The 284,708-nt window shown below is 47.5% G+C and overlaps 7 protein-coding genes across 27 annotated transcripts in view; all 7 read left to right on the top strand.

Annotated features, from left to right (window-relative positions):
- GABARAP (GABA type A receptor-associated protein) overlaps positions 1–3,007 on the top strand; it is an 8,542-nt gene extending 5,535 nt beyond the window's left edge. The window contains exons 2-4 of the mRNA XM_083581297.1: positions 205–283; positions 607–725; positions 2,414–3,007. Of these exons, the coding sequence (XP_083437423.1) occupies positions 205–283; positions 607–725; positions 2,414–2,482 (267 nt within the window). The 3' untranslated portion in view covers positions 2,483–3,007. The remainder of the gene's footprint in view (positions 1–204; positions 284–606; positions 726–2,413) is intronic.
- Positions 3,008–7,338: 4,331 nt separating this feature from the next.
- On the top strand, positions 7,339–16,759 carry PHF23 (PHD finger protein 23). The gene is made up of 5 exons (XM_083581109.1): positions 7,339–7,506; positions 9,011–9,042; positions 9,678–9,779; positions 12,854–13,559; positions 15,234–16,759. Exons 1-5 carry the CDS (start codon positions 7,485–7,487, stop codon positions 15,473–15,475), a joined length of 1,104 nt encoding a protein of 367 aa, XP_083437235.1. The 5' UTR covers positions 7,339–7,484; the 3' UTR covers positions 15,476–16,759.
- Positions 16,760–19,199: 2,440 nt separating this feature from the next.
- Positions 19,200–36,110, top strand: DVL2 (dishevelled segment polarity protein 2). The gene is made up of 15 exons (XM_083580912.1): positions 19,200–19,397; positions 20,740–20,809; positions 21,236–21,390; positions 22,435–22,544; positions 22,672–22,804; positions 25,067–25,157; positions 25,416–25,485; positions 27,036–27,175; positions 27,330–27,406; positions 27,496–27,563; positions 28,362–28,496; positions 30,223–30,354; positions 30,518–30,694; positions 32,827–33,051; positions 34,294–36,110. The coding sequence occupies exons 1-15, from the start codon at positions 19,207–19,209 to the stop codon at positions 34,776–34,778; spliced, it is 2,259 nt and encodes a 752-aa protein (XP_083437038.1). The 5' UTR covers positions 19,200–19,206; the 3' UTR covers positions 34,779–36,110.
- A 5,336-nt stretch (positions 36,111–41,446) lies between these two features.
- ACADVL (acyl-CoA dehydrogenase very long chain) lies at positions 41,447–71,299 on the top strand. Its single transcript, XM_083580961.1, has 20 exons — positions 41,447–41,632; positions 42,415–42,493; positions 46,351–46,425; positions 51,068–51,140; positions 53,024–53,088; positions 53,665–53,799; positions 54,285–54,429; positions 55,279–55,408; positions 56,505–56,630; positions 57,226–57,424; positions 58,122–58,226; positions 59,251–59,337; positions 59,549–59,611; positions 62,433–62,534; positions 63,275–63,372; positions 65,251–65,323; positions 66,555–66,627; positions 68,029–68,101; positions 68,552–68,627; positions 69,324–71,299. Exons 1-20 carry the CDS (start codon positions 41,568–41,570, stop codon positions 69,459–69,461), a joined length of 1,980 nt encoding a protein of 659 aa, XP_083437087.1. The 5' UTR covers positions 41,447–41,567; the 3' UTR covers positions 69,462–71,299.
- An 8,464-nt stretch (positions 71,300–79,763) lies between these two features.
- DLG4 (discs large MAGUK scaffold protein 4) lies at positions 79,764–223,841 on the top strand (the record flags this gene model as incomplete). Of its 19 annotated transcripts, XM_083580874.1 has the most annotated exons (24): positions 79,764–79,788; positions 85,010–85,126; positions 87,739–87,809; positions 170,688–171,046; positions 173,188–173,352; positions 200,056–200,109; positions 200,263–200,313; positions 201,288–201,412; positions 202,543–202,712; positions 204,220–204,356; positions 205,571–205,715; positions 206,108–206,246; positions 206,996–207,152; positions 208,488–208,590; positions 210,349–210,463; positions 211,726–211,902; positions 212,005–212,041; positions 213,959–213,986; positions 214,772–214,819; positions 215,030–215,131; positions 215,273–215,445; positions 216,659–216,768; positions 218,889–218,980; positions 221,001–223,841. In XM_083580874.1, the coding sequence occupies 20 exons, from the start codon at positions 173,347–173,349 to the stop codon at positions 221,105–221,107; spliced, it is 2,076 nt and encodes a 691-aa protein (XP_083437000.1). In that variant the 3' UTR covers positions 221,108–223,841. The 19 variants fall into 19 exon arrangements, with proteins under 19 accessions (XP_083437000.1, XP_083437005.1, XP_083437004.1 ...); XM_083580879.1 differs by lacking the exons at positions 79,764–79,788; positions 170,688–171,046 and having other exon boundaries at positions 173,188–173,253; XM_083580878.1 differs by lacking the exons at positions 79,764–79,788; positions 170,688–171,046 and having other exon boundaries at positions 173,188–173,253; positions 200,263–200,315; positions 201,266–201,412.
- A 10,939-nt stretch (positions 223,842–234,780) lies between these two features.
- LOC310746929 (asialoglycoprotein receptor 1-like) lies at positions 234,781–272,294 on the top strand. Of its 3 annotated transcripts, XM_083581187.1 has the most exons (10): positions 234,816–234,883; positions 255,086–255,200; positions 260,528–260,632; positions 262,437–262,562; positions 263,699–263,794; positions 265,268–265,339; positions 266,529–266,621; positions 267,935–268,077; positions 269,330–269,436; positions 271,692–272,294. In XM_083581187.1, exons 3-10 carry the CDS (start codon positions 260,560–260,562, stop codon positions 271,840–271,842), a joined length of 861 nt encoding a protein of 286 aa, XP_083437313.1. In that variant the 5' UTR covers positions 234,816–234,883; positions 255,086–255,200; positions 260,528–260,559; the 3' UTR covers positions 271,843–272,294. The 3 variants fall into 3 exon arrangements, with proteins under 3 accessions (XP_083437314.1, XP_083437313.1, XP_083437315.1); XM_083581188.1 differs by lacking the exon at positions 255,086–255,200 and having other exon boundaries at positions 234,781–234,883; XM_083581189.1 differs by lacking the exon at positions 234,816–234,883 and having other exon boundaries at positions 254,940–255,193.
- LOC310746980 (asialoglycoprotein receptor 1-like) lies at positions 238,591–248,303 on the top strand. The gene is made up of 5 exons (XM_083581260.1): positions 238,591–239,125; positions 242,135–242,227; positions 243,865–244,016; positions 246,096–246,202; positions 247,630–248,303. Exons 1-5 carry the CDS (start codon positions 239,074–239,076, stop codon positions 247,778–247,780), a joined length of 555 nt encoding a protein of 184 aa, XP_083437386.1. The 5' UTR covers positions 238,591–239,073; the 3' UTR covers positions 247,781–248,303.
- Positions 272,295–284,708: the final 12,414 nt, after the last annotated feature.

The raw sequence follows: 284,708 nt of genomic DNA, 5'->3' as shown, positions 1-284,708 counted from the left end.
GTGACCGGCTTTCCAAGTTCCCACTGACACCAGCAAAAGCTTCTCTCGGCAGGCAGGCAGGCCGGCCGGCCTCGCCTCTTCCTCGAATAACTCGTCCGGTTGCTCAACCGTTCCTGTAATTAGGAAATGTTTTGGTGCTCCTGCGTGAACTCTTCCTCTCTGCCCTTTGCTGACCCAACCTCTGTTTCTCTCTCAACTTTGCAGGTCATTGTGGAAAAGGCGCCCAAGGCCCGGATAGGAGACCTGGACAAGAAGAAATACCTTGTCCCGTCAGACCTCACAGGTACGCGCCCAGTTGGATGGCCCAGGGCCCAGGGCCCAGCCTGAGGATTGGGGCAGCTGGCTGTAGGAGGGAGTAGTAGGGGGGGTCATCTCCTCCTTCATCCTTTGGTAAGGGGAGGGGGCAAGATGTCCGCACATCGGAGGGTCAAGTGAAGTGCTGGATGAAGCTGTCTGGGCAAGCCCCTTTGATTTTGGAGACCTAGGTTTGTGGCGCCTGATGAAACGGGTGTATCTCGTTGGCATGTCAAGATCTCGCCTCAATCTCTGTAGTTTTATTCTGCTCCTTCAGCTAACAGATCCGTTCTCCCCCTTTCTCTCCCCCAGTTGGGCAGTTCTACTTCCTGATCCGAAAAAGAATCCATCTCCGAGCAGAGGACGCCCTCTTCTTCTTCGTCAACAATGTCATCCCCCCAACCAGCGCCACCATGGGGCAGCTCTACCAGGTGGGTGTGCCTTATGTCTGCCGCACAGGTTTTTGTTGTTGTTTTTTTAAGAAAATGTGCATCGCTTGAGAAGTGACACTCTGCAACAGTCTTTGAAATGTTCAATTAATGGGTAACAAACAGGTTGGAAAAGAACAAAACAAACTAGGGGAATTAAAAGAGAGGGGTTGAACCAGCTGCAGCATTCAGAAGGGAAAAGGTGGGGAAAAGGCATTGCCACACCACCCCTGCCGAAACCAAAGCGTGGAGCAAATTTGTATTACCATGTGTGGGAGTGGAGAGGTAGCAGTGAATTAGGGTTGAATTACCTGCTGGCGACCTTTAGTCCACTGAGCCTGGTATCTGTTTCTTATGTGGACTACAACTCCCATCATTCCCAGACTGGACTGGTGGGAGTTGTTGTTATATTCTTCTCCACCCATCATGAAAGCAACTGCAGGCCGAAGAAGAGGGTGGGTCATTAAAACTGCAAGTGGTGGTATTCAATGCCAGTCTTGTTGTGAGTAGACCCATTCAAGGTTATGGGCATATTAATTAAAGCCCATTCAATTCAATTCAATTCACTGCTAGCATTGAACCCCACCCTGCACCTGAGCTGTCAAAGGCCAGGGCAGAGGGGTGTTTTCAGCATGTGTTGCAAGCTGCACAGTGAAGGTGCCTGGCACATCTCTCTGGGGAGGGAGTTCCCCTCCTCTGGAGCTGCCACAGACCAGGCTCCCTCCTGGGCCGCCCCCCCCTGAACTTCTCAGGGCAGTGGAACTACCAAATGCTTGGGAAGTAAATAATAATAATATAATTTATATCCCGCCCATCTTGCTGGGTTCCCCCAGCAACTCTGGGCGGCTTACAACATATATAAAAACACAGCAAAGCATCAAGCGTTAAAAAACGAAATATCCTATATAGGCAACAAATAGAAACCAATAATAACAGCATAGTAAAGGTAAAGGGACCCCTGACCATTAGGTCCAGTCGTGGCCGACTCTGGGGTTGCGGCGCTCATCTCGCTTTACTGGCCGAGGGAGCCGGCGTACAGCTTCCGGGTCATGTGGCCAGCATGACTAAGCCGCTTCTGGCGAACCAGAGCAGCGCACGGAAACGCCGTTTACCTTCCTGCCGCAGTGGTACCTATTTATCTACTTGCACTTTGACGTGCTTTCGAACTGCTAGGTGGGCAGGAGCAGGGACCGAGCAACGGGAGCTCACCCTGTTGCAGGGATTCGAACCGCCGACCTTCATGATTGGCAAGCCCTAGGCTCTGTGGTTTAACCCACAGCGCCACCCGCATCCCCATAACAACATAATAACAATATTAATAAGGTGATAGAGACACCATGTGCTGCATTTTCACCAGCAACATCAAGAATGTAGTTTAGTCTGGAACTTGTGACTTGAGATTGTGTTCTAGGAGGGTAGACTTGACTCTTGTCTTGTGCTGGAACCGCAGTTTCCACCAACTGGAACTGGATGCAGAAGTCATACTTAGAATTAAATATAATGGTGTTTCTTTGTAACTGCTGAAAGAGTACCAGGAGGAGGACAATGCAAAGTAGAGGGCTCTGGTTGGTCTACTCTGAACTGGCTTAAGATTTGAACCTTGGCACCCTTGTCCCTGGGCTCTGCCTGCTTGTACCCCTGCCCGAATTATGCCTTGACTCCAGTCTTTTCTCTTCCGCCCCCCTTTCCAGGAACATCACGAGGAGGACTTCTTCCTGTACATTGCCTACAGCGATGAGAGCGTCTATGGCAGCATGTAAGGCGTGCCTCCACCTGCTGCCACCAGGGGGCGTGTGCTCCTGAAGGGACCTGCACTTTTTGTTGTTGTTTGTTGTTGATTTTATGTTAAAGAGCCTTTTTGTCCCAGGGAAGGGGAGGGCCTTTCTTTCTTTCCTTCCTTCCTTCTCTCCCATCCTTTAAACCTCCTTCCCTTATGCCTAATCACACTTCTTCCTCCCGTTCCCCTCCCCTCGCTCTGGGCTTTCTTTGAGGTGGTTGTGGCTAAAATAAAATACCTCTTTTTCTTTTTGTGGTCCCCCCCCCCCTTATCTCCCTCCCATATACCATTTCCCCCCTTTCCCTCTCTCTTCCCCACCCCCATTTTTTTTTAGGGGTAAGAGGCCTCAAATACTGAACAGGAAAAAAATTTTCCTCCCCCCATTTCAGTCTTGCATCTTCACTACCGTGCCCTGAGTTTGCTCCTATCAGGGCTGTGCTCTGCCTGGCAGTTTCTGTAACCAGAGGGGATGGGGAATGCTAATTAAAAATATATATATAAAGAGAAATTTTGAGCCTCTAGATATTTTCGGCGTGATTGTACCGATTGAGGAAAAGTTATCGGCGTCCTGGTGTTAATCAGGAATTAAAATTGCAAATACTTGGGGAGTGAACTTGTAGCAGTGGGGTTAAGCTGTTGGCAGGGGTTTGGGGCTGGTTGCAAGGTGGTTTGCCAAATGAATGGGCAGCGATCTTGGCTACTTTTAATCATAGAATTGTAGAGGTGGAAGGGACTGCGAGAGTCATCTAGTCCAACCCCCTGCAATGCTGGAATATTATGCCCGATGTGGTACTCGACCCTGAGATCAAGAGTCTCATGTTGTACTGACTGAGCTATCCCAGGGATAGATATTCTAGACTGGAATCCCAGGACCAGATCCTGAGTGTGTACATGGGCAGTTGCCACCTACTTGGAGGAAGAGGTGACTAGACTACAAGTCTTGGGTGAGAAGTGACAGGCAAGACCCTCTTAGCAGAATAATGGAAGGTGGGTTGTTAAGCAGGGTGTTGGCCTCAAAAACTAGAGGGGTGGAAGAATGCTCTGGCTCCAAATGAGGGCTATTCAAGGCTACAAATTAGCAGCAGAAAGATAACCTCATTAGCCTGGAGAGGCCTGCATTTTTGTGGATTCAAGGAGCACTTCACTCTCCCTCTGGGGAGATTCGATGCTCATCGCTCAGGTTGCAAAGCACATAATGGAGCTTTCCCCATCTCCCGAGATCCAAGATACATGACTTTTTCTGGACCTCTCAGCGGTGTAAACGCTCGAGTAAACGTCACACCATTTTACTAGATTAGACACGCCTGAGAAATTGCAGCACCACGTGAAGATATATAGTAGCCTGCCATTTCAAGATCAAGAAAGAAGGAATTGAATCTCAACTCAGTTTTCCTGCGACCGGTTTGATCACTTGGCAAGAAGTGAATTCTTAGACCTTGGACCATGTATTTTCCACCCCTCTTTATGCCCTTATTACAGAGATGGGCTTTTCCCATTTCAGCTTAGCCATTCTGCATGCAGACCTATTATATTGTTACAGTGGTACCTTAGTTTACGGACTTAATCTGTTCCAGAAGTCCGTTCCTAAACCAAAGCGTTCTTAAACCAAGGCGTGCTTTCCCATCGCAGCGAAGGACTCAATTTACAAATGGAACACACTCAACAGGAAGTGGAACATGTTCTGCTTCCAAGGCAAAGTTCGCAAACCAAAACACCTACTTCCAGGTTTGCCGTGTTCTTAATCCAGGTTGTCCATAAACTACCGTATTTTTCGCCCTATAGGACGCACTTTTCCCCCTCCAAAAATGAAGGGGAAATGTGTGCGCGTCCTATGGGGCGAATGCAGGCTTTCTCTGAAGCCTGGAGAGCGAGAGGGGTCAGTGCACACCGACCCCTCTCGCTCTCCAGGCTTCGCGCACCTCTCTGCAAGCAGCGGGAGCCAGCGCTGGGCTCCCACGGCTTGCAGAGAGCTGCCTGTTTGGGGGCTGGGGTCGGGGGAAGCTCGGGCTTCCCCAGCCCCGTGCCTGGGGGGAAAATAATTCCCCCCCTTTATTCCCCCCCCAAAAAAACTAGGTGCGCCTTATGGGACGGTGCGTCCTATAGGGCGAAAAATACGATAAGCTGTTCTTAAACCAAGATATCACTGTACATTCATATCTCACCTTCCCTCAAAGGAGCTGAAGGTGGCAACACGTAGGTCTCACAACATGCCCAGTGAGGTAGGTTAAGGTGAGTGAGTGACTGGCCAGAGGTCGCTCAGTAGTGAGTGAACTTCATGGTTGTGTTTGGATTCGAACCCTGGTCTCCTATGTCCTAGTCCAACACACTAACTGTTAGGCCACACTGTCTCTCAAGCTGCTTGGCTTTACTTAATACTAACTTCAGTTCCAGGACAGTTTTTTATTATTATAATTTTTATTTTTTATCAACAACCAAACCACAAACAGTGAACCCCCCATACGGCTGATACATTGGGTATACATAATCAATAATAACATATTCAAATCAACCCTATGTACAATTTTATATACCTTAACACTCCTCCATCCACAAGGTTTATTTGACTTTTAACATTTTAATTGCCGCAGTTCCAGGACAGTTGAAAGGAAGGAGAGAAATAATCTAGTAACAGTTCAGGTGTGTAGGTTTTAAGGCCCAGTCCGGGGGTGGGCAAAAGCAACCAGAAATCTTGCCTTTACCATTCAGATTTGACTGTATCTTATCTGCATAAGAGAAGCCTTCTGGATCAAGCCAGTGGCCCAACTATGTCCAGCATCCTGTTCTCACAGTGGCCAATCCCTTGTGTAACGGTTGTTGGATCAGGCCCTGAGGAAAGACTGGTGATCTGGGTGGGTAGGTGGAGCAGCTGCTGCCTCTCTCAGCCTAGCCTACCTCACAGGGTGGTTGTTGTGACGATTGAATGAGCTGTGTGTGCTTGAACCACGTGCTATACGTTGACCTTGGAGGTCGAGGGAAAGGTGAGATGTCAATGTAACAAATAAAACGAATACAGTGGTACCTTGGTTCTCAAACAACTTGGAACCCAAACACTGCAAACCCAGAAGCAAGTGTCCTGGTTTGCAACCTTTTTTCAGAAGTCGAACGTGTTCCGTTTTGAGTGTTACGCTTCCAATTTGAGTACCACACTTCTATTTGGAGGGTTACGCTGAGCTCTGTCATGTTTTTGCTATTTATTTTCCGTTTTTGTGGCTGTGTGTGTAACTGGGTGGAACCCAGTTCAGCTACTGATTGATCGTGTGACTGCAGCACATTGTTTATTGCTTTAGTTTTTCAGATCCATGGTTTCGTTAGATCGTAAAATGCACGCTAAATTGCTAATTTGGGGATTGTTTTTAAAAGTCTGGAATAGATTAATCCGTTTTGCATTGCTTTCTATAGGAAAGCGTGCCTTGGTTTTGGAACGGACTTCCGGAACGGATTTACAGTGGAACCAAGGTGATCTTGCTGTATTGTTTTTAACACTCAATTGGGAGCCGCCCAGAGTGGCTGAGGAAACTCAGCCAGATGGGCGGGGTATAAATAAAAATTAAGATAATAATAATAATAATCTCCCAGGGTCCTTTCCTACCCTAAAAGGGGGTGGGCATTGCAGACTGTCAATCAATAACGCATTTGCTTTTGAACCCAAAAATCGGGTCCTTTCCCATCCAATGGGGAAAGAGATGTTGTTGTTTAGTTGTGTCCGACTCTTCGTGACCCCATGGGCTAGAGCACGCCAGGCACTCCTGTCTTCCACTGCCTCCCGCAGTTTGGCCGTACTCATGTTTGTAGCTTCGAGAACACTGTCCAACCATCTCGTCCTCTGTCGTCCCCTTCTCCTTGTGCCCTCCATCTTCCCCAACATCAGGGTCTTTTCCAGGGAGTCTTCTCTTCTCATGAGGTGGCCAAAGTCTTGGAGCCTCAGCTTCAGGATCTGTCCTTCCAGTGAGCACTCAGGGCTGATTTCCTTCAGAATGGAGAGGTTTGATCTTCTTGCAGTCCATGGGACTCTCAAGAGTCTCCTCCAGCACCAGAATTCAAAAGCATCCATTCTTCGGCGATCAGCCTTCTTGATGGTCCAGCTCTCACTTCCATACATCACTACTGGGAAAACCATACGGACCTTTGTCGGCAAGGTGATGTCTCTACTTTTTAAGATGCTGTCTAGGTTTGTCATTGCTTTTCTCCCAAGAAGCAGGCATATTTTAATTTCACGGCTGCTGTCACCATCTGCAGTGATCATGGAGCCCAAGAAAGTCAAATCTCTCACTGCCTCCATTTCTTCCCCTTCTATTTGCCAGGAGGTGATGGGCCCAGTGGCCATGATCTTCGTTTTTTTGATGTTGAGCTTCAGACCATATTCTGCACTCTCCTCTTTCACCCTCATTAAAAGCTTCTTTAATTATTCCTCCTCACTTTCTGCCATCAATGGGGGAAAGAGATAGCCTGTCCATAAATAACCCCTGGGGTGTGTGTTTCTTCTTCTACCCCCCACATATTTCCCCATCTTCCCCACATTTCCCTCCTCCAAACCCTCCTTTCCTCGGGCGTCCCTTTCCAGACCACATCTCCCAGCATGCACCTCTCCTCTCCCTCCATTTTGGAGCCTGTGAGAGGAAGAGGCGGACCCGGCGCCTCTCCCTCCTCCCTCCCTCCCTCCCTCCTTCCCCGCGCGCTGCGCCTGCCGGGACTTGGAGTCCCCGGCGGGGGGACTCGGTCTCCCGAGATGCTCTGCGGCGGCGGCGAGGGGCGGGGCCTGGCTGTGGGGCTCCTCCGGGAGGGAGGCGGGAGCGGCGGAGTCGGGCGGCACCGGCGGGCGAGGAGGGAGGGAGAAGGAGGAGGAGGGTCTCCCGGCGGCGGCGGCGGGTCTCTGGGAGGGTCTTCGCGGCTTGGGGGGCGCTGGCGGGTTCCCGAGCCCCGCGGCCGTCGCGGGCACCGGCGGGGCGGAGAGGCGGCCGGCTGGCTGGCTGGGCAGGGGGCCGGCTATGGCGGAGCCCAGCCCTGAAGGTAAAGGGGGCCTCGCAGACCCACACTTGGGGGGGGGGACGACGCCGCCGAGGCTGTGGGGGGGGGGTTTTGTGCTTCTCAACCAGCTTCTGTGGGGGCGCCCCTCCCTCCCAAGGGAAAAATAATATTTATTTTTGGGGTTGGGTTGGGGGGGGGAGAAGAGGCTGCGGAGACCCCCCAGTTGTGGGGCTGGGAGCGTGTGGGGAGGAGGAGGGCCGGCGACGCGGATTTCGGGGAGCCCCGCCGTGTGGGGGGCTGGAGTTGCGAGGGGGGGGAGGAGGAGTGGGTTTGTTGTGGGGGGGGGGAGAGGAAAAGTGGACGCCCCCCTCCCGGGAGATTAGGGGGAGAGAGGAGAGGTTGGGGGGCTGGCGTTGGGTTGGTGGGGGGGGAAGCTAAGGGGGCGGGAAGGAAGATGGCTTTTTGGGGGGGCAAAGTGGACGCCCCTCCTCGGAGGGAAAAGAGGCCGCGAGATTTGGGGGGGGGGGCTGTTCTGGAGTTGTGGGGGGGAGGGTGTGCGCTTGGGGGGGGGAGGAAAGAAGAGGCAAAGTCCGTCGGTGGAAAGGGGGTCACCGGTTTGGGGGGGGCTGGTGGTGTCAGAGCAGAGAGAGCCTGGTCGGTGGGGAGGGGGAAGAGGAAGAGAGTTGGTTATGGGGGGGCAGCAGCACCCCTTTTTTTCCTTGCTGGGGGGGGTGGGTAAGATGGAGGCAGCGTCGTGGAGTGGGGGGGGGCTGTTGTGTTTGGGAGCGGCTAGGAAGAACCAGGTGAAAGGGGAGCGAGTTGGAAGTGTGGGGTGGGGGGGGGGAGAAAAAGAGGAGGGAGTCGGACCGGGGAGAAAACCGGAGTGGGGGGGGGGAGAGAGGAAGAAAGTTGGGAGGGGGAGGGGAGGCACGTGGAGGAGGGGCGGCGGGGGGGGGAGAGCAATGAGGAATTGAGGCTTCCTAAGGGGGGGTGTCTGTTGGAGGGCATTAAGGAATTGGGGGGTCCTGGGGGTCTCGGATCAGGAGGGGGAGACAGGCGTCCTGGGTGTGTGTGTCTGGGGGGGGTTTGCGCTCCAGCTTCCCCCTTTCCGCTTCCCTGTAGAAATGGCGGGGTGTCTTGTCTGTCTAGGTCTGATCTTGGATTTTATGGGGGGGGGTAGACACTTCCGTGTCTTGAGCGTATATTTTTTTGGGGGGGTGAGGTATAAACCTAAATATATTTTGGAGTGGAAATTTGGGGAAGGGTTCAAAGCAGGCGGGGTGGGAGGGCTGCACCGTAGCCTCTGAAGACTGTAGGGAACCCCCCCTCCCCAAAATAAGGGGTCCGGGAGGTTCTGTCAGGGCTCGCTGGCCCCCCCCCAGCCATCTCCCTTGACTGGCCTCCGGGTGGGGGAATCCCTGGGCCTTCATTCCGGGGGAGAAAGTAGGATTTTTTCCTCGCTTTGTGCTGGTCGGTGTGGAGTTGTTGCAAGTCTCCCTTCCTGGACCCCCCTCAACTGACCCCCTTCCCCGTTCTTGTTTTCCAGATCCGCCTCCAAACCTCAAACCGGAGACACAGGTAAAAAACAAAATACAAAAGCCTCCGCCCGCCCCCCAAACCCCTACCTCAAACTTGGGATTTTTTATTAAGGAGTGGAATGGGCCCCATTTGTTTCCGTGGGGTGTCTCCGTTCTTTTGGGGGACCCCCCTCCTCTTCCGCCCCCTGCCTTTTTATCCCTGCTCCCTAGGAGGAGGCCAAAAGTCTTTCCGAAAGGTTGCAACATCCTTTTTGCATGTGCTCCCCCCCCTTAGCAAAAGAGAGAGAGAGACAGAGAAAGCAAGCAAAGGATATTCTGTGGGTGACGGAAAAGGCTCTTTCCCCCCCCCTCCCTCCCTCCCTCCCCTCCCCCCATATTTAACCCTTTGCACTCTTCGCATGTCCTGGGAGAGACCTGACTTGCATTTCTAGCTGTGGGAGCCTGTGGTTTTTTTTGGGGGGGGCGGGAACAGGATGTTACCGCTCAGTTCTCTCTCTCCCCCCACCTCTAGGAATAGCTCCCGTGTTTTTATTATCACCAGTTGTGGGGTATGTGTGATCCTACGGGGCTGCGGTTGTGAAGGAGCCTAGAGATTTGTGGGTGGCTGGGAGAAGGGGGGGCTACCTCTGTCTGCATTAACACCTCCCCTCCCCACTTCCTGCTTCTCTCCCCCAGTCTCACCAGCCTCCGGAGAAGCGAAGGCGAACTATTGAGGATTTCAACAAGTTCTGCAGTTTCGTCCTAGCCTACGCTGGCTACATCCCTTCCTCTAAGGAGGTTAGTTTGGGTTTTTTTCCCCCAGCGAGAATCCAACTCCCCTTTTATCCTACTGGCTTATTAAGTGAACAAATATGCGTCCGCTCAGTTTCAAAGCATGCAGTTTAATATTTTTCTGGTGTGTATGTGTGTGTCGGGGTACAGGGGTTGTCGTAGCACCTTCCCAGAAGCAGGCTCTGTGATCTGTTGTTAAATCCAAACCCAGCTCCGTGAAGTTCTAAAAAGGCGCATTTGGGATTGTTCCAAACCTTCGCTCCTAAGCCCTTGGCCTCCTGCTGTCTCGGTCGTCGGCATTGTCTCCTCGCAGTCTTGTTGCCAGAGCCCCTTGGAAGCTGCGGCAAATGCCCGCGAGAACTACGAGGCCCAGAATGCCCTGCGGCATGGCCATTTTGCTGGGAGGCCTTGGCATGTTGCATGCTGGGAAGTGTAGGCTGCTGCTCTGGAAGCAAGGGGGCGGACATGTCCTGGCTTGTTATGCGGCACGGCTCGGGAGGCTTCCCAAAGTGCATGCTGGGAATTGTAGTTGCTCTTTCCTGCTACGGACCTGCCCTTCCTGGGACTCCGCTTGAACCTGCTCACAAGGGCTTAGGGCTAAAGAAGGCTCCCGCCCATCTCAGCCACACCAGGGATTTATTGAACTTCCATATCAGATGGGCCACCGTACCTCTTGTTTTAGGAGTTAGGCATTGGCTTATGGGTGTTGCTTGAAAGGCTCAGTGGTTGCAAACATGAGACATTTGCTGCTTCAGCTGTCAGGGTACTCTCTGCTCCCATTTTTTAAGATCTCTTTTTCTACCAGTTAGTCTCTCTCTAGGCAGGGTTTGTTCTAATACTCAACGGGACACTTTTTTGCACAAGGGGAACAAATTTTTCGAGCTGCTGGGAATGTGGATTCTAACCAGGAGCTCTGCTGTTGTTTAAAAGGAAGTTGATAAAAGTACACATGATAAAGATGGATATTGTTTATTTTCAACCTTCGCGAGCTATTCAAGTACAGTGGTACCTCGGGTTACATACACTTCAGGTTACAGACTCCGCTAACCCAGAAATAGTGCTTCACGTTAAGAACTTTGCTTCAGGATCAGAACAGAAATCTTGCTCCGGCGGCGTGGCAGCAGCAGGAGGCCCCATTAGCTAAAGTGGTGCTTCAGGTTAAGAACAGTTTCAGGTTAAGAACGGACCTCCAGAACGAATTAAGTACTTAACCCGAGGTACCACTGTAGCAGCTTACTAAGGCTTACTTACTTGCCCATGTTTCTTTTTTTTGTTCCCTCTCTTTTGATTTCTCTAATTGCCACCTTCTTGTCTTTCTGTTGCTTTCCCTCCATTTCTTTCAGCCAGAAAATTTTCTAGGGCAAAGGCTCCCAAACATTTCTTTTCCCCGCAGACCACTGAGAAGCTTACTAATTTTTCTGCCGACTGCAGCGCTCATAATAGATTTTGTGTGATTTTTCAACCGTGTTTTTATTGCTTCTTTCTATTTCTCACGTACTGTATTTTAATGTGCTCTTTAGAATTCAAACTGCAATATAAAACATGTTATAAATAAAAGACGCCATTAAGAAGAGAGTTAAAAATCAATATTAATATTTAAATGCGATGGATGTGGCACCTCCTGGCTTCAGCCCACAACTCCATTGCACTGGAGCGAGGGAAAGGAAACTGCCTTTATCCCGAGTTACAACATTGTTCCATCTCAGGGGCGGATCTGCTATAAAACTGGTGAAGAGAGGGGCCCCAGAAGCGACTTTTGTCCACGTTGCTTAAATGTTTCGCATCTAGTAGACCCAGTTTGAGTCGCATGGCTCAAATGGATTAATTTTTTTGTTGCATCTATTTCCACGATCCCAACGTTTGGCAGTCCGTAGCCCAGATGCTGTGAAGGTGTGCTGACCTGTTGTGGAACAGCCCCATTGAAGAAGCTAACACTGGTTACCCAGACCCTGTTGCTGGTTGCAAAGGGGCGCCCAGGGCAGTTCAATATTCAGGGGCCCCAGAGTGTAGGTCACTGGTCAGTCCAGTTCAGTATTGTCTACACTGACCGCCAGCCATGGCTCTCCAGGGTTTCAGGCATGAAGACTCTCACAGAGAGAGAGGGACCTTCTGCACGCAGAGCAAGTGGTCTATCCTGGGCTGTGGCCCCGCCCTGGATTTGGTGGTTTGTATGCAGTGCTGGCTGCAGAGACGTTTGGGAGGCGGGGGAGCTTAGAGTACCCCCTGCTTCCTAGGAAACCTGACGTTCTTTGGGTTGTGTTGTTTAAGATGCTCCTACACAGGTTAGCACAGAAGTTCCTTTTTATATTGTATTGTATGAAAAGCATCATTCAGAATAATGGCTTGCATGACCCTCCGAGGAAGATAATAATGCAATAAAATTCAAAACCGTAGCCACTAATTGCACGTTTATTCAGAATCCAGTTAAAGCTGTTTAGTTTAATTAATTCTGCAAAACAGATGAACTCGATCCATTGAACCATAGAATTGTAGAGCTGAGGGTCATCTAGTCCAGCCCCCTTAAATGCAGGAATCTTTTGCCCATTGCAGGGCCCGAACCCACAGCCCTAAGTTCCTCACAGAACTCTAGCCCAATAGTTGCCATTAATCTGATTTGAAATGATTTTAGAATGTTGTATCATTTTACTGTTGTTAACCACTTCCTGAGCCTGGCTTCGGCTGGGGGGGCGGGATATAAATAAAATATTATTATTATTATTATTATTATTATTATTATTATTATTATTATCCTCATGTTCTACTGACTGAGCTATCCACAGGGACCACAAAGGAGCTATCAGCTGATATCAGTTTCCAAAGCCTGATAGTCATTATGCATTATCAAAGTCTTTCCTGCATTGCAGAGGGTAGAACTAAATGGTCTTGTGGTCTCTTCCAATTCTGCAATTCTATTTACACCACCTGCTACAACCCTTGCCTCTCAGGTCTCCCCTCAGGAACCCCACTGCCCCCTTGAATCCCACTCCTCTGGGGAGAAAGAGCAGAGGAGAGTCCTGGGCACCCGGGAAAAGTAGCCTGAGAAATTAATCCCTTGCCTCTGCCCTCCCCAAACCCTACAGGAAAATGACTGGACGCCCTCCGGCTCGAACTCCCCCATCCGCCCCGAGAGCGTGGTGGACAGCGACGGCTGGGAGTCGACGCACTCGGACCTGCACACCATCGAGACCTTCGTCAAGAAGGCCAAGTCTTCAAAGAAGAAAGCGGCCTTCCGCCGCCTCAAGTCCGACAGCTCTCTGCTGGAGAAGATGAAGCTCAAGGACTCCCTGTTTGACTTGGACCCCGTCGGCAAGCAGCAGCAGCCGCCGCTGGCGGGGCCAAAGGGGGCCCTGGACAAGAAGAAGGACAAGCGGAATCGGAAGTCCGCCCTGGATGCGGGCGGAGGAGCCAAGCGGAACCGGGGCGGCGGCGGCGACCCGGTGGGGGAGAAGCGCTCTCGCATCAAAAAGAGCAAGAAGCGGAAGTTGAAAAAGGCCGAGCGGAGCGAAAAGAAGCACAAGGCTTCCCTGAGCGAGACGGACTCTGAGGAGGAAGAGGGGGCGGCAGTGGCGCCTCGGCGGCCCGGAGGGGAGGAGGGTTCGGCCGCGGCGGCCACGGCGCTGGTCTCTGTACAGGCTCCGCCGGAGCTGTTGGCCGCCAGCTTCCCCATTAAGCTTGAGGACACGGAAGGGAAAGGGGGGATCAGTACGGAGACCAGCCAGGATGGGGAAGGCAGTTCCAGCGAAGGCGAGATGAGGGTCATGGACGAGGACATCATGGTGGAATCAGGTGAGGCGGAGGTGTCCCGGAAGGGGCACGGGCAACGCAACTTAATGCACAGCGTTACATGGGCGTAAAAGCAATAGGCACGTTATTAGTTGCGTTGATATCTCGACTTTCCCCCCCAAGTTGCTCAACGTTCATGGTTCGCCCCCATCTCCTTTTAATCCCCACAACCCTGTGAGGTAGATGAAGCCGAGATTTGAACCCTGATCTCCCAGGTCCTTTTCCAGCATGCTAACCTCTGCACCACGTATGTCGCCAGGTCATGCTTCCCCCTGCGTTCTTGGAAGTTTCGTCTGGTGACGTGGTCAGCTGATTTTCACGTTTCCACCAAACTGTCCTCCGGGATCAATAGCCAGTGGCAGGCTTGTCCTCTGTCATCAAACACCTCCAGCTTACATTGTTGGTTTTTTAATTTAAAGTATTTGCTTTACCTAAAAAGACCCTTAAATTTTCAAAGGAGTGGGGTGCTTTGTTTTGTTTTTGCTTAACTGCTTCATATCAGGCTCTTCTCCCCATCTCCGAACACATTTCCTCCACCCAAAAAGTGGGGCCCGGTGTATAATAGGTTGTTTTAATTTAGCAAAAGCTTTTTAAGAAGTCAGGCGAGAGTTGGAGCTGGATTGTGCTTCGCTTCTCACATTCTTTGGAACACCCACTGCCCCAGAGAACCTTTCTGATTCCCCGGGGTGTGTTGACCTCACAAAGCAGTGAGATCTCTGGAAGATTAAGAGCGTAACAAATGACCGACCTGTGAGAGCTGTAGTTGAACTACACCAGGGAGGGCCTTGGCGGATCAGTTCAAGGTCCACCTCTTCCAGCATGCTAGCAAGCAGTGACATTGTTTTGGCTTTCTCCGGAATCCCCAGGGATACAACCCTGGCCTTGGTTTTGTTAAGCATCTCTGAGGTTCCGCCTCGCTGGGATGCTCATTATTTTGCGCCCGTCTTTTAATCTATTTTAAGCTGCTGCGAGGTGCCTTGGAGTCTTTCTGAGGAAGGTGTTCAGGAATTTAATGAACTACGGCTCCTGTCAGCCCTGACCAGCACAGCCTGCAGGCTGATGAGAGCTGTAGCTCAAAACATCTGGAGGGTACCAGCTTGGGAAGGCTGCAATGTGAACCAGCCAGCGAACCAGCGAGGCAGCAGCTCTCTGTGCATGCCCTTTCCTAACTGAGTTGGGTGAGTGGACTGGTTGGGGCCAATGGGAGCAGGGTGTTTCCCAGGCTCAGGTTCAGATCTTGCACATAGGTAATAAACGCGGTTGCTGGCTGTCCTGATCTGGGATTTCCCCATCCCTCATATTATAGCAAACATCTCTGACGCTTTCAGCTCTGTGAGGGTGAAGTGGGTACTTGCTATACACCTAACCTGACATAGGCAGGTAATTTGTCTTCTATATTTATTTATCTTTTTGGTCATGGTTTTATTCCACTTCTAGGCAGGGTGTAAATGCCACGAATCAGCATTTACCACCCGTTCAGCCTTTGATTCTCAGTTTTCATCACGCACTGCCTGCTTATCCTCAAGCATATTATTATTGTTGTTGTCTTATGGACTAGAAACTTAAAAACAAAACTTGAGGTTCTCGTGGTGATACATTTCAAGCCAGATAACCAAACGTGTGTTGTGTGATTGTGGGTGAGCGAAATTTCTGAAATTTGTTCCTCTGTTCCTCCAGGGGATGACTCTTGGGACCTCATCACTTGTTACTGCCAGAAGCCATTTGCGGGCCGCCCCATGATCGAGTGCAATCAGTGCGGCACCTGGATCCACCTCTCCTGCGCCAAGATCAAGAAGACCAACGTCCCCGACATCTTCTACTGTCAGAAGTGCAAGGAAGGTTCTCGCAAGCTGCCGCCGGCCCCGGTGGTTCCCAGCGCAACCGTCGCCGTTGCGTCCAGGGGAGGTGGGGAGCCCTAGCTCAGGAGAGGAGTACAGGCGGCTCTGCGCTGGGCTTCCATCCCAGAGGGGCAGAAAAGACTGGACAGGGTCGGGAGCCTGCTCTGGACTGGCATCCAAAAGGAGCCTCAGTTCCTTGGAGGCGGAAGACGGGGGTGCTTGGGGTATTTGCGGTGGTGGTAGTCCCAGCACCCGGGAGGCAGAGAGGCTGCCCCTCCAGGCAGATTCTGGCTGGCAATTGCAGGCCTCTCGCTTCAGACCCACTCGCCCTTTGGGGGTTGATCCTGGCCCACCTCCATGTTCTCTGCGAAGGAGAATGGCATTCGGAGGCTGACACCGGTGGGCCGGAATGATGAAACTGAAAACCAGGAAGGTTCCTGTTTTCACTTGCTGGGATGCACATAGCGTTGGGGGAGAGGCAGAGAGAGGGCACTAGGAAGTGGGGTAGAAGCATCTCTTCGTTTTTGTTTTAGCTCTTTCCCCCACCACCTATCCTCCCCTGCCCCAGTAAAGTTCACCTGTAAATAGACTGAATGCAAAAGGGTTTTTTTTCTGGCTTTGTTTATTTTCTCTCTCCCATCACACCCCCAGTTGGAAGACTCTTCTTTATTTTCCTTTTTAAAAAAATGTTCTCTGGCATTTGTTTTAATGCCTCCAGATTCAGAGTTTGATGCCAACTGAGGGATACAGCCCAAGAAAGGAGGCTGGATAAAAAAAGTACTTTTTTTTTTTAAGTAAACCTTTATGGGTTTGTGTTTTTTTTCCTTTGGAGGGGGCCGGAGATTTTGTCCCCGTTGAAATTGAATAATATATATATATTTTAAATTCTGAGAAAGAGAATAGAGGGCTTTTGTTTACTCCCCCTCCCCAGTATTAACATCCCCCAGGGATTGTGAGGGGGTGAACTTTGTCAGGAAAACCCTTGCGATTTTGCTGGCTTCAAAATAAAAAGGGACAACTTATTTGTGTTTTCTGACTGCTCCCATTGAGCATAAGGACGAGGCAGAGGTTCCAGAGAGCGAGACAAGAGTTTGGGTTTAATGAAAAATGGCAAGCCCACTTATTTTTTAAAAAAAACACCAGAAACTCCCCATGCCAGGATTCCCAGTTCTCTCATAACTCCTGTTCTGCTGCAAAACCCATATTTTACCCATTTCAGGTTAGCTGTTCTGATCAGTGGGGGTTTCTGGCTGGGTTCCCCCCCTCCAGCTCCCACCCTTTTTCGTTATAATATTTGAAACTGTGTACATGGCAGAGTTTTTGAATGTAAATAAAAGATGTGGACCCTTTTGCGTTTGTACAGAAGGCTGTGATCATCATTAATGTTCCTTCCTTATAAAATAAAGGCACTGCTTTGGGGAGGGGGCCAGATTGGTGCAGTTGGTCAACGCTCTGAATGTGGTTGAACCTTTCTGGCCCATCGGCCACATTTGATCTTGGCCAATGCTCCGAATGTCTTGTGCCACGGCCATGCGTACACACACGCACAACACGCACATGTGGAGCCCTGCACACAGCATGCACCCACTTCTGTGCAATGGGCTGAGAATCACGGTGTACTTGCTTCCGGTGTGACCAGTCTAGATTTCCATGCCAGCATCTGCTTTGCATTCAAAAGGGCTCAGGCCCAATTTCTGGCAGATCCAGGTAGGTCTGGGCGTATGCCCTGTTTTGAAGCCCTGCAGATCCACTGCCAATCTCTGTGTAGACAGTCCTGAGTTAGCTGCCTTGCTGCTGCGAAAGGCAGCTTTGCATGTTCCTAAGTGCCCCTGCTGACGCGGGTGGCGCTGTGGGTTAAACCACAGAGCCTAGGACTTGCCGATCAGAAGGTCGGCGGTTCAAATCCCCGCAACAGGGTGAGCTCCCGTTGCTCGGTCCCTGCTCCTTCCAACCTAGCAGTTCGAAAGCACGTCAAAGTGCAAGTAGATAAATAGGTACCGCTCCGGTGGGAAGGTAAACGGCGTTTCCGTGCGCTGCTCTGGTTCGCCAGAAGCGGCTTAGTCATGCTGGCCACATGACCCAGAAGTTGTACACCAGCTCCCTCGGCCAATAAAGCGAGAAGAGCGCCGCAACCCCAGAGTCTGCGACGGGACCTAATGGTCAGGGGTCCCTTTACCTTTAAGTGCCCCTGCAAAGCAGGCTTGGGTGGTCTTATCCGTGGCAGGTGAAGGGAATCCTCTCTCCTGGGAGAGGAGTGGAGAGTCTCTTATTGTTTCTCTGGCATTTACCGTAGCAGGAAGAGGAAGAAGAGTTTGGATTTGATATCCCGCTTTATCACTACCCAAAGGAGTCTCAAAGCGGCTAACATTCTCCTTTCCCTTCTTCCCCCACAACAAACACTCTGTGAGGTGAGTGGGGCTGAGAGACTTCAGAGAAGTGTGACTGGCCCAAGGTCACCCAGCAGCTGCAGGTGGAGGAGCGGAGACGCGAACCCGGTTCCCCAGATTACGAGTCCACCGCTCTTAACCACTACACCACACTGGCTCTCAAAAAAACCACACACACAGAACTGAAATTTAATTTAAATTTTTTTACACTCCCCCCTCTTTGCCTCGTCTAGCACCTGTCCCTGCAGTGAGTGCATAGTCTTAAGCTTCCATGAGCTTCCTTTCTGGGGAACGTCAATCAGCTACTGGCCCCAGAAAGAAGCTGCCACCCAGTTGCAAATAGTGGTTCATTGCATTTTAGGGGGTTGGACTGGATGACCCTCGGGGTCCCTTCCCACTATACAATTCTATGATAACGCAGTAGTTTTAATGAACTTGCCGGTAACGTAACCCCCGCCCCGGCCCCTTACAAATTACACACACACACACAGCCAGAAAAGGGTTTTTTCACCACACTGGCCATTGTTCCTTGTGCAAAAGAACATTTGCAGGGTCTGGTGTTTGTGTAGCTCTGTGGACTTTCTGCTGTGGCCAAGCATCGCTTGCTGAGCAGCTGGAGGTCAGGTCATAGCCTTGGCCTCTACTGGCTCCCAGGTCCCTTTTAATCCCAGCACCGCCTTCTCTCCCTCTCCCGATTCTTTTAAATACTAGGTCACCTCCCGGTCTACGAAAGGAAAAGCCTCTGAGCATTTTTCAGCGCGGCTCCTGAGCATGTGCAGAGTTCCTGACACCGCCAGAGGCCCCTCCCCGGGGAGCCGTCAGCCCCGCGCTCACGTGACAGGAGGCTGTTCCTGCCGGAGGACAAAGACGGGGAATGTCTTTTTCCCTCCTTCCGCCCTCCCCTTCCGGGGCGTCACGAACTTCCGCCTCCCCTCATGCCCCGCGGCGTGCCGCGTCATTGCGTGGGCGCGAGGTTCACGTGACCGGGGCCTCGGAACGCGGCTCTCGCGCACGTGACCCCTTCCTCCCGCCGTTGGCCCAATCAAGGGCAGGGGCGGGGAGAAGGGACCGTCACGTGGCGCGGCGGCGACACCGCCTTCCCCTCACGTCTGTTTATGCCTAGTGGGAGGAGGAGGACGACGACGGGGGAGTGGAACGTGATGACGTAGGGACGCGCCGGGAAACGCTGCCGCTGCGCGAGGGGAGTCTCGCGCCGCGCTCCCCGCCTGCCCTCTCTCCCCCCCCCGCCCCTCCGCCTCCTCCGAACGTTCTCTCCCCGCCTCCTCCCACGTCGGCCGTTTTCTGCCCGTCTGGCGGCGCGCGGGAGCTGATTGGTGGGCGGGGCGGGCGGGCGGGCGCGCGGTTGCCATGGCGCTGGCGGCGGGCCCCGGGCCTGGCTGTGGCGGCGGCGGGGCGGCGGCGGCGATGATGCCGGGGGCGGCTTCGGGGCCGGCGGCGGGGGAGACGAAGGTGATTTACCACCTGGACGAGGAGGAGACGCCCTACCTGGTCAAGATCCCCGTCCCGGCCGAGCGCATCACCCTGGGCCACGTCAAGGCGGCCCTCGCCCGGCCGGGAGCCAAGTACTTCTTCAAGAGCATGGACCAGGACTTCGGGTACGAGACCCCGGAGAGAGAGAGAGAGAGGAAGGGCCCGCCGGCCTCCCCCCGCCCGCGCAAGGAGAGAGAGACCTCGAGGGGAAGGGACCCAGGCGTCCGAGAGAGGGAGAGCTCTGCACGCCCTCCCCCTCAGCTCCAAGGGACCCAGGCGTCCGAGAGAGGGAGAGGCACGCCCACACCCTCAGCTCCTGGGGACCCAGGCGTCCGAGAGAGGGAGAGGCACGCCCACACCCTCAGCTCCAAGGGACCCAGGCGTCCGAGAGAGGGAGAGGCACGCCCACACCCTCAGCTCCAAGGGACCCAGGCGTCCGAGAGAGGGAGAGGCACCCCTGTCCCCTCAGCTCCAAGGCACCCAGGCGTTCGAGAGAGGGAGAGCTCTGCACGCCCACCCCCTCAGCTCCAAGGGACCCAGGGGTCCTGGCACACCTTTGTGTTCACCCAGGTGCTTGGGAGAAGGCCCTCTCCTCACACCATAGGGGCAAACACACCCACAAAATTCCCCACCCAAGGGCCGAGCACCCCCACATTTCTGTGCCAGGGTTGAGGGGCCAACCTGGCCCTCCTGCCTCACACCAGAGGACCCTGAGAAAGGGGCTCTGATGTTCTGGAGGAGGATCTCCTTGCCCTCCTTAAGGGGTCTGGGAGACAGCCCTGCCCCCGGCCACACACTTCACAGAGACACCAGGCACCTGGGAGAGAAGGGACACCCAGGAACCCACCTTTCCTTGCATCCGGCCAGTGGTCCCTCTAACCCAGTAGGGTCAGCACTTACTGGCAGCAACTCTGCCAGGAGACGTTCCCAGGCTTACCTGGAGATGCTGCCGTGGGATGACCTTTTGCAGTGAAATTAGATGCTCCTACCGCTGAGATGCGGCCCTTCCACAGAAAGGGAACCAGGCCTCTGGGAGGCAGGATCCACCCCATCTCCCCCCACCCTCCCACAGGCACCCAGAGCACACCCTTTCTGCACTTTGGGGTGCTTGGAGTGGCTTCCCGATGCTACATAGTTGGGAGTCCCAGGGGCCACAAGCATCTACAGTGGTACCTCGGGTTACATACGCTTCAGGTTACATATGCTTCAGGTTACAGACTCCGCTAACCCAGAAATAGTGCTTCAGGTTAAGAACTTTGCTTTAGGATGAGAACAGAAATCGTGCTCTGGCAGCACAGCGGCAGCAGGAGGCCCCATTAGCTAAAGTGCTTCAGGTTAAGAACAGTTTCAGGTTAAGAACGGACCTCCAGAACGAATTAAGATCTTAACCCAAGGTACCACTGTAGTCACTTCTCGCTCCTTGGAAGCCCCCTTTCCTCATTCCCTTTTCTCTTCCTTCTGCTGAAGGGTTGTGAAGGAGGAGATCTCCGATGACAACGCAAAGCTCCCTTGCTTCAATGGCAGAGTCGTTTCCTGGGTATGAAGTTGGCGCATCGTCTCGCTGTGGGCACCCTCCCTACCCTAGACCTAACTGTGGGTTGGCTTTAGGCCACAGGTCTGGGGTCTTGCTTTGGCTCTGGGTTCAACAGTGGAGGCCTCCTACCCTCAAGCCCTCCTTGTGAGTTTCCTGGAGGCACCCGGCTGGCCATCACCTTTGCCACAGCCATGCTGGCTGGACCTGGTGGGGAGTTCCAGTCCAAAGCATCTGGAGGGGCTTGTGGGAGGCCAGCCTAGCAGGAGCCTTTGGCCTCATCCAGCAGGGCCCATTTCCTGTACTTAAATTCCTGGCGTTTGGATTCTGAGGGTTTATTTAGCGCCCAAACAGGTGGTCAGTCTTTGGGGAGGTAAGGATGGGGGATGATTACATGTTCCTCATTTTACCTTCTCCTTTTCCCTGCCATAGCTTGTGTCTTCTGAGAACCCCCAGCCTGAGCTCCCTCCCCCTCCCCCTCCTCCCATAGAGGTACGACCAGAACCTTCGCCGCCGCCGCCGCCACTTCCTCCGTTGCCCGTGGAGCGGACTAGTGGCATTGGGGATTCCCGACCCCCTTCCTTCCAGTGAGTAAGGGGAGACTGAACGTGGGCTTTTGGGCTTACCGCCGGGTGGGTGTGCAGTGCTTCCGAGTACCAGTTGCTGGAAACCACAGGGAAGGTGCCCTTGTGCCCAGGTCCTGCTTGCAGGTTTCCCATAATGGGCATCTGGTTGGCCACTGTGAGAACAGGATGCTGGACTAGATGGGTCGTTGAGCTGATCCATCAAGTTATTCCTATGTTCTTACAGTGTTTGACTATTTGGGACGTGGGTGGCTGTTTCGTCTAAACCACTGAGCTCCCGTTGCTCTGTCCTAGTTCCTGCCAGTTCAAAAGCAGTTCTAGCAGTTCGAAAGCATGCCAGTGCAAGTAGATAAATAGGTATCGCTGTGGAGGGAATGTAAATGGTATTTCTGTGCACTCTGGTTTCTGTCATGGTGTCCCGTTGTGCCAGAAGCGGTTTAGTCCTGCTGGCCGTATGACTTGGAAAGCTGTCTGTGGACAAACGCCGGCTCCCTTGGCCTGAAAGCGAGATGAGCGCCGCAACCCCATAGTTGCCTTTGACTGGACTTAACCGTCCAGTGGTCATTTACCTTTTTACTTTGACTATTGCATGCTGCATAAAAGGAAATATTATTTATTAGATTTATACTTTGTGTCTTCCCCCAAAGGAGCCCAGAGCATAAATCTGTGGTATTCTTCAGGAAATTTCACGGAGCCAAGTTCACATTTTGTAATTCAGATTTATTAACAAGGCAACCAAATACAGGTTGCAGTCAAACAGAAGCATGCAAACAAAAATTATACGTAATAATTATACAGTACATCAATAAAATATCTTGGCCTGCACAATACATTACTGTGTTACTTATTTGTATACCATCCTTTATCCCAAGATTACGGGGTGGTTCATAACATTAAAACACAACATGAGAACAAAAAAGTACTTTATGCAATAGGTTTTTCTTTTCTGGGCCAAGCTTGGGGACTTGGGGAGGTGCCCATTCTTAACTTTGGTAGGTACTGTTGTGATACAATTCAGTGGTGCAGGCCCTTTCCCTGCCTTTGCAGCCCAAACATCTCCAGCAGCCACGAGAACCTGGACCACGAAACTGAGACTGAGTCCGTTGTGTCGCTGAGGCGGGAGCGGCCACGCCGCAGGGAGAGCATGGAGCATGGAGGTCAGTGGCCGCCTGGGAGCACAAACTCCGGGGTCTCTGTGGGCTGCAGGGGAGGGTGTGCATGTGTGTGAAGTGGCCATTTTGTGAGTCCACCGTACGCTTCTCTTCTTGCCTTTAAAATAATTAGGTGGGCACCGGCTAAACGGGCAGTCCCGCTTGGAGCGGCACCTGGCTGGGTACGAGAGCTCCTCCACCCTGCTGACCAGCGAACTTGAGACCACCAGCCTCTGCGACTCGGACGATGATGACACCATGAGCAGGTGAGGGGCAGAAATGGGCCAGCATTTTCGGTTGTGAGTAGCCAGCGGGTCCTTCCCTTTGGAAATGCTTCTCCTGGGATCTGTGGAGGGTGGGGTCTTCTCTGAAACAAGTCTTGCTTTCCAAGGGGGTCTTGGGGCTCTTCCAGTCCTGCAGTCTCCCCAAGAGTGTTGCAAAGCCAGGAACGCTCACCTCCTGGCCCTGGGCAGTGTGGTGTAGTGGTTAGAGAGTCTGACTAGGAAGTGGGAGAGACCAGGGTTCAAATCGCCATTCACCCAGGGAATTCACTGGGTGACCTTGAGCCAGCCATCACATGATCCCTAGCTAGCAGGACCAGTGGTCAGGGATGATGGGAATTGTAGTCTCAAAACATCTGGAGGGCCGAGGTTGAGGAAGTCTGGCCTAGCCTTCCTCCCAGAGCTGTGCCTGATGCCAAGAAGATGAAAGATGGGATTTGCCTCACACCGGGCTGGGAAACGGCGAGATTCGCCCAGGCTCAAGGTGTCAAGGAAGAGCCCTGCTGTCTAGCGGGAGTGAAAACTTGCACTGTTCTGGCTGCTAAATACAGTCATACCTTGGAAGTCGAACGGAATCCTTTTGGAAACCAAATCACGGCTTCTGATTGGCTTCATGAAGCTCCTGCAGCCAATCAGAAGCCGCGGAAGCCCCGTTGGACATTCGGGTTCCAAAAGAACATTCACAAACTGGAAGAATCACTTCTGGGTTTGTGGCGTTCGGGAGCCAAAACGTCCAAGTTTCAGGGCATTTGGAATCCAAGGTACTGCTGTATGTCACTTGACTAAAGGAAGGAATTTGCCTTGGCTGCATTAAGAATTGGGTGTGCAATCCTTGGTCCCACCTGTGTTTAAGCCTTTGGAAGGTTACCCCTTTGCTGCTGCAGGAGGGTCCATGATTCTCAGGTGTGCAGCAGGCCTTGCTGCACACCAGGCTCCTTTCTCAGTTCCGGGTGATGAGCTCTATTTGGGCTCCTGGGCTGTCTTGGCCAAATGACCTCTTTTCGACTTGGGTGATTTGCAGCAAGCCACCAAGGGAAGGGTTTCTTTTACATTTATGACAAGACTAGCGTAGTAGTAATAGTAATAATAATAATAATAATAATAATAATTATTATTATTATTATTATTATTATTATTATTATTATTATTATTAATCTATTTATATCCCACCCATCTGGCTGGGTTTCCCCAGCCACTCTGGGCAGCTTACAACAGAACACTAAAATACATAATGCATCAAACATTAAAAGCTTTCCTAAACAGGGCTGCCTTCAGATGTCTTCTAAAAGTTTGGTAGTTATTTTCCTCTTTGACATCTGGTGGGACGGCATCCCTCTGCCTGGTTCCCTGTAGCTTGGCTGTAGTGCGGCCTGCTTGCTTCTGTGCTGCACACTTTGGTGCACCCCCCCTCCCCTCTTTGCTCACCTGCTTCTCTTTCCGGGAACATTTGGGTTCATGCCAAAAGTTGGGGTAGGCAAACCTCTTGGCAGACGAGAACCCCCTTTGCGCTGGATGGCTTCCTGGCCTTAAGACCTTACTGCGAGGATGCTGATAGCTAGAAGGTGGAAGGGAGAGAATTTGCCAACTAAACAAGAATGGCAGGTGAAAATGTTTGACTATGCGGAACTGACAAAAATAACAGGGAGAATTAGGAATCAAACAACCCAAAAGTTCAGTAAAGAATGGGATAATTATAGAGCATATTTAGAAAAACATAGTTCCCATACGAAACCTTTAACGTGCTTTGACTACAGCTCGCAATATAATATGGTATAAAGAATACAGACAACGTATCTTAAGTTAATTGTTATAATATAATGCAGTTATTGAGGAAATAAAGGACCCATGCTGAGAGAGACGGAAGTCTTAAAGGATGGAAGAATTTTATTTTATTTATATGTAACATTTATTTTTTGGTAACATTTTGCTTTTTGTGTAACATATTTTTGCAAGTTGGTGGATGATGTGTTTTCTTTTTACTTTTGTGATGCAGTAGTTTAATTCAATAAAATATACCGTATCTTTCAGTGTATAAAACTAGGTTTCCCCCCTAAAAAATAATGTCAAAAATTAGGGGGCGTCTTATACACGGGGGCATCTCCCCCCATTTTCTTGAATCTGAGTCCCCCAAAATTGGAAAAATTGGGGGTATCTTATACATGGGGACGTCTTATAGACGGAAAAATGTGGTATGTGTATATATGGCAGTTGGGCTTCAGGGTCTCTCTCCCCCTCTTTCCTGGGCAGGTTCAGCAGCTCCACAGAGCAGAGCAGCGCTTCTCGCCTCCTCAAGCGCCACCGTAGGCGGCGGAAGCAGCGCCCGCCACGTCTTGAGCGGGTAGGTTGGCATGGGGGGTCTGCAGTGGCCATGTGGGTTGCTGTTCCACGGGTGATGGAGGAGGCAGGATCTCTTTTCTTGCATGGAGGGGGAGAGGAATATGCAGATCCTCACTCTGATCTCCCCCTTTGCTTGAGGTTTCCAACAGGTGTCTTGCTGACTGCTGTGCTGCAGTACATGGGCCGTTGGCCTGATCCTGCAGCCAGGCTCTTCTGAGGTCCCTCTGCTCACTCCTTTCTTTCCCAACTCTTCTTTCAGACTTCGTCCTTCAGCAGCGTCACCGATTCGACCATGTCTCTCAACATCATCACCGTTACCCTGAACATGGGTAAGGGCAGGGCTTTTTTTGTCTGGGGGATGCAGGGGGATGCGTACTCCTAAACATTTTGTGAATCTAAGTTTGGTCTCATTGAGGGGCAGTATTTCAATACAGTGGTACTTTGGTTCTCAGATTTAATCCGTTCCGGAAGTCCGTTCCAAAACCAAAGCGTTCCAAAACCAAGGCGCGCTTTCCCATAGAAAGTAATGCAAAACGGATTAATTGGTTCCAGACTTTTAAAAACAACCTCTAAAACAGCAATTTAACATGACTTTTACTATCTAACGAGATCATTGAACCATAAAATGAAAGCAATAAACAATGTACTGCAGTTACACAATCAATCAGTAGCTGAACTGGGTTTCACACAGTCACACACAAAAACGCAAAATAAATAGCAAAAACAGACAGACAGACTCAAAACAGAAGCGTGGCACTCAAATCAGAAGCATAACCTCAAAACGGAGCACATTCGACTTCCAAAAAAAGTTCACAAACTGGAACACTTCTGGGTTTGCAGTGTTTGGGTTGCAAGTTGTTTGAGAACCGAGGTACCACTGTATGAGTAGGAAAATGAGAGTACCCCTAAACATTTTTAAGGAAAAAAAAAGCACTGGGTAAGGGAGCGATCGAGGGGTGTTTGTGTGAGGTGAGAGAGAGACTTGAAATAGAAAGGGTGAGTGGCCAAAATGGGGGATTGCAGAGGCAATGGAAGGCAGGGCTGTGCATGTGAGCAAAACACTATAAGGGAGAGGGTTGAAGTCTGTAGGCTGGCTAGCTGAACAGCAAAATGCCAGAATAGGCATTTTTAAGCCACACTGCAAGCAGAGTTCTTCTGGTGGGCATAGCATCTCCTCTCCATTTTTATGAGAAAGTAAGGCAGGGGGGGTTTAAGGGATAGATCAGGGGTGGGGGAGCCTGTGTGCCACCCCAAGTTCGTTGGACTCTCAACTCCCACCAGACCCAGCCAGCAGGGCCAACGCTCAGGGATGATGGGGGGGGGGGATGACCACATCTGGCTTCCTCTCACATTGACTTGGGTGGTCCACCAATCCTCCTCTCCAGATCTGCCATCCCATCCTCAGTTTCTTCATTTATTACAGTGGTGTCCAAACTTTTTTCAAAGAGGGACAGATTTGATGAAGTGAAGGGCTGTGGGGGCCAACCAAAGTTGTTGATCTTCTTTTAGGATTGAAGTTGTTGAGCTTCTTTTAGGTTGTTTGAAGTTGTTACGGTTTTTTAAAGGATTTTTACCCCAGGAAATAAACAGGGGCCAGATTAAACCGACCGGTGGGTCCCCGAAACAGACTTTGGACATGCCTGATTTATTAGAATCATTTATTATCATTTATTAGAATCATTTATTAGAATCATTGGAAGGGACTCCAAGGGTCATCTAGTCCAACTCCCTGCAGTGCAGGAATCACAGATAAAGAATGCCTGACAGGTTGCCATTCAGCCTCTGTTTCTAAACCTCCCATGAACACCCACCACCTTCCAGTTAATTGCTGGACTTGACCTCCTTTATTCTCCCCCCCCCCCGCCTTTTTCCTGAGCAGAAAAGTACAATTTCCTGGGCATCTCCATCGTGGGGCAAAGCAACGAGCGAGGAGACGGGGGCATCTACATTGGCTCCATCATGAAGGGCGGCGCGGTGGCGGCCGACGGACGGATCGAACCCGGAGACATGCTGCTGCAGGTGAGCCCGGCGGCTGTGGGGGGAGAGAGGACGCTCCTCAAAGCCCTTGGGTGGCTTCCTTCCCGTTTTGGGGGGCTGAGGATGGGGAGAGAGCAGCGCCCCGGAGCCACAGCATCAAGCCGGCCTAGCAGTGCTTGTTTCTTCTCTGCCCCAGGTCAACGACATTAATTTTGAGAACATGAGCAACGACGACGCCGTGAGGGTCTTGCGGGAGATTGTCCACAAGCCGGGGTGAGTGGGCTTTTCCCCCGGGCACCCTCCTGAGCGCTGGGCTGCCTTGCGGGGGCAGCCTTGAGCTCACGCTCGCCTTTCCTTTGCAGCCCGATTGTGCTGACAGTGGCCAAGTGCTGGGACCCCTCCCCGCAAGGCTATTTCACCCTGCCTAGAAGTAAGTGGCCGACACCTGTGTGTGTGTGTCCCCCCCAAACCCCCGAGAGGCTTTGCTCTGATTCCGCCAGACCCAAAACTGGGCACCACAGTTCGAGAAGGACACTGACAAACTGGAACGTGTCCAGAGGAGGGCAACCAAAATGGTCAAAAGCCTGGAAACGATGCCTTATGAGGAACGGCTAAGGGAGCTGGGCATGTTTAGCCTGGAGAAGAGGAGGTTAAGGGGTGATATGATAGCCATGTTCAAATATATAAAAGGATGTCACATAGAGGAGGGAGAAAGGTTGTTTTCTGCTGCTCCAGAGAAGCGGACACGGAGCAATGGATCCAAACTACAAGAAAGAAGATTCCACCTAAACATTAGGAAGAACTTCCTGACAGTAAGAGCTGTTTGACAGTGGAATTTGCTGCCAAGGAGTGTGGTGGAGTCTCCTTCTTTGGAGGTCTTTAAGCAGAGGCTTGACAACCATATGTCAGGAGTGCTCTGGTGGTGTTTCCTGCTTGGCAGGGGGTTGGACTCGATGGCCCTTGTGGTCTCTTCCAACTCTATGATTCTATGATTCAAAAGGAGTGAAATGGACTTCCAAGCCATAGCAGGCCACAGGTCCCCCTGTCCCCCAAACCTAAGATGTTTTGCCAAACAACCGGGCCTGCATAGGCAGAGTTTGGGCTCCGGATCTGGAAATGTCCTGGTTCTAGGGCCTAGACTCTGGGATGAGGGAGAGCAGGGCAGGCCAAGAGCCTCGGTTCGCTGGGGAGTTTCCTAAGGCTTCTTCCCTGTCTGTGTTGCGTCCAGATGAGCCAATCCAGCCTATCGACCCAGCGGCTTGGGTGTCCCATTCAGCTGCCCTGACCGGGGCCTTTGCTGCCTACCCTGGGAGCAGCTCGATGAACACCATCACCTCGGGGACCTCCGTCACTGAGACTGAACGTGAGTGACCCATGTCTCTCCGCCCTGATTATTACCCGGTGGATGGGAGGGAGATGACAGGGGCAGAAGGAGGTGTAAGCCCTCTTCTGAAAATCTCTGTGGCTCCTCTTTCAAGAAACACCAGGTGTCTGCTGCTGGACCACACTGTTGTAGGTTAAAAAATAAACCCAGTGGGAAAGCCAGCAGCATGAATGCAATCCCTTATCTGGTGTATTTATTTAAAAGCAGTTACAAAGAACTTAATATTTTTTCAAAAAACCTAAGCAGTATATAATATAGAAGAGCAAACAGTATTATTTGAGTAAAAATTCAATCTAAGTCCAATAATTCAATGGTATGGAGCATATTTAAAAGGATAGAAAAGCTAATACGGTGGTACCTTGGTTTAAGAACAGCTTAGTTTATGAACAACTTGGATTAAGAACGCTGCAAACCCAGAAGTAGGTGTTTTGGTTTGTGAACTTTGCCTTGGAATAAGAACATGTTTCGCTTCCTGTTGAGTGTGTTCCGTTTGTAAATTGAGTCCCCCGCTGCTATGGGAAAGCACGTTTTGGTTTAAGAACGGACTTTCGGAACGGATTAAGTTCGTAAACCGAGGTACCACTGTAACAGAATCCAGGCATGTAAAGCAGTTTAGTCTTTTGGGTCTAGGAAAGCAAAAAGGCCAGTCTTTTATAAAGGATGCTTTGCTGCTTCGCATATGAGAAGGACTTTCTGGTGGAATTGGCCCTTCTTTGAGTCACCACCTTATGATATTCTGCTGGATGTGATGCTGCAAGCAAAATTTGCCCAGGCAATCCAAGACTTTTGTCCGGGGGCAGGCAGCCTTTGGGTCACTTGGCCCAGGTTTTTGGATTAGTAAGGTTATTAGCCCTGAGGCCTGAATGTTGGAAGATTCAAAAGAGATAAATGAGTACTTGATAAACTATGGAACTCATTCCAGCAGAGGCAATGATAGCCACGAACAGGATTCTCAGTGGCTGTAGCCAGGATGGCTGTGCTTTGCCTCCACAGTTACTGAAAAATGCAGGAGGAGAGTGTGTTTTTTCTTTTTCTTTTTCTTTCACATTGTTTTTATATGCAGGATTATCTTAAGTCTCCCATCTCACTCCCTTTTTTCTGGGTCATTCTCACCAACTGTCTCATTTGTCTTGCACATCCACAGAAGATCCCAGGATCTGAGCATTTTCCACACCTTTCCCATAACATTATTTCTTTCTTCCCACCCTCCCCCCAAAAATACATTTAATTGAGCGTTAATAATGACAGTCAGGTACAGGAAAAAAAGAAGTGAAAGCAAAATGAGTTTAAAAAAACCTTAGTCGTCACAATTGTCAATAAAGAAATGTAGAGTTCAGCTCTGCAATTTACTGACTCGGTGGTAGAACATACCATAGAGAGAAGGGGCATTGCGGCCCATGATTTTTACAAAGAGCTCCATAGTCTGAATCATAACGATTTCAATATTTTTATTTTAAAATATATATAGAAAAGGTAGACACTCTGATAGACCTGTGGGACTTGAGCTGCTGCGTTTGCTGTTTGGTCTGATTTCATTTTACATGCCAAGAAGACAATCTGGAGCGCGTTGGCCCCTGGGCACTTTTAGCTGCTGCAGAAAAATGATGCCTCAGCTCCCCTGGGGGAAACCTCGCTCGGGATCTCGCATCCCAGGGAGTTTGACGGAGGTCTCTCTTTCCCTTTTCCCCTGTCGTCCCACATTCAGGCTTTGACGACTTCAACCTGTCCATCCACACCGACATGGCCTCCGTCACCAAGGCGATGGCTTCCCCGGAGTCGGGCCTGGAGGTCCGCGACCGCATGTGGCTGAAGATCACCATCCCCAACGCTTTCCTAGGTACCGTGCTGAGGGGCGGGGCAGGCGGGAGGGAGGGTGGAAAGGCGGCAGGGAGCGGGATTCGCCTCCCCAGGCCCTGAAGCGAGGGACCCGTGCAGCCCTCCGTGGCAGCCTAGCTGGCCCCCTGGCTCTCTCCCTCACCCCTGTCGCCCACCCCTCCCAGGCTCGGATGTGGTGGACTGGCTGTACCACCACGTGGAGGGCTTCCAGGACCGCCGAGAGGCCCGGAAGTACGCTAGCAACCTCTTGAAGGCTGGCTTCATCCGCCACACGGTCAACAAGATCACCTTCTCTGAGCAGTGCTACTACATCTTCGGAGACTTCAGCGGCTGCGAAAACTGTAAGGAGGAAAAGGCTTTGCTCAGAACTGTAGCTCTGCTCCAGCCTTCCCCAAGCTCTGTCTGTCTGCCTTCCTTCCTTTCTCCTCCTCTTTTTCTTTTTCTCTCTCTCTGTTCTGAATTACAACTCCCATCATCCCCAACCCATGTGGATGTATAGCAATGCACCTGTTGGAAGTTGTAGTCAAAAACACCTGGAACCAAAACCAAGAGGCATCCCCCACATTCCTAATGGGAGCGCAGCGGTGAAGGTTGCTTGGAGTGCAAGGAAACACAGTCCATGTTCAGAGGCACCCTGTTCTTAATTCCTTCAAACAGGTTCTGGGCATTCAACCTGGATGGGCCTCAGCCCAAGAGAAGAGATGATTAAGGCAATAATAATAATAATAATAATAATAATAATAATAATAATAATAGTGTTATTTGTACCCCGCCCTCCCCAGCCCAGGCTCAGGGTGGCTAACATCAGGTAGAAAAACAATTGATTAAAATACAACTTAAAAACAAGATTAAAGTACAACATTAAAATGCAGCCTCATTTCAGTAGAAACTCAAATCAAAAACTTTTTGGGGATGAAACCGTCAAATCTTCACCAAGGCCAGCTATCCAGACTGGGCCAGAAAAAAGCCAGGGAAGTCCACAAATAGGAGGGGAAAGAGAAAAGAAAAAGGAAAGACGGGGAGAGGATCAAGTTGATTCCATGCCAAAGGCCAGGCGGAACAACTCTGTCTTACAGGCCCGGCGGAAAGAAATCAGATCCCGCAGGGCCCTGGTCTCATGAGACAAGGGATGGAAACAGCTGTGCTGGCGGAGGCTGGTGGGAGTTGTTGAAAACATCTGGATGGTGCCAGCTTTGGGGGGGGGGAGAAGGCCGCTCTGTTCTCTGTTTGCCGGATCTCACACCCACACTGCCTTTGCCCGCCTGATCTGCTTGCAGCTTTCAGGGTGGCCCGTGCCTTGTTGCCGAAAGCATATGGTCAGTCCAAGCCAGCTCAGCTGAGATGGTCTTGGGTTCCTCCTAGGCAGGCTGTAACATGGGAGAGTCCTGTTGTTGTTGTTTAGTCGTTTAGTCGTGTCTGCCTCTTCGTGACCCCCTGGACCAGAGCACGCCAGGCCCTCCTGTCTTCCTCTGCCTCCCGCAGTTTGGTCAAACTCATGCTGGTAGCTTCGAGAACCCTGTCCCACCATCTCGTCCTCTGTCGTCCCCTTCTCCTTGTGCCCTCCATCTTTCCCAACATCAGGGTCTTCTCCAGGGAGTCTTCTCTTCTCATGAGGTGGCCAAAGTCTTGTAGCCTCAGCTTCATGATCTGGGAGAGTCCTAAGGAGGAGAATAACACAGGTTGTTTTAGTTGCTAAATCTCTCCCTCTGCCCTGTTTAATTGTCTTCAGGAATGATCTGTGCCTCATTCCTTTCCATTCCACCTTTTTCTAAAAAATAATAATTTTTATTAGTTTTTCATTTACAACAATCCAATATCAGCTTCATTATAACAATGCCAAATTATAATGCAAATATAATCCTAATACAAATCATTCAAATGCCAAATTGCATAATTTTGGTGGCCCCCTGCGTGCTAGAATTGATGGTTTGATGGTTTACTTTATTTTTGTGTTCTGAAATCTTACTGATTTCAATTACATTCCTGTCATCATAGTAATCCTTTATACAACAGCTGCAATATTCATAACTTCTATTCTTGTTGACGCATTAATATAAGACTACAAGTGAAGATCTCATACCGTATCGATGCTCTTCCTGTGTGTGACATTTATTCTGTCCATGGTGTTTCTTCCTGTCCTTTCCATTCCATCCTTAGCCCCTCATGGATGGGGTGATTTGAGTGTCTTGCTCTGGGCTGATTTGAGTGTCTTGCTCTGGGCTGCCTCCTTGCATGGAAAGCTATCAATGGCCGCTAACCATAGTGGTTGTGGTCTTTCTGAATTCCAGTTTCAGGAAACCACACGAGGAGGGGAGAGGGCTCTTTCTGGTCAGATCCTGCTTTTGGGTTTCCCTCTGGGGCATCTGCTTGGAACAGGGTGCTGGACTAGATGGGCCGGATCCAGCAGCCAGCCTCTTTACATTTTCTCCACTTGGGTGGACTCCTCATTCCCAGTTTCCTCTTCCTCCTCCAGACATGGCCAACCTCTCCCTCAACGACAACGATGGCTCCAGCGGCGCCTCCGACCAGGACACCCTGGCCCCGCTGCCCTTGCCGGGCGCCACCCCCTGGCCTCTGATGCCCACCTTCTCCTACCAGTACCCGGCGCCCCACCCCTACAGCCCCCAGCCCCCGCCTTACCATGAGCTCTCTTCCTACAGCTACGGCATGGGGAGTGCCGGCAGCCAGCACAGCGAAGGTACGGGGGGGGGGCAGCCCTGGATCTCGTCTGGCCCTTTTATTGTGTTTGCAAATGGCCCTCGCTCAGAATCATAGGAGAGTTGGAAGGGTCATCTAGCACAAGGGCCATCTAGCCCAAGCCCCAGCGTTGCAGGAATCTTTTGCCCAACATGAGGCTCAAACTCTCCACCCTGAGATTGTCAGGCTCTTCCGACTGCTATATTGGGGTATCAGGGCTGCGGGCTGCCCAGTGGAAGCTGTTGGGTCCCCCAGTTGGGACAAGCAGTTCCCAGCCTTGCATGATGCCCATGCACAAGCAAGGGCCCTTCAGGATTCGCTGGATGAGTGAGTGAAGGCCCTGTGTGAGTGTCTGGAGGTGGTTGGAGGATGGATGGCGGCTAACAGATTGAGGCTGAATCCTGACAAGACAGAAGTACAGTTTTGGGGGTGCGGGTGTAGGGGACTCCCTGGTCCTGAATGGGGCAACTGTGCCCCCAAAGGACCAGGTGTGCAGCCTGGACTCACAGCTGTCCATGGAGACTCAGGTCAATTCTGTGTCCAGGGCAGCTGTCTGCTAGCTCCATCTGGTACGCAGGATGAGACCCTATCTGCCTGCGGACTGTCTCACCAGAGTGGTGCATGCTCTAGTTATCTCCCACTTGGACTACTGCAATGCGCTCTACGTGGGGCTACTTTTGGAGGTGACCCGGAAACTACAATTAATCCAGAATGCGGCAGCCAGACTGGGGACTGGGAGCGGCCACCGAGACCACATAACACTGGTCTTGAAAGACCTACATTGGCTCCCAGTACGTTTCCGAGCACAATTCAAAGTGTTGGTGTTGACCTTGAAAGCCCTAAATGGCCTCAAAGGCCCAGTAGACCTGAAGGAGCATCTCCACCCCCATCGTTCTGCCCGGACACTGAGGTCCAGCTCCGAGGGCCTTCTGGCAGTTCCCTCCCTGCGAGAAGTGAGGTTGCAGGGAACCAGGCAGAGGGCCTTCTTGGTAGTGGAATGCCCTCCCACCAGATGTCAAGGAATTAAACAACTAGTTGACTTTTAGAAGACATCTGAAGGCAGCCTTGTTTAGGGAAGTTTTTAATGTTTGATGTTTTGTCGTGTTTTTAATATTCCATTGGGAGGCGCACTGCATTGTTTCTTGAGACGGACAGCTGCCAACAACAACTAATTATTATTAGAGGGTCGGAAAGCATTGCTTCCCCTGACTTACACGCCTCCTCTCTCCCTTCTTTTCTGCAGGCAGCCGGAGCAGTGGGTCAAACCGCAGTGATGGCGGTGGCGGTGGCAGTGGGGCCGGCCGAGGGGCCAGCAAGCCCAAGGAGGAGAAGGCGGGGGCCGACTCCAAGTCCGGCAGCGGCAGCGAGTCGGAGTACTCCATTCGCAGCGGCAGCCAGCGCGGCGGGGTGACGGTGGGGCCCGGCGGGGAGGGGTCTTCCCAGCGCAGCCAGCACAGCCTGGGGGGTGGCAGCATCCGTTCCCACCACTCCCTCCACGTGGCCTACGCTGCCCCCGGGGGCATCCCCCTGCCTTACAACCCCATGGTGGTCATGATGGTTCCGCCCCCCGCCCCACCCTCAGCTGCTGCGGCCGCCGCGGCCGTCCAGCCCCCCGGCGCCCCCCCGGTGCGCGACTTGGGCTCGGTGCCCCCCGAGCTCACGGCCAGCCGCCAGTCGTTCCACATGGCCATGGGGAACCCCAGCGAGTTCTTTGTCGACGTGATGTGAACTGAGGCTGGGGGGGCCCCGAACCCCACCTTGCGCTCACCGCCGTGGCCTCCGTCCCCAGAGCCTTCCACAACCCTCTGACCTCTGCCGGGGCTTCGTGGCCCCCCCCCCCACATGCCACAAGAGAGCCTTTCGGATGGACCCAAACATTTGCTTCTTGCCCCAGTTGGCACAACGCTGTGGTCCTCCGACTCGGCCGGAAGCAATGTGGCCCCCATCCACTTCCGTGGCACTTCCGTGGCTCAGCTTAGGGCTCGCGTGACCCACGCCCGCCTTGCCAGCAATTTTTCCTTCACCAGCAGAACCGTTTGCCTTCATCCCGTGATGTCACACGTGGCTTCCGTGGCCACAGGAGATGGCTTGACGGGTCCTCTCTTGTTTATTGCGTTCAAATGGCTCCACCTTCCATATTGTGAGCCATCTTTTTTACCTTTTTGTTTTAGTACCCTGGCCGGCTTGGCCACTTTTTAATCATGTGACTCAGGTCTCTAGAATCATGTGACCTCTGCCTCCTGTTTTGTATCTGCCTTGAACCGGTGTCCTCTGAATTTTGGCCCCCCTCAAGTTCCGTGGTCAGGTGGCCGCCTTAGAATGTCACATGACCCAGGGCAACGGCCCAGGACTTCCTGTCACATGACCTGATCTGTTCTATGGTTTTGTGAGCAGGTGAGTCTCGATGCCTCCGCTTCTTAGCGGAAGAGTAGATTCATTTGATCCCCATCCCTGCACCCCACTTGATCCCAAAAAACCCGGTGTCAATGAAGTGCTCATTTTGTTTTGTACTGTTACGTTTTTTTTTCTATTAAAGAAGAAACTTTCTTAATTTTTTTTTTTATTCATGTTTTTGGAGTTAAGATGGTTCATTTTTTTTAAAAAAACCTTCCTTTTGTATAAAAGTCTCCCCCCTGCCCCAGATCTCATTTTTACACTACACCCCCCCCCAAAACGTGAGATCATTCTTTTGGTTTTTTTTTTACCGTGTGTTCCTAACACTACAACTCTTTGCATTTTGAAGGGTTTACAACCAAAGTGTCACTGGCGACGTTTGATTCCAGGGTCGCTGCCAGAATTGTGCTCTTTGCCCTGTTTGTAATAGAAAATGTGTTTGTTTCCTTCGCAGCCTGTTGCTGTTTCAGCTGCTAAAGTTTTCCATCCCGTGCGGGGGGCGGAGGCAACTTGAGGCAAAACCCCAACATCCTTTCCCCCCCGTTTCAATCCCAGGGAAAGACCAGGCTATTGATGTGGGGTAGGAGTCCTTTTGGTTCTAGGGCACAGAGTTCAGATTCCATCTTCAGGCTGTACATAATAATTACCGTATTTTTTGCTCTATAAGACTCACTTTTCCCCTCCTCTTATGGAGCGAATGCAGGCTGCGCAGCTATCCCAGAAACCAGAACAGCAAGAGGGATTGCTGCTTTCACTGCGCAGCAATCCCTCTTGCTGTTCTGGCTTCTGAGATTCAGAATATTTTTTTTCTTGTTCTCCTCCTCCAAAAACTAGGTGTGTCTTGTGGTCTGGTGCGTCTTACAGAACGAAAAATACGGTATTTTGTTGGCAGCGGAGACTGGATCCAAAAGTTCTCTTCTGCCAGCGAAAGGAGGAATACTTTCTCTGTCATACAAAGGGGGAACTGTTGGATCTAGGCCTGTATCTTGTGTGCGACACTATTGGGGGAACACAGCTCAGGACTGAAATGCGTCTGTTTTGCTCACAGACGTGCCCCCCCCCCCCCGCCCCAGCCCTTAAAATTCTTTTTAGAGAGAGAATTTGATTTTGAAGCCTCTCACTGGGCAGGATCTTCAGGGCTATAGTTCACGCTTTGCTGTGCGATGTAGGTGGACAGGAGAACAAACCCCAAAGAATCTCCACCTGCAAATTGTCACAGTAAGCCCTAAAACCAGGTTTTATGGGGCGCAGGCAGATTGTGCCCGCTTTGCTCCTTCCCTCTCGAGCTGAGGAGAAAGAACCACAATTCCTGCCTTAGTATTATGCCCGACCCAAGGGATTGTAGTCTCTCTGGCATTGCCATATCTTAAGAGCAAAAAAAGAGGACAGCCTGAGCCGCTGCCAGCCCGAGCTGGGGAAGTAGGCATGCGGTTGCGGGTGTGCAGAGTCCGTCCCCCCCCAAAAAAAAACCCTGGACATTGCCTTTAAAATGTAAAAATCTGGATGGGCATGTTGGCTCTCCAAAAGAGAACATAATCGGGTTTTCCCAGACATACGGCAACCCTACTCCCATCCAAATAAGCCGCCATCCTTTAAGCCGGGAATCTTCATTTTTTAATCGCAGGAGCGAATTGAGCTCATGCAAAGTAAAGGCCTGGTTTTGTGGCTTTTGGAACACGTGAGTCAATCAGGGTGGAATATTTTGGGGTTTGTGCAACACTTTCAGGGCCTTTCTAACTAGGGACGCCCAGGATAAGAGCTGAGAGCCGAGATTCCTTGACACTTCCATCCTCCCGGATTCAGAAGCCAGGCCAGGGACTCTTGCAGAACACAACCTTTTCCTCACCTGGATGGGAAGGTGGTTCGGCCGGCTGCGCTGCGCCTCTCAGTTTCCACACCCAAGTGCAGAGCGTGGATGTTGAAATTTGCCTCTTGTTACCTCCTGAGCGGTGCCAGGTAGTATGTTGGTCTCGCTTCCTGCTTTCTCTCTCTCTCTCTTTTAAACTCTCCTGTCGCTGCCCCATCCAGAGTTGTAGCAATTCTATTCCCTGAATCCTGCAGCGTCTCATCCGGGGAAGAAGGGAAAAAGTGGAAGGGAGGAGGAGAGGGATTCAACGCCCCCCCCCCGACTTGCCTCCCTCCCCAAACAGGGTACGAACTTCCTCTTCAATGGTGCTACTTACTTCCCGCCTGCACCTTCCTGCGAGTCTTTGTCTCTAGGTTGCAGCAGGAGACACCCCCCTAGGGATTGGGGCCCCTCTCCAGTATTTAGCCCTCCCCTCTCTCTAGGGGCCTGGGTGTGTGTGTGCGTGCGTGTGATCGGTAGCAGATAACTATTTTGTAATAACATATTTATTTTTTAGCTCTTTTGTGTACAAAAAAAAAACCCACCATTCAGTAATAATTAAAAAAAAACCTAATAAAACCAAAGTGTGTCAACTTGTGCGTTTTGTTTACGTCATGCTCGGAGAGGGGTGGTTTTTTTTTGGGGGGGGGGGTTAAACCGGATGGCAAGATTTGGAATTAGTGCTTTAGGCATCTTGCAGTTCTTTGGCAAAAACCGGTCTTCGATACTCAAGGTCAGGGGTCAGCAAACTTTTTCAGCAGGGGGCCAGTCCACTGTCTCTCAGACCTTGTGGGGGGCCAGACTATATATATAAAGAACGAATTCCTATGCCCCACAAATAACCCAGAGATGCATTTTAAATAAAAGCACACCTTCTACTCATGTAAAAACACGCTGATTCCCAGACCTTCCGCAGGCCGGATTTAGAAGGCAATTGGGCCGGATCCAGCCTCCGGGCCTTAGTTTGCCTACCCCTGCTCAAGGTCAAAACTGAAGGGTCAGCAGCTGGCCCACCTTACAAAGGAAAGAAAGGAAAGTTTGGGGGCGGGGAGTCCAGGGTGGCTATGGATTAAATTTACGCTGCGTGGGAATGGTTTATTTCCTTCCCCTGCTGACTGGAAAGTAACAGAACGTTCCTGCTGTGGAATAGGTAGGTCCCTTCACACCCCAGTCATTTCCTACCAAATTCTGCATGCAAATAGCGCAGCAGCGTTCCCCCAAATCAAGAGTGCTTTGCCCTCGTTAAATATATTCCAAGCAAGGTTGGCAGCAAGGAGTGGCAGAGCACAAGGCAAAGTAAATAATGGAACAATTTCAAATGGGATGCTTTGCTGGCAGCAGAACGGAGGACCTTGCTGCTTCGGAGCGGCTACAGACTTAGAGAAAAGGAGATTGTCCCATGATATGAGGGGGGGGTGTCATACAGATTTTGCCTCCCCCTCCGTTTTCCCCACAATATAAACTTGAGGTTAAATTAGAAGAGTCACGCAAGGCAGAATCTGGCCCTACAGGTATCGCTAGACTACAATTCCCATCGTCCCTGGCTATTGGACATGTCAGTTGGAGCTGATGTGAACTAGTTTCCTCCCAATAGCTGCCTGGAAGAAGCAGGCCACCCCTTGCAGGTTGATAGGCGGTGGGCACTCTGCACGGGCTCAGTGGCACCATGGTTTATGGCTGCATCCGGCCAAGACAAACCAGGATCTTAGCCAGAAAGACGGGGCACGCCAAGTGAAGCGAGAATGCCCTTGTTTAAATTCTGCTTCTTCCTTGCCTTGGGACACCAACATTATTCTTCAGACTGGGCTGTGGACCTCGCTTTCTAAGGCCTAGAAACCCTTGAGCCCTAATCCCCTTGTATGGTTGTTGGGGAGGGCAGAAACTGGGCAGCCTGCCAGGGAGACCCCTGTTCCCCTCTGCACATGGACAGATGCACCCCGGCTATAGCTTTAAATTACAACTAATCCAGAATGCGGCAGCTAGACTGGTGACTGGGGGCGGCCGCCGAGACCACATAACACCGGTTTTGAAAGACCTACATTGGCTCCCAGTACGTTTCCGAGCACAATTCAAAGTGTTGGTGCTGACCTTTAAAGCCCTAAACGGCCTCGGTCTGGTATATCTGAAGGAGCGTCTCCACCCCCATCGTTCTGCCCGGACGCTGAGGTCCAGCTCCAAGGGCCTTCTGGCGGTTCCCTCATTGCGAGAAGCAAAGCTACAGGGAACCAGGCAGAGGGCCTTCTTGGTGGTGGCGCCCGCCCTGTGGAACGCCCTCCCACCAGATGTCAAAGCGATAAACAACTACCTGACATTCAGAAGACATCTTAAGGCAGCCCTGTTCAGGGAAGTTTTTAACGTGTGATATTTTACTGTATTTTTGGTTTCTATGGAAGCCACCCAGAGTGGCTGGGGAGGCCCAGCCAGATGGGCGGGGTATAAATAATAAATTATTATTATTATTATTATTATTTAAATTAACCAGCATGGCGCATTGGTTTAAGTGTTGGACTAGGACCTTGATCAGGTTTCAAATCCTGACTGGTTGACCATTGGCCAGTCACTGCTTGTCTCAGCCTAACCTACCTCGTAGGGTTGTTGTGGGGAGTAAAATTAGCGGGGCGGAGAACCATGTATGCCACCTTGATCTCCCTAAAGAGAAAAGGTGGTATAATAAAAATCTGCCCTTATTCCCTTATGGGGGACACAAGAGCCCTTACAGAGTCCTTTGCAGGTTCTCCATCGGTCGGAGAAAAGAACAGAGGCCAACCAGAGAATATTGAGAAGCAAAGCAGCTAGTAAGCCTGATCTTTATTGATCTGTTGCAACAGGTGCCCCCTTCACACGCAGGAAAGGAGGAGGACCCAGAACCAAGGTGTGCCCGCCCTTATATAGACATTTTAAATTGCCCCCCCTGGAGTCCAAGACCACCCCCTGATACATCATACCTACATCACAGAAAGGGCGGTCTACAGCAGAAATCTGAGTGCGTTGTTTACCTCCTGTCTGGCAGGTTACCTGTTAATGGTCACTTGATTGGATACCCTGGGAAGCCTGGCCAGTCTTTTGTAATGACAAATACTTATTCCTGAGCCAGGTCACAGACTCACACCCTATTCATACACAGACATACCCTTAAGACAGGATTTGTGAAGGAAAAGACAATGGGCAGGCTTTTCCATTTTCCCTGGACCTTGCAGAGAAAACATTTGGTCAGTTTGGGAGTCAAAATGGTTTCAGGACTTTTTCCTGTGGGGTTTCAGACATGTGATTTATATATTCAGTTATGAACATTTTTATATACAGTGTGTGTGTGTGTATATATATATATATATGCCGTATTTTTTGCTCTATAAGACTCACTTTTTCCCTCCTAAAAAGTAAGGGGAAATGTGTGTGCGTCTTATGGAGCGAATGCAGGCTGCACAGCTATCCCAGAAGCCAGAACAGCAAGAGGGATTGATGCTTTCACTGCGCAGCGATCCCTCTTGCTGTTCTGACTTCTGGGATTCAGAATTTTTTTTTCTTGTTTTCCTCCTCCAAAAACTACGTGCGTCTTGTGGTCTGGTGCGTCTTATAGAGCGAAAAATACGGTATATGTGTGTGTGTGTGTGTGTGTGTGTGTGTATACATACACACACACACATGTATACACACACACACACACATATATGTATACACACACACGCACATATATATATATATATATATATATATATATATACACACACACACATATGACCTTAAATTTTTTATTTCAGTGGGGCATTAATACAATAAAGCAGTGCTTTTTTTCTGGGGGGTACGCAGGGGTACACACACCTCTAAACATTTTCTGAATCTAAGTTTGGCCTCGTTGAGGGGCATTATTTCAATATGAGTAGGAAAATGAGACATTGGGGGGGGCAGCACTGCAGTAAAGGAATAAATGCACCCAGGGGTGCAACAGCCCTAGATTAGCAGGGGGAAGAAATGCACTTTGCATATGCTCAGGGCAGGCCAACTCTCTCCAAAAACCCCCTCACCAAAACATGCTTCCTTCCTCTGCTGGCCTGGAAAGGAAAGCCACGTCTCCATGGGGGAAGAAAACTACAACTCCCAGCATGCCCCGGGGCCATGGGTGGGGCAGGAAGTAATTAGCCCTATCCCCCCCCCACACATATTTGAGCTGATGACCTTGCATAAGGGGAGGGGAGGAGCAAGAGGGAGAAGCAGGCAAACAGAAACTTGCCAGCACCTCCGAGGCAGAAGAAGTCAGGCCCCATAGACACCCCCCAGCCATGCAGACTTTGAGGCTGCCCCCCAAGTTCTGCTTGAGCCTCCTGCGGCTGAGCAGCCCCCCAGGGTGAGTCTGGACCATGGTCTGGAAAGGGGGCAGGAAAACTTGCCTTTTGCTGGGTGTGGGGTGGTGGGTTTTTTGGGGGAGATCTTAGTGTGGGGCGCTTTGGAAGGGGTGGGGGCTGGTGGGAAAGGGGTTTAGGGATGCAGAGGGTGGTGGGGAGATATTGAGTGTGTGGTTCCAAGACCCCATAAGTGGTTCCTTATGGGGGGGGACGGGACAGTGGGGTTACCTGTTGGAGATTTTTTCCCTTAAAAAATGTTTGGGGGGATTTTTTTTGGGGGGGTACTCTCATTTTGACTCAAGAAAATCTTAATTTTATAGTTCAAATCAGGGGAAGTAAGTACAGTAAATGGACCAAAGTACAAAGATTCACAAAATGTTTAGGGGTATGCGTACCCCCCAGAAAAAAAGCACTGGAAGGGATTAAAAGGAAGAGTCTTAACCGGACTTTGAACAAACGTACAATTATTTGCCGCTGCTTCGAACTTTACTGTGTTATTACCTTCTTAAGTGGGTCCTGCGGGCTGCTGTTCTGAATAATTCTTTCTATAGGGTCGTGGGGGCACTGAGGAAGGGTTTAAGGAAACCAGGGGGGGTGGCCCTAAAAACAAAATTGGGGACCCCTGCCCCACACCCACAAAAAGCCCTTAGAAACTTGGCTGTTTCTAAAAAAATATACGTATTTACAACCACAGCCACTTTACCTGGCCAGGTAAAGTCAGGATCCATTTCACTAAACTACCCTCTTCTCCTGAATTATCCCTTGCTTTTTTCCCCCTTCCCAGGTCTTTTGGGCTCCCGGCTTTGACGTACCCCGCTCCCCACCCAAATGGAAGGAGACTCTATGCTACGCAGACGGCGGAGGTATTTTGGGGGTGCTGGGGGGAGGGGAGCAGGGTCTATTTCTAGTTACGCCTCTTTATTTTAATGGGAATCCCCGATTCTGGTGGATCGGGCCCAGTTTGATGGCTGTGCAAAGGGTTTTTGTTTTTTGTTTTAGCGGGGGGGTTAAAAAAGGTAAGGATTTGTGGGCCGTGTGGCGTGGGACGGTTGTTGGTTTGGGTGCTGGCAAAACAGGTCTGTGAACCTTTTAGCCCTTCCTCTATTGTTACCGGAGACACGTGGCTTCCGAATTTGACAAATGCCTATTGCGCACTCATTAATCTCATTTATGCTTGCAACACCCTTTGTTGGGCTTGACGCTTTCTGGGGGAGTGAGTCATGTTAACTTATCCCTTCCTCCATGTGGGCTAGGAGCGTGGTGGGTTTAAAAACCAAAAGCAGCTTTTGGAAAGTCGGATTTTATCCTAGCTCCATTGAGAACCCCAGCAGCTATTGGCCTCGCTTATTCCTTTCATCTTCTCCACTCCACCCCAGAAAAAGAATATATATAAATTCTGAACCCCTGGTACCCCAAATCCTTTTCAGGTTCCCATGACAGGGAGGCCAAAGTCCCGCCCCCCAGTTGAAGTGCTTTGAAGTGAGAGTGTGTCCTTAGGATGTGGTTGCTCTAAAAGGCAACCCTTTCTCACCCGAATGTCTGGAACTGGCATCTGTTAACTGCCCACCCCACAAAAGATGCATTTTGAACACCCCCCCCTTTTTTATAAACACTCCACCCCAGAGGCAGCTGCAACCCCAACATGGTGAAATCTAGCCACACATTTCCACCACCTCAAACCGCATGGATTTGTAACTTGTCACTTCCAGACGCATTATTTTGTCTCGTAAATACGCTGCTTGCTTGTAGAACAAAAAGCGGTTTACGAAGGTGACGGAACAGTGAAATTATCAATAAAAAAACGCTTTAAAACGGCTGTTTAAAGCAATCGGATAACAAGGTCAGCAATAAGCTTAAAATATTTTTTAAAAAACACGTGTAAACATTCCATATACCTGGGTAGGCTTGCCTAAACAAAAATGGTATTTTGGTAATTGCTTTTATTAGAAGATTTTCTTGGGTAGCAAAAGTACATAAAGCGTCTGTTTTCAGTTCATAGAGTCCTTCATACATTGAATGTGAAACATTACTTGGGGGAAAATAGAAGTGGGGAGAAAAAGGGGGGCAGAGAAAGTAAACTTTCATCCATCTATCTATCTATCTATCTATCTATCTATCTATCATCTATCTATCTATCATCTGCCTGCCTGCCTGTTTGTAATTTGTCCTGAAAAGAGCACAAAAAAGGTCCCTGCCTGGCGTCAATAGGCAGGGAGTTCCAAAGTCTGGCTCCTGCTATGCTTTAAAGGCTGATTTTGTACAAATAATAATAACAATAATAATTTATTATTTATACGCCACCCATCTGGCTGGGCTTCCCCAGCCACTCTGGGCAGCTCCCAATCAAGTGTTAAAAACAGTACAGCATTAAATATTAAAAACTTCCCTAAACAGGGCTGCCTTCAGATGTCTTCTAAAAGTCAGATGTTGTTCTTCTCTTTGACATCTGGTGGGAGGGAGTTCCACAGGGCGGGTGCCACCACCGAGAAGACCCTCTGCCTGGTTCCCTGTAACTTGGCTTCTCGCAGGGAGGGGACCGCCAGAAGGCCCTCGGAGCTGGACCTCAGTGTCTGGGCTGGACGATGGGGGTGGAGACGCTCCTTCAGGTCTACTGGGCCTTTGAGGCCGTTTAGGGCTTTCAAGGTCAGCACCAACACTTTGAATTGTGCTTGGAAATGTACTGGGAGCCAATGTAGGTCTTTCAAGACCGGTGTTACACGGTATTCCAGTCCCCAGTCTGGCTGCCGCATTCTGGATTAGTTGCAGTTTCCGGGTCCCCTTCAAAGGTAGCCCCACGTAGAGCGCATTGCAGTAGTCCAAGCGGGAGATAACTAGAGGATGCGGAGCAGGGATTGTGTGTCACCTGCAGCCCTGCCGGTTCTGCAAATCGAGGTGTTATCCTGGATATCCTTCCCTCCCTGAGTTCCACGCGGCATTTTCTAGGGGAAAGGTCAGGTTATTTAATCCCCGATTTGGGAAGTATGTAGGGGAAAGGTGAGCTGTCACCAGCTGAGCCCCAGGCACCCTGGTGATGTGGCTGCAAAAGGAGGATTGCTCACCCAGCTGCGTTGGAATTCCTGGAACAAAGCGGCAAATGTCCCGGCCGTCCTGGGATCCCGCCAGGATTTTCCTCTGCAGTCCCCTTCCCACTGCAGGGCTGATTTCAGGTTCGGCTCCAGTCTGAACCAGTAAGAGGGACTGTGCTGGGTTTGGCTGGGGGACCAGCTCCCTGCTCCTAGCAGTGGGCAGGCTGAATTGTAGTACAGTGGACGCTCAGGTTGCAAACAGGATCTGTCCGGGAAGCACGTTCGCAACCTGCAGCGCTGTGCATGCACGGGTTGCAATTCGGTGCATATGCAAAGCGCGATTTAGTGCTTCTGTGCAAGCACCGAAACCCAAAAGTAACCGGTTCCAGTACTTCCAGGTTTGGCACAGTGTGCAACCCGAAATCACACAACCTGAAGCATCTGTAACCCGAGGTATGACTGTATTATAGAATTGGGAGGGGACCCCAGGGGTCATCTAGCCCAACCCCCTGCAATGCTGGAATCTCAGCTAAAGCATCCATAGCAGATAGCCTTCGAACCTTTGCTGAAAATCCTCCAAGGGAGGAGAGCCCTCACTGTCAAGCAGCTCTTGCTGTCAGAATGTTCCTCCTGGTGTTGAGCTGGAACCTCCTTTTTTATAATTTCATTTCATTTTTCATTTCACTTTTCATTTGTATACCGCCTTTCTGTTTTACTATACCCAAGGCGGTTTGCAGTCTGAAGAAACAACAAAGAATGTACACCTTGTCACAATCTCATCCAACGCAAAAATGTGATAATAAAAACATAACTTTAGAATAAGCAACTTATATCGAATAAAGTCAATCAATAATAATAATAATGGTCATAATAAGGATAGTAATACAGTCATACCTCGTGTCTGGAACTTATTAATCCATTTTGCATTACTGTGGTACCTTGGTTCTCAAACTTAATCCGTTCCGGAAGTCCGTTCCAAAACCAAAGCGTTCCAAAACCAAGGCGCGCTTTCCCATAGAAAGTAATTCGGAACAGATTAATCCGTTCCAGACTTTTAAAAACAACCCCTAAAACAGTAATTTAACATGAATTTTACTATCTAACAAGACCATTGATCTATAAAATGAAAGCAATGAACAATGTACTGCAGTCACACAATCCATCAGTAGCTGAACTGGGTTCCACACAGTCCCAAAAACAGAACAGAAAAGAGGCGCAAAAATAAAAACACAAAGTAAATAGCAAAAACAGGCAGACCTCAGCGTAACACTCAAAACAGAAGCATAACACTCTCATATTTCCAGTAAGAAGTCCTTTTATCTTAACCGTATCAATTTCTCCTCGCTACTCGTACTTCTTTTCTACGCCTAATCTCTGGTTTTATTCCCTGGTTTGTTAATGGCTCCCTTCTATGCATTTCCTAACTTCTCATATCTTAAAATTTCTGCGTCCTTTCTTGTTCTACGGAAGACCATTCTCTTAACTCTAGAATTCAGTCTATGCTCAATCAAGAGTAATCATTGGAAACATATTTCATCATCAAATTTTTTAAAAACATCCCATTCTGCTTTGATTCTCGGCCGAGGTCCTTCTGTTGACTGGTCAGCAGGTTGAGAAGTCAACAAAGCTTTATATATAATTTCTCTAGCCGGAAAGCCTCTAACACCAGATAACTTTCTTGTTGCTTTTTGCAGGCCGTGCTGGATAAATCGAATGCGAAGTCCGACGCAGTCTCCCAAGCGATACCGGAAAAGAAACCTTTAATTGCAGTAGGTGCTTTTTTCCTATTTTGGGGCGGGGACGACGACAGGGAATTGATGGTGGGGAAGATATTCGGCAGATTGAATTGAATTTTCGGAAAAGCAAAGGGCTTAGGTGGTCTCCTGGTTCTCTGACCTGCCACCCCAGTTTCGAGGGAAAATGCTGTCCTGAAAAATTGGAGTCGTATATTGCTGTGCAAACCCCTGACCTCCCCACTGGCTTGAGCTTCCGGGATGTTATGGGGTATTCACAAACATTCGTTCTCTGTGCTCAAAGGATGGTGGTGGAGAGGGCTGCCTGAGCAAGGGTCCCCAAGAGTTTTGGGACTTAACTGGTTGAAAGGCTGCCTTTTAAATTAAATTAAATTAAATTAAATGCCCTCTTCAATGTGCCGTGCGAGGGGGGTTAGTAATAATAATAATAGTAATAATAATAATAATTAATAATATTTTTATTTATACCCTCCCCTCCTCGGCTGGAGTTGGGCTCAGGGTGGCTAACACCAGTAAAATTACAATTAAAAATACAAATACAAAAATAAACCATTTTAAAATACAGGTTAAAATATAATTGGATTGTCTTTGTTCTTCTTTTTAATATTTTTTTTACATACCGTATTTTTTGCTCTATAAGACTCACTTTTCCCCTCCTAAAAAGTAAGGGGAAATGTGTGTGCGTCTTATGGAGTGAATGCAGGCTGCACAGCTATCCCAGAAGCCAGAACAGCAAGAGGGATTGCTGCTTTCACTGCGCAGCGATCCCTCTTGCTGCTCTGGCTTCTGAGATTCGGAATATTTTTTTTCTTGTTTTCCTCCTCCAAAAACTAGGTGCGTCTTGTGGTCTGGTGCGTCTTATAGAGCGAAAAATACGGTATATTGTAATTTTGTGTTGTGAACTACCCTGAGATCTATGGACATAGGGCAGTATGCAAATTTAATATATGGTGATAATTCTGCTGCAAACCCCCCACCCTATTCACCATGAGAGGCCCTTTTCCTGGTCTTCGCCACCATACATGATTGGGCAGGTGGTACCCAAGGCCAAGAGGCCTTTATTTCATGTATTGTCTTTGGAATACCTTAAGAACGTAAGGATTGTCGTGCCGGATCAGGCCAGAGGCCCTGCTAGGCCGGTACCCTGTTCTCGCCGGGGCCACCCTGATGCCCATTTTCGGAAACCCGCCAGCAGGATCCAAACACAAGACCCTCTCCCCACCTGTGGTTTCCAGTGACTGGCGTTGAAAGTAATCTTGCCTCTGACAGCGGAGCCATTTTCCAAAAATATAGCTAAATGTAAATTAACAAATATAATTAAATAGGATGATAAGGGTGTGAGCGCGACAGCCCTGGCAGCTAATTATACGGCAGGTATAATTCCCAAACGTACCTGTGTGGGTGTTTCTGCACCGGCGAAAGTTGGCTGGTATTAATATCTCCCCTGCCTGTATTCTCCTTTGCAGAGAGAGACGTGGTTTAAATTTATGTCGGTCTGCATGCTGCTGTTGGTTGTGAGCTACCGCAGGAGCATCTGAACCGACATGGGGTGTTTTTGTTATGCAGAGTGAGGCCCTCTAATCCAGGCTGGCTGGCTGGTTCTCCAGGGTCTCTGATTATTCCTTCCAAGCCCTTCATGGAGGTGGCAGGATTGAACCCAAGACCTTATGCTGGCCACACAGGTGCCTTTCCCACCAGATTCCTAAGAATGTAAGGAAAACCTGCTGGATCAAGCCCATGGCCCAGCCAGCCCAGGATCCTGTGCTCACAGTGGCCAACCACGTGCAGGATCCGATCACAAGAGCCCTCTCCCCTCCTCCTGTGGCTTCCAGCGACCGATATATATACACACACACACACAGATCAAATCAAATCTTGATACCCACAACGTAACTGGCTGTGTTTAACTATCTAAATTCTTTATACATCATATAAGCATAACTCTTTTCACATTATCTAATTGAGTAGAAGCAATTAAGGACCAACATTTAGAACAGGAAATGCAAATAGATCAGTTCTTATATACGTAACGTCCAAATGGAAGCTTTTTGTGTTCCACGTATGTCTTAGCGCATACAAGTGTCAAACGTAACAACTTTAAGGAGCAGTACTTGCAGAAGATGAACTTTTCTTTGTAATGTTCCACATTTTCCTTTTGCAAAGTACGGTTGTTGTATGCTGTATGCAGGTATCAGACGAAGGATATGAAAGATCTTAACATGTGCCTTTGCAAAATATAGTTGCTGTATGCCGGTGTCAGACAAAAGAACTTAAACGTGACAAGGATTCCCGGAATAATACTTTGTTTTGCCTTGCCGGGCTTCGTCAGCCGTGCATACTCTAAATAATCATAATACAAAAAGATAAAGCCAGTTATATATTCCAAATTAAACAATTTAATGGGACTTCCCATGTTCTGGCTGTCGGGAGAAAGTTTCTTTCACTTCTCTTGTTTTTTCCAGTTTCATAATTCCGCTCTTAAGCTTTGTCTTATCATTGCAATCGCTGGTGTATGACTTTCTATCATATTTAGCAAATTCGTATGCCTATTAACCTGCAAGAGGCCTTTTTATTCTGTCTTGTTATTCGTCGGTTGATTTTCAACTCACCACCCCCTTCATTCCACAGTTCAAGAGCTCTGCACTCTCTTTCATTTGAGTTAGGCGCAGCAGTCTTTCAGATCTTTTAATGAGCTGATAGTCCAAATACGAGTTTTCCGTAGAAAAGCAACGCAGTGGGGTATATTTCACAAGTCAATAATTGTGTAAATAATCCTCAAATATCCTAGCTTGCTCCTCCCAAGCCCCCAGGCCCTAGGGCAAGCTCGCAAAGATCAACGATTCACCCTCATTTTCACATTAATCCATGTACAAAAACAGATGCAGCTTTTGGTGTGAAATATTAAAAACGAAGATGGCCACTGGGCCCATCACCTCCTGGCAAATAGAAGGGGAAGAAATGGAGGCAGTGAGATATTTTACTTTCTTGGGCTCCATGATCACTGCAGATGGTGACAGCAGCCACAAAATTGAAAGACGCCTGCTTCTTGGGAGAAAAGCAATGACAAACCTAGACAGCATCTTAAAAAGTAGAGACATCACCTTGCCAACAAAGGTCCGTATAGTTAAAGCTCTGGTTTTCCCAGTAGTGATGTATGGAAGTGAGAGCTGGACCATTAAGAAGGCTGGTCGCCGAAGAATGGATGCTTTTGAATTCTGGTGCTGGAGGAGACTCTTGAGAGTCCCATGGACTGCAAGAAGATCAAACCTCTCCATTCTGAAGGAAATCAGCCCTGAGTGCTCACTGGAAGGACAGATCCTGAAGCTGAGGCTCCAAGACTTTGGCCACCTCATGAGAAGAGAAGACTCCCTGGAAAAGACCCTGATGTTGGGAAAGATGGAGGGCACAAGGAGAAGGGGACGACGGAGGACGAGATGGTGGGACAGTGTTCTCGAAGCTACCAGCATGAGTTTGACCAAACTGCGGGAGGCAGTGGAAGACAGGAGTGCCTGGCGTGCTCTGGTCCAGGGGGTCATGAAGAGGCGGACACGACTAAACAACAACAACAACATCATTCCCCAATTGTATTCCATCGGTTGTCTTCAGCCCCCACTGGGTGGAGGCCGTTTCTCTTTTGCCCTGCCTCACAGCCTGTGCCATTTTCTTATCCTAGCGACCAATATTGAGAAGTACCGTATTTTTCGCTCCATAAGACGCACTTTTTTCTTCCTAAAAAGTAAGGGGAAATGTCTGTGCGTCTAATGGAGCGAATGCATGGTCCCTGGAGTCAAATTGCCCAGGGGCAAAAAGCAGGTCATGCTTTTTTTTTTTTGTGGAAAGAGGGAAGTGGGTGTTGAAACAAAGCCGCTGATCGGTTCAGGGAGAGATAAGGGGCGCTAGAGATAAAGGAGGCTGCCTGGGAGGGGGAGGTAAAGACAGCGAACTTGCAAAGGGGGGGAAACAGGAAGACCAAAGCAATGAGGAGAGAAATTAGAAGAAAAGGAGGAGCAAAAAACTGCTCCAGTTAAGGAACAGACACTAAGGCAAACAAGAGGGAAGGGAGTGTTGAAAAGAAGCAGCTGATCTGTGGGATCAGAAGAGAGATAAGGGAGGCTAGCAGAGGCTGCCTGGGAGGGGGGAGGTAAAAGCCCATGGATCCTCAGGATTTTTGCATTGGGTCACCCCAAATTCACCATCAGATCACATGTCTGTGGCCTCAGCATGAACCACAAAAATCATACATCCACTGTTTCGTTCAGATTATTTTTTTTCTTGTTTTCCTCCTATAAAAACTAGGTGCGCCTTATGGAGCGAAAAATACGGTATTACTGCCTCCAGGGCCCTCCTGACTACTTATCCTCCCTGAGTTGGTCTAATCCATCTTTAAAGGCTTCCATGTTGGCTGCCGTCCTTCCCTCCTGTGGCAGGGAGTTCCAGAGTTTCTATGCATCGTGTACCAAAGGGCTTCCTTTTTAATCTGTCCTTGAATGCCTCCAACATTCAGCTTCTAGTGCTGTGAGAGGGGGAGAAAATGTTTGTTGCTTTCTCTGGGATATGCATGATTTTAGCGAATTCTGTCATGGCGGCTCTCGCTCGCATTTCCTCTAAATTTAAGAAGCCCCAAGTGTTGCAACTCTTCCTCTTGTTCTCCATCCAGGAGTCAAAGTCATTTGCCGTTGGGATGTTCAAGGGCCAGGTCAACACAGAACAAGTCTTCCCTTATCCTTCAGGTAAACATCAGGGCTTGGAGAGGAGATGAGTTGGAGGACTTTAATGTTTGATGTCTTACTGTGTTTTAGTTTGTTGGAAGCTGCCCAGAGTGGCTGGGTAACCCAATCAGATGGGCACCATGTAAATAATAATAATAATCCAGAGTACAGTGGTACCTCGGGTTACATACGCTCAGGTTACACACTCCGCTAACCCAGAAATAGTACCTCGGGTTAAGAACTTTGCTTCAGGATAAGAACAGAAATCGTGATCCGGTGGCGCGGCGTCAGCAGGAGGCCCCATAGGCTAAAGTGGTGCTTCAGGTTAAGAACAGTTTCAGGTTAAGAACGGACCTCCGGAACGAATTAAGTACTTAACCTGAGGTACCACTGTATTGGGAAATGATCCATAATGAATTGAAAAAAAAATGTTTAAAAGTACTTTCCAAACAAACTCATAGCCCTTTCTGTTGGGGATAATTCAGACTGAAATTCCCAGGTGTCAAAAAAGGTTATTTATGTACGCCACTACTGCGGCCTGTGTTTTGTTAGCCCCAAAATGGAAAACAAGCGAGGTCCCAACCAAAGAAGAATAGCAATATGATGGAATATGCTCAGCTTGCAGACTTAACATATAGAATGAGAGAACAAGAAGAAGATACGTTTAAATAAGTGTGGAAAACGTTTATTGACTATATGGGAAATATATTGATGCTGGCAGCGTTAAGATAAATCCAACAGTGTAAACAAGTTTTGATGGATGCAATAATGGAATACTGAACGGTGTCGTTTTTGTAAAATATTCAGGGATTTGTGATATGTAAAATGAACCATGGAAAGAGAAGAAGGGAAATCACATTACATCTTAAGGATGTAAAATGGGTATTTTAAATTGTAAAACTGAAAACTTAATAAAATTATATACAGAAGGAAAGGAAATGAAAATAATAACAATTCATACACCTACCAGAAACCCAGCCCAAGACCCCCTTCATTTTGAGTCCTGGGTCTGCCTCATTTCCTCCTGAGGACTAGGCACGTCAATCAGTGGCCCATGTTTGACATAGTCCAGGCATCCCCAACCTTCGGCCCTCCAGATGTTTTGGACTACAATTCCCATCATCCCTGACAACTGGTCCTGCTAGCTAGGGATCATGGGAGTTGTAGGCCAAAACATCTGGAGGGCTGCAAGTTGGGGATGCCTGATCTAGTCCTAGAGACCATGGGTAGGCAAACTTAGGCCCAAATCCGGTCCAATCACCTTCTCAATCCAGCCTGCGGGTGGTCCGGGAATCAGCGTGTTTTTACATGAGTAGAAGGTGTGCTTTTATTTAAAATGCATCTCTGGGTTATTTGTGGGGCATAGGAATTCGTTCATTATTATTTTTCTTGCCAAAATATAGTCCGGCCCTCCACAAGGTCTGAGGGACAGTGGACAGGCCCCCTGCTGAAAAAGTTTGCTGACCCCTGGACTAGCCAAACAAATTTCTTAATCTCGCTTCTTTCTTCCGTAAAGGGCAAGGTCTGTGGGTTTGCGTTTTAAGTCTAAGAACGTTGGCTGAGGATAGGAAAGACCAACTCTAGGTGTGCAGGGCTAAGTTGCCCCCTTTTCCTTAATAATAATAATTTATTATTTATACCCCACCCATCTGGCTGGGTTTCCCCAGCCACTCTGGGCGGCTTCCAAACGAATATTAAAAACAATGCGGCTTGGCGTGCAGTTAAGAGAATCCAGCCAGCCATCTCAGATGGGAAAAGCTTGGAGAGTCTAAAAAGCAGGAGGAGGCAAGGAAATCCAAATTGGTTCCGCTGCAAGGTGTATGTTGGGGTTTGGAAAAGCAGTTTGCTAGGAGGGCTAGCAGGCTAGCAGGGGCTGATGTTTCCCTTCCCTTCTCTTATTACAGTTCTAAATGAAGATCAAGCCCAGACACTGAGAGAGCTGGTGGGCCCCGTCTCTCGGTTCTTTGAGGTGAGGAATCCCAGAATGGCGTCTGTCATAATTATTATTATTATTATTATTATTATTATTATTATTATTATTATTATTATTTATTAGGGCAGGGCCAGAATTATGTGGGTGGGAACTGCGGGGAAATGGCAGGTTTTGCCTGAACCTTGGGGGACACATTCCCAACAGCGAGGGGAAACGCAGAATGGGTTTAAATCACAGGTGGGCAAACTAAGGCCCGGGGGCCGGATACGGCCCAATCACCTTCTAAATCTGGCCTGTGGAAGGTCCGGGAATCAGTGTGTTTCTACATGAGTAGAATGTGTCCCTTTATTTAAAATGCATCTCTGGGTGGTTTGTGGGGCCTGCCTGGTGTTTTTACATGAGTAGAATGTGTGATTTTGTTTAAAATGCATCCTCTGGGTGATTTGTGGTTCATAGGAATTCGTTCACTTCCTCCCCCCAAAATATAGTCCGGCCCCCCACAAGGTCTGAGGGCTGGTGGACCAGCCCCCTGCTGAAAAAGTTTGCTGACCCCTGGTTTAAATAGATACTTTTCCCATCATCTGATTCTCCCATCCTCCCTCTCTCCACCAGGAGGTGAACGACCCGGCCAAAAACGATGCGCTGGAGAAGGTGGAGGACAAGACCATGGAAGGCCTCAAGGAGCTGGGAGCTTTTGGCTTGCAAATCCCCGTCGAGCTCGGGGGGCTGGGGCTCAGCAACACCCAGGTGAGGCTCGAGGGCTGGCGCCCCCTCATCCTTCCCCTAAACACTACCAGCCTAGGAAGGAAACGACATAGAGGTTTGTAAGCTTAAAGGAATTTCCTGCTGCTCTGTGCAGCCATTGGTCAAGTTGCTGTGATGTCATGGAATGTTCTCAGCAACACCCAGGTGAGGCTCGAGGGCTGGCACCCCCTCATGCTTCCCCTAAGCGCTACCAGCCTAGAAAGGAAACAACGTGGAGGTTTGTGATCTTAGAGGGATTTCCTGCTGCTCTGTGCAGCCATTGGTCAAGTTGCTGTGATGTCACGGAATGTTCTCAGACATTGTCCTTTCAGGGATGGGAGCGTCTTTCCTGATTTGAGGAAGGCTGAGCTTTCTCGCCGCCGAGAAAAATGTGCTCTGTCCATGCTCAGAGGCTAGAGAGAGCTTTGAATGCTTCATGGCCGACGACCCCAGCCACAATTCCTTCTTTTTCTCTCTTCCCGCCGCAGTATGCACGAATGGTGGAGCTCGTCGGCATGCACGACCTGGGGGTGGGCATCACCTTGGGGGCCCACCAGTCGATCGGGTTTAAAGGCATCCTCCTCTATGGCACCAAGGAGCAGAAGGAAAAGTACCTCCCCAAACTGGCAACAGGTAAGGGGTCGTGGCCTTGTGGGGGGTGGGGAGCTGAGGGGCAGAGACATCATAACCAGGGGCAGGCGATGGGGAGGCGAGGGGCAGAATAAGGGGCTGAGGGAGGAAGTTGAGGGAGGGAAGTGCACCCTGCAACACGGTCCCTCCTGCTGCGTGAATCCCCGCTTCAAGGGTTCCTTGCTTCACAAGTTCCCCCTTTCGCCGCCCAACATCCTATTTAGCTGCCTAAATTCCCTTTCATCATGGTGTATGTGTGTTTTTTGTGTGTGCACAAGGTTGGGTTGTGTTGTTATTTTTTGAAATAGTTATAATATATAAACTTATAACAAAATCCATTGGAAATCCATATTGCAAGATCTCTCTGAATCTCATGACTGCCTCCCCTCCCTTCCAGGGTCCTAGTGTCAATATTTACATTTGCATAGCAGCCTGTTATCCACATTTTTTTTCTCCATGTAAATTGTCCGTAGTCTTTGTTACCTTGCAAGTGAGATTAAAATCCTGCTAGTGTTTTCATCTGCTTACAGTAGTTTCCTAAATAAATTATATACATTTCCCCCACATTCTTTTTTTAAAGTTTGTATCATCTTGGTTCCTTAGCTTTCCAGTTAATTTGGCCATTTCGGCAGAGTCCGTCAACTTGGTTTGTCGTTCTTCCCTGGTCGGGATTTTTTCTTCTTTCCCATCCGGGTTGTGTTATTTGGATCACGAGGGTTGAGGCATGCTTATATCGCACAAAACTTGGAAGCCGCTTCAGACCTTGTAGGCAAAGGTGGCTGTGCGTATTTTGGGTGCCTCTGTCTTCCCATGAAGACCCTCTTTTTTAAAAAATAAAATAAAACCCTCTAGGTGAGACCATTGCTGCGTACTGTCTGACAGAGCCCACTAGCGGCTCGGACGCGGCTTCCATCCGATCCACGGCTGAGCTCAGCCCCTGCGGCACTTACTACACTCTCAACGGGAGCAAGATTTGGATCAGGTGAGTTGGGGGCCAGCCTGGGTGAGGAGGAGGAGGAGGCACGGATTGGGGCAAGGTGGGGGGAGTGTTTGCCACCCACCTTGGAGCAGAGATTTCACCAAAAAGAGCCTTGAACCTGCCGCACTTCTCTTTGGAAAACACCCCTTCCTCAGTATATTTTGGATAATTTTTATACTGCTGCTTTTGACCATATATTACTGCTACTATTATTATTTATTGAATTTATATACCGCCCTATACCTGGAGGTCTCAGGGCAGTTCACATAAAAAGATCACAGTGTGAAAAATAAAAATAAAAGCAATGACCCAATAATACAGCCCCCCAAAAGAGCCACATTTTAAAAGGGTATGGGATGTTGATCAGGTCAACCAAAGGCCTGGTTAAAAAGGAACGTGTTTTTATATCTATATATCTATATCATCTATATCTATATCTGTATCTATATATCTATATATCTATCTATCTCAATGTGTGTATGTGTATTAACACACACACACACACACACACATATTTACTGACCTGTATTATTATTTTTGGATGAATTCCCCCCCCCCCCCCCGTATTTTTCGCTCTACAGGATGCACCTGACCATAGGACGCACCTTGTTTTAGAGGGGGAGAACAAGAAAAAAAATTCTCCCCCTCTCTGCTCAGCGCCTCTTCAGCGAAGCAGCAGGAGAAACGGAGCCCCTTCCATTTCTCCTGCTGCTTCGCTGAAGGGGCGCTGCGCAGCTCTCCCTCTCTGCTGAAGCCGGGAGAGTCAGCAAAAGGAACCCGAAGCCTCCGGAGCGCAGCAGGAACTCGCGCTGCAATCCGAAGGCTTCAGGCGGCTATCCCTGAAGCCTGGAGAGCAAGAGGGGTCAGTGCGCACCGACCCCTCTTGCTCTCCAGGCTTTAGCGAAAGCCTGCATTCGCCCCATAGGACGCACACAGATTTCCCCTTCATTTTTGGAGGGGAAAAAGTGCGTCCCATAGAGCAAAAAATACGGTATATTAATATAGACCTTCAAATGTGAGGTTGGGGGCTTGCCTGTGGTCCTGCGGTTACAAGCGCCAACCCCCCCCCCCCGAATCCTGACTGGCAAATCTCTTGCAGCAACGGCGGCCTTGCGGATATATTCACCGTTTTCGCAAAAACGAAGATAAGGGACGAGGCGACTGGGGAAGTGAAGGACAAGATCACGGCCTTCATAGTGGAGCGAGCCTTTGGGGGCGTCACGCGGTGAGTAGTTTCGGAGCAAGCCACCTCGTTCCAGCTCTGGCTTATTCCTTCACCCGGGCCAGTATTGCCTGCTCTGGCTCTCAGCTGCTCTCCAGAATCTCAGGCCACACACAGGAGGAGAGGTTTCCTGGCTCTGCTCACTGGAGATTGAACTTGGAAGCTTCTGCATTTAAAAAACGAGGAATTTACAAGAATGCCTGCAAATGATACGTATGTGAACATTTAAAATTGGGGACTCTCCACTAACTTATTACAGGAAGGTACTTCCTTAATCGTCAGTGCTTGGCGACGTAGAAAAAATTCCTGCAGGCATTTAAAGGTTAAATGCATTTACTGTATTTTTCCGTATATAAGACTGTATTTTTTTAGGTTTAAAATTGGGAATTGTCTTATACATAGTGCATAGGGAGGACTGGCAATCCCCCCCCAAAAGCTCAACAACTCTGGCTAATCATCCCCCCAAAAAGCTTAACAACTCTGGGCAATCTCCCCCCATTTTATTAATTTGGAGTCCCCAAAAATAGGGGTCGTCTTATACACAGGGGCGTGTTATACACAGAAAAATACGGTATTTATCTCACCCCCCCCCCTCCAGCGGACCCCCGGAGAAGAAGATGGGCATCAAGGCGTCCAACACTGCTGAGGTCCACTTTGACGGGTGCCGTGTTCCTGTCGAGAATGTCATAGGGGCCCCTGGCTCTGGGTTCAAGGTGGCCATGAATATCCTGAACAACGGGCGGTTTGGCATGGCCGCCGCCACGGCCGGCACCATGCGGGGGCTGATCAGCAAAGCGGTGAGTGAAGTCTCATAGTACGTTTGGTTTGTGGAGTTGAAACGGGAACCCCCCCTTTCCGATTTTTTTTAATGCTTAATGTTTTAGCGTGTTCTTATATCTGCTGGGGGATGCAGGTGGCGCTGTGGGTTAAACCACTGAGCCTAGAACTTGCTGATCAGAAGGTCGGCAGTTTGAATCCCCGCGACGGGGTGAGCTCCCGTTGCTCGGTCCCTGCTCCTGCCCACCTAGCAGTTCGAAAGCACGTCAAAGTGCAAGTAGATAAATAGGTGCCGCTCCGGCGGGAAGGTAAACGGTGTTTCCGTGCGCTGCTCTGGTTCGCCAGAAGCGGCTTAGTCATGCTGGCCACATGACCCGGAAGCTGTATGCCGGCTCCCTCGGCCAATAAAGCGAGATGAGCACCGCAACCCCAGAGTCGGCCACGACTTGACTTAACGGTCAGGGGTCCCTTTACCTTTACCCCTTATCGCTTTGATCTATAGGCTACCACTAAAATGAGGCTGCATTTTAAGCTGCATTTTAAACTGTATTCTAACTTATATTTTAATCCACTGTTTTTTTTTTAAATGTTTTTACTATATTTATATTCAGTGTTAGGTGCCCTGAGCCAGGACTTGGCCGGGGAGGGCGGGGTATAAATATATTATTATTATTATTATTATTATTATTATTATTATTATTATTATTATCCAAAAAGGTGAACTACGCTGCAAACAGGACCCAGTTTGGAGACAAAATCCACAACTTCGAGGGAATTCAGGAGAAACTGGCTCGCATGGCACTTCTACAGTACGTGACAGAGGTGAGGGCAAAGGCGAAAGTGATCTAGCACCATGGGGTTGGGGCAGCGATGCGCCAACTGCTGTGGCGTGCCGAAAAAGCGCACTGCTCAGCACCAAAGCTCCCGACTTCAGCCCATCCTAACCCACCACCTTCCCCCAGCCTGGCTATGCGCCTTTAAATCTCTGCTTCTTAAGGACTAGGAACTTGAGAAGAACGTCAGGAGGATCCCTGCAGCGGGATCAGGCCAAAGCCCATCTAGCCCAGTTTCCTGTTCTCACAGTGGCCAACCCAGGGGGGGGGGATGAGTGCAACCGCGCTCGCCAAAGGGTTGTAAACTGAAAGGTGAAATTAACAGGATGCACCCAGAAGCTGTTAGTTTCAGCAAGCTGTTAGTTACGACGCAAACTTTTTGAAAACAGCGATGGAGCAGAACATGGGTAGGCAAACTAAGGCCCGGGGGCCGGATCTGGCCCAATCGCCTTCTAAATCCAGCCCACGGACGGTCCGGGAATCAGCGTGTTTTTACATGAGTAGAATCTGTGCCCTTTTATTTAAAATGCATCTCTGGGTTACAGTGGTACCTTGGGTTACATACGCTTCAGGTTACATACGCTTGAAGTTACACACTCCACTAACCCAGAAATAGTGCTTCAGGTTAAGAACTTTGCTTCAGGATAAGAACAGAAATCGTGCTCCAGCGGCATGGCAGCAGCAGGAGGCCCCATTAGCTAAAGTGGTGCTTCAGGTTAAGAACAGTTTCAGGTTAAGAACGGACCTCCAGAACGAATTAAGTACTTAATCTGAGGTACCACTGTATTTGTGGGGCCTGCCTGGTGTTTTTACATGAGTAGAACATGTGCTTTTATTTAAAATGCATCTCTGGGTTATTTGTGGGTTATTTGTTCATTTCCCCCTCCTCCCCAAAAAATATAGTCTGGCCCCCCACAAGGTCTGAGAGACAGTGGACCGGCCCCCTGCTGGAAAAGTTTGCTGACCCCTGAAGCAGAATCTCACTCCCTTGGCTCTTTTCCTCTTCCCTACAGTCCATGGCATACATGATCAGCGCGAATATGGACCAAGGGGCAACCGACTTCCAGATCGAGGCGGCCATCAGCAAAATCTTTGGCTCGGTGAGAAAGGGGCCTGGTGGGAAATGGGGAAGGTGGCCTTGCCCCCTTGTCTGTCAGTCACCTGTTCGGCTGCATCCCTGTTTTAACGGGCAAAGTCCCCTCTGTTTTGCCCTTGGCGGCGGCGGCTGCTGCTGTTTGTGTTTCAATGCGCCCATTTTACAGCCTGAGAAGACCGAGTCATTTCCCCCTCTTTCCCTTTTGTCTTGCCCAGGAGGCCGCTTGGACTGTTGCAGACGAGTGCATCCAGGTCATGGGCGGAATGGGCTTCATGAAGGTGAGTCAATTGGGAGAAATCTCTTCCACCACCACCCTGTCCAAAACCACCAATTGTCATCCACAGTGTTCGTGGTTCCAGGTTTTCATTCCCTTTTCCTTTCCAAAATGATTTTTTTTCCTTTTCTAAAAAATAACTGCAAGCAAATACCTGAAAGATTGTCGTACCACCATTTGACCACTTTGATATATGAAACTGGCAGTATTCCAGGTGCGAAAATAATACCCATTCCTCATTCATTAAAAAAAATCATTTTTTTAGCGTGGCAGCACCTACGCGCAGGAACTCTCTGCCTATTGACATGTACTCTTTTCATCGCCTGCTAAAAACATTTTTCTTTGGACAAGCCTGCCCAGACACGTAGAACGTTGCTGTATGTTTTAATCTGCTTTCACTTTATTGCTGATTTAATCTTCTGAGTGCTTTTAAGGAGTTGTTTTTACTGCTATTTTATTCTTATTGTGTACCGCTTTGAGGTTGTTGATTTTTTAAAAAACAATCGAGCATTGTATAAATTTATGAAATAAATTAAATAACAACAGGCAGAAAAATACAAAGAGAAGAAATGAAAACACGGCTTTGTAATTTACTGAATTGATAAGAAATAAACAGTGGCATGCGAAGGAGAGAGAGGTTGGGTTGTAATTGCAACTACAAATTATTTCGAAAAGAAGATAAAAGATAACTCTAAGCGACGCTGAATCCAGATATTTGCATGAACCCAAGGGACCTGACATTTCTGACCTGTATTTGTATCTGAAATAAAATTAAACTAAGTGGTGAGGAAACTAATCTCGAGTGCTCTGGGACACCTTGAATTTGTTTCTCTCTATGTGTGTGTGTTTTCCCCAAGCAAAGCAATTTTCCAAGACTTGGAAAACCAGCAGTCCAGGTTGCCAGGACTGAAATTCTTCCAAAACTTGGCCTTTGTGGCTCAGCCCCAGATTTTCCTTTCTGAAGAAACCTGGCCTTGCGACTCTGCAGCGAGACTCTTTACGTGGTCCTCGCTGCGAGATCACATTCACCCGGTGATATACCAGTTGCACTGGCTCCCGGTGGAGTCCAGGGTCAGGTTCAAGGTGCTGGTTTTGACCTTTAAAGCCCTATATGGCCTAGGACCCTCGTACCTACGGGACCGCCTCTCCTGGTATGCCCCACTGAGGACCTTATGGTCTTCAAAGAAAAACATCTTGAAGGTCCCAGGCCACAGAGAGGTTAGGCTGGCCTCGACCAGAGCCAGGGCTTTTTTGGCTGTGGCCCTGATCTGGCGGAACACTCTGTCCCAAGAGACTAGGGCCCTGCGGGACTTGACATCTTTCCGCAGGGCCTGCAAGACAGAGCTGTTCCACCAGGCCTTTGGCCAGGGCACAGTCTGACCCCTTCCTTCGGTAATCCTCACAGAATTCTAGCCCAATGGTTGCCATCAATTTGATTTGAATTAATTTTATAATGTTGTATTATTTTATTGTTGTTAGCCGCCCTGAGCCCGGCTTTGGCTGGGGAGGGCGGGATATAAATAAAAATTTATTATTATTATTATTATTATTAAGCCAAAAGCAACTTCCTGTCCCCAATAGGAGATGGACAAAGGCTGGGTGTGATTACTGGGATTCAGAAGCGTGGCTGCTTCTGACTGTGGAGGCACAACGTACAGTGGTGCCCCGCAAGACGAATGCCTCGCTAAACGAAAAACCCGCAAGACGAAAGGGTTTTCCGATTTTTTAGCGGCTTCGCAAGACGAATTTCCCTATGGGCTTGCTTCGCAAGACGAAAGCCCATAGGGAAATCTCCGGGGACAGCGGGGAAGCGCAGCGCGCCTTCTCCTCTGTTCCCGAACCTGTCCTGAAGGCTTGCGGTGGGAGGAAGGTTTTCCTCCCCACCGCCAACATTCAGAAGGCTGGCGGTGGGAAGAAAAGCCCTTCTCCTCCGCCAGCCTTCAGAAGAGTTCCCGCAGGGCTGCCTAGGCTGCGGATAGCAGCCTGCTGCCCCGCGCGAGGGGCGCTCTGCTTCAGAGCGCCCCTCACGCCGGGCAGACATTCGCAGCTTGGGGAGCCCTGCAGGACTTCCCCGCAGGGCTCTCCAAGCTGCGGATAGCAGCCTGCTGCCCCTATCCGCAGCTTGCAGAGCCCTGTGGGGAAGTCCTGCAGGGCTCCCCAAGCTGCGAATGTCTGCCCCGCGCGAGGGGCGCTCTGCTTCAGAGCGCCCCTCGCGCCGGGCAGCAGGCTGCTATCCGCAGCCTAGGCAGCCCTGCGGGAACTCTTCTGAAGGCTGGCGGAGGAGAAGGGCTTTTCTTCCCACCGCCAGCCTTCAGAAGGCTGTTCTGAAGACTGGCGGTGGGGAGAAAAGTCCTTCTCCCCCCGCCAGCCTTCAGAAGAGGTCCGGGGACAGACTGTCCCCGGACCTGGTCTGAAGGCGGTCTCCATAGGAACGCATTAATTGATTTTCAATGCATTCCTATGGGAAACCGTGCTTCGCAAGACGAAAAACTCGCTAGAAGAAAAAACTTGTGGAACGAATTAATTTCGTCTTGCGAGGCACCACTGTATACAACCCTCTCCTCCATCCTCTAGGTTGGTTGCCATCCTGTGGCAGGGAGTTCCAGAGTTTATGCACTGCGTGAAGGAGATCTCTTTCCTTCATCTCGTCCTGAATCTGTCCTGTTCGTGCTCAGGCTCTTGATTTTAAACTTGCCTTGCCCAGGACTCTGGGCCATCCACACCCTTGGATTGAAAGCCCTCCCATGTTAAGGTCAGAACCGGTGGGGGAATCCTGGTTCTGTCCACCTTGACCCTCCTCTCCTTCTCTTCCCGCTCTACTGCAGGATGCCGGAGTGGAACGTGTGCTGCGTGACTTGAGAGTTTTCCGGATCTTTGAGGGAACCAATGACATCCTGCGACTGTTTGTTGCGCTCAATGGATTTCAGGTGGGTTGTTGGGAATGTGTGTCTGTGGTTCAGAATCTGGGGAGGAGAGGAAAGAGCGCAGTGTTTTTTAAGGCGGGAGGGGGAGCTTCTGTCTTGCCCCCATGGCTTTCAGCCATTGATGAGAACATTGGAACAGCTCTGTTGGATCAGGCCTAAGGCCCATCTATTCCTTTAATATTTTTTTTAAATAAACTTTATTATACAGTGGTACCTCTGGTTACGTACTTAATTTGTTCCGGAGGTCCGTTCTTAACCTGAAACTGTTCTTGACCTGAAGCACCACTTTAGCTAATGGGGTCTCCTGCTGCCGCTGCCGCCGCCGCGCAATTTGTGTATGTTTCTTCAAAACCTGCCAAGGAATCCAGTTCATTTTGTTGTTTCTTTAAGTACTTTGTAAAAGGTTCCCATTCTTTGAAATCACAGTTGTCCTTATCACACAGTTTGTATGTCAGTTTCACCAATTCCGCATAGTCCATCAATTTCTCTTGCCACCGTTCTTTTGTCGGGATTTCTTCATTCTTCCATCCTTGTGCTATTAAGACTCTTGCCGCCGTTGTCGCATACATAAATATGTTTTTCAATTTCCTTGGCAGGTCTTTTCCTACAATCCCTAACAGAAATGCTTCAGGCTTTTTTTACAAATGTCAGTTGGAACATTTTCTTCAATTCGGAATCCACCTGACTTTTCAATATAACCACTCCCTCGTGCTGACCTCTCCTCTCCTCTTTCCCTACCCCAGAACGCCGGGAACGAGCTCCGCGGGTTGCAGCGTGCCATCAAGAATCCTCTTGGAAACGCTGGGCTCATAGTCAGCGAGGTTGGGAAGCGAGTCCGCAGGTATGGATCCCCCAAGGGATGTGGGGTGCGGGTGTGCATACGACAGAATTAAAGCCATGCAATTGTTGTGCATATCCCCATCCCTGAGTGGGAATACGTTTCAGGGGTTCCAGCAATACACCCTGGGGTGGTTTCCTTTGAACGAGGCCACTGGAGGCTAGTGATCTACCGTTTGGTCTACTCCAATGCACTCTACATGGGGCTGCCCTTGGAGATGGTCCGGAGACTGCAGCTAGCTCAGAATGGGGCTGCTAAGGGGCAACATGATGGGACCATGGACCGCCATTTTTTTAAAAGCACAGGGCTGGGTGCCAGTCAGCTGGCAAGCCCAGTTCAAGGTGGAAATGCTAGCTTCTAAAGCCGTAAATGGCTTGGGACCCAAGTACTTAAGTGAGTGCATTTCCCCCAATATCGACCCCTTCTTGTTAATTTTTCTCACTTGATTTTTAAAATTCCTTTTTTGTAAGAGCTTTTTGAGGGCTTTTTCCTGTCAGGTGGTGTATACAGTGGTACCTCGGGTTACATACGCTTCAGGTTACAGACTCCGCTAACCCAGAAATAGTGCTTCAGGTTAAGAACTTTGCTTCAGGATGAGAACAGAAATCGTGCTCCGGCGGCAGCAGGAGGCCCCATTAGCTAAAGTGGTGCTTCAGGTTAAGAACAGTTTCAGGTTAAGTACGGACCTCCGGAACGAATTAAGTACTTAACCCGAGGTACCACTGTAAATTTTATTAAATAAACGACAACAATAGCTGCAGATTCTTTGTGGCATACAGTTTTAATTATAACTGTATCCAGGGGAGAATAGGCAGAGTAGCTGCAACTCTTAACTAAGGTGTCCAAGTTTGCTGCCTTCTCAGCAGATTCTGGGGGACGTGACCAGCCCCCCCCCCAATGCTGTTAGCTCCCCCCCTCTCTCTCTGTGACTGCAAAACTGTCAAGTCAGTTGTTCTCTTTCACACATGCAGACACCTCGAGTGACATCCCCTCCAGCCAGGGGACAGTGGGGGAGAAAGGCCTCCCTGCCCCCTTTTGTCAGGCTGGCTATCACCTTTTTCCTGCTATCACGTTTCCATGGCAATGCGTTGCCCCCAATTTATATAACAAATGGGATTTTTAGCAGACCTGACCAGGGCTGTTTAAGTAAATGAAACGAAGTAATATGACCTAATTTGACCATTTATCTCTCTCCCCTGCCACCCCGGAGGATGCGTATGAGGAGATGTGGCCATAAAATGGTTCCTCTCCCCACCCCACCCCCACATTTAGCTGTGATTCGTGCTTTTCAGGGGGTTAAACTAGATGACTCCTTGGGACCTTCCAACTCCATGATTCTTCAGGCCCTGGCTATCTAAAGTTACGTTGCCTCTGAATATGGAAGCCCCGCATTCAGCTTTCATCACAAAGAGGGCCTCCTTCTCTTCTTCCTCACCCAATGAATCTGTTTTAATCCTCTCCTCTCTTTTTTCTTCATTTTCTCTCAAAGCGACCTGGACAGGTGGCAGCTGCCCCTTCCGCCTTGTGGCAGTGAGTTCCATAAGTTAGTCATGTGTTGCATGAACGAAACAAATAAACTCCAACCGCCCTTTCGTCGTCCATATAAACGCCGGCTACCTTCTGCCGAACCAACCTTGAGTTTTCAGTAGATGGAGGAAAGAGAACCATTTCTCTCTCTCTGTCCGTCTTTCCACATCATTCATGATTTTTGTAAGCCTGTCTGGAGTCCTGGTTTGAGTCATTCTCTCATTGTGTGTCTCTGTTCCCCCTTCCTGATAGCCACGGTTCTGAAAGCATTTTATTTTAAGGGCTCGCCTTTTTTCTATACCTTCTCTTGCCGTAAGAATCATGCCCTCTTTGTCTTCCTCCTGCTCCTTCCAGGAAAGCCGGTTTAGGAACGGGGATAACCTTGAAGTCCGTAGTGCACCCAAGTCTGGACTCCAGCGGTGAGCGGGTAAGTGGTGGCATTTCAAACCCAGCTGATCTTTTTGGATCCTCTGCACTTTGATCGATTGCATCGTTATCCCAACTTTTCCTCCTCCACTTTGCTCAAAGTGGTTCTCCTCCTCCTCACTTTGAACCCCACAGCAACCCTGTGATGTAGGTTAGGCTGAGAGAGGCAGTGACTTGGGCCCCTAAGGTTAGCCTGTGAGGTTCGCGGCTGAGCAGGGATTCGAACCCTGATCTTACCCAGGTCCTAGCCCGGCACCCTACGCCACACTAGCTCTCCACTTGCCTCTTGAAGAGCCAAGCAGGATTTATTTTGTTTTTTTTTATTGCACAGATTTACATTCCACTTTCCAAATGACATGGGGTTTTTTGGGTGGGGCGAGGGTTTACATTGATTTTTGAGGATGATGAGAGCAAGTTGCAAGCATGTTGAAACAGGTTCTGAAGCAACATTGGCAAAACCAGTGTAACAAAATGCAAATTTACCCCTCTCTCTCTTTTTGCCTTGCTTACGCAGCTAATTTTGATGAATACTGTACTTTATAAACTGCATAGAGATTTCGCCCCCAGCAGTATACACTAGTGGCCAGAATTGTGGAAGCCTTCTGAAAAAGTTTGTTTCCAAGGTTTGATGGCTCATAACACCTGATTGGCTCTCTAAACACTCATCTGCATTGGCTACATTCAAATGAAGATAATTTTATGGTTGTTTTTTTTTTAAAAAAGTGGTGTTATGAGCCATCAAACCTCGGAAACACACTTTTTCCAAAAGGTTCCCACAATTTTGGCCACTAGTATATAAATCTTGCTAAATAAACAAAGCACTAAACTGGAGAGAGTTAGTCATATTCAGACATGTATTCTTATTTAAAAAATGAAACAAAACCTGTGGGTTTTATCTATATTTTGACAATTTTATTACAGCATCTTGTTTTTAATGTCGTCCTTTATACCGAGGCAGACCATTGGGGCCCATCTAGCTCAGTACTGCTTACACGGACTGGCAGCAGTGGCTCTCCAGGGTTTTGCATGGGGGAGTGGACATTCCCAGCCCAACCTGGAGAGGGTGACCTGGGGTCTGACCCTGGGACCTTCTGCATCCCAAGCATGTGATGATGGGAAATGTGTTTGGAATTGTGAGGGGGGGGGGGCTGTCTGCTAGAGAGAGAGACTCTTAGTTGCCTCCTCTGCATGGCTTTTGGCTGCCATATTCTCTACCTCTTCATTCCTTTTAGGCAGTACGGGCGGTCGATCTTTTTGGTGCTGTTGTAGAAGAGAAGATTCTGAAACATGGCAAAAAGATTATTGGTGAGTGTGTGTTTCTTAATAGCCAAAATGGCACCATCCGTGCTCTTTCGGTTAGTTTTTTCAAATTATTACTTCATTTGATAGTGTATGTGAACCAGAGAGAACAATAATGACAACAGGCAAAGATGAGAAAGTGGAAAAGCAAAACTGTAAAATAGGAACGTACAATGAATACAGTTGCACATGAGTTAAGATAACAAAGTCCAAGTGAAGACTATCAACATTTATCAGTTCATCAAACGGAGTTCCAGATTGCCTTGGAAATGGTGGTTCCGCTGTATATGTCATAAAGGGATGGCAAACCATATAAAAGGGGTCTGGAGGTTCTAGCCCTTGTCAAAATCTCAAAATTACGCATAATTTTCTTTATGATAGCTGTGAATGAGTAGCGCCAAGTTTCCAGTGTAAGATTTGGGGCAGTTTTCCATTAAGCTGCAATTACTATTCGTGCTACCAAGATCATGTAATAAGATCAGTTCTTTTTACAATATATTTGCATTGGTCTCTTCAAAAATATTCAGTAATGTTAATTTTGGACAAGATGCAGTATAGTTTCTTTAGCGATATTTATCATTTTGGTCAAAATTATATTCCAAAAATCTTGCACCAACTGAAGTTTCCACCACAAATGAAAAGTTTGCCAAGTCTATTGCAACCCCTCTAACAATTAGATGATACAGAAGAAAACATTTTTGACATTTACAGAGGAGTGCAATACCACCTGTGTAGTAATTTTAAAGAGTTTCCCCTAAGAATACTGGAAACATCCCCCCCTCAATCCCTGCAAAGAATTTGTCTGCCAGTATCTAGTTCCCATACCTTTTAAAGGGGTTCTATAAATCTGTAATCAAGTCTAGTTTTAATCCCATTAAATTAAAGCGCAAAAGAGATGAACAACCCCAGATTCTTTAGCTACACTTGCAGGGGTGCAGTGGGGGCTAGAGCATAATGACAGCCCATCGGCTGGATCAGACCACAAGGCCCACTTTGGCCAGCATCCTGTTTTCACAGTGGTCACCCAGATGCACCCAGGTCCTGCCTGCGGACTTCCAACCAGATGCCTTTTGGATGTCTGCAAGCAGGATCTGATCACAAGAGCCCGCTCCCCTCCTGAGGTTTCCAGAAACTGGTATTCAGTAGCATTTTTATCAAATATTGAGGGGAAGCAACTGGAGAGGAGCTGTTAGTTTCATGGACTCCTTGCAGGAGCAGCAGGAATGAGGTGGCTTCTTAAGAGAACCCAGCTGCCCACTATTGGGAACAGGATCCTGGGAACTTGGATGTCTTGGGGGTTTTTTTTGCTGTGCTTATTTCCATTCATCCCTCTCTGGCTTCCTGGTATAACTGCTGGTATCTGTTTTCTCTCTCTCTGCTCTTCTCCCCCCTTCCCACAAATCCCAGATGAACAATTCGTGTTGAAACGCATCGCTGACAGTGCAATTGATTTGTACGGCATGGTTGTGGTGCTCTCTAGGTAAGGCCTATTTTCCAGGAACACAGGAAGTTGCCTTATTATATACTGAGTCGCACACACTGATTCATTTGCATTGTCCACCTTGACTTGGAAACGGCAGCTTTCCCGAGTTTCTGGTGGGAAGTCTCTACCAGCCCTCGCTGGCAATGCCATGAGGGATTGAACCTGGAGTCTTCTGCATGCAGTCAGATAGGCTCTTCCACTGAGCTATGACCCTTCCCCTCTTCTGGTTGCCCCGAGGATAAGTCCCCCACCCCAAATCCCATTGGCAGGCCATGTCCTAGAATCTTTGAATTGTAGAGTTGGAAGGGACCCAAGGGTCATCTAGTCCAACCCCCTGCAACGAAGGAATCTCAGCCTTCAAGAAAGCTCCTTTCTGCAGAGCTCTGGGGTCAGTTTTCTCGCCTCCCCAAAACAAATTCTCATGCCTTTTCTGCCTTTCCCTGGTAGGGCATCCCGGTCCCTGGAGCGTGGAGAACCCACAGCCCAGCATGAGAAGATGCTTTGCGACACCTGGTGCATTGAGGTAAGGAGCTCCTCTGTTTTTGCTTTGCATGAGAACAGCCGTTGTGTTTTTTAGACCCAAACGTGGCTCCCTGTTTTATGTGATCTCTGCCCAGAAATCAGTGGTGCGTGCTTCACTCTTGGGGCTGTGATTGTATTACTCATTTATTTAAAGCATTTTTTTAAAAAAACCCACTCTTGGACGACCCTTTGAGTGGCTTATGAATGTAAAGTATAAGACAGTGCCTGTCTCGCTCCCTCCCTGTGAGAAGTGAGGTTACAGGGAACCAGGTAGAGGGCCTTCTCAGTAGTGGCACCCGCCCTGTGGAACAGCCTCCCATCAGATATCAAGGAAATAAACAACTGTCTGACTTTTAGAAGACATCTGAAGGCAGCCCTGTTTAGGGAAGTTTTTAATGTTTGATGTTTTATTGTGCTTTTAATTCTGTTGGGAGCCACCCAGAGTTGCTGGGGAAACCCAGTCAGAGGAGTGGGGTATAAATAATAAAATTATTATTATTATTACAATTTAAAAGTCATAGCATAAAAGGAAAAGGGGTCCGGAGGGAGGAAGAAAAAAACAAACAAACCCTGAGGCACAATAATTGTTACTTTAAGCACAGGCGTGTGTGGCGCATCAAAGAGAGTGGAGACTTGGCACTGTGTGCTGAGACTTCCACCATTTTTATGCTCCATCTCTCGCTCTTCCCCCACTCAGGCCTACGACCGCATCACTCAGAACCTGACCTCCCTGCGTTCCGACAACACACGCCACTTCTTCAGGAACCTCCGGGGCATCTCCAAAGCGTTGGTGGAGAACGAAGGGGTGGTTTCCCACAACCCTCTGGGCATCTGAGACGTGCCAGCCGTTCCTGGAGCTGTCTCCTACACCCTCTTTGCCCCCACCCTAAGAGATGTAACGATTAGAGCCTGCAGATTCGGAAAGGAGGGGTCAACCGTCCGTAGCTCATTCCCCCTCCCAAGAGAAATATACCTCTTTGCTTGATAAATGCCTTAATGGACTCCTGTGCGTTTTGGCAGGGTACGTGAAGACTAGAGTATGATCTCAGAATTGTAGAGTTGGAAGGGACCCAGAAGGTCATCCAGTCCAACCCCCTGCGATGCAGGAATCTCAGCTATTCTTGTGCTCAAGTAGTAGGTCGAATTTTGAAGGAGTGGGGAGAGGCTTTCATTTGATTTCTGTATTTGGCTTCCTTTGAGAGTGTGGCAAATCTTCCCCTCCACGCATGCGCACCGTGACCTTAGCTCAGACTCTTCTCCCGTCCCCAGTGCAATTATCATAAATTCTGAGGTCAGAATTCTCTGAATTGCAAAAGGGGACCAGACTCCTAAATCCAGCTGCTTGCCTATTTCATTGGCGTCCCAGAATTCACGAGCCACTTGAGTTGGAAAGTTTAGCTATAAATCAGCGGCGTGTATAAAGCCCTCTGCCTCTGATTGCTGTATTTTCTGCGGGAGAAAAAACCTATTAAATTGCATCGACAAATCTGAAGAGCTGCTGAAGTGGGATAGATTTTTCAGAGAAGCTGTCCAGTGTAATGCACGTGTTGACATCAGAAGAGCCCTGCGGCTGGATCAGGCCCACCTAATTCAGTGTCCTGTTCTCGCAGCGGCCAACCAGGTTCCCCTGTGGGAATCCCAGAAGCAGAAGCTGTACGCAGACATGCTTTTGCCACTTGCGATTCCCAACAACTGGTGTTCCAAAGCAATACTGCCTCCGACGGTGCAGTTGAAGCATAAGAAGAGCCTGGTTGCTGGTTCAGGCCAATGGCCCATCTTGTCCAGCATCCCTTTCTCACGGTGGCCAACCAGGTGCCCCAGCAGGCAGGGCCTGAATGCAACAGCAGTGCTGGCCCCATTTTGTGACTCCCAGCAGCTGCCTCCAACCGTGCGTGTAGATAGAACATAAAGCATTGTGGCTAGCAGCCGTTTGAGAGCCTTTACCTCCAGGAGTTTGTCTTGTCCTCCTGTAAAGCCATCGTAGTTGGTGGCCACCCACTACCTCCTTGTGGGAACGAACTCTGCAGTTTAACTTAGGTTAAATGAGAATTTCCTTTTATCCGTCTTGAATCTTCCAAGTGTTGATTTAAAAATAGTCGCTGACACACACGCAGCAAATTAGAGAAAGTGAAAGGCAGAGCATGGGTTTTTAATACCCAGTCTGCAAGGCTTTTTACAGAAAAAGGGGGCTGGGGAATGTTTATAGGGGCAGAGGAAAACACGTCTTGCCAACTGGGCAGTTTCTGTGACGTTCCTGGGGTGGAAGGGATTTGAGCCATTGGGGGAAAGGATTGTAAAATAAGTAGCAGAAGTGCCCGCATCCCACCCAAAATGCCAAGTCTTGCATTTTTGGTTGTATAACATACACATCTTGGCCTCCCAGCGCTCACGTTAACTGCTTACCTCTCTTTCTCAGCCAAAATTGGGTTGGAGTTTGGCACTTGTTGGAACTAAGAGTCTTGGAATTTAAGCCTGATGTCGCCCAAGTCATTTGAAGGTGGGAAATTTGAAGTTGTCACAGTTGAAATGCAATGTTGGGGGAGTGGGCCATCCCAAGCAACTTTTTCCCCTTTCGGATCTGCTGTACTAATGATTGTTGTCAACATTCCCACTTATGGATGCCATCTGATTGTAAGTGTTTTATGAACAGTGTTATTAAACATGTGAAACTGAGCTGGTGTATGCTTGATGTAACTTGTCACGTTACAAACATTTCTAAAAGGAACTCTCGGCCGTGACATTTTTAAAACAACCTCCCTTTTGAAAACAATTCCAGAGCCTGAGTATTTTGCTGGATCTCAAGCCTTTCGTGAAACTTTCCCCTGACTTTTTATGATCCGGGATGTGTCAAGCTGCAGGCTTCAAAAGGGGCCTGACCAATACTACATCTCCCAGAATGCCCTTGGGGAGGGGGTAGAGTTTGCAATCAGTCCTGCAAATCTTTTAAGCTGGCAGCTGTTTGGGAGAGAGATTAGGAGATTAAGGTTGTACATGTACAAACTGCCTCCGAGATGCCAGTGAAAAGGCAAGGTAAGACGGCCGTCCTGTCATTTGTTTTTATTCCTTTTGGTGAATGCGCCCCTCTCCCATGGAACGTATTCAGGGTGCTGGCTTGAGGGGAAGGGTGGTTGCTCCATTCTAGGGCTATAAATCTTTAATCCGTTTTCCAGTTCCTGTTTTGTGCACGGCTACGCACACACTTCCTCTTAGGCTAAAAGGTGCGGGGAGAAATCCTCCCCAAGGGTGATCGGCTAATGCAGGGTGGCCGCGCTCTTTCACTGCTCTTAGTCTGGGGCGAGAGAGAGCTGGTCATTCTGCTGCCCATTTTGGCACTGCGGGTTTGTTGATTGAAACAGCAACCCTAAGCCTCCTCTTATCGTAAGGGGTATGGAGCAGGCTGGTGGCAGAGTTACTCTGTGGTAGAGCATCCCCTTTGCATGCCGGATTGCCGGAAGGTCCCAGGTTCGGTCCCAAATGGTGTTTCCAGTTAGGGCAGAGAATGAAATGAAATCGGAGAATGAAATCTGAAATCCAGGGGAGCCTCTGCTAGTCAGTGTGGACAATATGGAGCTAGATAGACCTCAGTGATCTGATGTGGTATAAAGCAAATTCCTGTGTTCCTATGAGATGAATTATGAATAACCGTATTAAGTTTGCCTTGGCAATATGTCAAGTTGAAAAGCCATACAGAAAAATATATTGGGAAATGCTGTATATCAATGGTAGAGCTCCTGCTCTGCATGCAGAATTTCCCAGGTTTCTCCAGGTAGGGCTAGGAAAAGCTACTGCTTGAAACCACTGTCACTGAGTCTGTAGGCAGTACTGAGCTGCATGGTCCAAGGACTTTGCATGATACAGTTTTATATTCTCTTGCACTCAGTTAATTCACTGAAGAGTGGGCGAGGGGTTGAGTCTGTGTCTGCTGGGATGTTTGCAACAGAAAGGTGTTTGCCCCGTGAAAATGGTATCACTTCTGGGAGGGGGTCATAGCCCAGTGGTAGAGTATCTGTAGTGCATGCAGAGCATCCCAGATAGGGCTGGGATTTTCCCCTGCCTGAAACCCTGGAGATGCGCTGCCAGTCAGTGTAGACAATACTGAGTTGTTATTTAGTCGTTTAGTTGTGTCCGACTCTTTGTGACCCATGGACCACAGCACGCCAGGCACTCCTGTCTTCCACTGCCTCCCGCAGTTTGGTCAAACTCATGCTGGTAGTTTTGAGAACACTGTCCCACCATCTCGTCCTCTGTCCTCCCCTTCTCCTTGTGCCCTCCATCTTTCCCAACATCAGGGTCTTTTCCAGGGAGTCATCTCTTCTCATGAGGTGGCCAAAGTCTTGGAGCCTCAGCTTCAGGATCTGTCCTTCCAGTGAGCCCTCAGGGCTGATTTCCTTCAGAATGGAGAGGTTGGATCTTCTTGCAGTCCATGGGACTCTCAAGAGTCTCCTCCAGCACCAGAATTCAAAAGCATCCATTCTTCGGCGATCAGCCTTCTTGATGGTCCAGCTCTCACTTCCATACATCACTACTGGGAAAACCATGGCTTTTACTATACAGACCTTTGTTGGCAAGGTGATGTCTCTGCTTTTTAAGATGAATACTGAGTTAGATAGGCAAATAGTCTGTATAGAGCAGCTTCTTACGTTTCCCTGTGTGTGCATGTGCATTGGGGTGTCTGAGCACTTGTTTTGAGTATGTTTGTGTTGCAGGGATCCATAATTTGGATAGCGCTGAGGTGCTGTTGTGCACCGTGCAAGACTGTACATGGAATGAGGAACAGAGGCATTCTTACACCGGCCACATTGTCAATTTATTTTCTGGGGCTTCTGAATAGCAGTTGCTGGAAGAAGCCTCAGGAGGGGAGAGAGCTCTTGTGCTTGGATCCTGCTTGCGGGTTTCCCTCCAGGCATCTGGTTGGCTGCTGTGAGAACAGGATGGTGGAACAGGATCTATTGGACTGATCCAACAAGGATCAGACAGAAGTGAGACTCTGATCCAATTGACTTGGGAACACTGTGAACAGAGCAGGTGAAGTGTGTGTGTTACGCATTGTGCAACAAAGCAATGCAGCCACATTTCATAGAATTGTAGGGACCTCCTTCCAGGCTGATGCAATGCATTTCCAGAATATGCATGAATAAATGCCTATTTCCTATCCCTAATCTATTTATTTTAAACGGGGAGGCTTGCCTACCTTCTTGCTGAGGGGAGTAAGGCTTCCCTTAACCAAGACCAAAGGAATACAAACTGCACATGTGCAGAAATGCTCTTGATTACTTTGCATGTCCTGAGGCTGAACCATGACAATAGAAACTTGTCCCAGGACTCTGGGCTAACTCAAAACTTGGCATGCAGAAGATCCCAGATTCAATCCCCAGCAACATCTCCAGGTAGGGCAGGGAAAAATTCCATGTCTGAAACTATGGAGAGTCACTGCTAGTCACCTTCTTACATCCCTAGCCAATTAATAACTTGTACAGGCCTAAATGCACTAGAGTAGAGGGTGCATATTTATAATTTTAAGAATGGCCACTGCTCTGGAGTAGGCTAAAGGAGCTTTGTTCCCCCAGTGCTCTGTCTCCAACACTGGATACAGCTTTAGGGGCCTCGGGATGAACAAGAATAAGTCCATGTGCTGCAGTGTCTTTGCGGCTATTGCCAGGTGCATGGTGCATCCCTGACCTTGGTAAGCCGTGAGAAATTGAGACTTCCATATTTCTGTAGAGCATTTATAAACCTTCCGCCAAAAGGTTCCTACAGTAGTGTACAAAACCAGAAGAAAGGCACTTCCTGCCTGCAAGCTTGCAATCTGCAAGACACAACACACAAGGCAAAAAAGTTGGGGAGGGAGGGAGGAGGGGAAAAGTAAGCTCAGATAGCAGTCCTGGTTCTTATATAGTTCTGGCTATGCAGATTCTGGGCATCTTGAAGAGCAAATCCGCCCTGAAAGAATTCCTTCGCACCCCACCCCTTGTGAGATCTGGGAAAACAGCGGGTGATGATATATTAAAGGGGGGGGCATGATGGCAGGGCTGCCACAACAACAGATACCTTCGCTCAGACAGCTGATCTGGGGGCAGGTGAAATCACTGCTTTTTTCTGGGGGGGACGCAGGGGTATGCATACCCCTAAACATTTTGTACTTTTGTCCATTTACTGTATGTATTTTCCCCGATTTGAACTATAAAATGGTATTTTCTTCAGTCAAAATGAGAGTGCTCCTAAAGATTTTTTCTTAGAAAAAAAGGACTGGGTGAAATCCTTGCAGGACTGATGGAGTCGCTGCCCTCCCTCGTGGATTGTGCCTGCAACATCTGAATGTGCGCAAACTGGTTCCCTTTAAAAACATCTGTGCTTGAGATGATACGAAATGTTCTGCCTGTAATGAAGATTGGTGAAAATGTTGTGTGATTTTGCAGTTACATAGCAGTGGCATATATGCACATAATGTGTCATGTGTGTCTTACCAGCCTTCATCCCCCAAGCTGGTCCCCTCCAGATGTTTTGGACTACAGCTCCCATGCTGGCTGGGGCTGATAGGAGTTGTAGTCCAAACATCCTCAGATAGTGGAGAGGGCTGGTCCTACCATTAGTGTGACCTGTTGCTTACGGTGAGGAGAGCAATTGTGTTGTTTGATCTATTTCTGCCTGCTTTTCCTCTCCAAGGAGCCCTAGTGACAAGCAACGAAATAACAACACATTTTTTAAAATAAAAAGCAATATTAAAAACATTGGAGAAAGGACATAGCTGGTGGGTTGTTCCTCATGCAGGTAACAACTTAGTTTGTAGCATTGTTACCAGAACAAACTCTGAAAAACTCTTAGCCCAAAAGCTGGTGAACAGGATGTTATAAGAAAGGTTACAGAAAATGGGGCAGAGCATTTCCTTCGCTCCTCAGAGTTCTGTAGGGTTGCCGCATTTTAAAAAGTGAAAATCCTTTTCGTTGAGCTTTTTTTTCAGTTTTGACCAAAGTCGTTGAACTTTTTTTTGCAAAATCTCTGGGGGAAAAATACATTTTTGAGCTATTCTTAAGGAAATTACCGTATTTTTCGCTCTATAGGACACACCCGACCATAGGAGGGGGAGAACAGGAAAAAAAAATTCTCCCCCTCTCTGCTCAGCGCCCCTTCAGTGAAGCGGCAGGAGAAACGGAGCCCCTTCCATTTCTCCTCCCGCTTCACTGAAGGGGCGCTGCGCAGAGAGGGAAAACTGTGCAGCATCTCTCCAGCAAAGCGAAGCCTGGAGAGCAAGAAGGATCAGTGTGCACTGACCCCTCTTTCTCTCCAGGCTTCAGGTGGCTAACCTGTCCTCTCCTCCTTCAAGGATACCCTAAAACCTGTGTAAGTCACCCCCCCCCAGGCCTCAAAACTGCAAAATTACTTTTCTCTCTTCTAAAAATCCACAGCTAAAGTTTTCCTCTGCTTTTTCACAAGATGCTGTTGCAAAGGCAAAATGTTACTTTTATCAGTACGAGAGAGCTTCAAAAAGCTAATGAATAGACTCTGTCAGAGCAAGCCTGAGAACTGACTCTTATCTCATTCGGTTGTAAGACATCTTGAACACACTGAACCGTGAGACTCCTCGACCCCCTTGGCTTCTCACCTGGGAAGGGCGCCAAGAGTCCAAAAGAGTCCCAAGACAAGAGCTTTCTGTTCATGCTCAGGAAACTCAACTTGGGGCAGGACTCTTGAGGAGGAGGAGAAAGGGGAGGGAACTGAAGGGGAATGTATGCTCTGTGCAAATGGCTGTGAACTCGTGCTTGTTTTGTGAATCTATCACACTTGCTCCTTCTACCACCCGGATGGTAGAAATAAAGCTTTTTCTCTGAAACTATTCCTTGAGTGTCTGTTGACTCCCATTTTCCCCGTCCCGGGCGCAAAGCTCCTCTCACCGGAGGCTAAAAAGGCTACATCCTAAACTGTCCTCTCCTCCTTCAATTATTCTTGTAAATGTCTGCTAGGTGATTTAGCCTTTGTGCTGTGTGATGTGATGGAATAACGGGTGATAAACCAAGGAGATTAGTGGGGTTGGGGACAATATGCCTACTTTTTCTTTCCATGCCTTAAAAATGGATAGTGTGAACCTATTTAGTGTTGTGGGGAGGTTTTTTTCAGCTTGTTTTGGAGTAAGGGATATGCAGCAGGGGTGTTTTCAATTGTATCTAACTCCAACTGATCCAACTGTCTCCTAGAATGTATGTTACGATGTGTGTTTGGTTGCCAAGGTAGTAGTATTCTATATTGTGAATTCCCCATCCTTAGTCTGAGGCTGAGAAGAGCAAGTAGTTGAGACCTGTTCTTTAAGTTTTGTACGATAAAATGAGTGGTTGAAATTTGTTCGGCCACATACTAAGATGGTTTGGTAGATGGTGGAATGAAAGGGTTGAGAATGGGTAGGTTAATTTTGGAAGGGTGATCATTTTGATCGTGGCTATTTTACATGAGAGCGTGAAGTTAGTATTGCTCCATCACCTCAGGTCTTTGTTAGTTTGTCGCCACGGGGATTTTTAATTATGGAGGTATAATTTGTTGAGGTTTCTGGATATTTGAACCCCTAGGTATCTGAATTTGGTACAACAGAGTTTTATCTTTATTTTATATATTTTTCATATTCATATTTCATATTTTCATATATATTTTCTCATATTTTATATGAGAGAGTGTTGAAACACATTGCCTCAGATTTAGCAAACTTCACTTGTTGGCCTGACACCACGGCAAAAGTGTTGAGTTCTTTGGCTAGGTGATTGCTGTATTAATAGGGTATGGTGTTGTGACCATTAGGCCTGCAAAGAGCCCTAGTTTATATGTTTTCCCTTTTATTTCCACTCCCTTGATATTTGGGGCTGCCCGGAGTTGGATTGCTAGAGGTCCTAGGGCCACGATGAATAGGAAGGGAGGCAGCAGGCTTCCCTGTTTGTGCCTCTTTGGATTGCTATAGTGTTAGAGTCCATATTGTTACCGGTAGCTAAAATCTGCACTTCCGACTTGGGTTGCCATATGTCCGGATTTTCCCGGGCATTTTTAAAAAAGCGAATTCTGCCCAGACACTGTTTGTGGCGGTCAAATCCTGGCTATGTTGGACGTATGGCAACCCTAGAGTTCTGTGTAACATAGAGGCTTGGGAACACAGGAAGTTGCCTTATACCGAGTCAGGTCATTGGGGTCCATCTAACTCAGTATTGTCAACACTGACTGGCAGCACTGCCTCTCTGGGGCATTTTCCCCAACCCTATCTGAAGATGCTATTGAGAACCTTCTGCATGCAAAACACAGGCGTGCTCTCACTAGGCTACAACCCTTTCCCAAAAAGGCCTTGCTTCCATTAGTATGGTGTATTTTAAAATGAGGTTTTAGAGTTTTTAGGGGTTTCTGAATGTTTTATGTAGTTTTATGTAGTTTTTATGTAGTTTTATGTAGTTTTTATGTAGTTTTATGTAGTTTTGTGGTAGTTTTATGTAGTTTTTCAATTTAATTGTTCTGCATGGGACAATGACAGTAAAGATATCGTATATATCGTATACTTAAAACAAAAGAAAATAGGCTCAATGAAAGAGTTCTTTCTCTCAGCGACTTCACAGGGTCTCAGGAACTGGGAATGCCAAAGTCTCATTTTGCTCTGCCCTCTTGATTCAAAATGGCTCCCAGCGCTCAGACGACAGGAACCCTCATGCTGAGTTTGGTGAGGAGGGGTGTCTGAGCCTACAAAGGAGACACACCCCCACCAAGCTAGGGCTTCAACCTGACCCAGACCTGCATCATTCTTTTTATTGGGGGGTGCTTAACTAGGGTTTGTTTGGTCAGCCATCTTGATTCAAAATGGCACCCGCATCAAAGCGTCTACAGCGTCCGCCAAGCCCACGTCAGGAAACCTCGTGGCAAGTTTGGCAATGGCAATCTCGAGAGGCGGCCGTACCTACACCCCCCCACCCCCCAAAAGAAGGGCAAAGTCAGGTCAAAAGTCGGTGTGCTGAATCAAAATGGTGGCCGGTGTCGAAACCACTTTCCAAAATATATATTGTGATAGGAATTTTGAGGTCTTAGATATATGGTAATGTTCATAACTGCACATACATAGATCAGCACAGAAAGGCCGATCTGAAGCCATTTTGATTCCTAAACTGAGCAATGTTTTCTCTGCAAGGTCAAGGTGGAAAAGCCTCCCCGTTGTCTTTTCCTTCACAAATCCTGTCTTAAGGATATGTCTGTTTGAATAGGGTGTGAGCCTGTGACCTGGCCCGGGAACTAAGTATTTATCACTACAAAAGACTGGCCAGGCTCCCCAGGCAATCCGATCAAGTAACCTGCCAGACAGGAGATAAACAACATTCAAATTTCTGTTTAGACTGCCTTTTCTGTGATGTAGGTGTGATCTATCTGAGGGGTGGTCTTAGGTTACACCCCTTCTGTGATGTGTGTATGATGTTTCTGGGGGTGGTCTTGATCTACAGGGTGGCAATTTCAAAAGTCTTTATAAGGCCTTGCATGCCATTTTTCGGGGTTCCTCCTCTCTCCCGCTGGTGAGGGGAGCACCCTGTTGCAACAGATCAATAAAGATCAAGCTTACTAGCTTTTTTGCTTCTCAGTATTCTCTGGTTGGCCTCTGTTATTCTCTCCTACCAATAGGGAACCTATGTAAGGACTCTATATGGGCTCTTGGATACCCCATAAGGGAAAAAGGGCAATTTTTGTTTACAACAATATTAGATAGACCAGATAGAAGATGAATGTAAGGGGGTGAGAGGGATGGAATGTTGGAATGTGCTGTGTGCTGATTGGCTGAGGGTGAAGGGAGACAGTTGGAACAGGTGTGTGTGACAGTTAACGGCAGTTGGGTTTTGGCGGGAAAAGGAGAAGGGGGTAGAGTAGGCAGGATAGGAACAGAAGGCCAAGGAAATAAGATAATGAGTTTAAAGTAACAAAAAATGGACTTGTTTTTAATTCTTTTTTAGCTATTTGTCTTCTGTGTTTTGTATTTTTATTCTTCTTTTTTCTTTTTCATGTATTTTTCTATGTTTTTTTGTATCTTTTTCTTTTTATATGACCTTTTTTCATTTTGTAAATTTATGTTTTTGTAAAACTTCAATAAATATCTTTAAAAAAAAAAGAAGTTTAAGTACATGTTATAAAATGCTAAGTATCCAGACATTTATTAAAAGCATCATGTACGAACCGTTATATCCAGCTTTTATTTATGCTTTTATTTTTTATTGTTACATAGTGAGCATTGCCGACAACCCAAAAAGCGCCTTACATCACACCACACACAAACAATAAATTATGAGGGAAAGGCATGGCAACACACCTATATAAACCAAGACGTCCATATTTCCTGAGCTGGAGTGGATGGTGAATGTCAAGCCTCTTAAGTCAGAAGCACAGGAAATAAAATACCACCAGATGACTTAAAATTGTTCTGGATCGTCCATCCCTCTAGAGACGGCACATAAATTGTATATTTCTACACACACACACACACCAAAAAGACAAATGTAATCTGCTTTGAGGGTTGTTTTTTTCCCCTCCAGTCAAGCACTGTATAAATTTCATAAAATAATTAAATTAAGTCTATATTTTTTTTCAAGGCTTTCTATTGCTGGGCTATTGAAACCAAAGCCTAGCTAGCATCCATGTCAAATGTCCTTTAGAGCGACAAGCTTTCATGTTATCAGTCCGCACAGTCAGCCATGACAGTTGTGGGGAGGCTTAAACAGGGGATTTAATTATTTTATATATTTTTTGATACACCTGAGACCATTGGTTGGTATACCTGAGACAAGATTTTATGGCAATAATGAAGATTTCTTGCTCAAACTGCCTCATGTTTGGCCAGGCTATCTGTGCTGTGACAAAGACAGTCAGAGATAGTTTGGATTGATTGATTGATTGATTGATTGATTGATTGATTGTCACTCAGAAATAATCGTATCTTCCATAGTGGCAGTGGAATTCCAATAGTGAGATGATTTGAGATGTTCTATAAGCCCAGAGCGGGCAGCCCCATGAGGCAAAAAGGAGCCACGGGGAGTTGAGAGAACTATTCATCAAGCAAAATAGGATGGGTAATTTGAATTAAAGCACCCTTTTGCCACCCATGAGGCAAGGTGGGGTGACTGCCTCAGGGGGCAGGATCCACTGAGACAGCAGTTCCCGGTGTAGATCTTTATTCCCCCATTGTTTCTTGTGCTGATCTTCACTCCCCTGGCGGGGAAGGGACACCATTTTGTGGTTCCTGTATCTTCATACATTCACTTGAAAGCACAAGGTCCCGTCCCCCCACTCTCCATGTCTTAGACTGAAGAGAGAGAGGTCACCTCCATCCCCTTTTTGCTCATTCTCCACACGCCATAAATTTTGTGTGGGTGAAGACTGCAAGATTATGTTACCTCACACTTCTTATGGACTATCATCGTTCTAATTTAAGATAACGTTCCCATAAAATTTCCTTTTTTATATATATACATTTTTATTAGTTTTTTAACATATTGTTTTCAACAGTAATTAAACATACTTTTACATCTTATTCAATTTTTTTTACTTCCATCAATCCTGTCTGAAAATTTTCCAATCTAATCTCTTAGTATGCATTTATCTTCCCTATTACATTTCAAACTCATAACCAATATCACTATCTTTTTCTACTTTGTAACACTTTGTATATTTCTCCTTACAAAACTTCTTGTAGTCCTACTAGCGTAATTTGTTGACTACAGTCGCTCTTCAAATAATTCATATACTTCTTCCAAGCTTCTGTAAATCTCTGGTCCCGCAGGTTTCGAATCCTTCCTATCATTTTGTCAATTTTGTCATTTTGTTCCCACAACATTTCCAATGCACAACGAATGGGACAGTCTCTATGGGGCGTCTCCCTCTGAATTTTTAATATATTTGATTTTTTTTTAAAGTAAGGCTCCAGTCCCTTTGAAGCGTTCAGGTGCAGTAGCCTACCCAGCTATACCCAGCGATAGACAAAATGTAACACAAAACCAATAAAACTGCATTAACATAAACAGAAATTCAGTAATAAAGAGAGTGCAATCTTGTGGGTCAGGGAAAAGCTAGTAAAAGGACATAACTTCAGACAAATGTTTCTGAAACAATTAACAGATGATTCTTTATGTACGCTGCTCTCCATAGGTGGCTGGCTCAGCACCATTTATTTTGTTATTTTCCAACATTTAAACCCCAGCTTTCTATAAAATATTCAAGGCAGTTTATAATTTAAAAATGAAGCTATCTTTCACCATGGCAGCATCTACACTCCGGATCTCCTTGCCCATTGATATGTGTTGAAAATTCATAAGAACATCGTAAGAACATATTATTAAGAGGTTAAAATCACTCCAGAATGCTGGGGAATTGTTTAAAAACAGTGTTAAAGCTCAAGTGGAGTGTATACTGCAGGTCAGGAAAGGTACCATGACGGCTAAGAAGTCGCCAATGTGGTTAACAAGCAGAATCAAAGAAGCTATTAGAGATAAGAAGGCTTCATTCAGAAAAAAAATGAAGTCATCAAATTGATAAAACAAAAAGGAACACAAGCTTTGGCAAAAAAAATAAAATGCAAGCAGACAGTAAGGGATGCTAAAAAAAAGATTATGAGGAGCACATTGTTAAAACTATTAAGACAAACAATAAGTTGCTTAAATACATTAACAGTGGGTGGCGGGGGGGGGGGGGGGGGAGAGTTTAGACCATTGGATGACAAGGTAGTCAAAGATGTCCTAAAGGAGGATAAGGAGATTGCAGAGAAGCTGAATATCTTCACAGAGGACCATATAGGGCATATCTTGGTGCCTGAACTAGCTTTTTCAGGAAGGGAGACTGAGGAACTGAGGCAGGTAGTAGTGATGAGAGATGAAGTCTAGGCCTAATAGACAAATTAACAACTGACAAATAGTCAAATCTGGTTGAAATCCACCCACCCAAGAATTCTGAAAGAACTCAAATGTTAAATTGCTGATCTTCTAACAAAAATATAGAACTTGTCTCCCAGATCAGCTTCCATAGCCAATGTAACACCGATTTTTAAAAAAGGAATCTAAGGGAATCCTGAAAATCATAGGCTTAATGTCTCTTTCCCAAGAAAACTGGTAGAAAATATGATGGAAGAAAAAGTAAGCAAGCATATAGAAGAACAAGCCTTGCTGAAGCAGAGCCAGCATGGCTTAAGAGCATTAGAAGAGCCTGATGGAATCAGGTCAGTAGCCTATCTAGACCAGCATCCTGTTCCCACAGTGGCCAACCAGTTCCATGTGGGAAACCCACAAGCAGAACCTGAGCACTGACTCTCCTGTGGCTTCCAGAAACTGGTATCAGAAGTATCAGTGGAGACAGAGCATAGCCAACATGGCTGGTAGCCATCAATAGCCGCCTCCATGAATTTGTCCAATCTTCTATTAAAACATCCCAAGTTGGTGGCCTTCACAGTCTCATGCGAGTTTCATAGTTTCACTATGTGCTATGTGAAGAAGGGAGGCGGGTGGCGCTGTGGGTTAAACCACAGAGCCTAGGACTTGCCGATCAGAAGGTCAGCGGTTTGAATCCCCACGACGGGGTGAGCTCCTGTTGCTCTGTTCCAGCTCCTGCCAACCTAGCAGTTCGAAAGCACGTCCAAGTGCAAGTAGATAAAGAGGTACCGCTCCAGCAGGAAGGTAAACGGCGTTTCTGTGCACTGCCCTGGCTCGCCAGAAGCGGCTTAGTCATGCTGGCCACGTGACCCGGAAGCTGTACGCCGGCTCCCTCAGCCAGTAAAGCGAGATGAGCGCCGCAACCCCAGAGTCGGCAATGACTGGACCTAATGGTCAGGGGTCCCTTTACCTTTACCTTTTATGTGAAGAAAGTGGGTAGAGAATGGCATGGAAAAGGTGGAAAGAGAAAAGTTTTAATCCCTTGATCATAACTCCTAGAACTCACGGACATCCAGTGAAGCTGAATGTTGGGAGATTCAGGACAGATTAAAAAAGTACTTCTTCACATAGTGCCTTGTTGAAACTATGGGACTTACTATCACAGGAAGCAGTGATGGCCACGAACTTGGATAGTATTAAAAGAAGTTTAGACAAATTCATGGAGAATTTGGCATGTCAGGAACTTGGCACATCAAGAGCGCTGGAACAGGAATAACTGTTTATGGTCATGGATGTCAACTTATGTGTATAAGCTGACATGCTTGAATTCCTGGGGAAGGGGGGAGAGGGTGCCTGGAGGATATATATACTGCATGAAATTTCTCATTTCTTTGGACTTGCTGTGAGCTGACCACACAAGTGCCTTCTGCTATCCAGAGAGCAGAATAAACTCTTTCTCTGAACCAACCCTCGGTGTCATTTGACTTCCTTTCTCCCGTCCGGGAGCAACACTCACCCTACCCAGTGGCGTAGCGTGGGTTGTCAGCACCCGGGGCAAGGCAAGTAATTTGCGCCCCCTAACCCGTGGATTTGCGCCCCCTAACCCATGGATTTGCGCCCCCTAACCCATGGATTTGCCCTAACCCCAGATGTTGCGCCCGGTGCGGCCCGCCCCCCCTGCACCCCCCACGCTACGCCACTGACCCTACCAATTAGTAAAGTCCAATAAGGCTACACTATCAACCGCTATTAGCCATGATGGCTGCAGTCTACCTCCACTGTCAGAGGCAACATGCTTTCAGAACACCACTTGGTAGGAACTGCAGGTGGGGAGAGCATTGCTGCTGCACTTGGGTTCTGTTTGCAGGCTTCCCAGAGGCACCTGTGTGGCCCCCGTGAGGACAGGATGCTAGACTAGATGAACCATTGGCCTGATCCAGCAGGACTCTTCTTATGTTCTTTCTAGGCAGGCACCTTATGGTATTGTGTTTGGTGCCTGCTAAAAACACTTCTGCGTAGGCAAGCCAATCCAGACTGGTCAAGTTAATATTTTTAGATGTACATTTCTTCTATACTGTATATTGTTAACTGGTGATTTTATCACTCTTTTTTGGGGGGGGGGGAGGTCAACTAGTTTTTAGCAATAATTTTAATGTATATTTTATATAAACTACTTAGAGGTTTTTACAATTAATTGGCAAACAAGTTCTGTTAAATAAATAAAATAGAATTACCGGGTATGCACAACAATTATCTACCTACCTACCTACCTACCTACCTACCTAAATGCCTGCACTTGAGACAGGCCATAGCACAGATGTCCATTTTACAGCTGAGCAAACTGAGGCCGGGGATGAAAAAAATGGCATCTTCCCTTTCTAGAGTGGGGGGTTAACCCCAGGGCCCCTGTCCTGTTGCCTCATTACCTCCTCCTCTCCAAGTGAGGGGGGAAACCAAATCTTCCCTTTTATGTGTGTTTGTGGGTATGGGACTGGTGTTGAACCCCCTTCCCTCTTTCTCTTCTCCTCTGTTCCAGACACGACGGCGGCCCTGCGCCTCATGGAAGAGTCATTGTTGCTGGACCAGAATTTCCGACACAAGGCAGAAAAACTCCTTGGGATTTTCCAAAGTGAACTGTTTCAGGCTCTCCTGGGTGCGTATGGGAGGTAGCTGACACAAGGATTGATGGGGGGAGCAAGCCAGGGTGCTGCTTGAAGAAATTGAGGAGGAGCCTAATGGCAAGGGGCAGGGCTTACATGCAGTACTCAGTCCAACTTTCCCAAGCCTGGGGCCCACCAGATGTTGTAGTCCAAAACAGCTAGAGGGCTCCAGGTTAGGAAAAAGTAGTTTAGTTTCTGAAAGTCAATGCATGAGTCATTTCCCTCCTAACAGCCCAACTCCCAAATGTGGAGTATGAGGTGCAGGGAATGCACTCTGAATGTGCTCAGAGCCATGCTCATCTTTATTAACAAAAGAATCATAGAATTGTAGAGTTGGAAGGGACCCCAAGGGTCATCAAGTCCAACTCTTTGCAATGCAGGAATCTCTACGAGATCATACAAGACAGGCGGCCATCCAACTTTTGCTTAAAAACCTCCAGTGAAGGAGAGTCCACCACCTCCCGAGGGAGTCTGTTCCAGTGTCAAGCAGTTCTTACCATCAGAAATTTATTCCTGATATTTAGTTGGAATCTCCTTTCTTGTAACTTAAATCCACTGGTTTGGGTCCTAGCCTTCATCTTCCATGTGACAGCCCTTGAGATATTTGAAGATGCTAACATATCTCCTCCCAGTCTCCTCTTTACCAGGCTAAACATACCCAGTTCCCTCAACCATTCTTCATACAACTTGGTTTCCAGACCCTTGATCATCTTTGTCACCCTCCTCTGCCCGCACTCCAGCTTGTAAATATCCGTCTTAAATTGTGGTGCCCAGAACTGGACACAGCACTCCAGGTGTGGTCTGACCAAGACAGAATAACTTCCCTTGATCTGGACACTAGACTTCTGTTGATGCAGCCTGAGGCCTTGAAGTTAATAAGCCCTGCCTGCCCCAGATGTATAGATAAGCTAGAGAACTAGGTGCAGAAGCCAACGAAGTGTGGCTTTGTGAAGGAGGGCTACTGAGAAAGTGTGCAGAAAGCGAAAAAGAACCTGAAAGCTTCTTGGAGAGGCAGAAATAAGAGGAAGCTGCCTTATGCTTGAGACTATTGGTCCCTGTGGCTCAATATTCTCTACACTGACTGGCAGCAGCTCCCCAGGGTTTCAGACAGGGAGTGTCTCCCAGTCCTATGTGCAGATGCCACCAAGGACTGGACCTAGGATCTTCTGCAGAGGCTCTACCCCTGAGCTGCATCCCTCTCCTAAATAGTGGTGTAAATGGGCAAGCAGAGATTGCATATTGGAGGGGGCAGGGCAGGGAGAATTCCCACTAAAATTTCCAGTGACCGCCGTTTCCCAGGAGAGAAGTTTTTGAAAAACAGTTCCTGACTATATTTTTAGATTAAAAGATCTTAAGTTATTTTTGAGCAGGGATCTCAAGTCCTGTAATTTTCCAAGATTTCAAAACGCTGTTTAGAGGAGCTAAAAATGCAGAAGGCCAAGGGGGGAAATGAAGCAACTGTGTTTAATTTGTTTTGCAGGTGGGCGGGTTGCACACGGGTTCAAATAGCCAACGAAGTGCGGTTAGCTTTAGCACGGGGTACAAATACTTTTTGAAATGGGTACCTGAGCATTCACCAACTTAGAGCCTTCCAGATGCTTTGGACTACAACTCCCATCAGCCTCGGCTGATAGTAGTCCAAAACATCTGGAAGGCTCCAGGCTGGGGTCTATGAAGCATAATTCCCTGAGGAAAGGGAAGAGGATCTGGCTGGGGCAGTTGCTTATCTGAACTTGATAAGTTGAGGAGGGTCTTAAAGCAATGAAGGAAGGGGGGGAGAAGTGGGTGAAGCTTAAAAGTGGGAGGAGCTTGTTGGTTGGCTGGGGTTTAGAAGGGGAATTGTGGGGGGAAAGAGGTTGGCCAAAGTTAGGGAAGACTTTCTTCTTCTTTGGGAATGAGGGAATCAGAGGGAAATTAGGCATTATCTCCTGAATACCAGGCCTGAGCTTTGAAGGGGAGGGAGGAGGCGGAAGATGAAACTTGTAGTGAGCCTTGTTGAGCTTTCAGCATTGAGGGTGCCCAGGTGTATGGGTTTGGGGGCTGCTTTCCTCCAACCACGCAGCCCTCTCATCTCTCACCCTTGCTTCAGGGCCCAAGAGCCTTGTCTTATCATACACCTGCTGAGTCTCCCTAATGCTAGGAGGCAGCAGCCTCCTTATCTGTTTCCTCCTCCTCCTCCTCCTCCTGATGCCAGAGCTGCACCTGCAGAGACTCAGCCAGCCAGCCAGGGAGGGGTTTGGCTCAGCTCGTGGGTCTAAATATAGGCTTTAATCTGAGTTTCATAATTACTTCTGAGCTGGGCTGAAGGGAGGTAGGGATGGGATGCCCGGAAGCATCTAGGAGCTCAGCTGTAAGGCGCTTGGTGTGCACCTGGGGAGTCCTAAGTCCTTTTCTTCCCACACCTGTGTGGACAGCTGCTCCCCTTGGCCTACCTTGCAGGAGGATGTTCTTTGCAGAGGAGGCTCCTCCAAGGCCTGTTTTGTGAAAATGTGCCTCCCAGATAGTGGCTTTGATTTTTCAGACAAAAGAAGAAAAAGAAATATTGGGGATTCCCCCCCCCCCTTTTTATCTAATATTAAACTTTCCATCCATGCTCTTGGTTTAGATATCCAGGAGTTTTATGAAGTGACCATTTCAGACACTCGCCCCACAACTTCACGGAGGTCTCGGCCTAAGGTAGGTGCTCTTTTGTCAGTGATTTCCTTCCTCTTCCTATAGCTGTTTACTTTCTTAGTATTCCTGAGCCCAACTCCTCCAACCTTGGATTCTGCCTCAGTGGAATTACAGAATTTGCTGCCACTGGAGGCCGTGATGGCCACCAAACTGAATGTCTTCAAAAGAGGATTAGATAAGTTCATGGAGGAGGATAGGGCTATTGTTTGTTGCTTTTGTTTTAGCTACTTATTTGTATTTTTATCTTGTGAGGAGCCCTGATATCTTTTGATGAAGGGCAGTTAATAATAATAATAATAATAATAATAATAATAATAATAATAAATAATGGCTACCGGCCACAATAGTTATGCTTTGCCTCCACAGTCCAAGGCAGCAGTGCTTTTGTATGCCAGCTGCTGGAAATCGCAGGAGGGGAGAAGGCTCTTGTGCTTGGATCCTGTTAGTGGGTTTCTCACAGGCATCTGGCTGGCCCCTGTGAGAACAGGATGCTGGACTAGATGGGCCTGCTTTGGCCTGATCCAGCAGGGCTTTTCTAATGTTCTTATTGTGCACCAATGGGAAAAAAATCCAATGTAAATTTGAAGTGATTCTGTGGTCCCTGAGTGGATTGCTAGCTAGCTAGTTCACATCATCTTATTTATTTAATTTAGAAATTTCTTTACATTTATATCTCTCTTATTTCTTTTGACATGAAACCCAAGGCGACATACATGTGGTTCCTAGGCAGTCACCAATCCAAGTACTGTTCTGACCTAGACTTGCTTAACTTCAGCAAGGTGATGGCTTCACGTGCCTTTAGACCAGACCCTGGGGCCCTCCTGGGGCCATCAAAGCAGTATCTTTGTACAGTGGTACCTCGGGTTAAGTACTTAATTCGTTCCGGAGGTCCGTTCTTAACCTGAAACTATTCTTAACCTGAAGCACCACTTTAGCTAATGGGGCCTCCTGCTGCTGCTGCGCCGCTGGAGCACGATTTCTGTTCTCATCCTGAAGCTAAATTCTTAACCCGAGGTAATATTTCTGGGTTAGCGGAGTGTGTAACCTGAAGCGTATGTAACCTGAAGCGTATGTAACCCGAGGTACCACTGTACACCTGAAGTCCCAAGAGCCCATTTCATTTCAAGCCCTTTTCTGAAGGTTTCTCCCCCTTGAGGACATGAATACTGGGAAATGGGTGCCAGGGAGAGGCAGAACACAGCTAAATGTTTTTGGGGAAGAGCTGTGGCTGTGTGGTGTAACCCAGCTCTTGCACGAGTGGGGATCCCAAATTCAGTCTTCTGTATCACCATTGGGAATGGATCTGGGCTAGTGTGGTTAAGATCCTGGTGCCGGTCCAACAATATAAGGCAGCTTTACATATGTTTTAAGCAAGAGACATGGCAACGGGTAGTTGAAGATTAAACTGTCCAGACTCTTTGAGGTTGTATGCAGAGCAGTACAGACTGTTCGGATCGGATGGGTTGGAGGGAGTACTCTAAGGGACTGTTGGGGGATGTTCTTTCTAATTGAGTGAACTTCTGGTTAATTAATCTCACTGCTTCTCTTCTGGGAGAATGGAAGAAGGGAAATAGACACGGAGAAGTGGAGAAAAGAACTGTGGGCTCTCTCTCTCTCACACACCCACCCACCCACCCACCCACCCACCCACACACCCTGGTGGATCTGCTTCTATGAATCCGGCCAATTAGAGGCCACAGGTGCCTTTCCATGCCCTGAAACGATGGAGACATGGATTCATTGGCTTTGAGCTTCAGTACGGACGCGGGTGGCGCTGTGGGTTAAACCTCAGAGCCTAGGACTTGCCGATCAGAAGGTTGGCAGTTCGAATCCCCGCGGCGGGGTGAGCTCCCGTTGCTCAGTCCCTGCTCCTGCCAACCTAGCAGTTCGAAAGCACATCAAAGTGCAAGTAGATAAATAGGTACTGCTCCGGTGGGAAGGTAAATGGTGTTTCTGTGCGCTGCTCTGGTTTGCCAGAAGCGGCTTAGTCATGCTGCCACATGACCCAGAAGCTGTACGCCGGCTCCCTCGGCCAGTAAAGGGAGATGAGCGCCGCAACCCCAGAGTCGGCCACGACTGGACCTAATGGTCAGGGGTCCCTTTACCTTTACCTACTTTGTCAGTGGCATGTTCCTCACTTAGTTTGGACTTCACAGCCTGTAGTAACCTCCACAACCCTCTCATCTGTGTCATTACCCAAAAGAGTACTCATTAGTGGTTACTCGTCATCCTGGAAAAAGTAACAAGTGGGGTGCTGTAGGGTTTTGTCCTGGGCCTGTTGTTGTTCAACATTTTTATAAATGACTTGGATGAAGGAATTGAGGGGATGCTCATCAAATTTGCAGGTGACTCCAAACTGGAAGGGGTAGCTAATGCTGCAGAAGACAGAATCAGAATTCAAAATGACCATAACAGATTGGAGAACTGGGCGCTAGCTAACAAAATGAATTTCAATAGGGACAAATAGGGACAAATGTCAGATGCACAAATATAGGATGGGGGACACCTGGCTTACTAGCAGTGCATGTGAAAAGGATCTAGGGGTCTTGGTGGACCACAAGCTTAACATGAGTCCACAGTGTGATGCAGCAGCAAAAAAGAAAAAAAAGAAAAAAAGAGCTAATGCTGTTCTAGGCTGCATCAACAGAAGTATAGTGTCCAGATCAAGGGAAGTAATAGTACCACTCTATTCTGACTTACCGGTAGTCAGACCACACTTGGAATACTGTGTCCAGTTGTGGGCATCACAATTTAAGAAGGATGTTGACAAGTTGGAATGTATGCAGAGGAGGGCAACCAAGATGATCAAGGGTATGGAAATTAAACCTTATAAGGAGCACTTGGAGGAGCTGGGTATGTTTAGACTAGAAAAGAGGAGAGTGAGAGTATATATGATAGCCATCTTCAATTATCTTGAAATATACTCAGAGTTGCAAAGTGATTTCATGCTCTTTATTCAGCTCATAGTGGTGAGGAGGAATGAATGAAAGTCCCCTCAAAGTATCTGCTTTATATACATTATTTACACAATGGGCTGCACATGATTGGCTAATTCCGGAATTCTACTGTAAGCCAATCAGGTTGTGGATTCACTTTTATCTGGAGCATGATTGGGTGGTTCCTGCCAACCAATCATACTGCTGCATTGTTCTAGAACCAATCAGACTGCTGCATTCTGAATTCTATTGTTCTAGGACCAATCAGACTGCTGCCTTTTGGATCCTATTGTTCTAGGACCAATCAGACTGCTGCAGTTTGGATCCTATTCAACTCAGTACATAACATATCTGAAGGGCTGTCACATAGAGGAGGGAGCAAGATTGTTTTCTCCTGCTCTGGAGGGTAGGACCAGTGGCGTAGCGTGGGTTGTCAGCACCCGGGGCAAGGCAAGTAATTTGCGCCCCCTAACCCGTGGATTTGCGCCCCCTAACCCGTGGATTTGCGCCCCCTAACCCATGGATTTGCCCTAACCCCAGATGTTGCGCCCGGTGCGGCCCGCCCCCCCTGCACCCCCCACGCTACGCCACTGGGTAGGACTCAAACCAATGGCTTCAAGTTGCAAGAAAGGAGTTTCCAACTAAACATTCGGAAAAACTTTCTGACAGTAAGAGCTGTTCAGCAGCGGAACAGACTCCCACGAGGGGTGGTGGACTCTCCTTCCTTGGAGGTTTTTAAACAGAGGTTGGATGGCCATCTGTCATGGATGCTTTAGCTGAGATTGCAGGCAGTTGGACTAGATGGCCCATGGGTCCCTTCCAACTATTCTATGATTATCTATTTCTCTTGCTGCTGCCTGTTACAGCTTCCTGTAGCAGTGAGTTCCACAGGTGAATTGTGTGTGTGCGTGTGTGTGTGCGTGTGTGTGTGAGAGAGAGGGGGGGAATACTTCTTCACCAACACCTCTGTTCTGTTTGTCACACACTGGAGATGTCTTGCTGGTGGGTTTCTCATTGGGGCATCTAGTTGGCCACTATGAGAACAAGATGCTGGACTAGGTGGGTCTTTGGCTTGATTCAGCTGCTGCTGCAGTACTCTTCTTATGCTCCCTTTCTCTTCTCCCACCTTCACCCCAATATGGAGCTGAAACCTGCTCCATCAGGGCCTCTACAGTGACAGGGTTCTATCCCACATTAGTTGTTCTCAGAGCGGTCCCATTGAAATGAATGAATGTGACTAACTTAGGTCCATTGTTTTCAGTGGGCCTATTCTGAGCATAACTTCATTGTTTCGAGCTCAGGTTTCTTTTCCATCCAGACCAAAATAGTCAAATGGAGGTTGTCAGGGCAGGGGTGGATATAGAAGCAATTTCTGAGGAACCAGGGCAGAGTGGCAGGATAAGGATGTGAAACAGGAACAAATAGAATCTATGAGGTGAGGTTCACTCCTGGAGACCCCACTTTCTGCAGTGACTGAGAGTCTCTGCATGACCAAGGCTGATGTACTAACTACACTTTTTTCCTAGATGTGTCAGATCTGGCCATGTCTGCATTAAAACTCACTTGAATTACTACCATGGGCTTTGCGTATGGTTGCCTTTGAAGAATGTCCAGAAGCTTACAGCTGGTTCAGAATGTTGCAGTGGAGCGGCTGCTGAATGGGGTGAATTATAACAGGAATGGGGTCTGGAAGCAGCCCTCTAAAACTCTCTGTATGGCCCTTTGTCTGTCCCCAGACAATGCCCCTTATGGGCCATTTTCCATGTGTTTTTGCATGGTTGGAGTGTGTCCTTTGAAGTGCAATTCTTTTATTTTATTATTCAACACGTTTAAATTCCATATGTCCTCAAAGGAGCTGAAGGTGGCATACATTGTTCACTTACTCCCTGTTTTGTCTTCACAACAACCCTGCAGTGTAGGTTAGCTTGAGAGACTATGACTGGCCCAAGGCCATGCAATGAGTTTCAAGGCTATGTAGGGATTTGAACTCTAGTCTCCCAGGTTCTAATCCAATACCTCTAACCACTGCACCATACTGGCTCTCTTGATTAACTGCATGGCTTTGGGAAGAATAATAGGGACCTGCCTTTATAAGGATTTCTGATGCATTACATGTTAAAGCAATGTTTGAACACTCATAAATCTATGTATAAATGCTGAGAATGATTATTTATTGATGTTACAAGCATGGTCCTTGCTAAGAAGATGGGGAAGCTTATATAGGGACTGAGTAAAGGAGAATGAGCAGTCCCAGTGGGGGAAGGGCAGAGCATGGCTTGTGGGGCATGAAAGTGTGCTTTTCTGCACAGATGCAGTTGCTCAAAGAGGGGCAGATCCTGGAAGGCCTGGAATTTAGATCTGCCTTCTCTCTGTTTCTCACCAATGACCCCCACGAGGGGTGGTTCTAGGGTGGGTTAAGAAAGAGGCAGAAGATAAGGCTAGCCTGTTTCCTCATGGGTTTTATACAAATCTATAGGGCAGCCACGTTACACTTCTGCTTGTCTCATCTCAAAATGGCTAGCATAGAGCAGGGAAAGGTGCAGAGAAGCAGGACAAACACCAGAACTAGAGTTGCCCTTGGCACAGTGCTGATGAGCTAAGCAGATCTTGGCTCAGCTCTGCCACGGCCACCACACGCTTTCTCTGCTGCTGCTGCTTCTGCTGCTGCTGCGTTGGCCCCACTCACTGCCCCTCCACTGGGCTTCTGGATTCACTTCATTGATGGATGGGCACCACCACTTTTGAGTGGGAGCTAAACTCTGCTCCCAGCCATGGTGACCACTTGCCATCTTACAATACCCAAAATGCAATCCCTTGCCCCATACATCTGTTAAATCCACAGATTTAATATATTTATAATCCTGCTTGAACTATAGATATATGAAATTAGTAAATTTTATAGATCTGTGGGCCAGGGCATTACATAAGTTCATTAATAATATTTTTGAGTGACTTAAAAATGGAGGAAGGCTAGCACAGATGGGACTCAAGTTTGGCTCCTGTTCCAAAGTGGGACCGTTTCCTGTTGCTGAAAAGCCTCTGAGGTCTGTTTAGCAGTGAATGGCAGCAGAACCTGGTCAGGCAAGTGAGGGGCTCTGCTGATACTCTGGGCCCCTTGTCAAATGCCTGACATGGTTGACAGCTGGCGCCAGACCTGCTGAAAAGGGCAACTGAAATGATCAGCAGTTTGGAGCAAGCTCAAGTATTTGGGGCTTTGTGCAGAGCAATCTTATACGCTAGTTCCACTGGAAGGGGATAAAAGATCCATTCTCTATACCTTCAGCATAACCCCTCAGTAATCATCTCTTGGCTGCTAAAAACTAGCAGGGAGGGGGACAGTTGGCTGGGCCAAGGAGATGTCGGCCTAAGAGGGAGATGACTGAAATTAATACAATTATTAATGATATGGGTAGGTGTCCCCCTCCAGTAATACTGTAGCTCAGGCACGTCCAGCTTCCAAGAGACTGTGATCTATAAAAAAACTGGCAGTGACCCATTGTATTGACCAGAGTTGTTAAGCTTTTTGGGGGGAGGATCAGCCAAAGTTCTCGAGCTTTTTTTGGGGGGGGGATGATCAGGGTCCCGCGATCGACCATTAGATCATGATCGACCAGTTGGACACCCCTGCCCTAGCTTATCCTCTGCAATTGATTGACAGTAGTGTGGAATTGAACTCTCTGCCATGGAGTGGTGGTCAGTAGCTTAAGTGTAAGACAGATTTATGGAGATGGAGAGATCCACCATTGGCTGTTGGAAGGGGCTTCAGTTTGGTGACTGAATACATTATTTGCTCACAGAAGGCCTCAAATTCAGTTTCCTCTACCATCACTTTAAAAAGACTTTGGAAGTGTGCTAAATGAGATGCCTGATGGCATGAGATAGCTTTATATGCAACTTCCATGGCCAAGGGCAGTCTAGCACTGAACACCAGTTGCTTTTAGAGCCACAGCAGGTATGAGGACCCTGTTGCCCTTGTGTTCTGCTTGAGGGCTTCCCATTAGGGCACCTGTTGGAAGCTCGAGGCTGGCCCGGGTAGACCTTTTCACCTGATCCAACAAAGCTCTTCTTATGTTCTCTCTGTTAGTTTCTGAGGATGACGTGGTTTTTGTGGGCCATGATTTTTATTTGTCTCTGCACCCCCTTGTCCTGCTTTGTCAATTTCCTCTCAGTGCTCATGATCTCATAAGCCCTCTCTCATCTCCTTCCCCAACTGAACCTCGCTCCAGAAGAGAGATTATTCAGCCCCCCCCACAACTTCATAATTTTAGTTGCTGGTGTAAATGACTGTGAGAGTGACTTCACAGAGTTTGTTTATCCTGTCTGCTGAGACGGAGAGAGGATAAGAGGAAGGAGCAGCAGCCGCCAGTTTCAATGTGACAGGAAGGAAGTCCTTTTTCTAGGAACAGATTCTCTCCCTCCCAAGAGCTGAAGCAGTTTAGTGTGGGCTAAAGCTGGCTGGAGGGCAAGGTGCCAGAAAATTCTTGGAGGGTTTCAGAGGGTTCCTCAGTGTGCTGGGGCAGTCTACCTTTCCATATGTAGCAAGGGAATGCTGCAGACTTCAAGCACTGGCTATGTAGTCCTAGGGCAGCCTTTGCTAACCTGGCATCCTGCAGACTGTCTGGTCTTAGGAGCCTGCATAATAATAATAATATCACTGCTATTATTTCGTTAGATGATGATGATGATGAATTTCAGTGCCAGACTGTCTGATTTGGTGAGCTGGATTATCATTATCATTATTGCATTTATTTGTCATTTACTACTAAACTGTCTCAAAGCTACTTGCAGTTATAAAAACCTGCATGATAAAAAACTTAAAGTACATCATTAAGATAAAATAACATTAATTGATGGAACGTGTTCATCCTGTCGTAACAAAGAAAGTGATAAATCCTACCCCACCCTGCTGAAAGATGAACACCAATACAGGCGTGGGGATCATCATACCCTGTGACCCCCACATTGAGCCAAATGCATGGGGAAACAGGAATGTCTTTGACTGGTGCTCAATGGCTGATATTGATGGAATTAGGTGTGTCCAACGCTCTGGGGAGAGCACTCCACAATCAGGGAGCCACCACTGAGAATGCCTGCTCTCATGTTGCCAACTTCTGTGCCTCTCTTGGAGGGGGCAGGGCAAGAAGAAGGGCCTCTGGTGATGAGGTAGGTTCATGAGGGGAAAGGTGGTCCCTAAGGGGATTGGGGCCCTGAACCATGTGAGGCTTTATAATATTAACAGTAGTTCAGGCAACCCAGAAGGGTTTGTTCTGTGTTTAGCTCCAGAATGAGGAACCTTTGGCTTTCCAGAAGCTGTTGGAGTCCCCACTCCCATCAGCCCCAGCCAATGGCCTGGGATGATGGGAGTTGTAATCCAGCAACATCTGGAGGGTCAAAGGTTCCCATCCCTGGTATATATGAAGGCCAGCCAAACACCTGTTATGGAAGAATACTAATAAAACTATCCTGGCTGTAATGGGGAAGGGAGGCATCTTGGTGTCCCTCCTATGAATTAAGATGGGGTACAACTCAGTGCTTGTGCAGGGGAACCTCATGGGTTGGATCTCTTGCTCCGCCTGCCTTGGAGAAATTTAAAAACCCTTCCTAGAATGCGAGACATAATGCCTAGCAGCTGAAGAGTCTCTCAAGCTTGCCTCCTCAAAAGCACAGCCAGAATGTCTTGTCTCCCAAGACAGCTTGCAGGGCCAAAGCAAGTGCTCCTCAAATTTCGGCCCCCTCATCTGCTGCTCAGGGTGTCTCTAATCTGGCTGGCCTTGTACTCGCTTTGTCTGGCAGTAAGTGGGAAGGGCTGAAGTCAAATCAGTGACTGTTTTGGGGTTCCTGTTGGAAGTGTTCACCTGAAAAGAGAAATTTTAATAACATGTGGGACATTTGGGAAGGGACTTCAGGGCCTGAAAGCCACCTTGGGGTGGTGGGCCACCTATGAGAACCGAAAAGAAGAGTATAGGCTGCCAAATAGGACTTAGGGCCTCAAATAGCTGAAAGGACTCCTCTTCTTTTCCCACACATCCTCTCAGGTGTTAAGACCAGCAGAGAATGATCAGCTCTTGGTAGTTCCTCTGGCATCAGAGCTTTGGGGTGGTGGTTCTCTGGGACAACCCCTAAGTTAGGATCATGGGAAGCTGTACCTTATTCTGAGCTGGGCCGTAAATCTGTCTAGCCCAGTATTGTCTATACTGTCTGGCAGCGGTTCTTCAGGCAGGGTTTTTCCCCAGCCCCCCTTGAGATGCCATTGCGGATTGAACCTAGGACCTTCTACATGCAAAGCAGACGCTCCACCACTGAGGGACAACCAGTCCCTAAGTTGTGGAATTCCTTCCCTACAGAGGTGCACCTGCAACCTTCACGCCAGGTTTCTCCTCATATGGTGAAAATGCACCTCTTTATCCTGACCATTGCCACCTGAGAATGATATATTTAGGACCTACCCTATTCTTGTGACTGTAATTTGGGAAGGACCATAGTGGTAGAGCGTTTGTTTGGCATGCAGAATGCCTTAGGTTCAATCCCTTACTGCAACTCCAAGTAGGGCTAGGAGAGACCCAGAGACTGAAACCCTTAGAGCCACTGCCAGTCAGTGTAGACAGTACTGAGCTAGATGGATCAAATGGTCTGACTCAGTATAAAGCAGCTTCCTTTCTTCCTGTTTTAAACTGCTTTTCATATTGTATTTCAAGATAGCGGAAACCCGCACTGAGACCTTATGGTGAAGGGTGGGTAAGAAATCAAATATATTATTATTTATTATTCTATGTACACACATAGGCACACATATAAAAGCACACACACACAACATTTCCCATTTTCTGTCTGTCTGTCTCATGCATCTATACCTATGTATATCTACTGGCACATACTCCCTGATATTCTCTCTCTCTCTCCATTTCCAGCAGATCTTCTGTTTTCTGCCTCCCCCTCACTTCTGTGATCAAGGCATTTTAGCTGCAGTTTTTAAAACTCTCCTCCCTCCCACCCCAACATCCGTTTGACCATATATTTCTATCTCTCTTTTCATGGGCATATATTTTCCTGGCAGTTGGATCTGATCTTTTCTTTTTAGCCCTCCTGTCTTCAACTCCAAATTTAACCTATTGCAGTCTGTTTTTTTTTTTTTTGCAGGGGTTTGAGGGAGAGAATGTTAATGAATTCCTGGAGATCCTGTGTGTGTAAAGGTCAGATTTGTGGGGGGTGGCATTCTTCTTTTTTTACCCCCTCTCCTGGCTCCCAGGCAGCCCCCCACCATTTTATATGAGATATTTCCTGTTAGGTGTAAAATTAAATTGGTCTCCAGTGTGTATGTGAGTGAGACTGTGTGTGTGTCACACACACTCACATATACATATACTTGTGATTATCTTCTCCCTCCCAACCATTATACAAAGGAAGAAAAATCTTCCCTGCCCTGAAATATCACACTCAACGCTTGTGCATAAGCACTGGGTTCCCAGGGTCTTCCAACGCCTTTTGGATCCCACTTTGTCACCACCACTTTCTGCCAGTTACATGCATGACCCATACTGGGTGAGCTCATATGACAAAAATGTACACTTGCAGTCTCACACACGTACAAACACACACACCCCACCAAAGTTCCTGATCTCTCCCTTCCTGATCCTTTCTGGACTTTGGTGCTGGGAAGAGGCTGTCTGTGCCTTTCACTTTCACCCACAATTGAAATTCAATCTCCCTCCCGCCAGCCTCTCATTCTTCAGTCTCTCTGGCGCTGGGAGAGTTAACTCCCGGTGACGCTGCTGCCTCCACACACCGCCCACCTCCCTTGCTGGGCTGGATCCTTTCTGGCACTCAAAAGGTTAACCTTCTCTCCCTCCCCCCTTTTTCTTTGTGCCCCCCTCACTCACTGCTCCATATTCCAGGTCCCTCTCCCCTCCCTCTGATGGGGAGCAGCAAGAGGGCTCTTCCTCTCTCCAATTCAGCCCCTACATCTTAGCGGGACCCCCCCTGCTCCTGGCCTTCCCCCCATTTCCCCCTTCTTCCCCCCTTCTCTCTATCTCTCTTCCTCCCCTCTTTTCCCACCCCTCCACCTTCTTTTCCACCTCTGCACCTCTTTCCAGCTGCCCATCTTGAGCGAAGGGAGCAAAGGACTCTGTTTCTCTGAGAACAGGCAGAGCCTCCTTCCTTTTTCCACCCTCCCCTTCCTTCCTTACATTCTGTCACTCCCCCCCCCTCACTGTAAGCTCTCTCCCCCCCTTCCTTTTGGATCTCTCGCCTCTCCTTTCACACACGCTGCCTTTCATCTCTCGCATACTCCCAACTGGCATCCCCCCACCCTAACGCGCACACACACACACACACACACACACACCACCCAGATGCCAGCATTGGCACCCCTAGGATACACCAAAGCGTAGCTCAGGGGCGGGTGGGACGTAACACCCCTGGTACCCCTCATCAGTCAGGGTGAGCTACCCAAGAACCATAGTTGAGGGGGGGGTAAGCGGTAACCCTGAGCCCCGGAATATCTGATGTTCTACAGACCTTTCCCAGCTAGGTGCTTGAGTCAAGAAAGGGATGGACTGCTTGTGCATAGTCACTACCAAGGTAAGATTTGCCTCTGGAGGGGGTATATTTGTGCCATCTTTTGTGCTTCTTGTTAACTGTGGGGCAGTTTGCTCACCTCTGCAAAGGGTGGGAAGGGGAGGGGGGTAAGAGAGCTCTAGAAAGCCATGTGTGTTTGTCTGTGTGTCAAGCGACGGAGCAGGGGCAGTTGCTGATGGGTGGCATGGAACAGCTTGGCAATGCTACTGGGTGCCAAGGTGGTCACTGGCGATAGGGGTGGTTATGATGGTTGTGGTAAGCAATGGAAGAGACTCCTCCATTGCTTGAAGTGGTGGGAGGAGGTCTCCAGAAGCCTTCTGTCTCTCCCATGAGCAGTTTCCATGGAGCCGATGGCTGCGTGGGATAAGGCTCTATAGGGTGATGTGGGGTAGTGGCGGTGAGATTGGGGAGGTGGAATCATCCCTATAAAGAGGCAGGAGGGAGAGAAATGGGGTGTTGCAGCTGCAAAAGGTGGCATCTTTACTGCTGGAATGTGAGGATGCTGGCCCTGGTGCTGAATCTTTGGTGCTCTCCGTGGTGCTGAAAGTGGATGCCACAAGGCTTGTGTCTTAAAGAGCTTGCAGCTAAAGGAACGTGCCCATGATGGTGACGGTGGCGGAGCACTGGGAACACAACACACTACAAGGCTGACATTGGGTGCAGGTGTGTGCATGTTTGTGCATGCACACACACACATTGTACAGCTCCAGAGGTTGCTGGGAGGTTTGTGTGTGCGGAGGGGGTGGAATGGACCCGTTCCCAATTCCACTTTGAAATGTCTTAGGGCTGGAATGGTTCTAAGATTAGGGTTAGTGGTGAAGTACAGGTCAAGGGTTGAGGTCCCTCTCTGTTTTAGCTGTTTTGCTAATGGGGGCTCTAGGGCTTTGCCATAAAAGTGTGTGTGTGTGTGTGTGTGTGTGTGTGTGTGTGTGTAAGAGAGAGAGAGATGCTTTTGCTATGCAGTTTCATTTGGTGTGGGGGGGGGAGGTTGGGGTCCTTCCCCAAGACAACTCATAGCACTGCGTTATATATCTGTGTGCCTGGAAAGGTTGGGTGGTGGTTGTTTTAATAACTAGGAGACTTTCGATTGTTGAAATGGTGTGTGTGTGTGTGTGTGTGTGTGTGTCGGGGTGCTGGGAATTCTAGATTTGGGCTACTGGTCTTGGGAAAACTTATCAATAGCTACAGTATTGAGAATTGAGGAGTAGGTGCTTCTCTGTCCAATCTGAGAGCCACTTGAGTCCTATATAAGGTAGCAAGGGGACCCATCCATTTCCTTGGTGCTCTCCATGGACCTTGGTGCTCAGCAATTTCTGGCCTTGCTTTCCTAGTCCCTCTACCTCCCTTCCCTGACTTCTTTTCCTGGTGCTGTGGGTGGGTTGGTGGGTGGGTGGTGATGGTGGTCATTGAGATTTCCAGGCCTCATTCAGGGCCTGGTTCTAAGTGGGTATTGGGAACTGAACTCTCCCTTTCTCCACTGGACTAGGATTGAGAGCTGCCCCTGCTCTTGGCTGTTGGAATAAAAGGGTTTCCCACAGGTGTGTGGTGGAGGTTGCCAGTGGGTTGGGGGCAAGAGAGGAAGGCCTGCATGTGCCAAGATGGGCAGCAGGAAAGAGAGCAGTGTTGGGGGGAGTGAGGGAAGGATAAAAGTCTGGCATCTTCTGATGCTCATCCGAAAGTATTTGTCTCTTAGCAAACTCATGTTACTTCAGAGAACAGCAGATGGAGGAAGCATAAGAATGCACCACCTAAGAGGGTGGGTGGGGGGAAGCTGTGGAATGCAGTGTCTTGACAAAGCAAGATCAAGAAACCTTTCTTAACAAAAAAAGAAAAAAAAGAAAAGCATTCCGCATTGGGTTTTCTGCCCCTCCATGGAAACGCAGAGCAATCCAAGATCCCATCAGGCCTTTGGAGAATGGAATGATTCAGTCCTGATTAGTCAGGGCGGGGTGAACATTTAATTATAAAATAAGGCATTGAGGTGGGTGGGTGGGGGGAGAGTGAATGAGTCTGTGGGGTGGGGGTGGCCAGGCTCCAGGGGTGCACAGTGAACAGGTGTTGCTTTTGGCTGAGATGGCTTAAAGTGTAGCTGGCTTATTGGGGGTTTTTTTGAAAAAAGAGTGGGGTGTTGAGAGCGCATCACCCGGGGTGTATATAAGTGTGAGTGGGGGGAGGGGGAGAGAGACAGAAATAGCACCAAAAGGAGCCATTTCGTTCCGCCCGTCACACACATACACACACACAATGCTTGCGCTAAATACCACACTCCAACTGTACATGAATGCTGATTTTGGGGTGTGAGTGAGGAGGGTGGGGTGGTAGAAGAGAGAGAGGTTGAGTGGTTCGAGTGTCTGATAGGAACCAGTAGTAGAAACTGCAGTGGCTGTCCGCTTCCAGACGGAAGAGGAATTTGGGGTGGTGGTGGTTGAAAGGTGTAAGTGCAAATAGGAGGATGAGAGAATGTCTGGGGTTCTCCCCCCACCACACAAAAAACTCCAACAAATTTTCTTGGTAGTGGGGAAAGTGATTTGGTCTATTTGAGAAGTGTCTCTAGGCCGCATAACTGAAAATCAGGGTAAGGGGCTCTGTATGATGGGTGCCTAGATTGATTTTGCTGCGGAATGTAAAGCAGGCAGTGGAGTGGGTGGGGAATGGCGTTAATAGGGTTGGGTGTGTGAGGAGGGAAGACACAATCTGGGACAGCTTTTCCCAATCGGATGCCCTCCAGATGTTGGGACTACAACTTCCATCAGCCCTAACCAGTACTGACTGGGGTTGATGGGAGTTGTAGTCCCAAGATCTGGAGGGTGTTGGGCTGGGGAAATCAATTCTACCGAGACTGTAAGTTATTTCTTAGCCCTGAATGTGAGGGTATATCTACATTAATTTGTGCAGACACACAACACATCTGTAAGTGTGTCTGAACACTGTGAGGCATAAGAATAGAGTGCATTATTTTTTCTTTTTCTTTTTCTAAAAAGGTTTTGGGGAGGGGGAGTCTGGTGATTGTGGAGAGGGAGAGCTCTCAGCATAGCAGCAGGAGTCCCTGGCCCATCATGATGGGCGGGGTATAAGTAATAAAATTATAATAAATTTTATAAGTCACTGGCAAGAGTGAACAATAGGTTTTCTGGGGGAGGGGGAATTGGACTTCCACTGAAAATAGCCTCCCCCCACTTTCCATAAATTGACAATGGTTCATTAATAATGGATGTGGGCACTGGGAGTGATTGGCTGGGGCTTTACTTCCTGAGGCTTCATCCATTTCTACTCTTATCAGATCTTCTAAGGACTGGCCTTGGATTCTTTGCTGGTTATGTGCATGTGGAGGGGTGATGAATGTGGTGAGGAGGGGTGGGAGAGAAGGACCCCTGAGGTTTATTAGATTGGTCTTTGCTTCCTTACATTCCAGGCTAAGGGCCTGATCAACATTTGATGGCTTCATGGTATTTGTCTGTCATTTGGGGTCTTCAGGGGCTTGGCTAAGCTTGGAAACCCACTCTTCAGAGTTGACCAGCAGTTATTAAAAATAGAATCCAGGGAGAAAGTTGGGTTGAGTTAAGCCACCCACAGTGAGCTGTGTGGGAGTGTTCTTGCCTGCCTTCCCATTCATAGTTTTGATCCATGAAGAGTTCTTAAAGTGTCAAGAGCAGGTGACGTCAGGAGATTTAAAGGCAGGTAGTTTCTTTATTCTTTTTTTCTAGGGGAGAATTTTTTAGAGGCATTTCCTGTGGACAATCTGGTCAGAGTTCTAAGACAAAGATGGGGAAACATTTTTTGCCCGAGGGCCACATCTCCTCATAGGTAACTTTCTGGGGGGCAGAAGGTTTTTGGTTTTTTTGTTTTTTTTTTTTTGACAAGCAAAAACACTTGAGATGGGGACAGGGCAAGGCTGATGAGGGATGAAGCCTTGGGTGTGTCCTGAGGAGAGTCCCAAGAGCCACATACAGAGGCTTAGAGGGCAGCATTCGGCCCTGGGCTTGCCGTTCCCCCTCCTAGGAACATAGGAAGCTACCTTATACTGATTCAGATTATCTAGATCAGTATTGTCCAAATAGTTCAGTCTATATAGCTCTATGGTCCATAAAGCACAGTATTGTCAACAAAGACTGGCAGCAGTGGCTGTCCAGGGTTTCAGGCAGAGGACATTCTGATTCTTACCTAGTGATGCCTTAGGGACTGAACCTGAATCCTCCTGCAGGTAAAGTAGATGCTCTGTATTGGTCCTCTAAGTTGACATCAGAGTGTGTTAACAGTGGCGTCTGGATCCTGCCCAGTTTGTATGTGTATTCTAGAGGCGCCAGGAAAGTCCCCCCTCCCACACTTCATTTTAACAACTGGAGTAGAAATTTGCCTTGAGGCCTGTGAAGATGGCAACTTGGAATCATCTAGATATAGACAAATGCCTAGAATCAGGAGTGCAAAGGTGTTTGATTTCAAACAGCCATCTTTTCTAGTCACTTGGTTAGGAATATAGGAAACTGTCTTTATACTAAGCCAGACTATTATCTCCAATGGTACACTGACAGTGGCTCTCCAGGTTGCAGACAGGAATCCTTTCTCACCTGTACCTGGAAATGCCATATGGGATTGAACCCTGGGGCCCTCTGCTTGAAAATCAGCTGTTCTACCACTGAGTTTGGGCCCTTTCCCAGCTACTGAGTTTCTAGATTTTTGCATCTGTCTTGAATGCATATTGGTGGAGACTGATTGATCCAGGTAGAGCATTTGGGGTGGATGTAAAAGTGTGAACAGGTTCAGCTTTCCTTTCTAGAAGGCCTTGGATTTAATGCAGGAGTGGGGAAATCTGTGTAGTTGCCAGAGTTACAACTCCCATCATTCCTGAACATACTTGGCTGAGGCTGATGGGAATTGAGTCAAGCAGCATTTGGAAGGGTGCAGGTCTCCCATTCCTCATCTAATGTCACAATATAGGGGTATTAATTTATTTGGGAGGTGGGTGCATTAGTACCAAGGTGCTTCAGGTGAATCACATGGGGGATCTGATTACACCACTTATCAATGACCAGGATAGAAAATATGTTTTCTTAGATGACTAGGTGTTGGGCAAGGAATCCTTGCTGGGCTATTCTGAATGCTTTAGGCAGAGATTGGACTTGAAAGTATCTAGCCATGGCTATTGTTTGTTTCAAAAACACCTAATAGCCATGGCTAAATATTTTCAACTTCAGAGCTAGGGAATCAAAAAAGGCTGAGGGGGAGGACCTTCCACCTCCCCTAGACTTTGGAGGGTAACTTGTAGATTGGGGTAGGAGGGTAACCTGTGGCCCTTCATATATTGTTGGGCTCCAGTTCCCATACGCCTCAGCCAACAACAGCAATAATCAGGGATGATGGGAGTTGCAGTCCAGCAACATCTAGAGGGCTGCTGGTTCCCCATCTAGATGGGGATAGACACATTAAGATGCTTCTAGGGGTGCTGTGAAGGATCCTGCTCAATCTCCAATGGCATATCCAGGTAGGACTGGGGATATCCCTTGCCTAAAACCCTGGAGAGCTGCTGCCAGTGCAGAAAATACCTACCTGGATGGGCAAAGAGCGTGATTTGGAATAAGGCAGCTTCCTATGTTCACTTCTTCAGATAATTAGCCAGGGCATGATCCATCCGGACATTTTTTCATGCAAGGTGCAGTTACAGTTCATTTTTCTGGGGTCTTTGTGAGACAGCGTCCCAACGGATCATGACTATTATGGCCTGATAGTTTGTTGGTCCTTCTTCATGGTGTCCAATATGATCTGCTTGCCTCTACTGAGCTCTTCCCATGTATGTGCTAAAATTTCTTGGGGTTGGTGGTAGGCAGAGATTTATTTAAAAAGTGGCAGTCTTGCAGATCAGTCCTCATCAAGGCATCCGGAATGTGACTCTAGAAAGCTGCTAGATAGCCTAGAATAGCACTGCCTTTACCTTCACCCTTTTTTCTTGTTCTCAGTCTCTCCAGGCATGGATTATTTGTGAGAGTGTGGTGTTCTTTAGCAGCTGTAAGAAAATGGGGGTGGGATAGGGCATCCGGTTGGCTGGTGACATTTTGTGTGTGTGTGTTTGTGTGTTACATGCCTGTGTGGCTCTTGCCATTGATAATCTGGATTGGGAATGAGTCATCGTGTGTGTGTGTGTGTGTGTGTGTGTGTGTGTGTGTATGAGTGACAAGGAGAGAGAAACTCACAGTAGAAGATAGATTCCAAAAAAGAGAAATGCTTCTGAGGATGGGTGAGTGAACCGGGACTGACCTGTGACCACTGCCCCCCAAAGGTTTATAAATGATTTGGTCCAAGAATTGCTGAAAGGGGGGCTTTGCTGAAATTTAGAAAAGGCCCTTGAGCTGGCAGAAGGTGGGTGGGAGGTATCATGCAGCAGTATGTGAGAGGGGGAGGGAAGTACCGTAAATTAGGCAATTTGGAAAGGCTCAGTCTCAGTGAGAATTCAGCCACAGGACCTATTTTCAAGCATTTGGTGTTGGAACAAAAGTCCCCCTAAGGGCATTTAGGGAAGGTTGTGGTTGTGGATGCAAAACACCCCAGAATCCACTGAAAACTTTATACACATGTGTACATACCCACCCACCCACACAACACACCTGTTGCATCCCAGCAGGTAGATCTTGGGTATCAGTCAGTGAGATTGACAGATCTGGTCCAGAGTAGATGCCTTTCAAACATGTATACTAATAACCACATAGGCAATCTGGCACACACATTTTTTTCTTGATATCAAGCAAAGCTGGATGTATTTATGATTTTTAATTGTCTATTGTACTGTTTTATTTTAATAATCTTTTAACTGGCCTTAAAGCTATTTTGGAAAAGGTGGGATGTGTATGTTTTAGAGAAAACAACTTATGCAACCCAAATAGACCATGTAAAAATCTTCCATTTTTGCTCACGCTGTCTAGTTTTTATCCTTTTCCGCCACCTAAGGAACTCTGAACAGTTTATGTGAATCATCTGCCCCCTCCCATCTCAGCAACCCTGTGAGGTAGATTAGTTGGGAGAGTTGAGCCCATCAATTTCACCCACTGCATTTCATTGATTTGTAGGAATTTGGACCCAGGTCTCCTCTCCTGCCTGGCCCCCACAGTCCAACATACTTTCCACTCCACTGATGCTTTAAAAATGTATATCGTTAGTAGTAGTATTTAAACTCACTTGCTTTTTAAAAAAGCATTTGCTGGGAACATATATTTGTCATTTTTTTAACTCTCTTGTCTTCAACTGGTGGGTCAGGACCCACTAGTGGGTTGCAGCCTGATCCAAGAAAACGGTCATCCAAATGCATGTTGGAGTTAAAAGTGGGTCCTGGGTCTGAAAAGGTGGAAGATACTTGTTTTAACTGACTTTTCCTGCTCTCTGTCCTACATTTGGAGGTGTGAATGGTGCGAAGGGCTGGTCAGTGACAGTGTCCATGGTGGTTGTGGTGGAGAGGGTCAATGTCACTTTCAGCATCTTGTCTGAAAATGCCTTGAGCCTGTCTGAAGATCTGGCATCCTCAATGGGGTGAGTGGTCCAGAGCTCAGTGGTGGAGCATTGGCTTTGCATGTCAAAAGTCCTTGGTTTAATCACCAACAGCCTCTTCAGATGAAAGGGGCAGGGGCAGGCAATAAGAAGAGAGACTCTCTTCTCCCTGAGCCCCTGAAGAACAACTACTAGCCACCCTCCTTCTATCCACACCATACATTGAAAGCACGTTCAAAGCATATGACTTCCCCAAAGAATCCTGGGGACTGTAGTTTCACCCTCACAGAGCTGCAATTCCCAGCACTTTTAACAAACGAGTGCTCATGATTCTTTGGGAGAAGCTATGTGATTTTAATGTGTCTTTAAAGGTAAAGGGACCCCTGACCATTAGGTCCAGTCGTGGCCGACTCTGGGTTTGTGGCGCTCATCTCACTTTATTGGCCGAGGGAGCCGGCGTACAGCTTCTGGGTTATGTGGCCAGCATGACTAAGCCGCTTCTGGCGAACCAGAGCAGCGCACGGAAACGCCGTTTACCTTCCCACCGGAGCGGTACCTATTTATCTACTTGCACTTTGACGTGCTTTCGAACTGCTAGTTTGGTAGGAGCAGGGACCAAGCAACGGGAGCTCACCCCGTCGCGGGGATTTGAACCTCCGACCTTCTGATCAGCCAGTCCTAGACTCTGTGGTTTAGACCACAGCGCCACCCGCGTCCCTTGTGCCTTTAATTTCTTTTAAATATTTGGTGTAGATCTGCATAGGCAAAACTAGAGTAGATGGAGGGATTGCCTGAGTTTTGGGACAAGGCAGCTTCATAGCTTAGGAAAAACCAAGGGGATGCTGGCAGCAATCAATCCAGTTTTTGCTTATCTAGTGAGTGTGTTACATATTCCATGACCCATTTAGTTGCTCTTGTATGGGTGGTGGATATAGGATTATAGCTGTGAGGTTTGCTCTAAAGGGAAAGAGGGGTGGCTAAATCCCAGATTTTTATAAGAATGGAAAGGTCAGACAGGAAGCTGCCTTCTACTGATTCAGACACTTGTTCAGTATTGGTGACTGGCAATGGCTCTCCAAGGTTTCTAGCAAGAGATCTTTCCCAGCTCTACCTGCAGATGCTGTTGGGGATTGATCCTAGGACCCTCCTGCATTCTACCACTGAGTTTCCTCTAGCTAGGTAGCAAGCTTTAGAGATGCAGCAAATGCTTTGGCTAATTGTTTGCATATCTCCTCAGACAAGTTTTGACAAGCCTTCTAAGTTGAGCTCTTCGTCCCAGTCTACATCTGTACTGGAAAAGTTTTAAAGACGTTTTAATCATTTTATCACTTCTTGTTTGCCATCCTGGGCTCCTTGATATGAAGGATATAAATAAAAATAAAAATAAACTTCACTGGTTAGGACTGCAAGCTTTTGGTTTGTCCTGGAGTCTTCTTCAATGAGCTGTGTTTGGTATAAGATAGCGACTGGCCTTTGAACCAAAAGGAGCTGTTTTTGCCAACAGGGTGGTTTGGGGTGGCAAATCCTTGGGAGGCCAATGATTTTAAGAGATTTCTATTCCAGAAGTGGATGTTTGTGATGTTTAATTGGTTGATGGGCTTTTGTTTGTCAATAATAATAATAATGCAAATTTGGCATTAATGCCCCCCAAATATGATTGAAAATATGCAAACTAAGTGTTCAGGGGTCTTGAATAGAGTATTTCTGTTGCAGCCATTAGAGTTTCACCAGACATTCTGTGTTTGTCTGGAGTGATGGTGGATGAGAACAGTGCTGGGTTAGGTGATAGTGAGGTGGATGATAGAAAGGGACTCAGACTACAGAGGACATGTTTGCAGTCTTGTTGTGTTCTTGCGTTGTTTTCAAAGGTTTCCATGCAGGCAGGAAGGCAGGGCCTCTGTGCCCTTTTACATCCACCATGATAGTCGGGCATCAACAGGTGGAGCGTTGCAGTGTTGGGGAAAACACCTTGTCAGCTGTTTTCTACTTACTATGCAGCTATGGGCCCTGAGTTTTTGTACACGAAAGTGGTGGTGGCCTCAAAGAGGACTGGAAGCTTGGGCTGCATTTGTGTGAACAAAAGCTAATGGTGTTTTGCAAGGAAGTACCGTATGTGCCTTATATTTCTGTGCGACTTACATGCACTCCACTGACAGGAGTACGTTCTGTGTCTTTTCCCGACAAATGCTTTTCTGAAGTTATGGGAAGTGCTCAGGGAAATGATGGAAATACCTGTCTCCCCAGCAGCCCTGGTGTGTGTTGAAGATGGCTTGCAATGTGAAGCCAGTTTTTATTGTGCAGTGCAGTGCTGTCCTCCCGTCCCCAGCCCCCCCCCAAATATACACACATACCTGAGATGGGGGGCACATTATGAATGAATTTCCCCCCTGGGCCTGCAAAAAATGGTGGCTGCCCCCAGGAGTCATTGGCATGAATGGGATTGTAACAGTGCAGACCAAGGGTCTGCAAAGCTGTATTCATGAACAGAAGTAGCAGACAGAGGGGGTAGCTTTAAGAGAGTCTTCCTCCATGCAAGCCCTCTAGACGTTGCTGGAGTCCAACTTCCAGTGACTACCACGGCCAAGGACTGCGCCACTTTGGAGAAGGTGGCTTTAAGATATTTAAGGGGATGCCGCCGCTAGTGCTGGAGATGAGCCAGATCTACCCAGCTCCTGGGGGAAACTTTATCCAAAATAAGCTCAATTGAAATGAATGGGACCCACGCCCATTTATCCCAGTGGAGCTCATAAGATTGCTGGGAGAGCCCTACTGGATCAGGCCAATAGCCCATCTAGTACAGCATCCTGTTCTCACAGTTGCCACCTGGAAACTCTCAAGTGGAATCCAAGCACAAGAGCACTTGCCCCTCCTGTGGCTTCCAGCAACTAGTATTCAGAAACATTGCTGCTTCTGAATGTGGAGGCAGAGCATGGCCATCCTGGCTACTAGCCACTGATAGCACTTCCCAATCCTGTATCCATGTTGGTGGCCTTGGATGCCTCTGGAGTGAGTTCCATAGTTTAGCTTGCTCAGGAGACTGTCCACATGAATTCTGCTTCAGATCTGTCTGCCACCCTGAGTGGCCCCCAATCCTCCTCCAAGGCATTCCATCTTTCTGTACCTCCAGTTCCTGCCCACACCAGCCCTTTATATTAGGAAGTCTCTCAAGGAGGTTTCATATGTGAAGAGCTTTTATGGCTTACAGAACAAGGCAGGCCACTCTCCCTCACCCAAACCCCTGGTGCTCCCAGAAGAGGTTGGGGTGGATGGTGGTGGGATGTCCCCGCATCACAGCTGTTTGCTGTTTTAAGGCAGAGGTGGTGATACCCACAGGCATGAAGATGTGTGTTTTTGAAACCACCCAAATTTTGGTTCGGGGCGGTAGAGGGTTGTGCAACTGTTTTTTGACAATTGCGAGGTAACTAAAACACCTCAGGCCAAGGGGTGAGATTGACGAAAGCTTCCTAAGGCAGTGTTCAACCCACTCCTGATTTTGAAAGCAGTCTGCACCACACAGGTTCCCTCTAGAAGTTTTGGACTACAGCTCCCATCATCCACTAGCCAGCTGAGGGATGATGGGAGCTGTAGTTCAAAACATCTGGAAGGTGCCACATTGGGGGAGGCTGCGCTATCCAGTTTCTTCCTCCCTCCCCCACTTTTATCTCTCTTCTCAATCCTTGGCCGCCTCATCCCAGCACCCTCCCCCCTCCTATCAGCCTCGGCTGCCTCTTGGATGCCATGGCAACCAGGGATAACTGGATCATGAATGCGTAGGGGGGGATTATTTCAGGCAACGTACAGCAACACCCCCCTCCATTTTCCTGTGTAGGCCCTTCATGCCCAGTTCCATCCAGTTCCCTTTCTACCCACCCCAAGGACTCCCAAAGAGATGGGGGGAAACACATGCTATTAATTTGGCATGGGGGGCGCAATATGGGGAAGAGGTTAAGGGCTTGCTTAACTTCCAGGTCACAGATAAATCCTGTTTCCAGTGCCCAAGATGAATCCTGGAAGCAGGTAGACTCAGCCCATATATTATTATTATTATTATTATTATTATTATTATTATTATTATTACCTATCCTTCAGGTCCCAGGGTGGGTTACAACAATTTAAAATTTCTTAGAATATACCGTACATATTTTTGCATACAGTTTGGACTAACATGCACATTTTTGCAAGTGTTTTTCCTACTACAATGCATTTTCACCAACATTATGCATTTTTTATGCCCTACCATGTTTCTGTACACATTTGTTGGAGAACTGCATGCAAAATTTGGAGAAGCAAAAATTTCAAAGAATAGTAGTGTTTCAGTTTGTGTTTTGGTTTGAGGAGTGTGAATTAAGTGGTTTCTGATTCAAATGTAAGGCAAAATTAATTATTAGTACTATTATTGCACTTAATTTATTAATCACCTTCTAATCCACTGTCTCAAGGTGATTTACAAATAAAACAGTAAATTTAGCAATTTATTAACAAAATAATTAAAAACAATTAAAAATACAACAGCAAATACATTTAAAAAATGATTAAAATCCTAACAAGTGGGCATTCATAGTAAAGAACCATTTATCTAGCTGGGAAAGCTTGTTGGAGCAAAACATGTCTTCAGCTATTTCCAGGAAGTGCAGATAGTGGTTGCCTGTCATATCTCGACAGGAATGCTCTTCCACAGAACATGGGCAGCCACACTACAAACCCTGCTGTTGACTGAAACTTTTTCATTTCTTTCATTTATATACCATCTTTTTCTCCCATGAGCTCAAGGTGGTGTACATGGTTCTTCTCCTCAAATTATTCTCACAACAACCCTGTTAGATAGGTTACGCTGAAAGAGGACAGTGACTTGCCTAAGGTCATCCAGGGAGCTTCATGGCAAGTGGGGATTTGAACACTACCACAGACTCAACTTGCAGGAGAGACTTTTGTGCAGATTGAAATATTCAACTGGGTGTATAAGGGGTACAGTGATATCTCAGGTAACTTGGTCCTGAACTGCATAGGGACTTAGTACCAACACCTTGAACTTGTCCTGGTTAGCAGATTGGCTGTGAGTGCAAATTATGCAAGCAGGGTGTTCTATGCTGGTGATAGTTTGCCTCCTGAAGCAATATAGCCACTGTGTTCTGCACCAGCTGCAGCCTCAAGATCAACCCCAAGGGTAGCCCTACAAACAGCACACTGCAGTAATCCAGTCATGAGGTTACCAATGCATGGACAACTGTGCTCAAGCTATCCTGATCCAGGAACAGCCAATAACTGGTTGGTAAAGGGTACTCCTAGCCACTGAGGATACCACCTCCTGTCACAGAACTAGATCTAGCATCCTTTCTGCCCCATTCCTAGTCCCTGAGCACATATAGACACCAGAAGCTTAGATTTTTATTGCCATATATATATACTAGTCCTGTCCTGTCTTCCCACAAAAGTAAGGATGCCGTGTTATGTTGCACTAGCAGGGCAGGGAAGAAAGTTAAAGGAGGTGTATCAGTTGGAAAATTCTCAACTTCTTATTAAGATCTTACAAATGCTTCTGAGGAGAAGGAGGCAGAGGCAGAGGCAGAGGCAGAGGCAGCAGCATCTCAAACTGCCTTGAAACTCAGCAACAAAGACACCTGCTTTACATTTGACAGTAGCACATCAGGTAAATTACCTGTTTTGCATGCAGCAGCTCCCTGATGAGAGGCCTCCCAGCGGCCTGATGAGATCTCTAGGCAGTGCTGGGAAAGACTTCTTGTCTGAAATCCCAGTGAACTTCTGCCTGCCAATGTAGACAATACTGAGCTAGACAGACCATATGGTTTGACTGTATAAGCCTATATTGTGGTGCTGCTCCAGGGAAGGCCCTGCTTTCAAAAGCACTAGATCAAATTCTAAGTTGAGGCCTCTCCTGAGGATACTAAGAACCGCAGGGGTTCCTGTGGGAGAATATCATGTGTGAATGCAGCAGATAACTTCAGAGTCGTGTGGGGACTGTCTCCTGATTCTTCTTGGCCGTGACCCACCCATCTTAATGACCCTTGCAGCAGACTGTCCTTTTTTTTGCTGTGATTCCTCTCCAGTCTCCTAGTCATTGTTCCAACAACCCTGTAAAGTTGTGGATGAGATGACTGATGCTGGGCTTGGGGTGGGAGACTGGCTGAAGGGCCAGCTTGTGACGTCAAACAGGGACTTCTGCACCAAATAATTAATACTTAGCATTTACAGTGCCCACATTTTTCATCCCACCTTTCATAAGGTTCTTCCACTAACCCAGTCACCATATTTTAGGCATTCAGGCTTAATTTTAGGCATTCAGGCGCTGTGGCGCCTAGGACTTGCTGATCAGAAGGTCGGTGGTTCGAATCCCCATTACGGGGTGAGCTCCCGTTGCTCGGTCCCTGCTCCTGCCAACTTAGCAGTTCGAAAGCACATCGAAGTGCAAGTAGATAAATATGTACCACTCCGGCGGGAAGGTAAACGGCATTTCCGTGTGCTGCTCTGGTTCGCCAGAAGCAGCTTAGTCATACTGGCCACATGACCCAGAAGCTGTACGCCGGCTCCCTCGGCCAGTAAAGTGAGATGAGCACCACAACCCCAGAGTCGGCCCCGACTGGACCTAATGGTCAGGGGTCCCTTTACCTTTACCTTTATATTTGAATTATGCTGGGACTAGATATATGCTGCTGCTGCTCTGGCAGTACAGCCACTACATCTAGTGCCTAGCGTGAGGGGCAAGCTCATAGGTAGAAAATACAAAAATGGAGGAAAGACCGGCTAGCCCACACTATCCCTAGAAACTTCACCAATGTCCACTAATCAAGGACTGCTGGTAACAACATCCACATGCTGCTTGCAAATGAAGGGAGCCAGTGAGCTTACGGCAATGAGGACTAGCACCCCACCCCACCCCTCATACACACTTACACTTAGTTTTTTTACACGCTACAGCAGGGGTAGCCACTATAATAACCTCCAGATGTTGTGGACCTCAACTCCCATCATCTCCAGACAGTATGGACAGTGGTCAGAAATGAGAGGAACTATAGTTTTAAAAACACCCAGAGGGCTACCTCTTTGCTAGAGCTTCCCAATGGGACAGCTGCAAACTAAGAAAGCATGAAGGGGGCCATTCACCACTCAGCCTTGGATAGGTGGCTAGACAGGTAACAGATGCAGTGCCCACCGTGGCACCAGGAAGGATGTAGGAGTCTGCTGGAGCAAATAGGTTGACAGCCCTATGCAGGAAGCATGCTGGACACTGTTGCTGTCGCATGGGGTGGACCTCCCTTCTAGCCTGCGCAAGACAGGGTGTGTGTGTGTGTGGGGAATCTGAACCTGTGTGGTCAGAAGGAATCTCCATGGGCAGAACAGTTTTTCACACACAGGACAAAACAAAGATAATAGTTTGAGTTCCTCACTTGAAGTTTAATAAATTTATATAGTATGACAACACAAATGGAAATCATTAATTATGCAGCTGTTGATTAAGGGATTATTATATTAACTGAAATGTAACTGACATTAATAAGATTATGGAATGCAGAAATGCGGGGAGCCCCTTTATCTAAATTGTATTAATTGGAAGTTGATTGGCATTTGAATGATTGTATTAATTGGGAGTTAATTGATATTGTTATAATTTGGCTATTGGGGGAATATTGGAAAAATAATAAAATTTATTTGGAAAGGAATCTGTACCTGTGGGAGAGTAGCCTGTGTGGATCAAGGGAAGACATAGAGGAACAAGAAAGAGGCAGCTTCTCGAAGGACATGTAGGCCCTAGAGCTGGATGTGCATATGGTGTTTGTGGATGCTCTGCCAGCCCTCCTGCCACAGTCTTCCTCCACCTTGCTCCGGTGACAGGGAGACTGCTGTGATTGTGAGTGCTTCCCTCCTGGAGGTTGTAGTTAAAGAATGAGGTGATATTCACTAAAAAAAATTATGAAACTTTATTTCAAAAGTCTTTTTTAAAAAATAAAAAATTTTGTAAACTCAACAGAGTTTAAGAAGAACCACACATCATGAAATTATATGTCTGGGTTGGTTTAATAAAGGAGAAGTCTGTTGATGGCTACTAGCAATGATGGCTAGCTCTGCCTCCAAAGATAGGGGCAGCAATTTCCCCAACTACCACTTGCTGGAAAACACAGGAGGGGAGTGCTCACGTGCTCAGGTTCTGCTTGTAAGTTTTGCACAGGCATCTGGTGGGCCACCGTGAGAACAGGATGCTGAACTAGCTGGGCTATTAGCCTGATCCAGCAGGCTCTGTTTATGTTTGCCTAAACAAACAAGATTTTAGCAAGCATTAAAAAGCAAGGCAACTAAGGTGCTTGCCTGACACAAAGAAGCAAGCGAGTTGTATAGCATAGTTCCTGCCACACTAAAAGTTTGATGTCTCACAAGCATGGGATGAACATTTTGTGGCACTTGTAAAGGTGCCAGTTCCACAGATTGCTGTGCGGTCAAGTGGGCACATATGGGTTGAGGCAGTACTTCAGGTAATCTGGTCCCAAGCTATTGAAGGCTTTATAACACCTTGAATTTAAGCCCAGCAGCATACTGGCAGCCCTGAGAGACAGTTGCAGCAGTTAGACATTATGGCAAGCTTCTCCAATCTGATGACTGACTTGTATTGGACTAGATCCGCCCCCCCCATCAGCCTCCATCCAGTACAGAATTATAGTCCAAAACATCTGGAGGGCTCCAGTTTGGGGATGAAAGCTGCATTGTGGAATGTGCTTCCCTTCCCCTAGTTTATCCAAGTGATATGCTTTGTGTTTTCTTGATTGTTTTTGTACATGGTGATATTGATGTGATTCAATATGATCCCATTCTCAATATGGTTTGCACCTGCAAAATACTGGGGCAGATAGACGGCTTCATTTACAGTTGATGCAGGTCCCATAACTGCCTGCTGAAATCCTATACCTTTTTATACCACAAATGTTCAAGTTTATTTTTTGTCCAGCTTCTGTGGCGGACAGAAGTTTCCCTCCAGATAGCAATAATGCATTGGAGAAGCGTCACAGAACAACTAATGAAGCGGAATGATGTGTGGATGGTCTAGTGGCACTGTGGTCTAAACCACTGAGCATCTTGGGCTTGCTGATCGGAAGGTCAGCAGTTCAAATCCCCACGATGGGGTGAGTTCCTATTGCTTGATCCCAGCTCCTGTCAACCTTGCATGCCAGTGCAAGTAGATAAATAGGTACTGCTGCGACAGGAAGGTAAACGGCGTTTCCGTGTGCTCTGGCACTCGTCACGGTCCTCTGTGCACCAGAAGCGGTTTAGTCATGCTGGCCGCATGACTCGGAAAGCGGTCTGTGGACAAACGCCGGCTCCTTTGGCCTGAAAGCGAGACGAGCATCGCAACCCCATGGTTGCCTGACTGGACTTAACCGTCCAGGGGTCCTTTACCTTTATCTTTTATCTAGTATAAATAAATGCACCCACTAAAGCGCTATTACTCTCTGCCTCTTGACCTTATGCAGGTACCATCATTGTACTCTTTTAGACACCTCTGCTGAAAATTTTTCTGTTTCAACAGGCCTACCCAGATACATGATTTGGTTGCATCTGATTTTAATTTTTCTAAAATGTTTTATTGTTTTTAATTTTTAAAAAAAGTTTAAAAATATTTTAAAGACATTTTTTGTTTATTTTTTATTGCATGTTTTAATCGCAAAAGTGTTTGCTGCCCTGGGCTCCTTTTGGAGGGGTATAAGTTTAACTAGTAAGTAAATATCATCAATGACATGTTGCAGAATACACTCACAAAAAGTCATCGGTCAGGAGGAAGCCTTAGTTACAAAGTTCTTATAAGTGCTCTGGTTGCCTCACTTCAGAAAGGATATTGTAGAGTTCAGAAAAGGGCAACCAAAAAAATCCAGTAGAATGGAGTAACTTCCCTACGAAGAAACGTTGCAACATGTGGGACTTCTCTAAACTAAAAAGGCGAGTAAGAGATGACATGATAGAAGGCTTTCTTCATGGCATGAAGAAAGTGTCTAGAGAAAGGTTTTTCTCCCTTTCTCAAAACATTAGGACCCATGGACAGTGTTTGAAACTCCCATTGTTCTAGGCACATTTTGCGACAGGGAATTTAATTAGAGTGAGCAGTTTCTGAGTTCTGGGCGCAGTACTGCACCTAAGATTTCAGATTAAAACTGCAGAGTGGAAGGATAGGAGGACCTTTTTCTGCCTCCCCACTTCCAGCTATCTCTGAAGACTGAAGAAGAGACCCTCTTAAGAATATATGGGGAGTGGGCAGGGGAAGGACTAGCCCATGTGAAAAATGAACATAATATTTTAGCTGCTGTTCATTAGTTTTCAGCTTTGTATTCTTGTTGTAAAGAAAACGCGCACCATAACCTAGGTTCAAGATGCCATTCAGATCCTAGCTTTCATAGCTCAGTTTCTAACACTGCTCATGGACATCCACTGAAGCGGAATGTTGGAAGATTCAGGTTAGATAAAAGAAAGTCCTTCTCCATGCAGTGCATAGTTAAGGTATGGAACTCCCTCCCACAGGAGACAGTGGTGGTAGAAACCCAGCCAGGTGGCACCATTCACCCTCCCACAGGAGACAGTGGTGGTAGAAACCCAGCCAGGTGGCACCATTCACATAATAAAAACTACTATAGAGATAACAAAATTTTCAAAAGTTGGGTCTCTGGCTTGGCTTTTGAAAAACTAAGTCCACAGTTCTTGCTAACTGACCTAGACCATGCCCCAGAATCTCCCATGATGCATGCCAGTTATGCAACAGAGACTGTGGAAGGGGTTCTGTCAAAGGAGAGCATTAAAAGCTCACAGATGTAGAGCGTGCATGTGTGAGTAGAAATGTAAATTTTGTATTTCAAGATTGGCTGCTTTTTAAAAATACATAAATCTTTGGAATTCAGCTCTGTTGAATGCCTTTCATTCAGGGTGACAACTTTGACAATAAAACCAATCCTTTTGCTCCCCCCCCCCCATCTCTGCACTGACAACCCACTTGAAATTACTTCCTTGCAAACTCACACCACCATTGAGCTTGTATCTGTCAGGGAAACTAAAATGCTGGTTTGGGTGGTTCATGCCTGCATGGTAACAATTGGGATTGTGTGGCAATTTTGCACCTTTCGTGGCCCATCTCAGGGTGGTTAGAACCCGCTGTCTGTTGCAAAAAATAAAAATGCACCACATGGAAACTTACTGCATTTTTAGTTGCTTAGTTTCAGTGCAATGGCCTTGAACATTTTTTCACAGTCATGACTACAGAGTCATCCAGTTTCTAACAGTTTCACAGCCATGTGCTGTTCTTGGTAAGCTTGTGAGCAGGGCCTGAGAGCCACAACCCTCCCTTTTGTTTTCTCCAGTGTGTGCTAATCAAAGCTAACCTGCCTCTGATTATGGAGGTTCCATTCTTAGCCTTGTGCCTAATGGCGCGTCGTGAAATATGCTGTGATCGTGCCGGATCAACTCATGCATATGTCAATGGACATTATATATTCTTGTGGCATCTCAGTTTTTTTCGCAGTACGTTTCCGTGCCAAACGGTCAGCATGCTCACATTTTGAAACATTTCTCTTTTTCTGGAACCAAATGGTCATTATTCTTATGGTCGAAATGTGTGAGAGCCAAATGTATGAGAGGGGCTGTAGCTCAGAGCATAAGATAAGAACCCTGCTGGTTCAGCCTAAAGGTCTGTGCTGAATCCTGGAAAATATGTCTGTACACTAGACTGTGTGTACACACCATACATTTAAAAACACATGACTTTCCCCAAAGAATCCTGGGAACTGAAGTTTATCCCTCATAGAGCTACAATTCCCAGGATCCACAACAAACTTAAATTCCCAGGATTCTTTTGGGGAAGGAGGAGGCATGTGTATTAAATATAGGGCGTGCCCACAGCCTAACTGTTAATATGAACATACAGTGGTACCTCGGGTTACATACGCTTCAGGTTACATACGCTTCAGGTTACAGACTCCACTAACCCAGAAATATTACCTCAGGTTAAGAACTTTGCTTCAGGATGAGAACAGAAATCGTGCTCCGGCGGCGTGGCAGCCGCAGGAGGCCCCATTAGCTAAAGTGGTGCTTCAGGTTAAGAACAGTTTCAGGTTAAGAACAGACTTCCGGAACGAATTAAGTATGTAACCAGAGGTACCACTGTATAGTACACAGTGATGCTAACAGAATTTTCTGGGTCCAGAATCTTGTATGCAGATTGGGTCCTATGACCTACTCACAAAAGCAGGCACAGACTTGCATAAAATCTGCATATGCTGTGTTGCATGCAAAGTTGTTTCCTCTTTTGCGATTGGAGTGGCATGTGGAAAAATAAATCAGTGGCTACACATGTAATAAAATGTCTGACAGAATGCAGACAGGTGAAGCTTTCCCTCCATAATTATTTTTCCATGCTAGAAAAGGTTTAACCTCTTGAATTTATGCTTGACACATAACTGTTAAAGGCACAAGAAATTTGCTTTCCCACAATGATGACCCTAAATTAAAGCCTGGGCTGCAATCCTGTACCCATGTACCTGCGACTAAGCCCCACTAAACACAAAGTGACGTACTTCTGGGTAGACATGTATACCATTGTACTGTAAGTTAATTATATAGTGGATTCTTAATTAATGCTTTGCCTTTAGCTCAAGCACAGCGGGAGAAATGCCTAAGCCTCTTTGTAAAGTTTTCATATTTTGCATTTTCCAGTTCAGGGGCGGTCTTTTAACATCTACCTGCTCTTATTGTGCCGTGATATTTGCAGAAAATAACTTTTACGGGATACCTGATCTCAGATAACCCCCTACCCCACAGTAAAGATGCATCCTGATTACTAGGGGGAAAGGAAGGGCAAAAACTATGGAGATTCCAAAAACTGGAAAATAAGGCAGAAGCAGGAAAAATGCACTAAAGGGGAGGATGAAATAGCTTTTTGGGATCCTGGGGATTACCATCATCTGGAGCACAAATAAGTCACATCTCTGACTTCACTCATTGGCTAAAAACACTGAAAGGTGGGAGCAACCAGGTTGGTGCATCTCACAAAAATTGTCTCAATGGTTGCCTTCCTTCTGGGGGGCTAGAGACTTAGATTTAAAAAAATGAAAGCTCAGAGTCTGGGGCTCCTGCTGGCTGAAGGCCTGGTACATCAGTACCCCCTGTACTCTAAGCATCTGTGACAATATGTGCATCAGAACTATGAGCCTTGCTAAGTCACCAAAGGCCCATCTAGTCCAGCCTCCTGTTGCTCGCAGTAACCAATCGTATGATTCCAATAAGTCCACCAAGAGGACATGAGGCTAATGGCCTACCCATGCTCTTGTTTTCCAGTGATTGGTAGACGGGCAGACTGATTTGGCCTTGGAGAAAATACATAGTATATAAACCTCTTAACAACTTGGGACCAGTTTACTTACAAGATTGCCTTACTCCATCTGTGCACAGTTGACTAACATACTTAGATGTGTGGATTTGGTACTTTTACAAGTGCCATATAATAGCCACACTATATCTGTAAGAACTTGGATCCTTTACGGTAGTAGCACCAACACTTTGGAACCTATTGATATCAGGCAGGCACTTCCACTATTTCTTTTGGCACCTGCTGAAGATATTCTTATTTAGACAAGGCTACCCAGTTGGTTACAAAGTTTGTAGGCATTTAAACTCTATTTATTCTATTTTATTGCCGTTTTAACATTCTGTATGTTTAAAATTTTGGTTGCAAACTTTTTAGTGATAACTTTATTGTTTATCTGCTTTGTAAACAATTTTGAGGTTTTTTTCTACTATCAAGCTGTATATAAATTTTAAGAAATAAATAAACAGCCATAACAACTAGTAGCCATAGGTAGTCCTATCCTCTATGAATTTGTCTTTTGTCATTTTAAAGCTGTCCACATTGGCAGCCATCACTACATCATGTGGGAGCAAGTTCTATAATTTAACAATTCTCTGTGTGAAGTGTTTCCTTTTCTCTGTCATGAATGCCCCACCATTGAGATTCATGCTGGTGTTATGAAAGGGGGGCGGTGCAGAACTTCTCTATTCAGTTTCTCTGCATTTTCTAAACCTGTAAAATGTTAGTTTTGGGTGGTACAGTATCTGCTTTGCCTGCAGAAGTTCCCAGGCTCAGTCCCCAATGGCATCGCCAGGTAAGGCTGGGAGAGACTTCCTCCCTAAAACTCTAGAGATTCACTGCCGGTCAGTGTAGGCAGTACTAAACTAGATGGGCCCCAATGGGCTGACTCAGTGTAAGGCAACTTATTCAGTCCCTAATTTCCCTTAAACCAATTGCAGTCCTTCAACCCTTTTGTGTTTTTATTCTGGCAACTGAAATACGTAAGCACAATGATAAGCTTTTATGAAGCTCAAAGACTACACAGTCCATAATGCACCGCCACTGAAACCAGGAGATATGTATGTGCAATTATGCCTGGGGCCTTTAATTGAAAATGTGTTCTCTTTGCATTCTTCTAGTTAGGTCTTCCCATTCTCCTCTCCGCACCCACCAATCTAAATGTTAAGCTTCCTCCATCTGTCTCATCTGAGTAACATAATGAAGACCAATTGAGGGGCAGAAGAGTGTGCTTTCAGAATGAATTGTCAGGTTGCTGTTATATTGGCACATGGCTGCGAAGAAACCCTCCACTGTAAAACTGCTTCCCAGTACTACATGTGCTATGTCAGCCTTTCCTCAACAGGGTGTCCTGTTTTGGACTACAGCGCCATCAGCCCAAACCAGCATGGCATTTCCACCCTTTGCCTTAATCTTGTCTTGTTTGGGGCTTCATTAAAGCTGGGGGACCATGCGTGTTGAATGCCCACAGTCTGCTTTGATTTGGGGTTGTTTGTAGGAATTAACAAGGAGGTGCCACTGAGCATGTCTGTGCTGTCCTTCCTTGTCCACCAAGCAACCTTCACCTCTGCTCTCATTCACGAGTGCATGACCTTTGAGTATGCACGAGTTCCAGCAGAAATTAATTATTTTAGGAATTCACCCCTCTTTTCCCCACAATTTCAGTTCCTTTAATAAGCTATGATCCCCCCCAATAATTGCAAACAACAAAATCTATCTTTTAAAGTAATAATGTTATAAAAATATTCTAAGAGTCTAGATAAAGCTGTATTTCAATTGAAAACCAGTGTTAATGGTTTGTTGTGTTTGTGTATTTTTCTAACCCTATTAAAAAAAACATGCAAGAAAATCATCCTTGTTTAGAGAACTGTCCCCAAACAGCATTATATGGTTTGTGCAAACTTACGAACACTTTCTAGACCTTTTGCTAATTGTCTATAAAAAATGTTCATATAGGGTAGTAATTAATGTTCAGGCTCATCTCAAAGGGGATGCTGGTGGTTGTAGTTTATTGGGAGAGAAATGCCTCTTTTTGCAATGTGCGGATGCTTAGTACATACGGATGTTTTTTGATCTGCTGTCGTTGGGATCAAAAGTATTAAGCAGATGGAGCAACTCCATTACGAAGAAAGATGGCCGTGTTTGGGACTTTTAGTTGAGAGAAAAGGTGAGTAAGAGGTGACATGATAGAAGTTAACAAGGAGGAAGTAGATAGAAAAGCCCCATCCCCCTTATAACATTAGAACTTGTGGATATCCAGTGAAGCTGAATGTTGGGAGATTCAGGACAGATAAAAGAAAGTCCTTCACACAGTGTACAGTGGTACCTTGGGTTACATATGCTTCAGGTTACATACGCTTCAGGTTACAGACTCCGCTAACCCAGAAATAGTGCTTCAGGTTAAGAACTTTGCTTCAGGATGAGAACAGAAATTGTGCTCTGGCGACGTGGCAGCAGCAGGAGGCCCCATTAGCTAAAGTGGTGCTTCAGGTTAAGAACAGTTTCAGGTTAAGAATGGACCTCTGGAACGATTTAAGTACTTAACCCGAGGTACCACTGTATATGGAACTCACTCTTGTAGGAAGTAATAATGGCCACCAACATGGATGGTTTTAAAAGGATTAGACAAGAGGATAAGGCTGTTAATGATTGCTAACCATGATGGCTATGTTCTGCCTCCACAGCTGGAAGCAGTAAAGCTTCTGAATACCAGTTGCTGGAAACCACTGCAGCAGAGTGCTCTCCTGCTTGAGGGCTTCCTATAGAGACATCTAGTTGGCTACTGTGAGAACAGGATGCTGGACTAGATGGACTCTTGGCCTGATCCAAAAGGCTCTTATTATGTCTTTATAGGAAATATATGCCTGGAAAGCTTCCTTCAGGAAGGAAAAGTTGTAAAATTGAAGAGTTATTGGACTCACAAAACTTGCAGAGAGTTCCAAAGAACATCTGACTGGCCACTTTGGGAAGCTGGGAGCAGAACTAGATGGAATCACTTAGGTTCATACAGTAGAGTTTTTTGTATGTTGTGTTAAACCGATGAAGCACACTAGAGGTTCGTCAAGACTTCCTTTTGTGCTGCATTTCTGGGCACAGGTCTGGTTTTAAATCCCTCTGTGCAAGCAGGGTATTTTTTTGTCCCTGCACTTTCCCCAGGAAAATCCGCATTTTACCATGAATCAGAGCAAGTGGCAATCAGATTTTCTGCAGTTTGCTGTTTGCTCTCATTCAGCAGTAAAATGCAGTAAAATTCAGCAGGTTTTCCTGGGGAAAGCACCAGAACAACAACAAAACAGATGTGGAACTTTAAAGTGCGGACCTGTGTCTGGAAAGTCCGGATGAGCTCTAGGCCAGCCTTCCCCAGCCTGGTGTGCACCAGATGTTTTGGAGCTTTCTCTTGGGGCTGATGGGAGTTGTAGTCCTAAACAACTGGAGGGCACCAGGTTGGGGAAGGCTGGATGAGCATAGGCCCACTCACTTGTTGACAGAGCATCTCCAAGCAGGATGCTTACCGGGAAGACACTGTGTTACCTTCAGGTTTGTATAGTTGGGGTTAGATTGTCAGAATAGGATCTGGGAGATCAGGGTTCAAATCCTCACTCATCCATGAAGCTCACTAAGTGACCTTAGGCCAGTCACTGTCTCTCAACCTAACCTACCTCACAGGATTGCTGTGAGGAGAGAAGAACTGTGTATATAAATGTTGTTTGTGTGCGTTTGTCATAAATACATAATAAATAAAAGCAACAGTTTGAAGGGAGAAGAGCACACAAACAAAAGGAGTTGGGCAAGCCCCCTTTTGTTATGCACAGAATGTTGCATCAGCTCTGTTTCCTGCATTGTTGAAGAGGAGTTCTGTGTAGTACAGAAAACACACATTGTAACCAACATTCCCGATCAGGGAAGCAGTATAATATAGAACCACTTTGCAGCAAACTTTTTTTTTTTGCAGTAACTAAGGGGAACTCTGAAACTGACCAGATTTGACACTGATCCCCTTAGCATGTATGTTGAATATGTGTATGTGTGTGTGTGCGTGCGCATGCACTGAATTGCCTATTGGAGTAGAGAAGATAACTGTGTAATCTGAAGTGAGGCAGCTGCGTTCCCAGTGGGCTCCCTCATCTTATGCTGACTTGCAGCGGCCTCCTTCAGTGTATAGATTACTTATACTAGGGATCCCTCCTTCACCACCTTCTTAAATGCAGCTGGTTCTGGGGTTGGGGGGGGGAGTTGCTCTGCAGCTGTGTAGAATGGAGGGGTAAGAATTACAGGGGAGGAAGGAAGATTTTCATTCGCTTCTGAATCTGAGTAATGCGAGAAGGTTGATGCTATACTTCCATATAATTCCCCCCTATCCCCTTGATCTCACTGTTGAACCCTTCTGTCTTACCTCCCTCTTTAAGATTTTTCCCCATGGCCTTTGGCCCCAAATGTTGGGAGTTGTATTTTTAAAAAAAATATAGGAAGCCACTAATTATTTTTTTGCCTTTTTTTAAAAAAAGAACTGCATCCTACCCCCCTCCCCACAAAAAAACCTCTCAGCGCCATGCGGGAGCAGGAGCCTGTCGCCATGACAACCCCAGAGCCCCAGTGGCTTGGTTGCTAAGCGACTAAGAGACAGGGAGGCCAGGATGGATGGAGGAAATACATCAATGCAGATGGGGGAGGCAAAAAAATGATGGTTCCGCCCCTTTGAGTGACTTTGGGATGGGGAGATTTGAAGAGCATGGGGGTATCCTTACGCATCCTTCACCTCTCCCAATATCTTTTAAGGTCTCTCTGAGACCATCTGCCTTGCATGCAGAAGTCCCCAGGTTCTGTCTCCAATGGCATCTCCAAGAAGGGCTGGGAATGTCCCGTCCGAAACCCTGGAGAGCTGCTGCCAGTCAGTGTAGACAGCACTGAGTTAAATGGACTCGTGCCTGTCTTAGTATAAACATAGCTTCCTATGTTCCTAGGACAGAAATGTTGGGGTGTTGAGGCTCCTATTCCAAGCCCTCTTAGTGGGTGATGCGGTGGGTTAGGATACCTTCTTAGAGAGGTGGGGAGAGGGGGATAGTTCCAGGGAGGACTTGTCCATGACAGCAGTATCCCACCTTTGGAATCCCCAGCAACTGGTATTCAGAGACATAGTGCTACCAAGGTGGAATTTATCAGTGCAGGGGACTGATTTATTTATTAAATTTATAGACTGCCTGTTATGTACTGAGTTGAATAGGATCCAAACTGCAGCAGTCTGATTGGTCCTAGAACAATAGGATCCAAAGGGCAGAAGTCTGATTGGTCCTAGAACAATAGGATTCAGAATGCAGCAGTCTGATTGGTCCTAGAACAAGGCAGCAGTATGATTGGTTGGCAGGAACCACCCAATAATGCTCCAGATAGAAGTGAATCCACAACCTGATTGGCTTACAGTAGAATTCCGGAATTAGCCAATCATGTGCAGCCCATTGTGTAAATAATGTATATAAAGCAGATACTTTGAGAGGACATTCATTCATTCCTCCTCACCACTATGAGCTGAATAAAGGGCATGAAATCACTTTGCGACTCTGAGTATATTTCACTGGTGACGAGGATGGGATCCCGCTGAGCTGACTGCCACACACAGCACCGCAGCACCGCCACCTGCCGCACCGCTGCCTCGCACCGTGTATCCAGGCTTCAGCTCCGGGACACAAGGAACTCAGAATGGCAACCGACAGCAGCTTCTTGCCGTTCAACCCAGCATCTGGAGACTGGGAAGCGTACGCCTCCCGTTTCACCTTCCTCCTAGAAGCCAAAGGGGTCACCGATGAAGAAGACGCCAAGAAGAGGGCAATATTCTTCAGCGTCTGCGGAGAGGAGACGTTTGAAATCGCCCGGGCTCTCCTTGCGCCTGAAGACGTTGCTACTGTTCCATACAAAACAATAATGGAACAGCTGAAGGGGCACTTTTCGCCACAGCCCTCAGTGGTGGCTCGTCGAAATGCCTTCTACGCAAAGCGGCAAGCCCCTGCGGAAACCATAACTGGGTTTGTGACCTCTCTCCGCCAAGCTGCCCGGTTCTGCAACTTCTCAGAGCTGGAGAACATGCTTCGTGACCGCCTCGTCGGTGGCCTGAAGGATGAGAAGCTGCAACGACGCCTCTACGCTAAGAAGAACCTAACGTTCCAGGTCGCTCTGGAGGAGGCCCTGGCAACGGAAGCTGCCGAGAGGTCGACGCAAGAGGCAGGGCCGAGCCAGCCGTCCCAACCCAGGGTCCACCACGAAGACCTCACCGACGACTCAGGATCCAACAGGGAGGAGGTGCACTGAGTACAGCAGCGCACTCAAGCAGCCCACATACCACAGCTGCCTCGACGAGAAGGAGGGAACTGCGCAAGCTGTGGAGAAAGTCACGAGAGCAGGACCTGCCGTTTCCACAACGCAGAGTGCAGGCAGTGCAGAAAATTGGGACACATCGCCCGGGTGTGTCGGGCTCGGCCCAGCCGATGCCAGGCATCAGATGACCAATGCAAGAGCCCCAGGTACCGGGGCCCAACACACCAAGGCAACTCGACGGAGCTCACGGACTTCCAGGTATACCAGTTGCCCCACCCCAACGTAGAGAAAATTTATGTAGAGGTACAGATAGAGGGGGCCCCATGCCGCATGGAGCTTGACACGGGTTCAACTCTATCCATAATCTCGGCAAGGACCTTAAGGAAACTGTGTCCTACTGGGGGTCCCAAACTCAGGCCGGCCCCATTCACCCTCCGGGACTTCCAGAAACGTAAGGTCCCCACAATGGGGGTGGGGACCTTCAGGGTGCAGTACTGAGGGCGGACGCGGCAACTGGACTTGCTTGTGGTCAAGGGCCCCTATATTAGCTTACTGGGATTGGCATGGTTTGGACCACTGGGGCTAGCCGTCACCGGGGTGAACCACACCAGCTTACAAGTGGACGTGGACGCCATATGCAAGGAATTTCCGGGGGTTTTTGATGGGAAATTGGGACAGTACACGGCCCCCCCATTGCTCTACAGCTTGACCCCGCAGTACGACCGGTCAGGCTCAAGGCCCGCCGGGTCCCGTTCGCCCTGAAACCCCGTATAGACGAGGAATTGGACCGACTCGTGGAGCAAGGAGTGCTGGAGCCGGTGCCTAATGCCCCCTGGGAAACCCCAATCGTCACACTCGTCAAGCCTAATGGTTCGGTCCGCATCTGCGCAGACTACAAATGTACCATAAACAAGGCCCTCACGGCCCATGCATACCCAGTGCCAGTGGTCAGCCATGTACTTGCCACCCTGGCTGGGTCGAAAATTTTTGGCAAGCTGGACCTGGCCCAAGCATATCAACAGCTGCCAGTAGATGAGGCCACAGCAGAGGCACAGACGATTGTGACGCACAGAGGAGCGTTCAGGGTAAAGCGGCTGCAATTCGATGTCAGCGTGGCACCAGGCATATTCCAGAATCTAATGGACTCTCTCCTTAAAGGGATTCCTGGCGTCACCCCCTTCTTCGATGATGTGTTGATTGCCGGGCCCACACCAGAGGAGTTTGAGGACCGCCTCCGCACCGTTCTTTTTTTTTTTTAAATAATATTTATTAAAATTTTTCAAAAATACAAAAAATATCACTTTACGGGACTCCCCCCTTCCCCCACCCCTACCATATTCCCCTTTCATATTGTTGGCCAAACAAGTTCCCCATTCAAATTGAAACTTAATTTGTTTTACAGTAAAAAAAAGAAAAAAAAAAAACCCAGTGTTCTTTCCCCAAGACCCACCCCATGTCATTCCACAATTTCCATTTTTTAATAAAAGAAGCACCCCAGATAATAGAAACAGAAAAGGTAGAGAATAAAAAAAATATAATGAATAATAGACCAATTCAGCAAAAAATAACCAAGTTGGCAAGCCTTTGGAGTTTTAGTTCTCCCCCCCCTGTCCCCGGTTTAATTTCCCCCTGACCATCAACCCCTGGTGTCTGCCTGGAATTCTTAAGACCATAAATCACAACTTTTCCCCGACTCCTTGCTGGCTTTTTCTTTTTTAAAATTAAAAATAAATTTTTTTGAAAATCAAAATTATTATTATTATCATTATTTTCCAAAACTTTAACTTCAGTCTTTAATAAAACTGTAATAGAACTCCCTCCATTGTTCTTTCCAGGTTGTAGTCTGATTTCCCTTTGTTCCGCTGCTAAAACGTTGTAGTTCGAAAGTTTGGTAAGTCTGCAGGGATGGTTGTTATTCAGGGGCAAAACCTTACGTTCAGTCCCTTCCTTTCTTCAATAGAAAAATCTATTGTCTCCTTTAAAAAAACAAAAAAGAAAACACCCTGAAGACGAGATGTTATTTCCGTTTTGCAGCTTTCCCAGAAGATAACCAGTCCTGTAAAGTTCCATTGGTGTTTTTCCACTTTCCCAATCCTTGTAATGTCCCGAAACTCCTCAAGGGGGATTGTTGTATCTTTGTTTCCTCTAATCCAAAAGTCAATTTGTTATCCATATTCGCCATTTTGTATCCAAATTTTAACAAGTTGTAGCAAATTGTATCAAATTTAACCAGCCAAGTTCTCATAATAAAATCCACTCCGCTTTTCGACTTTGACAGCTATTTTGACAGCTGTCAAGATCTCCGACTCCTTTCACCAGGCTCTCTCTTCAGTCACCCCGGTTCCCAGGGGGGGGGGTTGCGTTTCCCTTCTCCAGTTCCTCCTCCAGCACAGTTCTTGTAGTTCCCCATCGTGAAATTTTGGATTTTTATCAGCAATGCAAGCCTTTTTGGGTCTTGGTTTCCCCGTCCTTGTTTTGGAAAGTTTACAATAGGGAGGGGACTGACTTCCTTTTTGGATCCCCCCCGCTCGTATCCAATTCGAAAAAAAAATTTTTTTTTCCTCCTTTTGAACCCGATTTCCAAATTTACTCACGGGTTGTTGTTGAAAAGTCCGAATTTTCAATGGAAGAAGTCAGCGCTCTCCGCCGAATGGCATGCGGCTTCGCTCAGCAGGGGAAGCAGAGAACTCAAGGCACCACGCTTCTCCCCGGCACCCGATCCGTAGCCTTTAAAAAGGCTCCTTCACGAGTCGGGAGGGCGCTAACGGTGCAAGCCGAGTCTCCATGTCCACGGCCTCCGTGGCCGTGGTTTCTAAGGGTCCCCGCATCGCCGGTGCGGTAGAACCCAGCCCCTGCCGAGCAGACTCCCTCCGGAGCTCGGAGGGAGTCCGCCATTCGGCGATGGCGCCAACCCGGAAGTCCCGCCTCCGCACCGTTCTGCACCGTTTCCAGACGGCGGGTCTCAAGGTGAAGCGGGAAAAATGTCTACTAGGAGTGCCTCAGGTGGACTTTCTGGGATTTATGGTGGACGCAGAAGGGGTCCACCCGACTGGGGACAAGGTACGGGCCATTTGTGATGCCCCAGCGCCGAAGAACAAGACTGAACTTCAGGCCTTCTTGGGACTATCGAACTTTTACCATTCCTTCCTTCCCCACAAGGCGGCGGTAGCGGAGCCCCTACACAGACTCCTGGACAAGCGGGCCCCTTGGGTGTGGGGCCAGCGCCAGGAGGCCGCATTCCAGGCAGTCAAGGACTTGCTTGTCTCAAACTCGGTCTTGGCACACTTCGACGAGAGGCTGCCGGTGGTGCTAGCATGCGACGCCTCGCCCTATGGCATTGGTGCTGTCCTGGGACACCAACTCCCAGATGGAAGAGAGGTACCGGTGGCATACTTTTCCCAGACACTCAACACAACCGAGCGGAACTACTCGCAAATAGACAAGGAGGGTCTGGCAATCGTGAAGGGAGTAAAAAAATTCCATGATTTCTTGTACGGGCGGCCCTTCACCGTGGTGACTGACCACAAGCCGTTGCTAGGCTTGTTTGCCCCCAAAAAGCAGACCCCCCAAGTGCTGTCTCCTCGCGTCCTCAGGTGGTCAATTTTCCTTGCCAGCTACCAGTATGCACTGATTCACCGCCCAGGGAAGGCGATGGGCCATGCGGACGCCCTCAGCAGGCTACCACTACCGGAAACAGGCCCCGACCCAGCACCTGCACAAGAGGTTATGAGCCTGGAGCTGCTTCCCGACCGCCCCATTCAGGCACAAGAAGTTGCACACCATTCCAAGAAAGATAGGGTCATCTCCCGGGTCCTGGACTGGGTGTGGAGGGGATGGCCCAGCAGCAGCCCCGGGCCAGAATTCGCCGGCTACACAACCCGCAAACATGAACTGTCGGCCCACAAGGGGTGCCTGTTATGGGGAAGCAGGGTTGTTGTTCCCCAGCCCCTCCGCAAAAGGGTCCTCACAGCCCTACACGAGACACACCCAGGGGTAGTAAGAATGAAGGCCCTTGCCAGGAGTTATGTGTGGTGGCCGGGGATCGATGGAGAGATAGAGGCCTGGGTCAAACACTGCCAGGCCTGCCAAGAATCCCGCCCAGATCCCCCAAGGGCCCCAGTCCAGTCCTGGGAGTCCGCCCAAGCACCATGGTCACGCCTGCATGTGGACTTTGCTGGCCCCTTTCAGGGGAAAACATTCTTCATAGTGGTGGACTCCTACACCAAATGGCTGGAAGTCGCACTGGTACCATCCACTTCTACGTCCGCAGCCATCCGGGTACTACGCAGGCTGTTTGCAACCCACGGGCTCCCTGACACTCTCGTCTCAGACAACGGGACTGCATTTACGTCAGGAGAATTCCAAACCTTCACAGCGCAGAACGCCATCCGCCACATCCGTTCGGCGCCATTCCACCCTGCCACCAATGGCCAAGCAGAACGCATGGTGCGGACCACCAAGGACACCCTTCGTCGCATGACGCAAGGGGATTGGGAGTACCGCCTTGCCACATTCCTTCTAGCACAGCACAGCACCCCCAGCTCAACGACTGGCCGGAGCCCCGCTGAACTACTAATGGGTCGGCGCCTTGCAATCAGACTGGACCGCCTTTACCCCGATAGAGCTCAGGATGAGGTAGTGGTGGGGGAAGGCAGGAACCCCCGGACCTTCGAGGCCCAGGACCCAGTGTACGCAAAGAATTTTGGGGCAGGCCCTGTATGGGTACCCGCCACAGTCACCAGGGTCACTGGCCCGGTGTCGTACGAGGTGCTAACAGATGGGGGGCAATGCTGGCGCCGCCACTGCGACCAGATACGGCGACGATTCCTGGGAGAAAACCAGGAGGAGGAGGACAGGTCAGAGGAGTCCCAAGGGAACAGAGGGGCAGTGAGGCCCATAGAGCAGGAGGGGCCAGCAGGAGAGGCAGAATCAGTAAATACAGAGAGGACCCGTGAGGCCGAAAGGACACCGGAACCAGAACCATGACTGAGCGAGCCGGTTGCGCCAGACCAAACAGCCCCATCACAGCCAGCATCCTTGGAACACGAGCCAGAACCTGAACCCCGGACCAGGGAACACCCCAGGCCGCAACGCACACGTAGGCCGCCAGCGTACCTTGAGGACTATGAATGCGACCTCCCGGGCAGGACTGGAACTTAGAGGGGAGGGGTGTTATGTACTGAGTTGAATAGGATCCAAACTGCAGCAGTCTGATTGGTCCTAGAACAATAGGATAAAAAGGCAGCAGTCTGATTGGTCCTAGAACAATAGGATTCAGAATGCAGCAGTCTGATTGGTCCTAGAACAAGGCAGCAGTATGATTGGTTGGCAGGAACCACCCAATAATGCTCCAGATAGAAGTGAATCCACAACCTGATTGGCTTACATTAGAATTCCGGAATTAGCCAATCATGTGCAGCCCATTGTGTAAATAATGTATATAAAGCAGATACTTTGAGAGGACATTCATTCATTCCTCCTCACCACTATGAGCTGAATAAAGAGCATGAAATCACTTTGCGACTCTGAGTATATTTCACTGCCCTTCATCATAAGATCTCAAGGCTGTTCACAGAATAAAATTTCATCACAGAAGAACATGCTTCACTCTATGTGTGTGAGAGAGAGAGCAAGAGGTTTTTTGATATGGTCTTTTCTAACAACTGGTATGTTGCTAGAATAATGGTGTGCATTATGTGTTGATTTAACACTCCTCCCTTTTATGCAGAGTGGGCCAAATATTGTCTGCCAGCAGTCGTGCGCAGTAGCCCTCCAAGGGTGCCACAAACTGCATGGTTTTGCTTACATTGTTTAAGCCTACAAAAATAGGATGCTCATGTACCCAGCAGGCAACAGGAAGAGGCCTCTGGGCTATGTTCATGGGCTGCACTGCTTTGAACATAAGAAAAGACTGCTACATTAGGGTGTGCTGAATTGTTCAACCTTCAGATTCCAAAAATGAAGGGTGCTAAAAACTTGCAACACGACTTGTGAAGTCAAAGATATTTTGATTAAATGAATATAATTTAGTTTTGCTTGGTAAGTAAAATGTGTGTAAAATTACATAGACATCATTTAAAATGATTGCCAAGTATTTGCAGTAATATATTATTCTTATTATTATTTTATTTAGCATTACCCAACATTTTCAGAAGGTAAAACTAAATTATTTGGTTTTCCAAAAGCAATTTATGTGTTTTTCATCAAGCATAGACTTAACAAGCTAAATGTTGTCTGGTCAAAAATAATAGCAGATTTGAATTCCTCACACTCAAAAACATATTTTTTAAGACCCTTCACTGAAGAAATTTGCAAAAATTAAGTTTCACGCCCTAAAATGGCATGTCCTGCTACTGTATCAGACCAATGGCCCATCTAGTCTACCATCCTCTTCTCAGAGTGGCCAACATGATACCTGTAGGAAATCCACAAGCAGGACCTGAGTATCAGAACACTCTCCCCTCCTGTGGTTTCTAGCAACTGGTATTTGGAAGCATATTGATTTATATATTAGTATATTGGTTTCAATGTAGCGTTTTAATATGTAACTGTATATTTTTGTAATATTTTGTTCAAGTTGTCTGTTGTTGCTTCAGTTTTCTGTATACTGCTTAGAGATATTTTAACTATACTAAGGCATATTTTTTAATTGGCATCTGTCTCCAGAGACAATGGAGTGCACCTCTGAGGGTGAAGTCAAACTGCTTTAGCAGCATTTAAGTCACCTCCCTGGGACGCAAGCCCGGGCAATGTGTAAGGAAGTCCTGGGCTGCCCGCTCTGGGCCTCTTATGTGATCCAAAGGAAAACAGAGCAAGACATCTGGTGCCAGCTTAGCTGCAGGAGTTCCTGGATGAAGGCATACAAGGCACCATCCAACTGCCACCCAAATGTGTAGATTTGTGCAGGGTTTACTTCTGAACATTTTCTTTTCCTGAAGATATACAGTGGTACCTCAGGTTAAGTACTTAATTCGTTCCAGAGGTCTGTTCTTAACCTGAAACTGTTCTTAACCTGAAGCACCACATTAGCTAATGGGGCCTCCTGCTGCTGCTGCGCCACCGGAGCACGATTTCTGTTCTCATCCTGAAGCAAAGTTCTTAACCCGAGGTACTATTTCTGGGTTAGCGGAGTCTGTAACCTGAAGCGTATGTAACCTGAAGCGTATGTAACCTGAGGTACCACTGTACTGTAAGGCAGCAGAGGTTGAGGATCAGTGTTTTCTTTCTTCTTGACCATTGAGACTCACTCTTGGTCTCATCTGCTCAATCTGCCAGAGCCTGTCTTCACATGCAGGAGAAGTCCCTAACTCACCAAGGGCTTGAATCCCATTGGCTACCCTCACATGGTTTAGCTAGCCAGCTGAAGCCATTCCTGGGATGTAGCCACTGTTGCATGCTGACAGCTTCTAGGAGCCACAGGTGAGAACCGAGTGCAGCGTGGAGACCAAAGGTGGTCAGGCTACCCCAGAAGGAGCATGACATGTTCCTCATCAGAGTCCTACCCCTCCACTAAGACCCAATTCACCCAATTAAGTGGTATAGAAATTAAATAATCATTACTGCCTCTGACCAGTAGGCAGAGCACAGCCATCATGGCTAGTAGCCATCAATTGCTGTCTCCATTAATTTGTTCAGTCTTCTCTTAAAGCCATCCAAGTTGGTGGCCATCACTACCTCCTGTGGGAGCAAGTTCATAGTGCTGCATGAAAAAGTACTTTTGCCCATCCTGAATCTTCCAACATTCGGCTTCATTGGATATTCCGGGGTTCTAGTGTTATGAGAGGGGAGGGACTTTTCTCTCTACACTTTCTCCAGGCCAGGCAGAATTTTACAAGCTTCTATCATGTCACCTCTCAGTCACATTTTCTCTGAACTCTGGTTTAGCAGTTTGCACCTATTGGAAATAGGGGCAGTCTTGTGCTCTGTGAAGACAGTAAAATGCAGAATTGGTGCATAAGTGCTATGTATGTGTATGCTCACAAGAATGTTATTGAACACCTTTGCACTGCATCATTGTATTTGCAGTCAGCTGTCCCTCTCACACATGTGCTTGCACATACATGAGATACTCAGTAGTACTTTACCATTGCACTGTGTGTGTGATTCTCATTCATTCACATGCTCTTTCACGCTTTCTCCATGAGAGCACATGCATGTTAATCAACTGTGTGACTGACACGTTGAGAGAGGACTGGCACGTGTGAAGCGGTTGTCACAACTCAAATGTCACAGATGGTGTGTATATTTGCATCCTTATGGCCCCCGCCACAAGGAGTTTTTGGCTGTTCACACATTCGACTGCAAGTCAACCACTGAGTGGTATGATATGTGCAAAATATACACGTGCACATACCCAGCCGTGTGGCATGTCTCAACTCTGCACTTCCCTGTCCCTCTCTTGCACATGTGCGCTCTCTCTCTCTCTCTCTCTCTCTCTGTCACACACACACACACACATCATTTCTCAGGGTGTTTCTGTTTCAGCTCCACACTCATAGCTTTGATGATTCAATTTGTGAGCATTCCTTGCATAGTGCTTGAGCATTCTGAACACTGCAATGGTCTTTCTCGCTCCTTCCCTCCCTCCTTCCCTGCCTTGCACACACACACACTATTTCAGCTGCATTCTCCTAACAACTGCATTGACTTTTTGGTGACACACTCGTAGCAGTCACTTTGCTTCCCACATCCCCATGCAAAGTCCTGGCGCACACACATGCATCACCCCCACATCAACACCCCTGCATTCCCCTTCTGGGAATACTGCAATGGGGTCTCTCTCTCTCTCTCTCTCTCTCTCTCTCTCTCTCTCTCTCTCTCTCACACACACACACACACACACACACACTTTTGCATTGCACACACCAGAACATCCTTCTTCCATCCAGCCCTCCCCATCTCCTTCTGCATCAATTGGACACTCACAACTGGAGCATCCTTTTCCTTCAACACCCCCCCACCCCCGCAAAACGCAGCATCCTGGACACACACTCTCTCTCTCACACACAAATCCTGCGACTGTCTCACACCCACACCGCATCCCTCACTCAGACTCCCCACATCCTTTTTCTTGCACACTCCTCTCTCTCTCTCTCTCTCTCTCTCTCTCTCTCTCTCTCTCTCTCCCTTGCTCACTGCATCAATCCTCTAATCACAGCCCTCTTTTTACCATTCTGCTTATATCCCCCCCCCCCCCGCACATCCTCTCCTCCCTCCTTCGCCCTTTCAGTTTCCTCCCCTCCGTCTAGTCGTGAGGATCAAGCCCCCACCTCCTCTCTCTGGCAGCCCCCACACTCAGCTCCCCCATCTCCACCCCCCCACACCCCCATGAAGACGAAGAACAGGCTCTCTTCCATGTGTCTCTGTGTGGTAGGTGTCACCTCTTCTATCTTTATGAAACCCCCCCCTCCTTCCACCAGCCCCTAAGCAAGTCAGAGCCACCCCTATCTTTAACCCCTTCTTTTCCTCCAGCCCCACAGCAACAGGTTCAGAAGAGAGAGGGAATGCATTGCGGGGGGTGCCGGGTGGGGGTGACACAGATGTCTTTCTTATTCAACATGCAGGAGGCTGCCAAGAGACAGACCTTTCCCCAAAATATATCATCTCTGGTCCTTAATCTGAAAAGGTGTGTGTGTTTGTGTGTGTTTGTGTAGCGAGATGGTGGGTGGGTGGGTTTGTTGCTAGGCACAAATCCAAATACTGACCCCATCCCCACCCCCCAAAAAACAGCAGCCCCTGACATCATTAATGGCACAATCTTCCCCATATCCCAGCCACTTTGGCCCCCTCAAATTCCAGAGTATTGCTCTGTTTGTCTTCTGACACCCAAACACCATCTGATTGCCCTCCCCATTTGTCTCCCTAAGCTCTGCTATATCCTCCTTGGGTACACCCCCCCCAAAATAGCAAATTCTGGTCTTGTCCCCTTCCGTATATTACAAATCCTTGGCCTTCACATCCCTCCTACATCAATATAGTACTCGCCCATTCAAGGATATTGCCAAATTCTCTGACACCCCCCCAAATGTTGGAGGCTCCCAACATAGTGGTACAGCTCTTCCCTCTCCCCACCCCATTCTAACCATCATGACGTCTTAAAATCTCCTGCTGAGTAACAACACAATGATCTCTCTTACCCTACCCCTGGAGAAAAAGTCTGGGGAGGGGGAGAGTTACAGTGGATTTTATCCCTTCCGCTAGAATCACCTGTTTACTCTTACCATGACTGCCCCCCAACAATAGAACACCCCCCTTTCCCCCCACTGGATACTTGGAAACTTTGGGACCCCCAAGCCTCCATTACACCCCAATCCTTTCACCAAAACAGCCCTCTAAACTAAATTTCCTTACAACCATAGGTACGGGATGCATCAGTTTCCCCACTGGCTCATGTACACGTCTTTTTCTGGACTAAGTAAAGGAAAACCCCTACAGTAGACATTTGGTGCAAATGCTGTGCTGTAACTCAAATCCTTTAAATTATTGTTATCTGTCTAATACGTTACATTAATATTTATTATTAATCCCCATTCATTCACAGTGTAAATGTAGTTATTCACATCCTGTTAGAAGCTCTTGGTCTTTTAATGAACATTTGCTACAAGAATCAGTTGCTTTTGGATGGTGTTAATTGGGGAGGGGTTGTCCCTTTTTCCTTGCTAGTGTTTCAGCTCTTTTTATCACCTCTCTGTTTTGCTTCCAGTGTTACTCAATTTTCTAGTCCTCATGAATGGTGCAAATGTTACAGTTATGATAGATCCTAGTGCATAGATGATATAAAGTGTCTGCTCCCCACCCTTCCCTTAGTCCTTGCTCCAAAGCTAATGAATGTGAACCTTTCCTTCCAGATGTGAAAAATGTTGATTCTTTTTTTTTTCCAGAAAAAATTCTGAATAGTCTCAAGTGATGGATAGACTAATCACATACAAATATCAGTTTGTTTTCTATTGTCCATTCCTTACTCATTTCAGAGGATATTCAAAGTCCTCTCTCTGAACTTTCTTTTTAAAACTGCACGAGTTTTTTTTCAAATAAGTGGTACATGTATGCTTTTGCTTGAAAGAAAATTTTCTGAATGCCCAAATACATAATATATAATAATCATAAAAGTGTATATATACAAGTGGGGTGAGTGTGTGTGAATATTTTTTTTGTAGGGCTTCTGTCTTCTTCTTATAATGGGTACTTATTTTTTTTGCCTTCCAGAGGAAGGGCAACTGAGTTTTTCTCATTCTAACGAGAGTTATAATAGTTTGCAATAATATGCAAATATTTTAACCCTCCTGACTGGGACATCTTTTAAAAACGCAAAAGTAATTTTTTCTCAGATGGTAGATTTTGCTTCACTTCTGTAAAATGTTCAGAATGCTCCAGTGTTAAATGACATAACCCACCTTTTATCCTTCTTTTTTACATACTTGGTTTTGAAGGACACCTGCTTTTCAAATCTGATGCCTCTGTGTATGTACAATCCTATCAGTATCTTGTCCTTTTTAAAGCCAGGTGAAGAACCTGTGCTCCACTCAATATTGTTGGATTCCATCAGCCCCAGTCAGCATGGCCAATGATCAGAGGTTATGGGAGTTGTAGTCCTGCAATATCTAGAGGGTCACAGATTCCCCTGCCCCAGTTTTAAAGTACACTAATGGAGGGTGTAGGGACGCGGGTGGCGCTGTGGGTAAAACCTCAGCGCCTAGGAGTTGCCGATCGCATGGTTGGCGGTTCGAATCCCCGCGGCGGGGTGAGCTCCCGTTGTTTGGTCCCAGCGCCTGCCAACCTAGCAGTTCGAAAGCACCCCCGGGTGCAAGTAGATAAATAGGGACCGCTTACCAGCGGGAAGGTAAACGGCGTTCCGTGTGCTGCGCTGGCTCGCCAGATGCAGCTTGTCACGCTGGCCACGTGACCCGGAAGTGTCTGCGGACAGCGCTGGCTCCCGGCCTATAGAGTGAGATGAGCGCACAACCCTAGAGTCTGTCAAGACTGGCCCGTACGGGCAGGGGTACCTTTACCTTTACCTTTAATGGAGGGTGTGTGCCCAGCATGTTCCCAGTTCACTTGAGGAGGCTCTTCAGCCTACCGCATGATCAGGCCAGCCTGGTACCATCCAGATATTTTGTGCTACAACTCCCATCAGCCTTAACCAGCGCAACTGATGGAAGTTGTAGTCCAAAACATCTGGATGGCACCAGGTTGAGGAAGTCTGGCCTAGTCATTAGAATTTAGACCTGTTGCATATAGTGCATGTATGAGTCTCTTTTCTTCTGGAGGGCCATTAATGTTCAGCGTTTCATGTGTATGCCCTTCCTCACACTTTCCTGCCCCTTCTTTTATTTAAGTGGCAAGGGACCTGTGGCACTCCTGATGTTGTTGGATTACAACTCCCATCAGCCCCATCCAGCATGGCCAGTTGTCAGGGATTGTGAGAATTGTAATCTGTGAACATTTGGAAGGGCACAAGCTCATCAAGTCTGCATTAAGGGAGACCCGGCAGGGAGAGACTGTGTCTTCATGGGAGGGCACCCGTTTTGCAAGGGTCAGTCCCTGGCAGGATCTCCTGGTAGCACTGAGCAAAACTCATGCCTGAAATCCCGGAAAACAACTGCCTTCCAGTGTAGGCCAAACTGAGTTAGGGCCTTTGTGGGCCTGACTCATTGCAAAGTCCTCCCACGTGAGCCCAGAGTGGACTTCTGTTTTCAAATAAACATCAACGCCTCCATTTTTTGCTTCCAGCTCAGGATTGTTTTCCTTCCATGCAGCTTAAATGCTGTTTTATGTTCTCGCTTTAATCCCAAATCCACTAACAAGGACAACCGAGCTTAACCTGACTCTCTTGCACGGATGACGAGGCTGCCCCGAACCATGACACGTGGGGGCTTGCTTATCCCCTTCCGCCATGCGTCCGTCCCTCCGTTACCTTTGGCCAGAGGGCTCGCCTCATGTCAAGTCAAGGGACGTTGACCTTAAATTATGTACAGTACTTTATTAACAGCCTACCTGAGACTTCACCAGCATGGTGCCCTTCAGATGTTTGGGACATAAGCTCCTGTCAGCTGACTGGGGCTGTTGGGAGTTGTTGTCCAAAACATCTTGAGAGCACCAGGCTGATAAAGGCCGGCCTACCTCATCAGGCTGAGCTTGAAGCCTAGTAATTAAGGTCTCTGAACCTCATTGTGTCTCTTTTTGTGAGCCACTCAACAACACATGGTACCGGAGACCCAAATAGGCAAATGCACTCCCTTGGGGCCTAGTGTTATCATCTGTGGGGATGTGTCTTTGTGAATTCTTAGGGGAAAACCCCATAGTTCCATGGCAGAACAAGTGTTTTGCATGCAAGAGAAGACCTCAGGTTCAATCCCGGCAGCACTTCTCATTAAAAGATCAGGTGGCAAATAATGGGAGAGTTCTTCTTTTCCAGTATGTGACTGAGAGTATGTGACTGGCCCAAGGTCACCCGGTGAGCTTCATGGCTGAGTGGGGATTGGAACACTCTAACCACAATGCCATGCTGGCTGTCTTACTACTTGAGATTCTGGGAAGCCACTACTGGTCAGAGCAGAGAGTACTGGGCTAGATGGAGGAATTGTTTCGCCTGGTATAAGGCAGCTTCCTATAATCTTAATTTGAATGTTTTGGGATGCTCATGCAACATGTTGACAGCTGTTGGGTTTTTTGTTTTTGTTTTTCTGTGTTGCTTTGTCTTGCTTTGATACGCAGTATGCCAGTTGCTGGGGATCACAAGTGGGGAGAGTGCCACTGTTGCACTCAGGTCCTGCTTGCAGGCTTCCCTTTTGGGGCATCTGATTGGCCACTGTGAGACAAGGATGCTGAACTAGATGGGTCCCCCTTTGGCTCTTCTTACGTCCCTAATATGATTGCTGATTAAGTTATGCTGGCTACAATGGCTACTAGCCACGATGGCTGTGTCCTCCCTTCACTGTTGGAGGCAGTACACCTTTGAATACCAGTTGCTGAGGATCACAAGTGGGAAGAGTGCTGCTGTTGCACAGGTCTTGAATGAAAGCTTCCCACAGGCATCTGGTTGGCCACTGTGAGAACAGGATGCTGGATTAGTTGGACTGTTGGCCTGATCCAGCAGCCAGGCTCTTCTTATGTACTTATTGTGGGACTCTGTTTGTACATAGAAGAAAAGATCCTTTAAATCGTAATGTGTGACAGATTGTGTATTTGATACCAGGACAGTGTACTTTGGGTCTGGTGTGTGTGTGTGTGTGTGTGTGTGTGTGTGTGTGTGTGTAGGAGAAACAGCTGTGTCTCTGTGGCCTATTCAGCTGGAGGAGGGGGGTGTAGCCTTCTCTCATCTATACAAGGAAAGGGCTGGGGAGAATCTCTGATTAACACCAAGGATTAATGATCTTAGCATAGCCCACGCAGACCACGTCCAGCCATTTCAGCTGCAGAGAGGAAGGACACTGGAAGGAGTGAATAGGTTGTTAATTCTCCCTTCTCCCTGCTCTTAATTTAAATACCTTAGTTGCCCAAATCCCATAGCTATGGAGCACCCTTCCCCAACTTGTTGGCCCTCAAGATGTTTTGGAATTGTAGCCTGGTATACAGTTGGCAGTATTTACCCATTGATAAGCTGAAGACTCTTTGCACATTCTCAGAATCGCTGTTCTCTCCTACTGCCCTGCAAGGTGCAAAGTGAATAAAACAGCAGGAAACAGAATAATAATAATAATAATAATAATAATAATAATAATAAATGTTTATTTATACCCCGCCCTCCCTGGCCAGGGCTGGACTCAGGGGGCCTAACACCGAATATAAATTACAATAAAACATAAAAGAAAAAAAGAAAACCAGTCTGTAATGTGGGAGACGAAAGTTTCTGAAATATAAAGACCAAGGCCTAATCAGGGCCTCCCTCCTTCCCCTGAAAACAGCCTGTTTATGGGGTCTGGACTCAGTTCTATAATCATAGAATTGTAGAGTTGAAAAGGACAACCAGGGTCATCTAGTCCAAGCCCCTGTAATGCAATAATATTTGGCCCAAAGTGGGTTTTGATCCCATGACCTTGAGATAGGGTTGCCATATTTCAGAAAGTAAAAACCAAGACTAAGATCCAGGACAAAGCGCCACATTTTGGAAATTCCCCCTGGATGTCAATTTCACCTTTGAAATCCGAACGTATGGCAGCCCTACCTGAGATTAAGAGTCTAATGCTCTACTGACTGAGCATAGGCTTTGGGTTTTTTAAAATCAGGGTAGTAGCTGCTGTGATCCTCCTTGATTCTGCACTACAAATGGTAACTTTATGAAGCTTTTGTGTGTGTGTGTGTGTGTGTGTGTGTGTGTGTGTGTGTAGAATCTTCTTAGAATCACCAGTGCTGAGATATGCTCTTAAAAGGCATAGGATGCCCACTAGAGGGTGCTAATCACGCAGGAATTACCATTACTCCAGCACCACTACTCTGTTCTGATTTCTACTACATAGCGCCCCCTGGTGTATGGGATGTTCTGTGGCTTGAGAGGGCAGATTGTGTCAATCAACTGACACGTTTAACTACTGTTCATGTGGAGCCAGGGCAATGCAGATCGCATCTGAGGCCTGGGGCAGGAGTCTTGTTATATAAAGTTATAAACTAAAACAAAAAAGCAGCCGGTCCCTGGTGGGGCCCCCTGGCTGGCTTAGCCCTCTGAGGCCCCGGGGCAAGTGTACCTGACTGTCCCCTACCTCGAACCCTGAACAGGTGCTGTCTGTCCATGTAGCCCCAGGGCTCAGCAACCTTTTTCAGCTGTGGGCCGGTCCACCATCCCTCAGACCATTTGGTGGGCCGGATTGTATGGGGGGGGGGGGAATGAACAAATTCCTATGCCCCACAAATAACCCAGAGATGCATTTTAAATAAAAGGACACATTCTACTCATGTAAAAACACGCTGATTCCCGGACTGTCTGCGGGCCGGACTGAGAAGGCAATTGGGCTGCATCTGGCCCGTGAGCCTTAGGTTGCCTACCCCTGGTGTAGGCAATATATATGAGTAACAATGGGCCACGTTCACACCATACATATAAAGCACTATGCTACCACTTTGCATAGTCATGGCTTGCCCCAATCAATCGTGGGAGCTGCAGTTAGTTAAAGATGCTGGGAGTTGTTAGGAGACCACCACCCCTTCTGATTCCCCTCACGGAGCTACAATTTGCAGAATGGTTTGACAGTCTCTCTTCCTAGGCAACTCTGAAAATTGTAGCTCTGTAGAAACAAGGGGTCTCCTAACAACTTTCTGCACCTTTAACAAACTGCAGCTCCCAGAATTCATTGGGGGAAGCCATGACTATTTAAAGTGGTATCATAGTACTTTAAATATAGGGTGTGAATGTTTCTGTGGTCTGAGACTCAGGATCAGGCAACTGCCTAGTATGTTCCTATGAAAGAAGGTCAAACTGGTTTGGGCGCAGAGGGGCTGAGCTTGTAGAGGGCTCCAAGCCAACCAGAAAGCTGGCCTAGGAGACAGTTGGCACCAGTGAAATCTTTGCTGCTTTTCCAGGCCTGTAAGAACCCCTGCGAATTTGTAGTCTGATCTGTCATCACAGGAGGACAGAAGCTTGTTGAAACTGGGCATCTGGTGCCCCCTGCAGGACCATTGCTAGGACATCTTGGCCGGATAGATTCATCCACACTGTTTATCAAAGCTCTTTTTGAGATGCTTCAATGATAAAGGACCACTACCAATGTCCCCTCCCAAATCACCCCACAGGCGTTCAATCAATATGTATGTCCTGCCATCACACACAGAAAGAACCTCTTTGTCTTTATATGTGACAGCTGCATCTTTTAACAATCTTCTAATTAGGGAGATATAGTCTGGCACTTTGGAGAGGCTGAAATGTATAATTCTGAATGGGGAGTCCCCATTCCTCAAATGTTTTTGAAAGAATATATTAAGACTTTCACACTGCAAAGCAACAAAGCCCTTATTTCATCCATCCTACCTCTGTCTCCATGCCCCTTTCCCTCCCAGGACCACACAGTTACAACGTGTGTGTGTGTGTGTGTGTGTGTGTGTGTGTGTATGTGTGTGTGTGTGTGTGTTTGTATACTCAAACCACAGTGAATGTGAATCAGAGGAAAGATTTGGGATTTTCTGTCATCTTTGTGGGGTGATTGGGTTATGCTATTCCCAGATTTGGGGACAGGCTGGCCACATTCAGATGATACATTTAAAGCACTATGATTCGACTTTCAACAGTCACAGCTTTATCCCAAAGCATTCTGGGACCTGTAGTTTGCTATGGTACTGAGAGTTTCCCCCCTCACAAAGCTACAATTTTCAAAGTGATTCAACAGTCAATGCCCCCTGCAGGGAACTCTTGCAATTGTAGCTGTGGGAGTGGGTATAAGGGTCTCCTAACAACTCTCAGGACCCACAGCAAGCTAAAGTTCCCAGAATTCTTTGGGGGAAGCAATGAAGCGGCATCATAGTGCTTTAAATGTATGGTGTGAAAGTGGCCTACATGTAAGAGCACCAACTTTGCACTCAAAAGATCCCAGGTTAACTCTCTCCCTTTAAGACCCTGCCTTCCAGGTGCCAAAGATTCACAGTGTGATAGTGCAGTTGCCCAGTCTTATAAAGCCCACTGACTGCAGCCCCTTCCTTTTGATTCATGTGGGTACAAACAATACTGCCCCACACAGCCTTCAACATATAGCTAGGGACTATGAGACTCTGGGCAGGAAGCTGAAGAGCCTTGGGGCACAGGTAATCTTTTCATCACTCCTTACTGTTGAAAGTCATGGCCCAAGGAGAGAGGAAAATACTGAGGACTTCCGGGGTGGTGCCATCGGCAATGGCGGACTCCCTCTGAACCGGAGGGACCAGGTCCGCGCGAAACGGGTCTTTTCCGCTACGGCGAAGCGGGGACCCTTTAAAAAATCACAGGCGGATGAAGCTTGTGACCATGGGACTCGGCGGGCACCTTTAGCGCCCCCCCAACCCGCAAAGGAACCCATAAACGGGCTCCGAAGCGAAGAGGGGGGAAGTGGTGCGGTGCTGTGAGTCTACTGCTTTTTCCGTGGAGCGAAGCCGCATAGCCATTGCCGGAGAGCGCTGCCTTTTTCCTGGGACAATTTGGCATCTAAAGAATCACCCGTGAGTACTTAAAACTCGAACAATTGGACTTTAAATAAGGATCGGCCAGCAGAGAGGAATTGGACTTAAAATTTACTTCGATTTGGTACTGAAACGGGAAGGTCTAAACAGGAAGTCAGCCTTCTGTTTCTTTGTAGTCAGAATAAAGCAAAGACAACGTAACTAGAGCATAGAAATTCACTTTTAAAGGATTGGCTTTCATCATTTAAAATCGTGGAACCCCCCTTCGGTAGCAGGAGAAGAAGGGGGATCTCTTTTTGGATTGTTTAAACCTGCAGAAGTGAGTTTAAAGTAAAGTAACTTTCCACCGTCCTGATCCTGGAGCAGAGTGTCAGGACTGACGTTTGAAGCTCATTGACCAGAGAGAAATGTTTTTGACAGATAGTTAAAAGAAAAGTAACATAGTAACTCCATTGTTTCCTTTCGCATTTTAAAGGAACAAATATTGTCTGAATATTTTAAAAAAGAAACTTTGTTGCTATTGTTCTTAAAAGAAAGAATAAACAAGTTGTCCCCCTAGAGGGAGACTGTGAAATTGTAACCAACTTCAGGAGCTTGCAGCTGTTACAGATTACAATCGTGGGAAAGGACTCGTGACCTTGCAGGACAATGTTTTCAGAAGCTCTGTTGGGTGCTTTCTGTAAAATAAAGGCCCTATTGGATCAGCTAAGCCAGAAGACAGACTTGATGACTAATGCGACCAGAAATTTTGAACAGGCAGTAGGAAACTACATGGAGCCTACCCAGGAACTAAAACAGGAGTGTGCCATGACAGCACAGATGAGAGAAGAGGATATTGCTGAACCCTGGGTGTCAGAAATGGAGGGAGTTGCGGCCCTGCAGGATCATGAGCCTCTGGATTCGATAAATGAATTTGGAAAAAACCAGATGTGGAAAGATAAAGTTAGGTTTGGTTTGGAAATGGGGGGTTGGAATGACCCTCCCATGCTGGGATGTTTGGACTTTGAGTCTGGTAATGGGCTGTCAGATGTTTGGAGCTGTGGGGGCTTTTAATTTTGGAGGGAATCTGAAACAGGTGTTTAAATATCACATGGAGTTTAGTCTGGACTATGGAAATGGGGCTGATTTGTTGAAAAGGGTCAAAAATATTACTAAGCTGGAGTTCCTACGAGTGGAAGGAAAATATGAAGAAGAGTGGCGGAAGGGACATGGAAGAGACTTGAGGGCCTCGGATATAAGGACACCAGGTTAATGCGCTAGATAAATGGGACAAAAAGGACTGACAAAATCCGGAACCAGGAGGAAGGGACGCTGGATGAAGATTGGATTGTTTTACTTGTTTTTCTTTTATCATTAGGACTGCTTTAAAATAATTGATGAATGCTAGAAAAATGTTGAAGGGGAACTACTTGGTTCTAGTAAAAATGTTTAAAGAATTAGGTTAATGGTATGGTTATGAGAAGTCGGTAAAAATAAGATTTAAGTTCTAAGTTTTAAGGTTTGCTATAAGACAAGATGAAAATAGATCAAGATAATGTAAGGACAAAATATTATGAACTATGGATAGGATTTGCTGTGATAATTATTAACCAGAATACAAGAAAGGGGAGGAGGAGGAGGTCAAAGAAAGAAGGTAATGAAAGTTAAAAACTTGAGAATGATGGATGTATTTTTTCTTTCCATTTTTGTGTTTTGTCTTTTTTTTCTATTTTTTCTTTTTTATAATTTTAAAAAATCTTTAATAAATATTATTTTTTTAAAAAAAGGAGAGAGGAAAATACTGGAAGTAAACCACTGGCTGCACAGGTGGTGGTGTCAGGAAGGGGTGGCTTCTTGGATCATGGTCTCCTTCCTCAAGGAAGCAAAAGATGGGCTACAGCTCACAGCAGTTGGCAAGAATGTGTTTGCTAAGAGTCTTGTGAACCTGATCAGGAGAACTTTAAACTAGATGCTGATGGGGAGGGAAACAACATTACAGATGACAGAAGAACACCTGGTACTGGGGATAGCTTCATTAATGAAGAGGAAACTGAGGTGGTGCCCCAGAAACCTGCTAAAGGGCAAGAAACTACAAGAAGGAAGCAGCTGGAGGAAATGACTCATGGTTTCAGTTGTCTCTATGCAAATGCACAGAGTATGGGAAACAAGCAAGATGAATTGGAGCTTTTAATACAGGATGGCAAATATAACCTGGTAGGCATTACTGAAACCTGGTGGGATGAGACTCATGACTGGAATGTAGGAATTGAGGGTTCGAAAAGGAGTTCAAAAGGAACAGACGAAGTAGGAAGGGTGGAGGATTATATGTAAAGGATGTGTACACTTGTGAAGAAATCCATGACCTGGAGCATGGAAGGCAGATTAAGAGTATATGGGTCAAAATTGTAGGAGAGAAAAGCAACAGTGACCTTGCTGTGGGTGTCTCTATAGACCACCAAGCCAAACTGAAGACTTGGATGACGCCCTCCTAGAGCAGATTACCAAACATTCTAAAAGGAGGGATACAGCACTCATGGGAGACTCAACTTCCCTGATATCTGGTGGAACTCAAACTCTGTCAAGAATGTAAGGTCCAACAAATTCCTCCATTGCCTTGCTGACAATTTCATTTCCCAGAAGGTGGAAGAAGCAACAAGGGGACCATCTGTCTTGAACCTGGTCTTCACCAACAGAGAGGAACTGATCAACGAAGTGGAAGTACTCAGAAACGTGGAAGTGGTCATGTTCTCCTGGGTTTCAAGATACAGAAGTAAGCTGAGTGTAGTCAGACATGCACTCTGGACTTTAAGAAAGCCAATTTCAAGAAGTTTAAGGAGATTCTGGGTGAGATCCCATGGTCAGAAATTCTCAAAGAGAAGGGAGTCCAAGATGGATGAGAGTTTATTAAGGGTGAAATATTGAAGGCCCAAATGCATACAGTTCCAACAAGAAAGAAAAGTGGGAGGTATCTAAAGAAACCAGTGTGGCTGTATAAGGAGCTTACAGATGAGCTGAGATTTAAGAAGGGCATGTATAAGAAATGGAAGAAAGGGGAAATCACAAAGGAGGAGTATACATGAGTAGCCAACAGTTGCAGGGTGAATGTCAGGCGGGCTAAAGCTCAGAATGAGCTCAGACTTGCAAGAGAGATTAAAAATAATAATAAAAGGTTTCTTCGGCTATGTTCAAAGCAAGAGGAGGAACAAGCAAATGGTAGGTTCCCTAAGTGGAGAAGATGGAGAAATGTGGAAAAGCAGAGCTGCTCAACACCTACTTTGCCTTTGTTTTTACCCAAAAGGAAACCAATGCCCAACCTGGTGATAACAGAATGAATGATGTAAGGCGGGAACTGCAGCCCAAGATAGGAAAAGAGGTGGTAAGGGAACACCTAGCTATTTTAAATTAATTCAAATCTCCAGGCCTGATGAGCTGCACCCAAGGGTATTAATGAAGCTTGCAGATGTAATCAATTCTTCGAGAACAGGGGAGGTCCCTGCAGACTGGAGACACGCAAATGTTCTCCATCTTCAAAAAGAGGGAAAAAGAAGATCCAGGTAACTAGCAACTGGTGAGCTTGACTTTGATACCAGGAAAGGTCTTAGAACAGATAATTCAACGGTCTGTGAGCACTAAGAAAAGGATGCTGTGATTACTAAGAGCCAGCGTGGGTTTCTCAAAAACAAGTCATGCCAGACGAATCTTTTTTCTTTTTTTTTGATGGAGTTAGAAGCTTTGTGGATCAGGGGAATGCTGTGGACATAGTTTATCTTGACTTCAACATAGTCCCCCCTGATATTCTTGCGAGCAAGCTTGTAAAATGTGGGTTGTACAAGGTAAATGTGGGTTGTACAAGGTTAGGTGAACTTTCTGATGATAAGAGCTGTTTTGACTCCCTCAGGAGGTTGTGGACTCTCCTTCCTTGGAGGTTTTTAAGCAGAGGTTGGATGGCCATCTGTCATGGATGCTTTAGTTGAGATTCTTGCATTGCAGGCAGTTGGACTAGATGACCCCTGGGGTACCTTCATGATTCTATGAACTGCTAGTCAGAATAGAGAATATTGAGCTGGCTGGACCAGTTGGCCTTATTCAGTCTAACACCGCTTCATATGTTCACTTTGAGGGGGGAAATTGGATTTTAATTATTTTCATCAGAATTTGATTGTGTGTGTGAATGTACAAGAGGCACTTTTGGTTTTCCAAAAATAGGTGATTGTTTGAGGGAGCTACTTACCTTCTCCATAATGGAAAATACTAAAAAGATAAGAACACAATAATCTTCTATTTGAAAAAAATAACATTACTAGAGATTGGTAGGCAATAAGAGAATAGGGTAAGGAGAATTTACATTGGCACTTGGCACTTGTCCAGTTAGCATTAAATTTTGCTGTCTTACACACACACATTGTCTCTTTTTTCTCCTTTCGGTGGCATCTGCTGTTCTAATCCTATTGTGGATGCGAATATTTCTGATTAAACTGGTCAAGGCGTTGTCTGCAAGGTTTTATCTGCAGGCAAGGCCAGCTGGCTGTTTGAGAAGGAGGGGGTTGCTTGATAGGAAGGAGCAAGGGGCAGATAGTGGTGAAAATGCTTTGCTGCTTGTTCGGGTTTTTTTTCTTTTAAATTATGTGTTCTAACATTTTCAACACCCCGCTTTGCTCATCTATGAACTCCCTTAGCACCTGACACATTATTAAAGTACAATACACAGTGATATCAGTTATCTGCATAAACAATTTTAAAATGGGGGGGGGGGGGCTGGAAACACTCATCTGAACACCTCAAATAAAACCAGGCATTTCATTAGCTGCTTTAAGACTGACAGAGTGAGTTTAAATAGGGGTGTCCAGAGTACTATCTAGTTCTGTTCTGTTAGATGAGTTTCAGTCAGGGTGACTGCTTGCACTCTGGCTTTTGCCAGCTGATAAACACTAGCAGGGAGGGGAGAGCTGGGCCAGGGAGGTGGTTAATGCCTCCTTGTAAGAGATGATGGTCCCTGACTGCCTGAAGGAGGCAATGGTTAAACCACTCCTTAAGAAACCTTCCCTGGGTTTGGAAAATACAAGTAATTACTGGTCAGTTGCCATTCTCCCCTTCTTGGGCAAGGTTCTTTAGTGGCTGGTTGCAAACCTCATCCAGGTGCTCTCGGAGGAAACTGGTTTTCTAGATCCATTTTAATCAGAGTTCAGGCCCGGTTTTGGCACAGAAACTACTTTGGTCGCTCTGAACGATGACTTATGTCAGGAGAGAGACAGCGGAATTGTGTCCCTCTTAATTCTCCTCAACCTCTCAGCAGCTTTCAGTAGCATTGATCATGGTAACCTTCTGGACTGGCTGTCTGAGTTGGAGACGGGCAGCACTGCTTTGCAGCAGTTCCGGTCCTACTTGGATGGTCATTTCCAGAGAGTGATGCTTGAGGAGTGCTCTTTGACCCTGTGGAGCCTTCAGTGTGGGATTCCTCACGGTTTAATCTTATCCCACAAGCTATTTAACATCTACATGAAACTGCTGAGTGGAGTCCTCCAGAGTTTTGGAGTACGTTGCCAGAAATATTCTGCAGACACACAGCTCTGCTTCTCCTTTACATCTGCAGGTGTGGGAGTGGATGTGCTGGACTGATGTCTTGCCTCAGTAATGGACTGGAGGAGAGCCAATAAACTGAAGCTCAATCCAGACTGAGGTACTATTAGTGGGCTGTTTCCTAGACTGGATGGATGGGAGGTGGCCTGCTCTTGAGGGGGGTTACACTCTCTCTGAAGGAGCAAGTATGCAGCTTGGGGGTCCTTCTAGATCCTTGCTGTCATTTGATCCTCTGGTGGCACAGAATGCCTTCCATCCACTACGGCTGGTGGCCCAGCTGCACCCCTATCTGGACTGGGTTAGTCTAAATTTGTTGTCTATGCTCTGGTATCATTTAGGTTAGATTACTGCAATGTCTTCATTATACATAGGGTTGCCTCTGAAGATGGTTTGGAAACATCAGCTGGTGCACAATTCAGTGACCAGGTTGCACACCAGAGCAAGGCGGTTTGAGCATATAACGTCAATCCTAACATCAATGCATATTCTCTATGCATTTAAAAAAAAAACTCCCTGTAACAGCCATCTAAGAAAATGATGGACAATAAATTCAAATCAATATAATACCCATTTCCAAACAATAAACCTAATACCAAAAATTCAGTGGATGTACGTAGTAGCCGCAGTGCTAAATAACTGAAAAAGCAAATGTGTTGAACATATACATACACTCCAGCTAGACTAGTAAAATCTTGGACAGGTTACAATTCCCATTTCACAATATTTGAAACCCAGTTACCTCCCACCTTCACCCTTTTCTTGCAATTCCCTCATTTGGGAACCGGGGATGAGGCTTCAGGTTTGTACGCCTGGCTAATCTGCAGGGGAGGGGAAAGGTAGTTCCATAGGTATGAGGCTAAATTGGGACCCAAATGTGATGTGTGGTTATTTGATTTCCTATTTATTACATTTATATCTCACCTTTCTTCCAAGGAGCTCAAGGCTGCATACATAGTTCTCCTCCACCCCTCCATTTTATCCTCACGACAGTCCTGTGAGGTAAGTTAGACTGAGAGATGGTTGCTGGCCCAAGGTCAGCTGCATGGCTGAGTGGGGACTGGAACTGTGTCTCATGCTCTAACCACTACACCACACTGGTTTTTTTCCAGCTTGGTGTTCCTGTTAATTCATTGTGGGGTAACTGTTGTCAGTTGGCATTGAAGGTGGTCATGGTGGGGCGCAGAATAAAGGCTTAGTATGCTGGGATTTATTTATTTTATGCCAGCTGTGCCCATGACACTTTACAGTGTCCCAAGACATCAAGTCTCTGTCCAACGGAGCCTACAAAAGAAAATTCACCGTAGGGAAAATAAACAGCTGGTGAGGAGGCAGGGGATGAACAGGGAAGGAATACACAGTTGTCTCAGGGTGCCTCCAGGGTGTCAGTATTTCACAGGAGGGGTTCAAGTGCATACCAGAAGTTTAGGCTTGCGTATTTTAAAGTGGACTCAAAGGCTCTCTTGACTCAGCATGGCAAATCGACTTTTAAAAAGAATTGGAACTTGTTGCAGTTTTGGAAAGTGACAGGGAAAATGCATTGAAAAGGCTGGGGTGCACAAATGACTTAACGGGAAGATGTCCAAACACCCCAGTCAGCACAAGTGCTCCTTGTCATATAACCTGTTTGCAAAGAAGTAATAACAAATGCTCAGTTAAGTTCAGATATCATCTAACTACAGTATAAATTTGTGCAAGCAAATCAGGATGAATACTCAGTGAATATGTTTTCTGGAGATGCCTTTGGTTGCACATGCTTAGGCTTACTTGCAGGTAACTTTAGGCCAGGCTTTGCCATTCTGTCACCCTTCAGATGTTTTGAACTCTTATCAGCCCCAGGAAGCACAGGTGGCTTGTTTAGGGAATGAGATTGCAGACTGAGTAAATGTAGAGTGTAAGTTACTTGCTGGCAGGGGCCTGTCTCTGTGCCGGTTAAGTAACATCTTGTGCACAGCAGTGCAGGCAGTCTGTCCTTCACCCTCGCCAAGAACAAACTCCCCTTTCTTCTTCCCAGAAGCCCCTTGCCCTTTCCCAGAGCAGTTACCCTGACAGCCTTCCAAATCTCCAGTCTCTGGTCACACCTGGGACAAGTTGTTGAGGACCCTCGATAGCTCTCTATTGTAATGCTAACAGCTCTGCTCTTCCTTCAGCCAGCCAGACTATCTAGTGCAGGCATGTCCAAAGTCCGTTTTGGGGCCTAATCCGGCCCGCCTGTCGGTTTAATCCGGCCCCTGAGGCAGTTTATTTCCTGGGGTAAAATCGTAAAAAACCCTCAACAATTTCAATCCCAAAAGAAGCTCAACAACTCCAACCCTAAAAAAAGCTTCAATCCTTAAAAAAGGTCAATAACTTTCGTTGGCCCTCTGGTCGGCCCCCACTGCCCTTGACTGCATCAAATCTGGCCCTCTTTGAAAAGAGTTTGGACACAACTGATCTAGCGTAAGGCAGACCAGGAATCCTCTTGCAGCTTATATTCTCTCTGCATATCACAAAGAACCCCAAATCCTGGCATTTATTAATTTCTAGGGTTTACCCCAAATCTCTAATAGTACTGTGTGTGTATTCTTGGAAACCAGGGTTGGGAGAGAGGAGCAACAGAGCGACTTTGGGCTGTACAAACGGACACCCAAGCAGATATGGACTAGGGAGGGTGAGGAGCAGGATGACTTTAGGGAAGGGGTCACAGGTCACTGGGAGAACAACTGCTTTGAATGCAGAAGGTTGCAGGGTCAATCCCCAATGGCGACAAGCCATTTTTCAGGTAGGGCTGAGAAAGACTGGTCTGAAACTTGGGGTAACGGCTGCCAGTCATTGTAGGTACAGACACTGCTGGAAAGAAGTCAGCTTCCTATGACTGCTAGTTAAGATTGTTCCATAAATGGGAGTTGAGAGACCTCTCATAATAATCTCTGAAAACTGGCCACACAGGTTACTGGCAGCCCAAGAATGCTTGTTGTCAGCTAAATCCTACTCAGAGTAGACCCACTGGAATCAATGTGTCTGTCCACTACAATGGGGCTTTTCGCATACAAGCCCATGTTTCCCACACGTTGCCAGAAAGGCTAATATGCGGAGACCCTTAAGTGGGGGCGCATGGAGAGAGAGACTAAGAGCGGAGCCCCCATGTTCAGGGGCAGTTTTATTTCTCCGTGCCTGCGGCTAGGGAGCTGCAAGCGGGAAAGGACTGGTGCCTTCCTGCCCTGCCGCCTTGTGAGCCTTTGGGGCCGTCCGCCCTTGGAAAGGGGATACTGGGCTGACCGACTGGACCCCGGTCCCGTCCCGGGCTCCGTGCACGTGCGGCCTAGTGGGCGTCTCTCCTCTTGGGCTCTGGCGGGGAGGAGGCTGGCCTGGCGAGGGAGGGGAGGAGGGAGGGGAGGGGATTAGGGCAGGCAGGCCGGCCTGGCGGGCAGCGGCAGCAGCTGGCGGCGGGCGGGCGGCGGCAGGTGCGGCGGGCGATGGGGCAGAGTCGGGGGGCGCCCCCTGGCCGCGGCGGCGGCGCGTAGCCGATGGGGGCAGGCGGGGGGGCGCGAGGGGGATGGGCCTGAACGGCGTGTCCCCCCCGTTCCGCAAGCTGGGCTGCTTCTCGCCCGTGCTGTGCCAGTGCAAGGTCACCTGCAGCAACCGGACCCTCTCGCTCGTCTTCGGCTGCAAGGTAAGGAAGGATCGTGGCGCGGGTGGGAGGCGGGCATCCGAGGTCGGGAGAAGAGGCGAGACGAGCCGTGCAAAGCTGGCGATCCGACTGTGACAGCCCGCTGTGCAAACGCGCAAGCGACTGGATAAGGCGCAGGGAGTTTGTTGAGGGATGCATCTTTGAGGGAGGGGGGGTGGCGGTGTCGGGAAAGCTGGCCCAGCGGAGTTCAGGATGTGCGCTTGAGCAAAGTGCAAGGTTGAGCGGCGTGCAAGGTTGTGTGGCCTGCTCCATCGGGGAAGGCGCGAAGGTGGGGGCGAGAAGCGACTGGCGTGCAAGCGTCTCTCTCGGGAGGGAGGCGCCTGACCTCTCCGGCGAGCGCCCAAGGGTGGGGGTGGGGGTGCCTCCACACTTCTGTGGGGACATGGTTGTGGAAAGGACCGTGAGCGCCAGCTTCTAGGCCCCGCTTGCATAGTGCTGCCTGATTCGATGAGTTTCCCATATTGCGCCTGGTCCTGATGCTGAGATTTCTGCTCCCTTCACCTCTTTTTTCAAAGATGGTGTGCAAACATGGGGTAGGGAGCCGATGACTAGACCCGGGGTCCTGGAATCTGGCCCCACTTCCATTTTCTTCCCCAGAGGTTCTTCAGTCACTCCTAGGGTTGAGAACTCTTGAACCCAGGGATTTGGGTGAGTGTGGGGTGACATTAGTGATGCCCTATGTATGCTGGGGAATTGGGGCAGGGGTGGGGTGCGGTCGTGGGAGTCTTCTCCTCAGTTTTCAGTGTGCAAGGAGGAGCTTTTGTCAGGGCAAGGAAGGGGGGATATTTTTCTGAGCTGACTTTAATCTTCACCAGCCTGAGGCTTGTCTCCTCGTAAAGTCCTGGCTGTGCTTGTGAACCTGGGGATTATGCTTTTTAATCTTCTGACACTGAGTGAAGGAGGGTTGTAATAATGCAGTGACAAGCCAAGTGGGGGGAGGAGGAGGAGGAGGTAAAGTGGGAAGTAAGAGGGAGGAGGGAGAAAACTTCCCAGTCACCCCTCCAGAGAATAAGCCCAGCATTTCCACCCCAAGCTTATCCTCTATTTGAGACCCAAGTCTCGCAGGAGGCAGCCCTTGCCAACCTGACACCCTCCAGATGTTTTGAACTACAACTCCTGTCACTTTTAACCCAAACCATATGAAGTTGCCCGTTTGGCAAAGACTGGCTTAGTAGATCTGTTCAAGAATTTCCCTGCCTTCCTCCAGAAAAACCACTACAGTGGTACCTCGGGTTACAGACGCTTCAGGTTACAGACTCCGCTAACCCAGAAATACTACCTCGAGTTAAGAACTTTGCTTCAGGATGAGAACAGAAATCGCACGGTGGCGGCACAGCAGCAGTGGGAGGCCCCATTAGCTAAAGTGGTGCTTCAGGTTAAGAACAGTTTCAGGTTAAGAACGGACCTCCAGAACGAATTAAGTACGTAACCAGAGGTACCACTGTATTGACCTCTGACAATTGGCCATGCTGGCTGAGGCTGATGGGTGTTGTAGTCTAAAACCTCAGGAGAGAACCAGGTTGGCAAAGGCTGGTCTTAGAGATCTTCTTTCTTCTTTTCTCTACACTGCACCCCTCCTTCTCAATCTTGTCTTTTGTCCCTTTTCAAAGCTTCCTTGTCAAAGCTTAAAAGGAAAGATCAAAGAAGGGAGCAAAAGATGGATTGGGTGCCCCCCCCCTTCCAGGCACATGGTTGTGGGAGGTTGGACGTGGCGTTGTACCAAGCATGAAACATATCAGAGAGCCCAGGTAGAAGTGGGGAGGCCTGCCGAGGATTGGGGGTGGGAGGGAGGAAGAAATATTTTGCACTCACACTCATGCAAAATTAAGAAAAATACCAACCCAAGCATCATTTGAGCCTCGTATCTCTCCTGCCCACCCGACCCACCTTGGGTTCAGAACTTAATTTGTTCTTGAGGTCTGTTCTTAACCTGAAACTGTTTTTAACCTGAAGCACCACTTTAGCGAATGGGACCTCACGCTGCCACTGTGCTGCCGCCGCACAATTTCTGTTCTCATCCTGAAGCAAAGTTCTTAACCCGAGGTACTATTTCTGGGTTAGCAGAGTCTGTAACCTGAAGCCTCTGTAACCTGAAGAGTGTGTAACCTGAGGTACTACTGTATACTTAAGGAGGCTGCTGTAATGAAGTACTGTCTATCTGCAAAGGTAAAAACTGAAGAATCTCCAAGGATAGAAAGCTTTTCCTCCTCCTCTCATAACTTGTGGACATCCAATGAAGCTGAATGTTGGAAGATTCAAGAGAGATAAAAGAAAGTCATTCACACAGCACACAGTTAAACTGTGAAACTCCCTGCCACAGGAGGCAGTGATGACCATCAAGCTAGATGGCTTTAAAAGCAGATGAGACAAATTCATGGAGGAGGAGAGGGCTATCAGTGGCTTCTAACCATGACAACCACATTCTGCCTCTACTGTCAGAAATAAAAATGCCTCCGAACAGCATCGGATTTAGGGCGGTGCTGGTGGTTTCCCCAAGGGGCCAAGCCAAGGGCCACAAAATAGAGAAGATCAATAACTGGGAAGATTCATTTGGGGGTGCCAAAATTTGGCCTTGCACAGGGTGCCATGTTACAAAAGATTACCAAAATCTGCCCCTGCCTCTGGATACCTACTTGTGGGCTTCAGCTCTTGTGAGAAAAGGATTTTGGACTACATGGGCCCACACCGCCTTAAATCTGGTGCTGTTCGGAGGCATTTTTATTTCTGACAGTAGAGGTAGACCATAGTAATCATGGCCAGAAGGCATTGATAACCTTTTCTTCTGTTAATTTGTCTTAAAGCCATCCAAGTTGGTGGCCATTGCTAATCTCTTGTGGGAGCATCATCCATGGTTTAACTACCATATTTTTCCGTTTATAAGACACCCCCATGTATAAGATGCTCCCTATTCGGCTGCCAATCGCTCTACAGCCTGCCCGCCACTGCAAATCACATGCATCGCTGTGGCCACTATTCTTCCCTCCTCAACCTTTCATAAGGTTCAGGACTCCTGGCTTCCAGCCCCTTCACTTATTCACTTTCATTTCGAAGACATTTTTTAACTCTCCAATTATTTGGATACTGCTTTACATAAACTTTGCATGCAAATTTGACAGATATTAAAACTTCCTGCTTCTGACCTTCATTTCTGTTTTAGGTGTCAAATAGAGCTGTCATTTATACAGTTCATCTAAATACTAATACTACCACCAACCACCACATGGATTTCTTATCACCCAATAAAATTTATGGATTTATTTATTTCATCCCAGCTCAAATTTTCTTCTACAGAGATGAAGTTCTTCCATAGCTTTATATAGGTAGAGAGCAGCCAATAGCTATCCAGGCTGTGCCACCAGCCAACCAGAAACCATGAGTGTGGCTTATGCCTGTATATTAGGTTCTCCCACCAGGTTGTGAGTTGCAAGAATTGTGTAGTTTTCATAATTGTACAGTGCTGAGTCTGTGCATGTGTATAAATGATTTTAGGAAAGTGGAACTGGAAGAGCTTTGTGACTTGATTTGAGTGTTAAATTCTCCACCACACCAAATTTAGCCAGAGAGCTGTTTTCCCTTCAAGTCTGTGGCTGCTGGTCTGTGTCTCTGGGCTGGACACTTTGTTAGAGTTGATTATACTGTCTGCTGTCTGGCTTTTAAAATTTTCCCTTTATTTAGGCTGCAGTCTAAACCATGCATACTCAGAAGTAGTTTAATTGAATTCAGTGGGGCTTACTCCCATGTAAGTGGAGATAGGATTGCAGCCTTGGGATATTTACCGTATTTTTTGCTCGATAAGACTCACTTTTTCCCTCCTAAAAAGTAAGGGGAAATGTGTGTGCGTCTTATGGAGCGAATGCAGGCTGCGCAGCTATCCCAGAAGCCAGAACAGCAAGAGGGATCGCTGCTTTCACTGCGCAGCGATCCCTCTTGCTGTTCTGGCTCCTGAGATTCAGAATATTTTTTTTCTTGTTTTCCTCCAAAAACTAGGTGCGTCTTGTGGTCTGGTGCGTCTTATAGAGCGAAAAATACGGCAATACCTTGCTCTTCCGTCCCAAAGGACTCGGGGGGGGGGTATCTAGGGGGAGGGGGAGAATGTTTTAAATGGTGAAACATAATACATAATGATAGGAGTCCAAGGGGAGCTGTCCTCCAGCTGTTTTGGACTACAATTCCCATCAGCCCGGCCAACTTAGGAGAGGGTGTTGTGGCTGCTTGCCCTTATGGTCTAGTGGCAAACCGTGTGGAGAAGAGGTTACCCCAAGAGTATACCGAAGCGGAAAATGCCATTTTGCTTACAGTTTCTAAGCCCACAAGTGGAAAAGGTTCATCCTCTGGTGTGAGACTCTCAAGGATGTGGTTTTGAAATGGAAACACAAATGCTTAGGAAGGCCCCCTTAGAAAACAACAACACAGAAGCCACAAACTGAGTCAGTAGGGCCCATAAATAGTAGGAGGCAATCAATGTAGTTCAGAGCTATGACAGTACTATATATTATGGCAATCGTACGTAAGAACATATGTGAAATGGAATTGTGTTATAATACAGTGGTACCTTGGGCTAAGTACTTAATTCGTTCCGGAGGTCTGTACTTAACCTGAAACTGTTCTTAACCTGAAGTACCACTTTAGCTCATGGGGCCTCCTGCTGCCGCTGCGCCGCCGTAACACGATTTCTGTTCTTATCCTGAAGCAAAGTTCTTAACCAGAAGCACTATTTCTGGGTTGGCGGAGTCTGTAACCTGAAGCGTCTGTAACCTGAAGCGTATGTTACCCGAGGTACCACTGTATATGCAAAACAGATGTGCATTGTTGTTGTGGTTTTTGTGTTAACATGTAAACACAATGAATCTAGTGTGTACATGATTGGTAACCTGGCGTTGAAAATTTGGTTCTTCTCTGAGTGTCATTCCTGCTGGACTGATTTCTTTATGATGCTTTGCCATTCCTTGGTGGAAGGACCATCCTAGAACAGAGGCTCCAAAACTGTGGTCCATGGACCCCCCAGCAGCCTGCGAGCTTCATTCAAGTGGTCCGCAGCAGGCCTGCATTAAGTATTCACATGGATTTATAATTGCATTTTTATTGCTTATTTTATTTCTTAAATTCTATTTTACTGTATTGCAATTTGAACTCTATGAAATGCAAATTGTAATTCAATCAAATACAATTTAAGGAGTAAAAGAAGGAATGCAAAACACAATTAAAAGCCATAGAGCATCTAGCTTAGCTCATTACCGTTGCTACAGTGGGGCAGAAAAACCATTAAGTGGTTTGCCAAGACTCTCAGCAATTTTCAAGTGGTCCATTGCCTGGGAAGGGGGGGAGGGCAGAGTTTGGGAGCCAGTGTTCTAGAGGCAGCAACCATTTCCTGGCTAAAAAGCAGAGTGGGGTTTCCAGTGTAGAGCATGAAATACTCAGGTTGCTGCTCACCTAGCAGACCTATTCATTGGCCTTTATGACACAACCTTGATGGCAGAAAGTGAGGAGGAATTAAAGAACCTTTTAATGAGGGTGAAAGAGGAGAGCGCAAAATGTGGTCTGAAGCTCAACATCAAAAAAACTGGAGATCGTGGCCACTGGGCCCATCACCTCCTGGCAAATAGAAGGGGAAGAAATGGAGGCAGTGAGAGATTTTACTTTCTTGAGCTCCATGATCACTGCAGATGGTGACAGCAGTCACGAAATTAAAAGTCGCCTGCTTCTTGGGAGAAAAGCAATGACAAACCTAGACAGCATCGAAATCAGGCCTGAGTGCTCACTGGAAGGACAGATCCTGAAGCTGAGGCTCCAAGACTTTGGCCACCTCATGAGAAGAGAAGACTCCCTGGAAAAGACCCGGATGTTGGGAAAGATGGAGGGCACAAGGAGAAGGGGACGACGGAGGACGAGATGGTTGGATAGTGTTCTCGAAGCTACCAGCATGAGTTTGACCAAACTGCGGGAGGCAGTGGAAGACAGGAGGGCCTGGCGTGCTCTGGTCCAGGGGGTCACGAAGAGTCGGACACAACTAAACGACTAAACAACAACAACAAAGAGTTGTTATGAAGATAAAGTGGACTCCACCCCATAGATGTTTTCACAGTCCCTTTGGAGGCATGATCTACAAATACATTGTTTTAAATCCTCACTTACTAGCTTGAGAATGGGTGGGGAGGCTAATTGGAGGGGAGCAGGGGATGATAGAGCCAATCTGGTTCCCTCCAGGTGTTTTGGACTACAACTCCCATCAGCCTCAGTCAGCACTGCCATTGTAATTCAGAACATCTCAAGGTCACCAGCGGGGTGGGGGGCGAGGGGAGGAAACTGTCATAGAAACTTGTAAAAACAATGCAAGGCGTGGATGGCAAAAGCGGATAAGTGATAAATTAGTTGAGGTAATCCACGGAAATGGATGGGCAGTAGATTTAGGACCAAGAAGAAGGAATTATTCACACAGTGCATAGTTAAACTGTGGAACACCCTTCCACGAGAGGCAGTGTTCACCACCAACTTGGATGACTTTAAAAGAGGATCAGACAATTTCATGGAGGAGAAAGTCATCAAAGGGTACTAGCCAAAATGGCTGTGCCATGGTTGGAGGCAGTGATGCTTCTGAATACCAGTTTGTGGAAACCGCAGGACAGTGCTCTTGTGCTTGGGTCCTGCTTGCAGATTTCCTACAGGCATCTGGTCGGCCATTGTGCAAACAGGATGCTGGACTGGATGGGCTGTTGGCCTGATCCAGCAGGGCTCTTCTTATGCTCTTATGGAAATCCCTGCCCCAAAGCGTGGAGGCCGTCAGCTATGGGAGCTGGATGGATTCATGGAGGATAAGGCTCAGAATGGCTACTAGTCATATATTGATTGTATGGTACCTTGAGGATCAAAGGTAGTAAATGCCCCTGGTTACCATTTTCTGGGGGTCACATGTGGGAGAGGGCTATTGTGCTCATGTCCTGCTTCTGGTCTTCCCAGGAGAAGCTTCTGATTAGCCACTGCCCAGCAAAGGACTGGAAGAAGGCTTTGCAGGCTTTAACTATCTGAATTTTTGTAGGTGGGTGTGAGAAGCAGCCTTTGAGCTCCGTATGGAATTTGATGTTTGCTTTTGGGGTGGCCTGTCAAGACTACCACTGATTCTCAGCATTTTTTGCTTGCCTCCTCCTACTCAGCTTGTACATCAATAAATAAAAATACATTAGAAATACAGTGGTACCTCGGGTTAAGTACTTAATTCGTTCCGGAGGTCCGTACTTAACGAAACTGTTCTTAACCTGAAGCACCACTTTAGCTAATGGGGCCTCCTGCTGCTGCCGCGCTGCCGGAGCCCGATTTCTGTTCTCACCCTGAAGCAAAGTTCTTAACCTGAAGCACTATTTCTGGGTTAGCGGAGTCTGTAACCTGAAGTGTATGTAACCTGAAGCGTATGTAACCTGAGGTACCACTGTACTTCAAACGAGCAGTTTCCCCCCCATAACAATCTCTAGGGCTTTGCCTTGTCGGTTGCTCCCCAAAACATGGGACCATTTGGGGAAGTGAGAAATACAAACCAGTGTAATGTACTCCCATTTTTTAAGTCTGTGCAAATGGTGACGGGGTAAAGTGAGCCTCAGTCCCCTGAATAACCCTCTTCAGGAGTATGTAACGCTCCTTGTTGTCTTAGCATGAAAATGTCCTCCATGTCCAGTAAACACTGATTATTCGGTTGTGGGGAAGGGTTGGTTTTCTGTGGGTCTCAGCATGTATTTTGTATCAGAGAGAGGTGTATTTCTGTGTGCTGGCGTGATCATGAACGTTTCTGCTTGCATTAGCTTCCTTCAGCTCTGGTGCTCAGGGCGTGGGGAAGAGAAGAACCTCTGTGCTAAGCAGTTTCACAGGGTTTCACGTACTGTGTGGGATCTGCTGATCAATTCCACCTGCAAACTCCCATGCTGCTTCCCCTCCTCTCTTTGATACACCTGTATTCCATAAAAAATATTCTGGAACCTCTGAGCGAGAGCCACATTTCATTTTATTGAATAATCTGGTCCATGGCCTCATGATGTATATGCCTTTTGGTATCTACTTAAAATGTTGTTTAGGCAAACCTTTCCAGATTTGTTGATGTGTTTTAATCTTTTAATTTAATCTTTTAATTTTAAACATCTGTAATTGTTTTTCAATTTAATATTTATTGAAAATCACTTAAAGGATTTATTATAATCAAGCAGTATGTACATGCTGCTTTTACTTTTTGAATCATCTTTTGAAGAAACAGCATGTTGTATGTGGAGGTGGAAATATAGATCTGACCAATGTGTGGGTAAACAAGAAAAAGAATTGGCTTTGCACATTCTCCCGCAGGAGAGAACCCCCAGCAGAGTTAAAAACACTCTCAGAGTTAACCAGCAGCATAGTGTTGAATATAGGTTGTTAAACCCTTTTACATATCTCTTTTTGTCTGCCTGAAAACACTTGCTATGTCTCTCTACCCCTCTAGCAATGAAAAGACCACTCACTGTCAAGTAAGTTTAAAAGGATTTACTTAGTAAATCCAAAGGTCTGGTTCATGTGTTATTCCATGCAGCAGCAAGGAGAACACAGGTAGATTACTGTTGGGTGCAAAATACAGCATATACGTAGTTCCAAACATGTCCTGGTTGCTTACATGGTGCAAAGAGAGAGTGAGGAAAGGAAGAGAAGAAGCTTCACTTCCTCCCTCACCAGAGGTGTGGGGGACTGATTTAAACTGAGTCTAGGAACACAGCTCTGTGGTCTTAACCCCTTTGTGCATTAACTAGTACTCATGCATAGTTATGTTTGAATACAATTTCCTACAGTTTGAACGAAATTATCTTGGTAGAGACTTTTACAGTGGTGAGACAGCGAGTGACTACTTTTTGTCCCCGTGTTTTGCAGAGCTGGTGATTTTTCATGTTCTAATAAAGCAAAATATTGGTTTAAAACAGAGGTTTAATTGCCATCTGCTCCATGTGCTATTCAACTTATTTTGTGTGTATTTTAAACAAGAGAGACTGTTGTGGCAGTCTTAAATACATTTTTTTTTTAAAAAAGCAGTATTATGGCATCAGCTTTGTACAATCCATGACATACTAACACGACTATAAACCTCTGGAAATCATTGCTAGATTTTAGTTGTATGGTGCTTCTTGCAGTAATTGAGTCTGATTTTAATTAGTAGTACAGTTAGTTCATCCTTACAGAGGAGTCTACAAAAGTTACTGGCCCTGACATCCTGTGTTTAGTCACAGAGATACATTGACATCCCGAAATATAGAATCTTCCATTTTATGAATGATTACTTTCCTTGCTACCTGTAGCCAATTTTTATTGGCTGCAGTTAACAAGACAAAGAGCTAGGGTCAAACTAGATGATGGTTCAATCACGATGTGATTTTCAGGCATGTGGCTTTTCCTTCCATGAGGTGCCTCCTAGACTTCCCTGTCCCCTTGACTCCAAAGCTTTCCATGCCTTCCCTTTGTGAGATTTCCCCCCTCCCCGCCCAGTCAAGCTAACCTTTACTTCCCTCTCTGGAAGCAGCACTTGTTGCTGTTGTGTGGCTGAAGTTCTGATGACGTCACATAAGTTCATCTAGTAGGTTCAGGGCTCTGTTAGATGCAGACTGTGGTAAATTGCCATAGAAATGATTCTGAATGGATGGACTTCAGGTTTCAAGAGCTGAATCGAAGTGGTGCTGTAGCTCAGGGGCTAGGCAGAAGGTCTCAGGTTCAATCCCTAGCACAGGGATCAGCAAACTTTTTCAGCCGTGGACCGGTCCACCGTCCCTCAGACCTTTTGGGGGGCCGGACTATATTTTGGAGAGAAAAAAATGAACAAATTCCTCTGCCCCACAAATAACCCAGAGATGCATTTTAAATAAAAGCACACATTCTACTCATGTAAAAACACCAGGCAGGCCCCACAAATAACCCAGAGATACATTTTAAATAAAAGGACGCATTCTGCTCATGTAAAAACATGCTGATTCCCGGACCGTCTGCAGGCCAGATTGAGAAGGCAATTGGGCCGGATCCGGCCCCCGGGCCTTAGGTTGCCTACCCCTGCGCCTAGCATCTCAGGGTAGGACTGGGGATGATCTGTCTGAAACCCTAGAGAACTTCAGTCAGTGGGAACAGTAACACCCTACATTTAAAGGACATTTAACGCACATTTAAAGCATGGGACTCCCCCTCAAAGAATCCTGGAAGCTGCTGTTAGTTAAGGGTGCTGGGGAAAACAGTATCAGAATGGCAAATTAAATTTTGCGAATTTATTGAATTGGCTAAAATGGCGGCGGCAATCAGATTACAATCTAATCAAAATTCAAAGAAAGAATGGGTAAGCGTAGATGAAAGTACGGTAAAACGATGTTCCAAAAGTGATCTATTGATATGTTTAGACTGAAACCCACAAAGTTAAGAGGTAAAAGGTACACGGTTTCATGGTCAATAGCAATACTATACTGCTTAACACAACCTAAAAGATACCGTAATAGAGCTAATAATGCCAAGCATGGGTGGAGGGAAGCCACAGCGGAAAAAGAGGGTGAAAATAAATAATAATATTTGGATATATAATAATATAATATAATATAATAGGGAAATGTGAGCTCTGTGAGGCTTGTCTGACTCAGTACAAATCAGCTTCCTATGACCTGTGAGAGGTTTTTTCTGATACATGTTAAACTTTGTGATGCTCCCCTAAGTTCTTTTTCAGAGATGGTGGAGTGAGAGTAGACTACTTGTGTTCATGCGAAAGATTGTGGGAGAAAAATAGCCATGTTGGAGAAGTTTGTGTATCTTGCAATCCCTCCCTCCCTTTAAAACAAACAGACAAACAAATAAATAAATAAATATGCTGTCCTTTTAATAGCTCCATTTCAAATTTGCCTGTAAAATTCATGGAGATACCAACACCAAATACCTGGAAATGTTAGCTGTTCCTTTCCAAAGTTGCTCTGTTAATGCAAAATCAACACACAAGCTGGCTGTCAAGTTGTGTGTGTATAACAGGAGTGTCTTGTTGAAAAATCCTAACTGAATTTAACCCATCATCAACTCCTGCAAGGAGTATGTCGGTTTTGACCAGTTTCCAAGCAAAATGATGAGAGGCTTTTTTGTGATGGGAGGGCAGGAGCAGGGAGTGGACCGGCTGCTGTGTTCATCAAGAAACTAACCACCTGGTGCTGGGTGCCAGCTCTTTGACCATCCAACATATCTGACCCGCCTATGCGGAGACGATTTTAAAAGAAAGAGAAATGTGGAATTCCTGATATTTATTTATCACTCATTTTATTTATTGAATTTATACTCTGCACTTCCTCACAAGGAGCCCAGGGTGGGGCACCATCAAAATCTAACCTAGCTTATATTGTCTCACCTAGACAGACACCTTTCCTAGTGCCAAGATGCCAAGTTCCTTAGATGCCAAGGATTGGACCTTGGGGTTTTGCGTGCCAAGAAGATGCTCCACCACTGAGCTAGGATTCAATCCCTCCCTCCCATAGGTTTGTAAAACTTAGGTGTAGGGTAGAGAAAAACAGAATAAGCTTTTTTTTCTGTTTCTCTCCTATAAGAATGGAACTCGGACACCGTCCAGTGAAATTGAATAGGAGACAATTCAAGACCGACAACAGGAAAGTGTTTTTTGCATGGTGCATAATTTGTTTAAGGAATTTGCTTCCTCCAAAGTGTGGAGGCAGCCGCTGGCTTAGATGGCTTCAAAGGGGGATTAGACAAAATTTGAGGAGGAGGAGAAGTCTATATTCATCCTTATAGCTGTGATATGACTAAATGGAATATCCATGTTCAGTGGCATTCTACCCATGAGTACCATTTGCAGTGGCTCCAAACCTGGGGAGGAATGTTGCCTTCAGACACCTGCTTCCTGGAGGCATCTGATTGGACCAGCTGGACCCAACAGAACAGCAGAGTTCTGTTTAGAACAGGCTTCCTCAACCTCGGCCCTCCAGATGTTTGGAGACTACAGTTCCCATCATCCCTGACCACTGGTCCTGCTAGCTAGGGATCATGCGAGTTGTAGGCCAAAAAACATCTGGAGGGCCGAGGTTGAGGAAGCCTGGTTTAGAGTTACGGCAAAAGTAAATCACACCTTTTCCTACCCAACCTGGTACCCTCAAAGTGTTTCATACTACATCAACCTTGAGCCCCAGCCCTCACAGCCATGTCACCTGTACTCAGGTGAAATGTTAAGCGTCAAGTTGAGAGTGAACAGTTGCCTCTTGAACCAGTAGGGTTTTTATGACAGCACCTAGCCAGTCAGCAAAGCAGACTGGGAGGGAACCAATCAGGCCCTGGAAAATTGCAAGATGGCAGAGAAAATGGGTGGAGTTGGTTTGCCAACTAACCATTAAAAATAAGGCCTGTAGTTCTTGTCCAGCCTCTACACACTGCTTCTCTAGACCATTTTGACATCCTGGAAAACATATCCAGTACTGTATATACGTATTTGTGTTTATGCTGCTGGAATCTGAAAAGCTGCTGAAATCAACTCTCTCTCCATCTTCATCTTCCTTTCCATTTGGGATTCGTTTCACAGAGGCTTTGTTCCTGTACTCTACATGCCCACCGCATGTCAGGAACAGAGCTAATTAGTCCCCTCTGCTCAGTTGATTTTTTTTTTTGTTAATCAACACGATAACGACCCAACTCCAGTGAGGATGTTCTATTCCTGTTAACAGGCAAGAATTTTTGCTTCCTGTGAAACTCCTAGTACTTGAAAGAGAAAAAAAGAGGCTTTGAAGAGTGTTGAGCAGGAAGAACCCTATAATCTCTTTTTCTTTTAACCCTTCCATTTATACAATGCGTTACTGCCACTGTTTGACAATTATCTGGGGCCAGCGGTGTGTGCATGCTAAGTACTGTACAGGACATAACCCTGGACCAATTCTGTCTGGCCAGTCCACAGAAAGATTCCTCCAGAAGCTTAAGAATGGTGCAAGCGTCTGAGTTTCACACAGCTCTTCCACCGTTTCCTGTGTGGTGTTTTTATGTAATTAATCTCAGTCCTTAGTCGGTTGTCACAGTGAATCAAGTCAGCTTCCTCTAAATCGGGAGTGGGAGAACCAGGAGGTGAATGTGGCCCTCCTCGCTTCCCTGTCTGGCCCTTCGAATGCTCCACAGACTACACATTTCAGCAGCATTGCTTGGGACACTTCTTGAATGTATTTGCCTAGAATATATCCTTGAACTCCCAGTAGTGATGTATGGAAGTGAAAGCTGGACCATCAAGAAGGCTGATCGCCGAAGAATGGATGCTTTTGAATTCTGGTGCTGGAGGAGACTCTTGAGAGTCCCATGGACTGCAAGGAGATCAAACCTCTCCATTCTGAAGGAAATCAGCCCTGAGTGCTCCCTGGAAGGACAGATCCTGAAGCTGAGGCTCCAATACTTTGGCCTCCTCATGAGAAGAGAAGACTCCCTGGGAAAGACCCTGATGTTGGGAAAGATGGAGGGCCCAAGGAGAAGGGAACGACAGAGGACGAGATGGTGGGACAGTGTTCTCAAAGCTGCCAGCATGAGTTTGACCAAACTGCGGGAGGCAGTGGAAGACAGGAGGGCCTGGCGTGCTCTGGTCCAGGGGGTCACGAAGAGTCAGACACGACTAAACGACTAAACAACAACAACAAATTCTTGAACTCTGATCATTCTTGCCTGGATAGGGACTAGAGATGCACATGTGAGTGTGTGTAGAAGCCAACCTACTGTACAAAGGTCAAAATTTTTAAAAAAGTTGCTTCACCCACTTTGGCTCCTGGCTCCACCAACCCTGTCACCCCACGGGCTGAGAAACCTTACCCACCCCTGCTCTACAGCAAGGACAAGGGAATTGTGGCCCTCCAGATGTTGCTGGACTGCAACTCCCAACATTTCCTGAGCATTGACCATGCTGTTGGGGGCTGATGAGAGCTAGAGTCCAGCAATATCCAGAGGACCACAGGTTTCTCAAGAATAATTTCTGATGCAGAGTAATAGTGTCCCCCAACTACTTAAGCTACAATGCTTGCTGTTGGGGGAATGGAATTCTGCTCCTTCTCCCAGACTACCTTGTACTGAAGTGTGGTATGTACAGAACACCAAACCAGTACAGCTACGCATTGGCCAGTGTCCATGATGTCACTGGTAAAGAGAACATATTTTATGGGCTAATAGCCGTAAATAAATAAATAAATTGTAATTGTAATTGAAGCATAACTTTTCTTCTCTGCTGGGGAAGGGTGCTTGCTCAGTGGTAGAGCACCTGCCTTGTATGGAGAAAGTCTCGCATCCGATCTGTGACTGACTCTCTAGATAGGACTGGAAGAGATCCTGAAATCTTGGATAGCCATTGCTGCCAGTCAGTCTCAACAATACTGAGGTAGAAGAACCCCATTATCTGATTTGATATGAGGCAGTATCCTATGTTCCCACATAAGTTGTTAAAAAGAATTACAGTGGTACCTCGGGTTACATACGCTTCAGGTTACAGACTCTGCTAACCCAGAAATAGTACCTTGGGTTAAGAACTTTGCTTCAGGATGAGAACAGAAATCATGCAGCAGCGGCATGGCGGCAGCAGGAGGCCCCATTAGCTAAAGTGGTGCTTCAGGTTAAGAACAGTTTCAGGTTAAGTACGGACCTCCGGAACAAATTAAGTACTTAACCTGAGGTACCACTGTATCATCATCATCATCGTCATTAGCTGAAAGTTGTAAGATCTAATATCGCTTGACCACATTCCTATATCATTGCTTGATATTTTGCACATGTGAAGCATCCATTTCCAGTCAGATCCCACAATTCCATTCTCTTGTGTTATCCCAATCCAAATACCGTACTTTTCTTGCAAGGACAGCTGACAATTCCCAGTTAATTCAATGTCACGTTGGTGTTGCATGTATGTGTGAATCATCCCCAGTAGGTGACACTCACTCTCTTGCTGGAGATTCATCTCCCCAGGGCCCAGGAACTTGCCCCCCTCCAATTAAATCCTTCCTCCACAGCTCTCTGCTTCCCCATTCATCCGTGATTCCTGGCAAATGTGCATTTTTAAAACTCCCAGCCGTCCTGTGTTCTTAAAGGCTTTGGTGGCTCCAGAGGATTGAGCAGTGGTGAGGCATCCGCCTTAATTATTTTCTTCTGCTTTGGGGCATCTTGTTGGGATGAGAAGGGGAGGGGCCTGTTCCTAAACACCCACTCCCAACCCACACTGATTTCTCCTTCACTGCCTAGGATCTGAAGGAATCTGAAAGCCTGATGCGGAGGCAGTGCAGAGGCAAATGTGTGCATGTGCGTATCGAGAGAGGCTTGCTATGAATGTTCATTGCATCTAGGTGTATGTATGTGTTTGTGTGTGCTAGAATGGTGACCTGAAGCTTAGATTGCCTGTTTATATTTGTGCACAATGTTGCTTCTCTCTTGGGCGCTGCAATTCAGGCTCCAATGTTCATGCCTGCCAGCTGCAGCATAATAACATAAGAGGCTGCTGGATCAGGCCAGTGGTCCATCTAGTCCAGCATACTCTTCTCGCAGTGACCAACCAGATGCCTGTGGGAAACCAGCAGCAGGATTCGAGCACAAGAGCCGTCTCCCATCCTGTGACTCTCAGCAACCAATATTCAGAACCACTGCTGCCTCCAACTGTGGTAGCAGATAGACATGGTTGTTAGTAACCATCCATAGCCCTCTCCAACAAGAATTTAACTCCTTCTATTTTAAAGCCATCCAAGATTTTTGATCTCAACAAAATTGTTCGTTTTTTAATTACAGCAAGATACCAATTTTATTAGGACGCGGGTGGCGCTGTGGGTAAAACCTCAGCGCCTAGGACTTGCCGATCGTCAGGTTGGCGGTTCGAATCCCCGCGGCGGGGTGCGCTCCCATCGTTCGGTCCCAGCGCCTGCCAACCTAGCAGTTCGAAAGCACCCCCGGGTGCAAGTAGATAAATAGGGACCGCTTACCAGCGGGAAGGTAAACGGCGTTTCCGTGTGCTGCACTGGCTTGCCAGATGCAGCTTGTCACGCTGGCCACGTGACCCGGAAGTGTCTCCGGACAGCGCTGGCCCCCGGCCTCTTAAGTGAGATGGGCGCACAACCCCAGAGTCGGACACGACTGGCCCGTACGGACAGGGGTACGTTTACCTTTACCAATTTTATTATTATTTATGTGGGTGGGAGGAAAAGATACGTCCGCTACTCATAATTCACTTTTGGTGGATGACAAGCATGCACCACTTAAAAGCTAAGGTAAAGGGTAAAAGGACCCCTGACCGTTAGGTCCAGTTGTGGCCGACTCTGGGGTTGCGGCTCTCATCTCGCTTTACTGGCCGAGGGAGCCGGCGTACAGCTTCCGGGTCATGTGGCCAGCATGACTAAGCCACTTCTGGCAAACCAGAGCAGCACACGGAAACGCCGTTTACCTTCCCGCCAGAGTGGTACCTATTTATCTACTTGCATTTTGACTTGCTTTCGAACTGCTAGGTTGGCAGGAGCAGGGACCAAGCAATGGGAGCTCACCCCATCTTTGCCGCAAATAATCATGGGAGCTGTAGTTTGTTAAATGTGTTTAGAGTTGTTAGGGGATCCCTGTTCCCCTCACGAAGTTACCTGGGAAGAGGGGTTGATTGTTAAAGCATTCTCGATAGAAGGCAAGGATAGATAATTACCTAGATCATTGCTCTACCCACTGATCATAGCTCAGTGGATAGATGCTTCGCATGCAGAAGCTCCCAGGTTTCCCACTTGCAATTCCTGGCAACTGATATTCAGAGGCATATTGCCTCCAGCACTTGAGCTAGTGCATTGCCATGGAGGCTTGTAGCCATATCCTCCGTGACTCCATCCAGTCCTCTTTTAAAGACATCTGAGTTGGTGGCCATCACTGCCTCCTGAGGGAGGGAGTTCCATAGTTTATATACGCATAATGTGCTGCTATGTGTTTATGTATACTCTTGGTTGATTTTAGCATCTATCCCACAGGTGCCACATCCTGAGCGGGTACCCAGACAAATTAAAACATGACAGTTTAGCAGTTGAAAGCGCTTAGTGGTAGAACCAAAACACCACAAAAGCAACTCCAGAGCTGGAGAAATATCAGCTGAGCACGAGAGAGGAGCGATTTGGATGAAGTCCCTCCCCATCCTCTCCCCTGAATGTGGTTTATCTGTAGAAAAGCACAGAAAGGAAGGAAAAGGAGGAGGCAGGTGGTTTGGCTCCGGATGGTGTCTCTGCCCATGTGTTAACACCTCTCATGCAAGGCTGCTGAGGCATGGACTGATCTCAGGCCTGATGGGAATGGCTGCTTTCTAGTGAGAGGAAGGAACTTTACACTTGCACAGGTACTCTTGGATCTTGCAGTTTCAGGTGCTGAGGTCTTGTGTATGAAGTGTTGCTTATGGTGGGGTGGGAGAGGTGAATTTTAAATTGAGATTCTTTTTGTGTGTGAAAGTGCTTTTTTTAAATAATAAATGCAACCCTTAGTCAATAGGGGAGGTGGGGAGCCACCATCGGAGCTCCCCCCCTGCCGTGGATGGACTCCCAGTTTGCAGAAGCCCCAGCCAGCTTTAGCCTATATTCAGGGACGATTTATTTATTTAAATGTTTATGATCTGCACTTTCATAAAATACATCAAAGCAGCTTACAACATAGAGCACAATAAAAAATCATTGTGTACATATAAAACAGAACTAAAAACATCAGTAAAAACTGGAAAAAAAACCAGCTAATAAAACACCAATAGATACATTTGGTAAAAAGGGAAAAAAACCATACTGTTAAGGCCTGTCTTAAAAAGCACAGTTTTCAAAAGACTTATGAAAGAAGGCAGGTATTGTTCCTGCCAAACCTCTACAGGCAGGGAGTTGGAAAGGGCAAGCAAGGTCTGCCACACTGAAAGCTCAATTAAACTTCAGAGGTATAGGAAATCACCAGATGCCCCTTCAGAGGATCTCAGATTGAGGGGGAGAATAAGGGGTCAGGTGGGACTTGGGAATCCCAAACATTTTATTGTTTGGTACTTATTTATTTTGTTCAAATCCCAATATTCCTCCAAGGAGCTGAAGCGGGTGAACACGGTCCATCCGCCCCCCTCCGCTTATTCTCACAACCACCTTGTGAGGTGGGTTAGGCTGAGAGTTAGTGACTGGCCCATGGTCAGTCTTCAGTTCCTTGCTCAATAGATAAATCAATGAAACATGAACTTCACTGGGTCTGCACAGTTTATGCTCTGTGCAGTTGGATTTATTGCACCATAGCTAGCCTTTATTGGGGATGGGATGCATGGCAAACAGCCCATGAGAACGTGGGGGAAGGGCTGTCGCTCAGTGGCTAAGCATCTGCTTGCCATGCAGAAGGTTCCAGGCTCAGTTGCCCAATGGCATCTCCGTATACAGCTGGGAGATACTGCTGCTTGAAGCACTGGCCACTGCTAGTACAGGAGAGGAAATGGTGACCGTAAAGGTGGAATACAATACAGGGAGAACAGATGGGCAGGTCTTTTGCCTCTTCTGCCAAGCCTTGAACTGCATGGCAGATGGAGATTCAACAGGTAAAAGCTCCACTACCATAGCTCAGTTTGTAGATTAAAGGTAAAAGTAAAGGGACCCCTCACCATTAGGACCAGTCGTGACCGACTCTGGGGTTGCGGCGCTCATCTTGCTTTACTGGCCGAGGGAGCCGGCGTACAGCTTCCGGGTCATGTGGCCAGCAGGACTAAGCCGCTTCTGGCGAACCAGAGCAGCGCACGGAAACGCCATTTACCTTCCCGCCGGAGTGGTACCTGTTTATCTACTTGCACTTTGATGTGCTTTCAAACTGCTAGGTGGGCAGGAGCAGGGACCGAGCAACGGGAGCTCACCCGTCGCGGGGATTCGAACCGCCGACCTTCTGATCGGCAAGTCGTAGACTCTGTGGTTTAACCCACAGCGCCACCCGCGTCCCTCCTTTGTAGATTATGAGACTCTTAATCTCAGGGTTGTGTGTCCAAGCCCCACATTGGGTAAAAAAAGTCCTGCATTGCAGGGGGCTGGACTAGATGACCCTTGTGGTCCCTACAATTCTGTTATTCTCAAGGCCCGTGTGCAGCTGTTTCGGGGTACAGGTAAAAGTCTCCCCAAGGGATGCTGTAATCTGCCATGGATTTTACCCTGCCATGAAGCTGTGAGGGGCACAGGTAAAAGTTTTCTTATCCCCACATCTCAAGGGGTTCAGTACCTGTTGTATCTCAGGCTGCCATACAGCTCTTTAGGGACACAGGGCAAAAGAAGGGGGAAAGCCTGCCAGCAACTGATTCCTTTTGCAAAGGCTTCTGGGAGGGGAGGCGCAGGGCCAAGCAAGCAGAGTGGTCTCTGCTGCTCCCCGCCCTGGTTTCAGGTGACGAGGCTTGGGTGCGCATCCTGACATGGCACTGTTATGCCGACCCAGCAGTGTTCTGCTTCCATGGCGTGCCGTGGCACTGACGCTCTGCCTCTTCCCTTTCAGAAATATCGTTACCAAGATGAAGACAGCCCCCCGTTGGAGCACAGCCCCGCCCACCTCCCCAACCAGGTAAAGGCCCCTGAGCTGGTCCACGTGGCGGAGAAGAACCTGTCCCAGATCGAGAGCGTCCACGGCTATGTGTCTCACTCGCACATCTCCCCCATGAAGGTAGGAAGGGGGGGCGCGGGTGCCCCGGCCAGGAGAGGGGACACCATCCTGCCACACCCGGCCCTGCCCACCCCTGCCACACCCGCACTCCGCCACACCCGCACCCACCTGTGGCCTGCACTGGAGCTCCTGGACACCACTGTCCACGTGGCAGCATGTGTGTGTTTCGTGTGTCAGGCGGCGTTTGGCTGTTGCTGTCTCTGTAGTAGGCCGTATGTGTGATTTTTTGGGCGGTGGCAAGGTTTAGACTTTGGCGTTTTGATAGGTGTGCGAGTGAGGGAGTGTGTGGCGCTGTTTTCGCTTCTCTGTGTGGGGTTGTTATTCGTCCACGTAAAGCTCTCCATGCACATGTGTGTGTGTGTGTGTGTATTTCACGGCAAGTGCAACTGTACAACCCTTTTGTTTTTTCAAAGCACAGTGACTCAGCGCAGGGTTGTCATGACTGCGATTGTGTCTGTATGGAGGGGGCTCTTGGAAGGAGTGTGTGTCTTCCTATAATATGTGGTAGCTAATGAGTGTATGCTTCTGGAGGGGGGAGTGCCAGTGCCTTAGCAAATAGAATCACCTGTGCCAACCTGGCACCCTTAAGCTGTTTTGGACTACAATTCCCATCAGCCCCAGACAGCACATGGGAGTTGTAGTTCAAGCACCTGGAGGGCACTAGGTTGGGAAAGACTGAAAGAGACACAAATGCTTCCTTCCCTGTGCATCAGCACACATCACTTTTTAAAACATAGACACATTTTTCCGGGTCTTCCTTAACAATATAAAGCATCTCTGGAACAGCAGGGTGTGCCTGAGCATATAAAATGCTTTTGAAAGTATGCTTTGCTCCCTGGGCAGGAGGAATATTGTTATCATAACATCAGTGGCACTGGAGACATCTGCCTACGTTCATTGAAGCACTTATGGTCTTTCACAAGCGCTGGTGGGTGTGACATCTTAGCGTATAGGGTGTGACTTGGGCATCTTTGTATATTTTTGGGCATGCTACAGTTACACATGTGTGCTACATTCAAGGGTGCTTTTTTTAGTGTGTCTGTTTATCACTGTGAGAGTTGGTGGCGTATTAGCTTATGGTTTGTGTCTTTGCTAGACCTGAAAGAATCATGCTCCCTCAACTGGAGCTCTTCCCCTGAAATGGAAACCTTTGTTTATTTATTTTTTGCTTCCTTCAAATGAGCACTGGTGCGAGACTCATTTAAGCAGGTCTTGCTGGGAATCTCAGGTGAGGAGAGCGCTCAGGAGCTGCTTGTGGGATTCCCATAATGGGCATCTGGTTGGCCACTGAGACCGGGATGGGCCCCCTTTGGCCTGATCCAGCAGCCGGGCTCTTGGGCATTCCTTCCACTGTGTTGAAGCATTTGCACGAGGATTCTGTCATTCAGCACCATTGGCATTTGACAGTGTCTCAGCTGCTCCCTAGAATACAAACACACTCACACCCGCACCAACCAACCCTTCCCAGAAAAGATGCGTGCTATTTCAAATTCAGCAATGGCCAAATTTTGGAACCCGTCTAAATTTCAGATCCCTATAAGCAAAATAAGTGACTGGCCTGAGGTGTCACCCAGTGAGCTTCACACGGCTGAATGTGTACCACCCTGTCTCCAGGATATAACACCAACATTTAAATTCTGTGGTTTGTGGCATGTTATTTGGGCTCAGGCTAAGCACTAGTCTGTGTGCCTGCTGTGTCTTTGTCTGCTGTGGTGCATGGCTTCTTCCGTTCTGTATCCACCATATTGGATGCTGACCCTCACACAGAGACATCAGAACCTCACATCACACGTAGCCTCCGCTCTACCCTACTGAGAGGTATTTATCATTGTGAGAAGCGGTGGGGAGGGCTGCGATGGGTGGCGGGGTGGGGTGTGGGTTACGGATATGGAGTTGTCTTTTGGACAAAAAGTTTTTTTGTGGGACATTGTTGTGAGGGAGTAACCCCTCACAGTGGAGGGTGACCGGCAAAACAATCTGTGCATCAGCAGCACATGTGATTTTGGTGAACAGGAGGGGGATGAAGAATTGGAGGAAGGCCTCACCCCCCACCACACACCTCAGATCCGCCCTGTTTCAAAGCCTGATGGTGTGCGGCCTGCAGAACCTGATTCATCTTAAGTGTTGGTGGGTTCAAATCCAGAAAGGCCAATTATCCTGAAATTAATTAGTCAGCGCTGTGCAGAGTGAAGTGGTGGTTTTTGATCAATTGTTGTAATAAATACGAGTATTATGCATACTTGAAGGGATGCCGGTCTCTAGATGTACCTCCCTGTTTGTTAAGATTTTCAGAGGAGGGTGGGGCCCTAGTTGCAGAACGCTTTCCTCAGGGAAAATTGCCGGTTTGTTATCATCCTTTGGCACCAGGATTTTTTTCTCTCCAAAGCTTTTAAGAAACATTTTAGAAAGCTGCTGAAGGGTGGTGTTGGTTTTCTTGGGTTGTTGCTTACTTGCTGCTGCTTTTACTCTTTGTAGTGGTCTCTGGTTGTTCTTCACAACAGCCCTGTATGGTAGGACATTATTAAAACATCCACATTGCCCATGTCATTGAAGAACCTAAAAGAAGACATGTATTACCCCCATCCCCTGTGGAACCTTTTCAAGATAGCATGGGGTGGGTGGGGGATGTGGCACAGTGTGCCATTTTACCAAGGGGGTGGGTGGGGATGGAATGGGAGAGGGGCAGAAGGTTGGTGAGCGTTGCCATGCTTGAAAGGAGAGCATGTTGGGATTGGATAATTTTCTCCTACCCAAACTCCTGTTTCTGATGTGGAACAGCACAGGCTAAGTTAGGGGAAATGTGCCAGCAAGTTGCAACCATACAGCAAATTGTCCTTCTTTCTGAGGACTGCAGACTTCAGTCTGGTGTGACTAATCACCATCTGATTAACTGGGCGACATTCCCCACCCCACTTAATCAATGGGTTTGTTGTTGTTGTTGTTGAGTAATTTAGTCGTGTCCAACTCTTCGTGACCCCATGGACCAGAGCACGCCAGGCACTCCTGTCCTCCACTGCCTCCCGCAGTTTGGACAAACTCATGCTGGTAGCTTGAGTTTAGCAAAGAGCAATGAGTTTAGCAAAGAGCAAAAACTCCAGGATTTGGGCTGTTGAAGGTTGTGTCACTGGGCCACGTTGATATTTCACTCAGTCTTCACTGTGTTGCAGTACAACAGCTTTTGCCAGCCTGGTACCCCCCCCCAACATGTTATGGACTGAAATTCCCCTCAGCCCCAGGGGCTGATAGTAGTTGTAGCCCAACAACATCTGGAAGGCGCCAAGTTGGCATAGTCAGGATTAGAAGATGCTGAGATGGCTTGTGCAGAGTTGGCAGAAATTGTAAGTTACATCTACAGTTACATAATGGGCATGTCTCTTGAAAACCTCGGCAAGGATTTTTCCACTGAGGATGGGCGGCATGCATATATATTTAAATTTAATTTGCTGCTGAAATACTGGCGAGTTAACCAGTTTTAAAAACCGTTGTCATCCCTCTTGCTGTGTATTATTTATATAGTGTCATCTGTGTGGTTGACACTGTCAAAAATTTACAAGCGGTCCTGTCTCTGTTGTGAGTGAGCTTGCTCCCCCCAACAGCAAATGCTGTAAGGATATAAAAGACTTAGCCTGCCACTTGACCCCTTCCCCATTCGCCATAGTCTTGTGCTCCCTAGAATGCTCCCATAACTGCTCAAGGGGGAAGGGGAGGTCGTAGAATGCTTACGTACAGCACCATTTCTGTGAGAGAGAGGGAGAGAGGTCAGACTAGAGGTGGGGGAATAACTGTGCAAGGCCAGGAAACACATTTGAGGAGAGAGACGCGGTACTGGGGAAAGTTATGGGAAATTTACGCTTAAGGGAAAGATGGGTGGAGGAATTAGACTCCCGAAGAAGTGTATTGGTGTGCATCTTCCGGCCATTGAAACTTGTGTAGGAGAGCATCCTGGTTAATCAAGATCTCCTTCTTAACTGGTGTTTGTGTATGGGCTTTGGTGCACTGGCTGATTTAGGGCCTGGACTGGCGTGCAATTCAATGAATTACCTTCCTTACGAGGAATGAGGGAAGACAGGCTGGGAGAGGGCCATTTTTCTAACAACTGGCCCCTTCCTGTGAATTATTGGAATAATAATTTTTGACAAAGGGTGAATAAGGACCCCTTGACAGATCTAATCAAATGGCTGCTCTAGGCCTTGCAGAATCCCCTCTCCCCCATCATTCTAGGGTTGAATTCCTGGTCGTTGTCAGTTTGTATTTCTCTCTCTCTCCCCTCCGCCCCTTCTTTCTTTTATTCTAAAATGTGTGTGTGCATATATTTTTTAATAGCACAGGAAATGTTACCTTATTTTGGACATGGTGGATGGGTAGGTCAGTAATCACGGTAGCTGGTTGGATCCTCTGTCTTCAGGAACATTGTACCTCTCGGGTTACCTTCACTCTCCAGTAGATCTGATCCAGCAGGGCTCAATTATTATTTTATTTACTTAACCAAATTTATACACCTTTTGATTGTAGGAAAAACAACCAACCCTCTAAGCAGTTTGCAAAAATGTGAAATAAAACATTAAAAATCTCAGCAAAAAAAAAGCAGTTAAAAGCAAGCATATCAAAGCATTGGAAAGATGAGTTAAAATCAACAGGAGATAGAACAGGTGTAACTTCTCGGTGCCTGGCCCTGGATAGGTGTGCCTAAACTAAAATGTTTTAAAGCGTACAGTGAAGGCACCTGCCTGATCTCAATAGCCAGGTACTTCCAAAATGTGGGTGCTGCCATGCTAAAAGATAGATTTTCTACAAGTGCCTAGCAGGTGTTATGTGTAGCAGTGCCAGTTCCACCGATCAAATCAGTCAAGTGGGCATATATGGGGTGTGGAGATCCTGCAAGTATACTGGTCCCAAGCTGTTAAAGGCTTTATATACTAGTAGTAACACCTTGAATTTGGTCCCATAGCAAATGGGCGCAACCAGTACAGATATCTGAACAGAGAGGTGTTATATACATATTCTGGTGTTCTTGTGACCAATTTAGGTTGGTGTAGGAGTAAGTATGCAAATTTTAAAGCCCCCCCCCCCCGGTTATATAACACCCAGATTTATTTATTTTTGCTTGATGTAGCATATATGCAGAACTTGCTTCTTGCAGATCCACAAAAATCAACATTTCTCAGACTGTGCGTCAAAGGCCACCACCATTGAGCCTCTGCACTGCAGTCTGCCCCATGGTCATGCAGTAGTCTTTTGACCGGAGGGACACTAGCAGCAGCAGCAGCTCCTCACATGCACAGCGCATAGGCGCACGGGAGAGGACAGTTAGAGCATGAGGTGAGAGTGGATCTGTAGCAGGCAAAGATGGACAATGAAGAGAGATAACAGTGTAAATATTTTTTTTTAAGTAATACAGTGAGCCAGCCCACAATTTACGTGCATTTAACTTGTGCACCTTCGACTTTATGCATGTGGCAAATTTAAAAATAAAAAGAGGTGGAAAGGGGTTGGGGTTCCGGGAAAAATGACTTTGGCATTCCCCCTTCCCTCCATTGAACTCAATGGGTTTTGACTATACACAATTTTGGCTTTAGGTGTGATCCCTGGAACGTAACAAACTCATAAATTGTGGGCTTACTGTAATACCAAATTGGGAATAGAGAAGAAGGGTATAAGAAAAGGAAGGTGCTATAAGAGGAAGAAAAGGGCAACCACAATGATCAAAGGAATGGAGTGAATTCCCTATACTGTATCCCCAAATTCGTGGAAGAGAGCGCTGTTGATGGCTACTAGCCATGGCGGTTCTGCTTTGCCTCCGCAGTTGGAGGTAACTGTGCTTCTGAATGCCAGTCGCTGGAAACTGCAGGAGCTGGAGCGGGCTCTTGTGCTTGGATCCTGCTTGCAAGTTTCTCGCAGGCTGGCCACTGTGAGAAAAGGATGCTGGACTAGGCGGACCATTGGCTTGATCAAGCAGGACTCTTCTAATGCTGTTATGTTCTTATGACAGTAAAATGAGCAGGGATGAGCGATGAAAGAAGCAGGCACTTCGGGATGGGAGTAAGGTGCAAGTTAACTGCAGCGATGGCTGATAAGTACTGGTGTTAGCTGGCAGGGAGGGAAAGTGTAAAACCAAAAAGGATCCAATAGATGCTGATCCTTTCAAGCCAAACCTGTGGTTCCCCACGTGTTGTTGGACGGTTAGCTCCCATCATCCCTGGCCATTGGCCATGCTGACTTCTGGGGTTGCTGGGAGACCAGCAATGTCTAGAAGGCCACAGGGTCCCATTCCTCCAGTCTACGACTGTGCACGGGTTACTCTCTTAAAATGCAGCTAGGTCATTTTCTCAATTCAGATTGAAAATGGTTTGGAGGGAAGTGCGTCAAAATGCAGTATTTCTTAAGAAATGACAGGATAGGTACGGGAGAGATAGGGATTGTGTTTAATGTAATGTGCCCACAGCTTCCCCAACCTTTGGTGGGATCAAATGGGATGCAGATTAAATGGGAGGGCATGCCCAGTCTGAAAGACTCAGGATCAGGAAATTGTGCCTAAAATGTGGAAGCTGTTTCCCCAATGCCTCCAGAGCTAAAGCCTCTACTTAGCTGGACTGTGGAACTCCCTACCACAAGGAAACTGCTGCACCAAAGAATTAAGCCATTTCCGCAGAGGGATTAGACAGCCGCAGAAAATGCTATCAGTGTTGACCAGCCTATATTGTACCTATTCTCCAGATGTCGCCATTTTGTGGTTGACTCTGCCCCTTGCACCACCATTTTGTGACTGGTCACAAGCAGACCCAGGGAGCAGTGGGGTAGAGTAGAACTTTTCAAGAACCTATCCCTTGCTCTAAAATATACCAATTTTGTACGATAATGCCTTTAGTTGTGGTTTAAAACCCTAAAACGGTCTCTCACAGCTGGATAATTCTTTACTATGAACGATTTTAATTCCCTTATATGTAAATCGCTTTGAGACGGTGGGTTAGAAGACAATTAATAAATTAATTCTAGTAATGATAACGACAACCAATAAACCTTCAATGGAGAATTCAAGATCCTTTTGTTGGTCAAACTCTTCTGGGTGCGGGGGGCGGTGGGAGAGGAAGCCTCCTAGCAGAGGCCAGCGGGACCCGAGGCACTTGGGTGTGGGGCAGAATTTCTTGCAGGAGGTTGGAAGAGGATATACCAGAATCCAAGAGGTTTGGGGTGGGGTGAGGGTAGGAAGTGCTGCTAGGTCTTTCAAAGACTCTAAGCCCAGGTCCGTGGCACAAATTACTTGCATTTGCTAATTCATATGTATGTATGCAATCACACACATTTGAAGGAAATAAGAGGAAATAAGATTCTCTGGTCCCAGGACTCTGTGTATTGCCCCCTCTCTGCAAATTAAGGAGCTGGGAGGGGCTGGAGTCTCACCTTTTGTTGGGGGCTCAGCTCCCCTGTAAGCAAGGTAAAGGTAAAGGGACCCCTGACCATGAGGTCCAGTCGCGGATGACTCTGGGGTTGCAGCGCTCATCTCGTTTTATTGGCCGAGAGAGCCGGCGTGCAGCTTCCGGGTCATGTAGCCAGCATGACTAAGCCGCTTCTGGCGAACCAGAGCAGCGCACGGAAACACCGTTTACCTTCCCGCTGGAACGGTACCTATTTATCTACTTGCACTTTGAGGTGCTTTCGAACTGCGAGGTTGGCAGGAGCAGGGACCGAGCAACGGGAGCTCACCCTGTCGCGGGGATTCAAACCGCTGACCGTCTGATCGGCAAACCCTAGGCTCTGTGGTTTAACCCACAGCGCCACCAGCGTCCCTCCTGTAAGCAAAGGTTCTTTAAAAAAAAAAAAGTTTATAAAGGAGAGAAGGTGAAGGAGATCTGGTTCTGGTGCAGAATCCATGGGGCTCAGCCACCCCCTAACAGCCATGTGTGTGAGAGCCAAGCTGGGATGACTTGGCAGAAGAGATGGGGGGTTTCATCCACACTTCATCTTGTCGCAATGGGGCTCCCTGCCCCCACCACACACCACCCCAATAAGCGGGCCTCATGGTAGCCTTGCGGTGGTGTGGGGAGGGCTGTAAGATCTGTGACAGAGCAGCTGCCTTGTGTGCAGAAGGTCCCGGGTTCAATCCCCAATGGCACCTCCAGGCAGGGTAGGGAGAGACTCCCTGCCTGAATCTCTGGAGAGCCACTGCTGCCAGTCCGTGTAGACAAGACTGAGCCAGACAGACCTAGCTTCCCATGTTCTTCTCTATTCCAGCCCTTCATTCTGAACGATGAGGGCTAGAATCTTGCTTTATTCTTAGGAAATTTGGCTGCAGCTCAGTGACAGAGCATCTGCTTTGCATGCAGGTCCCAGGTTCAGTCCCCGACAGCATCTCCAGGTTGGGGTAGGAGAGACTCCCTATCTGAAACCCTGGAAAGCCGCTGCTGCCAGTCAGAGGGGGAAATTCTGAGCCAGATGGACTCCAGTGGTCTGACTCAATATCAGCTTCTTTCATTTTAAACCATGGAAATAATAATAATAATAATAATAATAATAATAATAATAATAATAATAATTATTTATTTATACCCCTCCCATCTGGCTGGGCTTCCCCAGCCACTCTGGGCGGCTTCCAAAAAAATATTAAAATACTGTAATACATCAAACATTAAACGCTTTCCTAAACAGGGCTGCCTTCAGATGTCTTCTAAAAGTCTGGTAGTTGTTGGTCTCTTTGACATCTGGTGGGAGGGCGTTCCACAGGGAGGGTGCCACAACCAAGAAGGCCCTCTGCCTGGTTCCCTGTAACTTAGCTTCTTGCAGCGAGGGAACCGCCAGAAGGCCCTCGATGCTGGACCTCAGTACCCAGGTAGAACGATGGGGGTGGAGACGCTCCTTCAGATATACTGGACCGAGGCTGTTTAGGGCTTTAAAGGTCAGCACCAACACTTTGAATTGTGCTCGGAAACGTACTGGGAGCCAATGTAGGTCTTTCAAGACCAGTGTTATGTGGTCTCGGCGGCCGCTCCCAGTCACCAGTCTAGCTGCCACATTCTGGATTAGTTGTAGTTTCCAAGTCACCTTCAAAGGTAGCCCCACGTAGAGCGCATGGCAGTAGTCCAAGCAGGAGATAACCAGAGCATGCACCACTCTGGCGAGACAGTCTGTGGGCAGGGAGGGTCTCATCCTGCGTACCAGATGGAGCTGGTAAACAGTCGCCCTGGGCACAGATTTGACCTGTGCCTCCATGGACAGCTGTAAGTCCAGAATGACTCCCAGGCTGCGCACCTGGTCCTTCAGGGGCACAGTTACCCCATTCAGGACCAGGGAGTCCTCCACAACATACAGGCTGCATGTGTATGTTAATTCCCTCCCCCACCCCACAGGACTGTAACCCTGTCCCGATTTAGTCCTTGCAGCTGGCTTTAAGCCTTAGAAACCCCTTGTCTTGTTTTACCCTTCAAGAGGCCTATAGAGACTATAGGAACATGGGGTCCTGGACGTGTGGGTTCGCCACCAGAGTCACAGTGTCCACAGCTGTTGGCTGGAGCTGACTGCACTACTTATTTCAACACATGCCCTAACCTAAACTGGAGGACTGTGACTTTTTAAGGTTGCTAACGCATCTTCTCTTTGGAGTGGGGTGAGTTCCTCCCGGGACAGAGCCGGGCCTGGCATGTGGTGTGGTGGGCGCAGATCTCATGGGGCTCATCGGATCACCCGCCCTCACCTTTCCGCAGGGGACTGCTGTGGTGCTTCTAATCCCATCAGAGAGGTGACCTAAGAGGCCTGTCCTGACAGAAGCCGCCTCCTCCCAATCCAATTAACCTGAGCGCCAGACCAAGGGCTGATAGAGGGCGTGAGGAGGAGGAGGGAGAAAGAGCCACCAGGGGGTGCTGTGCTGCAGGCCTGAGCAAGGGATATTTAGCAGAGGTCTTTTCCGCAGAGGTGCATCCTTGGGGCTCAGTGAGAGCCTGCCGTGGTTGTGCAAAGCTCACTGCGGCGAGGTTTCCGCCATCCCTGCACTTTTTAAGCAGGTGCCTGGCCCCTGCAAAAACCCTTTCGCTGATAACTAGGAGGCCTCTTCTTTTCCCCGCTTCCTTCACCTTCTGCCCCTTATTCTTCTTCCTTTCTCCCTGCCTCCAGGAAAAGCCCCATTGTCGCTTAGCACCCCAAAGTGCCTCCTTTCAGCGTGGTAAGGGCGCCACCTGGTGGCTGCTCTTGACACCTGCAGCTCCACAAGGACATGGTCTCTTTCTGTTCCAGAACTCAGGAGTTCTGCCCCTTCCCCTCCCCCACACCTCCCGATTTGTCCTCATCTAAGCACTTTGTATCCAGAAAACCTGGGGTTGGGCTCTCTCCAACCCCATACTGCCCCAGAGAAACAAGGCGCCCGGGGTTCTGGAACATCTCTTTTGTTAACCCATTGTTCCCCGTTCTCCCTCTAGGTTACCGGATTTTCCCAGCTCCTCGCCCTTTCGCCTCTTTGCTCTCCCTTCCCAAAGAATCCAGCAGACCTTGCTCCCAGAATAATAATAATATGCCTCCCCCACTTCCCTAAGAGCCCAAGCTCCCAGCTCTCCCCCAACTCCTCCCAGCTCCCCTCTGCCCTAACCTCCTCTGCTCTCTTGAGAACCCAGGCGTCCTGGCGTCCTTCCCCAGCGCCCCCCCACCTACACACACACACACACACACACACACACACCGGAAGTCCAGGTGCCTCCCCCTTTCCCGTTTTCTGCCTGCCTGATGAGCGATGCTCAAGAGGGATGGAGCCCCTCAACCCCGCTAGCTTTCCCTCCCTCCCCCCGCTCCAAAAGCCAAACCTGAGCCCAACCACCCGGGACCAGAGAGCGGGGGATCATTGCCTTCTAGCAAGGCAGGAATAGCAAGACTCCATCCTTTCCAGAGGGAAAAACCTCCTTTCTTCGCCGCTGTGCCTCCTTGGGCCCCATCAGGCACGTAGAACCCGAACCCGGCTCCATCTGGGCAGCCGTCTGCCTCGCCATCCGCTGCGAGCGAAGGAGAGAGGGGGGAGGCAGTCTGCGTGAGTGTGTGTGTGTGTGTGTGGAGCGGGGGGGGGGCAGAGATAAGCTCAGGGATGCTGGGAGTCACAAACAGCCTTTAGCCCCGAAGGGAGGGGGTGCAAACAGTGCTTTCTCGCCGGGGTGGATCGGGCCCCTTGCCCGTCGGTGGTCCCCCCCCCCCAGAGGTGAGCGGAGAGGGATTGCCAGCATCCATCCATCCGCTGGCCTCCAGATCTATTCCTCCCTTGGTGGAAATTTCCTATTCCACCTGTTTTTCTTTTCCTTCCCTCCCCCTCCTCCTTCCCCCTCCCTCTTTTTTCTTCTTCTCCACCCCCCCCCCTTCTCATTGAATTCTTTCTGGCCCATTGAGCACACAGAGAGAGGGAGATTGTTTGGCTTCCCTCCCTGCATCTTTTCCGTCCACCTGACGGGGAGCAAGGGAAGGAGGAGGCAGAGAGCGTGAGGGTGGCATGATGATGGTGGTGAGGACCGGAGGGTCCTAAGCAGCCTGCTTGCTCCTTCCACCTCCTTCTGCCAGAGGGGGACATTGTGCCCCCCACTCCATCAAGAGAGAGAGGCGGGTCTGCATCCTGGCAGAGGGGAGCCGAGAGAAAGGGGGCACAGGGGGAAACAATGCCCCCTTTCCCCTAATATTTGCCTGGTGAATTTAAACCCTCCCCCCCCCCCCCAAAATATATTTTGGTCTTGCTCTGCCAGTTTAGGTGGTCTTAAAAGGAAAATATTGGGGGAGGTATACAAAGATCTTGAAGGGGGCATTCTCCCTGTTTCTCCACCCTCCTGCCACCCTCTGGAGCGTCGCCCCAGGGGGCATCATGTTTGTGTCCGTGTGGTATGCCAAGAAAATGGGGCGAAGGTTTATTAGCAACGTCCGGAAGGCGAAGAGGCAAAGGCACCTGCTCACGGTACGGGGTTTGGGGGGGGAAGCGGGCTGGAGGGGAGCACCCCTGTCATGGCATTGGAGTGGGTGGGATGGGTGAACATGGGGAGGGAGTGAAATCTCCGTTTTGCCTGGGAGGGGTGTATCAGCAGCAGGGAGGAATAGTGAGGGGGCAGGAGGAGGGGAAAGGGTGGAGTCTCTGTGGAGTTTGGGGTTAAAAAGTGGGGCATGGTTCAAAGCCACTAGGGCTGCAGCTTGTATTTTGGGGGTGTGTACAAGCCAGATAGTTTGGGGTGGGGGAAAGTAAGAAATTGGTTGGAGGAAGGAGCAGGGTACTTTTTTGGGGGGGGGAGATGGAGTTCCAGGCGGAAGGGGGAGAGACAGGGTGTGACATGATAGGGACTTCAGAGGAGAGTGAAAAGGGGCAATAGTGGGATCTAGAACTCCTGGGTTGGGGGGGCTGAGGGGGAGGTATGCCTATGGGAAGGGAGCCAGGACTCCAAGGCTAATGAGGGGAGGGGAATTTTTTATTTTCTCCTGGGGTTTATTGGGTTGCAAGAGAGTGAGTGAGTGGGAGGTAACCTGGACTCCTGGGTTCTCTGGGAGGTCTGAGCTCCATGGGGCGGGATGGGGGCGGCTTTGGGGTAGTGGTGGTAAACAAATGGTTTTCTGTCTGCGTGGGTGGGTGGGAACAGACACAAGGCAGAACGTCCTTTTCCTCTCAGCCCATCTGGCTCTCCACTCTGGGCCCAGACCCATAGATGGCCTTGTCCTTAAAATCCGCCCCCCCCAACAAATGATACAAGGATTCCCAGGGGTGCAGGATAAGATGGCTAGGAAAGAGATAAAAGTCAGGAGTGGGGCAGCATTTGAGGGTCTTAGCAGAGCCTTGGGGTTCTGGAAAGTCTGTATTGGAGGGGTGTCCCTGTGTTTGAGTTGGAATGCAAGGAGATTAAGAGGGGCTGAAATAGTGGGGTCAGGGGGCTTCATGATAGTCAGGGCATTGGGGGTGTGGGTCATGAGGGGCCGTAGATGGTCTTCAGAAGGCCCATCTCATCTGGAACTCAAAGTGGGGTGGGAGGGTCTGTGAATAAACTAACCATGACTGGGATTTTTCTGGAAAGGATAGAAGATGAAAATTTGTGACCTGGACAACAGAATATTGGGGTGCAGGGTATTTATATGTGCGTCTGACTGGATGTGGATGGGTTGCAAGGGATACCCCCAGGAAAAGCACAGGTCATCTAGATAATTATCTAGGGTTGGATGGTTTGGGGTGGGGGTGGGGAGTAGTCCTTTGGCCAGGAATATTGGAGGGTCAGGAGGGTCAGCTCTTTCAGTTCCCTTTGGGATCTATGTGAAGTAAGCAGCGTGTGTGTATATATGAGTGTGTTGGGGGAGCAGGGGAGGGGGGAGGTTGTGCGTCAGCTTTATAGACAGATGGCGTCAGTGTTTATACTGTAAATTTTCCTGAGTTATGAATGGGAGAGTGAAGAAGGACTTTCATGACTTGGGTTCCTGATCAGTTCAGTTTGTTTTTTATGTGCTTTGCTTTTTAATAAAGGGGGGGAGAAAGAGCCACCCTTCCCCTCTATTCCCTTTTTGTAGGAGCATTGCAGTTGTTAAAAAAAAAAAAAGATGAATGAATCCTAGCGTCTGATCCCTGTGTGCTACACTGATCCTTGGGCTGCCATCCCCCAAACTAGGCTCTGCTGCCCCAGCTTGACCCTGCCTGTCAGAATTACAGACAGTTGTGTCGTCCCCATCCCAACTTAATTTAGGTCCTCCCTATCCAGGCTCCCCCCCCCCCCAAGGCTCCTAGCAAGACTGCAGCGGCCAGCACCACCATGTTCCTTCTGGAAACTGCATTGCCTCCTGTTGTCGTGGCCTTTTCTAGATCCCTCCATGCCCAGCTGGCAGGGCCGGCTCTGGATCCCGAAGGAGGGTGCATTTAGAAGATTAAAGGCCCCCAATTTGCCTTGGCAGACCTTCCCTGGGATTGCTGCATCGCCTGGCAGGGGGATGGACGCAGCTGCGGAAGGCCTGCTCTGTGGAGATGTGTGTGTGCGGTGGGGGGAGAAGGGCAGCTGTCCTTAAAGGAGGCCTTTTGCCTGCTGGAGCTAGGAATTTGGTCCTTGGCACAACTGTTGCCCATGACCTGAGCAGAATTCAGGGGTCTACCTGCTTGTTTATGGGGTGCAGGGAGAGCTGTGAGGGGATTTTTTGGGGGTATTGGTGCCCTCTGAATGCCACTTTATAATGCAGCCATCTTGACACATCTTGTTTCGGATGCAACCTCTCACCCCACCCCACCCAGTTTTATATAGCTAACCCTACGTTCTCTTTCTGAGTCTTAGAGCTGGTGCTGATGTTGTGACATGTGGATAATGCTCCCCTCTCCTATGGCAATTGCAGAGTAATCGGAGGACTGGGGAAATGAGGAAGGAAGGAGGGGTCAGAACTCTGGCAGATAAGCTGTTTTGCGTGCAGAAGGCCCCAGGTTCAGTTCTTGGCATTTCCTGGCTGGGATGTGAATGACATCTTAAGGCAGCCCTGTTCAGGGAAGTTTTTAATGTATGACATATTAGTAGTGTATTTTTGGTTTTTGTGGAAGCTGCCCGGAGTGGCTGGAGAAACCCAGCCAGATGGGCGGGGTACAAATAATAAATATTATTATTATTATTATTATTATTATTATTATTATTATTATTATTATGTCCCCTGCCCAAGACTCTGGAGAGCCACAGCTTGTCAGCGTAGACTATACAGCCTTAGATGGACCCCAAGGGTCTGACTCAGTATAAGACAGCTTCTTAGATTCCTATTACTTTAGACCCCTTCTGCACTATACCTTTAAAGCAGTGTCATTCTTCTTTAAACAGTCATGGCTTCCCCCGCAAAATCCTGGAAACTTTGTTAAGGGTGCCGAGAGTTGTTAGGAGACCCCTGTTCCGCTCACAGAGCTGCAAATCCTAGAGTGGCTTCACCTTCCATCCCACTTCCCTGGGAACACTGAGGATTGTAGCTTTGGGAGGGGAATAGAGGTCTCATGCCAATTCTCAGCACCCTTAACAAACCACAGCTCCCGGAAATATTCACAGGAAGCCATGTCTTTTTAAACTGATATCCTAGAGCTTTGCACTTACAGCTGTGGTTTATAAGCTGTGGTGGGGCTGTAGCTCAGTGGTAGAGCAGCTGCTTTGCATGCAGAAGGTCCCAGGTTCAGTTCCCGGCAGTGTCTCCAAGTATGGGCTGGAAACGTCCCCTGTCTGAAAACCTGAAGAGCTACTGCCAATGAGAGTTTGCAATACTGAGCTGAGAGGTTCTGACTTTGTATAATGCACCTTCTGATATTCCAAGCAGTGTTAGAAACTGGGATATGAAAGCTAGGAGCTCAATGGCACCTTGAACCTTGGTTATGGGCACAATAACGGAATGTCTAGGCGCACTTTTTTTATAATAAGAATACAAAGCTGAAAACAAATGAATGGCAGCTAAAATATTATGTTCGTTTTTCATTTGGTCTAGTCCTTCCCTGCCCACCCCCCTAATATTCTGAAGAGGGTCTCTTCTCCATTCTTCAGAGAGTAGCTGGAAGTGGGGAGGCAGAAAAAGGTCCTCCTTTCCTTCCACTCTGCAGTTTTAATCTGAAATCTTAGGCAGTACTGCACCCTGAGCTCAGAAACTGCTCACTCTAATGAAATTCCCTGTCACAAAATGTGCCTAGAACAACGGGAGTTTTGAACATTGATTCCAAGGTTTAATCTGGACACATGATTCTGTTACTTATATTTTTATAAATAAATTGATTTTGTTTGTTTGTTTTAACAGTGGTAGTTCTTTATATATATTTAACTGGTTTGTGGGTTTCAGCTATATTTTTACCTATAATTTTATCTGCACGTAGTTTGGAGAGCTTTTTAGTTCAAACGGTTTATCCATTTTCTTAATAAAGAGATGCTTTTCTAAAAAAATCCCCTGCATCTCCAGGGTTGCTGTTGTTGTTTGAATAATAAAAGCATCAAGTAGGAGGTGATGGGGAAAAGCTCTCCCCCCTCTCTCTGCCAGAGACCCTTCAGGACTCAGAAGGGCTTCCATTCAGAGATGAATCACATTATTCCTACTTTATACCTTTCCTGAGATTGCATCAGTTACATTTGTGAACAGGAAAGCAGCCATGAGGGCCTAGTACAGGAAGTTGTGGCTGAAGATTTTGTGTGTGTTTCCGACACAAACTCACTATCTCTCCAAGGGTCTCAACTCCCATCATCCTTGGCCATCCTGAGGCTGGGGCTGGTGGGGCCTGCAGTCTGTGAACATCTTAAGGGTGTCCATGTTGTGGAACGCTGGATAGTACCAAGCTAGAACAGGGGAGATGTAGGTTCCATTCCTCACCCAGCCATGAAGCAACCTTGGGCCAGGTGCTCTCTCTCTCTTTTACCCTACTAGCCTACCTTACAGGGTTGTTTTTGAGGGTAAAAATGGAGCAGAGCTGTATTCCATCCTAAGTGCCTTGGAGGAAAGGTGGGATAAGTAACAGCAGCATAAGTGACCAAATGAATGAATGATAGTTTGCTTGGAGACAGTCAACTTGTGTGTGGGCTATACCTCTGTCTCCTCAAAGTCCCTTTGCAGAAAAATTATGTTGGGCAGGGAGGGGGAGAATTCCTGCCTATTTTTCTGGTTTTTTGGGGGACAAAGGAACCATCATGTAAGGACTTATCATCATGAGAACCAGGTGCTGAGACTGAAGTTGACCAGCTGCCTTAATGAGAACTAGAACCTTAGTGACAGTCAGTGCTGGAGTGTTGGCTTATTTGGAATTCTGATATGCAACCCCTTTCAGGGGTGAGAGCAGAAGGCTTTGGATTGATTTGTTCAGTAAGATAAGCCTGCTGGATCAGGCCAGTGGCCATCAAGTCCAGCATCTTGTTCTCACACATGGGAAACCTAGAAGCAGGATTTGAGCCCAAGAGACCTCTCCCCTCCTGTGGTTTCCAGCAACTGGTATTCAAAAGTGTTGCTTCCTCCAGCTGTGACAGCAGAGCAGAGCTTTTGTGTCCAGTCCTCTTTTAAAGGCATCCAGGTTTGGGGCTGCCACTGCCTCCTGCGTGAGTGAGTTCCACAGTTTTTACCATGCGTTGCACGAAGAAAGACTTCCTTTTATCTGTCCCAAACCTTCCAGCGTTCAGCCTCGTTGGATGTCCACAAGTTCTAGTGCCGGGGGAAAATGAGATAAAAGCCCTTTCCCAATCCACTTTACGTTGGATCCTCATAAGAGAATCTGCAGCTGCCACGCAGGTCTGGTCTGGGGTGGAGGTAGCCGTTTTATACAAAGGTTTTGATGCAGCTGCTGCTGCTGGCATAGACGGGTGGGTGGAGGGGTAACCAGAGAGGGGGGTGAGGAGGCTACCATAAAAAAAAGAAAGTTAATGAAATGAAATGAAACTTGTCATGTCTTCAGAACAGAACAAGGCAGCCCTCATTAGCAGCTGTAAATAATTCATGCCAAGGCTCCGTTTGGAGCGAAGCGGATTTACTGCCTCCCCACCCCTCCCTGCTGTTCTCCTCTCCGAAGAAGGGAAAAGTGGGTTGCGGGCAGAAAGACTTTTTAAAAATACACCCCCAGGAGATCCAGGGGGCGGTGTTTCTAGAGGGCGGTGCAGCCGGGGAGAGGGGGAGAGGAGGCTGGGAACGAAAGGTCCCTCTTGAGTTTTCTTCTCCGACCTTGGATGCTGCGAGAGTGATGTAACTCCTTAAAATCTGGGCCTCCCCGTGGCCCAAAAAGCACAGCCACATGGGGGGAAGGGTGTCGGCCGCCCTGCCCCTGATCTCCACATGGTCAGCTTTCCTTCCGCATGGCAGACCCTGCAGCCCTGATTCCCCCTGTTTGCTCTCTTCCTGCCTGCCCTGGTTTTAAAATGAAAGCCCTAGAAAATGGGATTGCACAGTAGGATACTTCTGAGCATGTTCAGAATGCTTTTTCTCTTGTGAAGCTGCAGAGCTCCCCGTCCATCTTCAGGAATGTACAGGTGAGAAGGGATTTCTGGCTGGCTTTTACCTACTTTCATTTTTAAAAAAAGATAAATTGAATGTGAGGATTAAAGGCTGTGGGTATTGACCGTAGAATGGTTAATGGTTCTGGTCAGCTGAAGGTAACTGCCAGGGGTATCTATATGGCTTTTTATCAGTTCCTTGGGCAGGTTTTTTTTTTACATAAAGGGGTTTCCTTTACCCACCGCTGACCTCAATACTGACTTCATCGTGATTAGCTCCTGTGGTCTGCATTAAGAGGCATTAAATCTCTTCTGGTACTTTTAAGCTGTTGGTGTAATTGAACTATAATATATGCGTGTACCGTCTGTGTGTTGTGCTGGTGCACCCTCCTGGTATATCTTTGTGTGTGTGTGGTTAACCTGTGTGTCACCAGTGGCATCTCAAACACAGTAAAAAACTTCGCTGTGTAAACAAATAACAGCAAATCCTGGCATGCAGAAACGTAGTGTGTCAGGGAGAAGTGTTCCAGCGTAGCCCTTCCCTAAGAGGCTGGTTATCTTGTGCTGGTGCATCCTCCAATTATATATATCTGTGTGTGCGCATGCATGCACATCTGTGAGCTGCAGAGAGTGCTGCATCTAAGCTTCCAGTTCTCAGGGAGATGGTTAAACTGTGTGCGGCCTGCGGCATCTCACATGCAGCTGAACACCTCTGTGTAAAAAAAAAAATCTACCAGCAAATCCCTGCATGCAGAAGCTTAGCATGTCAGGGAAAAGTATTCCAGCATAGCCTTCCCCTAAGATGCAAGTTACCTTTACACAGCAGGAACTTTCTGTTGTGAAATATTCAGAATATTCAGTTGTGAAACTCCCCATTTGCAGGTTGAAAGTGGTATTAATTAGATACAGGTTTATCCCTTCCAGAGGATCTAGACCAAACTGATTTTATTTTTTGCTTGAGACAGCATTCTCCTGTTGCTTTGGACCACAACTCCCATCAGCTTAAGCCAGCAGGTTGCCTTAAATGCCCTTTAGCCCTTCTACAGCAGGGATAATCAGGGATGATGGGAGTTGTAGTCTAGCAACCTCTGGAAAGCAATACTAATATGCTTTGCACTTCCTAGTCTTAGCCTACATGTGACATCTAGCACAGCCTCCACTTACACATAATATCTAGCATAGCTCATCTCTCTCCTTACCCTGAGATTCATGAAAACACATCTTCAAACTGTGCTGGCCAGGGCTGATGGGATTCATAGTCCCAAAAATAGCTGGGCGGCAGTGAAGGTTGATATAAGATTTGCAGCATAGGCCTCGCAGGTGTGTGTGACTTAGGGATGCACAAGATTCCTGTACACAGACAGAGCTTTGGAGACCTAGGTGTCCTTGTGTTGACGCCATCTTCTTCTGATATCGGCACCATGTTTGTTCAGCTCTGTGCCCGCGGCTTCCTGTGGCATGGCCGGTGTTCCTTGGGACTGTGTGTGTGGGCGTTCTTAGCCTCTTGTGCGCTCAGCCTCTTTGCAGCTGTCGGTCGGGGAGCCACACAATGCCTCTCGTTCTCAGGGCCATACGTTTGTAGTGCACCTTGTGGCCCAGTGTGCTGTGCTGGTGCAGTGTGCGTCACTGATTGTGTGCTGGTGTGGAGCAGGGAGACGTGGCCTCTTCTTGTGCAGCACCGCAACTCTTCTTTGGAGTAAGTGTGTGCTGTGTTGTTGCCTGGTTGCAGTAATTTACAGGCGATGTGTATTTCATGTTCAATGCCCTGGGGGCCGTGCTTTGCTTGAGGATCTGTGCCGTTTGCATGCTCCTTGTATGAGCCAAACATCTGTGGGCTTCCTGTTTGTGGCTTACATGTCTCCTGGTTTTGCATGTGGATTGTTTGTGTCTGTTTAGATGTCTACTTTCCTGAACCCACATACACACACACTACACACACACACAAACACACACACTGTAGACAGTTCAACATCAGCAGTACCCTGGTATCCAAGATTGCTTATCTTCCATCTCTGCGTTATTCTGCGCCATTCACAGCTAAATGTCCTGTATAATGTATGCCGATTAAGTCTGTGTTTGCGTGTTTGTGCATAATTTATTCTATTACTGCAGATCATGGGAAAGAGCAAAGTGCTATCCAAGGTGCTGAAGTGTTCTCAGACCCCCCCCCCCCCCGATCCTCCTCAGCCCCCAAGTTTTCAGATGTAGCAAAGAAACCTATTCTTAGGGGCTAGGAACTTGCTTTTTTTAAAAAAAGAAAAGAAACCTGTAATTTCAGAGTTAAAGAGCTCTGTTCCCAGTGCCAGATTCTCCATCTGTGCAGCTTGATTGGGGAGCTTGCTGCATTTTGTAGATAACCCCCCTTTCATGACATAGGTGATCAGACTAGCTTGCTGCATGACATACATTTCAATGTGGGCCAGTGTGGTGTAGCGGTTAGTGCGTTATCAGACCAGGACCTAGCAGACCAGGGTTCAAATCCCCCATTCAGCCACATGAAGCTCACTGGGTGACCTTGGGCCAGTCACTGCCTCTCAGTTCAGCCTACCTCACAGGACAGTTGTGAGGATAAAATGAGAACCGTGTTTGCCACCTTGGGCTTCTTGGAGGAAATTAAACATAGCGAAAATGCAGACGTCTTGTCACGTAAATGCACGTGGTGGTGCTATTAAGGTGGGGCTTTGGGGTCAGAAGTCCAGGGCCCCATGGGGCAGAATGAGCAGTGAGGGTTTCCATAGCACATGTTGAAGTTACTACATATCATCATCTCAAGGAGGTGGCGCCTCACTTTTGCATGCAGTGGATCCAAGGTTGGATTGCTAGCACCCCAGGTTAGGCTGGGAATGTTCCCCATGTGAAATCCTGGAGAGTTGCTGCCAGTCAGGCAGACAGTGCAGAGTTTGATTGACCAGTTGGTCTGTCTCAAGCTTCACTAGTCATGTTCTGTAGTCATTAAAGCAAGCCAAACTGCACGCTTCTGAAGGGGAAGCCCCTTAGCTCAGTGGCAGAGCATCTGCTCGGCACGCAAGGGGTCCCAAGTTCAATCTTGATGGCATATTCAGGAAGTTTTTAAAAAATGTTTAATGTTTCATTATGTTTTTATATATGTTGGAAGCTGCCCAGAGTGGCTGGGGCAGCCCAGTAAGATGGGTGGGGTACAAATAATAAAAGTATTTTTATCATCATCATCTTTGGGTACGGGTTGGAGAAGCTCCTGTGTGAAATTCTGGAGAGACTTTGCCACTCAATGTAGGCAGCACTAAGCTACAATAGGTGGACTCCAATGGTCTGACTCCATACAAGGCAGCTTCCAATGTACCATTAAGTCTAAAATTACCTAACTGCACTGCTGAATACAGTCTCTCTCTCTCTCTCTCTCTCTCTCTCTCTCTCTCTCCTTCTCATATACAAATCGAGCAAGCTGCAGCTAAATGCACACACGTTGCCCTCTCCAGCACAGACTCTCGTTGCAAACATGCATCACTGTGCTCAACCCCACGCCATAGTCTCTCTCTCTCTCTCTCTCTCTCTCTCTCTCTCTCTCTCCCCCCTCTCCTCACACTCGCAGATTCATGCACATGCACGCCATTAATGCTCTGAGACAAACACATGCAAAGATCATCCAACACCACACACACACACGTGTGTGAACATTTCCAGCTCTTCCACAAGCCTTCTCCCACACAGTTCCCTCTACCCAGCCACCCACATGCAGCTGCCAACCTGGCAGAGCCCACAGTACAGGAAGTTCCCCCCTCCTTCCTCCCACTCCTCCTGTAATGCCACAGGCCCCAAGGGGACCCAGACGTCCTGGCATCCTCTCTGCCCTCACCTGCTAGACAAAGCCACTTTCTTTCCCAGAGGGTCCCAGGAGCCCAGGGCCCCGGAATTTCTTACATCTAGCCTGCAACACCCTAATTATTTCAACTGGCTTCAGATTCCCTCACCTGGTTCCACCTCTCCTCAAGGGGGGGGGAGAAAACCCAGGGGGTCTGCTCTCAGCGACCACCTATTCTTTCTTCATCAACTCACTAAGCTTCACTTTCCACTTGGAGCAAATAATTTTTAAAAGAATTGCCTCTTCCTTATTTTATTTTATTTTTAAAAAAATCTATATGTTCTCTTCTTTGACAGAAGCTTCTGTTCCGCAGAAAGCAGTCAAATGGGGAAAGGGTGATGGGGCCTGGATCCTGGATACCTGGGCAAGGGGTGGGGTGTAAGCAGTTCAGGATGCAAGTGAACCAGCAGCCAGGACTCTCTTGGGTTAGGTCAGGGTTCCTCAAACATCTGCGTTTGTTGACCCTTTGATAATCTTATAAAATTGCCACTGACCCCAACCCAAATTTGTAGGAATGTAAATGACATAAAGTAAAGAATCAGTATTTAGAAATGACCAGTCACCATTACTAGGAATCATAACAAGGAAGTAAATCAAGTGAATATTTTAGCAATAAGCAATAAAAAGAAGCCTTGCCACAGAATGCTGTTGTTCTGTGGAATCCTCTTATTCAGTGAAGAGATTCCTCACTGGTAAGGGAACTGCACTCTGTACATGCCCAGGACCATTATTTTTGTGGTTCATAGTTCCTAATTATTCCCCCGCCCTGCTAAATGTCTTTTCCCCCTGGCCCTTTCAACCTCAAGGTCTTTGCAAAATGTGAAAGTGCCATTCTGCCCAATTGCATTGTGAGAAACTGGCCCACCCCCACCTTATAGTGCTTAACCAGCAATGCAAGTCATAGCAGTGACTGACATTTAGGAAAGCCAGAGCTAGCCCATTAGTCAAAAAGAAGGTTAGAAGTGATGGACCCCATCAACTTCATGGTTCATTTCCCAAGCTTTCCCCCTACCTTCTTCCCTCTGGTGGAGAGGAGATTTCTGTTTCATTTAAAACCATTCAGAAATCCAAGAATTAATGCAGCTGCAGTCTCCACAAACACAACAGATAGAAAGATAGCCACAAGGACAGGAGTTGGTTCCAGGTCTTACTTCATAACACCCCCCACCCATATGGCAATCCCACCCCCAGGTTTGAAAGCATGTAAAAACTACCCATCGTTATTACACCATTATTGCAGAGGGCAGGGCTGAATGGTACGTGAGTCTGACACAGTCAGCCTGTATGTTGCACCCATTTTGCTGGATGGGGACAGCAACAACAAGGTCAGACTTGGAGTAATGTACAATAACCTTGCAGTGTAGTCTGGCATCCGTATCCTGACAGACTGGGTTTTAAAAGGTTGTTTTTTTTTCCAGGGAGGGCATGCTGTGAAGTTGATTGTACCAGCAGTGTGATTAATTGTTGATTTGTAGCAGCAATGCAATTAATTAAGGGCTGGAGGGAGTGAAGGGATCCAGAGGGGGAAAAAGTAGCGGTGTTGTTTTTCCTCAGCTGTTGGTGGAAAGGACCAAGGTGTAAACCAACTTGGTGTATCCTTCTGGGGCTCAGGCTTTGGCTACCCCCTTGATCAGTACGTATACAAGAAACTATAGACCTGTTCTCTGGTGCTAGTTATATATAAGTGGTATATATGTCCCTCTCACCCACCAGAAAAATTCCTGCAGATGCCATCATTGCTTGCCTGGTGGATGAATGGAGGGTCTCCCCAGGAAATTTGTGAGAAAGTGGGGGCTTAGGGTGAGAGAGCAATGTGTGTGAGTGTGTGGTGTGTGCGTACACGTGCGAGCATGCGCCTCTGAGTTAAGCGTGCCCGTTTCCCAGCATGCCTTGCTGGCTGAGCATTGGGGGTCATGAAAATTTGAAGAGCCTGAGATTAAAATGTGCCAGGGAAACCCGATTGCAGTCAAGCGTGGAGGAAGAGAACTGGCAGTCAGCGGTTGGGGGGGGGGAGGACCTGAGCCAGCAAAAGGGCAAGCGTTGTTTGACTGATGGAGAGAGGAGAGAGCCTGTCATCTTTTTAGATTGAGAAGCTTCAGTTTAGGGAGCCAGGCCTTAGAAGAGGAGGGCTTCAACCTAGGACAGGTGAGTGGCTTTGCCATCCCTAGCCCCCGGGACTTCGCCCACCCTCTTTCCCTCAACTGCTCATCTTGCCCCCCCCCCACTTAGTTGAATATTTCAGGCTTTTTGGAGCAGCTGGGACACATAAGAAGGAATGGAATAAAAATAAACAACTGCTGCAGTGGAACAGCCTTGATCCTTTCTCCCATTTGCAACTAGTCATGGGGCATATTATTATTATTATTATTATTATTATTATTATTATTATTATTAGTTTACCGCCCTTCATCTGAAGATCAGAGGGTGGTTCACAACAGCAAAATGCAAAATACATAATAAAACAAAAGCAAAACAAACCAATAACCCCCCTCCCATTTGGAAGGCCATAGAATGTTAATCAGCCAAACATCTATCTGGTTGGAGAGAAACGTTTTTGCTTGGTGCCTAAAGATATGTAATTAAGGCGCCAGGCGAGCCTTCTTGGGGAGAGCATTCCACAAACGGGGAGCCACCGCATAAAAGGCCAGTTCCTTTGCTTCCACCCTTGTGACTCCTCTTGTGGGGGAGGCACCCAAAGAAGGGCCTCAGGTGATCATTGCAAGGAGAGTTGGTCCTTGCGGTACTGCAGTCCTGGCCCCATTTGTTTTTTGGGATCAGTATTTAGGGCACCCTAAAAAGAAAACCAACACCAACCTTGTTAAAAAATGTAGATATCTGTCCAGATGCAATAACCAGATGCACAAACAGCCTCTTTTACAAGTTCAGGGTCTCAGAGTTCTGTGGGTGTGGTTTTTACATTCAAATAAGTTTCTAGCTCTCACGATGAGTAAATAAATCAATCTTAGTCACGTGTTTGCCTTGTGCATACCGCAGCTTCATAATGTCTTGCTAAGGGTTTCACAGGGAATTCTTGCTATCAGTGGCTGTCAGTCATGGTGGCAATGTATAGTGTTCCTAGGATCAGGTGCTGGGTGCCTTTTGGCGACTGCGAGGGGATCACGAGGGCTTCTCTGCTCTTCCTAAATCTTCAGCTGGTCCTCAGCGCAGACACTAGTGTGGTGTAGTGGTTAAGAGCGGTAGTCACGTAATCTGGGGAACCGGGTTCGCGTCTCCGCTCCTCCACGTGCAGCTGCTGGGTGACCTTGGGCCAGTCACACTTCTTTGAAGTCTCTCAGCCCCACTCCCCTCACAGAGTGTTTGTTGTGGGGGAGGAAGGGAAAGGAGTTCGTTAGCCGCTTTGAGACTCCTGAAGGGGAGTGAAAGGCGGGATATCAAATCCAAATCCAAACACTACCACACCCATCCTGATCTCCACAAATTGCAGAAACGAAACCATGAAGACTCTCGTTGCACCTTTCTTGAATTTCAGGCATGCACCTGATCAGCTGTGCAATGAAACTTTTGCTCTGGCACTCTCTCCCTCCACACACAAACACACCCCTGGCAATCAAATTGGAGGACAGCCCATCTCCAACCCCTGGCCTAGAGCTGGCGATGAAATCTATATATAAAAATTGGATGCTGTTATTAAAAGCCTTAGCTATTTCCTTTCTCTGTAAATGTAGACCATAATAACAATAAACCCCATGCTCACCCCCCAAAATTGGTTTCTCCACCCCCTGCCAATCTTAAATATATTTCTTGAATTTTTAATGCAAGCGGTTGTGCTATGCAGCCTCAAGTGGAGTTGTTCTGATGCGTAAAGGCCAAGGAAACACATTACTTCAAATATCCCCTATGAATAAACACCCACCCCACCTTCCCACCACTAGGAATGGGGTGTGGGGTTGATTGGGGTGGGTGCTAGTCCCACCCCAGAACATCCTGAACTATGGCGAAACCCGCGTTGCCACAGTAACCTTCTCCCCCTGAGGCAGATGCTGTTTCCATGGCATTGCCGTGGTTACCGTAGTCAGCAGCGGACAGTGGAGGTGGAGGAATCATTCTTTGGGTGGTGGGGAGAGAGGAAAAGAGAATGAAAGAGGATGGGGGTGGGAGAGAGAGGTTGGGTGCTTCTTGGGCATTTTAACACTCCTGGTTTGGGGGGTCAAAAATACCCTTTTCAGAGCCAGGAGGTAAGCCAGTCTCCTCCTAGAAGCACACTGCCCTCTAATGCCACAATTTGAAATGGTGATTTGTGGATTTTGGATCTCTTTTCACCAGATATCTGGTGACCTCGGTTTCACCCCAGCTCATCCAGCTAGCTGTCCTTAAATGCACAATTGTAGCCCCTACATTTTCTGCTGTTATCTATGCATTAAAATATACGGACATGAGACAGTGAGGGTGGAAAGTGTGTTTGTGTGTGTGGTGTTGGTGGAACTCAATTTTTCAGTCTAATTCAAAGTGGATTTGGTTATCCATACAGAAAATGTTCGGGTGCTGCTTGGCTTATTTGGGGTTTTCATATGCTAGCAGGGTGGAAGGAGTTTAAAGGGATTTTTAAAAATTCACAGCAAGCTATTCTAGCTGAGAACAGTCATGCAAGTTCTTCATGTCTGCCAGCAAAACCCATTCTCCTTCCCTAAGCCGCACTGAAATGACCCAGGAGTTTTGCCAAACCACAGTGGTGTGGAAGAAAGAGCACAAATTTAGGGGCAGGGGAAGAAGGTTCATCTTTCAGCTTAAAACCTTCGGAGATAACAGCCATCTTTGGGGTGTGGTTTCAAAGCCTCACCAAGGGCTTCTCCTGTCTGCAAACCAAGCAAAAGGCAGTTTCAGGGTTTTGGGAGCTTCGGCCTCCGCCCCCAATTTGCCACCTACGGCCTCTACTACCTGTGTGAAACAGCCCCACAACCACAATTAGGGACCATATTGCTTTGGGGACAGTTGTCCATATCATTCTTTTCTGTCTGTTTCTCTTCCTAGGCCAACTCCCCACCGGTAATTGTCAACACAGATACCTTAGAAGCACCAGCTTATGTGAGTTACTGGATGAATTCTTCCTTTTCTTCCCCCCTCCCCACAACCTTTCACACTTTTAACATATTCCAGAACACACACCCCTCCCCATTTTGTTTGCTCCCCCCCCCAATGCTTCATTAACACAATTCCTCTCTGTCCCCTCTCTTTCAGGTAAATGGAACGGAAGGAGAAATGGAATACGAAGAAATAACTCTAGAGCGGGTAATTCTTATAGACATCGTTGATTCTGGGTGGGTGGGGATTTTTTTACTTAGGCCAGGGAACCTAGACGGTCACTTTTTCCAGGAAGGATTTGATGACTTAACAACAAATCCACAGTTACAGTTGATTGGGAGGTCTTGTGCAACAAACCTGCTTCCCCCCCTCCCCCCCTCAAGATCAGACTTTTTTGCAATTAATGAAAGTGATGGGGGAAAGCACCGGAAAGTGTGGGTGATGCTTGCTTTGATGCAACGTCATCTAACCTCCTCTCAAAGAAATTGGAGTGAATGTTTGTTAAATAACCAGCATCATCTAAGGTGCATTCAAATGTGGGGAATATTGTGTTAGTTTTCCTGATTATAATGCTAGTGCTAACGTCCTGTTTTCTAATGTTCCATTTTATGCTGCAGTACCTGTTGTGTTATGGGACTGTGGCTTTTTGACCAGTGTACCGACATGCCGCGCTAAATTTCATTCACACCAAGGAACGTCATTAGGCAACATCGCTGCTCCCCCACTCTTTCCGCACATGTCTGCTTCTCTCCTCTCCATGATTACCCCATGAAAACAGCAGGAAAGAACCATATGCCAGTGTACCTACCATATGCCACCCCAAATTTCACTACTTTACTCCCGCCACTTTCTGGGTTAAGTGGGCTGCAAACTGTGGGGTTTTTTCTGGAATCAGATAACATGGAAATGAGCATTAAATGTGGAATTATATTCTATCGGTTTTCTAGAAACGGCTCTTACGTTATGTGGAACCTCAAATATAATGCAGGAATTAACACATAGAGAAACATCAGGGAAATTGAATAGCCTGTGTGATTGCAGCCTTAATCAGGATGAATGAACAATAAACAGGTTATTTGGAAGAGTATGTCTTTTTTTAAAATGGGGGTCCCAAGCCTTTGTTCATGCTCTAATTAAATTCTGGCCTCTTCCTTTGGGTGGGGCATGACTTTTTCCTCCAGGGTAACTCCGGTTTGGGATTCAGCATCGCCGGTGGTACTGACAACCCCCATGTTGGCGATGACCCCAGCATCTTCATCACTAAGATCATCCCTGGTGGGGCAGCAGCACAAGATGGCCGGCTAAGGTACCAATGGCTTTGGGGGAAGCTTTTTTTTGTAGGGAGGATGCTGACTGGGCTGGAGACAGTGAGTCTTTTTCTCAGGGCACTTCCAGATGGCCGTTAGTCCCACATGGGATTAATCTCAGCCATTTCAGGCTGCACGGTGAAAGTGGGGTAGTCCTCTTGTGCAACAGACTTGCTTTCCTCCAAAGAGCGGACTTATTGCGATAAGGAAAGTGAAGGAGAGATGCATTGGAATTTGTGGGATAACACTTGCTCTGATGCAAATGGAAATAGCCCACATTGTCTATAAACTCCCTGCAAAAGCAAATCAGGATGAATGCTCCATAAGCTGGTCCTATGGGAGTTTGGGAAAGGGCTCAGAGGTCATAGAACATCTGCAAAAGGTCCCAGTTTCAATCCCCTGGTATTGTAAATAAGTAATTAAATTTGTATACCACCCTTTATCTGTAGATCTCAGGGTGGTTCACAGCATAAATGGCATCTCCAAGGGGAGCTGGGAGAGAACCCAGCCTGAAATCCTGGCGAGCCGCTCTGTCAGTGTGAACAATACTGAATTAGATGGACCATTTGTCTGGTTCAATATAAGGCGGCTTTCTATATTCCTAAGTTTTGAAGAAAGGGACATAGCTCAGGGATCGAGCACCTGCTTTGCATACAGAAGGTCCCAGGTTCAGTCCCCGATGGCATCTCCTGGTAGGGCTGGGAAAGACTTCTGCCAGAAATTTTGGAGAGCCACTGTTGCCTGTCTGCGTGGGGAATATTGATCTAGGTAGGCCACTGATCTGACTCAGTACAGGGTAGCATCCTATGTTCCTTCATTGGCCCAGTCAATACAAAGGTGTCTTCAGCCCCTTATGTGCCTGCAGGGGCTTCCATAGGAACAGTTTCTTTGCCGTGTAGAAGGTTCTGAGGTTCAATCCTGGCCATCTCACTTTTCAAAAAAGAAAAGGGGATGAGGATCAATGAACGAGTTTCAAGAGAGCTGGAGAAGTGGGTGGGTGAATCGTTTGTCTGGTTATCAATGAGACTTTTGTCCAGTACTTTTTACCCTAGGGCAGTGCCCCCACATGTTTCAGTAGCTCCCAGTATCCCGGTGCTAAACGTGTCTTTCTGATCTGGCTGTGACACAGGGTGAACGACAGCATCCTCTTCGTCAATGATGTGGACGTGCGGGAGGTAACGCACAGCACGGCTGTTGAGGCCCTGAAGGAGGCCGGCTCCATTGTGCGTCTGTATGTCATGCGCAGGAAGCCCCTGGCCGAGAAGGTCATGGAGATCAAGCTGATCAAAGGCCCCAAAGGTGAGGGAACCTAGCTCTGCCCCCCCCCCGACAACTCCTTAAAGAGCACCCAACCCTTCAGGTGCATGAGAAGGGACTGCGGAAAGCTGTTTTGCAGAGGCTTTTCCCCTTAGAAGCATCCTCCCTCCTTATTTCAGGGGAAGAGCCATAATCCTGAATCAACAATGGGCAACCTATTATTATTATTATTATTATTATTATTATTATTATTATTATCTTTATTTATTGTCTTTATTAATTTAAATTTCTATACCGCCTTTCGTCTGAGGATCACAGGGCAGTTTACAATATAAAAACACAAAAATGCGTAACTTAGTAACACACAAAAACAATAAGCCGCCCGCTGCAGTTTTAAAGGCCATAGATTGTTTAATTAGCCAAAGGTCTGGGAGAAGAGGAACATTACATAAAGATATGTAACGAAAGTGCCAGGCGAGCCTCCCTGGGGAGATCATCCCACAAATGGGGAGCCACTACAGAAAAGATCCGTTCTTGTGTTGCTGCCCTCCAGACCTCTCGTGGAGGAAACACACTAAGAACGGCCTTAGAGGATGATTACAGGGTCCAGGTTAGTTCATTTATTTATCAAATTTCTATACCACCGTTGTGGGCTAAGCAGCACTTTATCCTGGTGGAAAGCACACACACACAACACACACACACACACACACGGCTATTTCCTGTCGAAACAGACCAATATTCAGTTGTATCCAGTTCAAGTCCTACTTAGAGTAGACCCATTGAGATTAATGAAACTAGTGTAGTCATGCTCATTAATTTCAGGGGGTCTGCTCTGAGTAGGGCTAGCATTGGCTGCAACCCTAAATAACTTAATTCCAGTTTCACTTCTCATTTTCTCCATGGACTTTTAAAAGTTTGTTTAAAAACAAACACTCCTTATTTTTCCTGACTGTGCAAAAGGCAAAAAGAGCTTAGTAAACCACAGGAGCATAATGCAAATAAAATCCATGCTCAGCTGAACTGCAAGCTCTGCTTTTCAAGTATTCAAAGCCTCCAACTTCAAAATGGAATTGCATCCAAAATTGGATGTACGCGGTTGCAAAAGGCATGGACATTGTTTGCATATCTGCAAGGAACACAAGCCTGGCGGGGGAATAAATTCTCTCACTTCATCCCCCTCTTGGGGATGAATTGCCACAAGTGAATGGACATATACTGATCTAGCTTCCCCCATTCCATGCAGCCTGGTGCCCTCCAGATATTTTGTACTACAACTCCCATCAGCCCTAGCCAGCTCTGGGGGCTGGAGGAGGCTGCTCTAGGAAAATTGGATACAACCTACTATGAAGAATTCCACCTTGTCTCAGTGACTCTGTCCCCTCACACTATGGAGAATTATCATCTTTCTAAAAAGGCTCCTCCCATGGGGGAGTAAACCCCACCCTCTTCAAAAGTCTCCGCCTCTGCTGGTGCCACTTTCTTCCTTACCTGTTGATTTTCTTGTTCTTTTATTCTTTCTCTTCCCACCTTCCTTCCTTCCCCACAGGTCTTGGCTTCAGCATTGCAGGTGGCGTTGGCAACCAGCACATCCCCGGCGACAATAGTATCTACGTCACAAAAATCATAGAGGGGGGTGCGGCCCACAAGGATGGGCGCCTGCAGATTGGGGACAAGATCCTGGCGGTAAGGATAGGTGGAGAAGGCCTGATGCCAGAGAGCAGCTGGGCCTGTTGGTCTGGTCCATACCCAGACTTCAGGGAAGGGAAGAAGGGGAGGGAAATCTGGGAGACCAGCGTTCAAATCCCCGCTCAGTCATAAAGCTTGCTGGGTGACCTTGGGCCAGTCACAGTCTCCTCTCAGCCTAATCTACCGCACAGGGTTGCTGTAAGGATAAAATGACAAGAGGGGAGAACCATGTACACCACATTGAGCTACTTGGAGGAAGGTGGGATTTAAACGGAATAAATGGAATAAATAGCAAAAATAATTTAAATGGACTGAGTGGTTCCCTGGGTTTTTTCTGAGGGTAAACAGAAAATGAGGGGAGGGAGGGGGGTCTCGCAAGAACTCCAACCCCCCAAAGTGAAAAACACAACAGAGATGGCCAGTGGTTTTAAGTATTTAAGTGGGGTGCAGCCTTGGGGCTTGTCAAAAGGGGCCTAAAATATTAGACTGTTGAAAATGGTACACGATGCAAAACAAACTACCTCTCTGCACAAATCTGGGTAATTTGATTTGTTAGCCCTGGAAACCCACAGAATTCATTGAAGACCAAAACCTTGGTAAGCTGGATGGCCATTTTGTGACTCATTCCTCGCTGTCCTGTGTCTTGAGTTTCTTTGGCCCTGTGAATGTTTGACTGCCCCAATTCCGCATCTCACAGAAATACTTAATTCTCTTCTTGTAGTGTCTATTTTTATTTATTTTTAGCAACCTAAGTAAAAAGGGCTGCTCCGCCTTACCCCATTGGAGTCATGAAGGTGTTATTTTTCCTCGGCCTAAACCTCTGCACAATACCCCACACTAGTAACTGGAGACTGGGTGTTGGGTAGGTTGATTTTTGGGAGAGGAGAGGTGCAGTGAATAAAGCAGTCTTTGCTAATCTGGTCCCTTCCAGATGTTCTGGACTACAGCTCCCAGTCTGGGGCTGATGGGAGTTGTAGTCCAAACCATCTGGAGGGCACCATTTTGGCAAAGGCTGGAGCAGGCGCAAGGCATGTGATCAGCCAGATCTTGTGCAGGTTTGGAAGCAGAGAACTTGCCCAGATCACTGAGCCCCACTCCAGTCTGCAAATAGGAATCAGAGGACTGAAAGCCCACCCTTCTCCTTGAAATGCTACTTTTCTATAAGCAGGGATTATTGTTATATATGCTTTCCCATGCCCACACCTTGCCAGGTAAACAATGTGAGCCTTGAAGATGTTATGCACGAAGATGCCGTTGCAGCCCTGAAGAACACATACGATGTCGTGTACTTGAAGGTGGCCAAACCCACAAATGTTTACCTGAATGATTCTTACGCCCCGCCTGACATCACTTCCTGTGAGTGGTTTCCTGTTCTCCCTACTGTGTCTCTGTTCAGCTGTCTTGTGGAGAACCGGTTAAAAGGGAGGGTCAATTCAGACGCTGTCTGGGACACAACTGGATTTGATGGTGGAAGATTATCCTAAACCGAAGATGCTTGAAAAACTGTAGATTTTTGTGTTCCACACATTTCACATTTTTATTGCCACATTTGCAGCTATAAATACTGCTGGATTTGGGGTGATTTAGAAAGTTAGCAAAGTGTTTAACGTACCGTGTGGGACACGATCTGTTGTTGTCCAGCCTGATTTAAGAGCATTTCTCAATGTTGCGTTCATAACTTTGGTTTCACTGCCTTCCACTGTGCTGTTAAAGCTTTTATCTTTTTCTTTTTTCATGCCTTCTGACAGCCTATTCCCAGCACCTCGACAATGAAATTGGTCACCAGAGCTACCTGGGCACAGACTATCCACAAGCCATGACCCCCACCTCCCCTCGGAGGTACTCCCCCATCCCTAAGGAGCTGATGGGTGAGGAGGATATACCCAGGTAAGCTGTGCCCTTTCTGGCTCCTCCCTCTGGGTGTGGCTGTTCTGGTTTCCCATAGCACCACCAAGCAGCAGTTGCTGTCCGTGGTCCTGAAGAGTTTCTCTCTGTTGCCCAGTTTAAAGCTGCACCCTTCTTCCCCCATCACCTTGTGTGCATCTCATCCATCCTATATCCAGCTACTCAAGGCTGCCAGAGTTGTGAATATTTTGGCACAGGGTAGTAATGCAGCCAGATGCGGGTGGCGCTGTGGGTTAAACCACAGAGCCTCGGACTTGCCGATCAGAAGGTGGGCGGTTCGAATCCCCGTGACGGGGTGAGCTCCCGTTGCTCGGTCCCTGCTCCTGCCAACCTAGCAGTTTGAAAGCACGTCAAAGTGCAAGTAGATAAATAGGTACCGCTCCGGCAGGAAGGTAAACGGCATTTCCGTGCGCTGCTCTGGTTCGCCAGAAGCGGCTTAGTCCTGCTGGCCACATGACCCGGAAGCTGTACACCGGCTCCCTCGGCCAATAAAGCAAGATGAGCGCCGCAACCCCAGAGTCGGCCACGACTGGACCTAATGGTCAGGGGTCCCTTTACCTTTACCTTACCTAGTAATGCAGCCAGCCCCCAACTTCCTCTTTCCTGTGGGGGTTGTGTAGGCCCCAGTCCTGTCGGGCATTTGGAGTTGGTGGCTCGTTGCTGCCTGCCGCTGCATCCGCAGCCAGCAAGCTGCTTCCAGTTTCCCCCAATTACTCTCCTTCCTTCTGCAGGGAACCGCGTCGCATTGTCATTCACCGTGGCTCAACAGGGCTGGGCTTCAACATTGTTGGGGGTGAAGATGGCGAGGGAATCTTCATCTCTTTCATCCTGGCTGGGGGGCCGGCCGACCTCAGTGGGGAGCTCCGGAAAGGGGACCAGATCCTCTCGGTAAGAACCGTTCCTTATCCCTGCATTGGCAGGTGCCTGGTTGGAAGAGGCAATCGGCTGGTACCCTACGATTAAACCTAAATGATGCTCACCTCCCTTCATAAGAATTAAGATTAGCCCTGCTGGATCAGATCAAAGGCCCATCTAGTCCAGTTTCCCATAATGGACAACCAGGTGTTCCAAATGGAAGTCCATAACCAGGCCATGAGCGCAGTACCCATCCCCTTCTCACAACCCCAAGCTAACGGTTATTCAGAGACCAGCTCCCTCTTATCCTGGATGCAGCACATTGCCACCCTGGTTAGTAGCTGTTGACAGAATCAGAGATCTGTAGAGTTGGAAGGGACCACGAAGGTCGTTTAGTCCAGCCTCCTGTAAGGCAGGAATCTTTTGCCCTTCGTGGGGCTCTAACCCACGACCTTGAGGTTAAGAGTCTCATCCTCTGCCAACTGAGCTATCCCAGGGTTTTCTTCCTCCACGAATTTGTCTTTTAAAGCAATCTCTACATCTTGTGGTAGCAAAAGCCAGAGTTTTAACTCTGTGCTATATGGAGACATCTTTCCTTTTGTCTGTCTTCCAACATTCAACTTTGTTTTATGATCCTGCTGGGTTCCTGTATTACAAAAGGGAAAAATTTCTCTCTGTCCACTTTGGTCCCCTCTGGACTTCCTTTTTATTCTGCATTCATGATTATTTGTGCTCGTGATTGTATTGGGGTGATTTTTATACTTGATCCCACTTTCAGCATGGTATGCTCCTGCAGATGTTTTGGCGTGGACATGCCGCTTTCTTTCTAATTAGTTCATGTTCCATAACTTCCTCCTGAAATTCTGTAAATTTTTATACCACAAATGTTCTGGTTTATTTTTTGGTCCCATGTTTGGTCATGTTCACGCCACACATTGAAAGCACCGTGATACCACAGTGATAGCTTCCCCCAAAGAATTGTGGGAGCTGTAGTTTGTTAAGGGTGCGGAGAGCTGTTAGGAGGCCCCTATACCCCTTGCAGAACTACAATTCCCAGAGTTGTGGTTGTCAAAGCACTCTAGAGTTAAAGCACTCCAGATGGCAGTAATAAAGTGGAATGATGTGTTGGTAGCCTGCTATAAATCCACTGCTAATGCTCTATTATTACAGCCATGACTTGTTGCAGGACCACCCCCCCCCCCCCCCGCAAAAAGCCACCACCAGCCTGAAGGGACATCTTTCCCACACTCTGAATAATGTTATATACCTCTATTATGTTCCCTCCTTTACTTTCCTCTTTTTCTAAGGCAAATAGCCTCAGATGTTGGCCCAGCCTCTTGATCATTTTGGGTGCTTTTTCCTTCCCAGGTCAACGGTGTGGACCTCAGGAACGCCACACACGAACAAGCAGCCATTGCTCTGAAAAACGCCGGCCAGACGGTCACCATCATTGCTCAGTACAAACCGGATGGTGAGTTTTGTTCTGCAGAAGCCCCTCCTGAGCGGGGAGAGATGTGTGTGTGTGTGAACTGCCTGGGAAATGGTCCTGTCGCTGCCAAGTGGGGTGGGGCAGTGGTGCCTGTTATCCAAGGAGCAATGTAGAGGGTGATGAAGATGTCCTAGGGGAGAATCCTCAGCATTTTCACCTTCAGGGATGAATGAATGGAGAGGTTGCAAGGTTGCAAGGAAAGGTGGTCGAGGAACCACATGAGAGACGATTGGTGCCTGTTGATGGGAAAATGGAAAGGCAGAAGGGGGGGAAGTTGGGTTGGTTGCAGGCAGGCACATGTAGGGCAAGGCCATGTGTGACAAAGGGAGGGGGCAGTCTGTAGGTACCGTATTTTTTGCTCTATAGGACGCACTTTCCCCCCTCTAAAAACGAAGGGGAAATGTGTGTGCGTCCTATGGAGCGAATGCAGGGGGGAGGCAGGCAGGAAAAGCCCCCAAAAGCCGCACGCAAGCTCCGCGCGGCTCTTGCGGCCTTTTCTGCGGCCAGTCAGTCCCTTCTCCCAGCCTCTGGCTGCCAGAGAGGTTGCACGGGGCTAAAGAAGCCATGGCCCCGCTCAGCCTCCCCCGGCTGGAGAGGTTGCGCGCGGCTATGGCAGAAGCCAAGACAGGAGCGGGATGCATCCCGCTTGCTGTCTTGGCTTCTTTGCTCTTTGGGGCTGGGGGGCAGCGCTTCCCCCCACCACCAGCCCCACAAGCTCGGGGAGCAGCGGAAGGCTGCGCACCTTTCCACTGCTCCCCGACCTGCTCTTTGAGGCTGGGGGGGGGGGAGGGCTTCCCCCCGTCAGCCCCAAAGAGCAGGTCGAAAGGAACCTTCACTGAAGGTTGCCTTCACTGAAGCCTGGATAGCGAGGCGGGTTGGTGCGCACCGACCCCTATCGCTCTCCAGGCTTCCAAGGTAGCCGCCTGAAGGTGACTGAACGCACCTTGAACGGCGCCTTGTTTTAGAGGGGTAGAACAAGGAAAAAAACTTTCTCCCCCTCTCTGCGCAGCGCCTCCTGCCGCTTTGCTGAAGGGGCGCTGGGCAGAGGGGGGGGGATTTTTTTTTCTTGTTCTCCCCCTCTAAAACAAGGTGCGTCCTATGGTCGGGTGCGTCCTACAGAGCGAAAAATATGGTAGATGGGTAGGAATCAATGGGACTGAGAAGACTAAAGAGGTGCTGGAAGCTGCATGGCCCAGGTGAGCCCAATATGGTTGAGGTGAGAGGGAAACTGTGCAATGGGGTCTGTTCAGTGGTTTGTGGGGAGTTGGGGCCACATTCACACTGTGCATTTAAAGCGGTATCGTGCCACTTTTAAGTTGTCATGGCTTCCCTCACCCCCCAAAGAATTCTGGGAGCTGTAGTTTGTTATGGGTGCTAAAAGGTGTTGGGAGACCTCTTTTCCCCTCACAAGGCTACCTTGGGAAGAGAGAGAGATTGTATAACCCCTCTGGCAACTGTAGCTCTTTGAGGGAAATGGATGGGGTGTCTCCTAACCATTTTTAGCGCCCATAACAAATCACAGCTGCCAGAATTCTTTGGGAGAAGCAATGATTGCTTAAAGAGGTATCATAGTGCTTTAAATTGATGGTTTGATCTGTGGAGACTGGTGGAAGGTTTGGAAGACTGGGTTGTGGAGCTGGGTGGGCATGTGGGCAGCTGTGTAGCCGAATGAACTAGATGATTCTGTGAGGGAAGTTGAGTCATACTGACCCTGACCCTTTCTGTAACCACCCACTGCAGAGTACAGTCGCTTTGAGGCCAAGATCCACGACCTCCGGGAGCAGCTGATGAACAGCAGTTTGGGCTCAGGGACAGCATCGCTGCGGAGCAACCCCAAGAGGGGTTTCTACATCCGGTGAGATCGCAGCTGCCTTCTCCTCGATAGCTTGGCCATCCCCCGCCCCCTGTTCCTGAATTACTAGTAGATTTTAGCATCTGAGCACCACTGGAATCCATAATACTGCAGGTCCCTTTGAGTTTGATCTATGGGGGCTGGGTTCAAAAGCCATTTTCTTCCTTGGGCTCACTTTCTCCCACCTGTAAAATGGGAGCATGTCAGGGTTGTCTTACAGCTGGATAAGAATTATAAAGGGCTCTGTTCAGCTAGAGCTCTATATAAGCAATTATTAATTATGATAATCTCTTTCCTTTGAAACAGAGAGGCATTTTAACTAAAACCATCCCTTTTATGATGTTTCTGAGTCTGAAACCTATAACCAGACTTAGTGTCTCTTTATGTCCAGGGTTGGAAAATAGTATAGCCCTGCTGATGTTGCTAGACTACAACTCCCATCTTTCCTGACCCTGGTCTGTGCTGATGGGAGTTGGAGTCTTCCAACAACTTCTGAGTGACCACAGATTAGCCCTCCCTAAAGTAAGTACTGGAAATATCCCCAGGCCATCCAAGCAATTCTGCCAATGCAGAAAATGTTCCCTTTCAGAATTTACATACCGTGTTCCCTCTGGATCAGCTGTTGCCCACCCTTTTGGACTAGTGGGCACATTTCGAATTTTGGGAGAGTGCTGGGGGTGCCAATCACAAAGTGGCTTCCAGGGGGTATGACATAACACAAAATGGCTGCCATTGAAAACGTGGCATAATGCAGAATTAGAGAGACAACAATCACCCCAAACAACCTTATGCAGGAAGTCAGCAATGTCCTGATTGTGGACACTTAAAACAACACGATACCTCTTTAAACCTTCATGGTTTGCCCCAAAGCATCCTGGGAAGTGTGGTTTGTTAAAGGTGGTGAGGGTTGTAAGGAGACCCCTATTCTCCTCCAATAGCAGCAATTCCCAGAGTTCCTCATGAAGAGAGATTGACTGTTAAACCACTCTGAATCTGAAGAGGGTGGTAGGTGGGGAATCTCCTAACAATTCCCACCAACCTCAAAGAACCAAAGCGCTCATAATTTGTCAGGGTCTGCCATGACTGTTTAAAGTAGCTTCGGACTGTATTAAATGCATGGTGTAAATGTGACCCCAGCCCAGAAGGCTCTGGCTGCACCTCCTGTTGGGTCTCCCTGCCTTCTGCCCCACCATTTCCAATGGGCACCATCTCCCACTGCTCCTGTGTTGACCCCCGGCCAACCTCCTCTCCCTCCCAACTCCCAGGGCACTCTTTGACTATGATAAGACCAAGGACTGCGGTTTCCTGAGCCAAGCGCTGAGCTTCCATTTTGGCGACGTCCTGCACGTGATTGACGCTTCCGACGAGGAGTGGTGGCAGGCACGGCGCGTCCATCCGGATGGCGACAGCGATGAGATTGGCTTCATCCCCAGCAAAAGGCGGTATGTGTGAAGGGGTCTTGGCAACTGGGGGCGGGATCAGAGGGAAGCTGTTTGTGTCACTGCCCTAAGCCTCCGCCCTCTGTTTGTCTCTCTCTCTCGCAGGGTCGAGCGACGGGAATGGACACGGCTAAAAGCAAAGGTAACTCACGCTCCATCCCTCTCTTGTTTGTGGAAGCTGGAAAAAGGCACTCTTGTGTGCGTGTGTGAAAGAGGGAGAACTTCATCCTGATGAAAAAGGTTCCCACTTGCACCCCAGTGTGCAAGTATGCTTCGTCTTCTCACACACGCAGCGGCCACCATTTCAGCACAAGGCAGATCCCCACATGCAGGGAACTGGACCTGCCGATCAACTCTCTTGTCTCCATCCCTAAACTCTAGGCCAGCCATCCCTAAACTCTAGGCCATTTCTCACCCTCCACCATGGGCATAGCCAGGATTTTTGTTAGAGGGGGAATAGAACCTCAGATTTGTATTGATTTGTATTGATTTAGGAGGGGCAGCTACCCCCTCCCCCCCCCTTGGCTACACCCATGCCTTCCACATATTTTGGACTACAGTGGTACCTCGGGTTAAGTACTTAATTCGTTCCGGAGGTCCGTTCTTAACCTGAAACTGTTCTTAACCTAAAGCACCACTTTAGCTAATGGGGCCTCCCGCTGCTGCCGCGCCGCCGGAGCACAATTTCTGTTCTCATCCTGAAGCAAAGATCTTAACCTGAAACACTATTTCTGGGTTAGTGGAGTCTGTAACCTGAAGCGTATGTCACCTGAAGCATATGTAACCTGAGGTACCACTGTACAGCTCCCATTTTAGCTCTACCATCCTACAGCTGCGCTGACTGTGGAGGATGAGAGTTGTAATCCAAAGCAGCTGGAAGGTACCAGTTAGAGAAGACTGGGCTAACCAAATTCCCTTCCCCTCCCACTGTCGTACCCAAATGACTGGCATTCAGAAGAGTGGTGTGTGTTTTGCCTGGAGAAGAGTGGATTAAGAGGTGTCATGATAACCACACGTTTGAGGGGCACATCTTGGAAGGATTATAGCTCAGGAGTAGAGAATCTGCTTCGCCTGCCAAAGGTGCCAGGTTCAGTCCCGGACAGCATCTCCGGGTAGGGCCTGAGAATGCCCTTGGCCTGAAATGCTGGAGAGCCTCTCCCAGTCCGTGTGGACAATACTGAGCTAGATGGACCAGCGGTCAGATTCAGTAGAAATCTTTTTTTCCACACATCTTTTTCTGTGGCTCCAGATTGTAGGACCTGAATCAGCCTCTTAGGAAGGGGATTTTTGGCTTAACATTGGGCAGAACTTCCTGGCTATATGACTGGTTTGACAGTGAAACAGACTGCCTCACAAGGTGGCAGATTCTCCTTTGTGAAGAAGTTTTCAAAGAGAGGCTCGAGTAGAGAGGTTGGGCTAGATGACCCTCCCAACTTTGTGCTCCTGCAGGAAGTACGTTTCCTCCATCAATTGGTTTAATCCAGTTTTCAAGCTATCCAATTTGGGGGCCATGGATGCCTCTTTTAGGAGCGGATCCCATAAGCAAGTTAAGGCACAGTGTAAGGGACGTGTCCTGAATCTGCTGCCACTTTCTTCAGATAACCTTGAGCTCCATTGTGGAGTTCCTGTGTTTGTGTTACGTAACAAAAATGGAGATTCAGCACTTGCATGAATTATGGAAATGAAATAGTTATGTCATTATCCCCCTGCTTCTCAGCCCCCCAAAAGTCTCCCAGGGCAGCTTACAAATGCCATTTGTTTATTTTGTCTAAGTTACAAGGGCCTTGCTTTTCCACTCCTGTTCATCCTGGGGATGGTCCCCACAGTCAACGTGAGCTACTTTTGTAGTGTTTGTTCTGACCCTAAAATTTCCTGGCATCCCTCCGGAGGCTGAGATAAGAGCCCCACGCCATCTCCCTCTTTGGTAACTCTTGCACTTAAACACAGGGGTGGGGGTGCTTCTGCTGGCGCCCCCTATACTGACAGAAATTCCAAGGCTAATTGGTTTTCCCCTCTGTCTCTTCTTTCTTTCTTTCTTTCTTTCTTTTTCTCCTTCCAGGATCGGGTGCCGGGATCGGGCTCTCAAGGTGGGTGTCTGTCTCTTGGCTGCCCATCCCCAACTTGGGTCCCTTGGATGTTTTGCCCTACTACTTCCATTGCCCCTAGCACCATCATCTGCCCATACTGACTGGGGACTGATGGGAATTGTAGTCCAAAGCAGCTGTAGGGCACCAGGTTGAGGAAAGATGCTCCAGGCCTTCCTCTTCACTCTTTCCCTCGCCCCAAACCTGTCCTTTGAGAAATACTTCCATGCTTTGAAATCCACAAGAGTGGGGGCTTTCCCCTCTTTCCTTTCTCCCTTCTCTCTCCGCACCATTTTATTTATTTCTACTTTTATATATCCTACCTTTCCTCCAAGGAACTTGAAGTGGCATGTGCAGTTCTTCCCCCTTTCCCATATGATCCTCACAACAACCCTGTGAGGTAGATTTGACTGAGAGACAGTGAGTGGCCCAAAGCCACCCAGTCCACTTCATGGCCGAGGGGGGATTTCAACCATGGTTCTCATAGGTCTTAAACTGACACTCTGCACCACACTGGCTCTAAACTTGCCACTATTTCCCTGTTGCTCTAGAGCAGCCTTCCCAAACCTGACACCCTCCAGATGGGTTTTGGCCTACAATTCCTATCAGCCCCCAGCGTCATTTGGCTGTGCTGGCTGGGGTCTGCTGAGAATTGAACCCCAAACATTTGGAGGGCACCAGTCTGGGGACGGCCCTTTGTAGTTTGCTGTTTTCCCTGTTATAGAGCAGTTGTTCTGTGGCTTGGGTTGAACAGGTTGTACTTAACAGCCTCTTTCTTTCCCTTCCAGGTCGAGAAGATGCTGTCTTGAGCTATGAAACCGTTGTACAAATGGAAGGTGAGAACTCTGTCTTAGCTCAGCTCTTCCCTTCCTCAGCCCTGAATTATATTATTATTGATGTTGTTTGTACAATGAGGAAGGCTCAGAAGCTCACCCATTGCTTTGTGGTTGGTTGTAATCAACTGATGGTTTCAATTTCCCTTTTTTGAGTTGTGTTCTCCACCAGCACAGACCATTTCCCATTTCTTTGGGTTTTTCCACCCCTAGTTCACTACGCTCGACCCATCATTATCCTGGGCCCCACTAAGGACCGAGTCAACGATGACCTCCTCTCGGAGTTCCCTGACAAATTTGGCTCCTGTGTCCCACGTGAGTCTGACGGCGTCCCTATCCCTGCCCCAAGATAAAATTATGGGGGGGGGGAGGATTTCTGCTTCAGGAGGAAGCCTTGGCTTGGGCTACTCTTGCTCCCCTGTGCTTGACGGAGACTCCCCACTCCCGCTTCTGCAGACACCACTCGGCCGAAACGGGAGTACGAAGTGGATGGGCGGGACTACCATTTTGTTGCCTCACGGGAGAAGATGGAGAAGGACATTCAGAGCCACAAGTTCATCGAGGCCGGCCAGTACAACAGCCACCTGTACGGGACGAGCGTCCAGTCAGTGCGCGAGGTGGCTGAGCAGGTAGGCCGGAATTGGAGAGTCAAAGAATCACACAAATGCCAGAGTTTTTGAGAAATCATTCCGTGGTAAAGCACCTGCTCTGCATGCAGAATGTCCAAAGTTCAGTCCCCAGCAGGGACTGTGAGAGACTCCTACCTGATGCTGGGGAAAGCAACTCAGCATAGACAGTATTGAACTAGATAGGCCACTGACTGAGTAGGCAACTTCCTGAGTCTTCCTCCCCCTAACAGAAAGGTTTGGACAAAGCAAGCAGGGAGAGGTTACCAAAACTCAAGGTAAAGGTAAAGGTACCCCTGACCATTAGGTCCAGTCGTGGCCGACTCTGGGGTTGCGGCGCTCATCTCGCTTTACTGGCCGAGGGAGCCAGCATACAGCTTCCGGGTCATGTGGCCAGCATGACTGAGCCGCTTCTGGCGAACCAGAGCAGCGCACGGAAACGCCGTTTACCTTCCCGCCGGAGCGGTACCTCTTTATCTACTTGCATTTGACGTGCTTTTGAACTGCTAGGTTGGCAGGAGCAGGGACCGAACAACGGGAGCTCACCCCGCCGCGAGGATTCGAACCGCCGACCTTCTGATCGGCAAGTCCCAGGCTCTGTGGTTTAACCCACAGCGCCACCCATGTCCCTAGATCTAGACAATATTGAACTAGATAGTCTAGACAGTATTGAACTAGATAGGCCACAATATCTAGACAATATCTAGACAATCTAGATAGACCACAATATCTAGACAATATTGAACTAGATAGACCACTGACTGAGTAGGCAACTTCTTGGGTCTTCCTGCCCCTCACAGAAAGGTTTGGACAAAGCAAGCAGGGAGAGGTTATCAAAACTCAAGAGTCCATTGATATTTAGATGCTCTCCAGCAGCACGCAGCCAGGGTCTTGCTCATTGCTAACGCACCAGACTGAAATTATCCCCTTCCCCTGTTTGACTGGGTCTCTGGGGGCTGGTTGTTATTGGAGGGGGTAGCAGAGGATCCCTGAAGGTTGACATCCACAATATGCTGCGTATATCCCCTCAATTGTGCATGGGCAGGGGCGGGGACGGAATAGGCGATTGTCCTGCCAGTGGAGTGGACATTTTTGGCAGGCGGAAGCGATTGGGGAGGCCATGGGATAGCTGTGGCTTTGCGTGACCAGCGGGGGCAGAAGTGGAATACAAATTGGTGTTGAAACCTCTTGACCACATTTCTCTCTCCCCGCCCAGGGCAAGCACTGCATTTTGGACGTTTCGGCCAATGCCGTGCGGAGGCTGCAGGCAGCTCAACTTCACCCCATCGCCGTTTTTATCCGGCCACGCTCCCTCGAGAATGTTCTGTGAGTGGCCCCCCGGGGTGGACAGGGGCTGTGGAATGGGGGGCGGGGGCAGGAGGGTGTCCACACGTCACTTGTCCCACACCTAGGAAGCGGGGGGGGGGGCTGAGAGGTTTTCTGCTTGCCCCCTGCTTCCTGAGTACGGGTACTCTGAGCAGTTTTCCATTTGCCCCGCTGCTTTCACCAAGGACACCCCACTCTTGACCACTGAATCAGAGGCGACATTAATCTGTGGAAAACCCGATAGAGTTTTGTTCCAACTCAGTGGTAAGAAGCAGGTTTTCCCAGGGAAAAGTGGTGTGACAAGCAGAAGTGGTGGATGAGCCCTCTGTTGCCATCTTTGCCTTGGTTTTTTGGTCTGCAAGGGCCAGAAGGGTGTAAGATATTGCACAAAGGTTGGAGTGTGCAAGGGGATGGGATGTGGCCTGAGATCAGCAAAAGCTTTCATTTATCATTCACCATTTATTTACTTAAGGCATTTACTGTATTTTCCGGCGTATAAGACGACTGGACGTATAAGACGACCCCCCAACTTTTCCAGTTAAAATACAGAGTTTGGGATATACTCGCTGTATAAGACTACCCCTCTTCCAACGTACACCAAATAAAAATTAAAAAACCAGTCTCCAGTCCGGCTCGGAAATCCCCTCCACTTCCCAATGGCCAGGGGCTTCTGGGGCCCATTTTCAAGCGTATTTCTGCTTCATCTAGAGAGCTTGGTGTCCTCTGATTTAATTTGCTGTCGTTTTATCCTTTGACGGGGAGTTGCTGCAGGAGCTGCTGCTGTAGCCAGCGTATAAGACGACCCCCGACTTTTGAGAAGATTTTCCTGGGTTAAAAAGTAGTCTTATACGCCAGAAAATACAGTGTATGCTGCTGAACCATGAAGCTCGCTGGGTGACCCTGGCTCAGCCACTGCCTCTTGGTGTTTCCCTGCCTCACAGGGTTGTTGTGGAGATTAAATGAGTAGGAGAGGGGAAACCATGTACACCACATTGAGCTCCTTAGAGGAAAAGTGGGATATAAATGCTATAAATAAACAAGATTAATCCTTAGCATTTCTAAGCAGCACCTAGCAAGACAATCTCCTCCGCGGCGTTGAAGAAAGACAAAATTGTTCAGGGGCTTTTAAGTCTTTGTTTTAAAAAGAGAAGGCAACAAAGGGTACTCCCATGCTGTCACTATTTTCGGGTGGGATTCAATCGCAGACCAGCAAATTCAGGTTGCACAATTATTGGCAAGGTCTTGTGCAACAAACCTGCTCTCCTCTACCCCTCCCTCCCTCCCTCCCTCCAAAAATATATATAGGCGTTTTTCTATAGGGGATGTGGTGGGTGCTTTGAAACAACCTCCCTGCAAACAAATCAGAATGAATGCTCATTCAAAAGGAAAGGCTCAGTGAGAGAGCATTGCTTTGGATGCGGAAGGTTGAATCCCCGACAACATTTCCAAGTAGGGCCAGGAGAGACTCCCTGCTGGAAACCCCGGAGAGCCAGTCTTGGCAGCAGCTGACTGGGGCTGATGGGAGTTGTAGTCCCAAACTGCTGGAGGGCACCATCTTGGGAAAGGCCGGAATGGATGCATTAATGGAAGCAGGCAAGGGATAGCCGTTGTGATGTCTAAAGAGAACCTCCAGATATATCCTGTGAACCCCAGCTGCTGGGGAGCAGCCACTAGGGAGGGTTTTTTTCCCTTCATGTCCTATTTAGTGAGATTTACAGAAGCATCTGGTTGGCCACAGGGTGGGAACCAGGCTGTCCCAAGCTGGTTCCCCGAATAGCAGAAGCATGTGTGTACACACACACACACACATACACACAGTGTGCACACCAAAGCACAGGGGGGAAACCCAGCAGAATACAGCAGTGGCGTAGCGTGGGTTGTCAGCACCCGGGGCAAGGCAAGTAATTTGTGCCCCCTAACCCGTGGATTTGCGCCCCCTAACCCGTGGATTTGCGCCCCCTAACCCTAACCCCCAGATGTTGCGCCCGGTGCGGCCGGCCCCCCCTGCACCCCCCACGCTACGCCACTGGAATACAGGCATGTGGAAGAGACAGCTTTGGGGTTGCACAATCTTCATAATCACTTTGTGTCCTCCTTTCCCCCCCTTCCTTCTTCTCCAGAGAAATTAACAAGCGGATAACGGAGGAGCAGGCGCGGAAAGCCTTCGACAGAGCTACAAAACTGGAGCAGGAATTTACAGAGTGCTTCTCGGGTAGGTCACCTCCTGCCCCCTCTTGCTTTCCGTACATCAGCCCTGGGCACAATTCACAGAAGGCTTAAGTCGGTGGAGGTGGGGGAAGGGCAGCCTCAGGCTGCTTTTGGAGTTTTCAGAGAAGGGAAGTAGCTCATTGGTGAAAGCATCTGCCTTGTGTGCAGAAAGTCCCAGATTTAATCCCTGACAGTGACTCCAGGTAAGAGTTGGGGATGTCCACTGCCTGGAAGTCTGGAGTGCCATTGCTGCCAGTCACTGGGCACATCAGAACATGGGAAGAACCCTGCAGCTGGAACAGCTCAAAGGGGAACCATTTAGTCCAGCACTCGGTTCTCAAAAGTGGCCAACCATGGGAAAACCACAAGCAGGACCTGAGCACAACAGCACCCTCCTTACCCTTGATTGCCAGCATGCATAGGCATTGTGATTAGTAACCAGTAAGTGGCCGCTGTGCTCTAAACCACTGAGCCTAGGGCTTGCCGATCAGAAGGTTGGCAGTTCGAATCCCCGCCACGGGGTGAGCTCCCGTTGCTCTGTCCCTGCTCCTGCCAACCTAGCAGTTCGAAAGCACCTCAAACTGCAAGTAGATAAATAGGTACCGCTCTGGCGAGAAGGTAAATGGCTTTTCCGTGCACTGCTCTGGTTCGCCAGAAGCGGCTTAGTCCTGCTGGCCACATGACCCGGAAAAACTGTCTGCGGACAAACACCCGCTCCCTCGGCCAGTAAAGCGAGATGAGCGCCGCAACTCCAGAGTCGTTCTCGACTGGACTTAACTGTGAGGGGTCCTTTACCTTTACCTTTTAGCGGCCTCATCCTCCAGTATACCTATGCTTTCCTCCTATTGGAAGGAGCTTCAGCAGCTATCCAATTCCTTCCCGCCGCAGGATTTGTGGGCATACAATTCATGCAGGTTGCCTTGACTTGCATAATCCAGGTTTGTCCCTTAACCAAGGCCACTGTGTAGGCCTCAGTGGATGGGCAGGAGCCTACATCCGACAAAGTGGGCTGTAGCCCACGAACGCTTATGCCACAACAGTTTTGCTAGTCTTTAAGGTGCCACAAGACTCTTGGTGTATCCAGGCCAGAGCAGAGATGGTGGGGCCAGTTGGCATGAGGCCTAATCCAAGTCCCCTGGTAGAGGCAAAGGGAGACCCTTTGGCCTACATTTCCCATATGGTGGGCCTCTGACCAGCTCTGCACAGCCCTGGATGTATCTGCTACAACAGGCATTCTGGGAATCCTCTCTTGCCAGGAGCTGAATATCAGCTGCTGAGAGCCACAGGAGATGAGAGAGTGGTGTTTTGCTCAGGTTCTGCCTCCTGTCTTCCCATTGGCTCCCAGTACATTTCCAAGCGCAATTCATAGTGTTGCTGCTGACCTTTAAAGCCCTAAACAGCCTCGGTTCAGTACATCTGAAGGAGCGTCTCCACCCCCATCATTCTGCCCGGACACGGAGGTCCAGCGCCGAGGGCCTTCTGGCGGTTCCCTCATTGCGAGAAGTGAGGTTACAGGGAACCAGGCAGAGGGCCTTCTCGGTGGTGGGGCGTACCCTGTGGAACGCCCTCCCTTCAGATGTGAAGGAAATAAGCAGCTATCCTATCTTTAAAAGACATCTGAAGGCAGCCCTGTTTAGGGAAGTTTTTAATATTTAATTCTGTACTGTTTTTAACATTTGATTGGGAGCCGCCCAGAGTGGCTGGGGAAACTCAGCCAGATGGGCGGGGTATAAATAATAAATTATTATTATTATTATTATTATTATTATTATTATTATTATTATTATTGAGGCATCTGCTTGGCCACTGTAAGAACAGAATGCTGGACTCGATGTGCCATTGGCCTGATCCAGCAGGGCTCTTAGATCCCGGAAATATCCTCAAGATCCCGGAATGAGCCCCTGGCCTGGTTCAGCAGCCAGCCTCTTCTCAATGTTCTTACGAACTGATCTCTCGGGTTCTAAAAGCAACCCCAGACTCTCTCTCTCTCTCTCTTTGACACTCTTCTCCCTCTTTACCCCCAGCCATTGTAGAAGGAGACAGCTTCGAAGAGATCTACCACAAGATCAAAAGAATCATTGAGGAGCTCTCCGGCCCGTACATTTGGATCCCGGCTCGTGAGAGACTTTAGGAGCTTAATGTGAACTGATATTTCCCGGAAGGGATGGCAAAACCAACCACCACCGAATCTGCGACAGAGCTGTCCTCTCTGGAGAGGGGGACTGACTCTTGTCTCTTGCCACTGAACTTAGCTGTTTGGTTAATATTTTGGGGATGGGTGGGGATGTCTTGGGACAGGCTTCTTTCGTTTCTTCCGTTGACTCTTTAATATTCTCAATTTTTGTTTTCCTTTTTCCTTTCTTTTTTCTTTTCTTCTTCTTGCGTGATCCGGCTCCCCCACCCCTAATCCTGATTCAAAACCGCTCCCGTTTTAATTTCTGCAGCAAATGTGGGGCTTTCTTCCATCCCCAACAGCGCTAGCGCATGCATGCTGTCATTTGGGGGGGCAGGTGGTGGCACAGGGGAAGAATGGGGGGTTCTTAGATTCTGGTCTGTTTCGTTTTACAAGCAGCAAGGTGGAGGGGAGGCACACGCAGACTCTGAACTCGGAGAGAGAAAGACTGAAACAAACTTATTGTGGGAGAGAAGAGAGAGATATTTTTTAAGAAAAACTTTCTGCAAATGGAAGCCACTTTTGATGAGTTTACTTTCCAGGACTCCCACCCCTTTTTCCCCAGTGATTCAGAAGAAAAGAAGGCGTTGTTGCTGAGGAGTTTTAAAGTTCCCTGGTTGTGGTTTGATCATTAGGGCAGAGAAGAGGGATGGGGATTCCGGAGGGTTTTTTTAATTTTGGAAGGAGGAGCAACACTGCACACTCGTTAAAAGAATCAAAACAAATTTACCAAGCTAAGTTTTCTGCTGTTTTAAAAAATAAAAAACCTGACTATTTTCCCCTTGGAAGGAAACAAGATACCTTTTTCCGTTCCTTCCCTCTTTTGTTTTGGCTGAATAATATTCTACGATTGAAACAAGCACAGACCCAGGACTGATGAATCCAAGATAATCCTCGCTTGCAAGAATGGCCTGATGATGACGATGACTTTGGGATATAATATATCTATATCTATATATCTCTATATAGATAGATATATATTATTTTCAGTTGACTTTTTCTCTGTTTTTGATTTTCTCTTTCATTTTGTTTTGTTTTTTTCCTCTTCAGTGCATGAAGTTTACTTTTGTGGCTTCAAAATTTAGCAGAAAAAGGATAACAAAAAATAATAACAATAATCATGGAACCATTTTTGCTAATCCAGCAATCTATATTTTTCTTTCTGGGGGAGGGAGAGGAGAGAGAAAAAAAGAAGAGAAAGGTTGGGGAAAAAAGGGAAATAGAGTTTTTTTTATGTCCTGTGACTATTTTTTGGGGTCATATCAAGTATTTTGGTGCGGCTGTGCGTGATGTATGAAAAAAAAAATACACAGAGAACAGTTTTAGTGGGTGGGAGATATATTTCGGAGGGCTGTTTTAAGTTCACTTTGAAGATTTTAATTTCCAAATCTAATGGATTAATTATTATTTTTTGTATATAAAGAAAAAAAAAACAGAGATTGGACTTGGGGGTTGGGGGAGTTGGAGATATTTAGCCCCCAACCCCACTGCTCCAGCCACTGCTGGCCCCCGGCAAGACACAAAACTCTCCAAAGGTTAGCCTGTCGGGGGTAGGAGGAAGGTGCCGGGTCAAACTTGTACTCTAGGAAGGAAGAGCTGCTGGTGTGTCAGTGGAGAAGTTTATTTCTGTAGCTGCCGGGAAGTTAAGCAACACAGATTCTTCTCCAAATGCCTGAACTAAGCTTCCGCTCGGACTGGGTTCTCCCCTGCCCCACCCTCCAAAATCAAGCCTCACCCTGACCGTTCATAGGAATAATTTTTAAAATGACAGGGGTTGACTCTGACATTTTTATTATGCCTGAAAAGCATATGTTGGACCTGGTCCAAAAGCTCCGAAGGCTGGCTACCACCCCACCCCCACCCCGCCCAAGGAGCGCAAATGTCTTTTTTTTTAAACAACCGCTGAATTGAGGCAAAAAACAAGGATAATCTACAGAAAACAAAGGGGAAGATGCAGCTGGAATGGAGGGACAGAGCACAAGGATACCAGTGTGCTTGGAGGGGGGTGGGGCACCCCAGGGCTGTGTTTGCCCCCCCTCCCCCAAAGTCGCTCCAGCTCACACGACTAAATATGCCAATTCACCCACAGGCCAGTGGGGTAAAGCTGGAGGGGGGGGGAGTTTACCCTGGGGAAACTGCCCATCCATGGCAAGATGGCGGCTGGCAGATGTGGCCTCTAATCCTGATTTAAACAGTTTGATCTGGCCCTCTGCGCCCCCTCTTCAGGCCCTTCTAAAAGTGTGCCGTTTCCAGCAGGGCATGCCCAGGCTCCTGAACTCCCTGGGTTTTCTAAGAGGGCCCAGAAGGGATCGGACACTTTGCGTCTCTTCTCCTTGCCCCCCCCTCCCCTCCCAGTAACGCTCGCTGAACACAATGGGTGCCTCCCGTCACACTGATTTGTTAAGGGCTTTCCTCCCAAGGGAATGGGGTTCCTGGTGCCAACCCCCTCCCCCCCCCAAAAAACACCAGTGTGTTGGCATGGAAGGGGTTGGTCAGACGCAAAAGGTTCTTCCCCCTCCCCTGGGGCATTATTTAAAAAAAACAAAACAGGATGTAATTGGAGGTTGTTTCTTGCTGGGGGCCACGTGAAGTTTGTTTGGGGTGGGCGGGTGGGTGGGGAGATATAAGAGTATTTTGCATAGAAATATTATCGCCTTCGGCAACGAATAATTAAAAACCAATGAAAAACCCATGTGCTTGTGTGGCTGTGTGATTTGCTTCGGCTGGGGAAGAGGAGAAATAGTTGTGTTAACTTCAGAATCACTTCTGTTTTCTTCCTAAATACCAGGGGTGGCCAACTCCCAAGGGACTGCGATCTACTCACAGAGTTAAAGACTGGTAGTTATCTACTCCCTTTTTGGAGGTTCAGGTCAAAATGGTTGAGCATTTTTTAGGGAGGATGCGGGTGGCACTGTGGTCTAAATCACAGAGCCTAGGGCTTGCCGATCGGAAGGCCGGCAGTTCGAATCCCCGCGGCGGGGTGAGCTCCCGTTGTTCGGTCCCTGCTCCTGCCCACCTAGCAGTTCGAAAGCACGTCAAAGTGCAAGTAGATAAAAAGGTACTGCTCCGGCGGGAAGGTAAACGGCGTTTCCGTGCGCTGCTCTGGTTCGCCAGAAGCGGCTTAGTCATGCTGGCCACATGACCCGGAAGCTGTACACCAGCTCCCTCGGCCAATAAAGCGAGATGAGCGCTGCAACCCCAGAATTGGCCACAACTGGACCTAATGGTCAGGGGTCCCTTTACCTTTTTAAACCCCTTTTTTGGGGGGGGGGTTCATGGCAAAAGTGTTGAGCTGGGGTAACCAGTGATCTACCCATCTACTGGTACATCACGATCTACCTATTGGATGTGCCTGCTATATACATAAGAATGTAAGGTGTCATCACGCTCTGCAATTTTCATGGCTGCCACTCGGTGGCCACACCAACTGCAGCATGCAGGATAGCAGGCTGGTCCAGGGGAACTGTGGCTCCCTCCATTAAATGGGCCTGCAGCTATGTTGAGGGGTGGGTTTAATTTACACCATAGTTTTGCAAGCTGCTGTGTGAAGCACCTCCCCCTCAGTGCCTGCAATGAGATTTAATTGGGGGCAGGAAAAAGCCCTTCACACAGTCGTTTAGCAAGCAGCTCTGTGTAGCGTGACGCGTACAATGATAGCAAACTCAAGTTCTCAGTGCCAATGGCTACTGTCATCCCAGTGGGACCTCTGGAAAACAAGAACATAGGAAGAGCCCTGCAGCTGGATCAGGCCACAGATGATGCATCTACTCATGGTGGCCAACCAGGTGTTCCAGGTGTTCAGAAGGATGCAGATTTGAATGTGGAGGTGTGAATCGGGTGTGTGTGCTGCTGATGTTGCTGGGAATTGTAGTCCAATTCCCCAGGGGGCCCCAGGTTTGGAATGGTTGGTGTCTACGAAGATCATAAATGACCTTATTTGACTTCTCTCACTTAAAAATGAAAGCTGGGCCCTTTTGCATCCCAAACAGAGAAGGCGGTAGGATCCAAATAAACAGTCACTTTTTGTGCACTTAATTTCACTTATTTTGAAGAAAATGGAAAGAACTTTGTTCCTGACCCTGATCGGCTTTTTTGAAAGCTGAAAATGCTTCCCTGGAGAGAGAGCAAAAGTATGTTGACAGTGCAAAGATCACTTGAGGGGGCCTGGAGAAGGTTGGCGGAAGGGGGCCAGGGAGTCGATGCATAGAGTTTGTGGGACATCCTGTCCTGGAGACACTGGACAGCCGAAAAGAGGAAACGGAAGGACCCACTTTGTAGTGTCTGCTCCACAAACCTCCATAGGAGCAATGTGCTTCCATGTTTCTGGAAACTTCGTGATAAGGATCCTAGCCAAACCTTGCCAGGAGAGGCCAGCTCTTTTGCAGTAGTTCTCTAAAGCGATTGGCTTGTAGCTGTGGACACGAAGGGTGCAATGATCCCACAGTCGATTGCTGGGGAGCAGTCTCATCAACTAGGCAGTCTGATCTTAGATATATGGTAATGTTCATACGTGGACCAACCAAGCATGTACATAGATCAGCACAGGAAGACCGACCTGGAACCATTTTGATTCCTAAACTGAGCAAATGTTTTCTCTGCAAGGTCAAAGTGGAAAAGCCTCCCCATTGTCTCTTTCCTCACAAATCCTCTCTTAAGGGCACATTTAAGATATGAATAGGGTGTGAGCCTGTGACCTGGCCCAGGAACTAAGTATTTATCATTACAAAAGACTGGCCAGGCTCCCCAGGAAATCCAATCAAGTAACCTGCCAGACAGGAGATAAACATTCAAATTTCTGTTTTAAGACCACATTTTCTGTGATGTATGTATGATGTTTCTGGGGGTGGTCTTGATCTACAGGGTGCCAATTTCAAAAGTCTTTATAAGGCCTTGCGCGCCATTTTTCTGGGACTCTCCTCTCTCCTGCGGGTGAGGGGAGCACCCTGTTGCAACAGATCAATAAAGATCAGGTTTACTAGCTGCTTTGCTTCTCAATATTCTCTGGTTGGCCTCTGTTATCTTCTCCTACCAATAGGGAACCTATGTGAGGACTCTATATGGGCTCTTGGATACCCCATAAGGGAAAAGGGCAATTTTTGTTTACAACACCCCAAAGAGGTGCCTCCTCATGCCCCCTGCTCCGGGGCATGGGAAGAGGATGCCCACAGGGTTAGTGGCCCAGTAGAGAAGCAAGAGGGCATCAGAAGAAGGAGGGAAGGAAAGAGAGATGGAGGCCATTGTTGCCTGTGGCACCCCTCACCATCATTCAAGGCACCCCCAGGGTGTCTATTTGTCTATTCCTCTTTTAAGCCATCCAAGCTGGTGGTCATAACTGCCTCCTGTGGCAGGGAGTTCCATAGTTTAACTCTGTGCAGAAGCACTTTCTACTATCTGCCCTGAATCTTCCAGCATTCAGCTACATGGGACGTCCACAAATTCGACTGTTATGAGAGGGAAATAATAATAATAATAATAATAATAATAATAATAATAATAATAATAATAATTTTTTATTTATACCCCGCCCACCTGGATGGGTTTCTCCATCCACTCTGGGCGGCTTACAACGGAATATTAAAATACAATAACCAATTAAACATTAAAAGCTTCCCTTATCACCGATGGAAGCAAAGGCTCAGAAAAAGCTCAATATGGAGGCCAAATGGCCGAAATATTGGGAGATCTTGGAACAAGAAGGAGATAAATTGAAATTGCAGAGCTTTGAGAAACTAAGAGACAAAGTGCGAGATTGGCTTCATTATTATCAAATAAGGGAGGCTTACAATTTGGACAAGAAAATTGGTTTCCGGGTGGAAAAATCAAAATTGGAAACAGAACTGTTAGATCCCAAAACTAAGATACTATCAAGAATGTATAACTTGCTGTTGAAATGGAACACTCAGGATGAAACGGTGAAATCTGCTATGATAAAATGGGCACAAGATGTTGGATATAACATTATGTTTGCTGACTGGGAACAGTTATGGACCACAGGTATGAAATTTACGGCATGTAATGCCTTAAGAGAGAATATTATGAAAATGATATACAGGTGGTACATGACACCAGTCAAGCTTGCAAAAATCTATCATTTGCCCGATAATATATGTTGGAAATGTAAAGAAAATGAAGGTACATTCTTTCACCTCTGGTGGACGTGCCCAAAGATTAAGGCTTTCTGGGAGATGATCTATAATGAAATGAAAAAGGTATTTAAATATACCTTTCTGAAGAAACCAGAGGCCTTTCTCCTGGGCATGGTCGGCCAATTGGTGTTAAAGAAGGATAGAACTTTTTTATGTATGCTACAACAGCAGCAAGAATACTCATTGCAAAGTATTGGAAGACACAAGATCTACCCACCCTGGAAGAATGGCAGATGAAGGTCATGGACTATATGGAACTGGCGGAAATGACTGGCAGAATCCGAGACCAGGGAGAAGAGTCGGTGGAAGAAGATTGGAAGAAATTTAAAGACTACTTACATAAATACTGCAAAATTAATGAATGTTAGAATGATGTCGGAATGAAGTTAAGTGGTTTTAGCAGCAATGTCATAAAGGAGTATGTAAAAATGGACTGTTATTAGGTGAGAATGTAAAGTTACAATACATTAAGGTAAAGGATTAAGATAAAAACAAGGAGGGAAAGGATTTGCTGAATTAACTAATTGAACTGGAATACAAAAAAAGGGAGGTGTGAGGAGGTCAGGGAAACAAGCAAATGAAAGACAGGACATGAAAAGATTGATATGTTTTTAACTGTTTTTTTAATTTTTATGTACTTTGTATTTTTTCTTTCCCCCCCTCTTTTTTCTCTTATTTTGTATCCTTTTTTTGAAACTTTAATAAATATCTTTTTTAAAAATAAAATAAATAAACATTAAAAGCTTCCCTAAACAGGGCTGCCTTCAGATATACTGGGTTGACGCCGTTTAGGGCTCTCAAAGTCAGCCCCAACACTTTGAATTGTGCTTGGAAATGTACTGGGAGCCAATGTAGGTCTTTCAGGACCGGTGTTATATGGTCTCGGTGGCCACTCCCAGTCCGCAGTCTAGCTGCCGCATTCTGGATTAGTTGCAGTTTCCGGGTCACCTTCAATGGTAGCCCCACATAGAGCGCATTGCAGTAGTCCAAGCGAGAGAGAACTAGAGCATGCACCACTCTGGCGAGACAGAAAAGCTTTTCTCTCTTTGCTTTCTGCACCCCACGCATAATTTTATAAACTTCCATCGCTTCATCTCTTACCCGCCTTTTCTCGAGACTGAAAAGCTGCAAATATGGCTCCCTTTCCTCACTGGGAACCTTCCTCCTCCTCTGTCTCAACGTTGCCTTTGTGGAATTCATCAGTGACAGGCTAGAGTTGCATGTTTCTGCTTGTCATTGGCTCTGGCGCCACCTGCTGTTGGCCTCCCGGCCTCCCACCCTACCAGTCGCAAATGGGCACCAGCCACCACCGCCCTAGCAGGACACCACAGGTCAGATCAGACCTCTCTAGCACCCAAGACAGAGATCATCCTGCACTGCCAATGGCTTCTCTGAAGCCCTGACCCAGCCCTAGGCAGAGCTGAGGTGTTGTTGTTGAGTCGTTTAGTTGTGTCCGCCTCTTCGTGACCCCCTGGACCAGAGCACGCCAGGCACTCCTGTCTTCCACTGCCTCCCGCAGTTTGGTCAAACTCATGCTGGTAGCTTCGAGAACACTGTCCCACCATCTCGTCCTCCGTTGTCCCCTTCTCCTTGTGCCCTCCATCTTTCCCAACATCAGGGTCTTTTCCAGGGAGTCTTCTCTTCTCATGAGGTGGCCAAAGTCTTGGAGCCTCAGCTTCAGGATCTGTCCTTCCAGTGAGCACTCAGGGCTGATTTCCCTAAGAATGGAGAGGTTTGATCTTCTTGCAGTCCATGGGACTCTCAAGAGTCTCCTCCAGCACCAGAATTCAAAAGTATCCATACTTCGGCTATCAGCCTTCTTTATGGTCCAGCTCTCACTTCCATACATCACTACTGGGAAAACCAGAGCTTTAACTATATGAGTTGAGGTGTAGGTAGCGCAAAAAGAAAGGTGCATTGAGAGGGCATTGCGGTGGGTGACTTAGATTTGAAGGAGCCCAAGCAGTCCTGGACCCTTGAGATGCCCAAGGACTGGTGGCCTTGTTAGTGACCCCCAGAAGCATGACTCTGCCCTCTGGTTTCCTGCTGAGCGCTTCGTTCATTTAGCAAGATTTATACACTGCTGAATCGGAAAATCTCTATGCAGCTTGCAAAATGTTCATTTCAATTAGCCATCAAAGCAGGCTTTAAAAATAGTAGACACTTCTAAGAAACAAGATTACAGTGCATTCAAATTACAAGAAACGAGATTCCTATTAAACATGAGGAAGAACTTTCTGATGGGAAGGGGTGTTTGACGGTGAAATGGACTTCCTTGGAAGATGGGCAGCTGTCTGCCAGCTCCATCTGGTACACAGGACGAGACCCTCCCTGCCCGCTGTCTGTCTCGCCAGAGTGGTGCATGCTCTGGTTATCTCCCGCTTGGACTACTGCCATGCGCTCTATGTGGGGCTACCTTTGAAGGTGACACCTTTGGTTGCCCCAGTTGCAACAAAACATGTCTCTCCCATATCAGTCTCTACAGCCACAACAGGCCCAGTAGACCTGAAGGAGCATCTCCACCCCCATCGTTCTGCCCGGACACTGAGGTCCAGCTCCGAGGGCCTTCTAGTGGTTCCCTCCCTGTGAGAAATGAAACTACAGGGAACCAGGCAGAGGGCCTTCTTGGTGGTGGCACCCGCCCTGTGGAACACGCTCCCGTCAGATGTCAAGGAAATAAACAACTATCTGACTTTTAGAAGACATCTGAAGGCAACCCTGTTTAAGGAAGTTTTTAATGTTTGATGTTTTATTGTGTTTTTAATATTCTGTTGGGAGCCGCCCAGAGTGTCTGGGGTATAAATAATAAATTATTATTACCACTACTATTACCATGAAGGGAACCCTCACTTCTGAATGTGGCGTTGCCCTACAGCCTCCAAGTATCACAGTGGTGTATCACATAGACCACAGTGGTGGTCTATCAGGGACAGATTTCCTATGCCCCGTGGCAAAAAATGATAGTCACAGCCCTGGAACAATTGCAGAACCTGGGGCATCTTCAAAGAAAGCTGAGCCACCCTGCTTAAAACGGGGAAACTGGAAGGTCTTGCAGGAACAAAACCCAAAAGTGAATTCTGTGTTGTGGGGAGAAGAGACCCCCCCTCTTTTGTGCATCATTATCCTGCTGTTCTGGGACGCAGGTGGCGCTGTGGTCTAAATCACAGAGCCTAGGACTTGCTGATCAGAAGGTCGGCGGTTCAAATCTCCGCGACAGGGTGAGCTCCCGTTGCTCGGTCCCAGCTCCTGCCAACCTAGCAGTTCGAAAGCACATCAAAGTGCAATTGGATAAATAGGTACCGCTCTGGCGGGAAGGTGAACGGCGTTTCCGTGCGCTGCTCTGGTTCGCCAGAAGCGGCTTAGTCCTGCTGGCCACATGACCCGAAAGCTGTACGCCGGCTCCCTCGGCCAATAAAGCGAGATGAGCGCCGCGACCCCAGAGTCGGCCACGACTGGACCTCATGGTCAGGGGTCCCTTTACCTTTATCCTGCTGTTCTATGTGACCGAAAATGACTTCTGTACAGTAGGTGGAACTCTGAATTCTGAGAAGATTACACACAGAAACACACACACAAGAAATTGTTTTTATATCAGCAACTTTCCCCTTCCAGCTTGGGGGAAAGGGGAAGCTACAGCAAAACACTCCCTTTGTGGTATTCATGGACTCAATGCCATCGTGGCACATGCCATTCCAGGAAAATTTGGTGGCATTTTGCAGGCCTTTCCTGTTGTGAAAAAGAGCTGTGATTTATCCTGCCGTTGCAAAGTAAGGACATTGGAAGAGGCCGGATGAATCAGGACCGCAGCCTCCTCCCACCACCCCCTCAAGGCAATGAGAGATACCGTACTTCTAGGAAGCTCCCTGGAGAGTAGAGAGACAACTGACCCAACCACTTGCTTTTCATCCTGCTGGCAACTGCTATTCAGAGGTAGACTGTCCCTGAAGATGGAGGGTCCATTTACAGTAGCTATGAACTGCTGGATACAAACATGGATAAACCTGTCAGACAAATTGAAAGTCAACATTTTCTAAGTCTGTGGCTGCCGTCCTCCTTCCATCTTCTGACACCAAATTGTGTAATGTAGTAATCCGTTGTCTGAAGGAAAGTCACTTTGTTTTTGGCTGTCCCAGTGCCGGATTTACGTATAAGCTAAACAAGCTATAGCTTAGGGCCCCACTCTCTTGGGGCCCTCCCCCCAAAAATTTAAAGGGTAAAAAACAACTGGATGTACATTTCCAGTGGTACCTCGCATTACGAACTTAATTCGTTCCAGAGGTCCGTTCTTAACCCGAAACCATTATTAACCTGAGGTGTGCTTTCGCTAATGGGCAGTGGCGTAGCGTGGGTTGTCAGCACCCGGGGCAAGGCAAGTAATTTGCGCCCCCTAACCCATGGATTTGCGCCCCCTAACCCGTGGATTTGCGCCCCCTAACCCATGGATTTGCCCTAACCCCAGATGTTGCGCCCGGTGCGGCCCGCCCCCCCTGCACCCCCCACGCTACACCACTGCTAATGGGGCCTCCTGCTGCTGCCGTGCAATTTCCGTTCTCATCCTGGGGCAAAGCTTGTAACCCGAGGTACTATTTCTGGGTTAGCAGAGTTTGTAACCCAAAGTATTTGTAACCCGAGGTACCACTGTATAAGATAAAAATCAAATAAAAGAAAACCCACCTACAGCAACAGTGTTTTGTGTTGTGTAGGCTCCTACAATGTAAGTCATGGGCCCTGCCTGCTCTCCTGCTCCCTCAAATATCACTGGTAATTCGTTCACTATTAATATACTTCTTAATTGTATTTCAGTTCAACAATTACCGTATTTTTCCATGTATAAGATGCCCCCTATTTGGGGGGACTCAAAATTAAGAAAATGAACTATGCACTATCTGTGTAGAAGATGACCCTTTATTTTAAACTTCAAAAATTTAGGGGGAAAATATAGTCTTATACACGGAAAAATGTGGTACTTTGATAAAATACATATTTTGTTATGTGCAAATGTCTTGAGATACCCATGAGGTCCATAAATATACCATATAGCATATATTCAACCCAAAAAACAGCGACCATTTGTTGTTGACAAAGGACAGCTGGACATATAAAGGGCCCCATTACCTTCAGTAGCTGAGGGCCTCATCAAACCAAAATCCAGCCCTGGTTGTCCTGAATCCACCACCCAAGAATTTCAACTTTTAGTACCCTGGGAGAGGGAGAAACCCCTCATCTCCCTGTCTTGCCTCTTGCCTGGCACCGTGTTATTACTGGAAGTTTCTGAGCAGAGGGTAGATGGCCAACTTTCAGGGATTCTATAGCTGTGATTCCTGCATTGCGGGGGTTGAGCTAGATGACCCCTGGGTGTCCCTTGCAACTTTACAGTTCTGTAAAACTCTACCATGCCCTACCTTTGCCTAGCTGACACTAACTAGCCTCAGGATACTTCTACACTGGATGTTTTCCTGCAGAATAAACACGCCTTGTTCATCTGCTTTTTACAGACCCCTGCATGGCGTTGTGATCAAAATATGCTCTCCTCAACCTCATTTTCCTCCATCAGCTTCTGCTTTCTTATTCGGAGCTCAAAATATCTTACTTTTTGTTTTAGCACAGGGTCCTGTCCATACTGAAAATAAAATCATAGAATCATAGAATAGAATCATAGAATCATAGAGTTGGAAGAGACCACAAGGGCCATCGAGTCCAACCCCCTGCCAAGCAGGAAACACCATCAGAGCACTCCTGACATATGGTTGTCAAGCCTCTGCTTAAAGACCTCCAAAGAAGGAGACTCCACCACACTCCTTGGCAGCAAATTCCACTGTCGAACAGCTCTTACTGTCAGGAAGTTCTTCCTAATGTTTAGGTGGAATCTTCTTTCTTGTAGTTTGGATCCATTGCTCCGTGCCCGCTTCTCTGGAGCAGCAGAAAACAACCTTTCTCCCTCCTCTATGTGACATCCTTTCATATATTTGAACATGGCTATCATATCACCCCTTAACCTCCTCTTCTCCAGGCTAAACATGCCCAGCTCCCTTAGCCGTTCCTCATAAGGCATCGTTTCCAGGCCTTTGACCATTTTGGTTGCCCTCCTCTGGACATGTTCCAGTTTGTCAGTGTCCTTCTTGAACTGCGCCAAATGAAGGAAAAAATCCCTGTGCCAAATCCCTGCGCCAAATGAAGGAAATGGTGAAGCGCTTCCCACGTATCATTTTGAAGGAAAATTTCACCAGTTCTTTCACTGCAACGCTTCAGCAGCTAGCAAATTTTTTTAGGAAACACGTGACGTGTTGAGTCCTTTATTGTAAATGGAGCCTTGCACTGTCTACTCAGAAGTAGGTACCACTGTATTCGATGGAGCTTACTCTCAGGTAACTGGGTAAAGACTGAGTGGCCTTACACTGCGATCCTAAGCATTTTTACTGGGAACTAAATCCCACTGAGTTCAATAGGATTGACTCTCTGGTATGTTCCTCATCATTCTCACAGTTTCTATTATTATTATTATTAGTAGTAGTAGTAGTAGTAGTAGTATTACCCGCCTTTTTCCCTGACAAGGACTCAAGGCAGGTTTATTTCACTCCATTTTTCTGCATCACCTTGCCGACAAAGGTCTGTATAGTTAAAGCTCTGGTTTTCCCAGTAGTGATGTATGGAAGTGAGAGCTGGACCATCAAGAAGGCTGATTGCCAAAGAATGGATGCTTTTGAATTCTGGTGCTGGAGGAGACTCTTGAGAGTCCCATGGACTGCAAGAAGATCAAACGCATCCATTCTGAAGGAAATCAGGCCTGAGTGCTCACTGGAAGGACAGATCCTGAAGCTGAGGCTCCAAGACTTTGGCCACCTCATGAGAAGAGAAGACTCCCTGGAAAAGACCCGGATGCTGGGAAAGATGGAGGGCCCAAGGAGAAGGGGACGACAGAGGACGAGATGGTTGGACAGTGTTCTTGAAGCTACCAGCATGAGTTTGACCAAACTGCGGGAGGCAGTGGAAGACAGGAGGGCCTGGCGTGCTCTGGTCCAGGGGGTCACGAAGAGGCGGACACAACTAAATGACTCAACAGCAATTTTTTTCTGCTCAATGTGATGTGTATACGACGTCTATGTGAACCGAGAAATGTTGGAGGGGGTGAGCTTCTGCAGTAAAATGTTTTCCTCCCTCTCATAACTCCAGAACTTGCAGACACCCAATGAAGCTGAGCCTTGGAAGATTTAGGGTATATAAAAGAAAGGGCCTCTTCACGTAGACTGTGGAACTCATTCCCACTGGAGACACCAAATTGTTTGGCTTCAAAAGAGGAAACGTGATCTTGGCTTCTATGCTTTGTTTGCTTTCTGGTTCCCCTCTTTCGGCTCAACTTCCACTTTTCAAAGAATGCCTGAGGGTGAACTTAGCCCCAGTTCAACTGGGGGGGGGGGCAGCCCAGAGGTTGGGCTTCCCCTGCTGTCACCGCTTTGCGGTTTTGGAAAGCTCTAAATATGACCGTCCCCCGGGAGAAGGAAGCACATGGGCCAAGATAACCCACGAGTGTCAGGCGGACGGACAGAAACTCTGACCCATCCCTGCCTGGGAGACAAATAAAGAGGCAAAGGTAGGACTGGGGGGGGGGAGCTCCTAATGCCAGTTTGGACCTCCAGGGAACTGGAATTGGGTGGGCGATGTCCTTGCAAATTCTCATGCGCAGAGGGTGCCTTTTGGGGCAGGACTTCGAAACAGACTTCAAGACGAGGAGCAGGGGGGAGCCCTGTGAGGGGAATAAGGGGGTCTCCTCACAACTGTCCGCACCTGAAGAAAAAGACAGCTCCCAGAATCCTTTGGGGGAAGCCGGGGCTGTTCAAAGTGGTCTCATAGCGCTTTTTATTTTATAAAACACATACACATACATTTACACAATACACATACACAACACACTACTTAATTTTCATAATGTAAAACATAATGTAAAACATACCTACATTACTCTATATAATACCTACCTATACTATACATGGGACGCGGGTGGTGCTGTGGGTTAAACCACAGAGCCTAGGACTTGCCGATCAGAAGGTCGGCGGTTCGAATCCCCGCGACGGGGTGAGCTCCTGTTGCTCGGTCCCTGCTCCTGCCAACCTAGCAGTTCGAAAGCACGTCAAAGTGCAAGTAGATAAATAGGTACCACTCCGGCGGGAAGGTAAACGGCGTTTCTGTGCGCTGCTCTGGTTCGCCAGAAGCGGCTTAGTCCTGCTGGCCACATGACCCGGAAGCTGTACGCCGGCTCCCTCTGCCAGTAAAGCGAGATGAGCACCACAACCCCAGAGTCGGCCACGACTGGACCTAATGGTCAGGGGTCCCTTTACCTTTACCTTTAAGAAGGTAAAGAGTAACAACTTTTGGAATGCAGTTAAACTTTGTTTGCGCCTACTCGTCTTTGTTACCTTGAGAACCTGACTGAGACTAAGTGATTTTACTGGGGAGGACCTGGTTGGTGGCAGTGGATTAGTGGAGTACGGGTCAATAGTCCGTGAGACGACTGGGGAGTCCACAAAGACCTTTAAAGTCAGTCTTGTTGACATTGCAAAGGAGCTTACAGGAATGGAGTAGAAGTCAGGGGTAGCACAGAGACAATCCGCAGCACCCAGATCTCTTTGGTGGCCCCTGGTCTGGCCTGTCCGTGTGCCAGGGCTACCTCCAGATGTTTTGGGGTGTTGACTGCTTTTCACGGCTACTGTACCTTCAATTAAAAGCTTGCCCTCTTGGCAGCTGGCTGAGTTGGATGGGATTCATGGTCTGAAACAGTTGGAGGGCACCAGGGTGGGGAAGGCTAGCCCCACCAGTCCTTTAATTTCATCCTGCCTCTTCGTTTACTTCTCACCTCCTTCTGCCCTCCACACAGACATCTCTGATCCAGTTCTGGAGCCCGATTCACAATGAGCCGGGACTACAACGACCTTGTGACTATGAGTGAGGACGGTGACTGTGAAATTCAGCTCCGAAACGGTATGTCGGATAGGTGGGATTTTGACATGGGCAAAGAGGGATATGTGGAAGCAGGTCTACATAGGGAAAGGCCAATAATAATAATAATAATAATAATAATAATAATAATAATAATAATTTATTATTTGTACCCTGCCCATCTGGCTGGGCTTCCCCAGACACTCTGGGCTGCTTCCAAAAAAATATTAAAATACTGTAATACATCAAACATTAAAAGCTTCCCTAAACAGGGCTGCCTTCAGATGTCTTCTAAAAGTCTGGTAGTTGTTGTTTTCTTTGACATCTGGTGGGAGGGCGTTCCACAGGGTGGGTGCCACTACCAAGAAGGCCCTCTGCCTGGTTCCCTGTAGCTTTGCTTCTCGCAATGAGGGAACCGCCAGAAGGCCCTCGGAGCTGGACCTCAGTGTCCGGGCAGAACGATGGAGGTGGAGACGCTCCTTCAGGTCTACTGGGCCTTTGGGGCCATTTAGGGCTTTCAAGGTCAGCAAAGACACTTTGAATTGTGCTCAGAAACATACTGGGAGCCAATGTAGGTCTTTCAAGACCAGTGTGATATGGTCTCGGCAGCTGCTCCCAGTCACCAGTCTGGCCTGTCTGCTAAGAATAACCACGGGGTCCTTGTGCGATGGGTGAGGACCAAGGAAGTTAGTGAAGCTAGCTCTGTTGACCCATGCCTACCTTCCCGAAAGAGCAAGGACTAGTTCAAGATTGATTACTTCCAAGAAATGAGCACACCATACAGTCACATCCGACACCTACAAATCCACTGCAACTCTATAAAATGTAGGCGGACTCCCCACTAGCCTTTTTCTCTGGAATTGGGATTGGGGTTCCTTGGGGCTACTGTGTCTTCAGTTAAAATGTTCCTTCCTTCCCTCCACCACCCGCCATAGTAGCTGTGAGGTCTTTTGGCACTTCCTGCTGAGTGTCGCTGAGGGATTATAGTGATTAAGGTAAAGGGACCCCTGATCATTAGGTCCAGTCGCGGACAACTCTGGGGTTGCGGTGCTCATCTCGCTTTATTGGCCAAGGGAGCCGCCGTACAGCTTCCGGGTCATGTGGCCAGCATGACTAAGCCGCTTCTGGCAAACCAGAGCAGCGCACGGAAACGCCATTTACCTTCCTGCCGGAGTGGTACCTATTTATCTACTTGCACTTCGTGCTTTCGAACTGCTAGGTTGGCAGGAGCAGGAACCGAGCAACAGTAGCTCACCCTGTCGCGGGGATTCAAACCGCCGACCTTCCGATCGGCAAGTTCTAGGCTCTGTGGTTTAACCCACAGCGCCACCCACATCCCATCCTTATGCCATATAATTATGAACTATTACTGATCATGCTATAACTAAGAATTTGTAATTCAACAAATCAGTATGGCAAATTCAGCCCACACTTTCCCCTGCCTCATAATCTTTCTGCCTCTGATCCCTGTCCCTTCTCCACCTCCTCTTCCTCTCAGACTCTGGCCTGCTTTCCACCCTTCCTTCACTCACCCTCTTTCTGAGCTTCCCCTCCATCTATGAACTCTGCTCACCCCGCAGCCTTCCCTACAAAACTCCTCCTTTCCTTTAGGGCCTGTGTGAAACCACTTTCCCCCTGGGTGACAATTTCCCCTTCCCTCAAAGAAGCTGGCCTGCAAACATCCCGACTGTTTTTGCTGCCTGGTTGCATGGAATGCTCATAAACATCACAGCGTTGCAGCCAAGTGGTGTCAGAAGTGTCAAGCAACGTTGACAGATAAATTACTGGAGAAGACCTAAAACGCAAGCTGGAGTTGAGGGTGGATTCCTGACCGATGTCCCTTCTCCTCAGCCTCCCAGAAACGCCCCCCGGGCCTATCATGGAGGCAACGAATCTGCCCCAGCCGTCGCCTGGTCCTGATCCTGCTAGGAGTCAGTGCCATCCTCACCATCGCAATCATTGTCTTTGGCGCCAAAGGTGAGTGCTTCATCATTTGAAGGGAGAACGTTTAAGCCTGTCGTGGCCTCCAGTCTGGATTGCTTTAAAAGAGGACTGTGTAGATCCAGAAGGACATGTCATATGTTCTTATGTTCTTACCCCCACTCCAGGCAGTGACCACATCTCTCAGTTATTGGGGTTGAAGGATGAAATCACAAGCATGAATCGAAGTGTTGGTGAAGGGATGGTCGCTTCCCAGCACAAGGGTAAGTGAAGGCAGCACTGTGGGTTCAAAGGAAAGTGAAACCTGTTCTTTTCTTTTCTTTTTCAATATATTTTTATTATTTTCATTAATAAAACATAAAATATAACAACATTACAATAATCAATCAAATGCATTTGCTCCGCTGAGTTCATGACTTCCCTCCCTCCCTCCAACTGGTTTCCTGCTTCCTCATAAATTGTACATGCCTTTCTATTGTCGGTTTCTGTCCTTTAATACATATCCAATCCTTCTATTGTCTATGGCCAGATACTATTACTATACAGTCATACCTCATGTTACGTTTGCTTCATGTTACATTTTTTCAGGTTGTGTCCCGCGGCGACCCGGAAGTACCGGAAAGGGTTACTTCCGGGTTTCACCGATCACGCATGCGCACAAGCGCCAAATCGCACCGTGCACCTGTGCAGATACGGCGCTTCAGGTTGCAGGCTTTTCATGTTTTGAACGGGCCTCTGGAATAGATCCTGTTTGCAACCAGAGGTACCACTGTACCGTGTTGCAGAATTTATGTCAGTTCTGCTAGTGTCTTCAGCTTTTTACAATAGCCTCCAGAAATAGCTACCTTTTTACAATAGCTACCAACCCCAATTTGTGCATTTGCAGAGGCAGACACGGAAGCGAAAATGAAGGACCTGGAGGGGAAGGTCAAACAGCTAGCAGAGAAAGCGGAAGCAGGTGAGTTGAGGAGGGAGAACCTGGTGCAAAATGTCTCCACGGAGAACTTGGGCAATCACTTCTGAAGGCAGCAATACTTCTGAATCGCTCTCGTGCTCGGATCGTGTTTGTGGGTTTCCCTATTGAGGCAACTGGGCGGCCACTGTGAGAACAGGATGCTGGACTAGGTGGGCCATTGGCCTGATCCAGCTAAAGGCTCTTCTTATGTCCTCTCCCCAGCATCTTAAAAAGTAGAGACACCACCTTGCCAACAAAGGTCCGTATAGTTAAAGCTATTGTTTTCCCAGTAGTGATGTATGGAAGTGAGAGCTGGACCATAAAGAAGGCTGATGGCCGAAGAATGGATGCTTTTGAATTCTGGTGCTGGAGGAGACTCTTGAGAGTCCCATGGACTGCAAGAAGATCACACCTCTCCATTCTGAAGGAAATCAGCCCTGAGTGCTCACTGGAAGGACAGATCCTGAAGCTGAGGCTCCAAGACTTTGGCCACCTCATGAGAAGAGAAGACTCCCTGGAAAAGACCCTGATGTTGGGAAAGATGGAGGGCCCAAGGAGAAGGGGACGACGGAGGACGAGATGGTGGGACAGTGTTCTCGAAGCTAAAAACATGAGTTTGACCAAACTGGGGGAGGCAGTGGAAGACAGGAGGGCCTGGCGTGCTCTGGTCCAGGGGGTCACAAAGAGGCGCACACGACTAAACGACTCAACAACAACAACATGTCCTCTCCCAACGCTGATGATCCTCCACCTCCAGGACTGTAACAAGGCAGCAGCCTGGAGCCCCTGCAGACGTTTTATTATGGGAGCCTGTGAGCAGGATCCAAGCACGAGAACAACCCTCTCGTCCTGGGGTTTCCAGCAACTGGTGATCAGAAGCATCACGGCCTCCGACTGTGATGGGAGAGCATAGCAATCCTAGCTTATAGCTAGTAGAATGTACTGTGGGGGGTGTTAAAAAATTTCATTTGCTGCATCATATGGGGCAGTTTCAGAAGGGGGGAGAGCAGGGGATAGAAACCTTTTTCTTTTTATAAATGATATTTATTAAGTTTGCCAATTTAACGATCCAATAAAAACCACATTCAATCATTCCAAATTAAAATACAACAAAATGGCCAAAGAAGCATGTCAAATTATAAATCTTTGGGTGACTTCCCACGCTCTGAAGTTCAGGGAGTGATGATCTAATATCGTTAACGCATCCTTAATTAGTCAGATAGACCCGATAAACAGAAGAGGCAGGAATGAAGATTTGGAGATATGCTTCAGAGGTCCAGACTATGGGGAGCCCGGAAAAATTAATAATTACAATTGGGACTATATTTTGGTGGGTTTTTTTAAAAATTATTTTTAATTGGATTATGATTCAGATATCTTGATTGGCTGTGTATACTGGATTAAAAAAAAATGATTTAAAAAAAAGATAGTCCTGATAAACATTTCTGATGTTGATCCTTAATTTATTTTTAACAGTTCGTTTAAACAAGCGGGTCAGTCCTTTGTAGTTCTGTGTGAAATATTGTTCTGTAATCCAACGTTCTCATCTACTTTCACTTTCTTAATGTGTCTTAGTGTGTCACAGCCAAGACTGAGAGAGATGTCGCCTTTTTTGCCATTCACGCTGGGCAGATATCCAAAATTCCCTCCTGTCATCTTTTTCCAGCTGCCAGAGGGTTGATATTTCTGTAAAAAACGCCACAGTTCCCATCATAAATTCTTTTTATCCTTCCATTAAAGGCCTTTGCCAGAATCATAGTCCAGATTTCACACTGTCAATTTTGTAGCTAAACCATGACAATAACGACAGCAAGACACTCTTTCAGTTCCGCTTGCTTATTTCAAACCGTCCTTTGGGGACGATTTGCCGAATAAAACAGCAAATGCGAAATATATCAAGAGGAAGTAAAAGAGGCTCGCTTCCCCCAACATACCGATAGTTGCAATGAAAGTCCTTCTCCAGGTCGAATCCTTGGCACCCAGTGGCTGAATCAGTTAGCAGAGTACTTTATCTCCCCTAGTTCAGAGCATGTCTGTTAGTTAAGTCCGAATTTTTTCTTAAAAAAAACATGTGTCCGCTGCTCATGGCGACAGCTTTGGAGTGTTGCCAAAACTCACGGTAAAATCCACCCAGCGCCTCCTGCCCCCCACATTCCTTCAGAGTGGGCGGCATGTATCGGACGATCTGTGGGTGAAGAGCTGGGGGGATAATTACCGTATTTTTCGCTCTATAGGATGCACTTTTCCCCCTCCAAAAATTAAGGGGAACTGTGTGTGTGTCCTATGGAGCGAATGCAGGCTCCTTGGCTTCAGCGATAGCAATGCAAAGCCTCCGAAGCGCAGAGGGAGCGCTCCCTCTGTGCTCCGGAGGCTTCGCGTTGCTTTCGCTGAAGCCTGGAGAGCGAGGGGGTCAGTGCGCACCGACCCCTCTCGCTCTCCAGGCTGCAGGGATAGCCACCTGAAGCCTTCGGAGCGCAGCACGGGTTCCCGCTCCGCTCCGCAGGCTTGGGGTTCCTTTTGCTGAAGCCAGGAGAACAAGACTCTCCTGGCTTCAGCAGAGAGGGAGAGCCGCGCAGCGCCCCTTCAGCCAAGCGGGAGGAGAAATGGAAGGGGCTCCGTTTCTCCTCCCGCTTCGCTGAAGGGGCGCTGAGCAGAGAGGGGGAGAATTTTTTTTCTTGTTCTCCCCCTCTAAAACAAGGTGTGTCCTATGGTCGGGTGCGTCCTATAGAGCGAAAAATACGATACTCCCATATTATCCTCGATTAGCACGAAAAGGATCCACTGGAATGGGTACAGCCATTCGCCATGGCAGACAAACAGGAAGTCCCGATAGAAACCTTTTTCCTGCTTCCGAGATGGAATGGGTATTCCTGCTCCTCCGTGGAGCCTTCGACATTTCTGCAAATGTTCCTGGTCTGTGTGCATTTCCCCCTCTGAAAGTCAAATGTGGCTGCCTAACTAGCCATCCCCCCATTTTTATGTTTTTCCCCTCTCTCTCTTCGCTCTCACCAGCCAAGACGCAACTCCTGACCCAGTTGAAAGACATGCAAAAGACCTTTCGATTCATGCATTGCGAGCTGGAGGATTTCAAGAACAACCGAACAGGTCAGGAGGGGGGGGGGCAGCCAGAAAGCGGGTGGGGTGGGGGGCTAAAGAGGTGGGATGTTCTCCCCAGGGACGCTCGGCGAAAATGTTCCTCTTCAACCAAGTCTTTGACTGATTAATATTCTATAGTCTTTTAAATGTATCTGTTGGGGGGAGGGTATCGTTTTGCTGTTTTGTTTCATTTAGCTTCATGTTTTTATCCCGTATTCATGGTTTTTATCCTGTGTACTGCCCTGAGATCTTAAAATGAAAAGCGGTATAATAATAATAATAATAATAATAATAATAATAATAATAATAATAATAATAGAATGTACCCGGAGGTCTCAGGGCGGTGCACAGAACAAAATTAAAATATAAAACCACAAAATATATAATCAAAATAAAAACAACGACCCAATAATCCCCCCCAAAGCCACATTTTACAAGGGCATGGGATAATAATAATAATAATAATAATAATAATAATAATGACGTCAGACATTAAAAACTTCCCTAAAAAGGGCTGCCTTCAGATGTCTTCTAAAAGTCTGGTAGTTGTTTTTCTCTTTGACATCTGGTGGGAGGGCGTTCCACAGGGCGGGCGCCACCACCGAGAAGGCCCTCTGCCTGGTTCCCTGTAACCTCACTTCTCGCAGGGAGGGAACCGCCAGGAGGCCCTCGGAGCTGGACCTCCGTGTCCGGGCTGGACGAAGGGGGTGGAGACGCTCCTTCAGGTATACTGGGCTGAGGATGTTGGAGAATTACAGCGCCTGTTGTGGCTGTAGAGACTGATATGGGAGAGATGTGTTTTGTTGCAGCTGGGGCGACCGAAGGTGCCTGGTTGTGCTGCTGCAGATGTAACGTGGCGTTTCTTCTCTCTGTGTTCCTCCCTGTGGTCATTCCTCCTCTGGACACTGCGGCAGCTAAAAAAGCCAATGCAATTCTGGGCTGCATCAATAGGAGTATAGCATCTAGATCAAGGGAAGTAATAGTGCCACTGTATTCTGCTCTGGTCAGACCTCACCTGGAGTACTGTGTCCAGTTCTGGGCACCACAGTTCAAGAAGGACACTGACAAACTGGAACGTGTCCAGAGGAGGGCAACCAAAATGGTCAAAGGCCTGGAAACGATGCCTTATGAGGAACGGCTAAGGGAGCTGGGCATGTTTAGCCTGGAGAAGAGGAGGTTAAGGGGTGATACGATAGCCATGTTCAAATATATAAAAGGATGTCACATAGAGGAGGGAGAAAGGTTGTTTTCTGCTGCTCCAGAGAAGCGGACACGGAGCAATGGATCCAAACTACAAGAAAGAAGATTCCACCTAAACATTAGGAAGAACTTCCTGACAGTAAGAGCTGTTTGACAGTGGAATTTGCTGCCAAGGAGTGTGGTGGAGTCTCCTTCTTTGGAGGTCTTTAAGCAGAGGCTTGACAACCATATGTCAGGAGTGCTCTGATGGGGTTTCCTGCTTGGCAGGGGGTTGGACTCGATGGCCCTTGTGGTCTCTTCCAACTCTATGATTCTATAATTCTATGATTCTATGATAGTCTGTCTTCTGGCTGAAATCAGTGGGCGTCCGCTGTTTCATTGGGTCTATACAGAGTTTGACTGTTGCTCCCTTTATCTCCCTCCCTTTGTGTTGTCTGATCTCCCAGCTAACCCAAAGGAATGTTGTCCGAAAGGGTGGGACTTATTTCGTAAAAGCTGTTACTGGGAGTCTGGAAAGAGTAAATCCTGGGAGGAGGCCAAGGTCAACTGTGAAGTCCAAAATGCCCACCTGGTGATCATCAACTCCATTGAGGAACAGGTAGGTGCCCTGTGGGTTTTGTGTTGGAGAGAGCAGTTTGGAAGAGATGTGTAGCAGAGTTAGCACTAAAAAAATGTAGTATAAACACCGACAACTGGGAAACACTGGCCTGCGAGCGCTCCAGTTGGAGAACAGCCTTTACCAAAGGTGTCATGGACTTTGAAGACACTCGAACTCAGGACGCAAGGGAGAAACGTGCTAAGAGGAAGACACGCCTGGCAAATCCACACCGTGATCGACTCCCACCCGGGAACCAATGTCCCCACTGTGGAAGGACGTGTGGGTCCAGAATTGGCCTCTACAGTCACTTACGGACTCATTGTTAAAACCGTGTTTATGGAAGACAATCTTACTCGGCTACGAGGGATCGCCAAAGAAGATTGCTCTAAGCACATTGAAACTTGGTTAGATTTACACCTGCTCACTTCCACGTTTAAATAGATGTTCCCCACAAAAATACCTAGGCTAGAATAAATCACAGGCGCTTGGCTTTGCAAATATGTGAAGGTTTTACTCACAGAGTTCCAGGCATAACAGCAAACAAGTCACAATCTGTTGGCAGTAGAGCAAAGAAGAAAAAAATTCCAAAGGATTTAAAAAGAAAAAACATATTGGTTTCCTTACAAAAGAATCACACCGTCTTTGCATTAGCAAAGATGCAGGCAGCAAATATCTCATTTTAGAGAGATGTTTCATTCACTTGGTTTTTATACAGCTGGGAGCCACACCGCATGGCTCCTTTGTTCCAGAAAGGCAGAGAAAGGGGTGGGTGGGGGAGCAAAGGCTGCTGGGAGCCTACTGAGCTCCACCCAATGGCAACTTGAACTCAGGGCTCAGGTTAATCCTGCTGTCCGAAAGGGTGGGACATCTTTCGGAAAAGTTGTTACTGGGATACCCGACTTGGGAGGCCAAGGCTGACTGCGAAACCCAAGACACCCACCTGGTGATCATCAACTCCTATGAGGAACAGGTAGGGGCCTGGGGATTTTGCAGGTCTGCCCCCTGCCCTGTGTGTTTGATGACGGAGAGAATAAAATCTGAGAGGCTGCCTCTTTTCTGACAGACCCTCCCTAGTGTTGAGATCAGCAGGTGGGGGCCTTCTTGAGGCCTGTGACTTGCTGCGGAAGGACAGATAACAGATTTTAATCATCGGGCGGAAATGATTATGGGAATTACTCTTGCCTACTGTATGTTCAGAGTGGGACGCGGGTGGCGCTGTGGGTTAAACCACAGAGCCTAGGGCTTGCCGATCAGAAGGTCGGTGGTTCGAATCCCCGCGACGGGGTGAGCTCCTGTTGCTCGGTCCCTGCTCCTGCCAACCTAGCTGTTCAAAAGCACGTCAAAGTGCAAATAGATCAATAGGTACCACTCCGGCGGGAAGGTAAACGGCGTTTCCGTGCGCTGCTCTGGTTCGCCAGAAGCGGCTTAGTCCTGCTGGCCACATGACCCGGAAGCTGTACGCCGGCTCCCTCGGCCAATAAAGCGAGTTCAGCACCGCAATCCCAGAGTCGTCCGCGACTGGACCTAATGGTCAGGGGTCCCTTTACCTTTACTGTATGTTCAGCAGTGTATGTTGGGGGACATTTTGTGACCCTCTGTGCATTCTCAGGAAACCTGATGTCGTTTCATTTATGAAACGCTACAGGAACCAAGTTGCAGCTCTCCGACTTTTGCAAAATGCAGCTCTCTGAATTTTGTAATATTCAGCTCTCTGAATTTTGCAATATTCAGCTCTCTCTCTCTCTCTCTCTGTGAAATCGCAGCTCTCTGAATTATGTAATGCAATTCTTTGGCCAAGTAATACCCGCAAAAATGCACATACCAGGGTAAAGCAAGCATAAAGATGCGTATATTGGTGATGATGACATACCAGAATGCGCCGCATTTAATATTCCCCTTGCAAAATGGCGTCGAAAATGTGTCATTAGCGCTAGGGTGCTAATGAGTTTTCATTGGGGTTCTCCAAAAATTAAAAAATCGATGTGGAAATGGAAAGAACTGAATTGAAGATGGGGGAAACTGAGAGCAAGTTAAGAGATCCTTCTGTTTCCCTCCCCTCTGTGCTTTTTTCCACGCCAGCAATTTGTGGCCGTCCGTGTGCGCCCGCAATATATGTGGATTGGCTTGACTTACACCAGCGGGAGCTGGACGTGGGTGGACGGAAGGCCCTATACATTTCGCCAAGGGTAAGTTCACAGGCGGCAGTGCGGCCAACCCATAATGCAATGCGGGAAACGCTAGGGGCTGTTGCCGTATAGTAGCAGGCCCTGCCAAAGCCCTGTTGGAGCGAAGACTTTGGCCACCTTCACCCCATACGTTCAAAGCCCTGGGGTACAGCTTTAAACAGTCCTGGCTCCCCCCCCCAGAGGATTCTGGGAGCTGTGGCTTGTTCGGGAGACTTCCGAGGAGGAGGAGGTTCCCCTCACAGAACTACAATTCCCAGATTTCCCTGGGAGGAGGGGTTGATTGTTAAACCACTCTGGGAATTGCAGCTCTGGGAGCAGAATAGGAGACTGTCTGTGGGGTCTGCCTCCTCTCCTCCCTCTTCCCTCTGTTGTTGCAAATTATTATTACTATTATTATTATTATTATTAATTCAATTTATACACCGCCATATACATAGAGGTCTCAGGGCAGTTCACAACAAGACCACAACATAGAAAATCAAACCAAAATTCACCTCGTTGCATATTATTATTATTATTATTATTATTATTATTATTATTAATTCAATTTATACACCACCCTATACACGGAGGTCTCAGGGTGGTTCACAACAAGACCACAACATAGAAAATCAAACCACAAGCAGTAACCCAATAAACCCACCCCCCCAAAAGCCACATTCTAAAAGGGTGTTGGATGTCAATAAGATCAACCAAAGGCCTGGTTGAAAAGGAACGTTTTTGCCTGGAACCTAAAGGTGTATAATGAAGGCATCAGACGAACTTCCCTGGGGAGAGCATTCCACAGACAGGGAGCCACCGCAGAGAAGGCCCCGTTCTTGTGTTTCCACTCTCCAAATCTTTCGAGAAGGCGGCACATGAAGAAGGGCCTCAGAAGATGATCTCAGGGTCCGGGTCGGTTCTTGAGGTACTGCAATCCTGAGCCGTTTAAGGCTTTATAGATCAAAACTAACACTTTGAATTGGGCCCAGAGACTAATCGGTAGCCAGTGCAGTCGGACCAGGATCGCTGTAATATGCTCAAACCGTCTGATCCAGTGAGCTATCTGGCGGCTGAATTCTGCACTGGCTGAAGTTTCTGAACCAAATTATTGCATAGATTCTCTGGGCCCCACCCCCTGTGACATCACTCCAGGACTTCACCAGGGGCCACCACTAAGACTCAGATTTAGGCCCTGCAGTCTCAGGGTGTGGGGTGCTCCTGACTTGGGAACCCTAATTTGAGGGCAATGGTTCATCAAAGCATGTGGTTTTAGCCTCAGCCTGAGCCGCTGTCCCTCTGGACCTAGAATTTCAACCTCTGAACCCCTTTGCTAAGTAACCAAGTAGATTCCGCGCTCCTGCTTCCCGGAACTGAACCTGGAGGTGGTTTTGAGGATCGTGACCTGTGTCTTCACCTCTTCTTTCCCTCCCCATGCCCCCGTCTAGGGACTGGGTTCCAGGTCAGCCAGATAACTCTTCCAGCCATGGACTTTTGGGGGGAGAGAACTGTGTCCACTTCCACAGCGACGGCCGCTGGACCGACGACCACTGCTCTCTCGACTTTGGCTGGATCTGCGAGATGGAGATAACCGATTAAGGTGGCGGAAATTGGGTGCAGCCATGATTTATTTTAGGGGGGCAGGCTTTAAGTTAAGGGGGGCAGAACCGAGTTACCTGCAACACAATTGGTCAGTTAGTTAAGTATTTTTATTTACTTACTTGATTGGAGGGCAGCTGCCCCCCTGACCCCCCAGCTATGCCCATGCGACAGAAATCTGACCTCCAGCAGAAACTCAGACTCCAACAGGTTTTGCAACGGAAAAATCCAAATTGGAAACAGAGTTGTTAGATACTAATGTTAAAAACCTATCCAAAATGTACAATTTATTGTTGGAGTGGCATACAAAGGATGAACAAGTTAAATCTGTAATGATAGATTGGGCAAGAGATGTTGGACACAATATAATGTTAGAAGATTGGGGAAGGTTGCGGAAGAAAGGGGTTAAGTTCACTGCATGTACTGCATTAAAAGAAAACATTATGAAAATGATGTATAGATGGTACTTAACCCCGGTAAAATTAGCAAAGATTTACCACACGAATGATAATTTATGTTGGAAGTGCAAAGAAAAAGAAGGCACCTTTGGTCATATGTGGTGGACGTGTCCCAAGGTGAAGGACTTCTGGGAAAAGATTTATAATGAGTTGAAAAAAATGTTGAAATATACATTCGTTAGTATTGTACTGTGTTTTCTTTTGTGTGTTTTATATGTTATGTCTGTTATAAATGTGGAAAATTAATACAATTTTTGAAAAAAAGAAAGAAACTCAGACCCCAACCAACCCCTCTCAACATGGTTCTTAGTAGCTGCCAGACTTTCTATTGCACAAAAATGGGGTGTGTGTGGAATTAATGGACCTGGTTTTCGAACGGTGGTACAGAAATGGTTGCCATTGCTGAGGAGATAACCCACAAGATTCTAGTGATAAAAGGCAAGGAATAAAGAGGACTGTTTCATGCAATTTGGTGGGGTTTCGTATCCTACATTTCAGATCTGCTTGAATCGCCATTGGCACCCAAAAATGAAATTGGCTCTCCAAACCCATGAGTTCGTTCCAAACTTTTTTCAAAGAGGGCCAGATTTGATGAAGTGAAGGGTTGTGAGGGCCGATCAAAGGGCCAACCAGGGGCCAGATTCAACCGACCAGCGGGCCGGATTAGGCCCCCTGTTAAATAGTGGGTGAACATATCAGACGACACAGCGATTCTTCAAACAGCTCTTGTTTATTCACAGGCCAGAACAGAACTGAACTGAAGGGTTCAGCCAGCCTGCTTATATAGAGCTCCACTACAACGCAACAGTAACCGTTTTCTGTAACTATCCAATCACTGAACGTCGCTTTCGATCCCTTATTTGCATACGTGGACGTGAGTGAAAACTATCTACAGTATCCCCCTGCTGGCCCAGGGTGAGAACTTCAGTACATAACACCCCCAAAACGGACTTTGGACATGCCTGGTTTAAAATGCAGTACAGTATTCACTACCGTTGTGTAACTGTCTCACTGATGATTTCCTAACTTTTTGTGTTGTCTCTTTCCATTGCTTATTGTTTGCATGAAATATGAATAAAACTTTGTAGTTAAAAATATATATACTACATGTTGGTTGAAGAAATTCGATTCCGTTCTCATCTAAAGACAAATCTGCCAAAGTTGCACATGAAACAAAACACAGCCATCTGTCAATATTACATTATTTTTGCAGTTCTCCGCCCAAGGAATATGCTCACAAATGCATATGCTATGGTAAACTTTCTCACTGTTATTGAGTTGGATTTGTGGCGCTGCAGAGGGGTTGTTTTGTGCTTGTCGGTGCAGCACTTTGGTTTTTGGGATGTTGAGCGATAGGCCAAGCTTTTCGTAAGCTTCTGAGACGATACTTAGGATGGTTTGAAGGTCATCCTCTGAGTGTGCACACACTATAAAAATGCACCATTACTCCCCCAGCCACAGTCACGTCTTGCAGGAATGAATCTCATGTTAATTTTGCGTTGTTGTGAATCATGACCCTGCTGTCCTACATGACCTAGAATGACTTCTGTAGGTGTGCCCCTGAATTCTAAGGAAATGACAAACCCCAAACGTGTCTCCGTCAGCAACTTCTCCGTACCAGCTCAGCGCAAAAGAGGAAGCTGGAGCAAAGCTCTTGCCACGTGGAGAAACATTGCCGGATAAAATGTGCCATAAATAATTCCACTTCCAGCTTGTTCCACTGCTGAGGTCACAGGGTTTGGGGAAAAGGGGATGGGAGTTAATGAAGCTGGGCCTGGTTGGAGGAAGTGGGCACAGGAACATTCTCTTCTCCCCCTCTTGCCAGGTGTGGGGGACTCCCTGGTCCTGAATGGGGCAACTGTGCCCCCGAAGGACCAGGTGCGCAGCCTGGGAGTCATTTTGGACTCACAGCTGTCCATGGAGGCGCGGGTAAGTTCTGTGTCCAGGGCGGCTGTCTACCAGCTCCATCTGGTACGCAGGATGAGACCCTCCCTGCCCGCAGACTGTCTGGCCAGAGTGTTGCATGCTCTGGTTATCTCCCACTTGGACTACTGCAATGTGCTCTATGTGGGGCTACCTTTGAAGGTGACCCGGAAACTACAACTAATCCAGAATGCGGCAGCCAGACTGGTGACTGGGAGTGGCCATCGAGACCACATAACACCGGTCCTGAAAGACCTACATTGGCTCCCAGTACGTTTCCGAGCACAATTCAAAGTGTTGGTGCTGACCTTGAAAGCCCTAAACGGCCTCAAAGGCCCAGTAGACCTGAAGGAGCATCTCCACCCCCATCAGTTTACCCGGACACTGAGGTCCAGCCCCGAGGGCCTCCTGGCAGTTCCCTCATTGCGAGAAGTGAGGTTACAGGGAACCAGGCAGAGGGCCTTCTCGGTGGTGGCGCCTGCCCTGTGGAATGCCCTTCCGTCAGATGTCAAGGAAATAAACAACTGTCTAACTTTTAGAAGACATCTGAAGGCAGCCCTGTTTAGGGAAGCTTTTAATGTTTTAAAAGAGGACTGGACAAATTCATGGAAAGGAAGGCTATTGACAGCAACTAGCCATGATGGTTCTGGTCTGGCTCCACGGTTGGGGGTTGTGATGCTTCTGAATCAGTTGCTGGAAATTGCAGGAGCTGAGAGTGGCTCTGGGGGTCAGATCCTGCCACTTTCCCACAATGGATGTCTGGTTGGCCTCCGCAAGCATGGGATGCTAGACTAGATGGGTCGTTGGCCTGATGGAGCAAGCTATTACAGTGGTACCTCGGGTTAAGTACTTAATTCGTTCCAGAGGTCCGTTCTTAACCTGAAACTGTTCTTAACCTGAAGCACCACTTTAGCTAATGGGGCCTCCCACTGCCACTGCGCCGCCGGAGCAAGATTTCTGTTCTCATCCTGAAGCAAAGTTCTTAACCCGAGGTACTATTTCTGGGTTAGCGGAGTCTGTAACCTGAAGCGTATGTAACCCGAGGTACCACTATATTATGTTCTTATGTCCTTTTACCCCAGCCCACTTTTTAAAACACTTAGAGACTGCCTTAAGTGGTAAAGAAGTACATTAAATAAATAACAGATAAATAGGGAGAAACGCAAAGAATTCAGCCAGTGAAAACGCTGGCAGCATTCAGATAAATTCAACAGTGTAAACAAGTTTTGATAGATGCAGCTTGGATCTCAAATCCTTGCGACTCAAATGTTTTGGCTCCCGAACGCTGCAAACCCGGAAGTGATTGTTCCAGTTTGCGAACATTCTTTGGAACCCGAACGTCTGACACAGATTCCGCGGCTTCCAATTGGCTGCAGGAACTTCCTGCAGCCAATCAGACGCTGCGTCTTGGTTTCTGAAAGCTTTGCGAGTCGAACAGACTGCTTCCGTTCTGCTTCTGAGGTACAACTGTAGTGGAATACTGAATGGTGTAGTTTTTGTAAAATATGCAGGGATTTGTGATATTTAATTTTATCCATGGAAAGAGAAGATGGGAAGTCATTGATATCTTAAGGATGTGAAATGAGTATTTTAAACTATAAAACAGAAAATGTAATAAAAATTATATACAGTGGACGCTCGGGTTGCGAACGTGATCCGTGTGGGATGCACATTTGCAACCTGCAGCGGCGTGTCTGCGCACACGCGCATTGTGATTCGGCACTTCTGCGCATGCACAAAGCGCGATTTAGCACTTCTGTGCATGCGCGACCGCCAAAACCCGGAAGTAACCCGTTTGGCGGTCTGTAACCTGAAAAAACGCAACCTGAAGCATCTGTAACCCGAGGTATGACACTCTCTCTCTCTCTCTCTCTCTCTCTCTCTCTCTCTCTCTCTCTCTAAATATATCAAACCAAATAATTCATCCAGCAGTTCTCCAAACATCTTTCATGTGGGAATTTGATTAAATGGGCAAAAAAAAAAAAAATTGCAGATGGATTACAGGGTTAAAATTCACATTGTGTTGTGATCTTAAATAACTTTTTAAGTAAAACGGTGTATCAATGGTATCCAACTCTGGCGAAAGTATCTAGAATGTCCCAAATGTTTGCTGGAAGTGTGAAAAATAGGAAGAGATGTTTTATCATGCTTGGTAGACTTGTAAAAAAGTTAAGAAATATTGGGTACAAATACATACACCGATGCAGATGATTTTAAAGCTTAGCATTCAGTTGAAGCCAAGACTTTCCCTGTTAGGAATAATGGATATGTAATTGGAAAAAGACTATAGAACATTATTTCAATACATGAGCACAGCGGTGAGGCTTTTATATGCACAAAGATCGAAAGATTCACCATTACCCACCATGGAGGAATTATTGTTAAAATGATTGGTCTTAGCTGAGGTGTTTAATCAGAGAAAAACCATTGTCAATATTTATTAAAGACTGGAAACTCCTTATAGACTTTTTGAGAGAAAAATAAAACAAAAATTATGATATCTGGGTTTAAGAACTGAAGAAAGTATTGGTTTATAGAAAACGGTTGCTATCTTGGAACAGATGTTTTGAACAATTTTCGGTGTATAGCTGACAAACGAAGATTTGAAACTTCTCTCTCTTTTTTCCCTTTCCCCTTTATTTTCTTCCTTTTAGTTTGTGTTTCTATTTAGATGAGATAGATAATTTATTATGGTCGGAGACCAGCTTATCAAACACACTTGGGGGTAGTCACAGAAGGAAAACAATCAATCAAAACAATGTACAGCAATAAATTTAAAAGCAATGTACAATTTAAAAACAACGTACGACAATAAACTACCGCAGGGAGCTGACCCAGAGTCACCCATAGAACCGAGTTTGGGGTTTTTTTCTTAACGAACTACTTTGAGTTGGGAGATGGTCTGTGCCCACAGATCTGTATTTAGATTAGGTTTTTTTGTGTGGGGGGGATGCAAAGGTTAGCATCAAATATCAAATATCTTGTTATGATGAGATTAAAGACCACTTTCAGAGTTGGTTGCATCATCAACAACGATATGAAACACATTAAGAAGACAGCAAGAAAGGATTCAGTTATACTAGATCTAGGTTTCAAATGGAAGTGATCGAAGGGAAAGTGAAATTATTGAAGGCCGCATACAGCATATTATTAGAATGGGAGACGAAAGATGAAGAGGTAAAATCAGTTATGATTAAATGGCCACGAGATGTAGGTCACAACATTATGATGGAAGATTGGGAAAAATTATGGAAAACTGATTTCAAATTTACAGATTGTTCCCTATTGAAGGAGAATTACGTGAGGATGATGTACAGATGGTACACAACACCAGTGCAGTTAGGGAAAATAATAATAATAATAATAATAATAATAATAATAATAATAATAATAATTTATTATTTATACCCCACCCATCTGGCTGGGCCTCCCCAGCCACTCTGGGCGGCTTCCATAGAAACCAAAAATACACTAAAATATCACACGTTAAAAACTTCCCTGAACAGGGCTGCCTTAAGATGTCTTCTGAATGTTAGGTAGTTGTTTATCGCTTTGACATCTGGTGGGAGGGCGTTCCACAGGGCAGGTGCCACCACCGAGAAGGCCCTCTGCCTGGTTCCCTGTAGCTTTGCTTCTCGCAATGAGGGAACCGCCAGAAGGCCCTCGGCGCTGGACCTCAGCGTCCAAATGTACAAAACTAGTTCAAATATATGTTGGAAGTGTAAGGAAAGGGAAGGGACATTTTATCATATGTGGTGGGATTGTAATGTAATTAAAAAATGATATACAATGAATTGAAGAAAATGTTCCATTTAACATTTGTTTAAAAACCAGAGGCATTTTTGTTGGGGATTGTAGGGTAAGACCTGTCAAAAAAGCTGAAAAACATCTTCATGTATGCGACAATGGCCGCGAGAGTTCTGGTAGCACAAGGATGGGAGACTGAAGAAACCCCAACTAAAGAATCATGGCAAGAAAAATTGACGGACTATGCAGAACTGGCAAAACTGACTTATAAGCTATGGGACAAAGATAACTGTGACTTTAAAGATGAATGGGAACCCTTTACAAAGTATCTGAAGATGCAACAAAGCGAACTGGACTCCTTGGCAGGTTTTGAATAAACATTCACAAACTTTTTATCGATAATAATCAGCTAAATAGTTTGAGGATCTATACAACTTTGTAACATGCAGAAAACAGCAGTCTCCGAGAAACCAAAGACTGGAACGGAGGGAAGTCGAGGGGTGGGGGCCGGGGGGGTTGTGTGGGAGGGTGGGAGGGAGGGAGGGAGGACAAATGGGGGAAAAACAAGGATGATATGTTTTTGGATAATATGTCTTGTTTTAATTTTGGATTAAAAAAAATCCAATATCTTTTTATCAAATATTTTTTTTTAAAAAAAACTTTAATAAAACCTATTCCAAATACAGTGGTACCTCGGGTTAATACTTAATTCGTTCCAGAGGTCCGTTCTTAACCTGAAACTGTTCTTAACCTGAAGCACCACTTTAGCTAATGGGGCCTCCTGCTGCCGCTGCGCTGCCAGAGCACGATTTCTGTTCTTATCCTGAAGCAAAGTTCTTAACCTGAAGCACTATTTCTGGGTCAGCGGAGTGTGTAACCTGAAGTGTATGTAACCCGAGGTACCACTGTATTTGTGTGTGTGTGTGTATAAAATCTATAATAAAACATTTCCTCATTTTTGTATCTCCGTGGGAGGGAAATGGGTTTAACTCGGTACGTTTTGTTCTCTCCCTGGTTCTCTTCTGTTGGCTAAACTTCCACTTTTAAAAGGAAGCCAGAGGGTAAACTTGGCTATCAGGGAGGGAGGGGGCAAACCCCGGAAACTGGGTGCCCCCGTGATGCTGCTGGCACTGCTCTGTGATTTGGGAAAGCTCTCAGATTTGACCGTTCCCTGCAGAAGGCGGCGTATTGACAGGGCAAAGATCACCAGCCAGCGCCAGGCCAAACTGGGAGACGTCAGGAGCCCCTGAACACCCTCCACCCACCCCCGGGAGACCAGGAAAAAGCTAAAGGTAGGACTGGGGGGATCCGAATCCCAGTTTGGGTTTGGGGCAGGTTGCTGGGAAAAGGACTGCCTGGTATCCCCCACCCAGAAATTGGGATTTTGCTGGGTGGCATTCTCAAGGTGAGAGGGACAAAGCTGCCATTTTAGGGACAGGGTTTCAGGGCAGGCATCCGGGTCCCTGCTCACTGGACCGGGCTTCTCTTTTCAATTTTTTTCATTGATTTTCCAAAATGTATAAACAAGCAAACAAACATAAATCCTAACTGTAATTATTCCACTCTTTTTTTTTTTTAAATTATTATTAGATTTTCCACAATGATAACACAAACCACAAAGCAGAATGATACACAAAAACAGGGGGGAAAGGAACAATAAACAGATAAACAATAACAACAAACTTAATTCTTCACAAATACAACCTTTAAAACATCTTGGTTGACTTCCTCAAGTCCCTCCCTTCTGAGTTTCCTTGTAGTTAAAAGTAACAGCTTTCCAAAATCATTATTAAACTAAAACAATTTCCAGTTATAGTCCATCTTACTCACGTTTCTTAATAGTCTAAATCCCATTTATTTAATTATAACTTAGTTTAATCCTAGGCCTATTTGTTTCTTTCAAGTAATTTCTATTTTTTTTATATTTGTAATTATTCCACTCTTAATAACATTGTTATAGAACTTCCTGGAATCCCCCTGGCTGAGTTTCAATATATATCATTATAACGGTTTTCCAAAACAAATTTCTCATAAAATTTACTTAATTTACTTAACGTCTTTCTTTCTTTTCATTTTAAATTTAAACATGTTATTCTATAACAGCACATATTTAAATCCTAAGCCTATCTAGAGTTTGCAAGTATTTCTATTTAAATTATCTTAGCATATTTAACTACCGTACATAGTCTTTGAATTTCCTCCATTCTTCGTGGTATTCCTCCTCCTTCTGGTCGCGGACTCTTCCGGTCAGGTCAGCTAGCTCCAAAAAGTCCATCATCTTCATCTGCCATTCCTCCACTGTTGGCACTTCTTGTGTTTTCCAATTCTTGGCTAACAAAATTCTAGTTGCAACTGTGGCATACAAAAACAATCTAACATCTTTCTTGGGCAATTCCAAACCTGTTATTCCAACGCCTCTGGTTTCTTAATAAATGTATATTTCAACATTTTTTCCAATTCATTATAAATCTTCTCCCAGCAGACCAGGCTTCACGCTGCATTTTGAAGTCATGGACTCCTAGAATGGTAGAGTTGGAAGGGGGACCCAAGGGTCATCTAGTCCAACCCTGCCCCCTGCACGACACAGGAATTGCAGCTGGAGAGTCCCTGACAGACAGCTGTCGGAGGCTCTGCTGACCACTGCCTTCCGAGGTCGGAGAACCAGCTGTGGGGTTGGAATGGGGATCCTGAGGGTCATCTAGCTCAACCCACCTCCAGAGGGAGTCTGTTCTGCTGCTGGACGGCTCTTACCATCAGAAAGCTCTACCTGGAGTTTTGTCGGGGTCTAGGGACCCTGGTGGCGCTGTGGGTTAAACCACAGAGCCTGTTGTTGTTTAGTCGTTTAGTCGTGTCCGCCTCTTCGTGACCCCCTGGACCAGAGCACGCCAGGCACTCCTGTCTTCCACTGCCTCCCGCAGTTTGGTCAAACTCATGCTGGTCGCTTCGAGAACACTGTCCCACCGTCTCGTCCTCCGTCGTCCCCTTCTCCTTGCGCCCTCCATCTTTCCCAACATCAGGGTCTTTTCCAGGGAGTCTTCTCTTCTCATGAGGTGGCCAAAGTCTTGGAGCCTCAGCTTCAGGATCTGTCCTTCCAGTGAGCACCCAGGGCTGATGTCCTTCCGAATGGAGATGTTTGATCTTCTTGCAGTCCATGGGACTCTCAAGAGTCTCCTCCAGCACCAGAATTCAAAAGCATCCATTCATTGGCGATCAGCCTTCTTTATGGTCCAGCTCTCACTTCCATATATCACTACTGGGAAAACCAGAGCTTGAACTATACGGACCTGTGTTGGCAAGGTGATGTCTCTGCTTTTTAAGATGCTGTCTAGGTTTGTCATTGCTTTTCTCCCAAGAAGCAGGCGTCTTTTAATTTCGTGGCTGCTGTCACCTAGGACTTGCCATTCAGAAGGTCGGAGGTTCGAATCCCTGCGATGGGGTGAGCTCCTGTTGTTCAGTCCCTGCTTCTGTCAACCTAGCAGTTTGAAAACACGTCAAAGTGCAAGTAGATAAATAGGTACCGCTCCGGTGGGAAGGTGAACGGCGTTTCCGTGCGATGCTCTGGTTCGCCAGAAGCGGCTTAGTCATGCTGGCCACATGACCCGGAAGCTGTACGCCGGCTCCCTCGGCCAATAAAGTGAGATGAGCGCCACAACCCCAGAGTCATCCGCAACTGGACCTAACGGTCAGGGGTCCCTTTACCTTTTTACCTTTCTTGGGACTCGGATCCACTGGTTCTGGGAGTCCCACCCTCTTGTGTCATGTGTTAGAGATCTCCCTTATAGGGAATCCGACTGAGGCACTGGGGGTCGGGGCTGTAAAAGCCCCAGCTGAATGAGACGTTGGAGTTCTGTTAAAATCCTGGGTTCGTAATAGTTTCCTGTTGTTCACAAAAGACACACAGCCCAGTAGCTGAAGACACCAGAGGAGAATGGCATTTTGGGGGAGAGTGAATTTCAGGAGTAGAAAACTTATGGGCATCTGGCCGTGAGTCCGGTTGTGTCAGCTTACCAAGGGCGACTCCCTTATGTAGACTTGTTATCTATGTAGACATAAATCTGAGGCTACAATTCTCCCTTTCCGCATGTAGGCTTGTACAGGACCGGATTTAGGTTTGATGAGGCCCTCAGCTACTGAAGGTAATGGGGCCCTTTATATGTCCAGCTGCCCTTTGTCAACAACAAATTGTCCCTGATTTTTGTGTTGAATATATGCTCTATGCTCATTTATGGACCTCATAGGTATCTCAAGCCATTTGCCCATGTTGCCCTGCAACCAGTCCATGCAGAATGTAGGCACCCTATATATAGAAAGGAGCAAACCAGGGGTATTTTAGGGAGCAGGCGGGGCCCATGACTTACACCCTAGGAGCCTACACAACACAAAGCACTGTTGCTGTAGGTAGGTTTTATTTAATTTGTTTTTTATCTTATATTTTGGAAATGTTGTTGTTGTTGAGTCGTTTAGTCGTGTCCGCCTCTTCGTGACCCCCTGGACCAGAGCACGCCAGGCCCTCCTGTCTTCCACTGCCTCCCGCAGTTTGGTCAAACTCATGTTGGTCCCTTCTAGAACACTGTCCCACCATCTCGTCCTCCGTCATCCCCTTCTCCTTGTGCCCTCCATCTTTCCCAACATCAGGGTCTTTTCCAGGGAGTCTTCTCTTCTCATGAGGTGGCCAAAGTCTTGGAGCCTCAGCTTCGGGATCTGTCCTTCCAGTGAGCACTCAGGGCTGATTTCCTTCAGAACGGAGAGGTTGGATCTTCTTGCAGTCCATGGGACTCTCAAGAGTCTCCTCCAGCACCATAATTCAAAAGCATCCATTCCTCGATGATCAGCTTTCTTTGGAAATGTACATCCAGTTTTCCCACCTTTAAATTTTTTGGGGCACCCATGCTTTTTGGGGCCCTAAGCTATAGCTTGTTTAGCTTATATGTAAATCCGGTGCTGGGCTTGCATCTAGGTAGACCTCAGAACTTGAAGCGAGGGGCTCTCAAAATGCTGTCATTGTATCCAATGAGTATTTTTGCAAGCTGCTCTCTGCAGAAGTCTGGGGTTTCTTTTTTATTGGACTTTATACGAATTCTTTGTCTGAAAAAACCCCTGTAAAAAGTCCAGGTGGATAACACCTTGTGGTTCAGCTTTTGGGAAACGTCCCACACTGAATCAGTTGGTTTGTGCAAACCAATAATTTCTTTGGATTTCCTCTCCCCTTTGTCTCCTGTGTCTCATTGGAAAGATCCATAATAATAATAATAATAATAATAATAATAATAATAATAATAATTTATTACTTATACCCCACCCATCTGGGTGGGTTTCCCCAGCCGCTCTGGGCACCTTCCAACTGAATATTAAAAACAATACAGCATCAGACATTAATGTGTGTTTAATTCAGGCTTTGTCAGCCTGGTACCTCTATGTCATGGATAGGCAAACTAAGGCCCGGGGGCCGGATCTGGCCAAATCACCTTCTAAATCCGACCTGCGGACGCTCTGGGAATCAGCGTGTTTTTACATGAGTAGAATGTGTTCTTTTATTTAAAATACATCTCTGGATTATTTGTGGGGCATAGGAATTTTTTATTTTTTTATTTTTTCAAAATATAGTTTGGCCCCCCCCACAAGGTCTGAGGCACAGCGGACTGGCCCCCTGCTGAAAAAGTTTGCTGACCCCTGGTCCAAGTGTTTTGTGCAGTGTGGACTGGGAAAGTGTAATTGAAATCTATCTATCTATCTATCATCATCTATCATCTATCATCTATCTATCTATATCTATATCATCTATCTATCTATCTATCTATCTATCTATCTATCTATCTATCTATCATCTATCTATCATCTATCTATCTATCTATCATCATCTATCATTTGTCTATCTATCTATCTATCTATCTATCTATCTATCTATCTATATCTATCATCTATCATCTATCATCTATCTGTCTATCTATCATCTATCTATATCTATCTATATCTATCTATCTATCATCTATCTATCTATCTATCTATCTATCTATCTATCATCTATCATCTATCATCTATCTATCTATATCTATCTATCTATATCTATCTATCTATCTATCTATCTATCTATCTATCATCTATCATCTCTCTATCTATCTATCATCTATCTATCTATCATCTATCTATCTATCTATCTATCTATCTATCATCTATCTATCATCTATCTATCTATCTATCTATCTATCTATCTATCATCTCTCTCTCTAGCTATCATCTATCATCTATCTATCTATCTATCTATCATCTATCTATCTATCTATCTATCTATCTATCTATCTATCATCTATCTATCATCTATCTATCTATCTATCTATCTATCTATCTATCTATCATCTATCATCTATCATCTATCATCTATCTATCATCTATCTATCTATCTATCTATCTATCTATCTATCTATCTATCTTTTGCGGGGCTACTGTACCTTAAGTTAAAAGCTTCTTCATTCCATGCAAGGTCTGATGAGAGCTGTAATTCAAAACAACTGAACTAGAGGTCACCAGGTTAAGAAGCTTAGCTTAACCAATCGTTTAGCACCGTGTTCTGCCTCCTCGCCTGATTCTGACATGCAAGCATCTGTGTTCCGTGTCTTTCCAGGCACCTGGTCTCGTTCCAGAGTCAGAGTCACGATGAGTCAGGACTACCGAGATCTCACAGCTGTGGATGTGGAGGATGACGACGACGAAATACACCTCCGAAAAGGTTTGTTGCCCAGGCGGGATTTTGAAAAGACGTGTGGGGAACTAGGTCCGCGTAGGTAAAGGCTGGTAAGAAGTCTCCTTCTGGCATGCTTGCGAAGAATCGTAGAATTGTAGAGTTGGAAGGCACCCAGGTCTCTTGGGCTTGCTGATCGGAAGGTCGGCGGTTCGAATCCCCGCGACGGGGTGAGCTCCCGTTGCTCTGTCCCTGCTCCTGCCAACCTAGTAGTTTGAAAGCACGCCAGTGCAAGTAGATAAATAGGGACCACTCCGGCGGGAAGGTAAACGACGTTTCCGTGCGCTCTGGTTTCCGTCACGGTGTTCCGTTGCGCCAGAAGCGGTTTAGTCCTGCTGACCAAATGACCCGGGAAGTTGTCTGAGGACAAACGCCGGTTTCCTCGGCCTGAAAGCGAGATGAGCGCTGCAACCCCAGAGTCGCCTTTGACTGGACCTAACCGTCCAGGGGTCCTTTACCTGTTTTTTATACCTTGTTCAACCTGCTGCAAGACAATAGAGTGGTACCTCGGGTTAAGAACTTAATTCGTTCCGGAGGTCTGTTCTTAACCTGAAACTGTTCTTAACCTGAAGCACCACTTTAGCTAATGTGGCCTCCTGCTGCCACCGTGCTGTCGCTGAGCAATTTCTGTTCTCATCCTGAAGCAAAGTTCTTAAGCCGAGGTACTATTTCTGGGTTAGCGGAGTCTGTGACCTGAAGCGTCTGTAACCTGAAGCATCTGTAACCCGAGGTACCACTGTATTAATGGGGTCCTCGCGAGATGGACCAGGATCGTGACAGTTAGCAATGCTATGTTGACTAGTGTCCACTTTTCCAAAAGAGCAAGGACTAATTCGAGATTGATTCTTCCATGAAATAAGCACACCATACGGTCAGATCTAACTCCTATTGTAACTCCATAAAACTTAGGTTGACTTTCCACTAGCCCTTTTCTCTGGAATTGGGGTTCCTTGGGGCTACTGTGCCTTCAGTTAAAATGTTCCTTCCTTCCTTCCTTCCTTCCTCCCTCTGCACCTGCTCTGCCTTTTAGCGCTTCCTGCTCAGTGACGCTGGGAAATTAGTCATGACTTGTCATGTGATTAGTCAGCAGTAAAAGAGGCAGAAGCTGTAAGGAGAAAGCCGATAATTAAGATTACAGGGGCCCTTGTAATTACTGGGGAGGAAACATTTCAAAGAGCTGTGGAAAAACGCTGCTGGATAAAATGTGCGATGTTTTAAGTCCACTTCCAGCTTATTGTGGCAAAGTAATGTCTCCGCATTCCTAAAGAGCCTATGGGAATAGCTCTCTGGCCATGTAATTATGGGCTACTTTGGACTATACTGTACTAGGAATTTGTAAATCAACAAATCAGGATGGCAAATTCAGCCCACACTTTCCCCTGTCTCATAATCTTTCTGCCTCTGATCCCTGTCCCTTCTCCACCTCCTCTTCCTCTCAGACTCTGTCCTGCTCTCCACCCTTCCTTCGGTCACCCTCTTTCTGAGCTTCTCCTCCATCTATGAACTCTGCTCACTCCCCGGCCTTCCCTACAAAACTCCTCCTTTCCTTTAGGGCCTGTGTGAAACCACTTTCCCCCTGGGTGACAATTTCCCCTTCCCTCAAAGAAGCTGGCCTGCAAACATCCCGACTGTTTTTGCTGCCTGGTTGCTTGGAATGCTCATAAACATCACAGCGTTGCAGCCAAGTGGTGTCAGAAGTGTCAAGCAACGTTGACAGATAAATTACTGGAGAGGACCTAAAACGCAAGCTGGAGTTGAGGGTGGATTCCTGACCGATGTCCCTTCTCCTCAGCCTCCCAGAAACGCTCCCCGGGCCTATCATGGAGGCAACAAATCTGCCCCAGCCGTCGCCTGGTCCTGATCCTGCTAGGAGTCAGTGCCATCCTCACCATCGCAATCATTGTCTTTGGCGCCAAAGGTGAGTGCTTCAAGGATTGAGGGATGACGTGGGGGAATGACGTTAAGAAAATAATAATAATGAGAAAAGGGCGGGGTGCAGTGGGAGAATATTGAAGATCAAGGGGGTAGGCGGGTGTCCAAGGAAGGGGTGAGTGTTCAATGAAAAGGCCCCAGGGAGAGGATGAGAAGAGCAATGAAGGGTCTGTGTGAACAGCTGGAGTCCTATGCAGACACAGGAAGGGAGAACGTGGGGCTGGCAGCTGTGGGGTGCCTCACCTACACCTCCTTCTCTTCTTCCCCCACATGGTGTGACTGCCCTTTGAAGTGGGGCTACCTTTGACGGTGACCCTCCCTGCCCGCAGACTGTCTGGCCAGAGTGGCACATGCTCTGGTTATCTCCCGCTTGGACTACTGCAATGTGCTCTACGTGGGGCTACCTTTGAAGGTGACCCGGAAACTACAACTAATCCAGAATGTGGCAGCTAGACTGGGGACTGGGAGCGGCCGCCAAGACCACATAACACCGGTCCTGAAAGACCTACAGTGGCTCCCAGGATGTTTCCGAACACAATTCAAAGTGTTGGTGCTGACCTTGAAAGCCCTAAATGGCCTCAAAGGCCCAGTAGACCTGAAGGAGCGTCTCCACCCCCATCGTTCTGCCCGGACACGGAGGTCCAGCTCCGAGGGCCTCCTGGCAGTTCCCTCCCTGCGAGAAGCAAAGCTACAGGGAACCAGGCAAAGGGCCTTCTCGGTAGTGGCACCTGCCCTGTGGAATGTTCTGGGTTCCTCTCCACCCTCCTGCGTGTGGGGAGTGGGGACCCTGTTGCAAAAGTTCAATAAAGATCAGGCTTACTAGCCGCTTTGCTTCTCAATATTCTCTGGTTGGCCTCTGCTATTTTCTCCTACCAATAGAGATCCTACATAAGGACTCTATATGAGTTCTTGGGTACCCCATAAGGGACAGAGGAGCAGTTTTTCTTATAACACCGGAATTCGCCAGTTGGCAGAGTGTTGCCGAGCTGATGTCCAGCTTGTGGGCTTCTTCTAAGCCGCACCTGCTGGACCACAGTGAGAACAGGGTGCTGGACTGGACGAACCATTGGCTGGATCCAGCAAACCTCTTACTATGTTATTGCATTCTTACCTCCACCGCAGGCAGTCAACGCAGCTCTCAGCTATCGGGAATACGCGATACGCTCACGGGCCTGAATCAAAGTATTGGTGACGGGATCGTCTCCCTCCAGCAGAAGGGTAAGTAACGGACGCCTTGCATACCCTCCAACATTTCTCCGATGGAAATAGGGACGTCCAGAGAAGAATGGCAGGTGAGGTTGATGGGCTATAATATGCTGAAATGGCTAAAAGGACCGGAAGAAGAATCAGGAAGGCCAAAATTTTAATAAGGAATGGGGAGAATTTATAACTTATCTTAAAAACCAGTAGCTGAACTGGGTTCCACACAGTCACAAAAGAAAAAAAGAGCTGCAAAAACACAAACACAAAATAAATAGCAAAAACAGACAGACCTCAGCATATCACTCAAAACAGAAGCGCGGCACTCAAAACAGAGCATGTTCAGCTTCCGAAAAACAGTTCGCAAACCGGAACACTTACTTCCGGGTTTGCAGTGTTTGGGTTCCAAGTTGTTCGAGTACCAAGGTGTTTGAGAACCAAGGAACCACGGTAGTTGGTTAGATGAATCAATTAAAAACTGTTAGCAGCAACCGGGAATAGCATCCCTGGTGATTTGGGTGACGTGGTTTTTTAAAAATTGAGTATTGTTTTTTAAAGCGTGTATTAAAAACTGCAGGCAACAACTGCAGCCTCTCTGAGCTGTGATTCCTGTATTGGAGAATTGCTGCTGCCAGTCTGTGTCAGCAGCACTAAGCTAGGTGGAACAAGGGTCTCCGATTCAGCATAAGGTGGTTCTTGCAGTATTACACCACAGCCCAAGTCCTCCTGTAATGTTTTTCTCCCGCTGAAGCTCCATTCGGCAAAGGTCCCCTGCCATGTTAATTAGAAGCTTCCCACTCCTTGTGTCGCTCCCCGTTGAGGGCGACGGCAGCATTGCCGGAGAAGGATGCTAAACGCAGGAGATGCTGCGAACTTACGGAGGGGAATCATAGACATAAAACCCACACAGAAACACACCATTGCTTGCTTTAACTCGCTTGTGGGAACAACTCAGAGGCTGTGAAAGAAGGAAGGTTAACAGCAGAAAAAATTAGAGGAACCATCGGAAGTGACTATGAAAAGCAATATGAGATTATCAGAACCTTCCGAACTTGAAGCACGGGAAGTCCTATTAAAAAAATTATAATTTGGCAGAATATTCGGATTATTTGATATGTACAGCGGTACCTCGGGTTAAGTACTTAATTCGTTCCGGAGGTCCGTTCTTAACCTGAAACTGTTCTTAACCTGAAGCACCACTTTAGCTAATGGGGCCTCCTGCTGCCGCCGCGCGATTTCTGTTCTCATCCTGAAGCAAAGTTCTTAACCCGAGGTACTCTTTCTGGGTTAGCAGAGTCTGTAACCTGAAGCGTATGTAACCCGAGGTACCACTGTATATGTATAAGGTGGAGTATTTAATGTGATTTGATTGGATTGTTAAAGTGGAAAATTTGATTAAAAAAACAGGGAAGGCTTTGGCGGGGTGGGGGCTGCAAGAGAAGACTCCAGCTCGGACCACGTTGCTACCTGACCCCACTTTGTGCCTTGCAGGGACGGACACGGCAGCGAAGATCACGCAGCTGGAGGCGAAGGTGAAAAAGCTGACGGAGGAAGCAGAAGCAGGTAAGTTGGGGAGGGAAAACAGGATGCAATTGGCAATACATCCAATTGAAACGTATGTTGGAAAGGCAGTTTGGTCCTGACGCTATAGCACCATCGGAAACACCCGCGCTGCTACAAGATTTAATTTCTGCAACAAAAACAAAAAACTCTACACTTGCACTCTATAATACCCTACTCAACAGGAAGAAATATGATTTAGAATATGATAGACAAAAATGGAGTTAAGAGTTAGGGGTACAGATAACAAATATTATATGGGAGTTGAGTATAAAATCAATAGAAATAGCCTCTATGGATCTAAGACTAAGACTTATTCAGCAGAACATAATATTCAGAGTCCACTGGACTCCAGCAAAACCTTACCAGAAGAAGATAACAAATGCAGACAACTGCTGGAGATGTGGGAGTAAAAATGCGAACGTAGTACATATGATGATTAACTGCCCGATGATAAGATCATTTTGGTGCGAGGTGAGGATATTTATAGCAAGAGTAATAAAAAGAAATTGTTATTTAGGGGAATTGAATTTAATTCTAGATTATATACCGGAAACGTGGGAGATTACAAGGGGTAAAAAAAATATGGATATACCGTGCCATATTAGAAGCAAAAAAACTTGTTCTGATGGATTGGAAGAGCTGCAAAAAGATCCCATTGAGCACATGGATTGACAATATGGACAGACTAGTCACATACAAACAAATTGCATATCGATACAAATTAAGAATGGATAAATATGAAGAAATCTGGAAGGAATATTTAAGCAGTAAGGCGGATGGTGGTGGGAAACAGGGAGAGGAGAGAGGTGGGGAAATATTGTTTAAAAAGGTGTAGTCTTAGGTATATCAGAACTCAAATCTGAAATGTTAAATTGTGTTATTAGTATTATTGCGGTTTTTGTTGTATGTGTTTTTTGTGGTTGTTGTTTATATTGAAAAAATGATTAAATAAATTTAAAAAAACAAAACAGGATGCAATTTAAAAAAAAAGTCCACTGAGAACTGGTACAATTGCTTTTTTTCAAGCGGTCCCAGATTAGAGAGGGGAGGTTTCATCTGCACTGGACTTTAGTGTGAATTTGGACCTGCTTGTGTGGGTCTCCTTTTATTTACCGGTCTCCGCACAACACCTTCTTTATTCAGCTGCTGATCCTTTTCTCTCCCCTCCCTCTCCTTTCGCCTTTGCCAGCCAAGACACGACTCCTGTCCCAGATGACAACCTTGCAAAGGAATTTTAGAGGCATGAACTGCGACTTGCAGAACTTCAAAAACAACCGGACAGGTCAGGAGTGCGGGGAGTCGGGGTCTGGAAAGCAGAGGCACTGTGGGAATGTTCAGGGTGGCAGGAGAGGATATATTGTTTATTCATATCATTCCTAACTTGCACTAGCAAGTTCCTTTACTTGTTTGTTGTTGAGTCGTTTAGTGGTGTCCGACTCTTCGTGACCCCATGGACCAGAGCACGCCAGGCCCTCCTGTCTTCCACTGCCTCCCGCAGTTTGGTCAGACTCATGCCCGTAGCTTCGAGAACACTGTCCCACCATCTCGTCCTCTGTCGTCCCCTTCTCCTTGCGCCCTCCATCTTTCCCAACATCAGGGTCTTTTCCAGGGAGTCTTCTCTTCTCATGAGGTGGCCAAAGTCTTGGAGCCTCAGCTTCAGGATCTGTCCTTCCAGTGAGCACTCAGGGCTGATTTCCTTCAGAATGGAGAGGTTTGATCTTCTTGCAGTCCATGGGACTCTCAAGAGTTTCCTCCAGCACCAGAATTCAAAAGCATCAAAAGCATCATTTACTTAGCAGAGTTCATTTCCCTTTACACAGCAGAAAACTTGTTGCAAACTTGTGTGAGTTTCTTAAGACAATACGCAGTTCAGTCTGGCGTGTCCAGGTTGAAATGCGTTTTAATATTTCCCCTTGAATTCCTCCTAAAAGAATAAAGACACCACAGTCTTATTCATAAGCAATAAAAAGGAAGTTTACTCACGATCAGGCAGAGCACAGTGTGATCCCTGAAGGCAGGCTTGAGGCCAGTGATGGCCAAACGTGGCCCTCCAGCTGTTTTTGGACTACAACTCCCATCATCCCTAGCTAACAGGACCAGAGGTCAGGGATGATGGAATGATTGATACATCAATTCATTAGATTAAGGCACCCCTTGTTTGTAAAAACCACACACAAAGCGGTGCCCTAAAATATATACCTGGACTTGTTTCGATTAATGTCTGCAGGAGACTTTTGTGGATATTTAAGTTACAATTAGAAAAATCTTAATAATTATTCATAAAGGAAACAGCTTATATGAAGTAAATAAGGAGGCCAGATACAGGATAAAGGAAATCTTTTATTTGGCTGTTTGTATTGTTGTATGTTATGCTGTTTGTATTGTTGTATGTTATGCTCATTGTATGTTATGTTCATGTTTAATGAGGGTGGATTTCTGTATTGGGGGGGGGTGTTATGTTATGTTGTAAATAAAATTTCCAATAAAAGAAAATTAAAAAATGAAATCAGTGGACCTTGGTTGTTTCATTGGTACTGCTCGGAGTCTGACTAACGCTGAATATCCCTCTTTCCTTTCTGTCGCCTGGCCCCCCAGAGGCCTGCTGCCCCAAAGGGTGGGACTTATTTCGGAAAAGCTGTTACTGGGAGTCCCGACTGGGGAGGCCCTGGGAGGAAGCCAAGGCTGACTGCGAAGCCCGAGACGCCCACCTGGTGATCATCAACTCCTATGAGGAACAGGTAGGGGCCCTGGGAATTTTGCAGGTCTGCTCCCTGCGCTGTGGGTTTGGTGCTAAAAGGTAAAGGGACCCCTGACCATTAGGTCCAGTCGTGGCCGACTCTGGAGTTGCGGCGCTCATCTCGCTTTACTGGCCGAGGGAGCCGGTGTACAGCTTCCGGGTCATGTGGCCAGCAGGACTAAGCCGCTTCTGGCGAACCAGAGCAGCGCATGGAAACGCCGTTTACCTTCCCGCCAGAGCGGTACCTATTTATCTACTTGCACTTTGAGGTGCTTTCGAACTGCTAGGTTGGCAGGAGCAGGGATCGAGCAATGGGAGCTCACCCCATCATGGGGATTCAAACCGCTGACCTTCTGATCGGCAAGTCCTAGGCTCTGTGGTTTAACCCACAGCGCCACCCGCGTCCCGGGTTTGGTGGTAGGGAGGGATAAAATGTCGCCTCCGTCCTTGTAGACCCTACTGGGTGTTAAGATCAGCAGAGGAGGCCCTCTTAAAATCACAGAATGGTAAAATTGGAAGGGAACCCGATGGTCATAGTTGTGTGTACAGTCAAACCTCGGTTGTCAAACATAATCCAAAACGATCGAGAACCGAGGCGTGGCTTCCGATTGGTTGCAGGAGCTTCTTGCACTAAAACAGAAGCTGCATCGGACTTGCGGCTTCCGAAAAACGTTCAAAAACCAGAGCATTTCCTTCCGGGTTTTCGGCATCCGGGAGCCGAAACGTTAAAAAACGAAGCCGTTCGAGAACTGAGGTTTGACTGTATTAGTGATAATAACTTATCAAGGAATGCATTCTATTGTGGAACATTGCTTTGCAAAAATGGGCATCTGAGGCAAATGTACAAAAAACTATCAGGTGAAATCTAATATGCTGGTAAATTTTGCAAATTTTTTGCTGACAAATCCTGCAATTTTCAGTGCAAGTGTGATCTGCAAAAATACATACACTAGGGTAAGGTGTGCATAAGAATGTATATTAAAAGGTAGGTTATCATCGCCATAATATTAGGGATTTTTGTTGTTGTTGCAAAAATGTGTCTGTTAGTCACAATTGCATGCAAAAAATAATGTGTATAGCAGGACAAATTTGCCCTAAAATCCTGATGGAATTTCATAGTTGCTGCTGTTGTTTTTAATTGCAAAATGTCAAGAACTGGATTTAAGATTTTAAAAATGAGAAACAGAGCTGACCGATCCTAGTGCTACCTCTCTTTGCATTTTCTACTTTTTGTGTTTTTTTCCTCATGCCAGCGATTTGTGGCCGTCCGTGTGCGTCCCCAGTTTATGTGGATCGGCTTGAGTGATGCTACCGGAAGCTGGAAGTGGGTGGACGGAACCCCCTACACCGTTCGCCGATCGTAAGTTCGCGGACGGCCGTGCGGCCAACCCATAATGCAATGTATTCACACCATACATTCAAAGGCCTGTGATACAACTTTAAAGAGCCTGGCTTCCCCCAGAGGATTCTGGGAGCTGTGGCTTCTTAAGGGCGCGGAGAGCTGTGAGGAAAGACACCTATTTTCCCCCCACAGAGCCCCCTATGATGCCACTTCCTTTTTTAAAATATAACTTTTATTAAATTTTCACTTTAAACAGTAATTTCAAATATTCGTCTACAACTCTCATTCCCTGCTGAGCTTATGACTTCCCTCCATCCTATCAGCGAGCTTTCCCTTTTCAAATCTATATCTCACAGTTTAATCTTATATTATAAAGTCCACGTCGTAGGATTTATTTCAATCCTGCTAGTGTCTTCAAACTTCTACAGTTATTATTTATGCAGTCAATGAATTTACTCCAGTCTCTTTGGAATTTTCTATCGTTCTGGTTTCGAACCTTGCAGGTCAGTTTTGCCAATTCTGCATAATCCATCATTTCCGTCTACCACTCCTCCATCGCTGATAATTCCTGCAACTTCCACTTTGGAGCTAATCGAGTTCTCGCCGCAGTTGTTGCGTACATAAATAGTCTTTGATCTACCTTTGCGATTTCCTCTCCCATCAGGCCCAGCAAAAAAGCTTCCGCTATGATGCCACTTTCAGTGGTCATGGCTTCCCCCAAAGGATTCTGGGAGCTTGTTCAGAGCACTGAGACTTCTGTTCCCCTCATAGAACCACAATTCCCAGAATTCCCTGGGAAGAGGAATTGACTGTTAAACTACTCTGCGCATTGTAGCTCTATGAAGGGAATTGGGGTGAGGAGTGGGTCTGCTGGCAACTCTCAGCCCCCTTAACCAGCCACAGCTCCCAGAATCCTTTGGGGGAAAGCCATGGCACCATAGTTGTCAGGAGATGGCCAGCTGCCAGCTTGAGAAAACTGTACGCAAGAGGCAATTAACGGAAGATTTATTGCAGGGGACCACCTCCTTCTGTGATCTATGTATGATGTTTTGGGGGGCGGTCTTGAGCTACAGGGGAGGCAGTTTCAAAAGTCTATATAAGAGCATGTTCTGGGTTCCTCTCCACCCTCCCTGGGTGGGGTGAGTGGGGACCCTGTTGCAAGAGTTCAATAAAGATCAGGCTTGCTAGCTGCTTTGCGTCTCAATATTCTCTGGTTGGCCTCTGTTCTTTTCTCCTGCTGATAAGAGAACCTACATGAGGACTCTATATGGGCTCTTGGATACCCCGTAAGGGAAAAAGAAGCAGTTTTTCTTTTAACAAGGGCGTGGGGAGGTGGTCATCAAAGTATGCGCTTTAGCCTTGTTATAAGAACCTAACCCTAACACCTGTCCCTCTTCAAAACAAAAAAATTTTTTTCCTTCCAGTAGCACCTTAAAGACCAACTAAGCTAGTTCTTGGTATGAGCTTTCGTGTGCATGCACACTTCTTCAGATACTTCTTCAGATACTGAAGAAGTGTGCATGCACACGAAAGCTCATACCAAGAACTAACTTAGTTGGTCTTTAAGGTGCTACTGGAAGGAAAAAAATTTTTTTGTTTTGACTATGGCAGACCAACACGGCTACCTATCTGTAACTGGAACCTGTCCCTCTTGACCTAGAATTCAACCTCTGTGCCCATTCGCTAAGAACCTAAGTGCATTTTTCTTTTTTTTCCTTTTTATATAATTTTTTTTTAGTTTTTGAACATATCATTTTCAACAGTAATTAAACATACTTTTACATCTTATTCAATTTTTTTGGCTTCCATCAGTCCTGTCTGAAAATTTCCCAATCTAATCTCTCAGTATGCATTTCTTATCTTCCCTATTACATTTCAAACTCATAACCGTTATCTCTATCTTTTCCTACTTTGTAACACTTCGTATATTTCTCCTTACAAAACTTCTTGTAGTCCTATTAGCGTAATTTGTTGGCTACAATTGCTTTTCAAATAGTTCATATACTTCTTCCAAGCTTCTGTGAATCTCTGGTCCCGCAGGTTTCGAATCCTCCCTGTCATTTTGTCCAATTCTGCACAGTCCATTAATTTCGTCTGCCGTTCGTCTTTCGTCGGAATTTCTTCTTGCTTCCATTTCTGGGCTAACAATACTCTTGCCGCTGTTGTTGCATATAAGAACATAACCTAAGTGCATTTTTCACCCTTCCTTTCCGTGCTTGAACCTGGAGGTGTTTGAGAGTCATAACCCACGGTTTCTCCTTTTTGCCTTCCAGGGACTGGGCCCCAGGGCAACCAGATAACTGGTATGGCCACGGACTTGGGGGAGGAGAGGACTGCGCCCACCTCCATCGCGATGGCAGCTGGAACGACGACCACTGCTCTCGCAACTACGGCTGGGTCTGCGAGATGGAGGCAGTGGATTAAGGGGGGGGGGAGCCTGCCCTTTGACCCCTGGCTCCATGAAACTGAGTTCTCACCAGTTGTTAAAGGATCTATGGATCCTGGGGCAACGGGAGCAATTTTGCTGCCTTCGCCTGGGGATGTTCTTCAGTTTCCTCTCAAACAACCCCTCTTGACTACTGTGTCCTAAAACATAGCCAGGCATACAAAGCCCTCTGTACCTGACTGCTTCATTTCATTTTTTTTTTTTACCCAAATTTTAATTTTCTACACCGGCAATGGGTACCGAGAACCGCAGCACGGAGCCTCGATTCCCCTGTTGTGACTCTGGCTCCAACCATTAACAACACAGCCAATTGATATCTTTAAAGGCCCCTAAGCGCTTAAAGGATTTTGATGACCCCACGAATATCTAATTCAGAATGCAAACAAGAATAAACCGTGAAATAAAATTTTATTTTTCGAAATGAAACAAAGCCTACGGTAGGGTGGGAAATAATGTTTATTTTTGCATACTTCCACTTTATCTGCATTTGGGGAAAATTTATCCCGCTTTTTCCGATTACAAAGTCTCTGATCAGATCCTCAAAACTAATCTTACATAACACATCTGCTTCTATACTTGGTAGAGATAAGGAATCCAGTCTGCCTTGTTGCACAGTTGCTCTTTTAGGATTTTTAATAGACTTCAGCTGAGAAGATGAGCGCTCGGCTGAGCGGTTTGTGACCATTAATATTAAAAATCTGGCAATGCAGAATTTCTGTGCTGCACCCCTTCCCTTGACGCCCTAAGCACGGGCTTATTTTGCTTAATGGTTGATCCAGCCCTGAACACAAACCCTTCTGCCCCTTGACTGTATGTGAGATTTCCCCGACATCTCTTTCTCCTTTATTATTTTCCTCATTTCCTGGGCTCTCCTTCCGGCCTTTCACTTCCCTCGCAGAAGTTGCTCTGTCTGCGAACATTCTGTTGCTGTCATTTTCCCTCCTCGCACTGGGAACGCACACTATCATTTAGCTCCCTGGGCAACTGAGCTCGTATTCATCAGGCAAAAGATCTGACCGTGTGGCTCTTAGCAATTAACGTACGGTTTCTGGAACTTGGAACAGGGAAGGCAGGTGTGTTTTTTTGGGGGGGAGCGATGCCCCATTTTTCTCTGTGCTTGCAAATTGGCTGGGGAAACTTCCGTGCATGGGCACAGGGCTTCTTGGCAATGAGAAATTAGGTGGCACCTTTATTACAACAACAACAATCTTTATTACGGTCCAGAGACCCAACAAATCGTTACAAAGCAATACACAATTCATACAGCCTACCTCCAGGTTAAACAAGCATTTTGTTCAGAATATAGGGATCATTGGTTCTTGCAACCACCGATAAAAACTTTTCCACTGCTAATGTTCTAGCGTTTGTCCGGTCTTCCAATAGGAACCTCACATAGTGAGCCTCTGATTTTCCCGGGAAAGGTACCAGCAAGGGTAGTGTCAGTTCAGCCCTGGCTTGCTCATATTTTGCACAGTGCAACAAAATATGTTTTATGGAATCGATGTCTTGAGCACACGAGCAAAGTCTGTCCTGATAGGGAACTCCTCTCAACCTGCCATCCAACACTGCAGAAGGAAAGACGTTTAGTCTGGCTTTGGTGAAAAGCCTTTGATAGTTTGGTACTGTCAGGTTTTTAATGTAAGATGTTAATTTAAAGACATGCCCATATTGTAATAATAAATCAGGGAAACGGAATCAAATCCTGGGTTAGGCCACTGTGTGCCTGCATGTGCGTGCCTCCTCACCTGGAGCGATTGGCTTGGCTGACAGGCTTGGCTGAAGCCTTTGTTGCTAATGAGGGCTGTCTAAATTACTGGTTTGTCTCACCCAAGGAGCACCCAGCTCTCTGCTTCAACTGCCTCGTGGTTTCAGGTGGAGCCCAGCCAGGTGACCTGGCGTACAGCCAGGCCTCTCAAATCTTCCTCAGGTATCGAAATGATACAATACAATAACCTTTATTGTCATTGTCCCATACAGAACAACAACATTGAAAAAATCTTCATCAGACATTCAAAAACCAACAAGCCTGCTATCCCAACTATCCCAGCCTGGTTAGCCCCCTAAAAATGCTGATACCCCATAATTGAATACAATACACTCCCATAGAGACTACCTCACACTGTGTTTAAAACCAAAATTGCATTTGGATAGACACTGTTTCTCAGGCAGCTATTCCTTCTTCCAGAAAGGGACGCGGTTGGTGCTCTGGGTTAAACCACAGAGCCTAGGACTTGCCGGTCAGAAGGTCGGCAGTTCGAATCCCCGTGACGGGGTGAGCTCCCGTTGCTTGGTCCCTGCTCCTGCCATCCTAGCAGTTTGAAAGCACATCAAGTGCAAGTAGATAAATAGGTACCGCTCCGGCGGGAAGGTAAACGGCGTTTCCGTGCACTGCTCTGGTTCACCAGAAGCGGCTTAGTCATGCTGGCCACATGACTCGGAAGCTTTACGCCAGCTCCCTCGGCCAATAAAGCGAGATGAGTGCCACAACCCCAGAGTCGGCCACGCCTGGACCTAATGGTCAAGGGTCCCTTTACCTTTACCTTTACCTTCTTCCAGAAGGCAGAAGCTGAAAGAGATAATTTCTGGGGTGCACACTATCCTGCGCTATCTCTGCAGCTTTCTTATGGCACCTGGAAGCATAGATTTGATCCAAAGTGGGAAGAGCGCACCCAGTTATTCTCTCCGCAGTCTTTACAACCCTGGACAGCCTTGTTTTTCCCCTGACCGTGCAGCTCCCAAACCACACACACAGACCATAAGTTAATACACTCTCCACAGTACAATGGTAAAATGCCATCAACAGGTCCTTTGAGAGATTGTTTTTCCGGAGGATTCTCAGAAAATATAACTTCTGCTGTGCTCTCCTCATGAGGTCTTTGCTGTTTTCTCCCCAGGTTAGGTCATCTCTCAACCCCATTCCCAGAAATCGAAACACCGATACCTGTTCTACGCACTTCCCCTCGATAATAAGGGGCTGAATATTCAATTTACATTTCCTAAAGTCCACAATAATTTCTTTTGTTTTCTTTAAGTTAAGGAGTAAGTTGTTTTTCCTGCACCACTCCCCCAACTGCTCAACTTCCTTCCGATAGTCAGCTAGGATGTCAGAATTCCTGCCGGGGTGGAGAGGGAAGTCTGAGAAGGGGAGAGTGGCTCTACTGGAAACTAACCCTCACATAACAGGAACGGTGGAGGCAATGCCTTGGGGGGAGATGGAATTGCGGGGGTTGGACTAGATGACCCTCGGGTCCCTTTCGACTCTACAATTCAGTGAATGCTGGGGGTTTGAGGAGAGAGGACAGGTCGAGGCAATGGAAGAAAAACGGTGAGACGCAAAGATCTGTGTGAGCGCCTGGAGGCGGTTTGAGGATGGATGGCGGCTAACAGGTTGAGGTTGAATCCTGACAAGACAGAAGTACTGTTTTTGGGGGACAGGAGGTGGGCAGGTGTGGAGGATTCCCTGGTCCTGAATGGGGTAACTGTGCCCCTGAAGGACCAGGTGCGCAGCCTGGGAGTCATTTTGGACTCACCACTGTCCATGGAGGCACAGGTCAAATCTGTGTCCAGGGCAGCTGTCTGCCAGCTCCATCTGGTACGCAGGATGAAACCCTCCCTGCCCGCGGACTGTCTTGCCAGAGTGTGCATGCTCTGGTTATCTCCCTCTTGGACTACTGCAATGCGCTCTATGTGGGGCTACCTTTGAAGGTAACTCAGAAACTACAACTAATCCAGAATGCGGCAGCTAGACTGGGGACTGGGAGCAGCCGCCAAGACTATATAACACCAGGCTTGAAAGACCTCCATTGGCTCCCAGTACGTTTCCGAGCACAATTCAAAGTGTTGGTGCTGACCTTGAAAGCCCTAAATGGCCTCAAAGGCCCAGTAGACCTGAAGGAGCGTCTCCACCCCCATCGTTTAGCCCGGACACTGAGATCCAGTGCCGAGGGCCTTCTGGCGGTTCCCTCACTGCGAGAAGCAATGCTACAGGGAACCAGGCAGAGGGCCTTCTCGGTGGTGGCACCCGCCCTGTGGAATGCCCTCCCCATCAGATGTCAAAGAGAAAAACAACTACCAGACTTTTAAAAGACATCTGAAGGCAGCCCTGTTTAGGGAAGCTTTTAATGTTTGATGTATTTTAATATTTTTTTGGAAGCCGCCCAGAGAGTCTGGGGAAGCCCAGCCAGATGGGCGGGGTACAAATAATAATAATAATAATAATTTTATAATTTTATAATTTTATAATCAAAAAGGACGGCCCCACGAATGTCCGAGGGATTGTGGGCTGGAAAATGATGCCTGTCTTAGTAATTGCAGCAGTATTTAGGGCTGTGCATTTTGCAGCCGCCTCCACCTTGAGTGTGCAGATCTGGAAATTCAAGTGCCACAGTTGGCTGACATCTTAAAAATAGCCGCGCCGGCCTCAGATTTTACCTGCTGCCAAGCCACAAAATGATAACTCACGTCGTGGGTGTGATTAAACCTGCCCAAATCAACCCGGGCCGTGGCAAGTGGCGGCAAATCTGCGGATAGCCACCGAGGGTACGAGTTCAAATCCTGAGTACGTGCTGCAGGAAACGAACCTGTGATGATGGAAGAGACAACTTTTTCCTCCACCGCCACCCCGATCCTGTTTTTCTGCTCACCTGGACTTGTTTCCACCCTCGATCCAGTTTGTTATGTTTTGTCTCCTGCCTGGGAAACCAGGTTGGTGAGTAATTGGCGCGTGTTGTTTAATAACAGCAAGGAGTGTGGAATGCTGCCTTGGGAGGAGGCGGAGACACAGCCAAACGAGGCAGCTCCTGGCATGGTTTCGGTGGAGTTTGCACAAAGGGGAACGTAGGTGAGCAACCAAGATTCCCCGTCAGTGCTTTAGGAAGGCTGGTTTGGAGCTACAAAGTAGGACGTGAAAGCCTTGGTCCTTAGTGTATTTTTGGTCTTTGTTGGAAACCGCCCAGAGTGGCTGGGGAAACCCGGTCAGATGGGCGGGGTACAAATAATAAATTATTATTATTATTATTAAAAGTGAGAGCTGGACCATAAAGAAGGCTGATCGCCGAAGAATGGATGCTTTTGAATTCTGGTGCTGGAGGAGACTCTTGAGAGTCCCATGGACTGCAAGAAGATCAAACCTCTCCATTCTCAAGCAAATCAGCCCTGAGTGCTCACTGGAAGGACAGATCCTGAAGCTGAGGCTCCAAGGCTTTGGCCGCCTCATGAGAAGAGAAGACTCCCTGGAAAAGACCCTGATGTTGGGAAAGATGGAGGGCACAAGGAGAAGGGGACGACGGAGGACGAGATGGTGGGACAGTGTTCTCGAAGGTGCCAACATGAGATTGACCAAACTGCGGGAGGCAGTGGAAGACAGGAGTGCCTGGCGTGCTCTGGTCCAGGGGGTCACGAAGAGGCGGACACGACTAAATGACTAAACATCATCATCATCATCATCATCATCATTATTATTATTATTATTGAGAACATTAGAAAAGCCCTGGTGGATCAGGCCCAGGTGCATTGCTTAGAATCATAGGATGGTAGAGGGACTTGCGTATAGGATGGAAGGGACTTGTGCAGGAAACACAAGCCAATCGTCCCCGACAGTTTTAATGACTGATGTTTTAATGCATTTTTAATATTTTGTTGGAAGCCGCCCACCCAGAGTGGCTGGGGAAACCCAGCCAGATGGGCGGGGTATTAATATATTAATATCAGTCATTAAAACCTTTCCTAAACAGGGCTTCCTTCAGATGTCTTCTAAAAGCCAGATACTTGTTTATTTCCCGGTAAATTTTAACCTTGCTACAAGACCACCATATACACAGGGCCAGATTTAGGTTTGATGAACCCCTAAGCTACTGAAGGCAATGGGGCCCTTTCTATGTCCAGCTGTCCTTTGTCAACAACAAATTGTTGCTGTTTTTTGGGTTGAATATATGGTCATTTATGGACCTCATAGGTATCTCAAGCCATTTGCCCATGTTGCCATGCAACCAGTCCATACAGTATGTAGGCACCCTATATATAGAAAGGAGCAAAGCAGTGATATTTTAGGGAGCAGGCGGGGCCCATGACTTACATCCTAGGAGCCTACACATCACAAAACACTGTTGCCGAATGTAGGTTTTATTTTATTCGCCTTTTATCTTATATTTTGGAAATGTACTTCCAATTTTTTCCCCTTTAATTTTTTTTGGGGGCCCCCCAATAGAGTGGGAGGGACGCGGATGGCGCTGTGGTCTAAACAACAGAGCCTAGGACTTGCCGATCAGAAGGTTGGTGGTTCGAATCCCCGTGACGGGGTGAGCTCCTGGTGCTCGGTCCCTGCTCCTGCCAACCTAGCAGTTTGAAAGCACGTCAAAGTGCAAGTAGATAAATAGGAAGGTAAACAGCATTTCCATGTGCTGCTCTGGTTCGCCAGAAGCGGCTTAGTCATGCTGGCCACACGACCCGGAAAAACTGTCTAAGATTATACATATAGGGACACGGGTGGCGCTGTGGTCTAAACCACAGAGCCTAGGGCTTGCTGATCAGAAGGTCGGTTCGAATCCCTGCGACAGGGTGAGCTCCCGTTGCTCGGTCCCTGCTCCTGCCAACCTAGCAGTTCAAAAGCACGTCAAAAGTGCAAGTAGATAAATAGGTACCGCTCCAGCAGGAAAGTAAACGGCGTTTCCGTGCGCTGCTCTGGTTCGCCAGAAGCGGCTTAGTCCTGCTGGCCACACGACCCGGAAGCTGTATGCCAGCTCCCTCGGCCAGTAAAGCGAGATGAGCGCCGCAACCCCAGAGTCGGCCACGACTGGACTTAACGGTCAGGGGTCCCTTTAACCTTCAAGAAAGTGGGGCCCTAAGCTATAGCTTGTTTAGCTTATACATAAATCCGGCACTACCCCCACCCCATCCTCACCAGGCACTGACCACCCACTCTTGCACCCAGAAACTTGCTTTTATTATTATTACAGGGGTACCTCGGGTTAAGAACTTAATTCGTTCTGGGGGTCCGTTCTTAACCTGAAACTGTTCTTAACCTGAGGTACCACTTTAGCTAATGGGGCCTCCCACTTCTGCCCATAGCTGTCAAGTGTCCCTTATTTGAAGGGACAGTCCCTTATTCCAGCGCCATGTCCCGCTGCTGTCCCTTATTGATAAATGTCCCTTAAATGTCCCTTAAATGATGTCCCTTAAATTTCAAAGGAAGCAGCTCCTCTCCCTCCCTCCCTGCTGGCCAGGGAGGAGGGAGGCTCCAACTGTGTTGCTTGGCTGTGTTGCTCACCCAATAAGAAGTCTAAGAACGACTGGGGGGTGGAGCTTGCATGCCTTGTGTGTGGCTAGTTAATGCAAGCTGAGGAGGTTTTTGAATGCTGGACGCCATTTTGTTGCATGTGCTGCTGCAAACTTTGCAGTGCAAAGCCAGGCCGGGGAGCCATCTTAAGTTGAGGCTGCATAGGCCTTGTGGTGCATGTGATTCAGATTCTAGTCAGTTGAACCTCTGGTTACAAAGTTGGTTGGACAGTTTTTTCGAAGCTACCAGCATGAGTTTGACCAGACTGCAGGAGGACTCAGACTGGAGTGCCTGGAACAGGTGAGGCTGCAGGTCCCTTATTTTGGCTGCTGGTCCCTTATTTTCAAATCTGTAAGTTGACAGCTATGCTTCTGCCGTCGCGCCATTTCTGTTCTCATCCTGAAGCAAAGTTCTTAACCCGAGGTACCATTTCTGGGTTAGCGGAGTCTGTAACCTGAAGCATCTGTAACCCGAGGTACCACTGTATTATTAAATGGAATATCTGTTGTTGTTCTTACCGAATGGAAAGCGAGGTCTTTCAGAAGCTCGGTTCCACCCACGACGCCACAGCCCTGGCTTTGCCCAGACTTGTCATGGCAAATACACGGCAGTTTGGCGAAACCGCTCGAAGGAAGTCAGTGGGCAAAGATGGAACGGCACTCTCTTGAAGCACGCAAGGAAGAGACTGCAGGATCAGGCCAGTGTCCCTTTGAGTCCAGCATCCTCTTCTCACAGGGGCCAACCAGATGGGAAGCCTGCAAGCGGGACCCGAGTGCGAGAGCCCTCTACCCTCTTGCAGCTCCCAGCCACTGGCATTCAGAAGCATTGATGTCTCGCAAGTGTGGAGACCGGGCCAAGCCATTGTGGCTAGGAGCCATTGATCGTTTTTCATGCCATCCCAACCACCGACGACAGACCCCAAGCGTTCCAGGCTCAGCAGAAAATACCCACCATTAAAACGAACGTTTTACCAAAAATGCTTTTCCTGTTTCAGACAATCCCTGTGATTGGAGGGACAGGCTGCCTCAAAAACTGGCAAGGAGGCATCTCTAAATATATCTGGCAGGCGAAAAGCCCAATTAACACAAACTGTTGTTGTTGTTGTTGTTGTTGTTGTTGTTGTTGTTGAGTCGTTTAGTGGTGTCCAACTCTTCGTGACCCCCTGGACCAGAGCATGCCAGGCACTCCTGTCTTCCACCGCAGTTTGGTCAAACTCATGCTGGTCACTTCGAGAACACTATCCCACCATCTCATCCTCCGTCGTCCCCTTCTCCTTGTGCCCTCCATCTTTCCCAACATCAGGGTCTTTTCCAGGGAGTCTTCTCTTCTCACGAGGTGGCCAAAGTACTGGAGCCTCAGCTTCAGGATCTGTCCTTCCAGGGAGCACTCAGGGCTGATTTCCTTCAGAATGGAGAGGTTGGACCTTCTTGCAGTCCATGGGACTCTCAAGAGTCTCCTCCAGCACCGCAATTCAAAAGCATCCATTCTTCGGCGATCAGCCTTCTTTATGGTCCAGCTCTCACTTCCATACATCACTACTGGGAGAACCATAGCTTTTACTATACAGACCTTTGTTGGCAAGGTGATGTCTCTACTTTTTAAGAAGCTGTCTAGGTTTGTCACAAACTATTAATTGATATCAAAGAAAGAGGGGGATTTTCGCTGTCAGATTTGAAACTCTATTACGAGGCAGCCTGTCTCTCCTGGATCAGGGAACGGTGTACACTACAAAATACAGACCTTCTAGACCTGGAAGGACGTGACAACTGTTATGGCTGGCATGCCTACTTAGGTATTGTGATGTGAAATAACAAATAGAACCATTTACTTCTCTTTTTTCTGGATGAGCCCTTTGTTTGTTATTTCTTTTTAATTTCAATAAAGTATTTATATATATTTTAAAAAACCAGACTAACCCCACAGCAAACCCACAATGGCCTTGCTTAGAATGAGGGGGACCCTGGTTCCAGGAGCTGAACACGGCCCCCGCACGTTTTTCTACGTGGCCCTCGAAACTTTCATCACACAACCCTTCCCCTTGCGCAGCTGCACACCCGAAAGCCATCCCTCCTCCAAACATTCCTTGAGGGTTTTTTATTTTGGGCCTGCTTTGAGTGTGACATTGAATTCCGATAACACCTCTGCGCTTGCTCCCTCGGATGTAGGGCAGGGAGGGTTGGGTGAGAGTGTGGGTGGAGAAACTAGGCTTCCGTCCAGAGGCAAACATCTGCATTTGTTATGCAACAGCCTTTTGCTTCGGCCCTGTAGACACCCAGAAGAAGACGGCGCAGGCCCTGGGCTCTGAAAAAATGTCCCCCATCGCTGGCGTACAAGATAAACACAAGCCAGAACAAGGCCTGCAGCCTCTATTTATTTATTTATTGCATAAATATTTCACCTTTTTCCCTCCACGGAGCTCAGAGCTGCTTATATGATTCTCATTTAATTCCCACAACAACAGCAATCCTGTGAGACAGGTCAGGCCAGAGTGAACGACTGGCTCAGTGAGGTCACCCAGTGAGCTTCACTGCCGAGTCGGAATTTGAACCCAGACCTCTCCCAGGTCCTAGTCTGACGCTCCAACCCAAGGGATCTCAAATGGCGTGAGGGAAGTTCCGCCCTGGTGTGGCAGGAGAGGACGGCAAGGGTGGCGGGAAGATTCGAGGACAATCAAAGGAACATTTAAACATTTCAGTTTAGCAGAGCAGAGCATCGTATCAGAATAATTTTATTTATTTGCAGAATATGGGTGGAGAGCTTTTCAAAATGAGAGCAAGAGCATCAAGTTGTAGGAGGTTGTGAACTCTCCTCTAACTTGGAGGTTTTTAAGCAGAGTTTGGGTGGCCACCTGTCATGGATGCTTTCGTTGAGATTCCTGCATCGCAGGGGTTGGACTAGATGACCGCTGGGTTCCCTTCCAGCTCTACAGTTCTACGATTCTGAGATTCTAAGTGATAATGAGGACAAGTCTAGTTGTGATCCAGAATCACCGTTCGAACAGAGTGCTAGAGAAGACTCGTTTATAATTATATTTTTGGAACGGTTAATGTTACCACGTAGCTGCCTTGTTTTATATTTTCTGATCATATTATAAAGGAGTTGTGTTGGATGTTACAAATCAAGCACTACTTGGGAGTTGTTTATTTTTGTATTTCTTATCAAAAAATTGAGCATGGAGCGAGCAAATTTTTATTCTGAAAGTGCGGTCCAGGAAAAAAAAAAGTTCGAGAACCGCTGCTCTAACCACTATACCGGCTCTCAGTTTAGAAGGAAAATCAACTAAAGCACTGAGGATCATTTAAAAATAATCTCCCGCCCCGTTGTTCGGCGCCTGGATTAGAAAGGCCATCTGACGCCGCCTGTTTACTCAGGGAGTAAATGGGCCTTCCTGAGTTTGCACAGGACATGATTCACAGCCTCTTCCCTCAAGCTGACGAAGAGGGATCTTCCTTTTTTTTCTATCCAGAAGAATATTTTTGATAGCCAAGAAACAGGACTCAGAAATCTCAGTCACTCCTGACGCCGCACCCCTTTGGGTTTGCGGCGAAGGGAATAATTCATATTCTGGGCTCCCAAACTGATGCAACAGAAGATAAGCGAGGAATGTGGGCGAAAATATAATTAGATTCTGCAAACTATGCTTTGCTGCCGTCTTAATCCCAAGCAGCCTGCGGGAGGAGTGGCCTCCTTTAATCTTCTGGCATCTTAGGCGAGAAAGAGGTCATATTGGGCGGCGTCAGCAGGAGAGGAGTGGGGCTCGCGGAGGGCAGAGGAAAAAACAAGACCTTTTCTCCTTTCCTTGTGCTTCTAACAGGAGGTGTGCTGTCGGACACAACTAAACGACTAAACAACAACCACTTTAGCTAATGGGGCCTCCTGCTGCCGCCACGCTGCCAGATCACGATTTGTGTTCTCATCCTGAAGCAAAGTTCTTAACCCGAGGTAATATTTCTGGGTTAGCGGAGTCTGTAACCTGAAGCGTATGTAACCCGAGGTACCACTGTATCCCTGTACTAGCTCACTGGGAAAACTTCAGAAATTCATATAGACAGGTCAGCTGCTCAGCAGCCCCTCTGCCTGAGTGATAATCCCTGGCATCCTGATACCTGAGTGTCAGACAGGTAGCCATTCCAGAAATACCAAACCCAGATGAAGGCAAAAGGGTGGGATTAACTTGGCTGCGAAATTTGTTGTTGTTTAGTCGTTTGGTCGTGTCCGCCTCTTCGTGACCCCCTGGACCAGAGCACGCCAGGCCCTCCTGTTTTCCACTGCCTCCCGCAGTTTGGTCAAACTCATGCTGGTAGCTTCAAGAACACTGTCCAACCATCTTGTCCTCTGCCGTCCCCTTCTCCTTGTGCCCTCCATCTTTCCCAACATCAGGGTCTTTTCCAGGGAGTCTTCTCTTCTCATGAGGTGGCCAAAGTATTGGAGGTGGCCAAAGTATTCCCTACTGGGAAATAGGGAAATGTAAATATCTCTTTTGTTTCACTTGATGGGTGTTTGGTGGAGGGCAAGGAGAACCATGGGGCAGGGTCCAGGATGCTCAGATTCCTGCCACCAGACCTCCCCTTTCATGATGTAACCGTGATGTATGAGTGATGTAGTTTGGGGGGGTGTAACATGGGGATTAGCAGCTAATAAAAGTTTGGGTTCTCTTTTGTTCGGGGCTTCCATGTTGTTCCACCTGGTGGCAGGTGGGAGTCCTGTCGCGACAGTCTTCAATAAAGACCAAGCCGACTGGCTGCTGTTTTGCTCTGGTATTCCTGGCTGGTGTCCTTGTTTTTTGTCCAAGGGAGCCCTCAGATTTCTCCGTTAACATTGTCATCTAGTCCAACCCCTTGCAATGCAGGAATCTCAACTAAAGCATCAACGGCAGGTGGCTATCCAACCTGTGCAGACTCCGGGCTTCTGGCAAAGGCACTCTTCACATGCTCAGAAACACTGCTTTCTAACTTCATGAAAAGCAGAAAGTTAAGTGTTATGCTTGGAGAAGGGAGGGTTAAACCAACTGTGGAGATCCAGGAGGGAGTTTTTTATTTCCACTTCCATGGCTAGCAGCTCAAAGCTCAAACTTGCCCTCCATATTTCAAATATATATTTTATTAAATTTCCCAAAAGTTCACATAAACAATCCCATACATGATAGATTTTTCTTCTCTTTTTCCGATTTCCCTTCCCATTTCCCGTGATGTTTCCTTTTCCATTTTTTCTCTCGCAAAAGCAGCGGTATCTGGAATATTGGGGGGGGGGGTGCCAGGACGCCTGGGTCCCCTCCTCGCTTCTAAGAGACTCCTGAGAGCGGGGAGGCGTCGAAAGCGGCGGGGCTCCTGGATCTCCCCTACCTGAGCGCTGGAAAACCTCCCCTCCATTTTTCGAAACATATATTTGATTATTATAATAATAATTTATTATTTATACCCCGCCCATCTGGCTGGGTTTCCCCAGCCACTCTGGGCGGCTTCCAACAAAACACTAAAACGCAACCTATCAAACATTGATTGACATTCCAAAAAGTTCACATAAACAACCCAAGACATGATAGCTTTTTCTTTTGTTTTGCAGATTTCCCAT

Source organism: Podarcis filfolensis (assembly GCF_964270895.1).
Source record: "Podarcis filfolensis genome assembly, chromosome: 13".
NCBI lineage: Eukaryota > Metazoa > Chordata > Lepidosauria > Squamata > Lacertidae > Podarcis > Podarcis filfolensis.
The sequence above is the reverse complement of the archived record's forward strand: the minus strand, read 5'-3'. Positions and strand labels throughout refer to the sequence as shown.

Bases quoted from the DNA above. Each gene is read 5' to 3' on its own strand.
- ACADVL (XM_083580961.1), top strand. From the start codon at position 41,568: ATGCAGACTTTGAGGCTGCCCCCCAAGTTCTGCTTGAGCCTCCTGCGG. The intron at 51,141-53,023 runs GTAAACATCAGG...CTCTTATTACAG, and splicing joins AGTCTTCCCTTATCCTTCAG to TTCTAAATGAAGATCAAGCC. The intron at 66,628-68,028 runs GTGAGTGTGTGT...CACAAATCCCAG, and splicing joins ACATGGCAAAAAGATTATTG to ATGAACAATTCGTGTTGAAA.
- LOC310746929 (XM_083581188.1), top strand. From the start codon at position 260,560: ATGAGTCAGGACTACCGAGATCTCACAGCTGTGGATGTGGAGGATGAC. The intron at 263,795-265,267 runs GTAAGTAACGGA...TGTGCCTTGCAG, and splicing joins CGTCTCCCTCCAGCAGAAGG to GGACGGACACGGCAGCGAAG. The intron at 265,340-266,528 runs GTAAGTTGGGGA...CGCCTTTGCCAG, and splicing joins GACGGAGGAAGCAGAAGCAG to CCAAGACACGACTCCTGTCC.
- LOC310746980 (XM_083581260.1), top strand. From the start codon at position 239,074: ATGAAGGACCTGGAGGGGAAGGTCAAACAGCTAGCAGAGAAAGCGGAA. The intron at 244,017-246,095 runs GTAGGTGCCCTG...TTTCCACGCCAG, and splicing joins TCAACTCCATTGAGGAACAG to CAATTTGTGGCCGTCCGTGT. The intron at 246,203-247,629 runs GTAAGTTCACAG...GCCCCCGTCTAG, and splicing joins CCCTATACATTTCGCCAAGG to GGACTGGGTTCCAGGTCAGC.
- PHF23 (XM_083581109.1), top strand. From the start codon at position 7,485: ATGGCGGAGCCCAGCCCTGAAG. The intron at 9,043-9,677 runs GTAAAAAACAAA...TCTCTCCCCCAG, and splicing joins ACCTCAAACCGGAGACACAG to TCTCACCAGCCTCCGGAGAA. The intron at 13,560-15,233 runs GTGAGGCGGAGG...CTGTTCCTCCAG, and splicing joins GGACATCATGGTGGAATCAG to GGGATGACTCTTGGGACCTC.
- DVL2 (XM_083580912.1), top strand. From the start codon at position 19,207: ATGATGCCGGGGGCGGCTTCGGGGCCGGCGGCGGGGGAGACGAAGGTG. The intron at 20,810-21,235 runs GTATGAAGTTGG...TCCCTGCCATAG, and splicing joins ATGGCAGAGTCGTTTCCTGG to CTTGTGTCTTCTGAGAACCC. The intron at 22,545-22,671 runs GTCAGTGGCCGC...TAAAATAATTAG, and splicing joins GGAGAGCATGGAGCATGGAG to GTGGGCACCGGCTAAACGGG.